The sequence below is a fragment of the Aquarana catesbeiana genome, linkage group LG12 (genome assembly GCF_042186555.1).
Source record: "Aquarana catesbeiana isolate 2022-GZ linkage group LG12, ASM4218655v1, whole genome shotgun sequence".
NCBI lineage: Eukaryota > Metazoa > Chordata > Amphibia > Anura > Ranidae > Aquarana > Aquarana catesbeiana.
In genome coordinates, this window is record NC_133335.1 from 43,689,123 (window position 1) to 43,977,480 (window position 288,358).

Below are 288,358 nucleotides of genomic sequence, written 5' to 3' on the forward strand. Positions count from 1 at the left end.
GTCACACACCAAAACTCACGGACCGAGCAAGAAGGGCATTAATCAGAGAGACAGCACAGAGACCTAAGGTAACCCTGGAGGAGCTGCAGAGTTCCACAGCAGAGACTGGAGTATCTGTACATAGGAAGACAATAAGCCGTACGCTCCATAGAGTTGAGCTTCATAGCAGAGTGGCCTGAAGAAAGCCATTACTTTCAGCAAAAAACAAAATGGCACGTTTTGAGTTTGTGAAAAGGCATGTGGGAGACTCACAAAATGTATGGAGGAAGGTACTCTGGTCTGATGAGACTAAAATTTAACTTTTTGGCCATCAAAGAAAACGCTATGTTTGGCGTAAACCCAACACATCACGTCACCCAAAGAACACTAAATACAGGGATACAAGTGCTAAATACAGGGATATTCTTGAGCAAAACCTGTACCACTCTGTGTGTGATTTGAGGCTAGGACGAAGGTTCACCTTCCAGCAGGTCAATGACCCCAAACACACTGCTAAAGCAACACTTGAGTGGTTTAAGGGGAAACATGTAAATGTGTTGGAATGGCCTAGTCAAAGCCCAGACCTCAATCCAATAGAAAATCTGTGGTCAGACTTAAAGATTGCTGTTCACAAGCGCAAACCATAAGTAAATATTTATATTTATACCATAAATAAGATGTGGCAAGCTGATAGAGACTTATCCAAAGCGACTTGGAGCTGTGATAGCTGCAAAAGGTGGCTCTACAAAGTATTGACTTTAGGGGGGGTGAATAGTTATGCACATTGACCTTTTCTGTTATTTTGTCCTATTTGTTGTTTGCTTCACAATAAAGAAAAAAAAAATCTTCAAAGTTGTGGGCATGTTCTGTTAATTGAATAATGCAAATCCTCAAACAATCCATGTTAATTCCAGGTTGTGAGGCAACAAAACACGAAAAATGCCAGGGGGGGTGTATACTTTTGCAAAGCACTGTAGGTACACGCTATGTGATTTTTTTTTTATTTCCGTGGAAATTTTGACCCTGGAGTCTGAAAATGTACTAGAGTCTTGACTTTATGCAGTATTAGTTTTGAAACGGAATATCAAAGAGTATGTAAAGGCAAAACTTTTTAATTTTATTTTTGTATAGAGTTGGGCAGGTTTAAAGCTGGTACACACCACCAAAAAAACTGACATCTCTGGTCAGGGCTGCTGTACTATCCATCCAATGTTAGTACAGCAATCTCCCCTGCTGTTCTTTTGTGTTTTCACAGAGGGACGTCCCCCCGCCAGCACACTCCGGTCAGCACTCTCAGCCATTGGCCAGTCGGCTGCTGGTTTTCCAGGGTGCTCGTCTGACAGCAACCAGCCGATGTTACCCAACATTGTACATTAGGCTTTAGACTCTCAATTATTTATGTCATCCTGCGTAGATTTGCCCTCTCTATTTGTCCTAGCATTCTAGCTTTGTCCATTCTATTTGTTCTGGTGATGACTGTCACTGAGACAGAAAGTAATGGGAAATTCCAAATTTTACAGTTGTCGCCGAAGCAACATATCAGGGTAAATTATCCAATAAGGACAAATGTTCTAGTGACAGGCAGCTGTCTAAAGCCTAGTACACACGGGCCGAATGTTGGGCGACTTAAGTCGGCTGTCACAGCCGGGTGCCCACACTTGCAATGCCGGCACCATGGAGAGGAGAGAAGTGAGGCTTCAGGCGGCTGCATCGCTGGACCGTGGGACAGGTCTGTTTATTAAAAGTCAGCAGCTACACTTTTTGTAGCTGCTGAATTTTAATAAACACAGAAAAGGCTGTAACTCCGCTTTAAGATGGGAACTGTGATTGTACTTTTGCCATTTGTGAATCAATAGAACAAATACCTAGACTCACGTGTGTTAGGAGCTCATTCAGAGTTTAATATACATATACTGCTCATGCCTGGTGACCCCCTTGATTGGGAGGATCTTTGCTTTATGTTGAACTGCTGAACCAAGATCTTCTAGTATCTACCAAAAAACTTCCAGGTTCAAGGTCCAGCACCTTGCACCTATCTTCAGTAAGATGGGATGTCCTATGTAGCAGATACCAGGAGACCACTTTTAAAATTTTGATACGCTGGTCCTGGACCCTATCTGTGTTAGCATTAATGTTCCCCTGACACAGGCCGTTGTGTTGGCACTGCAACACCCAGCCTGGCTGGCTGCTGCACATCTTCTGGGATTGCCCAAAGATCCAACCCTTTTGGCAACAGGTACTAGGGATTGTACACAAACTTACAGACTTCTCCCTTTTTGACGACCTGGATGCTGTGCTCCCGCCCACCATGTTGCAATGGTTTGCCAGGGTCAGGGCCGTCTTTAATATCGATTGGACCCTGGACAAACATTTTCTTGGACCTTCCCAAATCCACTTATCAACTATTTGTGGGCAGTGCGGGCTCAAGGGGCAGCTGTTTTAGGCCCCGCAACAATGACTGGGCCTGTGGCAAGTGCCCCTTTTGCCCTATGTTAAAGACAGCCCTGGCCAGGGTGAATGATACCCAACAGATGAAATGCCTGATGGTTGCCCTCAGGCATATGACAGAGGACCACAATACATGCTGGGGATATTGGGACATGTCTTACTCTTCAGATGAATATTTAACCTTTTCTTAGCTGCTTCCCATTGGAGCTTGACTCCTTGTGCCCCGCTGCACCCTTCCCTTCCCACCCCCCCCTTTTTTCTCTTTTTTTTCTCTCTCTCTCTTTTTTCCCTTTTGGGCACCCTTGGTGTCTACTTTTCTGTTCTAAAAATACTGGAAAATACTATCCAGTATGCGCAGACAACTGCTCTGGGGCTGGGGATTGGTGGCCTTTACTATAGGGGGGTCATTGCCTTACCCCTGCCTTATAGTGGTAATATACCAATAGCAGTGCCGTCCATAGGGGGTGCAGGGTTCCGCCCCCCCCCCCATCCATACGTCTGGCCCCCTGATCTCCATACAGGGCGCCGGACCATGGATTCTCATGGAGGGGGGGGTGTTATTTTTTTTGAAGCACGTGATTAGAGCCATAGTCTCTAATAGGCTTCAAAAAAAGGGTGGGCTTGGGGTGTAGAGCACTGCACTCCGAGCCCACCCAGTTGTGTGGCAATAGCGAATGAATATTCATTATTCTCACACTAATCCTTCTCCCGGCCAATCAGGAAGCGTCACATGATTCGGTTGAAAGGACAGGTGATTCTACTGGATGCCTAGAGCCTAGGAGGAGGGAGAGGAGACGCACGGCGGAAGCCGCTGTGATGGAGGAGAAGACACAGGAGCCACTGCCCGCAGCTTGCCGCCCGCCACTGCTAGATGGGGTAAGTGTCGGAGCGACCGGCAGACAGCGAGCAGGCAGGCGGGCGGAGGTGGGGGAGTGCTGTCCCCCAAAAAAGAAACTGACCAACCGCCACTGACCAATAGGTGGTACTATCCTCCCAGTATGAACATGTTAGTATTGCCCCCCAAACCAGAGGGCTGGGGATTAGTGGCATTTATTATAGGGGGGGTCATTGTCCTGCCCCTGCCTTATGGTGGTAATATACCAATAGGTTGTACTATCCTCCCAGTATGAACATGTTAGTATTGTCCTCCAAACCAGAGTCATTTTTCTATGGGTATTTTGGCCCTTGGACTTTAGTTAAATCATGTCTATGCGGTGTTTCCTGGCATATTTCATTGCTATTGCACTTTGCACTCCTGTTTCTATGCATTTTGCATGTAACTGCTATTGGATGTTTACAGATTGTGATGACTATTTTGTCCTGTCGCGTACCTCAAAATAAAAATAAAAAAAGAGAAGAAAGTGGGATGTCCTTTCACTTTGGGGATATTTCCTCTCATTTTATTTTGTAATTTCAGAACATGAATTGAAGGGAAATCTCCCTAGTGGGACACAAAAAGGAAAAATTACTTTTGGAAGATTTCCTATTACTTCCTATTGCATCCCAAAGACAGGACGATAAGGGAAATCTCCCCAACAGGATGCATACAGCTAAAAATCCCTCACGTGAATAGCCAAAAGAGGAACCCTGTCACTTTACTTGTCCCACTCTGTCCCAGAGAGAATCTCCAAAAGCTCAAAAAGTCTTTCTGTGGAATAATGAGCACCTTTGACTGCTCGTTGTTGCTATCTAGATGGTCAGAACCTCTCCCAAAAGAGATATTTGAAATAGAGAGCATCTCTTAAACAATGATCATCCATCTTATGGTAGCGTTGTTTAATGTGAAAGGTCAGAAAAAGCTCACATTGCGGTCTGTGAGTGCAGTGCGATTATACAATTGCATTTCAATAGCATCCCTGCAGATGTCAGCCCTGTCCAGACTTCCTTCTTGTCAAATATCTGTCAAACTGTGGTATCCTGACCACAATATTTGCTTCTTAGGTTTGCTGACTAACTTTTCTATGTAAGAGGTTGCTTTATTATTACTTAGTGGCTCTTATAGAGAAAAAGGGCGAGGTCAGATGTTTTTTTGCTGGAGCTGCCATTGAAGTACTGGACAGGAACAAGTTGCAGATCAGGAAAGTCAGAGAAAAGTCCAAAGACCTTGTCTACATACTTCTACATACTTGTTCTGGGTCTGGGTAAAATGGTTGTAAACCTCAGACATGATATATGAACAAAGCACATCCTTCTATAGTGTGTAATCTCAATTAACAGCACTAAGTATCATTTCTGTCTGCTGCTTTCTTCCTCTGCTATCAACATAAATCACTTCAGACAAGTTTTCCTGACACCAAGTGAAAAAAAGGTGACAGGGCAGGGAGCTCCATCAGATTGACAGCCTCAGCTCTGTTGCTGTGTGCTGTGTGAAGGGGGGGGGGGTCTCTTCCCTCCAATCAGCTCTCAGACTTCTCCTCACTGAGTGTAACTTCAGCTCTCTGTCCCCTTTTTTTTTTTGACAGATCATACAGGCTTTATCATTTCTGCACTTTGAAGGGATGTTGAGGAGAGAAGACTGCAGATAAACAGGTGCAGCTAATGTAGGAGGATTTGTTATATTGTTATTTTGCACACACCCATATATTTACCCCAAAATATAACCAACTATGTCTTGGGGTGATTTTCATGTAACAGTGAATGTATAAAATATAAAGAAAAAACTGCGCTATACCATAGATTGAATGTGAATATACATAAATAAATCATACATATCATAAAATAATGAAATAAATCTAAAAGATTCCTCTTATGAAAACACATCACCAAAGAAATCCAAAAAAAAGTGCAGTAATCGAATAATATCATAAAGGATCAGTGATAACCATTACAAATAAAATTGTGAATCAGTTTATGCATGTGATCTTGACTGGAGAAAAACAGAGACTTTCACTTCAAGTGAAAATGAGAAAAAGTCCCAAAGGAAAGCCCCTCAATGTTGCGCAAAGAGAACTTGATTGTGAAGATTGCATAGACACACCGCTCACAATTTTGCGCTTACCAAAAAGCAAGCAGTAAAAGCTTGTGTGCAGACCAAACCAGGGATGTCCAGCTGGCAGTATGACTTATCTGTGTGCAGCGTAGCTGCGGAAGTGCAACAGGAAATCCAAACACTCAAGCTCAAGGGCATGTAGACAAAAGAAACATGGCCATAGTGTAAATCTGATAGGACATTTATTTTAAAAAGGTAGAAAACTCACATCAAACAGGATAAAAAAGGCAATTCGCCGGCCGGCATAGCGAGCGCCCGTTCACAATAGGATTGCGATGACGTCAGAACGTCAACCTCCCGACGTACGTTTCATCCACAAATGGCGTCATCTGGGGAACGGGCGACGCTCTGAGTCATCGCAATATATAGAATACAAAAGCCACGCCTCGTTCTGAGATCTCAGCGGTGGAGAGGAGAAAACAACCACTTGAATCGTGGTCAGAATCTAAAAAAAGAAGATGCCTCATTCTTTTAAGGGATATGACCCGATCTATGGAATGGAAATATATAAAAATAAAAAGGGGTGATGTTGAATGCGGAAATGGTCAGACCCATCATTGTAAAACCGAAGGGTCGGACCCACAACAGCACGCCTCCTTGTGTGCACGGATAGAATGTAAAAAACGACACTCCGCCATCTAATGGAGATGGAAGGAATGGCCTCTAAGAAAAATTAAAATAAATAATATACACCCATAATAACTGTGCAGTCTCCGTGGATGTAAAACCAAGAAGTGTATGCATGGGTTTGAAAATATATATGGGTTAAAGGATATATGGGCCACATGTGTAAGATATGCGAGATTATCGCACCAAAAACACATGTGTCCTCATCACAAACTCTTAATTAAAGAGGTGATTATGTGAACCCATATAGCGAGGGTCACTGGGGACAAAATAAGAAATGATATATAGGAAATATATAAAAATATAATAAAAATTAATTAATATAATAAAATATATGAAAATTTAAAAAACGAAAAAATATAAAAAAATATATATAAGCAGATGGAATAAGTGAAATCTAAAATTGCAACTCCAAAAATGGAAAGAAAAAAGAATTAAAATTATATGACTTCCATTATCGCTGAGATGTCAAATCAAGTTCACAACAATGTCAGCATCAAGCATTATCAATAAATGCATTCAGGTCGACCTCCACATTCAACCCGAATGGTGTGTAACATTTGATTTTGTATATCCATGTCATTTCTAAACGTGAGATCCCTCGCACTAGAGATCCACCCCTCCAGGGGCGTGTGTACTTATCTATCCCCAAGAAAATGGTTTTGTCCGGATTTTTATTATGGAATTCCAAATAATGCCTGGACACAGGATGTTTGGGGAAACCGTTGAGAATATTTGTCACATGTTCATTCAGTCTGACCTTAAAGGGGCGTTTGGTCCTGCCCACATACTGTAGCCCACAAGGGCATTGGAGCAGGTAAACAACCCCCTCAGTAGAGCACGTGACAAAAGGCCTGATAGTGAACTCTTCATGGGTGCTGGAAGACCTAAAACTAAGGGTTCTCCTATGTGTACAGCCGTTTAGTGAACACACCCTGCATCTCCTACATTGGTAGAATCCCGTGAGGTCATTAAAAAAGCTTTTTCTGGTAGTTGGGGGGTCAATGAAGTTACTGGCAATGGTACCCCTGAGCGAGGGGACACCTCTATAGACCACTTGAGGTTTAGCAGGGAGAAAAGTGTTAAGGGTGGCATCATTGGTAAGAATGTGCCAATGCTTTTTGATCATTTGCCTCACTGTCCTATGTTGGATAGAGTATGTCGTAATGAACGGAATGGAGGGCACCCTATTGTCATTAGGCGTTCTCTCCCTTAATAAGTCATTTCTATCCATGGCCAATACTTCTATTAAGGTGTTAGTGAGAGATGTGTCTGAGTACCCCTTCTCCAAAAAAAGTTTCATCAGAACGTCCACCTGCACGAGGAACTCCCCATTGTCTGAGCAATTCCGCCTTCCCAAAGGAGGAGGATGTCATCTTTATATCTAGCCCACAGGACTACCTGAGGTCTCTGTTGGGCATAGACGACATCCTCCTCCCAAAGGGCCATAAAGAGGTTCGCCAAACTGGGAGCATATTTGGCCCCCATGGCGTCCCCTCTATCCTGCTTGTAAAATTGGCCCCCAAACCAGAAATAACTTCGAGATAGAGCAAAACGAAGCAATTCTAAAATGAAGGAGATTTGCTCATCAAGGAGGCCAGAGTCACGCCTCAAGAAATACTCAACCGCAAAAAGACCAAGACTGTGTGGTATGATAGTATAAAGAGACGTGACGTCAGCTGTCACCATCCACAGTCCTGGTCTTGGTGTAATTTCAGCCAACAAATTGATCACATGCTGTGAGTCTTTAATATGAGGGTACCTTCGTGACTATAGGTTGGAGAAAAAATGTATGCTTTTTACTTTAGGAGAGCTGTATTCACAATTTCAACACTAAATTGCATCACATGCAGGGTTGGGTTGACACAGCCACAAATGAGCATGAAGGCAAGTTTTTCACTGATCACTGCGGCATGCATTTAGCAGCGTCCCTGCTCCATCCACTGCTGCACCCCCATCCGCAGGGCATTGCACAGAGCAGGTAAGTATGTCATGTTTGTTATTTTAAAAAAATTTAAAAATCTGCTTTTACAATGACTTTAACCCCTTGCCGACCACCTGCTGCAGTTATATTGCGGCAAAGTGGCTCGGCTGCGTGTACCAGCATGGCGATTCGTGCACTAGCTTCTGTGGGCACGCGCGTGCCAATTGGCCAGTGGGGGAGCCAATCAGCGGGTCCGGAGGACTCAATGTCCGCCGGCCGCACCCGATGACGATCGTTCCCCGCAGAGACAGAATGGGGATCTGTCGAAGTAAACAAGGCAGATCTCCGTTCTGACAGGGGATTACACTGAGATCTTGCCTTTCTGCTACGCTGTGTTATCCCAGGCAGCCCATTCCCCATACAGTTAGTAAACAAACCCAATGAACACAGTTAACCCCTTGATCGCCCCTGATGTTAACCCCTTCCCTGTCAGTGTCATTAGTACAATGTCAGTGCATATTCTTCAGCACTGATCACTGTAATAATGTCACTGTTTCCCAAAAAAAGTGTCAAAAATGTCAGTTAGGTGTCTGATCTGTCCGCTGTAATGTAGCAGTCCCGCTAAAAGTCACTGATCGCCGCCATTACTAGTAAAAAATAAATAAATAATAAAAATGCCATAAAACTATCCCCTATTTTGTAGACGCTATAACTTATGCGCAAACGAATCAATATACGCTTATTGGGGTTTTTTTACCAAAAATATGTAGTAGAATACATATTGGCCTAAATTGATGAAGAAATTGATGGAAAATAAACAGCAAGTAGCTTTTTATATTGTGAACTATATATATATATATATATATATATATATATATATATACAGTGGGGACGGAAAGTATTCAGACCCCCCTAAATTTTCCACTCTTTGTTATATTGTAGCCATTTGCTAAAATCATTTAAGTTCATTTTTTTCCTCTTTAATGTACACACAGCACCCCATATTGACAGAAAAACACAGAATTGTTGACATTTTTGCAGATTTGTTAAAAAAGAAAAACTTAATTATCACATGGTCCTAAGTATTCAGACCCTTTGCTCAGTATTTAGTAGAAGCACCCTTTTGATCTAATACAGCCATGAGTCTTTTTGGGAAAGATGCAACAAGTTTTTCACACCTGGATTTGGGGATCCTCTGCCATTCCTCCTTGCAGATCCTCTCCAGTTCTGTCAGGTTGGATGGTAAACATTGGTGGACAGCCATTTTTAGATCTCTCCAGAGATGCTCAATTGGGTTTAAGTCAGGGCTCTGGCTGGGCCATTCAAGAACAGTCACGGAGTTGTTGTGAAGCCACTCCTTCGTTATTTTAGCTGTGTGCTTAGGGTCATTGTCTTGTTGGAAGGTAAACCTTCGGCCCAGTCTGAGGTCCTGAGCACTCTGGAGAAGGTTTTCGTCCAGGATATCCCTGTACTTGGCCGCATTTATCTTTCCCTCGATTGCAACCAGTTGTCCTGTTCCCGCAGCTGAAAAACACCCCCACAGCATGATGCTGCCACCACCATGCTTCACTGTTGGGACTGTATTGGACAGGAGATGAGCAATGCCTGGTTTTCTCCACACATACTGCTTAGAATTAAGGCCAAAAAGTTCTATCTTGGTCTCATCAAACCAGAGAATCTTATTTCTCACCATCTTGGAGTCCTTCAGGTGTTTTTTTTAGCAAACTCCATGTGGACTTTCATGTGTCTTGCACTGAGGAGAGGCTTCCGTCGGGCCACTCTGCCATAAAGCCCCGACTGGTGGAGGGCTGCAGTGACGGTTGACTTTCTACAACTTTCTCCCATCTCCCGACTGAATCTCTGGAGCTCAGCCCCAGTAATCTTTGGGTTCTTCTTTACCTCTCTTGCCAAGGCTCTTCTCCCCCGATAGCTCAGTTTGGCTGGATGGCCAGCTCTAGGAAGGGTTCTGGTCGTCCCAAACGTCTTCCATTTAAGGATTATGGAGGCGACTGTGCTCTTAGGAATCTTAAGTGCAGCAGAAATGTTTTGTAACCTTGGCCAGATCTGTGCCTTGCCACAATTCTGTCTCTGAGCTCTTCAGGCAGTTCCTTTGACCTCATAAATCTCATTTGTTCTGACATGCACTGTGAGCTGTAAGTGCCGGTTCACACAGGGGCGGCACGACTTGCAGGTCGCCTCAGCGAGGCGACCTGCAAACGACTTCCGAGGCGACTTGCAAAACGACTTCTGTACAGAAGTCTATGTAAGTCGCCCCCAAAGTAGTACAGGAACCTTTTTCTAAGTCGGAGCGACTTGCGTCGCTCCTATTAGAACGGTTCCGTAGCACAGAACGGGAGGCGACTTGTCAGGCGACTAGGTCGCCTGACAAGTCGCCCCTATGTGAACCGGCACTAAGGTGTTATATAGACAGGTGTGTGGCTTTGCTAATCAAGTCCAGTCAGTATAATCAAACACAGCTGGACTCAAATGAAGGTGTAGAACCATCTCAAGGATGATCAGAAGAAATGGACAGCAGAGTTAAATATATGGGTGTCACAGCAAAGGATCTGAATACTTAGGACCATGTGATATTTCAGTTTTTCTTTTTTAATAAATCTGCAAAAATGTCAACAATTCTGTGTTTTTCTGTCAATATGGGGTGCTGTGTGTACATTAATGAGGAAAAAAAAATGAACTTAACTGATTTTAGCAAATGGCTGCAATATAACAAAGAGTGAAAAATGTAAGGGGGTCTGAATACTTTCCGTCCCCACTGTATATATATATATATATATATATATATATATATATATATATATATATGCATTATACCTTTCTATCCAGCAGGTGGCACTGCAGTGTTATAATGTGTATTCTATGGTAATGTATTTAGAAGAAGTGCTTGTCTTTCCTCAATATATGTTCTTGTACATTCCTACTTCCTGTTATGATGTAAAACCATGCTAAAGATATCCTCCATGAAAGTAAAGGTGTTCTGCTGTATACAAGAAGCTTCCAGCGCATGATTTATTAACCTGCTAATAGGTTATGGGCCCAGGCACATCCAGGCATTGGAGAGGATACTACAAGCCCAGGACTGGAGAGAATTCTACAGTGAGTCAGTGAGTACTGTATACAAGCTACTGAAAGATGGCAAGTGGTTCAGATCTGAAGTTTGCAATTGTAAAGCTGAACGATGCCAATTACCAGCTGTGGAAGTTTAAACTAGAAATGCTTCTGAATAAGGATGACTTGTGGCGATTGCTGAATACAGACAGACCCACAAACGGAAAGACGGAGGACTGGGATAGAAAAGGTAGACAAGCAAAAGTGATTATAAGCTTGCTAGTGGAAGATGACCAGCTTACTCACATAAGAACAGAGAAAAGGGCCAAAGATATGTGGACTTCATTACAGAAACTACATGAGCGTTCAAATCCAAACAGCAAGTTATTTCTGCTAAGAAAGCTACATAATATGAGACTAGAAGAAGGCCAACATATGTGTGACCACCTGAAAGCTATGCTAGAGGTCACAGAGCAGCTGTGTGCCATCGAAGAGGACATCAAAGATAAACATATTGTTGCCCTGCTTCTCTGCAGCCTTCCAAAGACATATACTGCTCTTATTAACGCTTTATAAACCAGACCCAAGCAGGAGATGTCTATGTAAACAAGGCATTACCCTGTTCTGCCCAGTGACATGACAGGGATCTACTGCTCCCTGTCATCAGGAGCAGTGATCTGTCATGTCCTAGGTATCCCATCCCCCCTACAGTTAGAACACACTGAGGGAACACATTTAACCCCTTGATCACCCCCTAGTGTTTAACCCCTCTCCCTGCCAGTGACATTTACACAGTAATCAGTGGCTATTTTTAGCTCCGATCGCTGTCCTAAAATAGTGTCAAAATTGTCTGAACTGTCTGCTGCAATGTCGCAGTCCTGATAAAAATCACAGATCACCGCCAATACTAATAAGAAAGAAATAATAAAAATGCCATAAATCTATCCCCTATTCTGTAGACTCTATAACGTTTGCACAAACCAAATAAATATACACTTATTGAGATTTTTTTACCAAAAATATGTAGAAGAATAAATATCGGCCTAAACTGAGAAAGAAATTTGTTTTTTTTATATATTTTTGGGGGATATTTATTATAACAAAATGTAAAAAATATAGTTTTTTTTTCAAAATTGTCACTCTTTTTTTGTTTATAGCGCAAAAAAATAAAAACCGCAGAGGTGATCAAATACCACCAAAAGAAATCTCTATTTGTGGGAAAAAAAGGACATCAATTTTGTTTGGGTAAAACGTCGCATGACCGAGCAATTGTCAGTTAAAGTGACGCAGTGCCGAATCGCAAAAAAAATGCTCTGGTCATTAAGGGGGTAAATTCTTCCGGGGCTGAAGTGGTTAAGGGGTTAAAACCTTCCGGGGCTGAAGTGGTTAAAGAAGAACTTTACAATTAGAACCAGCAACTGTTGAGATGATAAACACTTTGTTCAGAAGTATGTAACGTAAAATATAGAATTAAGAGTACAGTGGTCATTTTGTTAGTATAGTATAATATAATATAGTACTGAGTGCAGTGGTCAGGAGTATGAAACGTACAACAAAGTCTATGTGGTACAGGGCTCAGGAGTGTATAACGCACAGGGTGCAGGGTTCAGGACTGCGCATCGCCCAGGGCTGCAGGGATCAAGAATACTTAAAGCCTTTGTGAAGTTTTTTTTTAATACCAATACATGTGATACTTACCTGCGTCCCTGAACCTCCTCTTCGGGGGTCCCCCACCAGCGCTCCTGGCTCGTCCTTTACTATTGTGGGTTTAGTATCACTTTAAGGTAAAACATTTTTAGGCTTTACAACAACTTTAATGCCCAGAGTGTGAGGCTCAGGAGTATTTAACTCTCAGTGTACATGGTGCAGGAGCATGAAACGCAGAAAATGCAGAGCTAAGAACTGCATATCGTACAGTATGCAATGCTCAGGAAAGGGTGGCACAGACTAATGAAGAATGCCCCACCCCCTTACAGTGATGGTCTGAATGTCTCTTTACATTGTTGGTCAATAGGAGGAAAGCTCCCCTTACAGTAGTGGACAGTAAAAAGATGAAAAGAATGTTCCCCTTACAGTGGTGGTCAGGGCGAAAAATGTTCAGCTTACAGAGGTTGTCATTGACGGTTAGTCAGAATGCCACCCTTACAGACAGCTAAAAAGATCATTGGTGTCATGCTGCTGACTCTTCCAAGTGGTGTTAGCCCCAAAACTATGAAGTCACTATTAGATGGGAGGTCAATCAGCCACAGCTTCAGGAATCCCTAGCAACCTCTGGAGGAACCCTAGGTTTCCATGACGGTTCCTTGGTTTAGAACAGCTGGTTTAGACATTTATTTATTTATTTATTACATTTTTTATTTATTCTCCAGTTACACCTGAGTGAAAAAAAATGTATATATATATATGTAATGTGTATATATATATATATATATATATATATATATATATATATATATATATATATTAAAAGGCCAGTATGGTGGCCTGAATTTATGGGAGGAGCCCAGTGGGTATTTAAGCTGGCCGCTCGCCCCTGCTCTGTCAGTTCCAGTGCCCGATTCGTTACTTCACCAGGCCGACTCTTCAGCTCACTGCGTGTTTGTGAGTTTGTTGTTCTGAATACACCACGTTGCGGCCGCTTATTCGTGGTTTGTCTTGTTCGCTGTCACAGGTAGGATTCATTACCCCCCTTCTCGTATCACGTTCAACCAGCTTATTTCTCGCTTTGTTCCCCATTCCTTGTTCAGTTCTGCCGAGAAGCTTACGAATCGTTCGTAGGCCTCCAGTACGCAGTAGTTACAGGCCCGTTTCTTCTCCGATTCACAATGGAGGCATGGCACACTTACCACAGTCTGATTTGTACCTAGTTGCATCAGCAGCACAACGGTTCGCATCGGACACATCCCGCACCGATTCAAACCGCTCACCCCCATACCCTACTATCGATTTGTTGCCTCACTCATCGGTCCACATCACTTCATGCCATACACGTCACTTCGATTCGAGCCTAAGTCGCCTTGGTGGCAGAACGCTTTGCATCACTCACATCCCACACACCGATCGTAGTGGTTCGTACCATACCCTACCTTTCGTTAGTCATATCATTGTTCTGACCGATTCGGATCGTGTCAGCAGCTACATGCTCCTAACACTCCTAACCGAACCTAGTCGCATCATCGGCACAACGGTTCGCATCACGAGTATTCCACATTCAATTCGAAACACATAAATCTACATTTCGTTACGTATGCCATTTTCACAGTTCGATCCTACACATACTATTTCTGATATCCTTTTCTTTTAGCCTATCAGTAGGTTACCTTTGTTGCAATCGTTGAAAGAATACGCATCTAGCAATTGCTGCAAAACACGTATCTCAGCATATACCCAGCATATACCCATTGCATTTGCTACAAACAGGCTTCTCAGCATAGACTCCTTGCAATCGCTGCAAGCACCCACATCTCAGCAGTTACCCATTTGATACGCCACAAACATGCATCTCAAACGCTGCAAGTACACATCTCAACATAACTTTTTTGCAAATCGCTGCAAACACACTCAGTGGCACACAGCCACTCTTCATTTTAGTGGCACCTAATTGGCCACTCGTCTCCAGTGGCATTCACATGAGCCACTCATTATTTTCCATCTGTCTTTCTCCCTCAGGTCAATCGAGTTCAGGGGTCATCCTGTACCAGGATGGACGTTGTTTCCAAGGTAAAAAAAAGCAAAAAACGCAATCTTGCATCTTTACCAGGGCCAGTCGCACACAAAGGGCACAAAAGGGGGAATTGAAAAAAATAAAAATCTCTTGTTGCACTTATGTCACCCCTATTACAGGTACTCCCGGTCGACCGAGTTCAATCCTAACTAGGACCTCCAGGACTTACTAGAGCGTCAGTCAGGTGCGTAGTTCACGGGTTGCTGAATCACATCACGCTGCAGCACCCTTGCACTATACGGTTACTTCACATACAACATTGGACATGCTCTTCAGGCATTAGTTTCTGTCACATATGTCTATACATGACACTCTATTTTTGAAGGACGCCCCTTCACCTCGCAGACAAGGTCGCTTAACAGTAGGCTTGCTGGGAGTGCAAGTGTTGGCAGGCCGAGCATACGTCACCCACTACAGACCGCAACATTCGTAGGCTGTACCATCTTCATCTTCTCACCCCAGTATGCCCTGGGGTTCTGGTCTTTAGGTTTGTGCTTGCCACAAACAGGCACCGGAGCTATCGGTTATCTGGCCAGTCACCTCCTGGCCCTTAGTTTTCTAAATTTTCGCTCTACATAGTTCTGCCACAACAGAACACTGTCAGCTCCTGTCTACGCCTATCATTCCTTTTCCTGTATTCCTCCTTTCTCTTCTTCTCTGAGTTTTCTCTTTACCACTCCGCTCTCTATTCTACGGCTATGTCTCTTCTTTACATGAGCACCCCCACCTTTTGTCTTCTAGCCGGAGCCATGTCACAGGCTGGCAGGGAGGACCCCACATCTGCCCCTCTGTCACCCTCCGCGGGCTCAAAGCGTGGCAGCGTACAGTCCCTCAGGGGATGGACCATCCCCAAACTCATTTCTGAGCTGAGACGCAGAGATATTCCCTTTCATGCCACAGCCAGGAAGGCAGAGCTTTTCAGGCTCCTCTTCCCGTCTCCAGCTACAGCCGGGCCCAGCACCCAGCAGGTATCCCTGCAATCCATCTCTGGGGCAATTTCCCAGCTGCATTCTTTGGTCTCCTTAACCGCAACAGTTTTGGACGTCCAGACTCACCCTTTTGGAAGTTTGCCCACCCACAGCCCTCCCTGATCTGGTCTTGATCCCGATGGCAGCTTCTCCTTCTGCAGGTACACCAAGCTCTACACCTATCATCCTGCCCACTCATCTTGTCCTGGCCAGTGTCAGGAAGGATATATTAGAGGGCAAAGAGATCAATTTGGCATCCCTGCTCAACTCAACTCACGACTTAGCTGACAGCAAATCTTACGCCTGGGGGGACCTCTCAGTAGTTGTCAACTCAAAAGACCCCAGGCTCAGTCTTAAGCTGTCACCCACCGAGTTCGTCCTGGCCTTCGGAATGATCAGGGATGTCCTTTGTTCAGCCACCCCCAGCAGGAGGGAGGAGATGGACTTATACCTCCATGCAGTGTTAGATCTTGCTTACAAATATGGTGGCTTTGCCTTCTACGACTACCATCGGTCGTTCTCAGCCAAAGCAGCAGCAAGACGTGCCCAGTTCCAGATCAGTACTGACTGGAGCGGCACAGACACGGAACTGTTGTTCTGGTCTTCATTCCCCACTCTGTGCGATTTGCCAATCTTCTGCCCACACAGCAAATTGGTGCTTTGAGGCAGCCACAACACGCCCCATCAATTTCCCTTCCACCTCCGGCTTCAACCAGGGCCTGTTAGGCCCACCACAACAGCAGCAAGTAGATAAGTTGGGACGACCAATCTTTTCAGTGCCGCCTACTGCACGTCTGTACTTCATGCCACAAGGCTCACCCAAAGACCACTTGTAATCTGAAGCAACTAAACAAATCCTGACTAAGCCGCGTGAATGTCCTGTGGTTGAGCTTTTACCTCTCCACACACCCCACCCCTTCACTGGCAGTATTCCTGCTACATGGCTTCACGGCAGGATTCCACACCAGCCTCATCACCTTACCCCTCTCCACTCACGAGTGCAAGAATCTACAGTCAGCAGCCATCGATGCTCAGGCCATAGACACCTTTTTACAGACGGAGTTAGATAAAAGGTTCATCATTGGTCCCTTCTCACAGTCACCTTTCCAGATATGGAGAGTCAGCCCTATTGGGCTTGTCAAGGGCAAGTTCACAAATAAACTCAGCTTAGTTTACGACTTGTCTGCGCCTCATTTCTCACATATCCCTAGTTTGAACTCCCTGATCCCTTCCGAGGAATTTTATCTCAAGTACGAGTCAGTCGACATGGCCATCCAGGCCATCATTAAGATAGGCACCGGCGCCTGGCTAGCCAAAGCGGATATCGCATATGCCTTCAAGCTCCTGCCTATCGAGCCATCCCTCTTGCGGTGGCACGGCATGAAGTGGAGGGATTCTTACTATTTTGCCACCAAGCTGACCTTTGGCTCTAAAAGCAGCCCATGGATGTTTGATGTTTTCACTCCATCCCTCACTTAGATCCTATCACACCAGGCCCAGTGCCACAGGGTTATCCATTATTTCATTGAACGGCCAGACATACCCCGGTAGATCTAGACAAGCTAAGAGTGGTCTTTAACAATCTCAATGTGCCTACAGCCGAACACAAAGTGGAAGGCCCGGCACATTCTATCACCTTCTTAGGCATCGTCCTGGACACGCAGGCTAGGCTGCCTGCTGACAAACTAGCCCGTGTTAGGGCGGTCATTCACGATTTTACCCAGTCATAGGGCTGTACTAAAAGACAGCTGCAGTCCTTGATAGGGATGCTCAATTTTGCGATAAGGATTATTCCGCAGGGGCGGTCGTTCATCTCACGGCTCTTGGTCTTTTTCGCCCAAGTACAGGACCCCGACTAGGCTTATTCCCTCAGTATAAGCCCAGTCGCCACAAGTAGTCACAGACGCTGCAGCTTCCACAGGCTTTGCTGCTATTTTTGGCCACCACTGGTTCGCTGGTCCCTGGCCCCCAAAAATCTGCTTGATTCCTGGTTTCGCTCGATCCTCGTCTTTGTTCGAACTGTACCCCTTCGTGGCAGCAGCCCAAGTCTGGGGCCACACGTGGACAGATCAGACAGTACTCTTCACCATAGACAACCAGGCTACGGCCGACATCATTAATAAGGGTGGATCCAAGTCACTCCCCGTCATGTCCTTCCTGCGCAGGCTGGTGCAATTATCACTACATCACCAATTTAACATTTACTGTGAGCATATCCCTGGCAAGTGCAATGCCGCAGCAGATGCGCTGTCTCGCTTCAATTTTGTCTCATTCTTCCACCAGGAATCTGGAGCCGACCTATCATCCACTCCTATCCCACCTTGGTCTCAACTAACAATAGATTGAAGCCACATCTTGCCAATGCAACCCGGCTCATCAACCACTCGCTGTCTAGCAACACACTTAAGGCTTACCGCATGGTCAGGCCGTACCTAGCCGGTATTCTGCATTTCCTGTCCTTACAGAATCTCAGAGAGCCACCTGTGTTCACAGCCCATACAGTGAAAGCCCTACTGCACGGAATTCAATAGCAGCCGCCCGTTACCAATGGAAAACGCTTAACCATCACAAGCACTATCTTTAGGGGCATGTCCGAAATCCTCACACGTTCCCCCTTTGGTCTTTTGCCCAGCCTGGTCTTCCAGGCAGCCATCTACCTGGCTTTCTACAGCTTCCTACGACCTAGAGAGTTCACCTCTGGCAGTACCAGTAGTCAGGTACTGTACAGACACCAGCTGACTCGCTTGCCAAACCATTATGTCCTTCATCTTAAGGGCTCCAAAACACAACAAACTGGACCCGGGGTAGACATCAACTTCTTCAGGACCAGCAACGCCTGGTGCCCAGTAATGATCCTTGACCGTCTACTCTCACCTACCCAGTCAGCCAGTCTCCAACCCGTTACTGCCTTTTCCGGTCAACCCCCTGACTGGCAGTCAGTTTATCAAACATGTGAGGGTCCTACTGGTCAACTTAGGCCTAGGCCCCGGGCGGTATTCTGGGCATTCCTTCCGGATCGGCGCAGCTTCAGCCGCATCTCAGCACAGAGTAACAAGACCATGTGATCAAGAAGTTAGGCAGATGGAAGTCCGCCTGCTTCACCAGATATATTCCAAGCCCTCAAGTGGAAATGGCCCTAGCCCAGGGGCGGACTGACCATTCGGGCACTGACTGAGGGGTCAGGGGGGCCCCATGAGCGGCTCAGTCTGCCCCTCGATGTGCCAACAGCTTATCATGCAGGATAGGGGAAGTTTATGCGCCGCGGAGGCAGTGAGCTATGTCATCCCTGCCTGCAGTTGATGAGGCTATGAGAGGACTCGGGTGCTGGCCAGGATTACAGAGCGATTACAAAGCAATGAGGATGATAGCAGTGACAGGGGGCAGGGGGCAGGGCCTCAGTATACATCCATGCCGCGGGGGAAAGCCAGTGAGAGAGCTGGAGGCTGCAGAGTGAAGACAGAGTGGAGTCATTTCGGAGATAGCCACCTGACCTGCCTTGTATGCAGCAGCAGGTCAGTGTGTAATCACTGCAGTTTAGTGTGATCACCAGCCAGGCTGACTGAGAGTTCCTTCTTGCCCAGTGCCCATCTACCAGGTGCTATTCCCTAGTACACTGATACCTGTACACTGAGTGCCACTCAGTGTACAGATATCAGTGCTGTATATAAGGAATAGCTCTCAGTATACAGATAACAGTGTTAGGGAAAAGCACTCAGTGTATAGATGTCATTTTAATATAGGGAAAAGCACTTAGTGATATTCCCTATGTGTTACACTGACATCTATACACTGAGTGCTTTTCCCTAACACTGATATCTGTATACTGAGAGCTTATTCCTTGTATACAACACTGATATCTGTACACTTCGACGGAGAACGATCTGTGGGAAGAATGTTCCTTACATTGGTGGTCAGCGGGAAGAACGTTCCTTACATTAGTGGTCAGCAGAAAGAATGTTTCCTACATTAGTGGTCAGCAGAACAAATGTTCCTTACATTGGTGGTCAGCAGAAAGAAAGTTCCTTACATTGGTGGTCAGTGGGAAGAATGTTTCTTACATTGGTGTCCAGTGAGAATAATGTTCCTTACATTGATGGTCAACAGAAATAAGTGTTCTTTACATTGGTGGTCAGCAGAATGTTCCTTACATTGGTGGTCAGCAGAAAGAATGTTCCTTACATTGGTGGTCTGGAGAAAGAATGTTCCTTACATTAGTGGTCAGCAGAAAGAATATTCCTTACATTGGTGGTCAGCAGAATGTTCCTTACATTGGTGGTCAGCACAAAGAATGTTCCTTACATTGGTGGTCAGCAGAAAGAATGTTCCTTAGATTGGTGATCAGTGGTGGGAAGATTGTTTCTTACATTGGTGGTCAGTGAGAATAATATTCCTTACATTGGTGGTGGTCAGTGGAAAGATTGTTTCTTACATTGGTGGTCAGTGAGAATAATGTTCCTTACATTGGTGGTCAGCGGAAAAAATGTTCCTTACATTGGTGGTGGTTAGTGAAAAGAATGTTCCTTACATTGGTGGTCAGTGGTGGGAAGAATGCTCCTTACATTGGTGGTCAGTGAGAATAATGTTCCTTACATTGGTGGTCAGCTGAAAGAATGTTCCTTACATTGGTGGCCAGAGAAAATAATGTTCTTTACATTGGTGGTCAGCTAAAAAAATGTTCCTTACATTGGTGGTCAGAGAGAATAATGTTTCTTACATTGGTGATCAGAGCAAATAATGTTTATTACATTGGTGGTCAGCAGAAAGAATGTTCCTTACTTTGGTGGTCAGTGAGAAGAATGTTCCTCACATTGGTGGTCAGAGAGCATAATGTTTCTTACATTGGTGGTCAACGGGAAGAATGCTCCTTACATTGGTGACCTGTAGAAAGAATGTCCCTTACAATGGTGATCAGTGGGAAGAACGCCCCTTACATTGGTGATCAGTGGGAAGAATGCTCCTTACATTGGTGATCAGTGAGAAGAATGTCCCTTACAATGGTGATCAGTGGGAAGAACGCCCCTTACATTGGTGGTCAGTGGGAAGAATGCCCCTTGGTCAGTGAAAATTATATAAAGTAAATAAAAAGTATTTTAAAAAAAATGAAAGCACTTCCATGGCCCCCCACACACGCTCTATATGAAAAGCTTTATGTAGGACGAGACCATGTATGTAAAAATAATGGTGCCACACAGTGGCCTCCCGTGCACTGTGGGCGCCGCCCCCCCATCCATGTGCCCGGCCCCTTTCAGGACGCCGGTCGCATGTATTCCTATGGCGGGGGTGGGAGGGGGTGGTATATTTTGAAGCACCTGATTAGAGCCAGAGGCTCTAATAGGCTTCAAAATAGGGTAGGCTCGGGGCGCAGAGAGTGTGCCCTGATCCCACCCAATTGTGTGACAATAGCGAATTAATTTTTGCTATTTTCACACTAACCTTCCCCCTGGCCAATCAGGAGGAAGGACGTCAGACCTGCTTCCTGATTGGCCAAAGCGCCAGGTCACCCTATTGGATGCCTGGCGCTTAGGAAGTGGTGCGAGGAGACTTGCGCTGGAGCGGAGGTCGACGCCACTCTGAGAGGTAAGTTCCCTTGGCTGCATCCCCCATAAACCCCCCCCCCGTGCACGCGTATCGTGGCCCTGGCACCCCCGTCGGGTGCCAGAGCCGCGATCCACGTGCGAGAGGGGTGTGCCAGAGCCGCGATCCATGCGTGCGGGGGGATGCAGCCAGAGCCACAAACCCCGCAAGTAGGGGGGTTGGTGGGCACATTGGCTGCATTTGGTGGGCACAGGTAGCTGCATTTGCTGGGCAAGTGGCTGCATTAGATGGGGAAGTGGCTGCATTTGATGGGCACAGGTGGCTGCATTTGATGGGCAAGTGGCTGCATTTGATGGGCACAGGTGGCTGCGTTTGAAGAGCACAAGTGGCTGCATTTGATGGGCACAGGTAGTCGCGTTTGATGGGCACAATGGATGCGTTTGATGGGCACAAAGGCTGCATTTGGGCAGAAGTGGCTGCATTTGATGGGCACATGTGGCTGCATTTGATGGGCAAGTAGCTGTGTTTGATGGGCACAATGGATGTGTTTGATGGGCACAATGGCTGCGTTTGATGGGCACAAGTGGCTGCGTTTGATGGGCACAATGGCTGCGTTTGATGGGCACAAGCGGCTGCGATTGGTGGGGGAGGGGTTTCAGTATTTTTCAGTTTGTTTGCGCCATCCCCAAAAAATTTTGAGCACCAGCCGACACTGGTGCCACACATGTTTGGTATCGTCGGGAACGTTGGAGTAAGAGCAATTTTAGAGCCATAATTTTGTAACATGCTGGAAAGAGCTTTTTATTTTTTATATATTTTTTTTATCAAACTGTTCAGCTAAGAAGACATTTGTTGCACCTGTTATATTGTGTTAATTTATGACATCTTTACTTTTGGAAATGTACCATTGTTGCACTTTTAATGTAAGTTTATTTTTCTTTATATTCTATAATAAACATTTATTTTGAACATAGTGCAGAGAAATTCTGTAACAAACGCATGTAGTGTGGGCAGTGCAATATGTAGGTGGGGATTTGTGTGGGTGTGTCTTGAGTGTGGGCGGGAACACATGGGCGGGGACAGGGGGCCCCAGTATCTCCTATTGCCCGGGGGCCCCATGAGTTGTCAGTTCGCCCATGCCCTAGCCTTCTCCAAGCTTGCTCAATGAGCATAGAACCAATAAAGATATACCATACCTCCCAACATTTTGAGATGGGAATGAGAGACACCTACTAGCAAATGTATGTAGGCATATGATACGCCCCCTACCACACCCCCTTAAAGGAAAATTAACCAAAAAAAAAGGTTAATTAAATCCAAAAGGGCTTTTTTTACCTCTATTATTCATTTATATTGGCTTTTAAAATTTATAAATGCAGCAATTTAGAATTGGATGAAAGGTTTAGCACTGGGAAACACTTTTTGAAAGATAAAAAGTGCATTTTATATACAACTATATAGATCAGACTAAAATGAGGGACAAATGAGGGGTAAAGAGGGACAGAGGGACATTGCTCCAAATCAGGGACAGTCCCTCAAAATAAGGGACAGTTGGGAGCTATGATATACTCCCTACCTGCTTATTTTTGGCCCCTTTTCTTGGCTTACCTACCAGACGACCAAAAGCCACACCTCAGGTCTCAGATCCACATCCGTCTTGGTCTCAGGGCCACGACCATAAATTAGAAGGCCAGTATGGTGGCCTGAATTTATGGGAGGAGCCCGGTGGGTATTTAAGCTGGCGGCCCGCCCTTGCTCTCTGTCCATTTCAGTGTGCGATACCCTCCCTCTCATTGCCCTTTTTACAGCATTTCTCAGCACATTCTCCTCCACAATTATCCATTACTTATCTTGGGCATGGTCCCTCTTCTTGGCTTACCTACAAGATGACCAAAAGCCACACCTCAGGTCTATTTATGTTGTAAGTCTTGTTGCTTGTTTATGTGATCCACATTCGTCTCGGTCTCAGGTCCACGACCATATATATATATATATATATATATATATATATATATATATATATATATATATATATATATTTTTTTTTTTTTGTTTCTCACAGAGGTGTCACTGGGGAATTAATAAGAACAAATGTGCAATGAAAACTGTCCTCTGTTCCAGCAGAAAAATGTTACAGTGATGTGTGTGTAACCTTATTTTGCAAGGTTTTAAAGGGGTTAACCAGAGGGGGGCAGCAGTGTGATGACTAAATACAAGGGTTTTAATAGGAGGAATGTCTGTAGTTGCAGGGTGTGAACAAGTCATGAGAGGAGATCTGAATGTACTTAGCACTAACAATCCAGAACTCATCTCTTTTGCTGGGACAAGAGCTGCTGGGGGTATTTGATAGAGCACTCCAACCCCAGTCATCAGGGATCTTGGCACAGCTGGGGACAATGATGACTGTCACATTCAAAGGACTTCTGTTTTTCTTTCTGTTCACTACTGCAAGTTGTGGTAAGTTAGATGTAAAGTTGTTAGCACTGTTCTATGAATGTATGAACTTTTCTGCAGTGTGTGTGTAGGCACATATCTTGTAAAATGCAAGTGTCAATCAGCGAGAGGGTCTGATGTCATGCTGCAGCAATGCTGAATTTATGTGTCTAACATTCTTATGTCCATGAAATTGGTGTATAAAGTTTTTCATGGGGAATTCTAAAAAAAGTCAAAGTCCTCCCTGGCATTGAGGCTGCGCTCGCACTGCAAGGGTTAGCTGCTCATTTATGTCTATGGGACCAGGTAAAACAGTTTTACTTATCTAATCCTCCACTCCTGCAGGATCCTCCATGCTGCTAGACCAGTCCCTGCAGCTTCTTTTCCCCTGCACTTCAGTAGCTGAATGTCCCTGACATTGTCAAGACCAATGTGGGGACCATAGCCCTGCACTGGATGTGAGGACGCTGAGGGACAGTCCACTGCTGGAGCGTAGGGGAGCGATGTTTGCAGGGGTAGTGAAGGATCAGGTAAGTAGAAGTGTTTTTTTAGAAGAAAAATTGGAAAATCCCCCAAGGGGTTTTTTAGCAGCAATTATGATGTATTCATACAAGAAATATAGTAAAAAATATAATAAAATCTATATTACTTTAAATTTCTGCTACTGGTTCAGTCTGTGAGCTACTTATAGCTGGCCATACGAATAATGATTTAGAGAGAGAAATCCATAGATTCCCTCATTTACACCAAACAGCAGACCACTGCCGACTATTGTATTCTAATGCCCTGTACACACGGTCGGACTTTGTTCGGACATTCCGACAACAAAATCCTAGGACTTTTCCGACGGATGTTGGCTCAAACTTGTCTTGCATACACACGGTCACACAAAGTTGTCGGAAAATCCGATCGTTCTAAACGCGGTGACGTAAAACACGTACGTCGGGACTATAAACGGGGCAGTGGCCAATAGCTTTCATCTCTTTATTTATTCTGAGCATGCGTGGCACTTTGTCCGTCGGATTTGTGTACACACGATCGGAATTTCCGACAACGGATTTTGTTGTCGGAAAATTTTATCTCCTGCTCTCCAACTTTGTGTGTCGGAAAATCCGATGGAAAATGTCCGATGGAGCCCACACACGGTCGGAATTTCCGACAACAGGCTCCGATCGGACATTTTCCATCGGAAAATCCGACTGTGTGTACGGGGCATAACAGCTGCTGATCCTGTACGAATACCCGAACAAGAACTGCCGCCGATTGGCTGCTGTCACTGTTTAGCTGATTTTTTTTTCTGCCCAGCTCTGTAATTTCTAAATCCAAGTTTGTCGACCCAAGTGGTCTCTGGCTTCAAGCCGTGCATGGCCAGATTTAGTAAGCATTTTGCTTTTTTTTTTTTACCTTGTTAGATAAGCCTGTTATGTACTATTCATATATTGTTTCTGCTTTGATGGGGTTTTTGATGGACTCTCTAACGTCTCAGCTGTGTACATTCTGAACAGTATGCATAGTTGTTTGGCAATGGGCCATGTCTGTCTATGACTTGGGTTTAGTTAAGGGAACGGTTTAGTGTTAGACGAGGATGTTTAGGAAAATAGAGTGCAATCATGCCTATTGACATGTTACATTTGTTTTCCCTTAAATGGTCATTTAAACATCTGAGATCACGGAGCAGAAGGGCAGAAAACAAAAAGAAAAAAAGCTGAAATGTAGCTCCAGCCAAAAATAGAGCAGGGAAGGGTTAGAACCTCTGTAATGTTCCTATGGCTGTCCCCACAGAGGAGATTTTACTATATTTTCTGCCCCAGGGACACAACAGGAAGCGATGTCTCCAAAGTGAAGGAAAATCCCATCTTTGGCAGTAGCAGTCAGAATTTTATGCCCCGTACACACGGTCGGACATTGATCGGACATTCCAACAACAAAATCCATGGATTTTTTTCCGACGGATGTTGGCTCAAACTTGTCTTGCATACACACGGTCACACAAAGTTGTCGGAAAATCCGATCATTCTGAACGCGGTGAGGTAAAACACGTACGTCGGGACTATAAACGGGGCAGTGGCCAATAGCTTTCATCTCTTTATTTATTCTGAGCATGCGTGGCATTTTGTCAGTCAGATTTGTGTACACACGATCGGAATTTCCGAAAACGGATTTTGTTGTCGGAAAATTTTATATCCTGCTCTCAAACTTTGTGTGGCGGAAAATCCGATGGAAAATGTGTGATGGAGCCCACACACGAACGGAATTTCCGACAACAAGGTCCTATCACATATTTTCCGTCGGAAAATCCGACCGTTTGTACGGGGCATAAGTGTTCTCATATTGGAGTTTTCCTCTGCTACAGTTTTGAACACATTTTAGATTCCCATTAACTTTCTGTCCTGCTAATTATAGAAAGTGAGAGTGAATCTCCCTAATGAGATCCCAAACAGCAATAAAAACCTGACAGAGGTCCTGACTCCTCCAGCATAGCTCCCAACTGTCCCTGATTTCGAGGGACTGTCCCTGATTTGGAGCAATGTCCCTCTGTCCCTCATTCCTCCTCGTTTGTCCCTCATTTTGGTCTGATCTATATAGATGTATATAAAATGCACTTTTTATGTATCAAAAAGTGTTTTCTAGCACTAAACCTTTCATCTGATTTCTAAATTTCTGCATTTGTAAATTCCAAAAGCCAATATAATATATAAGGAATAGTAGTGGTAAAAAAAGCACTTGTGGGTTTAACCAATCTTATTTTTTTTGTACAATTCTCCTTTACGAGGGCGTGGCAAGGGGTGTGTCCTATGCCTGCATACTTTTGCTGATAGGTGCCCCTCATTGCCATCTCAAAAAGTTGGGAGGTATGTTTATATAGTTGTATAAAAAATGCACTTTTTATCTATCAAAAAGTGTTCCCAGTGCTAAACCTTTCATCCAATTTCTAAATTTCTGCATTTGTAAATCTCAGAAGCCAGTATAAAGAAATAGTAGTGGTTAAAAAAAGGCACTTGTGGGTTTAACTAATCATTTTCTCCTTTCGGACCCCGTTCACATTTGAGTGTTTTTTTAGCTCGAAGCTGGACGCTGAGAAATGCTCAACAAGCGAAATCCCATTCATTTCTATGGCCCCCTTTATAATTTGAGCGTTTTGTCCCCTGTAGCTAAAGGCTGTCGTCCAAAAAAAGTACATGAGCTACTTTTCAGGCAGATTTCAGCGTTTTTGTCCCCATAAACTTGAATAGCAATACCTTGAAAAACGTGACATTTCAAGCGTTTTGTTGCGCTATTTTCTGCTCAAACAGCAGCTCTTTCCCCCTTTTTCAGCAGCACTCCACACCTTTTAGTTGAAAAACGGCTGAAAAAAAACACCCATAATATTTGCAAATTTGCTCAAAAAACCACCTGAAAAAAAAAAAAGCTACACACCTGAGCGTAGCAATTTCCTAGAGTTTTTCAGATGTTTTTTAAGCGTTTTTGCACCTTTTTACAAGCATTTTTAGAAGCGTATTACAAGCGTTTTACAGCCCCAGGCATGTTTGTTTATCCAAGAGAAAGCACTAGGGGGAGGAGAGGGAGAGGAAATTAGGGGTGGAAAGCTGCGGTTATGTCAAAAAACACTCAAGTCAGGTGTTTCTATTGAAGTCTATGGGGCCAAAAGGCTTGTAGTTGCTGCCAAAAAAACGCTGCCAAAAAGAAGCTCATATACTTTTTTGAGCGACAGGTGTTTTGCTTCAGGCGACAGAATGCTCAGATGTGAACAGGGGATATGAATGGAATTTGGCTTGTTAAGCGTTTTAGAGCTTACAAGCTTCAAGCAAAAAAAAAAAAATCGCTCAGGGCCTGAATAAAAAAGCCTGAAAACGCTCAGCTAAGCGTTAATTTAGCCTAAAGGGAGCGTGTCCTATGCCTACATCATTTTGCTAGTAGGTGTCCCTTGTTCCCATCTCAAAACGTTGGGAGGTATGCTCTTCAGTCCAACCCCAACTACATTTATATATTGGGTAGAGTTCCAAATTCATGTAAGCAAAGCTACAAGACAAAAAAACAAAAAAAAAGTAAAAAAAAACCCCAAGTACTACATGTAAATATGAATAAATGGAAACGCGTGAAATGGTGATTTCTAATCATCTAAGAATAAGGCCCCTTTTACCTGGCGCAGAATGCACTCGCATCAGCAGGGGATCTGTGAGTAGATCCCTACGAATGGGATAGATGTCAGTTTGTTAGTTTCTTTCTGGTGGACCCATTTCAGCTCTATGGGCGGCTGGGTGTAAATGAACTCCGCTGTCTGTTTACATCAAGCTGCCTTTGATCTGGACCAAAAAAATGAAAAAGGTTGGTGTCCTATTCTGTGTTTTTATTTTCAGACTGGAGAGGACCCAGAGGTAGGCGGGTGTAAACAAACAAAACTTCTGATTGGGTCAGCATGAAAAGTGGACCTGATCGGAATGGCCGTCTGAAAGGGGCCTAAGAGATGCCATAATGATATATGCAGGTGTGGTGTCTATGTAAAGGTACATAGGGTTTTTAGGCTTCTTGCATATAGGTCCAACTACGATTTGCCTCAGGAGACACTTGTGAAAAGTAGCAAGATGAATGGCCCATTCAAAGCATTGGGAGGCTGACAGTGCTTGTGGTCATTTGCATGTAATCGAATATGCAGTGATTACCTGCGGATGACACAAGGGGGTTTATTTACTAAAGCTAGAGATGGAAAAATTAATCAGAATTCTGCATAGAAACCAATCAGCTTCCAGGTTTTGTTGCCAAAGCTTAATTAAACAAGCTGAGGTTAGAAGCTGATTGGTTTATATGCAGAGTTGTGACTAATTTTGCCCTCTCAAGCTCTAGCTTGCTTTGAATGGGGCTTCCCAACTGCAGCTGTTTGCAGAAAACCCCTGCGGGAAATTGTGGTCGGCCCCATACACATGTAAAAAGGAAAACAATGTGCAGGAATCCACAGCAAAATGAAATGACTCCCGTCTACTGAACTTTATTAGTGCTCTTTGCACTTCTCCACCAAATTAACTTTCTTGGGGTAAAGGTGTTAAAAGAAACACTTCATTTTGCTTGTTGTGTTCTGCTTTAGGGTCCTCTCACCTATCCTTTTAATGGATTAAAAACCTACAGTTGCCTATACACACCCCTTGGAATTCATAAAAGTTTCAGCATCTACAATAAGAGGTTCTAACATAGGAACAGCCTCAGAGAAGATTGGCGGCAGTGTTTACAATACGGGTGGTGAGAGGGGTCATGCCGCGTACACACGAGCGGACTTTACGGCAGACTTTGCCCGGCGGACTTTTCGACGGACTTTACGACGGACTTTCTGAATGAACGGACTTGCCTACACACAATCCACCAAAGTCCGTCGAATTCGTACGTGATGACGTACGACCGGACTAAAACAAGGACGTTCATAGCCAGTAGCCAATAGCTGCCCTAACGTGGCTTTTTGTCCGTCGAACTAGCATACAGACGAGCGGACTTTTCGACCGGACTCGATTTCGACGGATTGATTTAAAACATGTTTCAAATCTAAGTCTGTCCAACTTTTGAGAAAACCGCTGGAGCCCACACACGATCGAATTGTCTGACGAAATCCAGTCCGCCAGGCAAAGTCTGCCGTAAAGTCCGCTCGTGTGTACGCGGCATCAGACTTCATCCACAGTAATGTCCCGTACACACGATAGGATTTTCCGATGGAAAATGTGTGATAGGACCTTGTTGTCGGAAATTCCGACCGTGTGTGGGCTCCATCACACATTTTCCATAGGAATTTCCGACACACAAAGTTTGAGAGCAGGCTATAACATTTTCCGACAACAAAATCCTTTGTCGGAAATTCCGATCGTGTGTACACAAATCTGACGCACAAAGTGCCACGCATGCTCAGAATAAATTAAGAGACGAAAGCTATTGGCTAATGCCCCATTTATAGTCCCGACGTACGTATTTTACGTCACCACGTTCAGGAAGATCGGATTTTCCGACAACTTTGTGTGACCGTGTGTATGCAAGACAAGTTTGAGCCAACATCCGTTGGAAAAAATCCATGGATTTTGTTGTCGGAATGTCCGATCAATGTCTAACCGTGTGTACGTGGCATTATGGTTATAAAATCTAACCCTCCCACCACCAATATTATTAACCCCAATCTTCTCTGAGGCTATTTCGCTAGGATTTTGTATGGTAGCTGCTGAAGGTTTTATACCAGTTCCTCCTGACCGGTGTCTGGTCTTAAAGCTATAGTACAGTCTGCCCCATTTTCTACTTCTTTACCTCCCACAACAGTCTGATGGGCCAGTGTACTACTAAGTTTAGAGAGTTTCAATGTTGCTTTCTATGCCCTAGAATTCATAAAGAGTGCTGTAGACATACCTCCCAATCTTTTGAGATGGGAATGAGGGACACCTATAAGCAGGCATAGGACACACTCCCTGGCACGCCCCTTAAAGGAGAATTGTACAAAAAACAACATTGGTTAAACCCACAAGTGCTTTTTTACCACTACTATTCCTTTATATTGGCTTTTGAAATTTACAAATGCAGCAATTTAGAAATTGGATGAAAGGTTTAGCACTGGAAAAATCTTTTTGATAGATAAAAAGTGCATTTTATATATATCTATATAGATCAGACCAAAATGAGGGACAAATGAGGAGGAATGAGGGGCAGAGGGACATTGCTCCAAATCAGGGACAGTCCCTCGAAATCAGGGACAGTTGGGAGCTATGTGTAGATACTTGCGCTAGTGCGACAAATCTTGAATCTTGCAATGGAATCATGTATGTGTTGGTGGGGTGCAAATAAATCTGTCACAACTTTGACAGAACTACTACAAGCATCTCTCATGACAAGCGGTGGAGTTTATAGGCAGAGAAGCGATTTGGAGAAGTTGGGAGAGTAATGGAAAGATATCAAATATCTTTTCCAGAAGAACTTAGCCTAGGTTCACACTTGTATGGGTCAAGAATACTCGCAAGATTGCACACGTTCCTGACTCTCAGGCAAAACGTGCTGCCCTTTAGTACAAGAGTGAGGGTGCCATTAATTCCAAATGGCACCACCCACATCGTAAAACGCAGCACATTTGCAGGAGCATTAAAGTGCATGGTGCAGCAGCACCATATTCTTTGGTTCAGTGCGATTTTAATAAAAAACAGATAGGGATTCCTTGCATTTTTGTAGGGGGTAGAGAAGCCCACTGAAATTCAGGTAGTTCTGATTTGTGATATTATTATCACACAGTGCTATTGTTGCGATATATTCACAAAGAAATACCTCTATATTGGTGATAAGGAAAGTGGAGGTAAATAATACCACGTTGGAGTAAAATTAATGATTGTGCTGCTTGTGTAATTATTTGGGCTGATTTACTAAAGAGTTAGCGAATCTTCAAAAAATAAAGTGTCTGAATATTCAATTTTGCTTATCAGCTCATGTGAAAAGCCAATTACTGTTCACTTTGAGTACCTTATCATGTGCAAAGCAAAAGAGTAAACAGAAATGAGCTTTTTACATGATTGGATGAATAAAGTGAATATTCACACCATTTCTTGTGTGAAGATTTCCAACTCCTTTTAATAAGTCAGCCTCAGTGTGTTTGGCACATTTCCTGTTGGATTGGAAAATGTACAGTTGTCTATACATAGGAATGATGGGACAGTGGCTTTGGCTCTGCCAGGTCACATTTGTAATAGATATGGACGTTTCTGAGACACGTTATCACATACGTATTTGGCACATTTCAGACTGATTTAAAGGACCCTTATGGGAAGAAGGTTGCAGAAGCTCCTGGCAGCACACCACTTATTTAATTCTGAGCAGATGTCTCGCCACTTGTTCTTGGTGACTCATCTGCCTCTGTATGGCCACCCATGGGGTGATTTTACATTATATTTCTTCTGGCATGTATTTTTAAATTAAGAATACTCTTGTAAAAAAATCTAAATTTCTGCATTTGCTCAATGCAGAAGTCAGTAGAAAAAGTTTTGACTTTACACTGATTGGGAGGAAACATCAAAGATATTTCAAAGATGTCGGAAATTCTCTGTGCCAGCTAGTTTTGATTGTTCCCTTTTCCATGAAGACTGTGACAAGTCCACGTGGAGTTAGTCATTCAAGGACACTCACGTGTTTCATAATGTACCTTTATTGGTGTGATGTCTGTTAGGTTAAAGTGACCCTAACACCCCAAGGTAACTTTTACAGAATAGAAGCCTGAAAATACTTACCTAGCTGGTAGCTGGTGTATTGAAAAGTCACAGTGTCTCCACTCTCCAACTGCTGCAAGTATTTGACCATCGAATGAGGGAAATTCTTGCTCCCACCAGCTGCTGTGGTTCCTTCCACCAGCCTGTATGTTACTACAGGACGTATGAGTCAGCAGAAGGGACCACAGCGAAGGCTGGTAGACAAAGGAAGTCAAGCCCTTGGCCACAAGGTATAACTAGATTAAGAGAATATTCAGGCTAAATCGTGCATTGCACTACGTTGGAGAGACTCACGGCCTCCCTCGGTCTGACTTTGGCTTTCGAAAGTTGAGGAGGTGAACAAGATGGAAAACCTGATTCTTTCTGGCCAAAATAGGCATGAGGCTTACTCCAAAACCTGGGTTCTCTGGAACATATTCACATTCACATTCTCAGAGGAAGGGAAAGCCCTATTTGCATCTTGAGTTCATTAAGACACTGTATACTAATGCCTTTGGTGCCCTTCACCCCCCTGCTGGCAACCCCACCATTCTTACCCCCCCCCCCAACTGTCCCTCTCTCACTTCTTCCTTTTGCTAGTTCTTATCTTAATGTGTAAAGTATTTTATCATGAGCATTCATGGGGGCAACAAAAACCTGACTCAGGAGACGATCCCTCATATTCCAATTTAGGCCCTGTTGAGTTTCTTGCTGATGGGTGCTCCCGAAGGTCACCCCGTCACTTCATGTTAACTATAACTGGTATTGTATCTTCTGTTGTTCTGGACCTCTCTGGGGTCACTTCATGCTTGTATTCTTCTAATGTGTTTTGCTGCTCTGTGTATGTTGGATACTTTAAACAAAAAATTTGAAATGTGAAAGAGAATATTCAGGCTTAGAAAGGTACAGGGTGTCTGTACTCAGGGCTTTCAATTCAGCCTACTTCAACCAGGGTGCCTTCAGATTTCTTTAGGGGTGCCTTGGCAAAATGCCTAAAAGTTGTCCAAAATAGTATATAAGCCAGCAGGTGGATGAAGCCTGCCTTTTAGTTACAGAAAGTCATAAGCTTTTATTATGCATCATTACAACCTTCAAGCTGCCAGCATTCTAACAACTAATGATGTCATTGGTTGATAAGGAGGTCAACGGGCACCTGCACAGCATCCTTGTTTGTTCCTCCCCTGCTCCCCCCATCAACACTTGGGTCATATTAGCCTAGTGAGGCAGAGAAACTGACAGAGAAGATAAACATTGGAACACTAGTCAATACCAGTGTGCAAAGGCATGTTTGCTTTAGAAAAGTCTCCAAACTGCGGCCTGTTGGCCGGATGTGGCCCTTTGTTTGCCTTTATGCCCTAAGGGTATTAATCCTTCCACCGATACAAGGCACTAGTCCTTCCACTGACACCAATGATGGGGCACCATTCCTCCATCTGACACCAATGATGTAATTTTTTTATTTCCACTGACTGCCAAGCCTATGACATTGTTTACTTCCACCAATGCCATTGCATTTTATACTCCTGCTGGCCATAGTTCTGCCCCTCCTAATATTTGAAGGGCAGTGAACTGGCCCTTTGTTTCAAAATTTGGAGACCCCTGCTGTAAAAGAATAAATCATCTCTAGTGTGGGGTGACCTACATGTGTGGATGTTGTTGCATTATGTAAAACCAATAGTTTAGTTTTTTACATTTTACAATGGGGTGCTTCGAGAATTTTAAAGGGTGCCTTGACTGGAAAAAGCATGAGAAACATTGTTTTCATTGTTTAAAATATCCAACAGGCTCACTTTTATTTATTTAGTTATAATGATAAATATTGAGTGAACTGCCTTTTTCACTACACTGTTACTGATTGACTTAATCTGATTTATAGCCCATTCTGAAAATTCTTCATGTTCAATGTCATCAGTAAGAATGGTTCACCTGGGTCTGTACGTGGCATTCATTTAGACCAATATAGCTGCATAACCTTCCTGGCTCTCTGGCTGCCATTAATAAGTTAGTTGAGTCAATCAGAAGATACGTTTGCTTTAATTTACCTGTTCTGTGATGCTTTCATGATATACGATAAAAGTATTGAGGTGAATCACATTACTAACTGCAGAAATCAGATCCATTAAATTTTTAAAGAGTTACCCCAACATTTTGTATTCCTGATATGTGCTTGTTGTACCATGTACATGTGTTAAAAGTATCCTCTTTGTATTGTTTCCTTTGGGTGAAATATCTGGTGATTATGTCAGTCCCCCCCCCCCCCGCACTCCTATTTTAAACTGACCACTCTGGGCAAAGCAGCACATCCTTCCCAGCATGGTCAGTTCTCCCTGCCTCTCCTCCAATGACCAGACTTGTGTTGACACACACCCCTGCACAGCTAATCACTTAGAAGATCATTATACTATTGCTTCTTCACCCCTACTTCTCCAAGCCCTTTATGCAGCTGGGAACAGAAATAATTTGATCACTTATAAAAAAAAGAAGCAAAGGTATTTATACTATGTGTGTGTGTGTGTGTGTGTGTGTGTATATGCAAAATGGTTTGCCTTTCATTTCTATTTTAAACTTAATAGGTTGTTTTACATTTACAAGGTGAGGGTTCACATACTTGAAAAAGTGAAATATCTAATTGCCACAAAAGCCATACTGTTAATAAAATGCCTTTACATCTCATTCTGCCGCAATAAATTTTCTAAATTTGCTACAAAGTGTCTAATTTTTCTTCCTTCACCATGGCAACAGTATTCAGTTCGTAGACAGGATTTCCCAGAATTTTCACTGGTGTAAATTAAGCTTGTTTCCTTAAAAGGAAACTATAATTGTTTGGGTCAATATTTATATATTTATATATAAATATTGGATATATAAAGTCTTCACACCCCTGTTAAAATGTCAGGTTTCTGTAATGTAAAAAACGAGACCAAGATAAATCATTGCAGAACTTTTTCTACCTTTAATGTGACTTATAAACTGTACAACTCAATTGAAAAACAAACTAAAATCTTTTAGGGGGGAAGTAAAAATAAAAAGATAAAATAAAGTGATTGCATAAGTGTGCACACCCTCTTATAACTGGGGATGTAGCTGTGTTCAGAATTGAGCAATCACATTCAAACACATGTTAAATAGGAGTCAGTACACACCTGCCATCAAGTGCCTCTGATTAACCCCAAATAAAGTTCAGCTGTTCTAGTAGGTCTTTCCTGGCATTTTCTTAGTCACATCCTACAGCAAAAGCCATGGTCCGCAGAGCGCTTCCAAAGCATCAGAGAGATCTCATTGTTAAAAGGAATCAGTCAGGAGAAAAGTACAAAAGCATTTCCAAGGCATTAGATATACCATGGTACACAGTGAAGACAGTCATCATCAAGTGGAGAAAATATGGCACAACAGTGACATTACCAAGAACTGGACGTCCCTCCAAAATTGATGAGAAGAAAACTGGCCAGGGAGGCTGCCAAGAGACCTACAGCAACATTAAAGGAGCTGCAGGAATATCTGGCAAGTACTGGCTGTGTGGTACATGTGACAACAATCTCCCGTATTCTTCATATGTCTGGGCTATGGGGTAGAGTGGCAAGATGGAAGCCTTTTCTTATGAAGAAAAACATCCAAGCCCAGCTAGATTTTGCAAAAACACATCTGAAGTCTCTCAAAAGCATGTGGGAAAATGTGTTAGGCCACTTTCACACTGAAGTGCTTTACAGTTGTTTTAACACTAAAAATAGCGCCTGCAAAGCGTCTCTCCTGTCACTCCAGTGTGAAAGCCGAGTGCTTTCACACTGGAGTGGTGCGCTTGTGGGATGTTAAAAAAAGTCCTGCAAACAGCATCCTTTGGGTGGTTTAGGAGCGGTGTCTACACCGCTCCTAAAATGCCCTGTCCATTGAAATCAATAGGCAGCGCTGCTGAAGCGCCTACAAAACGCTTCGGCAGCGGCGCTTTGCGGGCGCTATTAACCCTTTCCTCGGCCGCTAGTGGGGGTTAAAAGCACCCTGCTGAAAATCGCCTCTAAAACAAGGGTAAAGCGCCATTAAAACTAGCGGCGCTTTACCGCCGACGCTCTCCCCGCCCCAGTGTTAAAGTGCCCTTATGGTCTGATTAAACCAAGGTTGAACATTTTGGCCATAATTCCAAAAGATATGTTTGGCACAAAACAACACTGCACATCACTAAAAGAATATCATACCCACAGTGAAGGCACATGGTGGTGGCAGAATCATGCTTTGGGGCTGTTTTTCTTCAGCTGGAACAGGGACCTTAGTCAAGGTAGAGGGAATTATGAACAGTTACAAATACCAGTCAATATTGGCACAAAACCTTCAAGCTTCTGCTAGAAAGCTGAACATGAAGAGGAACTTTATCTTTCAGCATGACAACCACCCAAAGCGTACATCCAAATCAACAAAGGAATAACTTCACCAGAAGAAGTTTTGGAATGGCCCAGCCAGAGCCCAGACCTGAATCTGATTGAAAATCTGGGGGGGCGATGTGAAGAGGGCTGTGCATAGGAGATGCCCTTGCAATCTGACAGATTTGGAGTGTTTTTGCAAAGAAGAGCGGGCAAATATTGCCAAGTCAAGATGTGCCATGCTGTTAGACTCTTACCCAAAAAGACTACAGAGTGCTGTAATAAAATCAAAAGGTGCTTCAGCAAAGTGTAAGGGTGTGCACACTTATGCAACCATATTACTTTCGTTTTTTATTTCTACTTCCCTCCACCTAAAAGATTTCAGTTTGTTGCTCAATTGAGTTGTACAGTTTATAGGTCACATTTAAAGGTGGAAAAAGTTCTGAAATGATTTATCTTCGTCTCATTTTTTTTACATCACAGAAACCTGACATTTTAACAGGGGTGTGTAGACTTTTTACCCACTATGTGTGTATATATATATATATATATATATATATATATATATGTATATACATATATATGACACACACACACATACACACACTTGCTCAATTATTGTTTTACTAGTAAGCAGTTAACACATGACGAAGGATTGAAGGATTCCCAGAGCACTGTGGGTCCTCTAAAGAGAAAGCATAATAGCTTATGCTTGCCCTTTGACTCACTCAGTGTGAAAATGTAGACTAAACTATGCAATAAGGAAAAATGGTACTCTGACTCATTTACTGGAGTGTGTACATTTCAGCTTGAGCTCTGCAGACAGCAGACTATTCATACAGATCTGTTAAATAGGAAGTGAAGAGTGGAAGCTGTGCCCATAAAAGGCCGGCAGATGGCAAAGGACTAGTCACCAGCATTGCCTGTGGTCTTCCTGCATCTGATCTTTCCCCAATAAAGACTTACAATGCCTAGTTCTACACTGTCTCTGTGTTGAGGCGGCCATCTTGGTAAAGGCAGGATTTTGCTTCTCCATGTCAGAGCCGCCAGTAAGAAGAACAGCGAGCAGCACTGTGATGACATCACCAAATCTGACTCCAAATCCCATGACACTAGCAGTGCCTTATTCATGTTCAGTTCCTCTTCATGGAGAAACTAAAAAACATGTGAAGATTAGCCTAAAGCTCCACCTGCTGACTATAAAATACCCTTAATTAAAGAGGAACTGCAGTTTCCTCATAATTTGTGATAAAAACATCTTTGCCATTCTGAAGCTTCCCTCCAACCACTTTGCATATTATTTAAATATATACTGTGATTCTGTACTTGCCAAATATGCTGCAGAAATCTCCCTCTACTGAGTCTGGCTGCAGCCATTTTAACTGTGGGCAGCTGAAGCTGCTGCCAGTTCACTTCCTGAATTTACACAGACACACAGAGGCACACCTCCAGCCCTGCAGCTCTCATTGGCCCTCTTATGACTCATCCCCCCTCCCTTCCTGGCAAACTCTCACCAGAGTTAGAGAGAGAGCTGTGCATGATGTCATAAGCCTAGGCTTTTTACCAGACAAGAAAGAGGAAGTGGGCTGTATAAGGTATTTACTGGCAGAAAAAAAAAGTTTTAGTATCCAAAGTTTAAACAAGGGCAGAAGATTTAATAGACGGAAAGTTGAAAAAATGACTGAACTTCTGCTTTAATATTTGAAAAAAAGAAAAATATTTTTACAGTTGCCCCTGTTTTTACGGCCCAGGGGCTGTCTGTGTGAACTTACAGCAGTTGCAGTGAAATGATCTGTCTTAGTATCTACACAATAGAGAACAGGTAACAATCTGCAATGACGTTTACTAAAGTACCAAATATATAATTCAATAGTATAACTGATCTTCAGCGGTTTAATTTTTTTCCTAACAAAACTAAATTCTCAGTTTCTGCTTAGGTTCACACTGACTGCGGGAATGAAACTGTGCGAGTTCAGCTAAACTTGGGGGCGATTTCAGGGGCGATTTCAGAGATATCTATGCGGATTTCTGCACAGATGTCAATGGAAATCGCACCTCAAAAATCCCCAAAAGTAGTACAGAAACTACTTTTGGGAACCGGTGCGACGCAGCATTGCACTGATTCGGACGGTGCCATTGCCGGCAATTACAGCCGATTTGGCCTGCGATTTGACATGTCAAATCGCAGGCCAAATCGTTTCAATGTGAACCAGGGCTCAATCTTGTAATTATGTACTGTATAGGACTGACAGTTCTGTTCCTAACATTAAAGTATCTGTGTGTTTCAGCCTCTATCTGTGCTACCAGAGGAGTCAACTCCTGCCAGCAATGCCTCGCTGTCAGTCCATCGTGTGCCTGGTGCTCTCAAAAGGTAAGGACATTCGTCATCTCTCATCACTTATAAGAATATAGAGCTTCACGCATACACAGATTATTTTTGCTACATATTGTGGATGGCAAAAAAAGTGTGATTTGGTGGATTCAGAGTATACAGAACTGCTGCAAGTGATCTATTTCTGTGAACCCAGGGCTGCGCTACAATACTGTGGTGGGGCTATGCAGGGTAAGCAGAAGCTGGAGGAAAAAAAAGGACATTATGTATTATTTGGGTTTAGTTTTTTCTTTCATATTTGCCTTTACTGGCCAACTGTAGACAGTTGCGGATAAATCTAGGAGCAGGAATGAAGGGGTTAGGGGGGCCAGATTGCAATGAGTCACTTAACCCTCCAAATCTCACGTTGGCCATGCATTGGTCAGGTTTTTCGTTCAACCAACAGGTTGGACGAAAAAAAAACAGACCCAACTCCCCCATCCACACATTTGATGTCCTGCCGTCAGAATACACAGATCACTGCGGCAGCCTGAAGACTGCCGCGTTGATCGAGCGAAGATATACCAACAGGGCAGCTGACCAGAAGTCAATTGGTAGATCAACTTCTGTTCAACTACAGTGGCTACGGATGGGTCCCATGTATGGCCAGCTTACTGGGCGTTTAGATGGGTGCAGGAGACGCCAGCATTTAGGTGCAGTTGCACCATCCAGCCCTGCTGCCAGCAGTCTGTTCAACTCTATGAGAGGCTGAAAGCTGTTGCAGGGGGATAGGGCTGAGTGGTGCACCAAGTGGTACTAATCTTTAGAGCAGTATGTGCCCAGGGACGAATGCCTGGAACATAAGCAGTCTGGCACTTATATTGCTAAACACCTAATGTGCACGAGGTCTAATGATATTGTGCCACCTTCCTTTTCTGTGCATGCATTTCAGTGGTGCTCTGTCAAGGAAAACTTTCATCTTTTTACTTTAGTTTTTTAGATATTTAAGTGAGCGCGGTCAGATTAAAGAGTCCTGGTTGGGCAAAGTGACAATCTTCTCCAAAAGCCCCCCCATGTCCTGGTGACTCATCTCAGCATTTTGGATTTTCCACAACTTTCTGTTCTGGCAATAATCTTTTCTGGCAATAATCTGTGTCCCCCTAACCGGGGGACACAGAGACCAATAAAAATTTGACAGTGGTTCTGACCCATACCCCTGCCTGTCCTCCCCAAACACGCTCACTCTACCTGAAACTAAAATAAATAAATAAATAAATGGTTTGGATACAGGAAGAGTGCGGTGTACTAAGTCATCTGATGTTTTATAATTTGGGAACACCAGAAGAGGTACCTTCACTTCATAGTGTCTATCTCCTTTAGGAACATTAAGGAAACATCTAATGTTCATCTAACATTGAATATAGTTTATTTCCCATGTGTATATAGAAAGTACATATTATGCAGTGCTTTAGGGTACATAAAACAATCCATGACAGTCTCCTGACCAAGCTTGCACTCTAATCTCCCCATGGCACACACCATGAGCAATAGGGCAGGAAGTCAGTTAACAAACCACAATGTCTTTGGATTGTGGGAGATAACTGGAGCACCCAGGGGAAACCCATACAAACATACAGAGAAGGGACAAACTCCACACACAGATAGCATCCTTAGAGGGATCCCCCCCACCCCCCACCCCCGGGGCCTGGAGCTACAAGGCAAGACCCATAAACAGTAAATTAATCCAAAAGAGAGAATTGATACTTTGCATTTGCTCTGATGTGTGTGCAGACCTGAGTCCTGATGTGGAAATATTGAAATTTATATTTATATCAAGGAGCTTAAAGGGAACCGTTGTGAGGACTTTCTAATTAAATTACCATGCCCCGTTTTATGTATGTGTGTATATATATATATATATATATATATATATATATATATATATATATATATATATATATATATATATTGCTATAAGAACGTGTGTGCTTAATATATTTTTGGGTTTAATCTTGAGAGGTGGGCCTAGTTACTGTTTTCTGTATCTCAAAAGACCAAAGTCTGTTGTCTGTTGTCTGCATAGTGAATAAGTTTCACTATTGTCATTGGGGTGAGGAGCAGACATTGTGTCTCCACCTGATCATAAGTCGTTGAAATTCTAATTTAGGCTAAGATCAAAATGGGCTCTGACTCTTTTAAATCAAGAGATAGACTTAACGAAGGTAATCATGTTTCAGACAGAGAGGCAAAGAAGAGAGTCTAATGCTTAGGTGAGAAGCATGGTGACCAACTAGACTTGAATTTCAGCCAATCAGGATTCAATGCCAACGCTGAACCAAAAATTAGTCCAGTTGTGTGATTGGGGATGGGTAGTGAGGGAACATAAAAAGTCAAAGCTGCCACGGATGCGCTCTCTCTTAGGCTCACGGTCTAGATGAAACATGGTCACGTAAGGGCTGTCTATATAGTGTATCTGTATTATCTTATTTCTCTTTTCTTTTCTCTAACTTCTTTTATCCTAGGATTTGCCTTAATAGCATGTGTATGTCAATTGTAACCAAATCTCCTTTTTGCATTAATTATCTTTGTAGACTGGCAAAACTGTATTTGTAACATCACTATGCTATATTTGGTCATATCCGATTATTCTAACGTTTCTTTTCTGTATAAGTAAATTAGATCTTTGTATTTTAGCCCCATTATCATTCCTTATTGATTTCATGGGTTATAGCTGCAACTGCATTGGTTGATTCATATATGGATAAAAGGTTTTAATCACTTATGTTATGTATCATTAAGCATATAAGTGAGGTAGGTAAAAATCTCCATAACAGTCCGCAAGTGTAGAACTGTCAATACCAATTGCTATTGTTGACCCCCCTCGTTAAAATGCTATAAGGCTGGTTGGTATGTTGTATGTACAGTATGGCTTCAAAACTTGCTGAAAAAGTGATCTGTAACAAGCTTGCAGATGAAGTACTCTGGCCTTCCGCTGGCTTTATGCTTGTTCCAGATCAGTGACTCACATTACTGAAGCCAAAGACAGTCAGGCAACAAGCATTTTCAGTCAGCAATGTACAGTAAATGATAGATTTGAAATGAATGGGGAAGTTTTAAAACCTCTGTTAGGTTTTTATTGTAGTTCTGTATCAATCTCTTCAATGGGGGTGCATTCAATAATAAAATACCTGCCTCTGTTCTGACTGGGGCAGATATCAACCAGCACTGGAAGTAAGGGCAGATCTCCCAAACAGGGTCACAGATGGCAATCGGGGGCGTTACTAGAATAGCAAAAGACCTGGGGCACCTAGAGGAGGGAGAGAAGGCAGTATGCATGGTGCGATGAATGATGACTGGCTAACAGTGAAAGGGGCTTGAAGGGACATGGTTAAAGCGGTTGTAAAGGCTTATTTTTTTCCTACAATAATACACAAGTTATACTTACCTGCTGTGTGCAATGGTATTGCACAGAGCAGCCCCAAACCTCCTCTTTTGGTGTATTCTGCCAGCACTCTCCACTCCTATTCTTCTGTATGTGCCCCCATAGCAAGCTGTCTGCTATAGGGGCACGTATGTGGGTGTGCTCCCAAGTGCAAGTCCATAGAAACACACAGAGCAGGGGTCAGGAGTGCCTTGCAGGCAGAGTGCAGGGATCAGGAGCGCCTAGCAGGCAGAGTGCAGGGGTCAGGAGCGCCAAGCAGGCAGAGTGAAGGGGTCAGGAGCGCCTAGCAGGCAGAGTGAAGGGGTCAGGAGCGCCTAGCAGGCAGAGTGCAGGGGTCAGGAGCGCCTAGCAGGCAGAGTGCAGGGGTCAGGAGCGCCTAGCAGGCAGAGTGCAGGGGTCAGGAGCGCCTAGCAGGCAGAGTGCAGGGGTCAGGAGCGCCTACCACGCAGAGTGCATGGGTCAGGAGCACATACCACGCAGAGTACAGGGGTCAGGAGCGCATACCACGCAGAGTGCAGGGGTTGGGGTGCATAACATGCAGTGTGCAGGGGTCAGGAGTGCATAACACGCAGTGTGCAGGGGTCGGGAGTACATAACAAGCAGGGGTCAGGAGCCCATACCACGCAGAGTGTAGGGGTCAGGAGCCCATACCACGCAGAGTGTAGGGGTCAGGAGCGCATACCACGTAGAGTGCAGGGGTAAGGAGCACATACCACGCAGAGTGCAGGGGTCAGGAGCGCATACCACGCAGAGTGCAGGGGTTGGGGATGCATAACATGCAGTGTGCAGGGGTCAGGAACGCATAACACGCAGTGTGCAGGGGTCGGGAGTACATAACACGCAGGGGTCAGGAGCGCATACCACGCAAAGTACAGGGGTCAGGAGCGCATACCACGCAGAGTGCAGGGGTCAGGAGCGCATACCACGCAGAGTGCAGGGGTAAGGAGCACATGCTACGCAGAGTGCAGGGGTCAGGAGCGCATACCACACAGAGTGCAGGGGTCGGGGGTGCCTAGCACGCAGAGTGCAGGGGTCAGGAGTGCCTAGAACGCAAAGTGCAAGGGTCAGGGGTGCCTAGCACGCAGAGTGCAGGGGTCAGGGGTGCCTAGCACGCAGAGTGCAGGGGTCAGGAGTGCCTAGCACGCAGGAGTTGGGAGTGCCTAGCATGCAGGGGTTGGGGGTGCATAACATGCAGTGTGCAGGGGTCAGGAGCGCATAACACGCAGTGTGCAGGGGTCGGGAGTTCATAACACGTAGGAGTCAGAAGCGCATACTACGCAGAGTGCAGGGGTCAGGAGCGCATAACACGCAGTGTGCAGGGGTCGGGAGTACATAACACGCAGGAGTCAGAAGCGCATACCACGCAGAGTGCAGGGGTCAGGAGCGCATACCACCCAGAGTGCAGGGGTCAGGAGCGCCTAGCACGCAGAGTGCAGGGGTCAGGAGCGCCTAGCACGCAGAGTGCAGGGGTCAGGAGCGCCTAGCACGCAGAGTGCAGGGGTCAGGAGCGCCTAGCACGCAGAGTGCAGGGGTCAGGAGCGCCTAGCACGCAGAGTGCAGGGGTCAGGAGCGCCTAGCACGCAGAGTGCAGGGGTCAGGAGTGTACATAACACACAGGGTGCAGGGGTCAGGAGTGCATAGCACGCAGAGTGCAGGGTTCAGGAGTGTGTAATGCACAGAGTGCAGGGGTTAGGGTACATAACACACAGGGTGCAGGGGTCAGGAGTGTGTATTGCGCACAGACCAGCATGCATTATATAGAGTTCAGGTTAAATATCTCCCTCCCCCAAGCACACATCTCTCTCCCCTCCTCCTCTCCAAGTACATTCATCAGTACATGTCTCTCCCTCCCCCAGCACACAGCTCCCCCCAGTACACTCGCCAGACCTCAGATAACGTGGCAATTCACAGTGTTCAGAGTGAGGTAAAGTCCTCCCCTCAGCTGTGTGACACATCAGAGCCAAGAAGAAGCCTCCCTACCACGGTATGTGAGGTCTGACAGTTGGGTTGCTGTTTCTCAAGTCTGCTGGTGGCCTCAATGCCAATGACACTGAAGTGGCAGAACTTTGAAAAAAAACAAAACAAATAGTAGGCAGTCGCAACATTGGGACCTGGGGCACCCCACAAGAGATCCGAGGTATGTGCTCTGGGTGCCTGATGATAGCGGTGCCAAGGACTGCAATAAAAACATGCCAGAGGTTCTTACCCTTCCCCAGTCAAACAAAAATAAAAAAAATAAATTTTTACTGGATTTTGGCTATAATCCAAATTCTCCTGCATAGCTATGCAGCCATGAACCTTATTTGCAAGATATATGCTACAGGCTGTTCTTTAGCTGTTTAAAAAGATACAAACATGCTGGGACTTTGGCCCTCAGCAGCTCAAAGCCTGCCTAGCACATCCCGCAACATTTGATCATTTTTTTTTACTTATTCATTAGCATGTCTCCCACACTCCTTCGTGAACACAGAAGAGGTCAGTGGCTCCCGTCAGTCTCCTAAAAAGGCAATGTTTCCCTGGGCTTGTACTCCACGTGGTGTGGTGACTCCCAGACAGATGTAAAATCTTGACTACATGTCCCCACCCTCCATTGCTCCAGGCCAGCTCACATCTGGCAATCCTCTTCTCTTCGGAGTTCCTTCTACCAGAGCTGACTCCTAATTACAATAGGAAATTGAACTAAGAAAGGGTGTATGTTTTAACTAATCTTTTTTTTTTTTAACAGACAATCGCTGTGCTATTAAGAGAATCGATCAAGAATGCCTATTTTTTATTATCTGATTCTCAATTTTTTAATTCTTATACCAATGCAGTAGTCTCTTCTCTCAGAAATACCCATATCCCTTGTTATGAAAGAAAATCAGCATGGAGAGAAATACTTTGTCTGCCATTTGCTGGCCCTCTTCTGAAAATGCTAGTTGCCTGGATGCGTCTAGTTTTAGTTTGGGAGTCAGAGACCTGGAAAAAGTATGCAGCGAGTAAAGCCAGGACTCCTGAACTGCATACTGAATGGGTAAGGCCCCCTTTACACTCCACGTATCTGGAATCGCAGGCAGAATCAGAAAGATGGGCAAGACAAGCAGTGCTGGGACAAGATCAACTAGAGCCCAGGGCGAACATGCCCAAATTGTGCCCCCTCCAAGATGTAGGAGCATTATGTATCAGCAAAACCCCCCCCCCCCCAAAAAAAAATCAAGCACTAACCTGCATGCTTACCCCCTAAACATAAATCCCCCCTCCTCCCAGTACAAATCTTCCCCCCCTGCTGAAATCCCCTTCCCAGCAGCACGAAGCTTTGGTGTTGATTTACTAAAGGCAAAAAGACTGTGCACTTTGCAAAGTGCAGTTGCACACTGTAAGAGCAGTTGCTCCAGAGCTTAGTAAATGAGCAGAAGCTCTGCTGACTTTCATCAACCAATCATGTGCAAGCAAAAATGTACTTTTTTTATTTTCCTTGCATGTGATTGGGTATTCTTTGCAAAGTGAAGCTTTACCTCATTTACTAAGTTCTGGAGCAACTGCACTTGCAGAGTGCAAGGTGCACAGTCTATTGGCCCTTAGTAAATCAACCCCTTTGTCTTCCCAACCCCCCAGCTCAAATCGTCTCATTCCCCATATGCCCCCAGCACAAATCCACCCCCCCTGAAAAAAATTCCCCACTCCTAGTAGAAATCCTCCTCCATCCCTTCTCCAAATCCTCCCTCCCAGCACAAATTCTCCTCAATCCCCCATCTTAGCACAAATCCCCCCCAAATGTCCCCCTCATAGCACAAATCCCACCCCCCAACATATTACTTTTTCTAGCACAAACCCTCCCAAAATTCCCCCTCCTAGCACAAATCTTCTTTCCCCATCCCCCCCTCTCAACATAAATCCCCTCAAATCACCACCCCTAACACCCTCCCAACACAAATCCCCTTCCCCCAAACTCCTTGTGGTTCCCTCAACTCATGATACCCCGCGGCAACTCAAAGCCCCCGCCACTCCCCCCCACGCTGTCCGCACTTACCCCATCTAGGTGGCAGGGATCGGACATCTATGGAGCGGCGGCGGGGTTCAGGCTACCATGGAGCGGCAGCGGGGTCTGGGCATCCATGGTGCAGCAGCAGGGACCAGGCATCCAGGCATCGGCGGGGACCGGCGGCTCTTCTCCTCCTCACTTCCACTCTGCATCTCCTCCCCTCCTCCTAGGCGCCCAATAGGATTGCCTGTGCTTTCAGCCAATCGGGTGACAGTTATCAGTCCCGCCTCCCGATTGGCCGGGAGGAGGATCAGTGTTGCAACAGCGAATATTCATACTCTGTTGCAACACATCTGGGTGGGCTCCGGACGCATCCCGAGCCCACCCTATTTTGAAGCTTAATAGAGCCTATGGCTGTAATTCATGCGCCCAGTGACCCGAAAGGGGTCGGACCCATGAATAGGGGCGGCCGCAGCAGGCATGGATAGAGTCATGCAATGCATGACTCTATCCATTACTCAGATAGGGGGTGGCTGATTTTATCATCCAATCATGTCCAAGCTAAAATTATGTTTTTTATTTTACTTGCATGTCCCCCTCAGATCTACAGCGACTTTACTTCCAAGTGCACTTGTAAAGCAAAGTGGATTTGTCTTTAGTAAATAACCCCCTATATTTGCCTTTAGCAAATCAACCCCTTTGAGGACTGAAACACTTTTTAATATATACAAGCACTGAGCACTTTTAAAAGCATTTGGATTGACTTTATGTAATTGAAAATGAACTTGTATTCTATATTTAAGAGCCATTCATAAATAGGTTTTTTCTTAATCTGCATTCTTATACTATTTAATAATATTGCTGTTTTGCACATTATTTTACTTGTGCACAGGATATTAAATATTTTTTCATGATTGTGTATTTTTTCTCACGTATATGTAATTTGTTCAGTATAAGCACTTGTGATTTTGTGGACATTTAAGAAGACAGTGCACTTTTTTCTTTTGTAATAACTTTTTGGATCCAGTATTCAGAATTTTTAAGGTGCAGCAGTCCCATATTTTTAACAACTAATGCCCCGTACACACGGTCGGACTTTGTTCGGACATTCTGACAACAAAATCCTAGGATTTTTTCCGACGGATGTTGGCTCAAACTTGTCTTGCATACACACGGTCACACAAAGTTGTCGGAAAATCCGATCGTTCTGAACGCGGTGACCTAAAACACGTACGTCGGGACTATAAACGGGGCAGTAGCCAATAGCTTTCATCTCTTTATTTATTCTGAGCATGCGTGGCACTTTGTGCGTCGGATTTGTGTACACACGATCGGAAATTCCGACAACGGATTTTGTTGTCGGAAAATTTTATAGCAAGCTCTCAAACTTTGTGTGTCGGAAAATCTGATGGAAAATGTGTGATGGAGCCTACACACGGTCGGAATTTCCGACAACAAGGTCCTATCACACATTTTCTGTCGGAAAATCCGACCGTGTGTACAGGGCATTACAGGTTTTCTTTTAAGATTGCCCTGTATTTGGCTCCATCTTTCTTCCCGTCTACTCTGATAAGCTTCCCTGTCCCTGCTGGAGAAAAGCATCCTCACAACATGATGCTGCCACCACATGTTTCATGGTGGGGGTGGTGTGTTCAGGGTGATGAGCAGTGTTAGTTTTCCACCACACATAACGTTTTGCTTTTAGGCCAAAAAGTTCAATTTTGGTCTCATCTGACCAGAGCACCTTCTTCCACATGTTTGCTGTGTCCCCCACATGGCTTCTCGCAAACTACAAACGGGACTTCTTATGACTTACTTTCCACAATGGCTTTCTTCTTGTCACTCTTCCATGAAGGCCAGATTTGAGGAGAGCACGACTAATAGTTGTCCTGTGGACAGATTCTCCCACCTGAGCTGTGGATTTCTGCAGCTCCACTAGAGTTACCATGGGCCTCTTTGCTGCTTCTCTGATTAATGCTCTCCTTGCCCGGCTTGTCAGTTTAGGTGGATGGCCATGTCTTGGTAGGTTTGCAGTTGTGCCATACTCTTTCCATTTTTCGATGATGGATTGAACAATGCTCCATGAGATGGTCAAAGCTTGGGAAATTTTTTCATAACCTAACCTTGCTTTACAGTTCTCCACAACTTTATCCCTGACCTGTCTGGTGTGTTCCTTGGACTTCATGATGCCGTTTGTTCACTAAGGTTCTCTAACAAACCTCAGAGGGCTTCACAGAACAAAAAATATTATTAAACCGCGCTAAGTACTAAAATAAACTAGAAGGTTGATATGGTGGAAATATGAATGCCACACAGAAAAAAGCTAATTGAAAATTAAAAAAGGAAAATTAAAAAAAACTGATAAAAAAGAAAGTCCAAATATCTCCTGAGATGGGATCAATCTCCAGATCACCAGAGTCCTACAACATGTATAGATCACAGTCCAAGGATTATAAGAGTAGGTTGCCCTTACCAGAACATCAATTATAATAGACGGATGGCTTAAATCCAGCCAGGGCCTTTGGGGTGGAAACCAATCTGCTCCGTCCGGATTCAGGATGTAATTCCCTCAGTGGATACAGGAGAGAAAATGTAACAAAAGGAACTGACCATAGTGTAGTATGATCAGATGTTTCTATGGACACATGTCCATAGAAACATCTGATCATACTACACTATGGTCAGTTCCTTTTGTTATTTTTTCTCTCCTGTATCCACTGAGGGATCCATCCGTCTATTATAATTGATGTTCTGGTAAGGGCAACCTACTCTTATAATCCTTGGACTGTGATCTATACATGTTGTAGGACTCTGGTGATCTGGAGATTGATCCCATCTCAGGAGATATTTGGACTTTCTTTTTTATCAGTTTTTTTGAATTTTCCTTTTTTAATTTTCAATTAGCTTTTTTCTGTGTGGCATTCATATTTCCACCATATCAACCTTCTAGTTTATTTTATTACTTAGCGCGGTTTAATAATATTTTTTATTTCTATTTAGTGTTGTCGCACTGTTTACTGCTGCTTATGTTATATAGTTTCTTCTAGCGCGGAATTTTTTTACCATATGCTTCACAGAACAGCTGTATTTATACTGAGAACAAATTACACACAGGTGGACTCTATTTACTAATTAGGTGACTTCTGAAGGCAATTGGTTCCACTAGATTTTAGTTAGGGGTATCAGAGTTAGGCTCGGTTCACACTGGGGCAACACGACTTCAGCGCGACTTTGCACGGCGACTTCGACGCGACTTCGACGCGACTTCGACGCGACTTCGACGCGACTTTAGCAAATTACAAGGCGACTTGAAGTCGCCTGCATGACAGGCGACTTCGCCTGTGGCCAATCAGCTCTCTGGGAGGGAGGGGGGGAGGGAGGGGTTTTCCCTGCAAAGTCGCTTGACTTTACAGAGAGATCCGACTTGGAGGCGACTTCCATTGATTTCTATGGTACAGGTCGCCTACCAAGTCGGATCCAAGTAGTACAGGGAGTACGCTCTGAAGTCGGAGCGACTTCAGTAGTGTCATTTAAGACGCTCCCATTCACTCTCATGTGAATCTCTTTCTGGGGCGACTTGGGGCGACTTGAGGGGCGACAAGTCGGATCCCAAGTCGTCCCAGTGTGAACCGAGCCTAAAGGGGGCTGAATACAAATGCACGCCACACTTTTCAGGTATTTATTTGTAAAAAATTGGAAAACCATTTATCATTTTCCTTCCACTTCATAATTATGTACATCTCTGTGTTGGTCTATCATATAAAATGACAAAATGTGGAAAATTTCAAGGGGTGTGAATACTTTTTCAACACACTGTATATATTGGTTTAAAAATCTGCTGCGGTTGTGGCTCTTGGGGCGGCACAAAAACAGATGTATTTTACACTTAGGCACTGTATTTTACTGCCGTGAGCAAGAGGCATTAGGGTATATGCACAAGGCAACAAGAGGGTCATGCAACATAAATGTGGGTGTAATTCTCTACCTAGGGGTCACAGGTGCCGCATACAGCCTGCTGCCAGCAGCTCGTCAAAATCAATGATAGGCTGAAATACACAAGGGCTGTACGCCAGTATACGCACATTGGAGCAGTACTTGTGAACAGTGATGTATGCGCTGCCCCAACCATTATTCTTTACTGTAAATGCCCAGTGACTAGTCCTCTTTAAAAGAAAAAGTATTTACGGTGTGTGCTGATAATTCCACCAACACACTTGTCAGAAGAATCAAGTTTTACAGAGGATGCTGCTAGAATTGCTGTAGGCTGTCATGTTGACTAAGCAGTATGTTCCGAATTATGCTGTGGGGTAGGCATGGGAAGGCTGCTAGTTAAATATTACTGAAGCTGTACCAATACATCTAAATTTAAAGACGTAACATACGGCTAAGGAGCTATTAAGAACAGTTGCAGCAATGTGTTTGCATCATGCGGACCTTTTTTACATGCTTATCTTACAAACAGCAAAGACTTTACATTCCCTTGTCTATTTGGATCTGTGTGTGACGGTAATGCACAGTAAGCCAGGCATTACCACTATGCACGCAGAACTAAGTGTGTTGCGCCATGATGCCTGTACCTTAGTGTGTCGCAATGTACTGATGTCAATGACCTCTCCGTTGGGGTGAGATGTTCCAAGGAAAATGGCACAGGTCTGTTGAAACTTGAATTAGGGTGCAAGAATGTTTAAAATAGATGGGCTGCCTGCAGCAGTTAAAGATCTTAATGATAATAAAACCATAACATGACTTTTAATTAGGCTTAATGTACACGGGACGTTTTTACAACCTCTCCTGAACGATTTAACAGAGAGTAACCCACGTTTGAAAATGTCCGTTTTGCCGCGTTTACATGCCGCGTTTGCGTTTAGAAGCATTTGTATTAAAAAAAAAAAAAAAAGAAAAACGCCTGCAAACGGAACACGGTTAAATGCGAGTTGCCGCGTTTAGAAGTGTTTGGCGCTTGAAATGCCTCTAAACTCAGCGTCTGAACTCATTTTTTTGCTTTCCAAAAAAGGCCTTTAACCGCTTTCTGACCAGCCACCGTCATTATACTGTGACAGGTCGGCGCGATCCCGCGAGCCGTCGCAGCAATACGTCGACTCGCGGGATCTAAATAGCAGGCGCGCGCACGCCCGCGCCCGCTGCACAGCGGGGGTGCCGATGCTCGTGGCCGGCGGTCGCGATGACCGCCGGCCACAAGAGATCGCGGGCACGAGAGGCAGAACAGGGACGTGTGTGTGTAAACACACAAATCCCCGTTCTGTTCTGAGTGACAGATCTTGAGTTCCTAATAGCTAGGAACCACGATCTGTCATTCCCTCTAGGTCAGTCTCCTCCCCCTACAGTTAGAACACACACAGGGAACACAGTTAACCCCTTGATCGCCCCCCCAGTGTTTGCCCTTCCCTGCCAGTGACATTTTTGCAGTAATCAGTGTATTTTTATAGCACTGATCGCTGTATAAATGCCAGTGGTCCCAAAAATGTGTCAAAAGTGTCCGATGTGTCTGTCATAATGTCGCAGTCCCGATAAAAATCGCCCCCCCCAGTGTTAACCCCTTCCTTGATCACCCCCCAGTGTTAACCCCTTTCCTGCCAGTTACGTTTTTGCAGTAACAGTGCATTTTTATAGCACTGATCGCTGTATAAATGCCAGTGGTCCCAAAAATGTGTCAAAAGTGTCCGATGTGTCCTCCATAATGTCGCAGTCCCGATAAAAATCTCAGGACGCCGCCATTACTAGTAAAAAAAAATAATAATAAAAATGCTATAAATCTATTCCCTATTTTGTAGATGCTATAATTTTTGTGCAAACGAATCAATATACGCTTATTGCAATTTTTTTTTACCAAAAATGTGTAGAAGAATACATATCGGCCTAAACTGAGAAAAAAATAGCGTTTTTTTTTAAAAAATGGGGATATTTATTATAGCAAAAAGAACAAAATATTGTGTTTTTTTTCAAAATTTTCACTCTTTTTTTTGTTTATAGCGCAAAAAATAAAAACCGCAGAGGCGATCAAATACCACCAAAAGAAAGCTCTATTTGGGGGGAAAAAAGACGTCAATTTTGTTTGGGTGCAGCGTCGCACGACCATGCAATTGTCAGTTAAAGCGACGCAGTGCCAAATCGCAAAAAATGGCCAGGTCATTCAGCAGCCAAATTTTAAGTGGTTAAACTCAACTGCCTAGAAGGACTATAAACGCTCCTGTGTACACATACTGATAAAGATAACATAGAGGAGAGTTCAGGAGCAGTTGAAAAAAATGCCCAATTGCTCCTAAATGTCCGTTTACCAGCAGCAGTGTACATGAGGCTAGGGAACCATTATATAATGTCTGTTGTGTTGACAAGCATAAGTATGAAGCAAATGTACTGTCTGACAGTTTACAAACATGCTATTGGAAGTTCCCAGAGTATGAGCTCCATGGTCCTTGCAAATCAATGGACACTTCCATTGCACCATATGGTAGGACCACAGAGCTTGTAAGTGAAATACATAATCCAGAGTTTCTTAATAGTGGGGAATTATAAAAAACATCTTTTTCTTGGCATTACATCTTTCAATAATGCGGGCAGATTGCATTGTTACAAATGGAATAGCAGCTGTTATGTATGCAAAGCCATATTTTGTTTTTTGCTGTTTTTGTCGAGTTTCCAAGTTTCTGTTATTTTTGGATAGAACACGGTGTTCTATCCGAAGGGTGTTCTATCCTCTGTCAGGTTTCTATTGCTGCCTTTTGCCTCCACTGGGCAAATTAATCTTTATTATATAACACAGTACAAGAAATTATGGGAAAACAAACATTTTAGATTTGTCACAGCAACAAGAGATAAGTAAAAATTTTCCAATGGGGAAACCTGTGGACTACTTTCACACAGGTGATCCCATCAGGTCTGCCTATCAGTTTTTCAGGTGGACCTCATCGGATGGTCCATGCATTCCTATAGACCAGTGATGGCGAACCTTGGCACCCCAGATGTTTTAGAAATACATTTCCCATGATGCTCAACTACACTGCAGAGTGCATGAGCATCATGGGAAATGTAGTTCCAAAACATCTGGGGTGCCAAGGTTCGCCATCACTGCTATAGACCGATAGGTGTAAACAAACTTGTGTCTGCTAACACCCACCTACCTCAGGCCCTCTAAAAATAATGGAGGACTGCGTCCTCCTCCATTTGGGCGGACTGGATTGGAGGCAGCCGGGTGTAAACATACAGCAGAGTCCATTTACTCCTGGCCAGCCATAAAGCTGAGCGGAGTCTGTCTGTGTCCACTCTGCATAAACTGAGCGGACACGGACCTATCATCCCTGCTCCATTCAGTGAGCAGATCCCCTGCTGATTAGATTGCACACAGCCCATGTGAAAGGACCTTAAGGCTACACGTACACTGGCCTACCCTGACCGCGGCCGTGGGAAAACACAAAACGCTGCAAAAACACAAATCCGCCCAAACACAGTTAGAATTTCGTCCATTTTCTGTGAATCAGTTCTAACCATGGGTGGACCTGTCGGCACTGCGCTGCTCAACAAACTTTGATTGAAAAGTTAAAGGAGTGGGGAGGAAAATTGTTGGCTAAACAGTGACTGCAGCCAGTCAGGTGCAGCCACTGTTGGGGTATTCTGACAGCCAGGGTTGCCAGCTGTCTAAATGAAACAGCCAGCACTTTATATTCATCTATGCATGCTGATTAGTGTGGATGGAAGAATTATGGGATTTCTCTAGTTCAGCCCACTATGTGTATGGCCATCTTTAAGAGGGGAAATCCCCTCACTTTAGAAACATACACTATATTACCAAAAGTATTGGGACGCCTGCCTTTACACGCACATGAATTTTAATGGCATTCCAGTCTTAGCCCGTAGGGTTCAATATTGAGTTGGTCCACCCTTTTCGGCTATAACAGCTTCAACTCTCAGGGAAGGCTGTCCACAAGGTTTAGGAGTGTGTCTATGGGAATGTTTGACCATTCTTCCAGAAGCGCTTTTGTGAGGGCTAATAAATTAGAGCGGAACTCACAAATGCGCTTCTGGAAGAATGGTTGAACATTCCCATAGACACACTCCTAAACCTTGCGGAAATCAGTTTTAATCAGAAGAGTTGAAGCTGTTATAGCTGCAAAGAGTGGGACGTCTCAATACTGAACCCTACGGACTAAGATTGGGATGCCATCTTACTTATGGTAATATAGTGTATCTTCCTACTTCCTGCAATGTCTTTAGAACATCTCCCCAACGAGACAAAGATAGGACAAAAACAGCAGTAAAAACCTGACAGAGATCTTACACATTCCCTATTCCAACCAAAACTTAAAGAGGGAGTCCCGTGAAATTTTTTTTTAAAGTCAGCAGCTACAGCTGACATACTGCAGCTGCTGACTTTTAAAATAAGGACACTTACCTGTCACAGGGTCCAGCGATGTCGGCACCCAAGGCCGAACCGTCCCTCGTTCCTCGGATGGTGCCGCCGCCATCTTCGGTATGGAAGTGGGTGAGCTCCATTTTCCTTGACATTGAAATTAGAAGTGGCACCTTATTGTGTTAATATGTGTAAGAAAATTTTCCAGTGTGTTAGAGAACTTATACGGTGTGATTTGTGAACAAAAGGTGGAAAGCAAATGTCAAAGGACCCGTGGGAGTCTATGCCCGGAAGTGGGTGCAAATACGTGTCTTAGACAGGTATCTGCACCCCCATCCCCCCTGAAAGGTGCCAAATGTGACACCGGAGGGGGGGAGGGTTCCGAAAAGCGGAGGTTCAATTTTTGTGCGAACCTCCGCTTTAAGAAAAACACCACATCTTTGATCTATTTGCTGAACCTATTCAACTTGCCAAGCTATAGACATTCTGCTCTTTTTTTAAGCAAAAATATCTAATTGTTAATCTAGCATTGAGTAGACACAGACAGGAAGAGAATAGTAAAGCCCTGTACATACAATAAGAATATTGAACAAAAAATACCACTTTCGAAGCGATCGTATGATAATCTGATTGTGTAACAACTCACCTGCCGAATCAACACAAAGCTGTGTACTAACAATCTGATTGTTAGTACACAGCTTTCATCCAAAATGTTCCAAAGGGACAAGCATGAAAATTGTTCTCGTATGATACCAGATTGTACGATTTTTGTTTATTGAGTACAATTTTCGTTTGAAAATACAATGCAAATACATTACATCACTTACGAATTTTTATTCTGTCGTACGGGAATTTTCGTACTTTAGTAACCTATTCGTTTTCGATATGGAGACTAGCATGCAAAAAAAAAGAAAAAACGAATGCTAATTTGTCCGATAATCTCATTGTATGTACAGTACTAGTACTAAGATATCATTATCAGGGCTATGAAGAAAGTTATCGGAGTGCAGAGATCTGATATGATTCTTGAGGAAATAGGACAGCAGCACAGGTGTTATACTTTCCTCTATCACTCCTCGTCAATCAAATGTATCTTGAATAATAAAGTATTATGTCCATAGAAAATCTCCCTATATGAGATAAGATCCTTCAACTGTCAGAGGTACTCCTTATGGCACTCTAGGACAGAGAATAGTTTCATCCTTTCCAGCAGTTGTGCTTTTAATCTTGTTGTTTCTGCATGCTATTTACTTTACAGGCCTGTGGCTGCACGGAGATGTGAGAGATAAGAATCCTGAGCCAGAGGAAGGGTGTGGGGAGTTTCAATGCCTGTAGGGCAATTTATTTACTATTGTGCAGCTGGAACATTATGTTTAGCAGCATACTAATATATGTCTTATAAAAGCCTCATAGTCAATGTACTACTTATGAAAGCCATAGTTTACTGCATCCAATGAGTGAGCTCCATTTTCCTTGACATTGAAATTAGAAGTGGCACCTTATTGTGTTAATATGTGTAAGGAAATTTTCCAGTGTGTTAGAGAACTTGTACGGTGTGATTTGTGAACAATAGGTGGAAAGCAGATGTCAAAGGACTGGTCACCACTACGCTGTTTCCCTGAAAATAAGACCTAGCTTGATTGTCAGTGATGGCTGCAATATAAGCCCTACCCCCCAAATAAGCCCTACCCTGTTTCCCCGAAAATAAGCCCTAACCTGAAAATAAGACCTACAAGGACTTTAACTAGGACTTATTTAGGGGGTAGGGCTTATATTGCAGCCATCACTGACAATCACGCTAGGTCTTATTTTCGGGGAAACAGGGTATTACCTGCCCTACAAACTCCCTGTGGCCAATGCTTTTTTTGTTCCTGACTTAGGCCCCTTTCACATTTGTGCAACTTCACCGCAATTTCGCGGCCACGATTTTGCCGTGATTTTACCGCGATTTGGGAGCAGTACTACTTTGTACGACTTTGCCACAACTTTGGCATTAAACATTCTAAGCTTGTGCTTACAAAGTCGTACTGAAATCGTGTCTATATTATTCAGGTACGATTTGCATGCTACTTCAGGGTTTAACATTGAGGTCAATGGACATCAACTCGCATGGAAGTTGGACCAAAGTAGTGCAGGGACTACTTTGAAGTCGGCACGACTTAAAGTCGTGCCAATATGAATGGTGGTAGTTATTGAAAATCATGGAGAATGACTTGTCATACAATTTTGCAGTACAAAATCGTGGGACAAGTCGTATAAGTGTGAAAGGGGACTTACCAAGTTTTATTCTACACTGTATCTCTTTGTGGAGGCATTAAGGGTTGTACACGTGAGGAGAATATCGGATGAATGATCGTCCATTTTATTTTTTGCATGCTGGTCTCCATATCGAAAATGAAGAGGTTACTCAACTTACGAAAATTCTTGTATGACAGAATACAACTTCGGAAGTGATGTCATGTATTGTATCGTATTTTCGGGTGAAAACTGTACTGATTAAATGAAAATCGTACGATCTGGTATCATACGAGTAAAAATGTTGTGTTTGTCCCTTTTGGATAATTTCGGATGAACTGTCGTGATCAGCTCTCGAAAGCTGTGTACTAACGATCAGATTATTGTACCATCTTTTTGAAAGCGGTATTTTTGGTGCAATTTTCTGATTGTGTGTACGAGGCTATAGGGCCCCTGTGTTAAGTAGAACTTGAGGGAAAACTGTGCAGCTCAACTTGTGAAGAGTACCTAGATGAGTGGTTCCTTCATAGGTATGGCAGTTGTGCAGATGGGTTGGGAACACTGTAAAAAGAGTCTCAAGATTTGCAAAGTGTTTCAGAGTTTTTTCCCCCCTCTTCAGGGCGAAAACCTTAAAGCCCACCTCCGGTCAAAATTATTTCTTTTTCCCCATGCAGTGAGGCTGTGCCCGCCCTGCATAGGTTAACTGCTCGTCTTGTCTAGGGGTCAACACAGAGCCTATATTCACCCAATCCTTCGATCCTGCAAAAAATGGAGCTCCACCACGTCCAATGTCAGGAACATTCCACCGCACAAGATCCCTTGACCACTGGGGGGCAGGTTCCGCAGGGACCAGTCTTGCACTTGAAGGTATCGGAGGATTATGTGAGAATATATTGGCTCTCAAATCCCCTAGACAAAAATGAGTAGATAACCCATGCAGTGTGGGCACAGCCCAACTGCATGGAAGAAAAAAATCAGCTTTAAAGTAATGTTCTATATGTGTAGAACAGAGGCTGAGTGTTTTAGAGTAGAACTGAGCTGCAGACTTGAGTTGAATGCTGGTGGATCCTTAGGTTGTACAAATCAGTGGTTCCCATCCTCAGTCCTCAGGTACCCCAAACAGGCCATGTTTGCAGGTCTTTCTTTATCTTTCACAGGTGCTTTAAAGGAGTTGTAAAGGCAGAAGTTTTTTTATCTTAATGCATTCTATGCATTAAGATAAATAACCTTCTGTGTGTAGCAGCCTCTCCAGCACCCCCTAATTACTTACCTGAGACTCATCTCTCTCCAGCGATGCCCACGAGTGTCTTAGCCATCCGGGACTCTCCTCCTGATCGGCTGAGACACAGCAGCTGCACCATTGGCTCCCCTGGCTGTCAATCAAAGTTAGCCAATCAGAGAAGAGAGGGGGCAGGGGCGGGGCCGGGGCCCGTGTCTTAATAGACACACAGGGCTGTGACTCGGCTCAGGTGCCCCCATAGCAAGCTGCTTGCTGTGGGGGCACTTGACAGGAGGGAGGGGGCCAGGACCTTAGAAGAGGAGGATCGGGGCTGCTCTGTGCAAAACCAACTGCACAGAGGAGGTAAGTATAACATGTTTGTTATTAAAAAAAAAACAAAAAAAACAACAAAAAAACAGACTTTACAATCACTTTAAATTGCAATGTCAATGGCTTGGTATTTTGGACAGCTATTTTATCTAAGAGAAATTCCCAAAACATGGCCTTTTGGGGGTACTTGAGGCAATGGTTGAGAACCACTGGTACAAATCACTAAAGACTGAGGGGAATCTTTTTTAACCAGTTAGATATGACATACTGTAGGCTTGTATATTCATAGAAATAAGGCATTAAAACATTAACGCACATTTAAGATTTTTTAAAAATGATAAAGCCAAGCTCTTTTAACTGTAAATAGATGAAGTGTTGAGAAGTATTATACTTCCTGAATTTCTAATTGGTATAATTTGTGTCTGTCTTCTGCTACCCTTTAGGATTTTGGAAGAGGAGCTCCTCGCTGTGACGTAGTGTCAGCACTGCTAGAGAATAACTGCGATCGAAACAATATTGAGCATCCTGTTAGTAAGGTTAGGACCTTGGCTGACAGACCACTGAGTGGCAAGGGCTCAGAAGGGGACATCACCCAGATGACACCACAAAAGTTGGAACTGCACCTGAGACCAGGTAAGACTGAAAAAAGACTCCTGATGAACAGTTCTCGAGGAATCCTTTGAGGCAGGGGTGTCAAACTCAATTTCACCATGGGCTGCATCAGCATTATGGTTGCCCTCAAAGGGTTGTATCTGTAAGACTTTAAAAATGTATTCAGGGCTTTTTTTCTCAGAGAATAGATGCAGGAACTCAGCCACATCTCCACCAAATCACATCAACTGGTGGGTGTGGCCAAAATGTACAGGTTGCAGTTTCAGGGGTGCGCTAGACATAGGGTGCAGTTTCAGGGGTGCCCTATGCCCAGAGTGCAGGGTTGAGAGGTGCCTTACATACAGAGTGCAGTGTTTTTTTTGTTTTTTTATCAGAAAAAAAAATGTATTGTAAGTTAGCAAAGGTACTTATAAAGGTCATAGTGTACTAAAAGTATTATGTGCAATTGAGGTAGAGTAAAACCAGTTGCACAACAAGTGTACTATCATGCATAGTAACTTATGTTTAACCACTTATGTTTTACCCCAGAAGGATTTGCCCCCTTCCTGACCAGGCTATTTATTGCGATACGGCACTGCATCGCTTTAACTGACAATTGCGCGGTAGTGCAATTTATGTCCTTTTTTTCCCCCACAAATAGAGCTTTCTTTTGGTGGTATTTGATCACCTCTGTGATCAAATCCTTTTTTATTTTTTGCACTATAAACAAAAAAAGAGCGACAATTTGGAAAAAAACACAATATTTTGTACTTTTTGCTATAATAAATATCCCAAAAAAATAAAATGTAGCACCCTCTACCAATAGGTAGGTGCTAGTATAGGATTTTTACTAGGGAAACTGTCAGCACAGGTAAATTTAGGCAGGCCTGTGCTTTGAGCTAGGCCTGTCTGTTTTGATCTGGGGGCAGGGAGTGGTTAGTGCAGCAGTGGGTGTGACCACCTGTGCTCTAGTTCTGAGGCACCTCCCCTGCTTCCAGGGAGAATGTTCTGGAAGAGGGGAAGGGCCTGGAACTGAAGTGGCAGGCAGCTCATGTGGGAGCCCTGACCAATCCCCAACTGGTATTGGCATGGGGCAAGCCTCTTATATAAGCTGAGGTAATAGGCCACTGGGGGGAGTTGTCGGGCGGGTGAAGTAGAGAATGGAGTACTAGACAGAAGCAGGAGGGAACCCCCATCTGGGGGGGTGCGCCGATCGCAGGAGGTGGCCTGGGGAGAACTGTGAGGGAACTTCACTTCTACATGGTCATTAGTGAAGTCCTCATCATTACACGGCCATTGATGAGGAACTCCTGGAGCAGAGGGGCAGGTGAATCTGTCGGAACGTACGGTCCGGTTAAGTTTCCATCATGGGCTCGGGGCAGAGAAAGGTCTGTGAGTGTACCACAGTGGAGGGCTGGATGTGCCAGGAAGTCTATGAGGGAACTTCACTTCTACACGGTCATTAGTGAAGTCCTCATCATTAAACGGTCAATGAAGAGGAGTCCTGGATCAGAGGAGAGACTGTGGGGAGTTGTGTCAAATCGATGTGGCCTGAGGGCACAGGATTTGCAAGCAGGGCTAGCTGGGAACAGTAGTCCATCGCTTAGAATGTACTTTTAGACTACTAGGCCTCCGGGGAGAGGTACTGCAGGCCTTTGGCCTAGTAGCAGCGAGCAACCAGAGTCTGCATGAGGAACTATTCAGAGTGGGTCCTTTTTGCTTAAAGAAGACAATGTGTCATTACACTAATAACTACAGTATAAGTTGATGTCCTCATCCTTACATGGTCATGGGTGAGGAAGTTCTGGAAGCAATAGTTTGCAGGAGTTATGCAGAGGAGGAGCAATAGTCTGCATGGTGATGCAGGGAAAAGACTGTAGCTGCTAAACATGCACATCATTCCTTCAGGCTCAAACTATGTGCTAATCTGTAAAATCTCTAAATATGATGGCAAAGTGAACTATTCTATGGGCATCCCATATATCCCTTTCCCCAACCAAGTTGTTGGGGTTAACACTAGGGATCGATCAAGGGGTTAACTGTGTCCCCTAGGTGTGTTCTAACTGTAGGGGGGATGGGACTGACTGGGGGAGGAGACCAATCGGTGTTCCTACTTAAGAGGAACACACGATCTGTCTCCTCTCCCCTGAGAGAACGGGGATTTGTGTGTTTACACACTTACATCCCTGTTCTCATTCTGTCACAAGCGACCGCGGGTGCCTGGCGGACATCTCGCTCGCCAGAAATGCGCATCGGCTCCAGGGACATGCAGCGGGCGCACCTACTATGACGTCTTAAAGGAGCGACGTATAGCTACGGCGATTTGCACAGCCGTGCCAACCTCCTATAACTGCAGCGGCTGGTCAGCTAGCGGTTAAACAAACGAACAAACATTGACTCAGATATCTGAGAACAGACATCCCCTGAAATGTGTACCATCCGTAAATGTGCAAGGAGAGAATGGCGTCCCAAACAGGAAAATTACTGCAAAAGCAGCATCCCCATTAGGTAAAGTGGCAATCCGTATTCCAATACCTGACCGGAAATTCGAGAGCCACATACTCCCGCTTTCCCACCTAGACCTGGAGCAGTCTGGTGAGAACTAGTTGAGGAGGGGCCACCTCCGGGCTCTCTAGCCATTCCTGCCATATTCTGGTAAATTTAGAGTGCAGTGTTTAGGGGTGTGCTATGCACAGTATGCAGCAAGGTTCAGCTCTCTTTCACAAGCTGTCCACATTCCACCTCCACCCCTCCTCGGCTCTGACCTCTGCACCATTTTCCCATATTCCCAGCGCACACATTCCTGTAGAGATGGCTGTATTTGTAAGTGGGTGCTGAAGCGACCACCAGCTGGAACCATATGTAGTCAGAGAAAGCAATATCCCCAGCACAAAAGGATGATCAGTGATCACATCACCACAGCAGAAAGCAACACCTTGGAGCCACACAGGACCCCCTCTATGCCTGATGAAGGGGTCCTGCGTGGCTCCGAGGCATTGCTTTCTGCTGTGATTATCTGTAAGAACCGCTGAGAGGAAAGCTGTTCTTGTAAACACAGAAGGTTTCTGTGTTTACAAGTGACAGTGGTGAGCGCGGGGAACAGAGGGCGAGAGCCGCAGTTCCGCCAGGTTCGGGCCGAAAAAAGCCCTGGATGCGAGGGCCACATGAAATGACCTGGCGGGCCAGATTCAGTCCACAGGCTTTGTGTTTGACACAAATGCTTTTAGGTTTTACAGAATATGCACACTTCCTAAATTTTCAAAATAAAAGTAATACATAAAAGGGGACTCTAGTCAAACTGTCTTTTTTTTTTTTTTTTTAAGTTTTACCTGTCCAATACACAGGAAATGCCCTACAAGCCTGATTTTATCTGTAGACTTGTATGCATTTCAGATGATTACACCAGCTTGAGGCCTCTTTCACATGGACGTTCCAATCGGGTCCGCCTGTCTGTTTTGCAAGGGGACCCGATCGGAAACCTCTATTCTTCTCTATAGAGCGGTGGATGTAAACAAACATGTGTCGGTTTACACCTGCCTACATCCAATCCGATCAGCCAAAAAGATACGGATGGGGATCGCTCCCTTTCCGTCAAGTTTATCATGGCTACTAAGCCCTGATACCGTAGTCAGTTTATGCGCCTCCATCATCCCGTTGTCTCTACGCTCTCCTCCTCTCCCCCCCCCCTTCCTGTCAGCTAGTGTCAATGCCCGCCCCTCCCTGCCTGCTACTATAATAACTGTGTTTTGTTAATTGAATCCCCTTTGTTCCATTATGTTATGTGCCCTAGTAGCTTGCTATGGGGGCACTCAGCAGGAGGGTGGGGCTAGAAGTGGCAGTGAGGGACCCTGAGCAGAGGAGTATATGGGCTGCTCTGTGCAAAACCACTGTATTATGTATTTTCTTTATTTTAGTCGAAAAGTATAAATACAACTTTTTAAAAAATGTTTTATTTATTTTCGAAGCAACTCTTTGACACTAAAGGCCGGTTCACACGGGGGCGACTTGTCAGGCGACCTAGCCGCCTGACAAGTCGCCTCCCGTTCTGTACAATGGAACCGTTCTAATCGGAGCGACGCAAGTCGCTCCGACTTAGAAGAAAGGTTCCTGTACTACTTTGGGGGCGACTTGCATAGACTTCTATACAGAAGTCGTCTTGCAAGTCGCCGCGGCAGTCGTGTGCAGGTCGCCTCGGTGAGGCGACCTGCAAGTCGTGCCGCTTCTAATGTGAACCGGCGCTAACTTTGTTGTCTTCAATCAAGACTTTATTATTACTTTAAGCGATTGAAGAGAACGGAGTTAGTGCCAAAGAGTTGCTTCGAAAATAAATAAAACAATTTTAAAAAGTTGTATTTATACTTTTCAACTATAGTAAAAAAAAATACATAAAATAAGTTGCTATGCATTGCATTTGATGTAAAGAAGGGCTACATCATTGCAGACAGGTCTGTTTAGAAATAATTTTATTTTTTTCAGTAAATATGAAGTACATGGAACGAGTTGTATGATGTTCTGAAGTTCTTTTCTAAAAGGTCCATTTTCATTTATCTCCCAGATGATTCCAAGATCTTCACAATACAAGTTCGGCAGGTGGAAGACTATCCACTGGACATCTACTACCTTATGGATCTGTCTTACTCTATGAAGGATGATTTGGTAACCATCCAGACCTTAGGAACTCAATTGGCTGACAGGATGCACAAAGTAACCAGCAATCTCCGCATTGGCTTTGGGGCTTTTGTGGATAAGCCTATGTCACCTTACATGTATATGTCTCCACCAGAGGTCATCACAAACCCCTGCAAAGAGTAAGTAATAAGACTTTCTTTAGCCGTTGCTGACTGGAAGGCAACATATTCTGCCTTAGGTGGCAATAAAGGTACACTATATGGCCAAAAGGTTAAGGACTTGTGATTACCACACCTATATATATGAGTTTGTTGGACATTCCAATTTAACCCCCCCCCCACTCCCATTTGTGGCTTCAACAAGCTCCATTCTTCTGTGAAGGCTGTGTGTGTGTGAATTGATTTTCATTCGGCAAGAAAACCATTTGTAAGGTCAGGTACTGATGTTGGACAAGAAGACCTAGCTTGCAATCAGCATTCCAATGTACCCCTGTGGTGTTTAGAAGGGTTGAGGTCATCCAGGTTAATCCACACCAAACTCCTTATACCATGCCTTTTTGGAGCTGGATTTGTGTGTAGGGTCACAGCCATTCTAGAACAGAAAAAGATCTTCCTTAAACTGTTCTCACAAGGTTGCCCCTAGAGTGAAGGTGTGATGGTCAGGTGTCCACAACTTTGTGGCCATATAGTGTGTTTTCACTGGGAAAAAAATTTTAAAGATGTAAAGTGTATTTACAGGCAAAACATATATTATTTTAATTTTGGATAGGCTTGAGGCTTTAGAACCCATGCCAAGTTTTTTTTGCTGTCTACATCCTCGCTGGGTAGATTAATTCCCTTTTTCTTGATCAAACATCACGGGACACAGAGTATTCATTACATAGGTGATTGGACACTGGGTAACCCCAATTAAGGAGAATTCCTCCCCTATATAACCCCTTCCATACGGAGAGGACCTCAGTTTTTTCACCAGTGTCTAAGGTGGTTGGTCACGTAAAACATGTGCTGTGAAGAAAGCTCCAGTTTGGTCCCTGCGGGGGCTTGAAGGGCTATGCTGACTGGATCCATATCTCGGGCCGATATTTTGACTCCCAAGATGTTATGGTACCCGGGCCTCGTCATCCGAAGAAGCGAGGTTTTGCCTGTAATGCCACGTACACACGGTCGGACTTTCCAGCATACTTGGTCTGGCAGACCAGAGTCCGCCGAACAATCCGACCGTGTGTAGGCTCCGGTGGAAACAAGTTTTAAATCTTTCCGTCGGACTCAGATATGACGCAAGGGCAGGGTATTGCATTTCGCGCTCGCTGCAATAGGAAAAACAAATTTTCCTATTGCGGCGAGCACGGGGCATACCAGGCCCTTAGGTCTGGTATGGATTACAAAGGGAAACCCCTACGCCGAAAAAACGGTGTGGGATCCCCCCTAAAATCCATACCAGACCCCCAATCCAAGCACGCAGCCCGGCCGGTCAGGAAAGGGGGTGGGGATGAGCGAGCGCCCCCCCCCCTCCTGAACCGTACCAGGCCGCATGCCCTCAACATGGGGGGTGGGTGCTTTGGGGGAGGGGGAGCCCTGCGGGGCCCCCCACCCCAAAGCACCTTGTCCCCATTTTGATGAGGACAAGGGTCTCTTCCCGACAACCCTGGCCGTTGGTTGTCGGGGTCTGCGGGCGGGGGGCTTATCGGAATCCGGTAGCCCCCTATAATAAGAGGGCCCCCAGATCCCGGCCCCCCCACCCTATGTGAATGAGTATGGGGTACATGGTACCCCTACCCATTCACCTAGGAAAAAACTGTCAATAATAAAACACACTACACAGGTTTTTAAAATAATTTATTAAACAGCTGAGGGGGGGTCTTCCTCCGGCTTCGGGGGTCCCTCCGGTTCCTCTTCTCCCGGTGTTCCAGTTCTTCGGCCGGCTCCTCCGCTGTCTTCAGGCCGCTCTCTTACCAGCGGAGGTCCGGACTTCTGGGCTTCTTGTCTTCTTCCCTCTTCTCTTCTCCAGATGTTGACACGACGGTCTGGCAAGAGAGCGGCCTGAAGACAGCAGGGGAGCCGGCCGAAGAACTGGAACACCGGGAGAAGAGGAACCAGAGGGACCAGAGGAAGACCCCCCCCCCCCGAGCTGTTTAATAAATTATTTTAAAAACCTGTGTAGTGTGTTTTATTATTGACACTTTTTCCCTAGGTGAATGGGTAGGGGTACCATGTACCCCATACTCGTTCACATAGGGTGGGGGGCCGGGATCTGGGGGCCCTCTTATTATAGGGGGCTGCGTGCTCAGATCAGGGGTCTGGTATGGATTTTAAGGGGGACCCCACGCCGTTTTTTCGGCATAGGGTCTTCCATTTATAATCCATACTAGACCTAAGGGCCTGGTATGACCCGCGACGGGGCTCGCAAGGTGTCAATCTCGCCGATAAAAGCGGCAAGATTGACTTCCTTTTCTAGCCCTGTCGTACCCGAGTCACGTTCAAAATGAACGGACTTCTCCATGTGTGGGCAAGTCCGTTCATTCTGAAAGTCCGTCGGAAAGACGGGCGGACTTAGCCCGCCGGAAAGTTCGGTCGTGTGTGGGCAAGTCCATCCGTTTTAAAGTCCGTCGCACCTGGCGGACAAAGTCCCTCGGACTAAGTATGCCAGAAAGTCCGATCGTGTGTACGTGGCATCAGTCTCTCTTTGGAGGACTGGGCTCTGAGAAAACCAGGCTTGGTGTACTATTAGAACAGTGGCATGAAAGTTTCTGGCAGAGTCTTTTACAGAGAAAAATTAATAAAGGGGACAACCAAAATGATAATGTTGTTACCTGAACAGAGGAAGCTAACAATTCAAATGGGGACACTTGTTTTGGTAACAACTGTCTAAGAAGAGAATTTATCTCTCTTAACAGAAATTTCTTCTCACTTCCTGTTGTCTCTCAAGGACAAACCCTTCCCTGCTCTATTTAAAAGAAAAAAAAGGATGGTTTGGCTATACATGCACTTTAAAAGGAAAAAGTGAAACAGTTCAGACACCAACTGATCAGTTCAATGTCAACACAGACAACAAATAGACACGTTGGCTGGAGTTATCCTTTCAAATAAACCTCTTCGTTCTAAAAAGTGGCAAAACAAATGAAATGTGAGCAACCTTAAATATCTACATGGGCTCCCTAAGCACCCTGATACCTGGGGTATTCTAATATGCAAATATCATCCTAAGGAAAGCAACTTGTGGGTTAAGTGACCCTGTCCCATCTCCTGGACCTTATTTTTTTCACTAAGTTACTGTATCCCAAAATTGTTGGAATTCACTTTTTTCAATGCTTCTCTAGCCTTAGCACATTTGATCTGTTCACATTCTCCTGCCAAATCGCCTTTGGATAATCTTTTAGCCTCAAATCCTTTTGTGTCTACCAAGTATAGAGCTATTATAAATAATTTAAGACATGCTCTGGCTAGATGGCCATGAATCTCCTGAGCAATGCAGGCTAAGAACACAGTGATCACACCAAGTAAATGGCCAACGGTATGTGTACTTACCAACATTTCACTACAAATTTCAGAAAGCACTTTTGTTTTCTACAGTGAACTATAATACAGAATTGAAACACTAAACTTCTCTGCATGTCCCATTCACCAGACATAACCAAATACAGTTCTGTTTATACTATACATACAAAAGACATGTAGCACTCTAATCTGATATAAAACACTGTACCTGCAGCATGACCCTACCATGATCATATAATTTTGTTACACTACATATAAACTATATTGTCAAAAGTATTGGGACATCTGCCTTTACACACACATTACCTTTAATAGCATCCCAGTCTTAGTCCGTAGGGTTCAATATTGAGTTGGCCCACCCTTTGATCTGAACATGATCAGCATATAATTCTAATATTCACTATATTTCCAACATGCTCTGATTACTGGATATTAGGGTTGTCCCGATACCACTTTTTTAGGACCGAGTACAAGTACCGATACTTTTTTTCAAGTACTCGCCGATACCGATTACCGATACTTTTTTTAAAATGTCACGTGACAGTGTGTTTTTTTTTTAACAGTGCTTTCTTTTTTTGTGGGGTGGGGGGGTGGGGAGGGGGTGAACGGTGTATGTGTGTGTGTTTTGGTTTTTTTTTTATTATTATTTATTTATTTACAATTTTTATTTTTTAAAATAATATTTTTTTTTATACTTTATTGCAATATGTGTTTTTTTTTTTTTTTTTTTTTTTTTTATTAGCCCTGTTGGGGGGCTTTGGTGAGATATCAGGGGTCTTAACAGACCTCTGATATCTCCCCCTTGAGACAGAGAAAGAGACAGAGGATAGAGATTCCCCAGTCCCTTTCTCTGCAGCCTCAGCTGCACTGAGAATGAATGGAGAGAAGACAGCGGCTCCTCTCCATTCATAAACTGAGACATCGTAATCACAGAAGATTACAATGTTCAGTTATGTGAATGGACAGAGTCAGCTGACTCTGTCTATTCACAAAGCAAGGAGGAGGAGGACAGCGGAACGGAGGGGGACAGAAAAGGAGAGGGGATCGGAGGTGACAGTCACAGCGGAGAGGCACAGAGAAGGAGAGGGGATCGGAGGTGACAGTCACAGCGGAGAGGCACAGAGGAGGAGAGGGGATCGGAGGGGACAGTCACAGTGGAGAGGCACAGAGAAGAAGAGGGGATCGGAGGTGACAGTCACAACGGAGAGGCACAGAGGAGGAGAGGGGATCGGAGGGGACAGTCATAGCGGAGAGGCACAGAGGAGGAGAGGGGATCGGAGGGGACAGTCACAGCGGAGAGGCACAGAGAAGGAGAGGGGATCGGAGGTGACAGTCACAGCGGAGAGGCACAGAGGAGGAGAGGGGATCGGAGGTGACAGTCACAGCGGAGAGGCACAGAGGAGGAGAGGGGATCGGAGGGGACAGTCACAGCGGAGAGGCACAGAGGAGGAGAGGGGATCGGAGGGGACAGTCACAGCGGAGAGGCACAGAGAAGGAGAGGGGATCGGAGGTGACAGTCACAGCGGAGAGGCACAGAGGAGGAGAGGGGATCGGAGGGGACAGTCACAGCGGAGAGGCACAAAGAAGGAGAGGGGATCGGAGGTGACAGTCACAGCGGAGAGGCACAGAGGAGGAGAGGGGATCGGAGGGGACAGTCACAGCGGAGAGGCACAGAGGAGGAGAGGGGATCGGAGGGGACAGTCACAGCGGAGAGGCACAGAGGAGGAGAGGGGATCGGAGGGGACAGTCACAGCGGAGAGGCACAGAGAAGGAGAGGGGATCGGAGGTGACAGTCACAGCGGAGAGGCACAGAGGAGGAGAGGGGATCGGAGGTGACAGTCACAGCGGAGAGGCACAGAGGAGGAGAGGGGATCGGAGGGGACAGTCACAGCGGAGAGGCACAGAGGAGGAGAGGGGATCAGAGGGGACAGTCACAGCGGAGAGGCACAGAGGAGGAGAGGGGATCGGAGGGGACAGTCACAGCGGAGAGGCACAGAGGAGGAGAGGGGATCGGAGGTGACAGTCACAGCGGAGAGGCACAGAGGAGGAGAGGGGATCGGAGGTAAAAGTCACAGCGGAGAGGCACAGAGAAGGAGAGGGGATCGGAGGGGACAGTCACAGCGGAGAGGCACAGAGGAGGAGAGGGGATCGGAGGAGAGGGGATCGGAGGGGACAGTCACAGCGGAGAGGCACAGAAAAGGAGAGAGGAACGGAGGGGGATAGCGGAGAGGGACAGAGGAAAGGAGGGGACATGGAGGAGGATGGAGTGACAGTCAGCGGTGAGCGATCACCGCTGTGTCACTAAAGCAGCTGAAAGCCGGCGGGGGGGGGAGAATCTTGTAACTCCCCCACCGCCGATCACAGCTGTCCTCCAGGTATCGGGTGAAGCATCGGGAGCATTTGCCCGAGTACAAGTACTCGGGCAAATGCTCGGTATCGGTGCCGATACCGATACTAGTATCGGTATCGGGACAACCCTACTGGATATGATCATAATACAGGTCTTACACACACTATACCTCCAACATGACCTCACCACTGGACATGATTGTAATGTGATTCTAACACACACTATACTTCCAACATACTTCCAAAACGTGTGAAAAGAGAAAGAGACGAAGATTGGAAAGGAAACAAGAAAGAGAGGAAAATAAGAAACAAATCAAAAGAAGAAAAGACAGTCTGAACGCCCTCTGAGAGCTGATTGGAGCGAAGGGACACCCCTCCCTTCACACAGCACACAGGAACAGAGCTGAGGCTGTCAATCTGCTGGAGATCTCTTTCTTGTCACCATTTTTCTCTTGGTCTCTGGAAGACTTGTCAGAAGTGATTTATGCTGATAGCAGAGAAAAAAAGCAGCAGATAGTAATGTCACTTAGTACTTTTAATTGAGACAAGTTAACACTATATAGAGTAGGGGTGCCACCTGTACGGTTTTCTCCCGGACAGTCCGGTTTTTGTATGATGTGTTGGGGTTTACTTCTGCCACAGACCTGGACACATCATTCACACAAACTGCACCGAGAGTGACATGTCTCCCCTCTCCCTGACAGCAGCTTGGTTCAGCAGAGCAGAGCACAGTGTCAGTGTATCAAAGCTCCTCCCCTCCTCCTCCTTCTCCATTCTGTACACACAGGAGAGGGGAGCAGGGACACACTGATATCAGGTCTGTAGAAAGTTTTTATTATGCTCTGTAGATAGAGGAGGGAGGGGGAGAGCGGGGCTGGAAAGGAGGACAAGGTAGAAAATATGTGGTGTGATTGAGGGGTTAGGAGGATATGTGCTGGGGGGCTTTGGCAGGGGGAAGATATGCTAGAAGTGTGGATTGGGTTTGAAATCTGGCAACCTCTCCTTGCAATCTCTCTTCCTTCCCAAAGGACCCTTCCAGCACATATCCTACCCCCCCCCCCCCCCCACTTGCACTGGCCCTCTTCTCTCACAAAGCGCCCCCCCCCCAGCACATATCAGACCCCCCCAAGTGCCCCCAGCACATATGGGCACAGGCTACATATGATGGGCACAGAGGCTGTATGATTGGCACAGAGGCTGCATATGATGGGCACAGTGGCTGTATGATGGGCACAGAGGCTGCATATGATGGCCACAGTGGCTGTATGATTGGCACAGAGGCTGCATATGATGGGCACAGTGGCTGTATGATTGTCGCAGAGGCAGCATATGATGGACACAGTGGCTGTATGATGGGAACAGAGGCTGCATATGATGGGCACAAAGGCTGTATGATTGGCACAGAGGCGGCAAATGATGGGCACAGTGACTGTATGATTGGCACAGAGGCAGCATATGATGGACACAGTGGCTGTTTGATGGGCATGGAGGCTGCATATGATGGGCACTTAGGCTGTATGAGTGGCACAGAGGCTGCATATGATGGGCACAGTGGTTGTATGATTGGCACAGAGGCTGCATATGATGGGTACAGTGGCTGTATGATGGGCACAGAGGTTGCATATGATGGGCACAGTGGCTGTATGATTGACACAGAGGCTGCATATGATGGGCACGGTGGCTGTATGATAGGCACAGAGGCTGCATATAATGGCCGCGGAGACTGTATGATGGGCACAGAGGCTGTATATGATGGGCACAGTGGCTATATGATGGGCACAGGCTGCATATGATGGGCACAGAGGCTGTATGATGGGCACAGAGGCTGTATGATGGGCACAGGCTGAATATGATGGGCACAGAGGCTGCATATGATGGGCACAGAGGCTGCATATGACGGGCACAGTGGCTGCATTTTATGGTCACAGAGGCTACATTTTATGGTCACAGAGGCTGCATTTTATGGGCACACAGGCTGCATATGATGGGCACAGTGGCTGCATTTGATGGGCACAATGACTGCATTTTATGGGGCACAGTGAGGCTGCAATTGATGTTTTTTTCCCAGAATTTTTCAGTTTGTTTGCGCCCCCCCAAAAATTTTGAGCACCAGCCGCCACTGCCCCCCAGAACATATCTAACTCTCCCCACCCCTCCCCCAAGATATATCTGACCCCTGCATTCATTGCAGAACACTCACAATTCAGCCAAAGGCACTGTTTGCTGCAGCAAGCTATGCGCCACATTACTACTCTCTTTCAGGCCACCAAAAGTGTCCCAGGTCTTTTACAAACTTATAGCATATACCCCCCCCCCCCCAAAAAAAAATACCGCCGCTAAAGTGTTCGGGTTTGGCTTGAAGAAAAGGTGGCAACCCTACTATAGAGGGATATGCTTTGTTCATATTTAATGTCTATGACTTATTTAGAATTGTCCTATGCAGGAAGGATTAGCTCTTCAGGCTACACATCACAAAATGATTGGCAAGAAGGTTTAATCCCGCCTCATCTAAAAGGTTTTTGGACTTGTTGGCCTTACCATGGTGGTTATTTTTCCTAGACAGTATTTATGACTTATAGAATGCCTTAAATTGCTGATTGAAGTTGCTATTCAGTGCATTCAGTAGCAGCTAAAAATATAGAAAAAAAAATATTTTTATACTGTGGTCATCATTGCTGTCTTGGAGAGGTTTGATGACTTTGAGGGCATTATCTGTATGGGTATTCTTCCTGTGCTCATGTTAGTTTCCTATGGATGATCTGGTTTCCTCCCACAGTATAAAAATATAATGATAGACAATCTTTCTGTACTGTGTGTCATGCCTGTGTTCCTTCAGGCTTATCCATACTGTTCTTTCAAGATTCTTTCAAGATTCTGTCAGCTTCTAACTTTTTTGCTGATACAACCACTTCCTGTCTACACCCTTCTTGCTTGAAAACCTGTTTTAGCATCCAGTGCCATAATATAACACCTGACTTACTTGGTGTTTTTATAGGTTTTAGATGTTATGTGCCTTGTTTATGACCAGTCTGGACCTTGACTACCCCAGTGTACACTAATATGAAGTAAACCCTGTTAGTGTTTGTGTCATGCAGCCTCAGACCATGACACTCCCACCACCATGCTTGACTGTAGGCAAGACACACTTGTCTTTGTACTCCTCACCTGGTTGCCACCACACACGCTTGACACCATCTGAACCCGATAAGTTTATCTTGGTCTCATCAGATCACAGGACATGGTTCCAGTAATCAATGTCCTTAGTCTGCTTGTCTTCTGCAAACTGTTTGCAGGCTTTCTTGTGCATCATCAATAGAAGAGGCTTCCTTCTGGGACGACAGCCATACAGACCCATTTGATGCAGTGTGTGGTGTATGGTCTGAGCACTGACAGGCTGACCCCCCATCCCTTCAACTTCTGCAGCAATGCTGGCAGCACTCATATGTCTATTTCCCATAGACAACCTCTTGATATGACGATGAGCATGTGCACTTAACTTCTTTGGTCGACCATGGCAAGGCCTGTTCTGAGTGGAACCTGTCCTGTTAAACCGCTGTATGGTCTTAGCCACTGTGCTGCAGCTCAGTTTTAGGGTCTTGGCAATCTACCTATAGCCTAGGCCATATTTATGTAGAGCAACATTTTTTTTTTCAGATCCTTAGAGAGTTCTTTGCCATGAGGTGCCATGTTGAACTTCCAGTGACCAGTATGAAAGAGTGAAAATTTAACACACATGCTCCCTATTCACACCTGAGACCTTGTAACACTAACAAGTCACATGACAGCGGGGAGGGAAAATAGCTAATTGGGCCCAATTCTGACATTTTCACTTAGGGGTGTACTCACTTTTGTTGCCAGCGGTTTAGACATTAATGGCTGTGTGTTGAGTTATTTTGAGGGGGCAGCAAATTTACACTGTTATACAAGCTGTACACTCACTACTTTATATTGTAGCAAAGTGTCATTTCTTCAGTGTTGTCACATGAAAAGATAGAATAAAATATTTACAAAAATGTGAGGGGTGTACTCACTTTTGAGAGATAATGTATATCTCCCAAAATTAATGAATTATTATCAAATAAACTGGTTGCATTTTTTTCAAATTAGAGGTTCTATTGAGAAGATGGGTTCAGTTGAGAGTACACTTATTACCAAGTGTAGGAAACCAGCTCTATGTCTGTTTTCCTTACCTGTAACGTGTCCACCTAGCATGTAAGAGATGCCTCCATTGAGACTCCAAGGATTTTTCTTAGCAGGCAGATTTCAATGCAGCTGCTGTTCAGCTTTCAGGAAATACTGAGGTAGAACGGCCGAAAAACACTCCACAAAAAATAACTGGTGACGGTGTTCCATTTGGGACCGTAAAGCTGCGTACACACGATCGGACATTCCGACAACAAAATCCTGGGATTTTTTTCCGACGGATGTTGGCTCAAGCTTGTCTTGCATACACACGGGTGCACAAATGTTGTTGGAAATTCCGATTGTCAAGAACGCGGTGACGTACAACACGTACGACGAGCCGAGAAAAATGAAGTTCAATAGCCAGTGCGGCTCTTCTGCTTGATTCTGAGCATGCAAGGAATTTTGTGTGTCGGAATTGTGTACACACTCGGAATTTCCGACAACGGATTTTATTGTCGGAAAATTTGAGAACCAGCTCTCAAATTTTTGTTGTCGGAAAATCCGATGGAGCCTACACACGGTCGGAATTTCCCAAGACAGCAAGCTACCATCGAACATTTGTTGTCGGAAAATCCGATCGTGTGTACGCGGCATTCGTATGTTAAAAATAGAGTGAAGTTTACACTAATGAACATAAACTACCAATAAATGTTTTTTTACTACATTTTTCATATTTTATTCTATTCATCTGTGTCATCTTTCTCCACAGGATTCAAACCACCTGCAAGCCCACTTTTGGTTATCAGCACATTTTGGCCCTCACAGACCAGGTTGAGAGATTCAATCAGGAAGTTGCAAAGCAGGATGTTTCCCGAAACCGTGATGCCCCAGAAGGTGGATTTGATGCCATCATGCAGGCTGCAGTATGCGATGTGAGTGGAGAGACATGAGATTAGGATAATAAAACTGTAAATGTCTATCGTTAGTGAGCCTGCTTTCCCCTATTGATTTCACCAGGAGAGGATTGGCTGGAGGAACGAGTCATCCCACCTGCTGGTTTTCACTACAGATGCCAGAACACACATTGCCTTGGATGGTCGTCTTGCAGGGATTGTTCGCCCCAATGATGGACAGTGCCATCTTGGAGATAGCAATTCTTACACACTGTCTACTATTCTGGTAAGTAATGCTCAGTCTCAATCTCTATTCCACCTCTTTTAAAATAAAAAGAATCCAGACAGCAATGAAGTGAACAGCATTCCTTTTTTCTAGCAGGCTTTTTGGGAAAAGTATACTGGGAATCATATATTTGTCTGCCATTTCCAGCCTCCTTCTGAAAAAGCTAACTGTGTGATTGCCATGCTGATCTGATGACAAAAATAACAGTGCACTCGTGCAATCCCATCTAGAAAATAAAAAATTCAGCTGCTGCACACATCTGTGTTATCTGAATCTCATAAATCTGTAAATCTGTATATCACATACATATACTGTATAATAAAAATAACAAGTAAAGTCCACAATAAAAGTTTTATATAAAGGTCTGATGAGACCATGATAAAGTGCTTCTTCTTAAATTAAAAAGTATCACCAACAGTCATCCTCACCCAGCAAGATAAGGGTGCTTACTTATCGACTTTCCATGACCCCCCTTATTCAAGAGAAGTCATGTAATGCTTATGTAGTCACCTTGCACTGCCAATTCATTTACATAGTTACATAGTTAGTAAGGTTGAATAAAGACACCAGTCCATCCTGAGTAAGGGTGCATCTACAATCATCCCTATTTTTATTTAAGGTACCCATATAGCGCCGCCAGTTCACGCAGCACTCCGCACATACATCGTACACCCACATCTGTTCCTACCCTCAAGGAGCCCACAATCCAAGGTCCCCAACTCACATTCATACATACTAGGGCCAATTTTGAACAGAAGCCAATTAACCTACCAGCATGTCTTTGGAGTGTGGGAGGAAACCGGAGTACCTGGAGGAAACCCACACAGGCACAGGGAGAGCATGCAAACTTCAGGCAGGTAGTGTCGTGGTTGGGATTAGAACCAGCGACCCTTTTTACTGCTAGGCAAGAGTGCTAACCACTACACCACTGTGCTGCCCCATTTCACCAGGACGCTCTCTCATCGCTTGGGATTCCACCAGTTAAACAAATATACCAAGGCTCCAAAATAGGTATTCATGAAAAGTAAACAGAAAGATGCCTCTCCATAGTGTAATAAAAACTTAAAAATATGTATTTAGTAAAAATATAAACTCACATTGACATAAAAGCAAGCACCCTTATCTCACCTTGGATGATGGTGGCTGCTGGTGACACTTTTGATGTGGAATTTAAGAAGAAGCACTTTATCAGAGTCTCGTTGGACCTTTATATTGGACTTTTTTGTGGACTTTATTTGTTTGTTTTTTTTCCATTATATATATGTTTGGTATATGGATTATATGCCACCAGTTAGGTCAGTACGCCTGATTTTAATGGTTCCAGGTCAGGACAGGAAGTTATGGTAAATCCTTTTAATAGGAATATAGACCAAACATATTTTAGTAGAGTGGTGGAGAGTTAGAACAATGCTCTTTTGTTCCAGTCCTTCCTGTCCTGTTGACAGGGATCCCCCCCACCCACCCACCAATTTCTAATACAGGTCCCATAAGGTCAGGAAGTGGGGAGATATCTCCTTAATGTGGTCATGGACAGAAAATTAACACCTGACCGGAATGTTAACTCTTCCCCAGGGCCATCTTAATAGCATCATGGGCCCCTGGGCGAAGTATTGCTATGGGGCCCCTACAAGCCTGCCCAATTTACGCACCTACTCCTAAGAATTAAAGTACAATATTTTTTTACTTTCTGCTATGAAACATATCAAACTACAAAAATGTAAAACATGTCTTCAAAAATGTAGGCCAAAATGCATTCTGCTACAGGTCTTTGGTATAAAAAATCCCTGACAGAGCTGTACTCTCTCAGCCCCCCTCACACCTGTACGGTCTCATCCCCCCTCACATGTGTATATATATATGACACACACATGTACACAGACACACATACACACGTACACAGACACACACATGTACACAGAAACACATACACATGTACACAGACACACATGTACACACACATGTACACAGACACACACACATGTACACAGACACAAACACACACGTACACATACACCCCCCCCCCCATTACTTGTAGAACAGCCCTTACTTGTTAGGTGGTGCTCCTTGTCCCACTCCCAGCTTTTGTGCAGGACACACGAGGGGTGCAAATGCAGGAATTTACCAGGGGGACAGCAAAGAGCCCAGCTCAATGACTCTCACACACATTCCAAAAGCCAGCACAGCTATGGAGCTCTCCTGCACCCGCCCCTGCCTTCTCCCATCCCTGCCAGACAGCCGGGCCCTTCTAGACGCTCGGGCCCTTACTAATGTTTGGGCTGTACTCCCCTGATGGCGGCCCTGCCCACCAGACTGCCTGTGCCCGCTAAGCCTGACTCCCTTGCCCCACTAATACTTCTATTTGTCTGGCTCTGATGGGTGAACCTGGGGCCCCTGGGCAGTGCCCAGGGGTGCCCGCTCAGTAAGACGGCCCTGCTTTTCCCCACTCTATTGAAAACGAAACAATTCTGTCAATTCTGGACCTTTAAGCAGTGTTCCAGCCGCAAAATGTTTTTTTTTTAAAAGTCAGCAGCTACAAACACTGTAGCTGCTGACTTTTAATAGGGATACTTACCTGTCCAGGGAGTCCGCGATGTTGGCCCAAGGCCGATCCATCCATCGGATCAGGTGCAAGCACTACCATTCCAACTAAGGGAAACCGGCAGTGGAGCCTTGCGGCTTTACTGCCGGTTTCCGACTGCGCATGCGCGAGTCCCGCTGCACTTTGTGAATGGCCAGCTTGTCTTCTGGGACACACACAGGTACCAGAAGACAACGTGGGTGCTCGCCAAAGAAGAGGACGTGACGTCCTGGGCCGCAGCCCAGCCGAATCGGAAGTTTCCTTGTACTTCCAAAAAGGTACTAGTGGAAAAAAAAATATAATTGCAATATCTGAAAACGAGGGGTGGAGAGGTGGTCTTTCGTTTAAGCCCACCTCTCAAAAGTGGGTGGAACTCCGCTTTAAAGTGACACCAAACCATAACCCTTTTTTCAAAAATAATACATACACTTCCACTGTGTAATGGCCCTGTAATCTATTTTTCCTGACGCATCATGGCAGTACACACTGGGTTGTGACTCCGCCCCCATAACCTGACAGGATTGGTTAACTATAAATTTGAAAGAGAGACACCCCACTTCATTCTCTTTTTTATTCTCAGCTGACAAGATTGGATGGATATCGCACCTCTTACCGCATTCACCCCACCAGGTTAAGCCTCTCCTGGATGGAAGTCTCTCCTGTACAGTCTCTAAAGGAGCCTTTATGGAGAGAACCCCAATCTGGTGGTCTTGGGGGCACGTCTTTCTGGCATTTACAAGCTTTAAAGAAGCTTACATACTTGCAGTGGCCTCCTACCATTTTTTCCAGCACAGAGATGTTCTGGGCCCTGTAGTCCCTCGGGCGGCAGCGCCGGATTTAAAAAGATTCCTGTCAGTGAGCGCTGGCTAGTATATGAACACTACTGCTGCTTAGGAGTCTGACGTTTTACTGCCATTCAGTCTCAGGTATGACCTTCTTCCCTGTCCCTTCCTGTTTGTTGATCATATTCTCTTTTTCTGTATCTAATTCTTTAGTATTCCTTTCCATACTACCTTCTTTTTCAAGTGCTATTCCCTGTTCACTGCTCATGGAGGCCACTGCCCAAGCAGACCACCCTCAGCACGTAAGGTAAGAGGTGTCCTCCATTTATGGGTAAGTATTGCAGAGGAAAAAGAGAGCATGACCACTAACGCTGCAATTTTTTTGGCAGCCCTACCAGGTCACGATCAGCAAACTCCAGACATCGAGGTCGCTCAAGCCATGCCTCAAGCCATAGAAGATATAGGAGAAGCCGATCAAGGTCCTCGTCATGCCATCGCCACTCACGTCACAGCCGCTCACATCATAGCCGCTCACGCCATAGGAGGTCACCGTCATCCCGTCACAACAGGAGCTATCATACCTGCCCTGCAGCAAATGCTTGCTGGGTGTGCGGCTCTCCAGCTTTCCCAGACAAATTAGCCTGCCGTGCATGCTTCAATGAAGCAACCAAGGAGAAAGAGAGTCAGACACAAGGGAGGTAACAGATCTCATCAGGGTGTCTGTGCGAGAGTCTATCGTAGAGACATCACCCCTTGAAGCAGACAGGGCAGATCCAAGCACGTCATTCACAGCTCCCATTCCTTCCACAGAACCGGAGTCATCTTCAGAAAATGAAGATCCAGAAATGTCAACAGGTTTTGACTTTACCTTGGTCGAACCTTTCGTAAGATCAGTGAAAGAGGCTATAGGGTGGGAAGAAACTAAAGAAGTTCCCCGCAAAGTCCGAAAATATGTCCCCAATTTTAAGAAGGAACCAGAGTGCTTTCCTTTCATAGAGGAATTGGAAGACCTCATTAAGGATGAGTGGGAGAGATCAGATAAGAGATCTAACCTTAACAACAGACTAGCAAAACTGTATCCTTTAAAGGAGCCTAATGTAAATCCCCTGATCCACTCCCCTGTTGTTGATGCCTCTTTAATGCGACTCGCGAGACACGTAACCTTACCAGTCGAGGATGCAGTAACCTTCCATGGCGTGCTGACCGAAAAATGTATTTCGATCTGAAGAAAGCATACTCTACGGCAGGCGGGGCCTATAGGCCAGCGGTTGCTACAGCAGCGGTTGGTAAGGCGATTTCTGGATGGTCTGTCAATATAGAGAAGTCTCTACATGAGGGGGATGACCAGGAGAAGATAATTAGCTCCCTTCAGGAACTGAAGCTGGCAGGCAATTTTGTTGCAGAAGCTTCAGTGGATGTCATCCGATCTTCCGCCAGAGCAATGTTGGCATCGGTCATGGCAAGAAGAGCCTTGTGGCTTAAGCCGTGGGTGGCGGACGCAGCAACAAAAACTAATTGATGCAAATTTCCATATGACGGAGTTAACCTTTTCGGATCAAAATTGGATTTGGCAATTTCAAAAGTGACAGGAGGGATATCAGGACTGATCCCTTCTGACAGGAGACCTGAACCGCAGAAGGGTCCTTCCTATAAGCGTAACCTCCCAGAAAGGTACAGAGAGGCAAAGATATATAGGCCGGGAAGAGAGTTTAAGAGAAACTGGAGAAACACGCAGCCATCCTTTTTGAGACTCCAAAAATCTAAGACCACCCCGACAGGGGAACATCAGAAATCTGTGCCTGTCCTTCCTGTGAAAGTGGGACCCAGGCTCAAGGAGTTCATACAGGTTTGGACGGAGCACATAGAAGACACATGGACACTTTCCACAATAAAGTATGGTCACAAATGAAGATTCATAAACAGTTTACCCGGAAATCACTTTCAGACTCCAGACTACTATCATCACCAGACAAGAGAAGAGTACTGCTTAAGTATGTGGCAGGGTTAAAACAAAAGGGGGCAATCCAACACCCCAAAGAGGGAGGGGGTATTATTCCCCTCTATTCCTAGCAAAAAAGAAAACGGGATCTGTGCCCAATGTTGGATTTAAAAAGTCTCAACAAGAGAATCCAGATCAAAGCCTTCAAAATGGAAAGCCTCCAGTCAATACTGTTAGCAATAAACATATGAGATTGGATGCTATCCGTAGATTTATCGGACACCTACCAACACATGTCTATACACCCTGCCTTTCAAAGATACCTTTGTTTCTCAGTCAACCACCAGCATTTCCAGTTTCAGTGCCTTCCATTTGGCATCTCTTCTGCCTCCAGGACCTTTACCAAGATTCTACTTCCTGTAATCGCATTTCTAAGGATAAAAGGCCTGAGAATGCATCATTATCTGGACGACATTCTGCTTTTAGCAGACAGCCGAGAAGCATTGATTCATCATCGGAGTATATTACTCACGACACTCCAGAGCTTTGGTTGGTTAATCAAATGGGAAAAGAGCGACCTTCAGCCCACATAAAACATGATCTTTCTAGGGTCGAAACTAGATACCCAGTCAAACAAAGCACAGCTACCTAAGCAAAAGGTAGTTCCCTTAATCCAGAAGATAAAGAAGGTAATGACAGCGAAATTCCTTCAAGGCAGAGCTTGTCTGAGCATCCTGGGCTCCATGTCTGCCACTCTACCAATGATCCAATGGGCGCAATGGCACATGAGAATGCTGCAAACCTCATTTCTCAGTCAGTGGAATGGAGCATCAATGCTTCAGACAATTTCCTTTCACAGGAACGTGAAACAAACGATATGGGGTTGGATGCATGCCGACAACCTCAGGAAGCACAGGCCTATAGTCCCTCCAGAACCAGAAGTAATCACATCAGATGCCAGCCAGGAGGGGTGGGGGGCTCACTACCAAGATCAAGCAGCTCAGGGACAATGGTAGTTCCACGCGCAGGGGGTAGTGTTGAATATTCTCGAGCTCAGAGCAGTTTTTCAAGCCCTAACCTTTGGATCATCCTTGAAGGGGAAGAACATCTTAATTCGGATGGACAACAAGGTGGCGGCGTACATTCAGAGACAGGGAGGTACCAGAAGCAATACATTACTGGAGGAAGTTCGCCCTCTCTTGAGATGGACCCAACTGTACCAAACGGATCTGAAAGCTGTGTTCGTTTCTTCAGCACAGAACCTACTGGCCGACTGTTTGAGCAAGGAGTTTCTGTGAAACAACGAATGGTCTCTGAATCACCAAGCCTTCAGTCTCCTGACCAAAACTTGGGGAATTCCGGATATCGATCTGGCAGCAACATCTACAAATACCAAGTGCCAGAAGTTTCTCTCGAGAGCAGCATACCCATCACCCAAGGGAGTAGACTGCCTTCTCCATCCGTGGAACTTTTGACTAGGATACATATTTCCACCGACACCACTAATGGCGAGGTTCCTCTCTAGATTCAGGAGGTCATCAGCTTCAGTAATAGCAGTAATCCCCTTTTGGCCGAGGAGACCCTGGTTCATGACCTTTTGCAGCTCAGTCTGGAAGATCCAGTAACACTCCCGGTGATTCAGGATCTTCTTTACAAGGGGCAGTTCCTTCACCCGACTCCAGAGAAACTGCACCTAATGGCATGTTGAGAGGAATAGGTTCCTAGAACAAGGCTGTTCCCAGGAGGTAGTATCAACATTACCCCAGGCTAGAAAATGTACCACTAACCTCAACTACGGTAGGATATGGGAAAGGTTCTCATCTATGGCTCAGCAGAATAGCTGGAACCCACTATCGCCAGAGGCGCCACAGATTCTGGAATTTCTCCAAGCAGGCATAGCTAAAGGGCTAAGCTCAAGTACCCTAAAGGTGCATGTTTCAGCATTTTCTGCAAAAAACAGCTTCAGATGGGCCTCATATCCTCTCCTGATTCAGTTTATGAGGGCTTTTAAAGATCAGGCATCCAAGAAGACCAACGTTCCCAGCATGGGATTTGTCAGTAGTCCTGAACGCACTTTCAAATTCCCCTTTTCATCCAGCTGACTCTCACTGTGGGACTTAACACTAAAGCTAACCTTTCTCACCGCCATCACCTCAGCCAAAAGAGTTTCGGAGATGCAAGCATTACTGATTACAGAACCCTACATGGTCTTTTACCCAGACAGGGTGGTACTGAGCCCTTCAGACCACTTTATTCCAAAAGTGGCAACATCGTTTCATTACAATCAGGACATCAATCTTCCGATCCTTACCAACGACCAGGGGGAACCACATGCCTTAGATATAAAATCCGCTATTAGCAGTTACCTGATGGCTACAGCCTCCTTTAGAATAACGGACAATCTATTGGTAATTCCTCATGGGAACAGAAAAGGTCACATGGCATCGCCTTGCACTATCGCATCATGGCTAGTCAAGTCCATCAGGAAAACCTATGCCATTCAACAACAGGTACCCGAAGGCATTAAAGCTCACTCAACCAGGGCAGTGGCAACTTCATGGGCAGCATATTGCAGGGTTTCACCAGAGACAATCTGCAAGGCAGCGACCTGGTCATCCAGACATACATTCATGTCCCACTATAGGGTGGATTCGGCCCAATTATCAACGGTAGATTTTGGAAAATTAATTATTCTGGCCAATTCTACAGCTACATGTTAAAAAAATACTACTTTTTTTTGCACCCACCCGACTGGTGAGTTATTTCCCAGTGTGTGCTGCCATGAAGCGTCAGGAAAACAGAAAATTGTATACTCACCTTTCCGTAATTTTCCTTTCCTGATGCATCTTCATGGCAGCACACAGCATCCTGCATTTTTTTCGATGATAGATACAGAGAATGAAGCAGGGTGTCTCTCTTTCAAATTTATAGTTAACCAATCCTGTTAGGTTGTGGGGCAGTGTCACAACCCAGTTTGTGCTGCCATGAAGATGCGTCAGGAAAGTTAGGTTGTGGGGCAGTGTCACAACCCAGTGTGTGCTGCCATGAAGATGTGTCAGGAAAGTTAGGTTGTGGGGCAGTGTCACAACCCAGTGTGTGCTGCCATGAAGATGCGTCAGAAAAGGAAAATTACGGAGAGGTGAGTATACAACTTTCCGTTTTCAAGCAACCTGAAGCCCCCCCCACACCCCACACCCTTCACTTCTGTTTGTTTGGAATGAACAGTGCATAGCTCTATGCACATTACACATTCTATAGTCCATAGTCCATCTCAAGAGCGAGCAGGAGAAGGTGGCTACACTCCTATGTACAGTGGTATAATGGAGAATGAACGTAAACACCATCTAACAGGATGTCAGATCACAGCAGCAAAAAACACAATAGGAGGTGATTGAATAGTTTGTTGTTTCTTAAACCAAAGTTTAATGTCACTTTAAAGTGGTTGTAAACCCTTTTGAAAAATTAAAAAAAAAAAAAAACCTGCAAGACAAAGGCATAATGAGCTAGTATGCATAGCATACTAGCTCAATTTTAATTACTTACCTGAGATCGAAGTCCCCGCAGCGGTCCTCATTCACCGCTCCAGTGGCCGAAATCTCTCCGGGAGGTTACTTCCGGGTATCGCGGCTCTGGCACTGTGATTGGCCGGAGCCGCGATGACGTCACACGCGGGAGCAGCCAGTAACGGCACAGTACAACTGAAGCAACGGCACGTACGTTTGCTTAAGTGCGCATGTGCCGATGACGTCGGCACATGCAAATACAGGGATATCTCCTAAACCGTGCAGGTTTAGGAGATATCCAGTGTAGCTACAGGTAGGCCTAATTATAGGCTTGCCTGTAGTTTAAAGTGGTTGTAAAGGGTTTACAACCACTTTAAGCACTATGCAGTAATTGTTTTGCAGCTATCTATAATAAATAATTACAAAATAAAATAGAACAGACATCTCAACTAAAATTTTAGTATCCTGTTAACAGATCAAATATTATCCACTTCTGGACCGAGCCTGTTTTTGAGATTTGTTGTTTACAAGTTAAAATAATTCTTTTTTGCTAGAAACCCCAAACCTTATATATATTTTTTCAGACACCCTAGAGAATAAAATAGCAGTCATTGAAATACTTTGTCACATCGTATTTGCGCAGCGGTCTTACAAGCGCAATTTTGTGGGAAAAAATACACTTTTTGTATTACAAAATAAGAAAACAGTAAAGTTAGCCCAATTTTTTTTATATTGTGAAAGATAATGTTACGCTGAGTAAATTGATACCCAACATGTCATGCTTCAAAATTGCGCCCGCTCGTGGAATGGCGACAAACTTAAGTAGCACTTGGCACTTAAAAATTTTCATTGGCGACGTATAAAAATTTCTACAGGTTACCAGTTTTAAGTTACAGAAGAGGTCTAGTGCTAGAATTATTACTCTCGCTCTAACGATCGCGCCGATACCTCACATGTGTGGTTTGAATACCATTTTCATATGCGGGCACGGCTTACGTATGCGTCCGCTTCTGCACGCGAGCTCACGTATTGTATGTATTTTTAAATTGTCTTTTAAAAAGAAATTTTTTTGGGTCACTTTTATTCCTATTACAAGGAATGTAAACACCCCTTGTAATAGAAAAAAAGCATGACAGGACCTCTTTAATGTGAGATCGGGGTCAAAAAGACCTCAGATCTCACATTTAAACTTAAATGCAATAAAAAGTAAAAAAAAATAAATGTCTTTTTTTTTCCGCCTTTTTTTTTTCCCCTTTAAGACCATTGGGCGGAAGTGACGTTTGACGTCACTTCCATCATCCAATTTTATGGAGCCGAGTGGGGGCCATCTTTCCCTCACTTGGCTCCATGCTACTGAGGGGACAGCATCGGATCGTCTCCACTGTTACCGGCGGTTCCGGTAAGCAGCAGAGACAACCAGAACATGGCGGGAGGGCACCTCTCCCACCGCCGTTAAAAGTGATCTTGCGACAAATCCGCCACGGAGACTGCTTTTAACCTAAAGAGGACCGCCCGCCGTTGCAGAAAATATTGGGGCTAAGGCAGCTATCTGCTGCCATAACCCCTGTATTCTATGTCAAAGTACCAACGAACAACTACGGAGGTTTGCAGCAAGTGGTTATACACTAAATTTACCAAATGTATTGGGACACCTGCCTTTACACGCACCTGAACTTTAATGGCATCCCAGTCTTAGTCTGTATGGTTCAATATTGAGTTGGTCCACCCTTTGCAACTATAACAGCTTCAACTCTTCTGGGAAAGCTGTCCACAAGGTTTAGGAGTGTGTCTATGGGAATGTTCAGCAATTCTTCCAGAAGCACATTTGTGAGATCAGGCACTGATGTTGACGTGAAGGCCTGGCTCACAGTCTCCGCTCTAATTCATCCCAAAGATGTTCTATCCCAAGGATTTTCTATTGGGTTGAGGTCAGGACTCTGTAAAGGCCAGTCAAGTTCCTCCACCCCAAACTCGCTCATCCATATCTTTATCGACCTTGCTTTGTGCACTGGTGTGCAGTCATGTTGGAACAGGAAGGGGCCATCCCCAAACTGTTCCCACAAAGTTGGAAGCATGAAATTGTCCAAAATATCTTGGTATGCTGATGCCTTAAAGAGTTCCCTTCATTGGAACTAGGGTGCCAAGCTCAATCCCTGAAAAACAACCCCGCACAATAATCCCCCCTCCACCAAATGATTTGGAGGGCTGCACAAAGCAAGGTCCATAAAGACATGGATGAGCAAGTTTGGGGTGGAGGAACTTGAATGGCCTGCACAGAGTCCTGACCTCAAACCGATATAACATCTTTGGGATGGCCCATCAATGCAGTCTCACCTGTGCCCATCAATGCAGCCTCACCTGTGCCTAACAATGCTGCCTCACCGGTGCCCAACAAAGCAGCCTCACCTGTGCCCATCAATGCAGCCTCACCTGTGCCTAACAATGCTGCCTCACCTGTGCCCAACAATGCAGCCTCACTTGTGCCCAACAATGCAGCCTCACCTGTGCCCATCAATGCAGCTTCACCTGTGCCCATCAATGCAGCCTCACCTGTGCCTAACAATGCTGCCTCACCTGTGCCCAACAATGCAGCCTCACATGTGCCCATCAATGCAGCTTCACCTGTGCCCATAATGCAGCTTCACCTGTGCCCATCAATGCAGCTTCACCTGTGCCCATCAATGCAGCCTCACATGTGCCCATCAATGCAGCTTCACCTGTGCCCATAATGCAGCTTCACCTGTGCCCATCAATGCAGCCTCACCTGTGCCCATCAATGCAGCCTCACCTGTGCCCATCAATGCAGCCTCACCTGTGCCCATCAATGCAGGCTCATCTGTGCCCAACAATGCAGCCTCACCAGTGCCCATCAAGGCCACTTCACCTGTGCAGGGGAAGAGAGAGGAGAGGAAGAGGATTGCCGGCTGGATCGTCACAGAGCGGGGAACATCGTTGTAACAGCTTTCATTTGAATTGCCGCGTGTACCCCTCGCCGTCACATACAGCCCTGCCTCCTGGCCCGGCTACTTTGATATACGTCACACGTCCCTGCATTGGACCGGTGTTCTGTCTATCAAAGTACCTGGGCCAGGAGGCAGGGCTGTATGTGACGGCGAGGGGTACATGCGGCAATTCAAATGAAAGCTGTTACAGCGATGTGTCTCCCCCCCCCAGGCAGCCCCACACTCGCCAGCAATCATTTTCCACTCGCAAAATGCGAGTAGGCGAGTGGAAATTTTGAGGGTTGATATAGTGTATATCCTACTGATATCTCTTTTGTGCTACTTTCCAATTATATTTCTTTTATCCATTTTTCTTCAGGACTACCCATCCATTGGACTCATGACTGAAAAACTTTCCCAAAAAAACATCAATCTTGTTTTTGCCGTCACTAAAGAGGTCTCAGAACTCTACAAGGTAATGTGTATTTGAAATCTTTTTATGTCTAAAGTTGTTCAGTAGCCATATTGTAGCAAGTTAGGGTGCTTAGAAAGAGGTATGCTGCATCTCCATCAAATCTAGTCTCATAGGTACAAGGGAATACTCAGACACATATAGTTCTTTTTTCCCAGCTGCATCTTCTATCACAATCAATTCATACACAGCTGTTGTTGATCAGAAAGTGGTATAGACACCCTAAGCCTCGGTTCACACTGGGGCGACTTGTCAGGCGACCTAGTCGCCTGACAAGTCGCCTCCCGTTCTGTGCTATGGAACCGTTCTAATCGGAGCGACGCAAGTCGCTCCGACTTAGAAAAAGGTTCCTGTATTACTTTGGGGGCGACTTGGGGCGACTTGCATAGACTTCTATGCAGAAGTCGTCTCGCAAGTCGCCCCGGCAGTCGTTTGCAGGTCGCCTCGCTGAGGCGACCTGCAAGTCGTGCCGCCCATGTGTGAACCGAGCCAAAGGCCCCTTTCACACGAACGATCCGTTCAGGTCCGCCTGTCAGTTTTTGTAGGCGGACCTGAACAGACCCTCCATAGACCTCTATGGAGCGTCGGATGTGAGCGGTGACATGTCCGCTGACATCCGACCCGCTCCGATCCGAAAAAGTGTAACGGAGGATAAACCTACTTTTCCATCCGTTTTCGGATTAAATCGGGTGACGACGGACTCTACGGTCTGTCATCATCCGATCCCCCATAGGGGAGAGCGGCGCTCTGACAGGTCCGTCGCTGCACAGTGTGCAGAGACAGACCTGCCAACTGCCTGCTCAGCGGGGATCGGCGGAGCGGTCCCCACTGAGCAAGCGGATGTTCACGGGGCGGATCATCATGGATCCGTCCCGTGTGAAAGAGCCCTAAGAATGTAATCTTTAGCAGGGTTATTTCACCAGTGCTCTACTAATGCATCAGTGATCGGTATAGCTGGTGAATGGGGATGGGATTAGGGCAGAGGTAAATGCATAAATTTTATCTCGATTCCTCATTCTGCCACATCATTCTGTCTTCCTGGTTTGAGGCCAGTGGCTAATGTGGACTGGTCCGATGGACTACTCGACGGACTTTCGGCGGACTTTCCCAACGAACAGACTTGCCTTCACACGATCACACCAAAGTCCGACAGATTCGTACGTGATGACGTACGACCGGACTAAAATAAGGAAGTTGATAGCCAGTAGCCAGTAGCTGCCCTAGCGTCGGTTTTCGTCCGTCGGACTAGCATACAGACGAGCGGACTTTTCGATAGGAACTGGGTCCGGCGGAGTTCCGACATAAAGATTTCAAACATGTTCCAAATCTAAAGTCTGTCAGATTTTCAACCGAAAAATTCTGCTGCAGGTCCGATGAAGCCCACACACGGACGAATTGTCCACCGGACTCAGTCTGTCGGACCAGTCCGGTCGAAAAGTCCGCTCGTGTGTATGCAGCATAAGTCTCCCTGTGTGTCACAATACATCAAGTGGTCCCATATTTTGTGGAGATTCAAATTCAGGTTGGCAGGACCCAGAATAATTTGGGCTTTGATTTTCAATTGGTGAATCCAACAGATGAGACGAGTTTAATATACGCTCTATTTGACTTGTGTCCACACGTACTGTACATAGATTTAATGGCATTATCCTCCAAATAATGCATGAATAACTACTTATACAAACTAATGAGGGGAATGATGCTTGATACCTTTATAACCATTTTAATCTAGGTTGTAATGTCTTTTTTTATGAAGGCCTGTTGAAATGTCATTAAAATAGTATACTCAATACAATCATATAGTATCCAGTACTTCTATCAGTAAACTGTTTAAAGTGAAGTTCTGCTGAAAAAAAAAAACATTAAATGTCAGCAGCTACAAATACTGCAGGTGCTGACATAAGGACACCTACCTGTGCAGGGCGCCCGCAATGTCCTCACCTGAAGCCGACCCGTCCATCGGCTCTGGGTCGAGGCGCCGGCATCTTAAGTAAGGGAATCAGGAAGTGAAGCCTTGCAGCTTCACAACCTGGTTCCCTACTGTGCATGCGCGAGTCGTGCTGCACATTCTGACTGTCCCTGTTGTCTTCTGGGACCTGGGTGTCTCCCAGAAGACAGCAGGGGGCGGAGGAGGGGCCGGACATGGCATAGATCGCAGCGGATTCTGTGGTGATCTTTCGCCAGAAGTGGATTAGACAGGTATCTGCTCCTCCCTGAAAGGTGCCAAATGTGACACTGGGGGCGGGGGGGTTTAACCGGATAAGCGGATAAATTAAATTTTTGGGTGCAACTCCGCTTTAAACCAGAAACCATTTCAATAACTCAACTTAAGGAAATATATTAAAGGAGAAGTCCAGCCTGAGCTCGTTTGGCTGGGCTTCTCCTATAGGTCACAGGAGTGCAATTCGTTTTGCACTCCTGTGACGTCACCAATATCAGTCCAGGCACCGCGTCATCCCGACGCTGAGAGTCTGGATCCGCCAGGTGCCTGGACTGATAGCCATCTCAGCCTCTCAGCAAGCTGCTGAGAGGCTGAGGTGGTCGCTCTCCGCCCCTCCACAGCTCAGCGCTCCAGTGAGCGAGGAGGGAGCAGAGCGGAGAGATGCTGATTGACAGGCAGCAACTCTCTGCTTGGGGGGCTGAGAAAACCGAGCCATTGGCGATGTTCAGTTGCTCGGTTCTCAGTGACAGTGCTCGGTGACAGGGGACAGATGCAGCATCTACCTAGGTAAGTATAAAAAAGGAAAAGAAGTGCAGTATGTAAAATTTAATAGAGTGCACAAGGGGTTAAAAGCACTTACAAGATTGTTGAGTGTTAAAAGACATGATAAAATCAGGAGTCCTCATCTGTGGCATGTGTCCATCCTCAGCACGGTGGTAGAGAGCAGTGTAGAGCCGTCCAGCAGCTGTAAAGCGTTCTCATGCGTGTTGGAAAGAGGAGGCAGCAGGGAAGCCTGTATTCACTGCGGGACACACAAGGCTGATGGTGTCAGTGTAGAGAAGGGGGTGGTAACGCGTTTCGGAGCATGTGCGGCTCCTTCATCAGTGGTCTAAGAGAGCCAAGTAAACCAGTAGAACTGGACAACACAGTCAGAGGGACTGGTAACAAGAGCAGCAAGGCTGCCAGCATGGGAGCCAGGTGGCTTGGTATTTTCATTTGACTGTTCATATTTATGTGGATGAACCCCTGCATGGGCAACTGATATCTATGTGGACTTTCGTTTTTATATAATAAAAGTGGGCTGCCATGCCCTAAAATACAGTTTGGACGGGTCCAACTCATTGGAAAAGCACCTACCACATCAGTATAATCTGCTCAATACCACAACGCATTTATACAAGCTTAGGCTTGTCAAGCATTTTTTCTGCCAAAATGCTGCTGCTCCTAAATGTGCTGGCAGTGTTTTTTTTTTTCTGCCTCTAAATGCCTGTAAACACCTATGTGTGCAAGGATGCATGGGTTAACATTGAGGGGCATTTAGAGGCAGAGGAAAAAACACTGCCAGCACATTTAGGTAGTAAACCACATCCAAAAAAATAAAAAAATCAGACCCCGAGCAGTTTAAATCATAATGTGCTAGTAAGTCAGCAGCAAAAAAAATTTGCGGGTGGAACACCACTTTAAATCACACCAAAAGAAAGCTCTATTTGTGTGAAGAAAATGAAAAAACAATTCACACGGGTACAGTGTAGCACGACCGCGCAATTGTCATTCAAAGTGTGACACCGCTGAAAGCTGAAAAATGGCCTGGGCAGGAAGGGGATGAAAGTGTCCTGTATTGAGGTGGTTAAAGGAAGTCCGTATTGAAAATAATGGGGAGGCTGCCATTGCTGAACTAATCTTCTAATGTCAGTTGCTTGGCTGTCCTGCTGATCCCAACACTTCAATGCTTTCTGAATTGCTGCGCCTGAAATAAAGTTGCCCACAGCCTGCCCACATCAACAGTTAATAGATTTGAGTGTAGGCGTTAATTAGATAAGGATAAAACATTTCAAACTTGCTTTGCAAAAAATTATTTTATCTGACATTTGTTTCTGCACGCTGTCATTTTTAATCTAAATGTATTCCTCACAGGAATATAGTGAGTTAATTCCCGGGACAACAGTGGGTACATTATCCAAAGATTCCGGAAACGTGATTCAGCTGATCGTAGATTCCTATGAGGTATGACTTCCCAAAGCCTTTCCTTTTTCCACAAACTACATGAACCTGCACTGCCTATTTATTTCAGCTTGTCTTTTCTGTCTGCTGTTTACTCTGCACTTCCTTCTATGGGTTACAGTCACCAGGATCATTCCAAAAGGCAGGGAATTTGGTCACATGACCTCTAATAAAGTGGAAGGTCAGCATTCTTAAAGGCCAAGTCCACCTCTCCGACCATGTTTCATACTACCCCCATATTTAGGGTGAAACAGTCACAGTCCGCAGCAGCCCATCCCCGAACCGCTTCCCATGTACTGAATCTAAGGATACTTCTTCTTATTCCTGCAGTCTCCTGTTTTTTTTAATTAGCATGGCTGTGCATGGCTCTGCCCACACCATCCATTTACAGAGATCTGTAAATAGAGAGCCTACAAGTTCCTTTTTCCACTGTGCCAAAGGGACTTGAAGATTTCAAATGAGCTCAAGGTGTCACCACACTCATCTCCAAGTGGAACTAACCTTTAATGGCTGTATCTCTCCTTCAACAAGGATCATGTGGCCAAATATGTAGTAGATTCCAGAGATGTGGTTTCTGAAACTAATGCCGCGTACACACGAGCAGACTTTGTGGCAGACTTTGCCCGGCGGACTTTTCAACAGACTTTGTGAATGAACGGACTTGCCTACACACAATCAACCAAAGTCCGTCGAATTCGTACGTTCAGACGTACGACCGGACTAAAACAAGGAAGTTCATAGCCAGTAGCCAATAGCTGCCCTAGCGTGGCTTTTTGTCCGTCGAACTAGCATACAGACGAGCGGACTTTTCGACCAGACTCGAGTCCGTCGGATAGATTTGAAACATGTTTCAAATCTAAGTCCGTCCAACTTTTGAGAAAACAGTCCGCTGGAGCCCACACACGATCGAATTGTCTGACGAAATCCCGTCCGCCGTGCAAAGTCTGCTGTAAAGCCCGCTCGTGTGTACGCGGCATTAGTATTTCAGGACCACCAATTTATGACTTTAAGGCAGTAGAGTGGAAAGAGTGGTGTGGAGAGAGGTCTTACTTTGGTCATCTTTCGGCTTAATGTTTTCTCACCTGCCAACGTTTTTTTTTCTCTACTTTCTAATTTACTTTGTGTTTTTTTTTCTTCATTTTGTGAGCACAGAAGATTCGATCTAGGGTGGAACTCGAAGTCCGTGATCTTCCCGAGGAGCTGTCGCTCTCATTCAATGCCACTTGCACCAACAATGAGGTCACACCAGGCCTAAAATCCTGCTCAGGGCTCAAGATTGGGGATACTGTGAGTTATATTTCCTCCCTACATTTTTCTTAAAGAAAGATTCTTGACAAAATGTTTGTAGCATTCCAGTTTTATCTACTGATTTCTTAAGCGTTGTTCAGAAAAAAAAAAAAAGAAACAAGAAACTGAGCAGAACATTATTGTAGGCAGATAGGAGCTTTGCTCCCATTTCCCCATCTCTTTCCATTGATGAGAATTAGAAGGGGCACAAAGAAGCTGCCCTATTTTCAGTGTCTGTACCGTCATGGCTCCATCAGACGTCAACTTCTTACACGTACATGCCCCCCCCCAGACAGGGGACAGATGCATTCAAGTTTGGCCACCTTTCCCTAATCGAAGGTAACCACTGGGTTTGCAGATACATGGGAACAGTGACGGTTTCACTCAGCCTGTCATTACTTAAACAGGCTGAGCAGCCACTGGTGTTCGCATAGCTGGAGAAAGCTGCTGACTCTTAATGCTGAAGTCCAATGTATGCATAAATTCACCCGTGTGAAGGAGGCCTCAGAGAGGGATACAGGCACAGGAGCTGTATGATTTATTGTCATGTCTACTAAGTATCTCACTGTACTTTGTTTTACAATCTACTCTTTATACTTCATTGCTCCACATTTTAATCATTCTTAAGTCAGGAAGTGTGCCACATTTTAGTTGAATTAGGAAGATTCTGTGCCTCCCAGTTTCTGCAACAACCGTTGCCCCCATTACTTGTCTTGGTGTCACAGGGAAAGGTAGTGATGAAACCATCCCCCCCCCCCCCCCCCCCGTGGGGTAACAACTAAATACCCCCTTTTGTCCAAAAGTACAAAAAATCTGCCTGAAATTCAGCTTATTTACAACCATCCCTGCCTCAATTCCACTATCAATATACTGTAGATTCCAAAATCAAATAAAATGGTGGTCATGCCTTTTGGATTATGCAAAGCACCATGTCTGCTCACATTATAGTGACACACCTCCCAACCACTTATAAATACAAAACCAGGATGCAGTTAACCCTCTGCTACATATTGTATTCCAAAATGCTTTACTGGCCAATCTATCTGCACCCACATTGCAACTAAACCTAACCCATTTCCTTCGCTGATCAAAGCTCAGAATGCTAGCACAAAATCCTTCAAGAGTGGAGGGCTATATGCTGGTATTAATCCCTTCACACCCACATTACTTTCTTTTTTAAGTGCTAAGGACACATTAACCAGTGCTGAGGACACATTAACCAGTCTTTTAATTTAGGCGTGCTACATATGCCCAAAAATCTTCACAAAAATACTCAGGGTGCACATAGCATGTCCTGTAAGCCTACCCTCGCTTCTGCTCCCTCTGCCACTTTTACCAACCATAAAAGCCAGGACTTGCTAAGTAAATATAGCAGCCTGCGAAAGCTGAGTTCTTTGTCAGAGCTGTATCTAATAGTGATCCTGCTGGATACAGTGACCAGAAACCAGTCAGCATGGTTCCTGATTATGTGATCACTATGATATCATGGCATGTGATCACGTGGCTTTGTTTACAAACAATCTGGTAATGACTGCCTGTGTGTCAGATTTGGCGACCCGTCAGAATGTGTAACGGAAGTGACATTATGTGTCCGCCATCTTGCTACACCCCGCACTCGCCCACAGTAAGGATAGAGTGGGAAGGGGGCAAGCGGACATCTTGTTACACCCACCGTAGTTTTGCATTTTACACTTATTTTTAACTGTAAACTGAGGTTATATAATGAAATACAGTACTAAGAATTCCGTTTGACTGTTTAGATGTTGAATTTTAAAAGCATAGCGGCGAGCCTGCTGATCTCATAGGCTTGCTAATCTGACAGAAGTTCGCTACTTTTAAAATTTGACATCTAAACCGTCAGACGAAGTTGTAAGTACTGTATTTCACTATATAACCTCAGTTTACCCTTAAAAATAAGTGTAAAACATTTCTTCATACCAAAAAAGAAAAATGTCGATTTTGTATTTGTTAAAATTTTCTGAATAAAAATATTGGAAAAAAAAAAAGTGTAAAATGCAAAACTCTGGTGGGTGTAACAAGATGTTGGCTTTCCCCCTTCTCAGTGTATCCTTACTGTGGGCGAGTGCAGGGTGTTGCAAGATGGCGGTGACGAAACATCACTTCCGTTACACATTCGGACGAGTCGCCAAATCTGAGGAAACAGTCAATGCACCTTGCACAGAGAGAAGTGTATTTTGACAGAAGCAATTGGCAGACTATGGCTATTAATGTTAAATGCAACATGTAAAATAAAAGCACAATTAAAAAAAAAAGAGGTTTATAAAAGATTAATATAAGCCGTGAAAAAGAAAAATGCCTTTTTTCCTCCCCTTATAATACAAAATATGAGCGGAGTATTTAGAATACAATGTACCAAACATAGCCATATGTCATTAAAATCAGAGTAGGTAAATTAATCATAGTTATAGTCAAATTAACCAAAGTATATGGATGCTGCTAAACTACAAATACCTGGAGACCTAATGACCTTTCTTCTGGTGAAAATCAGGGACAGACATGCCGCTACTGCTCAGTAGTTGATTTAGGCATAGCAGTGTATTATACATGTTCCCACATCCTGCCAGTTGCTTCACTTGCCGCAAGTTTTTACATGCATGTCTACCTTTACAGTTATCATTTTGGTTTTACTTTTTTATTGGTATAAAATCTGAGCTGGCTGAAACACAAGTCTGATTTTTAGCCTACGTTTAATAGTTCTTCCTATTTTTATTTTTTTTATTTTTATTGGTCTTCTTTTTTTTTTTTTTTTTTTTCCCTGCACAGAGCTCTGTGGTATTTTGTGCTGTTCCTACCTTGCTTACGTTTAGTCACATACCACCCTTATTAAATCATCTAGAACTCTTCTCCATAATTCTGCTTGCTTAGGACACAAGTAAATAAAAAAAATATGTACCAAACACGTGTTTTCCACACACACAAATTCAGTCCATATGTGTCATGGTATTTTTCCTTTAAGCCGTTTTTTTTTTTTTTTTAAATTCTCTCCCATTAATGTGAGATTGAACTGAAAATCTAGTTTGTCTAAGAAAAAAAGAAAAACATTTCCACTTTCAAGACCATCAATATACAAAAAATGTTAGCAACTGATGATCCCTACTTTCTTGTCATTTGTAGGTAATGACATGGGCCAAGCTAAGACTCCACTCCTTCACTTCACCTCATATAATCACATGATCAGCCCCAGTGCACATAGAAGACACATTGCAACCCCCCCCCCATTTCTGTATATATACGGCGTCCTTTGCAACTATCTCCCCAAACACAAAACTCTTATGTTGCCCATAAATGTTATTCAGGCCTTAAAAGTAACAATAAGTTTGTTTGATATTTTTCCTTTTAATTTAAACTAGAATTCTGAGCAACCTAACTAATCTTAAAAATGCTCTCTACCCGTCCTAACACCTATGCTTGCCAACCTGTGTAAGAAAGACGCGTATACCTACCAATTTGCATGCCACTCTGGTTCGTTCATGTGGTGTCCCCTGTGTCAGCCAGCGCCTGGCTACAGGGGAGAGGAGAGAGTGCTCAACAACGGCTGGTAATGACTGAGTGTCACCAATAGGCTTACTATGGCCCATCCATTATCGGCTCTCCCTCCTCTCCCCTGCAGCGGTGCTGAACCGGAGCGGCATAAAAATAGGTCAGTATATTCATCTTTATTACACAGGTTATTAGGCATAGGTGTTAGCTGGGGGGTGGGGGGAGGGAGTATTTTTAAGATCAGTTAGGCTACTTTCACACTGAGGCGTGCGTCGTTTTTAGCGGCGCTAGCGGGGCGGTTTTAACCTTTGCGGGTGGGTTTGCAGCACTGCCCCATTGTTTTCAATGGGAAGGGGCGCTTTAGGAGCGGTAAATACACCGCTCCTACAGCGCTCCAAAGATGCGGCTTGCAGGACTTTTTTAAACGCCCTGCAAGCGCACCGCTCCAGTGTGAAAGCCCTCGGGGCTTTCACACTGGAGTGCATTGAGCGGCTCTTTCGGGGCGCTTTGTAGGCGCTATTTTTAGCACTTTAGCGCCTGCAAAGCGCCTCAGTGTGAGAGGAGCCTTAGGGTTATGCCAGGATTCTAAAGCTCCGTACACACGGGCCAAATACCGGCCTACATCAGCTTGTTAAAAAAAAAATGCCCGACATTCAGCCCGTGTGTATGGCACCTTGTCCGACAGAAGCCGGCCTTTTGGCCAGCTTCTGTTGGATGAGCATGCTGGAAAGCCAGTAGCCAACCAACTTCCAATCAGTGCTCTAAGCCAATAGTCGAGAGCGCTGATCAGAGTGTTCTGGGGGGGGGGGGGTCCCCTTGTCAAAACACAACAGCTCACTGTATTAACTTCAGATAGTTAATACAGCAGCTCCGACCGGAGCTGTCAGTCTTTTTTCGAGTTGAACAAATAATTTGTAATAAAAACAGCTTTGGCATTCTGAAGCTTCCCTCCAACAACTTTGAATATTATTTGATATACTGTGATTCTGTACTTGCCAAATATGCTGCAGAAATCTCCCTCCACTGAGTCTGGCTGCATTCATTTTAAAGTGGATGTAAACCCTGTCCTATACCCAGTGAAGTGAACAGCCTCAGATGATATAAGGGGATGAAACAAATCTCCCTACATAAGTTTTACATGTATATCTGCTGTCTTCAGCTTTCTGCATTCTTTAGAAAGTGCACATTGTGTTAGAAATCTTTCTTCCAGTTTCATGAGTGGGTGTGGAGTCTGGGCTTACACTGCGTCACAGCAGATTGGAGGAAAGGCACACACCTCCCTCCACATAGGCAGAGGAACGAAGAAACTTGCAGAGCTGTACTATGAATAGACAAGCTCTCTTCTTATCTATCTCTAAGTTCCCTCCCCTACACAGATTTCCAGCTGCTTTTATCTCCTGTGTCAGAGAACTTGTCAGAAGTTATCATGCTGATACCAGAGGAAAGGAGCAGCAGAAAGACACTGGACTTAGAGGTTTGGAAGGAGATAAGTAAACACTGCAGATATATGTGCCAAGGTCAGATTTCATGAATGGGGTTTACAACCACTTTAACTGTGGGCAGCTGAAGCTGCTGCCTGTTCACTTCCAGGATTTACACATACACCAAGGCACACCTCCAGCTCTGCAGCCCCGTAGCTCTCATTGGCCCTCTTATGACTCATCCCCCCTTCCTTCCTGGCAAACTCTCATGAGATATATATAAAACAAATGTAGATGTGGCGCTGTTCTAGTGGAGTGAATGTTTGATAATAGAACCACCGTATTATACCTTGTGTAGTCTTCCAGACTAGGTGTGGAAACTGGATAGTTTAAATTGTGTATATTATAAATTAGTAGCAAATGCCTCGAACCTTGTGTGTGTGCACATATATCACGGTGTGGTACTACAAACTTATGGTGTCCATTAGCAGTTGGACTAATTCAAACGAAAAAATGGGTGAATGAATAAAGAAATAAAAGAAAAAGGAAACAGCATGTGTTACAGCCTCTGTCACCCAGTTTGCAGTGGATTTTGGATGTCTAGATTGTGTTACAACCTCTGGCGGCTGCTTGACAGTGTAGTTTCAATGACCAGAGAATATGCTTCAGTGTGTATTGTTTGTCTTCTTATATGGCAAAGTGACTTGTGCTCAGAAAGAGTCAGTCCTTATTGAAAGACAATATTATTTAAAGATCTTCTTATTCAGGTGCTGGCTTGGTGATAGTGCTTCTTAATCGTGCTCCTAATGTGCATACACTCACCGTATAGCCTCACCCCTGCAGGGGTATTACGCGGTCACAGTGTCTGCCACTGTGTAGCAACCCTTGGCAGCTCTGGTCCGTGTTTTAAATGTTGTCTAGCGACTTTTAGTGTGTTCAACATGTGAAAGAGAAGGGATGCCCATAGCGTAAAGCCGTTTTTAAAAAGTTTATTTTATACATAAGCAAAGATGGTACTCACATTTTAAAGATTAGTGTAAGCATGAAAGGATAAAAACCGTCAAAATAGCCTGTGTTCGTCTGAATGGGGGTGACGCAAGATGTTAGTAAAACCCCGCGCTACGCGTTTCGTCATTGGATGTCCAATGGGTCGCAAAATGTCAAGCATTTTTCTGCAGCAGAGAATGACATTTTGTGACCTGACTTTGGGGCCCCATATCTTGGGGCCACTTGGTGCTAGGAACCCCAAATTTACATATGTTGTAGTGCTAGTTGCCCCAAAGTCGGGTCGCAAAATGTCATTCTCTGCTGCAGTTTACCATCATATTTCTGTGTTTTCTGGTCCTAAAAATAGGGTTCCTTTAAAAACACTTATAAACACAAATGTGGCTAAACGCGGGTACCGGCATTTAGCCACGTTTGGCGTCTGAAACATGGAAAATTTTGCGTCTGAACCCATTTTTTTTCTTCTGGAAAAACGAGGTTAAACGCAACTGCCTAAAAACGGCAAAAAACTAGACTGTGTACATAGACACATAGGATAACATTGAATGAGTTCAGGGGCAGTTGAAAAAAGTGTCCAACTGCCTCTGAACACGTGTTTAACAGCGTCTTGTGTGCATGAGGCCTTAGGCTCGGTTCACACTACCGCGACTTGGGATCCGACTTGTAAGCCCTCAAGTCGCCCCAAGTCGCCCCAGAAAGAGATTCACATTACAGTGCATGGGAGCGTCTTAATAGACACTACTGAAGTCGCTCCGACTTCAGAGCGTACTCCCTGTACTACTTGGATCCGACTTTGATCCGACTTCAGCCTATTGACTATCATTGAAGTCGGATCGCCGTCTCGCATGATCCGACTTCGGCATGCGACTTGTGCTCAAATGATCTTGAGGGGAACTCCGCGCCAAATTTTAAATAAAAATCCGGCATGGGTTCCCCCTCCAGGGGCATACCAGGCCCTTGGGTCTGGTATGGACCTTGAGGAGAACCCCCTACGCCGAAAAAAACGGCGTGGGGGGGTCCCCCCCAATCCATACCAGACCCTTATCCGAGCACGCAGCCCGGCCGGACAGGAATGGGGGTGGGGACGAGCGAGCGCCCCCCCCCCTCCTGAACCGTACCAGGCCGCATGCCCTCAACATGGGGGGTTTGGTGCCTTGGGGGAGGGGGGCGCGCTGCGGCCCCCCCCACCCCAAAGCACCTTGTCCCCATGTTGATGAGGACAAGGGCCTCTTCCCGACAACCCTGGCCGTTGGTTGTCGGGGTCTGCGGGCGGGGGGCTTATCGGAATCTGGGAGCCCCCTTTAATAAGGGGGCCCCCAGATCCCGGCCCCCCACCCTATGTGAATAGGTATGGGGTACATGGTACCCCTACCCATTCACCTTGGGGAAAAAAGCGTCAATAAAAAACACAGTACACAGGTATTTAAAATAATTTATTAGGCAGCTCCGGGATCTTCTTCCGACTCCGGGGGTCTCTCCGGCGTCTTCTCCCGGTGTCCGCATCTTCTGCCGGCTCCACCGCTATCTTCTGGCGCTCTTTTGCCAGCGGTGGTCCGGACCTCTGGATCATCTTCTTCCCTCTTCTCTTCCAGAGATGTTGACACGACGCTCTCCCCAGCCAGAATGGTTTCTGTGCGCTCTGCAAGGGACTTATATAGGCCGTGACCCCGCCCCCTTATGCCGTCACAGTCCCTGGGCATGCTGGGTCTGTGACGTTTTAGGAGGCGTGGTCACCGGGTGATGACCACGCCCCCTTATGACGGCACAGCCCCAGCATGCCCTGGGACAGTGACCTCATAAGGGGGCGGGGTCACCGCCTATATAAGTCCGTTGCGGAGCGTTCATAGACCATTCCAGCTGGAGAGAGCGTCGTGTCAACATCTTTGGAAGAAAAGAAGAAGGCAGAAGTCCGGACCACCGCTAGCAATTGAGCTGCAGAAGATAGCGGAGGAGCCGGCAGAAGATGCGGACACCGGGAGGAGACGGCGGAGAGACCCCCGAAGTCGGAAGAGGACCCCCGAAGTCAGGAGAAGATCCCGGAGCTGCCTAATAAATTATTTTAAAAAACCTGTGTACTGTTTGTTTTATTGACGCTTTTTTCCCCTAGGTGAATGGGTAGGGGTACCATGTACCCCATACTCATTCACATAGGGTGGGGGGCCGGGATCTGGGGGCCCCCTTATTAAAGGGGGCTCCCAGATTCCGATAAGCCCCCCGCCCGCAGACCCCGACAACCAACGGCCAGGGTTGTCGGGAAGAGGCCCTTGTCCTCATCAACATGGGGACAAGGTGCTTTGGGGTGGGGGGGGCCGCAGCGCGCCCCCCTCCCCCAAGGCACCAACCCCCCCATGTTGAGGGCATGCGGCCTGGTACGGCTCAGGAGGGGGGGGGGCGCTCGCTCGTCCCCACCCCCATTCCTGTCCGGCCGGGCTGCGTGCTCGGATAAGGGTCTGGTATGGATTGCGGGGACCCCCCACGCCATCCTTTCGGCGTAGGGGGGTTCCCCTCAAGGGGGGGGAACCCATGCCGGATTTTTATTTAAAATTTGGCGCGGAGTTCCCCCTTAGGCGGGGATCCAAGTCGGATCCCCGTTCATTGAAAGTCGGATCCACAAGTCGTGTTGAAGTCGGGTTAAAGTCGCGTTGCAAAGTCGCGTTGAAGTCGTGTTGCCCCTGTGTGAATCGAGCCTTAGAGAGAGAGCTGTGCATGATGTCATAAGCCTAGGCTAATGACCAGACAAGAAACAGGAAGTGGGCTGTATAAGGTATTTACTGGCAGAAAAAAAATGTTTTACTATCCAAAGTTAAAACAACAAGGGCTGAGGATTTAATAGATGGAAAGTTGAAAAAATGACTGAGACCCAGTTCACACAGGGGCGACTTGTCAGGCAACATAGCTGCCTGACAAGTCGCGTTCCGTTCTGTACAACGGAACTGTTCTAATGGGAGCGACTCAAGTCGCTCCCACTTAGAAAAAGGTTCCTGTACTACTTTTGGGGCGACTTCAGGCAACTTGCATTGACTTCTATACAGAAGTAATTTTGCAAGTCGCCGCTGAAGTCGTGTGCAGGTTGCCTCTGTGAGTCGCGCTGCAAGTCGTGCTGCCCCTGTGTGAACCGGCTCTGAAGGTCCACTTTAAGGATCATGTCTGCCAGAAATTGAAGCTACAAAGTATGCATTACGATTTGTAAACAATCGTTTTTAGCAAACACAGGATTTTTTGTCCTTGTGTAAAATCCATTTAAATTCCACAAAATTGCTCTTCGTTTTGTTGAGTTAAATGATCAGGTCAGGTTCAAAAGAGAAGTATGTTTTTTTTTTTTGTTTCATATTTACCTAGGTGGATGGAGCATCAGACCGTCTCTGCACTGAGAACTGAGCCACCAAACATCGCCGATGGCTCGGTTCTCATTCCTCCCCAAGCAGAGAGATGCCGCCTGTCAGTCAGCATCTCTCCTGCTCTGATCCTCTACGCTCATTGGAGCGATGAGCTGTGGAGGGGCGGGGAGCGGCCATCTCAGCGGCTTGCTGAGACTGCCATCGATCAAGGCAGCTGGCGGATCAAAACTTTGGAAGTTGGAATGACGCACTGCCTCGACTGATGGCAGTGACGTCAGCAGAGAGCGGACTTGAGACCGCTCTACGCTGAAAATGGGCCACAGGAGTGAAAAACGAATTGCACTCCTGTGACCCAGAGGAGAAGCCCAGCCTAAAAAGGTCAGGCTGGACTTCTCCTTTAAGCAAAATACCTTTTGAAACAACTGAATCTGTTATCTATGGTTTGTTTATTTCTACCTACGTGGTCAGCATATCAATCTGATTGTACATTATTTATACAACTTTATTTTATTAATGACTATATAGTGTGAGTTCCAAACCTTAAAAAAATAAGATTCAATTGATATCCCCTTATACTACATAGCTGCCGCCAAATCCAATGGAGAGTGTAATCTTTGCATCTGGGTTTGGTGCAGAATTTTACTAGGGATGCCTGCAATTTGAGCTCAAGCTCTGTGGAGAAATTTGGGAAAGAATTAATTGGAGAGAATTATATTTAAAGTGATACTAAAGCCTTGGGTTTTTTTTGTTAAAAAATAACAAACATGTTATACTTACCTGCTCTGTGTATTGGTTTTGCACAGAGCAGCCCAAATCCTCCTCCTCTAAGGTCCCTCATCGGCTCCTCTGGCCCTTCCCTCCTGCCGAGTGCCCCCACAGCAAGCAGCTTGCTATGAGGGACACTGAAGCCGAGCTGCAGCTCAGTGTGTCTATTCAGACACGGAGAGACATGGCCCCACCCCATCTCTCTCCTCATTGGCTCACTGACATTGATTGACAGCAGGGGGAGCCAATATCGCCGCACTGCCATCTCAGCCAACGAGGAGGGGAGTCCTGGGAGGCCAAGACACTCCTGCAACTTTGCTGGATCGAGATGGGCTCAGGTAAGTATTGGGGGGGCTGAGGGGGGCTGCAGCACACAGAATACTTTTTATTTTAATGCATAAAAAAAAAAAAACCTTCTGACTTTACAACCACTTTAAATTAAAAAAAAACAAACTTTTTTTTTTCTAGTTTTTTTAGTTTTGGATAGTGTGGAGAGGGATTAGAACACCTGTCAGGTTTTTATTGTGGACTGTGCCCCCATTGGAGAGAATCACCCTCTCTATATGTTCTGTTTACCATTATCAACGAAAGTGACAGTGAATGAAAATGTCAGGTTTTGGGTTGTCACCAGGAACAGAGGGGAAGTCTTCCAATAAGGACACTAATTCTGGTGACAACCAGGGATTCCCCCAATTTTCTCTAAATTCATGTTGTGTCTACAGGACAGAAAATGGAGGAAAATCTCCTCTACAAATAGATTTGTGTTAACTTTTTATATATCAATCAAGAAGGAAGAGTTTCCCTTTAAGCACACATGCCCTTTTCCCAAATTCTGCTAAATTTGCACACAATCGCTTGCGGTTACATGTGTATTTTAACTCTCTTTATATATTTTTGTAGCTGTTTCCACATGAGTGCAGCTTACACGCATGTACACATGTTTCTTGTTATCTACATCCTGCTAATGACAGGCCAGGAACATCTTTGTTTCAAAACAAGCACATGGTGTCAGATCTGATTTATCTAAGGCACTGACAAGAATCAAATGTTCTGTTTGTGGCTAAATGATTCAGACTGTTCTATTTCCAGGGCTGATCACTTATAATGATAAATTTACCCTGAGCAGAGTGAAGGGATGGGTAAACCATAGCAACAGAGGGAAAACATATGTATTCAAAATCCTGATTGCTAGAGCAGGTCAGATGATAAAAGCTAATATCTGACTGGTGGATAGAGCAACAACACTAATTTGTAGAGGTTGTTTGCAAACATCTAAAGTCTATTTGCACCATTGTGTAAAGTCTTGGATTTCCTTTCATGCATTCTCAACAGCTCTTTTTAGAATTCTGGCATGACTTCCCCCACCCCCCCCCCCCTCCCAACCACTTTACTGACCCCTGCCTCAGTAAGAAAACACTAACCACGTAGTTCAAAATGGACTTGGACTAAAAATGTGACTTTTGTACTCACTGGGGTTGATTTACTAAAACTGCAGAGTACAAAATCTGGTGCAGCTGTGCATAATAGTCCATTGAGGGACACAGGAATTCTTAGGCCATCAGGTTACACTGCCGCCTACAGAAGGGAAAAAAACTTCTCTTCTAGCATAAAGCTGAGACATGATGCTTGTGGGCGGAGTTAAACTGGGCCAACATTTAATTTGTCAGTGTCAATTCCTCCTGTAGGCGGCAGTATAACCTGACAGTGCTTAGACTGTCCTGCGTCACTCGATGGACAAAAAATAAATAAGGATTTGCTATGTTACCGGGAACATCCAGAATTGTTAATTGTGCATAAGCAGTACCCTGAAAGATTAACTTTTATTTTTAATTCTTCCTGGAAAATAGCAGTGCGCTTCCTGTGACTAGACACACGTGTGCCTTGAACCTCATAGCTGTATACCTACATCATCTAGATCATCTAAGACACTGTTCTTTTGACTGCTAGTCTTAACAGATTTGGAGAGAGATTTGGTGTTGGCATTACTTTGCTGCTTACTGTTCTTCTTGTTAGAGAGGAAGGTGCACCTGATTACTTGCAGTGCAAAGATCCCCCTGCTTCTGCAGGACTGCACTTTCTTCAACTCTCATGCTGCTGTTTTGAATATTGCACCACTGGTCATCAGATCACCGGTCATCAGAGGGCAACTAACTCTGATATGAGGCTGGTTATGTCTTTTCTCCTCTGCTTGCCTTTTTGGGCACAGCTTCCACAGTTCAGGTCCTATTTAATGGCCAATGTTTTCCCGGAATGTTACATCCACCATGTATTTTATATGATCATTTCTTGCTAAGAGCTATGGTGCACTAAAGGCAAACTATAAACGTTTCACAAACTTGGGCACAATCTTTGGGCAACTGACAGTGAGCATATGAGGAAAAATGCAGAGGTTGCATTCTGCTTAAACCCAAGTCAAAATGATCAGTAGGGAAAAGGAAATTATATGTAAACCTAGACTTTTCTTGAGCATGTTGAACATAGTCCCACCTCTTGAGCTTCTGAGTTGGTCATTAAAGCCAATTTCCAGGCTTGTTTGCCCACACCATTTGCCCCCTTCCTCCCTTTGGAACACTTTTGTAATTATTAAAAAAAAGAAAATTTCAATACCTACCATCTTTACACCAATGTTCAGGTTTAATGATGTTACGAGTCCCCTTCACCCGCTTTTTTTCCCTAGTGGTGGGTGGATCCTAAATTTTGCAGAGAGTGGCGCCATATGTTATTACTGTACTGTGAGTCCAGGGCATGGGGCTAAGCCTTGACACCCTGGGCTTACATGAAGTGGGCTAAACAATGCTAGATATCATGACTAGGGTAGCTAAGAGCTAACCATCCACTTACCACACTTACCACATCCCTTTATCCTTGAAACCTTTATATCCCCTTTTACTTGTAATCAAAAACCACTCGACAACTGAGGTGGGGTAAAATGGCCGAAACTACCTTTTGTTAACAACAACTTTAATTAAATAACCAACATAATATTTAACTACTCAAAACCAGATATAATTATTTTGAGATCCTTGACGGTACCGATATACCCATACCATTATTGTGTCAAAGGCACCAGCTAACCGAGTTGCCACCCCAGCCCCGACCTATTGACTCAGGGCCTAAAACCCAGCTGATCTCATCCACCCAGGGTTCTTACCGCTACCTGGTCACTCCACAGTGAACCGTTTCCACTCGAGGATACCATACCTGAGATGGTTCCCCACCGTTTTACCCAGTGCACCGAATTATACCGCCATCAAGGAGCCCAAAAAACGCCATCATAGAACACAAACACCATAACATATGAAACATACAAATAGGGGCGGGCGGGAGGGACGTTCTTCCACTCCTCGATTCACAGACTGTTGAGGCTCCACCCCTACTCTGCAGTTACTGTCGTTAAGCTCCCCCCAGCTCCCTTCCTCTACAACCAATGGGGTAGCATCTTAGCTTCCATCCACTTTTGTTAATCCACTCATTCTTGTATACCCTTATCATCCTGTCATGTCTCTCCTTCGCTGACTGCTTTCCTGTTCAGCTAGAGCAAGATCCTGGAGCTAAAGCAGTGAGTCTGTGGGGGACAGAGACAGAGAGACAGGCTGCACTGGGGGCTAGAATATGTAAGGTGGACTTGGATCTTAAGGCCAGCCATGACAATAACGGATAAACATAGAAGCTCCAAGCGATGTGAAGCTCCACTTTTATAGGAAAATTGTAGATTTGCAAAAAAAAATAGCTGACAATATATCTGTATTTACTGGTTAGTTTCAGCTGCCCGGATTTGTTACACTTTGAACTGGCTTATAAATCACTTACTGCAGCTAAATACTCCAGTTTATACTGACAAAGCCAGGATACTATAAACAGACTGCAACACTACAGTGTTCAAAACCACAAACCGATCTCCTAAAACAGAAAGATGTCTTCTAGGGATAAACGAAATATTGGCAACCTCTATGCACATGATTTGCCAAAGGCAAGGATTCTTGGCAAGTATGGGGATGTAACTTGTATAAAACTGAAAAGCCAAACCCAGAGAGTTAGGTAGGATTGTCATTGTGATGTTTATTTTTTATGCTGTAGTTTATGCTTATACAATATGTTTGTCATGTTGTGAGAAGCATTTGTGTGTATGGTGGATACAGAGATGAGTGATGGGGAAAAATCTGCTTCACCCATGTCCCATGTCCCAGACAGTGCATTCAGAGATATTCCCAGGACCTCCAGTTGAAAAAGAGGCCTCTTGGTAGATGTAACTAATTATTTATGCCTAACAGTGACTTTTTGATGCATAGAAGGTTTTGATTATGTCACTGTCTGGTGAACTAGGAAAGCAACATGTAAACTCAAAAACGGGCAAATCAGTTAGCAGACCTTAGTGATTTTTGTATTTCTAGGGAGAGTAGATGTAGGAATTTTGGCCTAAATGGGTATAGTCATAGTCTAAAGCCATAAATTAATACATTTTTTCTACTGTATTCTGCCAGCAGGGAAGGTGCAGGGAGCCTTACCAGTCAGCAGAATACAATCAATACAGCTAGCGGCTATGGCTGCTGGCAGTAATCACATGCAGAAAAATCTGACAGGCTGGTTGTCCATCGATGGATTGAAAATTCGTATGGTCACTGTTGAATCAGCCGAATATCGATCCATGGATGACTGGCTTAAAGCATACATTGACTGTAGTGGTTATAAAGATACAATTTATCCTGGGTCCCTTTAGTCAGAAGGCCAAACCTTGACAACTAATTTATTTTAATTAATATCTCAGCGTGTGGTTTATTGATTTTTACATGTATGTTATCCAATACATTTACTTGCTGCAGCTCATTTAGGGTGTATTCCATTTGCGTGGTTTCACTTAAATTGATAAATTTATTTTTATAAATACCTGTGCACTCAGAATACATTCTATACATAAAAAAGCAACATTTCTCTTTTTTTTTTTTTTTTTTTTTAAACATTTGGTTTTACTGGAGATAGAGAAAAAGAAAATGTACAATACGCAAATAGCAGATACAACTGCTCATTGAATACAACGCATTAGTACAGCAATCATGTAGATTATAAGTTATCTTAAGGAACTTATAAGTGAGTGGGAAACTCATGGAAGGTTAGAACCATACATTTAATGAGAATTATCTATGGATTATTTACAGGATTGTGGTTTCACCAGCGTCACTGGTCAAAGAACCCAGAGAAGAGGAATGGGTTGAGTGAGCCAAGATTGACCTTAAAATTGCTTAATTCTCCATGACACTTTGCAGATGTCAATGTTCAACAAAGAGGAAAAAAGGAGTAGTAAATAGGGTGAAAAGAAGGATAGAAAAGAAATTACATATATACAGTATATAAGGGTGTCCATATGTAGTACTAGTTAGAAATGTATGCATTTGGCCTCATCATGGTCTTCTCTTTTTTTTTTTTTTTTTTTATGTCCCAACTCCCATTGTGTTGACTGTTGTTTGAGACTGTAGTGGTCTTTATAGCCATTAAAAAAGTGCAATTTTACCTTTCATGAAACTCAAGAGCTGAAGAAGATAGTTAAAGCGTATTCCACGAAATGCAATGTGACACTAATTATATGTTTGCACTAGGTTCTTGTGGCTTTTGATAGTATTGCAAAAAATGTCAGCATGCTCACTTACCAGTCTCTTTTACTCTTGCAGGTGAGTTTTTCCATTGAAGCAAAAGTTCGAGGTTGCCCTGCCGAGAAGGTGAAGACATTTTCCATCAAACCTGTGGGATTTAAAGATTCCCTGACTGTGACTGTACACTTCCAGTGTGAATGTGACTGTCAGCAGTATGATGAACCAAACAGCTACACATGTAATAAAGGAAATGGGACCCTCAGCTGTGGAACCTGTGACTGTCACCCTGGCTGGTTAGGACCACATTGTGAGTGCTCCGAGGAGGATTATGACCAATCAAAACAAGACCGCTGCAGCCAAAAGGACAAAGGTGTCCTCTGTTCCGGGAGAGGAGAGTGTGTGTGCGGCCAGTGCATTTGTCATACCGGTGACTTTGGCAAAGTGTGGGGGAAATACTGTGAATGCGATGACAACTCCTGTATGCGGTACAAGGGCGAAATATGCTCAGGTAAGGCAAAACTTTTAACGGATACAGAACAAACTATACAATTGTGTATTGTACTGCTGATGGAGCATGTGATGAAGACACCAATATGTTTATATGCTTGGCGAACTGAAAGGTTCAGTTTAATGGTGCCCATACACTAGACAAAATATTGTTTGAAAATATGTCATTTGGACAGTTCATTCGTTTTTCGTCCAGTTAATGGGCACAAATCGAAAATCGGTTGTGAGCCATATAATCGAAGGAAAAGTTTGGAAAACGAACAGACCATAAATTAAAGTGTTTCCCGCCCGTTCAAAATTTGAACTGTTGGTACTGCGCATATGTGACCCAGAGGCAAAAAACAAACGAGAAACTCAATTTATGTCCATTGAACAATTTATCGTTCGAAATAGGGTCATTACATGATGGCAATATCGTTTGCTCTCACGACGTGTGTTCGTTTTTTGAAAACACGTTCAAATGATTTTTTGACTGGTGTATGGCTAGCATAAGGCTTGGTTCACACCTATGCATGGGGAGCCACCATTCATTCTGAATGGCACCCCCACGCATGTAAAAATGCAGTGCGTTTGCGGGTGCAGGAACCACAGGGAAATCGCATGGTCAAAATGACCAGGCCATTTTCCTGCGGGCTGCGCTTTGAAAAAGGTGCATGCACCTTTTTCTGTGGAAAACGCAGGCAAAGCAGCCCATTCAAATTAATAGGCTGCCGTGCCTGCACAAATGCCTACCAGAAGAAAGCAGAGAAGTGGGTTACCTAGGGTAAAGGAAACATTAAAAAAAAGAAAATATGGAAGCTGCCTTTGCTGACTGATACTTTTGAAAATGCTAGCTGTTTACTCTGCTAATCTGTCTACTTTAGACATTCTGAGATATTGACCTGGAACACGCATGTAGATTAAAAGTTCTGACTTCATTTGCTGCATGCTTGCTCCAGTTCTGTGCCTTAGACAGCAGTGAAGACATTAAATCATCATCATGCCCAAGCTGATAGTATTTCTAGAAGTGGGTGGTTGTCATTGAGTGATGCAAACCTAACAAAGCTTGGCTTCAAAGTACACTATATTGTCAAAAGTATTGGGACGCCTGCCTTTACACGCACATGAACTTTAATGGCATCCCAGTCTTAGTCCATAGGGTCCAAAATTGAGTTGGCCCACCATTTGCACCTATAACAGCTTCAACTCTTCTGTGAAGGCTGCCCACAAGGTTTAGGAGTGTGTCTATGGGAATGTTTGACCATTCTTCCAGAAGCGCATTTGTGAGGTCCGGTACTGATGTTGGACGAGAAGGCCTGACTCGCAGTCATTGCTCTAATTCATCCCAAAGGTGTTCTATTGGGTTGAGGTCAGGACTCTGTGCAGGCCAGTCAAGTTCCTTCACCACAAACTCGCTCATCCATGTCTTTATGGACCTTGCTTTGTGCACTGGTCCAGATCATTTGGTGGAGGGGGGATTATGGTGTGGGGTTGTTTTGCAGGGGTTGGGCATAGCCCCTTAGTTTCAGTGAAGAAACTCTTAAGGCCTCAGCATACCAAGACATTTTGGACAATTTCATAATCCCAACTTTGTGGGAACAGTTTGGGGATGGCCCCTTCCTGTTCCAACATGACTGCGCACTAGTGCACAAAGCACGTTTGGGGTGGAGGAACTTGCACAGACTCCTGACCTCAATCCAATAGAACACCTTTTGGATGAATTAGAGCGGCGACTGCAAGCCAGGCCTTCTCAGTCAGTACCTGACCTCACAAAAGTGCCTCTGGAAGAATGGTCAAACATTCCCATAGACACACTCCTAAAGCTTGTGGACAGCCTTCCCAGAACAGTTGAAGCTGTTATAGCTGCAAAGGGTGGGCCAACTCAATATTGAACCCTACGGACTAAGACTGGGATGCCATTAAAATTCATGTGCGTGTAAAAGCACACGTCCCAATACTTTTAATAATATAGTGTATATCCAAAGCAAAAATACCTTTTTTTACTTTTGGATAGCATAGCGGATGGTTGAAACCACTACTTGGAGGCACAACAGGAAATGGGAGGACACCTCCTATGAGAAAGATGTCACTCGAACAGGTGGCCCCATTGGTTGGTCTCCCCTCTACTCCTGTTACATACAGATACTTAGTAGGTGAGGTTGAAAAAAGACACAAGTCCATCAAGTCCAACCCATGTGTGTGATTATAAATTGCTGCTAAAAATTAGAAATCTACAACTCATGATACATTAGTGTGATGGTCAGTGAGAAGAATGGTCCTTACACTTGGAATTATTGGGAAGAATTACCCTCTTACAGATAGCTGAAAAGAATAATGGTGTCGGTGGGAACTTATCGGAGAGGCAGAAATGGCTCAATTCTGAAGGAACCCCTAGCAACCTCTGGAGGAACCCTAGGGTTCCACAGAACCCTGGTTGAGAATCGCTGTGCTAGATGTTGAAATTCCCATAGCAAAGTAGCAGGGTCTTTCGACACCAAACTAGAATCTTTGTACAGTAAATTACGGAATGTGTATTCTTCCATAAGACTCGGATTTTCATGCTCATAGAACCAGGTTCTGCACATGATTAGAAGAACTATAGGGTGGATTCATCTCTAATGTAGGTTACACACAGGCATGCTGCAGAGGAATTCAATCAGACGGTAGTAAATGTGGGAGTGTCTGTGACATCACCAAATGTTCTGTCTGAAAAACAATCGCATAACATCCTCTATAAACCGCACAGCATTGTCTGTAACTAATATGATTAATATGGGTTACAGCCAAACATTTATTGGAATCCTCGTATTTACCAACCCAAAAAATTGTTTGCAAACTTCCCTGGGATTTAACAAGATCCAACATCATTCAAAAGTGAATAGGAAATCTGTGAGTTTACTGAGAAAGCAAAGTCCTAAAGTAGAACCCCAGCCAAATATTTGTTCTATTTTTAGAGAAATGAAGGCTTAGAACTGCTGTTGGGTTTTTATTCCTGGCTATGCTCCAGTTGGAGAGATTTGCTCTGGCTTCCTGTTCGGGTGATAGGTAGTCAATGGTACAGCAGAAAGTAACAGGAAATTACAATTTTTTTGAAGCTGAACTCTGGCTTTCATTCCCACCTATACATACCTTCTTTCCAATGACCCACTGGCCAATCACTTGATTGACCAGAGAGCCCTCTTCTCCTTCGGTAGTGGTGATGGTAACTTTTCTCTCCTGGACCGAGGGGTACTAATGTAATGACTTGTGACCACCATTCAATCCACTTTAAAGATAAACTGTCATCACATATGGGGTTCTCAGAGCTTAAAGTGGAACTAATCCCCCCATATCGTTTTCAGCCAAGGAAGCGACCATCTTGGTCTCTATATGATCTTCAACCGCCATCATGCTGCAACGTTTTTATGTCACATGGTATTTGCGCTGCGGTTTTTCAAGCAGGATTTTTGGGGAAAAAATATATTTTAATGCAAAAAAGCACAATATATAAACGAATTATATTATAAATATATATATAAATATATATTATATTAATTATAATAATGGTAAAATATAAAAGATGATGTTACGCTGAGTAAATAGATACCTAACATGTCACGCTTTAAAATGACAACAAATGTTCGTGGAATGGTGACAAACTTCAATACTTAAAATTCTCCATAGGCTTTAAAAATGTTTACAGGTTACCAGTTTAGAGTTACAGAGAAGGTTCAGAGCTACAATTATTGCTCTTGCTATAACGTTTATGGCGATACCTCACATGTGTGGTGTGAACTCTGTTTACATATGCGTGCGGAACATATGGGTTTGCTTCTGCGAGCGAGCACAAAGAGATGGGGCGCTTTAAATTTTTTTCATTATTTTTTTTTTTTTTTTACACTGTCCCTTTAGGGCCGGTTCCCACTGATGCGATGTCCAAGATCAGATGTGGTTCGCGCCGCACTGCAGTGCAAATCACTTGCGATCTCTGTGTGATGCGATTTCAGCCATACAGATAGTATGGCTGAATTTGCATCGCATTCGGACCAAACTCGCACAGGACCCTTTTTTTGGTTCACAGCAGAATCGGATCACGCGATTCTCGATCGAATATGAACATCCATGTGTTCCGCTTCCTGCCCGAATTTGCAGATCGCACTGTGACACGTAAACTGATTTAGGGGTGTCATTAATTTTAATTAACACTCCCAGCAGGTTGCATAGGGCAGTGTGAACTGCCGCCAGGAGACATGCGATGCGGGAACCCACAGTGGATTCGCAGGGTTCCCGCATCGCTGCAGTGTGAAACGAGCCTCATATTTATTCCTATGACAAGAAATGTAAACATCCCTTGTGATATAAATAAGGGATGACAAGTCCTCTTTATGGAGACATCTGGGGTATATAAGACCCCAGATCTCTCCTCTACTCTTTAAAAGCATCAGATCAAAAAACAAAACAATGATCTGATGCTTTAAAAAACAAATTGTTTACACCCGCCCTAAACTGGAAGTGATGTCATGACATCGCTCCCGGTCTCTTAGATTATAGAGAGGAGGAGAGACGATCTAGTCTCTCCTCACCTCTATGGCCAGCTGCGGAAACAGCGGTGAGCGGCGTCCCTTCTAAAAGTAATCCGGCGGCTAATCAGCTGCTCGGATTGCATTTATCAGAAAGAGAGAATCGTTGGCTGAAAAGAAAAAACCCTGGGGTTATGGTTGACAGCTTCAGCCATACCCGTGGTAAACCACTTCAAATCCGTCACGCATACACTATATTGTCAAACGTATTGGGACCCTGCCTTTACACGCACATGAACTTTAATGGCATCCCTGTCTTAGTCCGTAGGGTTCAATATTGAGTTGGCCCACTCTTCTGGGAAGGCTGTCCAAAAGGTTTAGGAGTGTGTCTATGGGAATGTTTGACCATTCTTCCAGAAGCTTATTTGTGAGGTCAAGCACTGATGATGGACGAGAAGGCGTGGCTCACAGTCAGTCACAGACAGGTGTTCTATCGGGTTGACGTCAGGACTCTGTGCAGGCCAGTCAAGTTCCTCCACCCCAAACTCGCTCATCCATGTCTTAATGGACCTTGCTTTCTGCACTGGTCCAAATCATTTGGTGGAGGGGGGATTATGGTGTGGGGTTGTTTTTCAGGGGTTGACCTTGGCCCCTTAGTTCCAGTGAAGGGAACTCTTAAGGCATCAGCATGCCAAGACATTTTGGACATTTTCATGCTGACAACTTGGTGGGAACAGTTTGGGGATGGCCCCTTTCCTGTTCCAACATGACTGCTCACCAGTGCACAAAGCAAGGTCCATAAAGACATGGATGAGCGAGTTTGGAGGGGAGGAACTTGACTGGCCTGCACAGAGTCCTGACCTCAACCCAATAGAACACTTTTGGGATGAATTAGAGAGGAGACTGCGAGCCAGGTCTTCTTGTCCACATCAGTGCCTGACCTCACAGATGCGATTCTGGAAGAATGGTCAAACATTCCCATAGACACACTCCTAAACCTTGTGGACAGCCTTCCCAGAAGAGTTAAAGCTGCTATAGCTGCAAAGGGTGGACCAACTCAATATTGAACCCTACGAACTAAGACTGGGATGCCACTAAAGTTCATGTGCGTGTAAAGGCAGGCACCCCCACTTTTGACAATATAGTGTGTGGACTGAATGCTGCTCACAAGTCATTAAATGACAGTAACATTCCTGGCGACCCAGGAGGGTAACTAGGGTTGCCTCTTTTTCTTCAAGCCAAACCAGAACACTTTAGCAGTGCACAGCAATATATATTTTTTTTTTTTTAGTATACACTATAGGATTGTAACAGATCTGGGACTCCTTTGGGCACTCCAAAGAGAATAGTAATGCGGTGCGCAGAGTGCCCCCTCACCTTTCTGTCACGCCCTGTTCTGAGCCACAGTCTTGTCTAAATAATGTCGGGTTTTGGAGAATGTGGGTTTTGAATCACGTGTTTGCATTTCAGTCCAGCCGAAACCCGGACACATCATTCAAAACCCGAACTGTCCAGGTTAATTCCCGAACAGGTGGCAACCCTAAGGGTAGCCCCGGTTGCATGTAGCTCTGTCTTTTTCTCTTTACTACCCTACTGTAGAATAGTAAGCACTGATGTCCCAATTCCTCTTGGATGCTTCCTTTTTGAATCATATAGCGTATGACTGCCTACTGATAACAGGCACCTCAAAGTGTCAAAACCCAAAAGCTGACAAGACCCATAAGATGTATATGGCGATGCTTTGTCCGATGTGCTTGTTACATACACAGTCACATGCATGCAAATGAAATAGTGAAAGGAGTGGCCCACAGATTGTGTTTAGATAAAAGTATAGTACATAGGAAGTTGTAATACATGAGGTGCAGTACACAAATGTTGTGAAATGTGGACGTCTCACTTTGGTGAGCTGTTTATTAGACATTGGTAAATATATAATACCTCCTGTCTAAGACCAGTGAAGTGGTGTGTCACACTTCATTATGAGATGGTTACTGATTCACCAGCAAAGTTGCAGCCATTACAGCTCACCTTCTCCTAATCATTGGTGTGACCATTATTTACCGCCTCCAGGGCTGGTATTTTGTGTCTACTAAATCGCTGCTCACCTTCCGGTTTTAGAACACGCAATCTGTTATCGTCAACAAAGCATTAGATGACAGATTAGCTGCCTAGCCATGGCTAATCCCCAACTCGTGGTTTCAATATCTGGTAAGGTAACAACATCAGGAGGTGACAATTATGGCTATTTATATCTGCAAATTACATTAAAGTAGTATTAAATTCTCAGCATTTTTTAGCTTAACACATTAAGCTCAATAAAATAAACATTCCTCAGTAAACTATTTGTTAAAATTCCTAACCTAGCACTTCACAGTTCACAGTTTTCAATGCGGGTGTTGCTTCTGCACTCTCAGTGCTGCTTTCCTTTTTAGGCTTCATGTACTCGGGACGTTTCTCAACCTCTCCTGAACCCTGGAACATCACAGCTAGAAATCCACATTAAAAAACATGTGTTTAGCAGAATTTACAAGCAGCGTTTAGCCGCGTTTGCGTTTAGGCGCGTTTACTAAAGATAACCTCAGGAGACCCTCCCAAATGATTAGAAAGCACTAAAAACAATTTATGTTTTAAAAATATAAAACATTAAAAACAACATTTATTAACTATTTCAGCCATTCTGTGAGAAAAGTGTGAGTAGCAGCTGAGAAAGCAGTGTGCTTGTAGATAGCTGTTTCTTTTTGGTTGGTTTGTTAATATGGATCCCATGATGAGCATGTGTGAGGAAATGCTCCTGATGTTGCTTTTGCTGAGGCTCCAAAGATGTAGAAAATGGCATGAGAGGACCAGAGTTCGTCGCTACTGGACACTTCCATTGATGGCTCAACGCATGTCCACAGGATACTTTTCTAATATGTATGTTCAGCTGCCTAATTACCCAGAGACATTTTTTAATTTTACACGCATGTCAATTGCCACCTTTGAAATTCTCGTGGAAAAGGTTCGACCCCGTCTAGTTTGCAAAATCTCAATGGTTGACGGGTGAGTGAAATTCATTTTCAACTTCAGCGTCAAGTAATGCAAGTTGTGTATTGTACAGCATAATTGGCTGATGAGGGGAATATCACATGGTATATCAAGCTTGCATACAGTGATAATTGAGTTTTTGGTGTGTTTTTAGCATTTTCAAAGGCTCAAAAGTAATCAATAAAACGCTACTAGACGAAAACGTGCCTAAATGCGGGTAGCCGCGTTTGGCATTTGAAATGCCTCTAAACTCAGCTTCTGAACGCATTTTTTGGGGTTCCAAAAAAAGCCTCTAAACACAACTGCCTAGAATCGACTATAAATGAACCTGTGTGCATGTACTGATAAGATTACATAGAGGAGAGTTCAGAGGCAGTTGAAATAAATGCCCAACTGCTCCTAAACCTCTGTTTACCAGCAGCAGTGTACATGAGGTCTTAGTTTATAGTCTTTACAGGGAAGAATTAACAGTGGACAGTGCAGTCTCCAGTCAGTCTTTTAACGATGGGGGTCTGAAGGTGGTGGTGGGGGATGGGGGGGGGTGGGGGGAAGGAGGACCAGGCCATAGATGGATCAAAATTCATCCGGTTCAGACCAGCCGAATTTCGATCCATCTATTGGCGGGCTGGTTGTACAGAAGTCAATTTCTCCATCGGCGGCTATAGCCGGTGGTGCTAATGAGTGTATTCTGAAAGTCTCCATGCTGTCAGAATACAATAGCTCTGCAGGAGGGATTCCCCCATCCACCTCGATTGTATGGATGGGGAAAGTAGATTCACTTTATTTTTTTCAGCCAGCTGGTTGCACGGAAGAGGATTATTCATGCCTTAGCCTTAGGCCCCTTTCACACTGGGGCGGGGTCGGCGGTAAAGCGTCGCTATTGTTAGCGGCGCTTTACTGTCGGTATTCGGCCGCTAGCGGGGCGGTTTTACCCGCTGCTAGCGGCCGAGAAAGGGTTAAAAACCACCGCAAAGCGCCTCTGCAGAGGCGCCTTGCCGGTGGTATAGCCGCACTGTCCCATTGATTTCAATGTGAAGGAGCGGAATATGCTGCTAGCAGGACTTTTTTTCCCATCCTGCTAGCGCACCGCTCCAGTGTGAAAGCCGTCGGGGCTTTCACACTGGAGTGACAGCAGCAGCTGTTTCGGGTCGGTTTTCAGGCGCCATTATTAGCGCAATAGCGCCTGCAAACCGCCCCAGTGTGAAAGGGGCCTTAGGTTTTGGGGCTGTCTGTTTCTATTAAAGCGGTAGTAATCTCTGTTAAAAAATGTTTTAAAAAAGGTTCCACCTGCAAGGCAATATCATAATGTGCTAGTATGCACTGCATACGAAAGAGTCATGAAAGAGTTGCCTTAAAACGAAGCCCTCCAGCGGCGCGCTGTCACCTTTGCAGAGGCTTCCATCTTTACATTTCTTCCTTCCAGGTTAGAGGACTTCGGGCATCTGACTGGCCGAGTCGCTATGACATCACCCCTGTGCATGTGTGCAGGATTCATAGCCATGGCACACAGCTCTGAAGGAACGACACAGGTATGCCCTTCCTTCGGAGTGCATGCGCCGGTGATATCACCGGCTGCTGCTCGCAAGAATATCTCCTAAACAGTGCACTTTTAGGAGAAAACTCATTTTACCTACTGGTAAGCTTACCGTAGGTAAAAATAAAATTCCAGGGTTTACTACCACTTTAATGCACACAGTGTAGGAAGACCTAACTCTAGTCTCTGCATGCAAGAGCAGTTCCATAGGATGCTGCAAGAAAAAGATCTTAAAGTGTTACTAAACCCACAACTGTAAAATCAGTCTGTATAGGCAGTAAAGCATGCTTGTTATACTCACTGTGGAACCTAAGGGGTTAATCCTCTGCATTGCGTAAAAAGGCTGTTTGATCCTGTCTTCTCTGATCCTCCCCTTCTTCCAGTGTCTTCAACTTATCTCTGGATATTATAGAAGCCAGGGGACAGACTGCACATGCTCAGTTTGGTGTGTATTGCTAGAGAGTTTTTTTTTCTTGGGAGAGCGCATGTGATCAGCACAGGGCCAATCAGCATTGTCCAGACAAAGGGTCAGGGGTCCTGCAGTCTTATATGACAGTGAGAGCAGAATGAAAACTCCTCCTAGAAGCTTTAACCAGACACTGATAGAAGTCACAAGACTACTATATACTGCTGATGAGAAAAGGTATTTAGCAATTTATATTTACCAAAACTATCGCATGTCCATGTTCTGTGTACTGTGGGAGGTCCGATATAGTGAATGTAGGGTCCTGGGTTAGTAACACTTTAAGGTCCATACACACGATCAGAAAATCATATGAAAAATACCGCTTTCGAATCGTTCGTACGATAATCTGATCGTTAGTACACACTTTACACACAGAGCCGATCACGACAGTTCATCTGATATTATCCGATGGGACAAACACGAAAATGTTTCTCGTACGATGCCAGATGGTACGATTTTCATGTAATCAGTACAGGCATACCCCACTTTTAAGTACACAATGGGGTTTAGTTACTAAAGCTGGGAAGTGCAAAATCAGGCTCACTTCTGCGTAGAAACCAATGAGCTTCTAACCCCAGCTTGTTCAATTAAGCTTTGGTAATAAAACCTGGAAGCTGATTGGTTTCTATCCAGAAGTGAGCCTGATTTTGCAGTTCCCAGCTTTAGTAAATAAACCCCATTGCGTACTTAAAAGTGGGGTATGCCTGTACAGTTTTCACATAAAAATGCAATACAGATGCAGTGCATTACATCGCTTCCAAATTTTTATTCTGTCGTACCAGAATTTTTGTAACTTTAGTAACCTCTTCATTTTCAATTCGAGAGTAGCATGCAAAATAAAAAAACAAAAAACAAAAGATCATTCGTCCGATAATCTCATTGCGTGTACCCAGCATTGCCTTGAAACAAGAAACCTGGGGAAGAGGTCATGGTACCAGTTCAAACTGGAAAACAGGCATGGCTAAAATGATGAAGAAGCTGCGTACTCACTCAAGTTATTAAATCAGCCGCTGAAAGTACTTAACAAACTGAGAGCTTAATATTACTTTAAAGTGGAGTTCCACCCCCCAAAAAAAAAATTAGTAATGTTCTTAAAAAAAATTAAAAAAAAACCATTTGGAGAAATTTTTTTTTTTACTTACCTCTAAATGCCTGTTGCTAGGGGGTCCCTCGTAGTCTGCCTCCTTCAGTGCCTGGGCTCCTGACGTCACTTGCCACGGCACAGAAAGGGAGATCACATCTCCACCCTCCCTCTTGTCAATCATCTGGGACATGTGACCGGTCCCAGATGATTGCGGGGCCAGTGACGGCGCGAGGTGCGGCTTGCGCATGCGCAGTGGATGCCCGGCTGTGAAGCCACAGCCGGGCGCCCACAGTTGAAATGCCGGCGCCGACGAGCGGGGGGGGGGGGGGACGAGCAGAGCTTCGATCCCCCGCATCTCTGGACCCTGGGACAGGTAAGTGTCCAATTAAAAGTCAGCAGCTGCAGTATTTGTAGCTGCTGACTTTTAATTTTTTTTTTTTAAATGGGAACCCCGCTTTAAGCTACCGATTAACCACTTGACGACCGCCTCACGCCGATGTACGTCGGCAAAGTGGCACGGACAGGCAAAATCACGTACAGGGTACGTGATTTGCCTTCCGCGGGTGGGGGGTCCGATCGGACCCCCCCCCCGGTGCCCGAGGCGGTCGTCTTTTGTCCAGCAGCGATCGGTGATGAGGGGGAGACCATCCGTTCGTGGCCCCCCCCTCGCGATCGCCGCCGGCCAATGAGAATCTTCCTTTGCTGCTGTATGCTAAACAGCAGCAAAGGAAATGATGTCATCTCTCCTCGGCTCGGTAATTTCCGTTCCGGCCCGAGGAGAGAAGACATCAATGTGAGTGTACAACACACACACACACAGTAGAACATGCCAGGCACACAAAACACCCCGATCCCCCCCCAATCACCCCCCCCCCCCTGTCACAAACTGACACCAGCAGTTTTTTTTTTTTTTTTTTTTTTTTTCTGATTACTGCATAGTGTCAGTTTGTGACAGTTACAGTGTTGGGACAGTTACTGTTACCCCCCTGTAGGTCTAGGATACCCCCCTAACCCCCCCTAATAAAGTTTTAACCCCTTGATCACCCCCTGTCACCAGTGTCACTAAGCGATCATTTTTCTGATCGCTGTATTAGTGTCGCTGGTGACGCTAGTTAGTGAGGTAAATATTTAGGTTCGCCGTCAGCGTTTTATAGCGTCAGGGACCCCCCTATACTATCTGATAAATGTTTTAACCCCTTGATTGCCCCCTAGTTAACCCTTTCACCACTGATCACCGTATAACCGTTACGGTTGACGCTGGTTAGTTTGTTTATTTTTTATAGTGTCAGGGCACCCGCCGTTTATTACCGAATAAAGGTTTAGCCCCCCGATCGCCCGGCGGTGATATGCGTCGCCCCAGGCAGCGTCAGATTAGCGCCAGTACCGCTAACACCCACGCACGCAGCATACGCCTCCCTTAGTGGTATAGTATCTGAACGCATCAATATCTGATCCGATCAGATCTATACTAGCGTCCCCAGCAGTTTAGGGTTCCCAAAAACGCAGTGTTAGCGGGATTAGCCCAGATACCTGCTAGCACCTGCGTTTTGTGCCTCCGCCCAGCCCACCCAAGTGCAGTATCGATCGATCACTGTCACTTACAAAACACTAAACGCATAACTGCAGCGTTCGCAGAGTCAGGCCTGATCCCTGCGATCGCTAACAGTTTTTTTGGTAGCATTTTGGTGAACTGGCAAGCACCAGCCCCAGGCGTCAGGTTAGCGCCAGTACCGCTAACACCCACGCACGCAGCATACGCCTCCCTTAGTGGTATAGTATCTGAACGGATCAATATCTGATCCGATCAGATCTATACTAGCGTCCCCAGCAGTTTAGGGTTCCCAAAAACGCAGTGTTAGCGGAATCAGCCCAGATACCTGCTAGCACCTGCGTTTTGCGCCTCCGCCCGGCCCAGCCCACCCAAGTGCAGTATCGATCGATCACTGACACTTACAAAACACTAAACGCATAACTGCAGCGTTCGCAGAGTCAGGCCTGATCCCTGCGATTGCTAACAGTTTTTTTGGTAGTATTTTGGTGAACTGGCAAGCACCAGCCCCAGGCAGCGTCAGATTAGCGCCAGTACCGCTAACACCCACGCACGCACCGTACACCTCCCTTAGTGGTATAGTATCTGATCGCATCAATATCTGATCCGATCAGATCTATACTAGCGTCACCAGCAGTTTAGGGTTCCCAAAAACGCAGTGTTAGCGGGATCAGCCCAGATACCTGCTAGCACCTGCGTTTTGCCCCTCCGCCCGGCCCGGCCCAGCCCACCCAAGTGCAGTATTGATCGATCACTGTCACTTACAAAACACTAAACGCATAACTGCAGCGTTCGCAGAGTCAGGCCTGATCCCTGCGATCGCTAACAGTTTTTTGGTAGCGTTTTGGTGAACTGGCAAGCGCCAGCGGCCTAGTACACCCCGGTCGTAGTCAAACCAGCACTGCAGTAACACGTGGTGACGTGGCGAGTCCCATAAGTGCAGTTGAAGCTGGTGAGGTGGCAAGCACAAGTAGTGTCGCGCTGCCACCAAAAAGACAAACACAGGCCCGTCGTGCCCATAGTGCCCTTCCTGCTGCATTCGCCAATCCTAATTGGGAACCCACCGCTTCTGCAGCGCCCGTACTTCCCCCATTCACATCCCCAACCAAATGCAGTCGGCTCCATGAGAGGCATTTTTATGTCCTCCCGAGTACCCCTACCCAACGAACCCCCCAAAAAAGATGTTGTGTCTGCAGCAAGCGCGGATATAGGCGTGACGCCCACTATTATTGTCCCTCCTGTCCTGACAATCCTGGTCTTTGCATTGGTGAATGTTTTGAACGCTACCATTCACTAGTTGAGTATTAGCGTAGGGTACAGCATTGCACAGACTAGGCACACTTTCACAGGGTCTCCCAAAATGCCATCGCATTTTGAGAGACCCGAACCTGGAACCGGTTACCGTTATAAAAGTTAGTTACAAAAAAAGTGTAAAAAAAAAAAAAAATATGAAATAAAAAAAAATAGTTGTTGTTTTATTGTTCTCTCTTTCTCTATTCTCTCTCTATTGTTCTGCTCTTTTTTACTGTATTCTATTCTGCAATGTTTTATTGTTATTGTTATTGTTATTATGTTTTATCATGTTTGTTTTTCAGGTATGTAATTATTTATACTTTACTGTTTACTGTGCTTTATTGTTAACCATTGTTAACCATTTTTTTGTCTTCAGGTACGCCATTCACGACTTTGAGTGGTTATACCAGAATGATGCCTGCAGGTTTAGGTATCATCTTGGTATCATTCTTTTCAGCCAGCGGTCGGCTTTCATGTAAAAGCAATCCTAGCGGCTAATTAGCCTCTAGACTGCTTTTACAAGCCGTGGGAGGGAATGCCCCCCCCCCCCCCCCCACCGTCTTCCGTGTTTTTCTCTGGCTCTCCTGTCTCAACAGGGAACCTGAGAATGCAGCCGGTGATTCAGCCAGCTGACCATAGAGCTGATCAGAGACCAGAGTGGCTCCAAACATCTCTATGGCCTAAGAAACCGGAAGCTACGAGTATTTCATGACTTAGATTTCGCCGGATGTAAATAGCGCCATTGGGAAATTGGGGAAGCATTTTATCACACCGATCTTGGTGTGGTCAGATGCTTTGAGGGCAGAGGAGAGATCTAGGGTCTAATAGACCACAATTTTTTCAAAAAAGAGTACCTGTCACTACCTATTGCTATCATAGGGGATATTTACATTCCCCGAGATAACAATAAAAATGATTAAAAAAAAAAATATGAAAGGAACAGTTTAAAAGTAAGATTAAAAAAGCAAAAAAATAATAAAGAAAAAAAAAAAAAAAACACCCCTGTCGCCCCCTGCTCTCGCGCTAAGGCGAACGCAAGCGGCGGTCTGTCGTTAAACGTAAACAGCAATTGCACCATGCATGTGAGGTATCACCGCGAAGGCCAGATCGAGTGCAGTAATTTTTCCAGTAGACCTCCTCTGTAAATCTAAAGTGGTAACCTGTAAAGGCTTTTGAAGGCTTTTAAACATGTATTTATTTTGTTGCCACTGCACGTTTGTGCGCAATTTTAAAGCATGTCATGTTTGGTATCCATGTACTCGGCCTAAGATCATCTTTTTTATTTCATCAAACATTTGGGCAATATAGCGTGTTTTAGTGCATTAAAATTAAAAAAAGTGTGTTTTTTCCCCAAAAAATGCGTTTGAAAAATCGCTGCGCAATTACTGTGTGAAAAAAAAAAATGAAACACCCACCATTTTAATCTGTAGGGCATTTGCTTTAAAAAAATATATAATGTTTGGGGGTTCAAAGTAATTTTTTTGCAAAAAAAAAAAACTTTTTCATGTAAACAATAAGTGGCAGAAAGGGCTTTGTCTTCAAGTGGTCAGAAGAGTGGGTGATGTGTGACATAAGCTTCTAAATGTTGTGCATAAAATGCCAGGACAGTTCAAAACCCCCCCAAATGACCCCATTTTGGAAAGTAGACACCCCAAGCTATTTGCTGAGAGGCATGTCGAGTCCATGGAATATTTTATATTGCGACACAAGTTGCGGGAAAGAGACAAATTTTTTTTTTTTTTTTTTTTTTTGCACAAAGTTGTCACTGAGGCTCGGTTCACACATGGGCGGCACGACTTGCAGGTCGCCTCAGCGAGGCGACCTGCAAACGACTGCCGGGGCGACTTGCGAGACGACTTCTGCATAGAAGTCTATGCAAGTCGCCCCAAGTCGCCCCCAAAGTAATACAGGAACCTTTTTCTAAGTCGGAGCGACTTGCGTCGCTCCGATTAGAACGGTTCCATAGCACAGAACGGGAGGCGACTTGTCAGGCGACTAGGTCGCCTGACAAGTCGCCCCAGTGTGAACCGAGGCTAAATGATATATTGCTCAAACATGCCATGGAAATATGTGAAATTACACCCCAAAATACATTCTGCTGCTTCTCCTGAGTACGGGGATACCACATGCGTGAGACTTTTTGGGAGCCTAGCCGCGTACGGGACCCCGAAAACCAAGCACCGCCTTCAGGCTTTCTAAGGGCGTGAATTTTTGATTTCACTCTTCACTGCCTATCACAGTTTCGGAGGCCATGGAATGCCCAGGTGGCACAAAACCCCCCCAAATGACCCCATTTTGGAAAGTAGACACCCCAAGCTATTTGCTGAGAGGTATAGTGAGTATTTTGCAGACCTCACTTTTTGTCACAAAGTTTTGAAAATTGAAAAAAGAAAAAAAAAAATGTTTTTTCTTGTCTTTCTTCATTTTCAAAAACAAATGAGAGCTGCAAAATACTCACCATGCCTTTCAGCAAATAGCTTGGGGTGTCTACTTTCCAAAATGGGGTCATTTGGGGGGGTTTTGTGCCACCTGGGCATTCCATGGCCTCCGAAACTGTGATAGGCAGTAAAGAGTGAAATCAAAAATTTTCACCCTTAGAAATCCTGAAGGCAGTGATTGGTTTTCGGGGTCCAGTACGCGGCTAGGCTCCCAAAAAGTCCCACACATGTGGTATCCCCATACTCAGGAGAAGCAGCTAAATGTATTTTGGGGTGCAATTCCACATATGCCCATGGCCTGTGTGAGCAATATATCATTTAGTGACAACTTTATGAAAAAAAAAAAAAAAAAAAAAAAAAGTGTCACTTTCCCGCAACTTGTGTCAAAATATAAAATATTCCATGGACTCAATATGCCTCTCAGCAAATAGCTTGGGGTGTCTACTTTCCAAAATGGGGTCATTTTGGGGGGTTTTGTGCCATCTTGGCATTCCATGGCCTCCGAAAACTGTGATAGGCAGTGAAGAGTGAAAGCAAAAATTTACACCCTTAGAAATCCTGAAGGCGGTGATTGGTTTTCGGGGTCCCATACGCGGCTAGGCTCCCAAAAAGTCCCACACATGTGGTATCCCCATACTCAGGAGAAGCAGCTAAATGTATTTTGGGGTGCAATTCCACATATGCCCATGGCCTGTGTGAGCAATATATCATTTAGTGACCACTTTTTGTAAATATTTTTTTTTTTTTTTTTGTCATTTTTCAATCACTTGGGACAAAAAAAAAAAATATTCAATGGGTTCAACATGCCTCTCAGCAATTTCCTTGGGGTGTCTACTTTCCAAAATGGGGTCATTTGGGGGGGTTTTGTACTGCCCTGCCATTTTAGCACCTCAAGAAATGACATAGGCAGTCATAAACTAAAAGCTGTGTAAATTCCAGAAAATGTACCCTAGTTTGTAGACGCTATAACTTTTGCGCAAACCAATAAATATACGCTTATTGACATTTTTTTTACCAAAGACATGTGGCCGAATACATTTTGGCCTAAATGTATGACTAAAATTTAGTTTATTGGATTTTTTTTATAACAAAAAGTAGAAAATATCATTTTTTTTCAAAATTTTCGGTCTTTTTCCGTTTATAGCGCAAAAAATAAAAACCGCAGAGGTGATCAAATACCATCAAAAGAAAGCTCTATTTGTGGGAAGAAAAGGACGCAAATTTCGTTTGGGTACAGCATTGCATGACCGCGCAATTAGCAGTTAAAGCGACGCAGTGCCAAATTGGAAAAAGACCTCTGGTCCTTAGGCAGCATAATGGTCCGGGGCTCAAGTGGTTAAAAGGATAGTAATTGTTGTGCAGGTTCATAGGGATACTGTTTATTTTACTAATCACCAATGGGTTACGTTTTGGGAAAGCCCCTTATAGATTAGTGGGTTGTAAACTCCTCCCTGAACCCTCTCTACAGGTACTACAGAGCCCTTCTCCTTTATCCCGTTAGCGCCGACTGTACGCACATATGCGGCCCCGGCTTTAAGGGGTTATACCGGGATGATGTCTGCAGCTGCAGGCATCATCCCAGTCCGTTTTTTTTAGACCCCTTTCACACTGGGGCGGTTTGCAGGCGCTATTGCGCTAAAAATAGCGCCTGCAAACCGGTCCGAAACAGCCACTGCTGTGTCTCCAGCGTGAAAGCCCCGAGGGCTTTCACACTGGAGCGGTGTGCTAGCAGGACGGGAAAAAAAGTCCTGCTAGCAGCAGCTTCGGAGCGGTAAAAGAGCGGTGTATACAATGGGGCAGCGCGGCTATACTGCCGGCAAAGCGTCTCTGCAGAGACGCTTTGCAGTGGGTTTTAACCCTTTCTCAGTTGCCCTAAAATCGCCCTGCTAGCAGCCGTCTACCGCCGCAAAAACGACGGTAAAGCGGCGCTAATAATAGCGCCGCTTTACCGCCGACGCACCTCCTGCCCCAGTGTGAAAGGGGTCTTAGAGCGGGCGGTCAGCTCTTTAGGGATAACAACCGATGCAGCTAAAAGCTGTTATCTCGACAGAGCAGGAGGGGACGCCCCCCCCTCCTGCTGCCTTCCGCCGCTCTTCCCGGGCCTCCCATCCCACCGGGAGACCCGAGCCACGATCCCACACTTCCGCTGGCTAGAGTGAGACTGGAACTAAGCCGGACACAGGATCGATCGAGTGTCCTATGCGTTAACACGGAAGCGACGTCACAACATCACTTCCGGTTTACTCGGCTGCCAATGGCGGCGATTTAAAAAAAAAAATGACAGTATTCAGAATCGCAGTTTTTGGCGATCTGAATACTTTAAAGTGCAAAGGAGGGATTTGGGGTCTTTTAGACCCCCGATCTCTCCATAAAGAGTACCTGTCACCACTTATTACTGTCACAAGGGATGTCTACAATAAAAGTGATCACATTTTTTTTTTTTAAGAGACAATGTAAAAAAAATAAATAAACGAAAACTTTTTTTTTAAAGCGCCCCCCGTCCCCACAGCAAAGAAAACGCACACATAAGTCGCGCCCTCATATGTAAACAGTGTTCAAATCACACATGTGAGGTATCGCCGTGATCGCCAGAGCGAGAGCAAAAATTCTAGCACTAGACCTCCTCTGTAACTCTAACCTGGTAATCGTTAATTTATTTAAAGCATCGCTTATGGAGATTTTTAGGTACCGTAGTTTGTCGAGATTGCATGAGTGTGCGCAATTTCAAAGCGTGACATGTTAAGTATCTAAATTGGGCTAACTTTACTGTTTAGTTTTTTTATTAATTCATGAAAGTGTCTTTTTTCCCCAAAAATTGCGTTTGAAAGACCGCTGCGCAAATACAGTGTGACATAAAATATTGCAACGATCGCCATTTTATTCTCCAGAGTCTCTGCTAAAAAAAAAAATATATATATATATATATATATATATATATATATATATATATATATATATATATATATAATGTTTGGGGGTTCTAAGTAATTTTCTAGCAAAAAATATGGATTTGAACTTTTAAGCAACGAATGTCAGAAACATGCTTAGGCATGAAAGGGTTATATATGGACACCCCCCCCCACACACACACACACACACACACACACACACACACATGATCACATGTTCAATCAGGGAAGATCAATATCTGTGCGCTGACAGGCTCAGAAGATTGGTGCAGCCCATAGATAGCTAAATAATCAACTCACTTGATCTAGAACAACATAATCTATCCATGTGTCACCTACTTATGAAGGTACTTTTAGAATTTAGTTATATAAAAAAAAGGGTCAAAAGATATAAAGTATTAAATGTTTTTTGCAGAGTAATGATCTTTTCCATGCCATACTCTAGTTCAGCAATGGGTGTCGGCACTTTTCCCTTTCCATACATGTGAGGAATCCACAGCTTGTTCTCACTTGCACATTCACAATGCACAATGTCGCACAATACTGGAGGATTTGCACTTTGACCTTTCCTAAGTGGCCCTGTAGGTCCAGGTCAGATCGCATTACACTCTCTTTATAATGGCAAACAAGAATTGTTTCTTTTACATAAATGTGCATTGCTTTGCATTCATTTTCCCACAGGCATTATTTTTCTAAAGGCATTGTTTCTGTAGCTGCTGTGCCCTTAAAAAAAAAAAGAAAAAAAAAAAGACTTTTACTGAGAGAAATATAATCATATTAATACAATTCTATTTTTTACTGTATGTTCTATTGGGAATATTAAAGTGATATTATAGTCAATTTTTTTTAAATTAAAATAAAAACATGAAACACGGATCTGCTCTGATACTCGTCTGATTTATGGGTAATCTCATACCTGCTGGAGTTCTCCACCGGCGGTCTCCGCTCCTCCTTTCTTCCGACTGCCCCCATAGCAAGCTGTTCAGATGCTCTCCCGAGCCGGGTTGTGTGTGCTCATTAGCCTCGTACACACAATCGGACTTTCTGACGGGAAATGTTCGATGACAGGCTGTTGACGGAAAATCCGACCATGTACATGCTCCATTGGACAATTGATGTCGGATTTTCCGCAGACAAATGTTGGATCGCAGGTTTCAAAATTTTCCACGAACAAATGTGTGTACACAAGTCCCTCGGACAAAAGTCCAAAGTACAAACACGCATGCTCGGAAGCAAGGACGAGCCAGAAGCGGTCGGTCTTGTAAATTAGCGTTCGTAATGGAGAATTAACATTTGTGATGTGGCGAATTATGAAATCTCGAAATGCAGCGCACAATTCTCTTCTTCTTTAACCACCTCAATACAGGGCACTTTCACCACCTTCCTGCCCAGGCCATTTTTCAGCTTTCAGCGCTGTCACACTTTGAATGACAATTGCGCGGTCATGCAACACTGTACCCAAATGAAATTGTTATCATTTTTTTCCCCACAAATAGAGCTTTCTTTTGGTGGTATTTGATCACCTCTGCGTTTTTTATTTTTTGCGCTATAAATAAAAGAAGAGTGACAAGTTTGAAAAAAAACACAATATTTTTTACTTTTTGCTATAATAAATATCCAATTTTTTTTTTTTTAACAATTTTTTTCCTCAGTTTAGGCCGATACGTATTCTTCTACATATTTTTGGTAAAAAAAAAAATCGCAATAAGCGTATATTGATTGGTTTGCGCAAAAGTTATAGGGGATAGATTTATGGCATTTTTATTATTTATTTTTTTTCTTTACTAGTAATGGCAACGATCTGGGATTTTTAACGTGACTGCGATATTGCGCCGGGCATATCAGCCACTTTTTGGGACTATTCACATTTATACAGCGATCCGTGCTATAAAAATGCACTGATTATTGTATAAATGTGACTGGCAGGGAAGGGGTTAACACTAGGGGGGTGATCGAGGGGTTAATTATGTTTCCTAGGGAGTGATTCTAACTGTAGGGGGAGGGGTCTCACTAGGGGAGGAGACCGATTTGGTGTTCCTCTGTACTGAGAACACACCATCGGTCTCCTCTCCTCTGACAGGAAGTGGATCTGTGTGTTTAAACACACAGATCCACGGTCCTGCTCTGTTACCGGGCAATCGCGGGTGCCCGGGGGACAACGCAGCTGCCAGGCACGCGCATCGGGTCCCCAGTGATACGGCGGTGCCATTGCCGGCGTTCGCGCCCCCTGGTGGCCCGGGAAGGCGAGTGCGTCATATGACGCCCTCCCAGAACGAGAGCCGCGCCGCCTGGCCGTCATATGACAGCCGGTGGGCGGTTAATGGGATAATAATGAAGCTGCTTTGCTGATGATACTGATGGAGTTATTGCAAACGAATTTTCAAAGGCTTTTTTTTCTATTGATATCAAGAATAATATTTTTATATTTTTTTATTTGGGCAAGTTACCAAAACACCATTATCCCGTAGTTTTTAAGATCAAAGATACAACTATGTTGGTGTCCCTTGTCAGTTTTACATTATGTTTTTTAAAATGTAACTGCCTACTCCCAAACTGTTTTTTGAAGTAAAACACATAGCCAAGTATTATTCTTAACAATTTTTTTATTGTGCAATAAAAAAAGAAAACAAATAAAATTAGACATGCTATCTGCCAATAGAACTTAACCAAAAAGTACATTCTATGCATCCAAAAATATAGGAAATATACCAAATTAAATCATTATTCAACCAAAAAAATTATGTCAAAGCAATAACTCCAAGGCCAATAATAAATAACACGTTATCTCCTCCGATTCTGCAACATGGCTGGTTGACGAACGGCCGTTCAGAAATGAACTGAAAAGCGCAAAATGAAAAGCGCAAAATGAAAAGTGCAAAATGAAAAGCGCAAATCAACACTCACCAAACTTCTACTAACACGAAATTAGCAGAGCTGAAGAGCTGAAAAACAACGTAGTACGTCACTACGTTCCTACGTTCGTATTTGTTGGCCAACAATTCCTTGCCGTTTGTATGCAAGACAAGTTTGGGCCAACGCCCTTCGGACAAAAGTCCACAGTTTTGTTGGCATACAATCCGATCGTGTGTATGAAGCTTTAGACACACACACAGCGTGGCTCAACCAGGCCCCCTGCTCCCTCCTCGCAGGATTTGACAGAAGCAGCAATCTAAGGAGAGAGAAGAGCAAGGTATCAGGGACAGCGCTCGATCGTGAGAGGTGTCAGATATTTCCTTTTTTTAATGTATGGGGGGTGAACAAGTAGTGGGGTGTCTTTTACCTTAATGCAGGGAATGCATTAATGTAAAACCTACCTTGACTACCTTACATTTTACCTTCCAGAAATGCAACAGAAAGTGATTTCTTGGAACTAGGGGTCCGCATTGCTGCTATCAAAAGCCTTTGTGTGAAAAACGAATGGTTCTGCTCTAAAAACCTCTAATAGCTATAAATAGTATGGAGACAAGTAATGTCATAAGCAAAACGTAAAATTTTAGAAAGACAGTACAACCACAGCTAAAACATACACAGTGTGCGATACTCCATGTTAAATGTTTGCACATGGTGGAGCAAACAAAGATAACAAAATGGTGTAAAGTTCAATCCCCATTATCCCTAATTTAACATATTGCTGTCTTTTTTTCTATTAGCTTTCTTGTATGGACTAAAATTAGATGACAAAAGATGTCAGAAGGAATTACACAACTGGAGAATTAGCTTATTTTAGCCAGGGATGGCCATATACTGGGCAAAATTATTACAAATATAAATGTTTACAATGACATGATTCAGCATTCCTCGTATGAAGAGGAAAAAAAACAGCTGAATAGACTTCAATTCACCAAAATCTCAAGAGATTCAATTAATTGGAAAGTTCTGGACAACTCTTTTTCAACCAGACTGATAAAGCATGGATTACCAAAGATAACCTATTCCTGTGTCATACAACTCAGACTGTAATGGATTTATCACTGAACACGCAAGGAATAGAAGATGTGAATGCAGGTCTGTGGGAGTGCCTGATGTCTCAGTTCTGGACATTGCAATGCCTCAGTCTGTGGCTAGTGGAACCACCCTTTTATGCTGAGTCAACTGTCTGGAAATATATATATACCAATTCTGGTATTAAAAGTTGCATCAGATCATATTCACAATTCTGGTATTAAAAGTTGCATCAGATCATATTCACAACTCTTAAATAAATGATAAGTCTATTCCTTGTTTGTGCATATGCATACCTGTCCTATGCCAAAGGCATCAGAGGAGCACTGCTGGACTTTTCTTGTTGACACTTTTAATTTTTAAAATAATGTACCTCAATTCTCCAGTGCCCTTAGTATGGCGATAATTGGGCACAATTATTAATATTATGCGCTATCAACTCAACTCAAGTCCTAGTGGCTTGAAGAATGAGAGCTCAAAAAAGAAAATCGGCTTTCTGCTAGTCTGCCGAGATCCTCCAGTGTCATCCCCACAGCTGTAGTCAATGTGTCCAACCACTTAGTACTAGCCTCTTCACCTGCTTCTTTTGATCTTCCCAAACATTATTTCCTTCTCCAGTGATCCCTCTCTTCTCGTAACTCAATCATTTGGGCTTTTGGTGACATAGCCGGTTTGATCTCTTTCAAAATAGATCTATTAGTTCTATAGGCTGTCCACGGCACTCATACAGTCCTTCTCCACCACCAAAGTTCAAATGAGTCGATCTTTCTATCCTGTTTCTATAGTGTCCAGCTTTCACAACTGTATTTGCTAGTTGAGAAAATTAATGCATAGACAAGTCTAATCTTTGTTTTGGGTGTAATTTATTTGCATTTGAATACTTTGTCGAGAGTCTTCATTGTGTAGCTACCAAGTGCTAATCTGTGGAATTTGGTCATATCATCATATGGATTTTGATCATAACAATTATTGAAATACTGTCCATCATTATTTCCTTCATATCCACCATATCATAGACATGTTCCCATTGTCCACAATAATGGCGTTGGTGTCCTACAACAGGTATTAAAAACAAAATTTCAATTTTTAGTTACAACTTCTCAAACAAGTAGCATTACTCCAGATCTACATCTCATGAAGTCACCAAGAATGTCCTGGGGGCTGGCTCCAAAGTTTGTCTCCACTTACTATTGAAAGTTATTGATGAATGGGGAGCCACACACAAACATCTCATTCTCCGGAATACATTTTATTGAACTGTCAATTGTACATCTGGTAACATGATGTCCCCACCTGGATGTCACCCCTCCTTAACGTGTTTCATTGATAATGACTTTGCAATTGTACACATTAATGGTGTTGGTGTCCAAAAACGAGAATTAAAAACAAAATGCCAGTGTTGTTTCAGTACTGTACATGTCTCTTGTCTCCTTCTGCCACCGCTCACCAATAATTTTCTGCACCAACAAGCGTGGAAAGAAGGCACTAGCCCACGAGCAGCCATCCCTGCTGGTAATCCTAACCATGGTTTACAGAGAGATTAATACCGATATCTCAAGAGGTTACATGTATGAATAGGCATAAACTGATTTTTTAGAAATAACAATTTAATAATGTTAGAGAGTTGCTATTGTGGGGAGTTTATTTTTACTAAATTACAGGGAACAGTGAGCCATTCCATGGGAAGAAGATATAATTGTGGTTAAATACCAGGATATGAGGCAGTTTGTGTGGGATAAGTAGCCATTAAAATGTTATTTTTTGTAATTTATAAACATTACAAATGTGTTATCTTGGCTATAATGCTACACAGTTTGAATGCATCACAGTTCATGTTACACTGTGAAGAAGAGTTTATTTTTTTCTTGTTCCTTTAAAACTTGTCATGATTAGAAATGTTATAAGTGACATATTTCATAATTACGAGTCGGCTCAGGTAGTAGCCTTGCTATCAGAGTACAGGATGTGCAATACATATAAAGGAGCAGGAACCAATGGCTGACTCTTCATTCTTGGGGGGGGTCTCTCAGGATTTCTGTGTCTCTCACGACTGCCACCAGCATCCTTACAGCTCTGTAGTCACAGGCAGCAGCATATACTGACTAAAGCTTTTTTTTAAGATTGCCAAAGCTAATAAGTAGAACCTGAGGTTTCCTTCAGAGGTTTTTAGAAGTTCTTTGAGCAGTTGCATAGTTTCCCAGCTATATTTACCACCAATGTTAGGAGCAGAATTTTCCACTGACAACCAATGTAAAGGTTCACTTCTACACCGACCATCAATGTACGGGGACACTTTTCCACTGATCCTTAATTTAAGTATTCCCCACTGTTCAGCAACATATGGGGCTCTTCTTCTGCTAACCACCAGTGTGACAGGGCATTTCTCCATTGGCCACCAATGTAAGGGGCTTTTCTTCTACTGACTAGTGACTACCAAGAAAGATGGCATTTCTCTACTGGTCACAAATGCAAGGAGGCAATTCTCTACTGACATTGGTGTTTCTTTTGTGTTTATTAATTTTATTTATTACAACATAGTGGCTAAGTGCTTAGTACTTTTGCCTGGCAGCACTAGGGTCAATGGTTCAAATCCCAACCATGGTACTACCTGCCTGGAGTTTGCATGTTCTCCCTGTGCCTGCGTGGGTTTCGTCCAACACTCCAAAGACATGCTGATAGGTTTATTGGCTTTTGTCTAAATAGATCTTAGTATGTGTACATATGAAGGTAACTTAGGGACCTTAGACTGTAAGCTTCTTGAGGGCAGGGACTGATGTGAATGTACGATACATATGTAAAGAGTTGCATACATTTTTGGCGCTATATAAGTACCTGTAATAAATTACATTTCAGGATTATTACAAAAAATAATTTTATCTTAAAGATTAGAAGAGTGTTAAAAAAAGTATCTGCTGTGGAAGTCAAATATCCTATGTATGCTACATGGTTCATTGTTTTCTTTAAACATTTCTGCAATGTACTGATCAGCTAATGTATCTTGAGCTGCATAAATACAATTTTCAGAAAGAGTTCCTCCGGGAAAATCTAAAGATTATTTCAAGGGTTGTCCAGGACAAAAAGACTGATAAAGTCTAGTCTGGGACTTTTGCTGTGCTAGTTTAGAAAGCGGTGGATGTGCATGTGCATACTGCACCATAGAATTGACCATACCTGGTCTTGGATCCAGAGTTTTCAGATTAGTTACTAGCTTTTCTGTGCTTATGGAAATATCCTGATGGGTATCCACTATGCACAGTGTAGTTTAGTGCAATAGTTGGATACACTGACATTATATAGGTTATGATGCAAATGTTGAGCTGCTTCAGGATGCCTCAAAAATGTCTTTTGAACCAGTTTTGATGGCATTGGCCTGGATGGGATTGCTTTGCTTCTGAAGTTGTTTGGTTGCAGTGCAAAATTTGGCTCCTACCTCGAGTGGAGGGCAGCCTTTTTTCAACTAGGATGTCCAGGCCCCCTGGGGTGCCTTCAGGTTTCTTCAGGGGTGCCTTGGCAAAATGCCTAACAATTGGCCAAAAATTGTATACAAGCCAGCGGGTGGATGAATCCTGCTTTTTAGGTACGCAAAGCCACAGGTTTTCATTGTGCACCATTACAACCTTCTAGCCGCCTGCATCCTATCAATCAGTTTGATTGGTTGATAAGAAGGACGTCAGGCACTTGCATAGCATCCTTGTTTGCCTCTCTCCTGCCCCTCTCCATTAGCACTGGGGGCACATTAGCTGAGTGAGGGCAAAAAATCAGTGTGAAAAGGTGTATTTGCTTTAGACGAATAAATCACTAATGTTGGGTATCCTATGAGTGTGGCTGTTGCTGGGTTATGTTTTGTTTAGTTTTCCATAATTTAGAATGGAGTGCTTTGAAATTGAGCAATTTTAAAGGGAGCCTTGACTGAAAGAAGGTTGAGGTTGTCCTAGGGTAACATCACACCCCCCCCCCCCCCCAACAATTGATACATTATGTTGTTTGGTCTACCAAAAAAGCACTAAAACTGTCAAATGCATTGGGACCTACAACAATTTTCCATGGTCCTAATTCTACGTCAATTCTTTATATATACTTGTGGAAATGTGCAATATGCTGTATGTACATGGTGAAAAGGGCTTGGCAGGAAATAGCGCCTTTTCAGGGATGGGATTGTTACATTTTATATTTTATATGTTTTTAACTCATGGACCTTTATTTCTTGGGTTTATGCTTAGCACCTTAAAGTCCCTTTTCTCTCCCTTTTCTCATGTTGTTTTGTTATGGCTGCAAATATCCACACATACTTACTGGAACTTGTATATTACACTTCAGTACATTATACTTAAGTACAAGTAATTTGTACCTGAAAAAAAAAACACTAACTATTATATTGACTAAAGTAAAGTACAAGAGTTAAATTCAGATTGTAGCAGCAATAGCAGCACATCAGAATTAACATTCTCTTGCCTGAGGTTGTCCTTTTAAGGTCCAAGTTGACCTACCTATTTTTTGAGCCTTTATTTCCCAGTTAAGTTTATTATCCCGAGTTGCACCTTTTAAGGACTTTTAACTCCTTCCCATCCTGTTATATATTACTGGTAGTGATAGTAAATATGCCGAGGAATAGACAAAAAAAATCTTCTAAAAACATCCTAACCCTACTGTACCTACCAAGAATGCTGCTCCCTGAAACTGTAATTCTTAATAAACATGGAGAATCTAAAGACTATTTTTCATGTTAGTATCAGGCAAAGATTTGGATGCGTGATCATATATATTAAATTAAGTCAGATGCCGTTTTAAAATAAGTTATGTAAATCTAATGTGGGAACACAAGGCATCTGTTTTATTTATAGAGATAAAAAAAAGATTGTTACTTAACTCTCTCTCTTCTATCTATTATTCCACAGGGCACGGGCAGTGTAATTGCGGTGATTGTATCTGTGAATCCGACTGGTCTGGAGATAATTGTAACTGCACCACACGCACAGACACCTGTATGTCCAGCAGTGGGCTCTTGTGCAGTGGTAGGGGGGAGTGCATCTGTGGCAAGTGTGACTGCACCCAGCCAGGCTCCTACGGGGACACCTGTGAAAAATGCCCCACCTGTCCTGACGCCTGCACCTTTAAGAAGTGAGTGCCAAAGACATTCATTTCCATAGATCACTGTAAATTGAAAAATAATATGGGGGGACAACAATGAGGAGAATTTACTAAGACTGGAACAGCCAGAATGTAGCAGATATACATGGCGACCAAACAGCTTCTAGGTTTAATATACAAAGCTTAAGCTTTTACTTTATTTATTTTAGCTTGACACTTTTTTCCCCCAAATTTTTTTTGTATCACTTTTATTTCTATTACAAGGAATGTAAACATCCCTTGTAATAGGAATATGGCATGACAGGTGCTCTTTACAGTGAAATATGGGGTCAATAAGACCCCACATCTCACCTCTAGGCTGGGAAGCCTGAAATAAAAAAAAAGAAAAAAAGATCACCGCTTCCCAGCCGAAGCGGCGCCGTTTTTTGAATACAGAGGCCGGGCGTGACGTCATAACATCACGCCCGGCCTCTGAACCATCATAGAGACTCCGGCGACCTTCTGGTAAATCTCTATTCTGAACATTCGGTGCCGGCGGATCATGTGTCACCGATCGTAGCAGTGAGTCGGTAGAAGCACCGGAGGGCGGCAAGAGGGGGGGGAGTCCCCTCCCGTAAGAACGGTCAAGCGGCGGACAGATCAAGCGGTGCACAGATTCGCCGTCTCTAAAAGACGATATCTGAATGATGCCTGTAGCTACAGGCATCATTCAGATATCCCCGCTCAAAGCTGAGGACGTCATTTGGTGTACGGCGGGCGGGAAGCAGTTAAAGTGTTACTAAACCCAGAACCTGCATGCACTATATCTGGTCTCCCACAGTACACAGAACATGGAAATGCAATTATTTTAGTAAATATAAAAGGATAAATACCTTTTCTCATCAGCAGTATATAGCAGCCTTGTGACTTCTATCAGTTCCTAGTAAAGCTTGTAGGAGGAGTTTTCATTCTCCCCTGATCCTCCGTCTGGACATGTCTGGACAGTGCTGATTGGCCCCAGTGCTGATCACATGCACCCCCTCAAGAAAAGAAAAAACTCTCTAGTAATGCACACCAAACTGAGCATGTGCAGCCCGTCCCCTGGCTCTGTAAATATCAGGTTATTTTTTGGAGACAGTGGAAGAGGAGGAGGATCAGAGAAGACAGGATCAAACAGCCTTTATACACAATGCAAAGAATTAACCCTTAGGTTCCACAGAGTATAACAAGCATGCTTTACTGCATATACAGACTGATTTTACTGTTTAGTAACACTTTAACTGAACAAGCTGACGTTAGAAGCTGATTGGTTACTATGCACAGCTGCTCCAGATTTTGCTTCAGTTTACTAAATCCTACATTGTACCGTATGTATTATGTGCATTATCTATATGTGATAGAATTACTTCTATCACTCACATCCATGTACCTAAACCTTATCACACCTGTACAGAAACAGATATTTTCCATATACAGTATGTGATTTTGCTGCAAATCATATTGCTATATTGCATGGTATTATTATAAGAAGACATTTACCTATGTATCTTGGGGATGTAGTTATAAAAGATTTTCTATTCATCCTGCAAAATTGCATGTACATTAATTTTGCACGAATGGGGGCAATATGAAATGTTACTAGGCTATTTTTTTTCCAGGTCGAATGCTACGCATTCATACAGAATAGAGTGAATTTAGAAAATGCCGGATTATGGCCACTAGATGGATCATAGGAAATAAAGTGGCCATAATACAGTATTCTGATTCAAGCTAAATTGTACGAAGAATAATATTTGACCTGGGGAAGAAAATAGCCTAAAAACAGTCAATGTTGCCCCCCTTCACACAGAATGAATGTATATGTAGTTTCAAAGGACAAATAGCTTTGTGTTTTATAAATACACACCTCAGTGTTCCTGCCTACAGCCTATCACTTGACATTAAATACACTTATCATTTTTTTTCCTATCCTATTTCAAGGGGGTGTGTGGAGTGCAAGAAGTTTGAGCGTGGCCCTTGGAAGAATGAATCCATGTGCAAGAGAATTTGTCGAGATGAGATTGTACGTGTAGAGGAACTTGGTGAGTATCCAGTGTGATACTAGACAAAAACTATAGATTTGTTTTGATTTTCAGCTTTGGCAGCCTGCTGCCCTAGGCAAGACTAAAATCGGGCGCCCCTCTCCCCATCCAAATTTGTCCCACCCCAGCCACGGCATACCATTCTTGTCTCAGGGTCTAATGAGGAAGCTGCAGCCATTCACACTGAACAGCTGCGGCTTTCTCATCAGACCCTGAGACATGATTCATCCAAGTGTCACATATGTGGTCAGTGGGCCAGAGGATGGGGTCAGCGGGACATAGGGTGGGGTCAGCAGGGCAGAGGATGAGGCGGCACTGGTGCGCACTGATATGTGGCACTGATAGACGACACTGATAGGCGGCACTGATAGGCAGCACTGATGAGGAGGCACTGATTGGCAGCACTGATGGACACTGATTGACAGTACTGATGGGCACTGTTGGAGCTGCACTGATCATCAGGACACTGATGGCCAGTGCCTGATTATCAGTGTAGATGTCCCTTTCACACTGGGCGGTCCCCTCTGAGGAAAGGAATGCCGATAACTGGCAAGTGTGTTTATATCGTGATCAGCTGTGTCCAAAGGGGTGCGCGCAGCAGCAGGCACGCAGGGGCGTGGTTCTGGGAGGACATCAAAAGATGCCTTCCCAGAGCTGGACAACCACGCTGTAGCTATTATTCGGCTATAGCACAGTCACCTGGCGCTGCCCCCTGAAAAACGCCCAATGACGCCTTGTTTGCCACGTGGTAAATACGCCCCTGATCTGTTCACCTTTTGGTTCAATAAGTTTTTATTGCAGAAGTAGTGTTAAACATACAACAATGTCAAAGGCACCTAGATTGCCCATGCAGGGGCTAGAACTAGCGCATAAGAGACAAAAAAAATAATAATACAACATAAACAAAGGAGGGCAGCCTCCTATTTAAACGGTCACAGAAATCCTGAGTGCAACATGCGTAAGTTGGGGTAACCCCCATAAGTGCAGGAATAACCAGGACAAAAAATGCATTAATTCTGCATTAAGATCATCTTGGGCATCTGTTAGCAATCGAAAAGGGCTAAGAGTCCTGGTAAGAGAAGGAAAACTGAGAGAGAAATAAGAAAGAGAGGGGGAAAATAAGAAAAAGTGGGTTAGGGGAAGAAGGAGTAGGAGACCCGGGATCACCCAGGAAACCATTCAGAGCCGATCCATACTAGCCAGAGGGAGTTCAGGGAAGGCATATGCCAATCATGGCTCCCAAACTTTAAGGAACTTGGAATGCGTGTCTTTGAGTATACTAGACATTCCTTCATTGACCATCATGGACGTCAAGTGGTTTTTCACTTCCTGAAAGGGGACTGTGTTTTTTTTTTCCATGCTTAAGCAATCGTCCTTTTGGCCCCTATAAACAGATAGGTTGCCAATTTCTGTTGACAAGCAAACACACCCGGGATAAGGCAATGTAATAGAGCAAGTTTGGCCTCTTTACAGACATTCAAATGGAACAGAGAAAACAACAAACTAAAAATTCGGGACCAGAAACCCACTAAGCACGGGCAGGCCCACCAGGTGTAAATTACATCCTCACGATGGCCACATCCCCGGAAACAGTGATCGCTAGAGGTCGGGTTGGCATGGGCAATACATGCTGGAACCCAATACCACTGCAACAGCACTTTGTATGCCACCTTTAAGATGGCAGTATTAAAGGAACATTTAGCTACAGAAGACCAGGCCTTACTCCAGTCTACCGGATCGATCCCATGTTCCCACTGGGACACATAGGAGAGTGAGGTGAGAGATGATCGACTATTCAAAGCTGCGTAGAGGGTGGAGATATGCCCCTGGAAACCCGGGCATGTAGACAGATATGTTCGAAAGCGGATGTCTGGAACGGGTAGGAGGAGGTACATCTGAGCGTAGTTATCCAGTGCTGGATCTGAAGAAAACAAAAGAATTCTGCCTGGGGAACATCATAGGATTCCCAGAATGCAGACCACGTCAGTGGAGTAGGTGTAGTCAACAGATGGCGTACCTGGGTTATGCCCGTGAGGTCCACCATGCGAAAGCCTGAGACTGGTCAAGACCAGGGGGGAACAATAGGTTATTAGTTATAGGCAGCAGGGGCAGGAAGGGGAACATAAGGGAGCTCAAGTATCTTACAGAGTCCCACAACTTTAAGCTATGTAGCATGAGAGGGCTCAATGACGTTGGCTGAAGTTTCTGGGGAAGCCAAAGAAGCGCTTGGATAGAAAGAGGGGCACAATTAGGGAGCTTCCGAAGCACCCATAGAGGAACATTGTAGGAAGCATGGATTAGTGATAATTGGGAGATCTGAGCTGCCAGATAGTACTTAGAAACATGGGGAACCCCCAAACCACCTTGCAATCTATGTATAAAAAGGGTAGCCTTAGAAATTCTAGGGTGTTTATTAGCCCAGATAAAGCGCATGATCCTGCTCTGGATTAGGCGGAGAAAATGTGGAATGACCCGTACTGGTAGGGTAAGACCATCATCTTTAGAGTGGATTCGACCCAACCAGGACAGGTGTGGAAATTGTCATGTCTGCAGAAGAATGGTCAAGGATCTAAGAAGGGGGTAGTAATTAACAGAGAATAGAGAGGAGTAAGTGGGGGGCAGCCGGACTCCCAGATATTCAATATATGTGGTTGTCCAACGAAAAGGGAAATGGGACTGCAGGTGTGCGACCAGGTCAGGATCTAGGGAGACATTTAGAGCTACAGATTTCTCTAACGGAGGCCCGAAATGGACGAGAAATGTGTCAAGAGGCGTAACAAGTTGGTGAGGGTAGTAAGGAGATTAGTCAAGGACAGAAGTGCGTCGTCAGCAAAGAGGCTTAACTTGAACTCATGGCCTACATAGGGGATTCCAGTCACATTCCGGTCTGCACAAAGTACAAGTGCTAAGGGTTCCAAAGCCAAAAGGAACAGAGCTGGGAAAAGGGGGCACCCCTGCTTCGTGCCCCAATGGATAGAGAAGGGTGTTGAAAAGTACCCGGCTTATTTTACCGTAGCTGTAGGGGCTGAGTATAAAGCCTTAATCCAGGTCAACAAGGCTTCCCCAAAACCTCAACGAGAGAGAGAGCACAAATTGCAGGTATTCCCATGACAAGGCGTCGAAGGCTTTATAAATATCTAAAGAAAGAAGGAAGCGCGGGATTTTCCGATACTGCATAAGATGAATAAGATGAACCACTTTGCGGACATTATCGCCAGCCTGCCTCCCTATATATGGATTAATGCGGGCACTCAGGATTCTACCTAGGATCTTCAGGTCGTCATTCAGAAGTGATATTGGTCGGAAAGGCCTGGGGTTCACTAGCATCCTCTGGCTTCCTAGGGATAATTGCGATATGGGCCCTTAAACCATCAGGAGAGGGCAAGGAGTCCTGCTTTAGAGCGTTGAAGTAGTTAGCAAGGTGAGGTGCTAAAACACAGGGAGCGTCTTATAGTAAAGGCCAGAGAATCCGTCCGGCCCAGAGCCTTAGAGGGCTTCAGGGACTTGATTGCTTGGAGAACTTCAGCTTCTGAGATGCTTGCAGCAAGAGCTTCTTGTGCGCCACCAGGAAGCAAAGGAAGGTTAAGATCCCGGAAGAACTGTTCCTCTTGCTGTGAGGAAAATGGACCTGGTTTAGTATAAAGTGAGGACAAGAACTCGAGAATCTAGATAGGGTTTGCTCAGGATTAGAGGTAAGACCCCCAGTTCTGGTCCGGAGCCGAACAGGCTTAAAATGTTTTCCCACCAAATTCAGTTCCTTGGCCAGCATTGGACCTGGTTTCTCTGCACAGGTGTAGTACTTGTGCTTAGACCGCTGTAGGGCCTTTTCGGCTCGAAAGGTGGAGAAAAGATCAAGTTCTGTCGTCAGGGTGTCGCAAACTTTTCTATGTGTAGCAGTGGGACGTACCTTCCAAAGTACATCTTCGGCCGTCAGAAGAGACTGTAGTTCTGTGATGCGACACTCTCTGACTCGTTTACACGCTGAAGCAAGTTGAATGATATGACCTGAACTGTAGCCTTATGGGCTTCCCACAGGGACACAGCTGATGCGACTGAGCCAACGTTGTCAGCAAAATACGTTTGTATGAAAGATTGGATTTGTAAATTCGTAGCCTGGGTGGACAGTAGGGACTCATTAATTCACCATAAAAAAGGGTGCTTAGTAGGGTCTGAGAGAGAAACAAAAAAACCAAGGGGTCATGATCAGACCATGGTGAGGAAAGAATAGAAACCTTACAAACCAGTAAAAGGTGATGTACCTGCATAAAAACGTGGTCAATCCTGCAAAAGCTATCATGGGGGTTGGAGTAATAGGTAAAGTCAAAGTCCGTAGGATGGTGCTCCCGCCAGACATTTATTAAACCAAAAGTTTGCAGGACTGCACACATCTGAGCCTTGTGGGGGGAGTCGTGAGAGGGGGTAGAACCCTGTGCATATCATCTGTCTAAGGTCGAGTTGAGGGTGATGTTGGAGTCACCCATAAAAAAGAGTAGGCCCTTATGGTGCTGAGAGACTACCTTACAGAGATGGGAGAAGAACCTGTGCTGAAACCAGTTGGAAAGGTTGTGTTTGAATGCGATCAAGACACCTCTATGTTTTTCAGTGGCCAAGGCAGTATAAAACTGAGAATAATGTGGGGAGAGGAACCTAGGAGTGGAGGACTGGGCGAACCTTGTCTCCTGTTGGCATATTGTATGCACCCGTTGAGATTTAAGATGATGGAACACTTTGGATCGCTTTAGGGGCGAATTAAAGCCATGGATGTTTTGTGAGTGGATGGTGTGGAGGAGTGAAAGTGCTCATCAACAGAGGAAGGCTTGATGGATTCCCTAGGTGGTGATTGGCTAGCTTCCCGACAGGCCCCGGGACCCAAGGAGAGAACAGAAAAGGGGTGGGAGAAAGAAAAGGGAAGAAAAGGAAGAGAAAACTGGAGAGAGAAAAACATATAGTAGCCACAAGAAGGGACCACCAAACAGGTGAAATACGGTACATCCCAACAGTAGGGGACATCCAGGGGGGTAGCTCCCACACCGGGCACATGGCTGGAAACATAGCACATACTATAACTCCCATGGAGATGAGGGAAAAGGGTATGGAGAAGTTGCAGGAAGCCAGAATCCAGCCCAACCTGCGATGAGGGAGAAAAGGAAAGGGAGGGGGGGGAAAGAAGGGGGGGGCAGGAAGGAGGGGAAGGGAGGAGGGGGAATATGCACCATAGGTAGAAAAAAGGACCAGCAAAGCAAAAAAAAAAAAAGGCACACACACCATACACATGAAGGGGAGCAACCTAGGCCAGCAAATTATGAACTATAAGTGCAAACAACACATTCTCCATGAGGAAAGTCAGGGGGGAGACACAGCTCAAACGCTGTGTCGTGTCCTCAACCCCCCCCCCCCCCGAGGTCCACTGCAGGACCCTAGAGGCCATGAAGGCAGATATGATAAAGCATAAATGTATAAAAATTAACATAAAGAGAAGGGCAGGCCTTCACACCACCGCCAGCACAAAAGGGTCCGACGGAGGCAGGGAGGCCGACCTAAGGGTCAATCTAGAATGGTGCAAACATATGGAAAACAGTAGCTTAGCAAATCAATCATAAATACCCAATGAACAATATAACATTAACCTCTATGTCATTAACCCATAGTGGGCCTCCAGGGGAAGCCATGTAAAACAGGTCAACAATAGTGCCATGAAACTAAGGGGAGAAAACCTCCAGCTAAGGTAGGGACCTGTAGGCACAATTAGGGACACCCTAAGAAGTTCCACAGTGATCTATGGGTAAATAAAAAATGAAAAAAAAAGGGGTTAAAGAGTTCAACAGAAACTGGCTTGGGGCGCCAATTCCAGGACAATAGGCACAACTGGTTACAGACTAGAGATCTGTTCACTTCTGAGCACAACCGCCTCCGAAAACCAGGCCCTAATATTTTAACAACCCCCATCCCAGGAAGAAGGAAGGTGGGGAAAATGTGAAGACCCTTCACCTGTCCCTAACACTTAAACACCCATCCTAAACACCCAGCCCTAAACACATGCCCTTAACTGTTAACCTTCCCCCAACACTTAACACTACCCCTAAATTTAGTTCTATTGCTAAATAAACCTTATTACTCTCTATTGTATACACACCTCATCTGTTGCTGATTGAATACAGTCCTGCAATAAGAACATGCACTGCTGATATCCTGTCTCCAAACTAACCAGTGACATTTTTTCTTCATTTTTGCTTTTCTCTTCATATTATTTATGTAATAATTTGTATCTCATACACTGAATTTCCTTCTCAGTTGACAATGGGGAGGATGCGGTGAACTGCACTTATAAGGATGAGAATGACTGTGTGGTCAGGTTCCAGTACCACGAGGACTCCAGTGGGAAGTCTGTGTTGTATGTCATCGGTGAAGAAGGTAATCCTGCAGACTGTTGACTGCTGTTTAATATTATACTGTCATATTATAAACCAGCCTTGTCTAGGATGTACGGTTTTGTTTTTTTCTCTAAGGTATGTTAGGAGTTTCAAGCAAACAAAAGTGCAGCTACAGACACAGCAGAACATACAGTTTCCACCTCGTCCAATCCGAAAATGCCTTGTATTCATTGAAAAAAATATAAGGCTTTCTTTAAATGGTGGTAATGCCGAGCAGGTGACCCCGGTGGTTACTATGCAGAAGGGCAGCTGCTCAGCACTGGACCTGGACAACTACTGCAATGTAGTAGTGACGATTACCACAATGAAATATGTGTACTGCCACATGGAGAGCCCGAGATCACCAGCCAGCTGTTTGTAAAAGTAACAGTCAGAGAGAAGGGTATCGTTACGGGTCCCAGCTCCCTGATGTGCCGACAGGTGCGTGTCACGTGACTCAAGTGCGGCTCCGAGACTCGCACGCACCCACCCCCCACTACACAGCACAACCACAGTGCACAAAGCAGCTGTCACTGGCGGCCCGCCCCCCACTTAGTACGCCACTAGCGGAACATCAGCGGCCGGTGTTAGAACACCGGTCCTGCATGTCAGAACCCGTGGCCGAATTTGCATGTCCCAGACATGCAGCCCAGCTGCCCGGCGGCCCACCAGGCAAATGCCGGTCTGCCCTATGGCCAGTCCGGGCCTGATGTATGATATATATTGTATGTATTCATGGTAACTGGGATTTTTGCTGTTGTACACAGGAACGCTAACCTCATCTGGGATGTTTAGAATAACAGTGCTATTCATGGCATGCCTCCAACATAAAATATTAAGTACAGCCAAAGTATACAGTCTACTTTGTAAAGATCCACCTGGTGGATGTTTCTAATTCCAACAGAGAAAGCGTTACACTTCAAGTTTTTGCATGACGTTGATCAGTAATTACGAACATACAGTATACTGTACCATACACACTAACTATTAGTAACATGTCCCAGAAACTGGGAGGTACGTGATAAAAATACAAACTTTACAAGAATTCTTCCAGCCCCCTCTAACAAGCTGTTATATATTTCCTCATCAGTGCCTCATTCTTAACTCTTGTGTACCAAGCACTGTCAGTCTCTGGAAGCTATGTGGAATCTGAGCCTCTAAACCTGAACCAGTTTTAGAATTCTTCTTATCAATTGTAAATTTTATTCCAGTTATTTTGGTATGTGCTTTCCAATGCGTTATTTATTTTTTTTTATCTGAGGCTTGATTGAAATTGCATCTAAATTCCTGTATGGTGTTGGCATATGTACCTTCAGACAGTTCTCGTACAAACCATTGAACATAGTTGTTTGGGCATTGTGTGAGTGAAGTAAAAAGTTATTAGTTTTTAGTAGATTCCGCAGTTTAGCAACCTGACAGTTTGTTATATCTCTTAAGACCTTTATTGATGAACAGTAGAAACTTGAGTTCCTGGGGCTGCACATCTGCTGTGGTCAATTGGGAGGCTCCCATTATATCTCTAGAATTTATTATTTCATATTGTGAAGAATGCAAGAGGAGGTGATGAAATGCAGGAACACCTAAAATTCCCAGCTCGACAGCTACCGTAAAAACTATATAACTAAAGTAAACTTATTAAACATATCCATTAAAGAGAAAGGTAGCCCAGTAGACAGCAGGCAAAGTCTTTTTTTGTTTTAGATAAATGGGGGAAGGTTCTCTATCACGTTTTATTCCTGTTAATGTCCCCAGAGACAAGGACATAACTACAGCCATAGCAGCTTATGGCACTGTTATAGGGCCAGAAGAAAAAGAACCCAAAACTGTCTAGCTATACAGTGATTTAGCAACAGCAAAATAAAAGGGCCCTCTAAATGTTTCTTCTTGTGTGACCCCATTGCACATAGCTAAAGTAGATTTTAAGTTAAAAAAAAAATTTTTTTTTTAGTTTTGGATATAATTGAAGAGAGCTGGAACCTCTCTTAAAATGCATGTTGCTATCTGTGTTCACACTAGGGAGATTTCACATCACATCCTGACCCAGTCCCAGTGACTTCACAGAATATATGGGGGAAATCATCCCCGATAGGGAGATAGCTTTAAAAAAAGGAGTTCTATCCTTTTCCAGTTTTTCCAAAGCCAACAAGTTGTGGCATTTAAGTTCACTTAGGAGACGTTACTACATGTGAGGAACGGTAAGCTTTATCTGGTATTCATCTTCTGAAGGTGGCTACCATGCTTATGAAATCCTGATAGCCGCTTGTGCCCTTATTTATTGTATGTCCCTGGATTTCAGTCTGCAATAGACAACCAAGTTGTTCTTGTTCTGAGTATCATCCCCAAAATCAGAGTTTTAGAGGCTGCACGAATCATTCAACTGCTGGTGGAAGCAGGCAGGAGGTTTGTGGGCAATTATAATAAAAGGCACACCAAGCAATATTTTCATAGTTTGCCTGTACTTTGTCTACTTGACATTGCTTCTCCTTTATTCCACACAGAATGCCCTCAGGGTCCTGATATCCTTGTGGTTTTAATGTCTGTGATGGGAGCCATCTTGCTAGTGGGCTTGGTAGCACTGCTTATTTGGAAGCTGCTCATCACCATCCATGACCGGCGTGAGTTTGCCAAGTTCGAAGAGGAGCGGTCGAAAGCTAAGTGGGACACGGTAAGTAAAGCAATGTTTCGCAACTTCCACCGATATATTCCTGTAGCAAGGAAAATAGTTTTCCTCTCTTCTCACTAAGCTGGTAATTTAAAACAGACATCCAACTTAGGAGGAAACAGAGTGCAGTGAATAATCAGCTATGGTAGACATTGTACTTGGCCCTTCCAGCCATGAAGGCTTTATGTACCGGTTTTTGATCTTACGAGTGGTTTAGCAATTTATTTTGTGCACAGCCACACATTAAAATGAGTCTGTACTTTGTCCATGCAAGGCAAAACAACAGGTTATCTTATATGCTGCTCTTCAGCTGCTTTTACTGTACTTACCTTCTCTTCATTTCCATGCTGATACATTTACTTCATCAAAGTGAAGATACAGTGCCTAGAAAAAGTATTCATAACCCTTAAAATTTTCCACGTTTTGTCATGTTACAACCAAAAATGTAAATGTTTTTTATTAGGATTTTATGTGATAGACCAACACAAAGTGGCACATAATTGTGAAGTGGAAGAAAAATAATAAATGTTTTTTATTTTTTTTTTTTACAAGTAAATATGTGAAAAGTGTGGTGTGCAGCCGTATATGTGTATTCAGCCCCCCTTAGTCAATACTTTGTAGAACCACCCTTCGCTGCAATTACAGCTGTAAGTCTTTTTCGGTATTTCCTCACCAGCTTTCCACATCTAGAGAGTGAAAGTTTTGCCCAATCTTCTTTGCAAAAAAGCTCAAGCTCTGTCAGAATGGATGGAGAGCATCTGTGAACAGCAATTTTCAAGTCTTGCCACAGATTCTCAATTGGACTTAGGTCTGGACTTTGCCTGGGCAATGCTAACACATGAATATGCTTTGATCTAAATCATTCCATTGTAGCTCTGTCTGTATGTTTAGAGTTGTTGTCCTGCTGGAAAGTAAACCTCCGCCCAGTCTCAAGTCTTTTGCAGACTTTAACAGGTTTTCTTCTAAGATTGCCCTGTATTTGGCTCCATTCATCTTCCCATCACATCTGACCAGCTTCCCTGTCCCTGCTGAAGAAAAACATCCCCACAACATGATGCTGCCACCACCATGTTTCACGGTGGGGATGGTGTGTTCAAGGTGATGTGCGGTGTTAGTTTTTTTCACCACACATAGCAATTTGCTTTTAGGCCAAAAAGTTCAATTTTGGTCTCATCTGACCAGAGCACCTTCTTCCACGTTTGCTGTGGAAACATGGCTTCTTGCCAACTGCAAATGGGACTTCTTATGGCTTTCTTTCAACAATGGCTTTCTTCTTGCCACTCTTCCATAAAGGCCAGATTTGTGGAGTGCACTACTTATAGTTGTCCTGTGGACAGATTCTCTCACCTGAGCTGTGGATCTCTGCAGCTCCTCCAGAGTTACTATGGGCCTCTTGGCTGCTTCTCTGATTAATGCTCTCCTTTCCGGGCCTGTCAATTTAGGTGGACAGCTATGTCATTGAAGGTTTGCAGGTAAGCCGTACTCTTTCGATTTTCAGATGATGGGTTGAACAGTGCTCCGTGAGCTGTTCAAGCTTATGATATTTTTTTACTTCTCCACAACTTTATCCCTGACCTGTCTGCTGTGTTCCTTGGCCTTCATGATGCTGTTTGTTCACCAAGGTTCTCTAACAAACCTCTGAGGGCTTCACAGAACAGCTGTATTTATACTGAGATTAACTTACACACAGGTGAACTCCATTTACTAATTAGGTGACTTCTGAAGGCAATTGGTTCCACTAGATTTTAGTTAGAGGTATCAGAGTAAAGGGGGCTGAATACACATGCACGCCACACTTTTTGGAGATTTGGAAAACCATTTAATCATTTTCCTTTCACTTCTTAATTATGTGCCACTTTGTGTTGGTCTATCCCATAAATTCCCAATAAAATACATTTATGTTTTTGGTTGTAAAATGACAAAATGTGGAAAATTTCAAGGGGTGTGAATACTTTTTCAAAGCACTGTGTATACAGTAAAGTATACATGGAATCATATGTTCGCATGTCCAATCCTGAAAAGCTTGGTACACACACTCAGTTTTTTGTTCGACGCAGTGGGCTGAACGAAAAAAAAACCTGACAGATTGCAGTACCAACACAAGCAATGTTGGTGAAGTGATCTCCCATGCTGTACCTTTGTGTTCTGACAGAGGGGCTCCTACGCCAGAACACACTGATCAGCGCTCACAGCCTTTGTCTGCAAGTACTGATCTTTTCTGGACTTACGTACAAGTTGAACTTACAAATGAGTTCCATTCTGGGAGCTCATTCATAGGTAGGGGACATGCTGTACCTGGCACTTTGACAAGCTACGCTTTACCCAGGACTTCTACTTTGCAATCTGGTAGGCAAATGTGGACTGTGGGAGAGTGAAAGGAACATGAATACAGGCTGTAGGGACAGAGAAGTGAACCTGTTGCCTTGCCATGTATAGGTAAAGGACATGTTCACTTTATGGGGAGCTATAAACAATAGCTAGGAAACAATACAGAGAGGCAGAAATCCTGGCTGTTGTATTTCTTGCCCCAGAGGAACTTGAACTATGAAGACATTGCTATAAAGCCCAGTCATGTATAAGTACTTGAGATAATTTTACATCCTTTGGCCAAATTTTAGTTGTACTGTTTCATTTGTTAAAAGGGGGAGGCTTGCAATAAGTGCCTGGGGGGCACACATATTTTTATTATATGTTAAATGTCAGATCTCATATTCATTACAGTCATGGGGTTGTAAAATAATATGCCAGTGTTAATATCCACTAATAGCTTACACACTGGACATGTTTGGCATCCCACCCTAAAGCAACACTAAGTTGGATTCTCTGTGTCAGTAGCTACATGTATGAATGTTTGTGAAATCCTATCCTAGGGCTCCCATATGCTTCCATTCCTGACTGCTAATCCCATTATTTCCATTGCTGTGCCTTCTTCAAATGCCACTCTACTCCAAAACAGAATGTATATGTGCTTCAGATAAAATCCCTGTACCTGTACAGGAACTCCAATATCTGACCATTTTTCACATTGTTTTCCTGTCTCTTGCTTTCTGTATGCTGCTATTGCAGGTAAAAGTAGGTAATCTCAGTGGTTAGCCTTCTCCTAAACTATCTATACCTTTTTCATAAAAAACCTAGTATGGGTTCCCACACCCCTGCTTAGCTATTATACCAAAAATGAGATGTAGCACTATCCCTCTTTACACTGTCCAGATTTCTGCTGTGCCGGGAAGTTTTTACATTTGATTTTCGCCCAGCAGCCTGTCCTTCAGTGTGTAGGTGCAACTACATGCTCCATAGAGAAGAATGGGATAGAGGAGTAGGGCTCTTCCATTCATGTCTTTGTAACGTAAAGCCGTGCCTGCCAAGCAGCTTAGGGGGGACCATGCTGCATCAGAGGTCTGATATTCTATATAATACCAATAGGGAATGACCCAAACTGGCTTTTTTTATACAAAGGTGAAGCTGGGTAGGTCAGCGGTATTTTGCAAAATAATGCACATATACAGTATAAATGAATGCTTCTAACATTAGCATACTAGAACAGCTGAGACTTCTCTGTGAATTGCCCACAAAAATTGCAAGTATGTTTTTGATGTTTTAAGGCTTGTTAAAGCGGAGTTCCGCCAAATTTTTATTTTTTTTTTAAAGTCAGCAGTTATAAATACTGCAGCCGCTAACTTTTAAAATATGGACACTTACCTGTCCAGGGTGCCCGCGATGTCAGCACCCGAAGCCGATCTGTCCCTCAGGATCTGGGGTGGAGGCACCGCCATCTTCAGTAAGGGAATCAGGAAGTGAAGCCTTGCAGCTTCACAGCCTAGTTCCCTACTGCGTATGTGCGAGTCGCACTGCGCGATCCCACTGGTCCCTGCTGTCTTCTGGGACCTGTGTGTCTCCCAGAAGACAGCGCGCGGGGGGGCGGAATAGGCGCCGGATATGGCATAGATATCCGTGGATACTGCGGCTATCTATGCCCGGAAGTGGGAGCAAATACCTGGATTATACAGGTATCTGCTCCCCCCCCCGAAATGTGACACCGGAGGGGGGGAGAATTCTGAAAAGCGGATATTACATTTTTGGGTGGAACTCCGTTTTAAGGGTCAATTTACAATGAATGGACTGCCTCAATACAACTTGCATTGGCGGACAAGAAAACATGTTTTAACACACGTTAGCGCATACATAATGTCTTAGTAAAAATCTCATTAGCCCAGCCTGCCTATGCCCCCAGGCCTAAGCTAACCTAGATACCCTGAAGAAAGATTACCTTGGAGGTAACCTCTGCTTATGCAATCACATGCATACTTTAAATTGACTGTTTACGTCTGAGTCCTACTCCCCCACTGCTCTAACACATGTAATATCTAGGAAAACCAGAGGAAACAAAACAATTTGTAAACCATTTATTGTTTGTCCTTGTACAAGATTTGGAGGCATGCATGCCTAGGAGGAATTATTCAAATTTTACTTATTTCCAGTGATGGAATTAAAGACACAACTATATGTGTAAGTGTTCCACAGAAAGATGTAGAGAAGTATATACACTATATTACCAAAAGTATTGGGACACCTGCCTTTACACGCACATGAACTTTAATAGTATCCCAGTCTTTGCCCGTAAGGTTCAATACTGAGTTGGCCCACCCTTTGCAGCCTTTAACAGCTTCAACTCAATAGAACACCTTTGGGATGAATTAGAGCGAAGACTGCGAGCCAGACCTTCTCGTCCAACATTAGTAGTGCCTAACCTCACAAATGCGCTTCTGGAAGAATGGTCAAACCTTCCCATAGACACACTCCTAAACCTTGTGGACAGGATGGAAAAGAGTTGCGCAACTCTTTTCCATCCTATCCATTATTTGTGCGTATCCCACAACTGAGTTGCAGCTTTTGTCCTAATTTTTTATTTACCAGTCTAGCGCGGTTTTTTAAATTTTCTAAACCTTGTAGACAGCCTTCCCAGAAGAGTCAAAGCTGTTATAGCTGCAAAGGTCGGGCCAACTCAATATTGAACCCTACGGGCTAAGACTGGGATGCCATTAAAGTTCATGTGTGTGCGTGTAAAGGCAGGCATCCCAATACTTTTCGTAAAATAGTGTACATGTATAACGTGTTTGTTATTTTTAAGGGAAGAAAAAAAACGAGACTTTACCATCACTTTAAGTATGTAAAGTTAAAGGCTAATAGCCTATTTGATAGTTGTGCTTTTGACTTCAGGAAGAATCGTCCCACAAAAGCCATAAAGGAAAAAGGAAAATATTACCAAGTTGATAATTCTTTTGCTCTGTTAGCACAAAATCACATTTGATAAAAGGATGGATTCATGTTCTTGCCTGGTAGAGAAACCAGGAATTATGTTGCCTTTTTCATGTGATGCAAAACCTAGGTCCAAAGTAGTAAGTCGCATCTGCAGGATGCATCTCACTGCTCACCTGAACAAGGCTTAAGGTAAAATGACAGATAATAAATACAGTATACAAAGCTAATGCTTTTTTCTGCTATCTAGAGTAAAATCAAACTTGAAAGAAAGCTAGGAAAAGGTTTTATTAAAGTGTAATTTTTTTTTTGCTAACAGTGTATATAGTCTGACTGGAGGTAACAAGCATGAAGGTCTCCACAGTAACACATAATGAGCCCGTGGCTTTACAGTGAGATAGTATATGTACAATCACTTCTAATACGATTTGTATTTCAGGCTCACAACCCTCTCTACAAAGGAGCCACTTCAACCTTCACCAACATAACATATCGTGGAAATGAATGAATATGGTGATTGGACAAGACAATCTTGGAGAACTGAAATTCGTGACGTCATTTCTGCTGTTTTTGCATCCTCATTATTTTAATAGCACAACGCTCTCTGCAAGATGTGAAGCCCCTGTGGCCATCTGAGACTGTTTTTGATCTGAAAATGATTTACAAAAAAATGTATTCAGGGCCTTCGAATGATCTCTTATATCTACTGAAGCCTGAACTAAATACTGCCACCCTTTAAATCCCAGACTAAGAGGACGCATGGTGGATACTCAACACAGAGAATACATCAGCCATTCGGATGCATCAGAACGGCCAGAAAAACAGAACTTCTGCTGTCATAAAAAGATTCTCAGGAATTCCACTATACTCAGTTCTGATAACTCACTCCACCCTGTTACACTCAGTAGACCCCTGTACAGGACTGAGCTTGTGCAGCTACACCCTTGTCACATACTACATTTTTTAAAATGCAAGATCTGTAGCTTACTAAAGCACGAGAAAACATTTTTGAACTTTTCCACACAGCTTTTTAAAGATTTAAGTGTTCAACACTTCTTGCCAGCAATATTTTCTATGTATGATTTTTTTTTTTTACGTATCTTATGTACTGTGTGCCAGAGTATTTGCCATGCAGTCTGTTTTTAATCTGATCAAAGTAAAACAAAACTTGAATTTTTTTTTTTTTTTATATCCTAGTAGGAAATGTTTTAAGACTAGTATTTTATTCACCAAAAAGTGTTACTTACTGATGCGAGAAGTAATTGTAATTAGTAGACTTGCAACAAAATAGTTGAGTGCTGTCCATGATACTTTTTTATTTGCATTAGCATTTAAATTTTCAGGAGTACTGCTTTGACTAAAAAGAAGGGAACTTTCCGAAAACCTGCTATCACAATCAGGCTTGGAGACCAGTAGCTATAGCAGTAGAGAGGCGCCCACTGACTAGCTGGATAAGTGAACAAGCAGGTCACCCTGGTGGATGATGAGGTGCGGGGTCTAAGTACGAACTGGAGTTCACCAGAGCTCCTGATAGCGGAGATGGGTTTTGCTGCGTGGTAATACCAGGTCATGGTCCTCAGGTTCGCCCCACCAAGAGGTGAGCAAGCCAGAGTCCAAATATAGCTGGTAGGGATCAAGTAGATGTGTAGTTAGTAAACAAGCCAAAGGTTAGTAACAAGTGGTTGTAGTTTGGGATCAAACAGAGTCGTAGTCAAGGAACAAGGTCGGTAACGAGTTGTACCAAAGACACGGATGGTAGCAGGAGTGACAAAAGCGAGATATTGGCTGGAGAGAACACAATAATCTGGCAAACAGGAAATGCAGAAATGTGGCTTAAATCAGGAAGTTCATGGGAGGAGCTAAAAGTTCAAGGTTCAGGGGAAGCAAGACATAAGGCAAGGTTGCCTAAGCCAGCGGTCGCCAACCAGTGGTCCATGGACGAGTGATGGTGCAGGAGAAAATTTTGGTGGTCCCAGGGGTTTTGCCGTAAATCAACATTGTGGTGGATATATACCGCCCAATGTTGTTTCCAGTGTTATTCTTAATGTGCATTCATCCCTGATTCCTCCTCTGTGGTTATGGCTCCTGTGAACTCAGAGGGAGGCGCCGGGAGTAGTGCAGAGTGCGGGAGGTGAAGAAGGAGGGGACTTCCAATGGCAGTGCTGAGACTGTGGGAGGCTGCATGGAGCTCGAGCACATGGCTGGATAAGGAGATGAGATCCAATGAGGAGTCTATGTAGAGCAGCAGTGTGATGCAAAATTCCGGGGGGGGGGGGGGGTGAGCAACTGGAGCATTGTGTGTATAAGGCATGTAAAATTCATGTTATCATGTTAGTTGTCTGCGGGATTCAAAATTGAGAATTTTGTGATCTGTGAATTCTGAAAGGTTGGCAACCACTAGTCTAAGTAACCAGGCAAGAAGCTGTACAGCATCTCAGATGGCTCAGTGAGAGGAATTACTACTAGACACTGCAAAGGTCCCTGGTCTGGGTCCAGGCCCTGACAATTGTCCTGAAAATTTTAATGTTGTGCAAATAAAACAGCATCACAGACAGTACTTAGTTGTTTTAGTTATTGTTACAAAGACACCTATAGGGAAGATAAAAAAAAAACTTTTACTGCTTAATGAGGATCACTTTTGTTTGCATGTATATATGGTCTATTAAGGCTCAGTAAACAATCCTGTATGTTCTAGCAAGAGAGATATGGCCTGATAAGAATGTCAGGGAAACCTCTCCAGTAGGTACAAAAAAAAAAAAAAAAGTACAAAGAAAACAATAAAAAAAAAAGGGATATAACCCTTCCTGCTCCATTCTAAACAAAATTAAAAGTTTTGACTGGAGTTGGGCTTTAAAGTACAATTCAACAAATAATGATTTTTTTTTGGAAACAGTACCTGGGGAAGAAGTTACCTCTAATCAAGAGTATGCTAGTTCTGGATGGCTGCTGCTTACTGTTCCTGGATAATACAAACAGTGTTCTTCTTTAGGCTAGTGTACAATACGAGGATGGTGTCTTTATTTTCCCCTTCCTCTTCCTTCATCCATTCACATTTTCATTGAATACAAGAATGGAGAAGAGGGAGATGATGACGTTTACCCCTTCCCTCCTCCCCCTGTATCGATAAAAAAAGCCTGCTCCATAAATACATGCTTTGATGAGTTTGGTGTGGAAGAACTCAAGTCACATGCACAGAGTTCTGCCCTCGACTCTAATGAACACCTTTGGACCTGTGAGATGAATTTGAATGCCTATAGTGAGCCAGGTCTTCTCATCCAACATCAGTAACTGACCTCACAAATAGGCACAAATTCCCAAAGACATACTCCAAACTCTTGTGGAAAGTCTTCCCAGAAGAGTAGAGGCTGTTACAGCTGCAAATGGGTTTGGGGGGGGGGGGGGGGGGTTCCATAATGCCCATGGTTTTGGAACAGGATGTCCAACAACCTCCTATAGGTGTGATGGACCACAAATGGTTTGGCTGTATAGTGTATGCAGGTAGACAATGGGGAGCAAAAAGTATTTTCTTTTCTCACTTACATCATTTAACGTCACGTGTTGCTTTAAACTACTTTATGACTGGGCAGTTTAGCCCTTCATGACCAAAATAATTCTAAAAAGTTTAACTGCTTTTTTTTTTGGTCTAGTCAACTAAGCTGAATATTAATATATCCAGTTTAGACTTGTAAAATACGCAGTTATATGTGAGAATAACAGACAAAAATTAGAGTAAGCATGCTTCATATGATCTGCTTCCATACATAAAAATAAGTGGCCTCGTTTATTTATACAAATTAAGCAAGCTGTAAGCAAAAATAAAAGTGCCTTAAATACAGTATATGTCATGTTGGAGATATCAGTGTATTTTCTAGGACAGACGGTAGCCTGCATGTGATCCTTTCAGCTAGCGAACTGGTGTGAATTAGTCCTTATGGTGTAAACAGGGCACCTAGAAAACAATGGTTTACTATGTGCCATTGAGCTAAGCCTGCGTTGATATATGCAGATCAGTGCTGCTTAAAGCAGAACCTCACCCAAAAAAAAAAAAAGTTGTGCCCTTCCTGCCCCCCACCACCACCATATTATATTTTTTTTGTGGGTTGGAGCGGGTACATAGTTTTGGCAGGTACCCACTCTCACTTCCTCTCACATTGCCTAGGAGTTCAGAGCAAAAGTTTGCATACCCCCATTTCCCTGAAGCCCAGAAGACTGCAGGACCATTCACAAAGTGCGGCGCGGCTCGCACATGCGCAGTGTGAAGCCGCAAGGAGTCACAGCTGGCTTTGCTTAGCAAACATGTCAGCGCCGGCGACCTGAAGACTGGTGAAGAACCGGCTCCGGGTGAAGACGGCGCTGGATCCTTGAACAGGTAAGTGTCCTTTTATTAAAAGTGAGCAGCTAGATTATTTGTAGCTGCAGACTTTTAAATTTTTTTTTTTTTTCATACAGGTATGAATGAGCCCTTAAAAAGTACGATCAGTGGGTAATAAAAGCCTTGGATGAGTGTATGTGAAAGCACTGTACTTTACTGTAAGGAGATACCTCTAGACAATATTCATGAATGGCACTGTACATTTATTTCTTTAGTGTAAGAAATTTTTTTTGTATGTTTGTTAATGTAAATTTTCTGTCTTTGATTATACTGCCCCTCTGTGGACAGTTAGTAAAACTGCAGATGTGTTTCAATCTTTTACTCACAATCAGATATGCCGATAGTACATGGAAAATGTACAAGCTTGTCCTAAAATGTATGTACTATTTTAAACCAGAAGCTGTGTAATATACATCTTTATATACGAAGAGTAATGTGGTCACAAAACTTCCAAAGAGCTTCATGGCAGAGTTAATAAAGGCCAAAACATTTTTTAATATACATGATTAGGAGAATCACATCATACAAGATTCAGTGGTCAGATCTAAAAAGAAAGGATCTGAAGTACTCCAAGCAACCAGTAAGATTTCAGCTGTAATTTTTGCCACAAAAGACGTTAAACGGAAACTGATTGGTTGCCCTGGTGTAAAGCAGACACTATAAAGCAACCTTAGGGATCTAATTTTTCAGAAATGAATAATCATTCCTTCTAAAGATTATTCATAAAGAGTTTTGTAGATCCTTTTTAGAAATTGGTCTCACGGTGGTGTGACAAATGGCAGAATGGTGACAAATTTATGTGCACTGGGGTTTATTTACTAAAACTGGAGAGTGTAGAATCTGATGCAGTTGTACATGGCAGCCAATCAGCTTCTAACTTCAGCTTGTTCACTTAAGCTTTGACAAAAAAATCTGGAAGCTTATTGGTTTCTATGTAGAGCTGTGCCAGATGAAAATCCAACATGCTGGTTGTAGCCAAGTCGATTGAGTACATTTGGCCTGCCAATAGATAGTTAGAATCTTGGCTGGTCCCTGCTGAACCATCTATGGCCGACTTAACCAATAGTAGGTTTTATTGTCAAAGCCTTATTGAACAAGCTGAAGTTAGAAGCTGATTGGGTACTATGCACAGCAGCACCAGATTCTGTGTGCACCCGTTTTAGTAAATCTCCCCCATCGTATATCAAAGGACACGTTTTGTCACGGAATTGTCTCAAAGATGCGACACTATGTGAAATAGTTAATGGTTTACCTCAACATGTAGGAGGTCCTATTTACCTCCTTTTTCCCTATCACCAGTATGGCGGTATTTCTTCATAAATCTGTTGCAACAATAACGCCACACAGAAGAAGTGTCTTCAAATAAGAACTACTTAAATTTGTCGCATGTGTCAGTACTAAGAATAAAAAGGTTGCATGGTTTTTATAGATTTGGCACAACTCTTCTGACCATACACACCACCAGAAATAGGTCTCCATTGCCTTATGGAATTGCTCCCATTGCCTGTGCTAAAAACTGACATCCACAATTCAGTACATGTTGGGAGATCTGCCTATTCTAGCCTAGAAAGCAGTACAGTGTGGCTCACCCGGATTCAGTACACATAAATCGAAAGTCAGATGTCATTTCCAGCATTTCAGAACCCTTATGCCCCGTACACACGATAGGATTTTCTGATGGAAAATGTGTGATAGGACCTTGTTGTCGGAAATTCCGACCGTGTGGGCTCCATCACACATTTTCCATAGGAATTTCCGACACACAAAGTTTGAGAGCTTGCTATAAAATTTTGCGACAACAAAATCCGTTGTCGGAAATTCCGATCGTGTGTACACAAATCCGATGCACAAAGTGCCACGCATGCTCAGAATAAATTAAGAGATGAAAGCTATTGGCTACTGCCCCGTTTATAGTCCCGACGTACGTGTTTTACATCACCGCGTTCAGAACGATCGGAGTTTCTGACAACTTTGTGTGACCGTGTGTATGCAAGACAAGTTTGAGCCAACATCCGTCGGAAAAAATCCATGGATTTTGTTATCGGAATGTCCGTTCAATGTCCGACCGTGTGTACAGGGCATACGAGTTGCAGCAGATGATACAAGTTTGCCTCCATTCAGGCGCATGATGCAATGATCAGGGCTTCCAGCCATCAAACATTTTCATTATCATACAGAGATTTTCTCTAAATCCTGACCCCTTTATATCCAACTGATAGTCTCTGCAAGTAGCCTTTGTTTGATCCCCAGTTTGGAGGCTATGAAGTACCCATTCATCATTACTGAGACCGGCACCTATTCTGGAACTAGTATTGAGAAAGAGCTTTATAAAGGACAGTTTCCATCAGAGGGAGCTGCAAGTCTTTGAAAGTTGTGTGACCAGTTTGCCCTTGTAGAATCTGAATTTATCAGACTATGAGGCTATTTATATGACAATTTCAACCCATCTGCCGTTGTACTTTCTTAGGTTTTGTGCTAAGCTGACTTGTCAGCAAATCAGAGGGAAGGAAGACATTGCATTCTGTATGTGGGAAAGCTTTTCTGTTACACAATGGCAAAATTCCAAGTAAAAACCACACGTTTTCATAAGTATGTGTGACTGTTTTATTTTTAAGGGGATGCAATTATTCTGACATGTTCCTCTGAACAAAAAAAGAGATGAGAGACCAGCAGCACAGGAAATGGACCAATTCAGTCTTTGTATATCAGAACTGGATTACTCACCTCGGGACTATGCTGCAAGTAGCAAGCTTGACTCCAAGCCAGAATACAGAGCTGAGATCAAGCAGTGTGATTTAATAAAGGCAAACAGACTGTGCACTTTGCAAGAGAATTTGCTGCAGAGCTTAGAAAACATACGGGGTTGATTAACTAAACTGGAGAGTGCAAAATGTGGTGAAGAGGTGCATGGTAGCCAATCAGCTTCTAACCTCAGCTTTTTCAATTAAACTATGACAAACAAAAAAAACTGGAAGCTGATTGGTTTCTATGAAGAGCTGCACCAGATTTGCACTCTCTAGTTTTAGTAAATCAACCCAAAAGTGACGCTCTGCTGACTTCCAACATCCAATCATGTGGAAAAAATGCATGTGATTGGGTAATTTTTGCAAGGTGAAGCTTCAGCTTATTTACTAAAGGGGTTGTAAAGGTTAAATAACAAACATGTTATACTTACCTGCTATGTGCAAGGGTTTTGCACAGATCCTCTTCTGGGGTCCCCCGGCAGTGCTCCTGGCTCCTCCTCTTCCCGAGTGCCCCTATGGAGAGCTGCATTCTATGGGGGCACTCGTGCAGGCGCGCTTCCGAGTCCTGCTACTGCATTGACACAGACAGCAGGACTCGGCCCCGGCTCCCATGTCACTGGATTTTATTGACAGCAGCGGGAGCCAATTACTCCCGCTTCTATCAATCTATCCAATGAGGACCCGAGGCAGCGGATAAAGCTGCTGTGCTCGTCCCTGTCACTGGAACAATCGGGTTCAGGTAAGTAAAAGGGGGGCTCTGGGGGGCTTCTGCACTACAGAAGGTTTTTCACCTTAATGCATTAAGGTGGAAAACCTTGAGGGTTTACAACCCCTCTGGGGCAAATGCCCTTGTAACTGAACTTGCAAAATGCACAGTCCAGTTGCATTTAATAAACCAATATAAAGAGAAAAAACTGCGCTATTGGTGGACAATATGCTGAGCTGCGACTAAAAGCGTTATACAACACTAAACAGAAATAGAAAACAAAAAAGTTGCGCTAGAAATAGTTAAATTACAAAAAAATATGATGTGTACTCACAAAAAAAATGTATCAATAGACCACACTAAGTAGATCTAAAAATGAACCAATCAATTCAGTGCAAAAAAACAAATTAAATGAATAGCCACACTCAGTAATGATACTCGGTGGCCAGTGTGATACATCAAATATACTGCAATGTAAAAGTGGATATTGCTAGTGTGATAAACTGGTGAAGTTTATAAGTACAAAAATCAAATGATATACTATATATTATAAAATATAACAAACCCGTGTCTAAAAAAAAAAACAATTTGTGCTAATAAATAAATCATAACATAATGGTGATTAGTCCATTGAAAAAATTGATAATTCTTGAATGGTGATGTGCTGCAGGGTTTCCCAGAGAAAGTGACAAGTGAAAGCATGCCTCCACCACAAAGAAACACTGCCACTTACCAGAACTCGTGGTCCCTTGTTATAGGGGACCACACAGGGCGGATGGCTGTACCCCAGCCCGGGATCTCTCTGGCATATAATGGACACCTCAACCTCAATAGGAAAGGTCTGTTGATGGATCGATTAAGGTGAGTTGTAAGTTCCCCATAAAACAACAAAAGGCTTCATAGCATAAAATCCTTTTAAATTTATTCCATGTAAGAAAAGATAATTGAACACTTACAGAATGGTAGACAATATGAGCATAAAAACGAGCCGGCTGGCTTCTAAAACAGCCTGTAGCTTCCGGGACAGGATGTTTAGCGGTGACGTCAGTACGTCGCTGCTCCTCCCTACGTTGTTCCGTCACTAGCGGACATGGTGATGGGATACGGGCGGCGTCCTGACGCACCGCTTAAATAGCACACATACAACCAAGCCTCGGTTTGAGTCCCGAGAATTGAACCACTAGGCGCCATCTTGTCTGAGGGAAAACCTAGAGACAAATATATCTAAAAGCCCATAAGTAAGGGCAAAGCGGGAGCAGCCAAAAATAAACTGGCTAATAAAAAGAGATATGCGGAAAGCATCGTGACTTACTAATTAGCATAAAAAAGCAACTATGGATGGATAAAGTGCTTCCAAAAAAAATTAAAAAAAAAAATAGACGGAACCAGATTGACAGGCTATCTAGGTGGCCTACAGAAAAAATAATCAGGTCCTAACACTCACAAAAGAGACATGTGGACCCAATAAAAAATATACATTGAAGTGATGAGCCTAACATAAACAGCAGGCAAGAAAATAGACTAGAACAGCGAGATCTCTCGCTAACAAAAATAATAACTACATAAACGTAAAAATACATAAATAAATAGGGTCACCATTCTCCCTTGACAAAAAGGCACCCCGCAGTTCTCATAACTCGCCAATATAATAAGAAAAGGGGCAAAAAATTAAATATCCATGTAGCGCAAACAGTGCTAAGCTGGGAAGTGCCATAAGCAGGAAATGGAGAACTAATTAGCAATTAAAAAATATTAATTTGTTTACTAAAAAGTATAGAATAAATAAACTTCAAGAAATGAAAATCCCCTTAACATATAATCAAAGAATTACTGTAAAAAATTGTGTGATAAAAATATGAAAAATATGTGGACATACACTGAGTCACTAGGAATTGTCAATGAAAGAATTAACTTTGGATTTGGATTTTGTGGGAATTTCAGAGACCTGGTTCAACAGCTCTCATGATTGGCTGGCAAACATTCAAGGGTATACCCTATACCGCAAGGATAGAGAGGGTAAAAAAGGGGGAGGGGTATGCCTATATATCAAGAATAATGTACAAGTGAATGTGAGAGATGACATCACTGAGGGAGCTAGTGAGGAGGTGGAATCCTTATGGGTAGAGCTCCAAAGGGATGAAGCTAAGGGGAAAATAATACTGGGAGTATGCTATAGGCCCCCTAACCTGAGGGAGGAAGTGGAGACGGATCTCCTATCACAAATTGGATTAGCAGCAAGGATGGGAAGTGTTATCATAATGGGGGATTTTAATTATCCAGACATAGACTGGGCGGAGGGAACCGCGCATTCATTTAAGGCTCGCCAGTTCCTTAATGTCTTGCAGGACAATTTTATGGGTCAGATGGTAGACGCACCAACTAGAAATAAAAAATTACTGGATCTACTGATTACCAACAATACAGATCTGATCACAGATGTGGAAATACGGGGCAATTTAGGTAACAGCGATCACAGGTCAATTAGTTTCAGTATAAATCATACAAATAGGAAACATGAAGGGAACACAAAGACACTGAATTTCAAAAGAGCCAACTTCCCTAAACTACAAACCTTGCTAAAAGGCATAAATTGGGATAAAATATTAGGAACAAAGAATACGGAGGAGAGATGGGTTTGCTTTAAGAGCATATTAAATAAGGGCATTAGCCAATGTATCCCATTGGGTAATAAATTTAAAAGAGCGAACAAAAATCCTGGATGGCTTAACTCCAATGTAAAAATGCATATAAAAGCAAAGGAGAAGGCCTTCAAAAAATACAAGGTGGAGGGATCATCCTCAGCATTCAGACTTTATAAAGAATGCAATAAGAAATGTAAGGGTGCAATCAGGACGGCTAAGATAGAACATGAAAGACACATAGCGGAGGAGAGCAAAAAAAATCCCAAGAAATTCTTTAAGTATGTAAACAGCAAAAAAGGGAGGACAGACCATATTGGCCCCATAAAGAATGAGGAAGGACATCTGGTTACAAAGGATGGGGAGATGGCAAAGGTATTGAATTTATTCTTCTCCTCAGTATTCACGAGTGAATCGGGGGGCTTCAGTAACCAAAACTGCAGTGTTTATCCTCATGACACAACACAGGAAGCACCTACATGGTTAACAGAGGACAGAATTAAAATTAGACTTGAGAAACTTAACATTAATAAATCACCGGGACCAGATGGCTTGCATCCGAGGGTACTTAGGGAACTCAGTCAGGTGATTGCCAGACCGTTGTTCCTAATTTTTACAGACAGTCTATTGACTGGAATGGTACCAGCTGATTGGAGAAAAGCCAATGTAGCACCAATATTTAAAAAGGGCCCAAAAAACATCCCTGGGAATTACAGACCAGTTAGCCTAACATCAATAGTATGTAAACTCTTGGAGGGGATGATAAGGGACTATATACAAGATTTTAGTAATAAGAATGATATCATTAGCAGTAATCAGCATGGATTCATGAAGAATCGTTCTTGCCAAACCAATCTATTAACCTTCTATGAGGAGGTGAGTTGCCATCTAGATAAAGGAAGGCCCGTAGACGTGGTGTATCTGGATTTTGCAAAAGCATTTGACACAGTTCCCCATAAACGTTTACTGTACAAAATAAGGTCCGTTGGCATGGACCATAGGGTGAGTACATGGATTGAAAACTGGCTACAAGGGCGTGTTCAGAGGGTGGTGATAAATGGGGAGTATTCAGAATGGTCAGGGGTGGGTAGTGGGGTTCCCCATGGTTCTGTGCTGGGACCAATCCTATTTAATTTGTTTATAAACGACCTGGAGGATGGGATAAACAGTTCAATCTCTGTATTTGCAGACGATACTAAGCTAAGCAGGGCAATAACTTCTCCGCAGGATGTGGAAACCTTGCAAAAAGACCTGAACAAATTAATGGGGTGGGCGACTACATAGCAAATGAGGTTCAATGTAGAAAAATGTAAAATAATGCATTTGGGTGGCAAAAATATGAATGCAATCTATACACTGGGGGGAGAACCTCTGGGGGAATCTAGGATGGAAAAGGACCTGGGGGTCCTAGTAGATGATAGGCTCAGCAATGGCATGCAACGCCAAGCTGCTGCTAATAAAGCAAACAGAATATTGGCATGCATTAAAAGGGGGATCAGCTCCAGAGATAAAACGATAATTCTCCCGCTCTACAAGACTCTGGTCCGGCCGCACCTGGAGTATGCTGTCCAGTTCTGGGCACCAGTCCTGAGGAGGGATGTACTGGAAATGGAGCGAGTACAAAGAAGGGCAACAAAGCTAATAAAGGGTCTGGAGGATCTTAGTTATGAGGAAAGGTTGCGAGCACTGAACTTATTCTCTCTGGAGAAGAGACGCTTGAGAGGGGATATGATTTCAATTTACAAATACTGTACTGGTGACCCCACAATAGGGATAAAACTTTTTCGCAGAAGAGAGTTTAATAAGACTCGTGGCCACTCATTACAATTAGAAGAAAAGAGGTTTAACCTTAAACTACGTAGAGGATTCTTTACTGTAAGAGCTGCAAGGATGTGGAATTCCCTTCCACAGGCGGTGGTCTCAGCGGGGAGCATTGAAAGCTTCAAGAAACTATTAGATAATCATCTGAATGACCGCAACATACAGGGATATGTAATGAAATACTGACACATAATCACACACATAGGTTGGACTTGATGGACTTGTGTCTTTTTTCAACCTCACCTACTATGTAACTATGTAACATCGACATCGATGTTAAGGCCAAAAGGGGTATAGCTTTTAATTTTGTGAACCCAAGACATCTCTAACCTAGAGATGCTTCTAACTAGACAGCTACCCCTCCAGTGGGGTTTGAATTTGTTGATACCTAGAAAGATGGCGTTAGATGGATCTCTGTTGTGTGCTGTAAGATAATGCTTAGATACAGAGTGTTTGGTGAAACCCCTACATATGTTATTTATATGTTCATTTAGGTGCACCTGCATAGGTCGCTTGGTCCGGCCCACATGTTGCAGGCCACACGGACACTGAAGCATATATACCACCCCAGCCGAGGAACAGGTAATGAAAGGCTCAATTACAAAGGTTTTGGAAGTACAGGTGGAGGTAAAGCTAACGGTCCTTCTTGTCCTGAAATAATTAAGTGAACAGACCTGGCACCTCCTACATTGATAACATCCAGTTAATTCGGAAAAGAAACCAGGTCCAGAGACAGGGGGGGTTCAAAATATTGGGAGCCAATCTATCCTTAAGAGACGGTGCACCTCTGAAAACCACCTGAGGTTTCTCTGGCAAGATAGATGTCAAAACCCTATCGTTCTTAAGGATATGCCAGTGTTTACTAATTATGTGCTTAACCCTAGAATGTTGACAAGAAAAGTTGGTGATGAAGGGGCAGCTATAAGCCTCCCCAACCGGACCGCCAGCTCTTGCAATCAGCAGATCCTTATAATCCATCTGATTAACCTGATCTAAGGTGTTAGCAAGGGAGTCAGGGGCATAACCCTTAGCCAAGAACCTTTGAGTTAAAAGCTGTGCCTGAGCCTGGAATGTATTATCCTCAGTGCAATTCCGTTTCAGCCTAAGAAACTGGCTCTTGGCACAGATCTAAGCCACGAAGAATGGTGGCAGCTATCATTGGGGATTATTGAATTTCTGTCTGTTGGTTTAAAATATGTGGAGGTAACAAAACTATCCCCACTGACAGAGATCGTAAGGTCCAAAAAATGGATCTTCCCCACACTGGTCTCATAACTCAGATGAATGCCCCTGTCATTATTATTGAGAGAGCACATAAATTCAGAGAGGTCGGAATCGCTGCCATCCCATAGGAGGATGTCGTCTATATGACGAACTCACAAGGTCACTTGGGGCCTTGGCTGGGCATAGACAACATCCTCCTCCCACTTGGCCATGAATAGATTGGCCAAGCTGGGGGCATACTTGGCCCCCATAGCAACCCCTTTTTTTGGCAATAAAAATGTCCATCAAACCAAAAGAAATTATGAGTGGCTGCATACTCTAATAATACCATAATAAAATCGATTTGTTCCTGAGGAAGGTCGGAAGACTTATTCAGAAAGAAGGACACAGCATCCAACCCTAACTGATGAGGGATTACCGTATATAAGGAAGTAACATCTGCCGTTACAAACTTGGTCCCCACACATGGTTTAAAATTAGAAAGGAGGTTAATGACATCTCGAGTGTCTTTAATATAAGAACGCATTGACCGCACCAAAGGCTGCAACGTGATGGAATCAATCCCACTGACTATGGGACGTCCCGGGGGGCAAGTAAGACTGTATTTTTGGTATATAGTAAATTATCGGGGTCCTAGGTGCTTTAGGCACCAGGAATGCCCTTTCTTTTTTGTTTAGAATGTTGGAATCAGAACCCCTAGTGACTATAGCTGCCAATTCGTTTTTATAGCTATCATTAGGATTAGAAGGTAACTGAATATAGGTGGCATCGTCCCCCAATATACGGTACATTTCTTGCATATAGTCATCTTTATTTAAGATGACTATGCCTCCCCCTTTATCCGCAGGGCGGATGACTAAGTTTTTATTAGCACATAAAGAGTCTATTCCAAAATCGATATCCTTTTTATTTTTTATTTTTAACATATTTGACCTGCATGGCGTCCAAATCCCTAAGGGCCAAATCCCTGAAGACTTTCAATGACAGGGGTAAGTGGCCTGGAGGGTTAAATAGAGATGCATTGGACAAACCTGAATAAGAAAAAACAAAAGTGGATGTCCTGGAAGGGTTAGGGGGGTTTGAAGCCATATACCTTAGAACATTAAGCTTGCGGACATATTTATGAATGTCCATGTGTGTTTGAAATTTACTAATATTGCGGGGTGGTGCAAATTCTAAACCTTTATCGAGAACTCTGATTTCAGAATCGGTCAGGGTCTGGGAGCTGAGGTTAAAGATGCCGGTACCATCTACGTCCTTGGTCTTTTTGGACTTAATGCGCCTCCCCCCTGTAGTTCCTCTCTTAGTTCAACCACCCTTTTTGTTCCTTGGCTGGGTTTGGGAAAACCCCAATTTTGCTGCACATAACCGTCAACATTGTTGGCCTCTCGATAGTCAGCATGGTTGAACCCATAATGACCATCAGAAGCACCTCCAATGTCCCCCAATCTGGAGGCTGATTCATAGGTACCATCATCGGGACCTCCCATACAACTGAGGGGTAAGAAACTGTTGTAAGTGGGGATATTGAAATCCGTATCATAATCACCATCGTAATGTACCACCCGATTTTCGCCGTATGCATATTGAGCATACCCTGAATCTCGAGGGTAAGGTTGAACAGGAGTACGGTTATCAGAGTAACCATATCTGGGGTTAGATGTAGAGTTACGCCCACGAGAGGGGGGCAGACCACGCATCCAACCTCTTCCACGACCACGTGGAGGGCCCTAATAAGTGTGGTTTTGTTGGTCACGCCCGTAAGTGTGGAAGGTGGAAAACCACCATATTGGCGACCCACACCCTTGGCTGCATTATCATAGTTGGAATTAGGGTGAAAAGGTCGTTTACCGCCACCCCTCGGAGAGGTTGTCTGAGCCACTACAGCGGGGGAAAGAATACGTCCCATACCAGATGCAGTGGGATTATTAGATGATCCTTGAGTGGGAATCATAGACTGATTTGCCACCTGTGGGGTGGTGTCCATAGACAGACTAGCCTCACTGGCCTATTTGGCAAGTAATTTCTTCTGCCATTCAAAGACCGTATGTGTTTCATAGTCTGTCACATCCCTGTTATATTTCTTTTTCTTCTTGATTTTTTGTTCTCTATCTTCTTTCTCCAAGAGTTTAAGCAAATTCTTCGATCTATCAAGATATTCCTCTCCTGATTTAAGGGGGGTTATTTTGTCTTTAATGAGCTTAATCTCTTCATCTAACCTAGCCAATTTACTGGCTTTTCTTTCAATCAGGAATTTAAGAAGGCTAATCCCTGCCTCATTAAAATGTGTGTACCAACCTTCTAAGTCAACCTCCCCCTTCTCTATTTAACCCTCCAGGCCACTTACCCCCGTCATTGAAAGTCTTCAGGGATTTGATCCTTAGGGATTTGGAAGCCATGCAGGTCAAATATGTTAAAAATAAAAAGGATATCGAGTCTGGAATAGACTCTTTATGTGCTAATAAAAACGTAGTCATCCACCCTGCGGATAAAGGGGGAGGCATAGTCATCTTTAAGATGACTATATGCAAGAAATGCACAATATATTGGGGGACGATACCACCTATATTTGGTTACCTTCTAATCTTAATGATAGATATAAAAAGGAATGGCAGCTATAGTCGCTACGGTTTTGATTCCAACATTGTAAATAAAAAAGAAAGGGCATTCCTGGTGCCTAAAGCACCTAGGGCCCCGATAATTTATTATCTACCAAAGATACATACGAGTCATACTTGCCCCCCGGGACGTCCCATAGTCAGTGGGACTGATTCCATCACGTCCCAGGTGGGCAAGCATATTGATTTCTTTTTGCAGCCTTTGGTGTGGTCAATGCGTTCCTATATTAAAGACACTCGAGATGTCATTAACCTCCTTTTTAATTTTAAACCATGTGTGGGGACCAACGGCAGATGTTACTTCCTTATATACGATAATCCCTCATCAGTTAGGGTTGGATGCTGTGTCCTTCTTTCTGAATCAGTCTTCCAACCTTCCTCAGGAACAAATCAATTTTATTATGGTATTATTAGAGTATGAAACCACTCATAATTTCTTTTGGTTTGATGGACATTTTTATCGCCAAAAAAAAGGGGTTGCTATGGGGGCCAAGTATGCCTCCAGCTTGGCCAATCTATTCATGGCCAAGTGGAAGGAGGATGTCGTCTATGCCCAGCCAAGGCCCCAATTGACCTTGTGGGATCGTTATTTGGACATAATCCTCCTATGGGATGGCAGCGATTCCGACCTCTCTGAATTTATGTGCTCTCTCAATAATAATGACAGGGGCATTCATTTGAGTTATGAGACCAGTGTGGAGCAGATCCATTTTTTGGACCTTACGATCTCTGTCAGTGGGGATAGTTTTGTTACACATTTTAAACCAACAGATAGAAATTCATTTATCCCCAATGATAGCTGCCACCATTCTTCGTGGCTTAGATCTGTGTCCAAGAGCCAGTTTCTTAGGCTGAAACGGAATTGCACTGAGGATAGTACATTCACTGTTCACTTAATCATTGCAGGACAAGAAGGACCGTTCGCTTTACCTCCACCTGTACTTTCAAAACATTTGTAATTCAGCCTTTCATTACCTGTTCCTCGGCTGGGGTGGTATATATGCTTTAGTGTCCGTGTGGCCTGCAATATGTGGGCCGGACCAAGTGACCTTTGCACCATTCAGAGTACTCCCCATTTATCACCACCCTCTGAACTCGCCCTTGTAGCCAGTTTTCAATCCATGTACTCACCCTATGGTCCATGCCAACAGACCTTATTTTGTACAGTAAACGTTTATGGGGAACTGTGTCAAATGCTTTTGCAAAATCTAGATACACCACGTCTACGGGCATTCCTTTATCTAGATGGCAACTCACCTCCTCATAGAAGGTTCTCAGGTTACATGCACGAAGCCGCCTTCAGGAACTGGTGAGCCATCCCCTCTGTATCCCACAGCCAGTGGGGAGTATGTGAGTCTCCAGAGGCTGTAAGCTTTGGGCTTTTTCCTCCCCTTCATCCCCTTTCACTCACAGCCTGGGGTTAGATCAGTTGGATGGATCTCCGGTTCAGGCTATCTGCTACTGATTGGACTTTTCTGTCTGTTTTATATTTTTATATTTCTCATTCAAGTGTACAATGCTTTGTTATCATGGTATTCATTTTGACAACTGTCTTACTATTCACAAATTTTTTATATTCTGGATCTATTAAAACTTTTTCACTAAGTTTCACCTTGGACTGCTGCTATTGTCATTGTGACACCCAGAGCGCTGGACAATTTTTGTTTGTTTTTTGCTTTTTTACTGTTTACATACTTAAAGAATTTCTTGGGATTTTTTTTGCTCTCCTCCGCTATGTGTCTTTCATGTTCTATCTTAGCTTTCCTAATTGCACCCTTACATTTCTTGTTGCATTCTTTATAATGTCTGAATGCTGATGATGATCCCTCAACCTTGTATTTTTTGAAGGCCTTCTCCTTTGCTTTTATATGCATTTTTACATTGGAGTTAAGCCATCCAGGGCTTTTGTTCGCTCTTTTAAAGGGGTTGTAAAGTTGTTTTTTTTTTTTTTTTTAAATAACAAACATGTTATACTTACCTTCACTGTGCAGCTCGTTCTGCACAGAGTGGCCCCGAACCTGGTCTTCTGGGGTCCCTCGGCGGCTGTTTCAGCTCCTCCCCGCAAGCATTTACCACCTTCATGCGAGCTCCCTCGCACGGTGGTGAGTGCTTGCGGGCGCGCTCCCGTGATACAGCCGGCGGCTATAGCCGCTCGCTGTATCACTCGGCCCCGCCCCCCGGCGCGCCGCGTCATCGGATGTGATTGACAGCAGCGCGAGCCAATGGCTGCGCTGCTTTCAATCCATCCACTGCAGCCAATCAGCGACCAGGCTGAGCTGCAATGAAGCTGACGAGGACGAGGAGCGAAGATTCGAGGCGTCAGGTAAGTAAAACGGGGGGCTGGGGGCGGCGGTACTGTCAAAAGTTTTTTCACCTTAATGCATAGAATGCATTAAGGTGAAAAAATTTTTACCTTTACAACCCCTTTAAATTTATTACCCAATGGGATACATTGGCTAATGCCCTTATTTAATATGCTCTTAAAGCAAACCCATCTCTCCTCCGTATTCTTTGTTCCTAATATTTTATCCCAATTTATGCCTTTTAGCAAGGTTTGTAGTTTAGGGAAGTTGGCTCTTTTGAAATTTAGTGTCTTTGTATTCCCTTTATGTTTCCTATTTGTGTGATTTATACTGAAACTAATTGACCTGTGATCGCTGTTACCTAAATTGCCCCGTATTTCCCCATCCATGATCAGGTCTGTATTGTTGGTAATCAGTAGATCCAGTAATGTTTTATTTCTAGTTGGTGCGTCTACCATCTGACCCATAAAATTGTCCTGCAAGACATTAAGGAACTGGCTAGCCTTAAATGAATGCGCGGTTCCCTCCGCCCAGTCTATGTCTGGATAATTGAAATCCCCCATTATGATAACACTTCCCATCCTTGCTGCTAATCCAAATTGTGATAGGAGATCTGTCTTAACTTCCTCCCTCAGGTTAGGGGGCTTATAGCATACTCCCAGTATTATTTTCCCCTTAGCTTCATCCCTTTGAAGCTCTACCCATAAGGATTCCACCTCCTCCCTAGCTCCCTCAGTGATGTCATCTCTAACATTCACTTGTACATTATTCTTGATATATAGGCATACCCCTCCCCCTTTTTTACCCTGTCTATCCTTGCGTTAAAGGGTATACCCTTGAATGTTTGCCAGCCAGTCATGAGAGCTGTTGAACCAGGTCTCTGAAATTCCCACAAAATCCAAATCCTCCTCGTACAACAGTATCTCTAGTTCACCCATCTTGTCCGCCATGCTCCTGGCATTGGTGAACATGCCACATGGTATCTGCCTTGGTTTTCTTTGATGAGAGTTTTTTCACTATTACTCTGCTTTGACTTAATTTCACTTTCATATTTTTAGCGCTGCATCTTTTTTTTACATTTGTACTGGAGTTTTTGTATTAGACTTTTGGTGCTGGCTGCTTTATTTTCTTTGTCAACAACTAATTCTATATTTAGTTTTGAGCGCAGCGTTAACCTTTTGTTTTTTTTAACACAGAGTATCATTACTGAGTGTGGCTATTCATTTAATTTGTTTTTTGCACTGAATTGATTAGTTCATTTTTAGATCTACTTAGTGTGGTCTATTGATACATTTTTTTGTGAGTACACATCATATTTTTTTTTGTAATTTAACCATTTCTAGCGCAACTTTTTGTTTTTTATTTAACCACTTGAGCCCCGGACCATTATGCTGCCTAAGGACCAGAGGTCTTTTTCCAATTTGGCACTGCGTCGCTTTAACTGCTAATTGCGCGGTCATGCAATGCTGTACCCAAACGAAATTTGCGTCCTTTTCTTCCCACAAATAGAGCTTTCTTTTGATGGTATTTGATCACCTCTGCAGTTTTTATTTTTTGCGCTATAAACGGAAAAAGACAGAAAATTTTGAAAAAAAATGATATTTTCTACTTTTTGTTATAAAAAAAATCCAATAAACTAAATTTTAGTCATACATTTAGGCCAAAATGTATTCGGCCACATGTCTTTGGTAAAAAAAATGTCAATAAGCATATATTTATTGGTTTGCGCAAAAGTTATAGCGTCTACAAACTAGGGTACATTTTCTGTAATTTACACAGCTTTTAGTTTATGACTGCCTATGTCATTTCTTGAGGTGCTAAAATGGCAGGGCAGTACAAAACCCCCCCAAATGACCCCATTTTGGAAAGTAGACACCCCAAGGAAATTGCTGAGAGGCATGTTGAACCCATTGAATATTTATTTTTTTTGTCCCAAGTGATTGAATAATGACAAAAAAAAAAAAAAAATATTTACAAAAAGTTGTCACTAAATGATATATTGCTCACACAGGCCATGGGCCTATGTGGAATTGCACCCCAAAATACATTTAGCTGCTTCTCCTGAGTATGGGGATACCACATGTGTGGGACTTTTTGGGAGCTTAGCCGCGTACGGGGCCCCGAAAACCAAGCACCGCCTTCAGGATTTCTAAGGGTGTACATTTTTTATTTCACTCTTCACTGCCTATCACAGTTTCGGAGGCCATGGAATGCCCAGGTGGCACAAAACCCCCCCAAATGACCCCATTTTGGAAAGTAGACACCCCAAGCTATTTGCTGAGAGGCATATTGAGTCCATGGAATATTTTATATTTTGACACAAGTTGCGGGAAAGTGACACTTTTTTTTTTTTTTTTTTTTTTTTGCACAAAGTTGTCACTAAATGATATATTGCTCACACAGGCCATGGGCATATGTGGAATTGCACCCCAAAATACATTTAGCTGCTTCTCCTGAGTATGGGGATACCACATGTGTGGGACTTTTTGGGAGCCTAGCCGTGTACGGGGCCCCGAAAACCAAGCACCGCCTTCAGGATTTCTAAGGGTGAAAATTTTTGATTTCACTCTTCACTGCCTATCACAGTTTCGGAGGCCATGGAATGCCCAGGTGGCACAAAACCCCCCCAAATGACCCCATTTTGGAAAGTAGACACCCCAAGCTATTTGCTGAGAGGCATGGTGAGTATTTTGCAGCTCTCATTTGTTTTTGAAAATGAAGAAAGACAAGAAAAAACTTTTTTTTTTTTCTTTTTTCAATTTTCAAAACTTTGTGACAAAAAGTGAGGTCTGCAAAATACTCACTATACCTCTCAGCAAATAGCTTGGGGTGTCTACTTTCCAAAATGGGGTCATTTGGGGGGGTTTTGTGCCACCTGGGCTTTCCATGGCCTCCGAAACTGTGATAGGCAGTGAAGAGTGAAATCAAAAATTCACGCCCTTAGAAAGCCTGAAGGCGGTGCTTGGTTTTCAGGGTCCCGTACGCGGCTAGGCTCCCAAAAAGTCTCACACATGTGGTACTCAGGAGAAGCAGCAGAATGTATTTTGGGGTGTAATTTCACATATTCCCATGGCATGTTTGAGCAATATATCATTTAGTGACAACTTTGTGCAAAAAAAAAAAAAAAAAAAATTTGTCTCTTTCCCGCAACTTGTGTCGCAATATAAAATATTCCATGGACTCGACATGCCTCTCAGCAAATAGCTTGGGGTGTCTACTTTCCAAAATGGGGTCATTTGGGGGGGTTTTGAACTGTCCTGGCATTTTATGCACAACATTTAGAAGCTTATGTCACACATCACTCACTCTTCTAACCACTTGAAGACAAAGCCCTTTCTGACACTTTTTGTTTACATGAAAAAGATATTTTTTTTCCAAAAAAATTACTTTGAACCCCCAAACATTATATATTTTTTTAAAGCAAATGCCCTACAGATTTAAATGGTGGGTGTTTCATTTTTTTTTTCACACAGTATTTGCGCAGCGATTTTTCAAACGCATTTTTTGGGGAAAAAACACACAAATTTTAATGCACTAAAACACACTATATTGCCCAAATGTTTGATGAAATAAAAAATATGATCTTAGGCCGAGTACATGGATACCAAACATGACATGCTTTAAAATTGCGCACAAACGTGCAGTGGCAACAAAATAAATACATTTTTAAAAGCCTTTAAAAGCCTTTACAGGTTACCACTTTAGATTTACAGAGGAGGTCTACTGCAAAAATTACTGCCCTCGATCTGACCTTCGCGGCGATACCTCACATGCATGGTGCAATTGCTGTTTACGTTTGACGACAGACCGCCGCTTGCGTTCGCCTTAGCGCGAGAGCAGGGGGCGACAGGGGTGCTTTTTTTTTTTTTTTCCTTTATTATGTTTTTGCTTTTTTATCTTATTTTTAAACTGTTCCTTTCATTTTTTTTTTTTTTAAATCATTTTTATTGTTATCTCGGGGAATGTAAATATCCCCTATGATAGCAATAGGTAGTGACAGGTACTCTTTTTTGAAAAAATTGGGGTCTATTAGACCCTAGATCTCTCCTCTGCCCTCAAAGCATCTGATGACACCAAGATCGGTGTGATAAAATGCTTCCCCAATTTCCCAATGGCGCTATTTACATCTGGCGAAATCTAAGTCATAAAATGCTCGTAGCTTCCGGTTTCTTAGGCCATAGAGATGTTTGGAGCCACTCTGGTCTCTGATCAGCTCTATGGTCAGCTGGCTGAATCACCGGCTGCATTCTCAGGTTCCCTGTTGAGACAGGAGAGCCAGAGAAAAACACGGAAGACGGTGGGGGGGGGCATTCCCTCCCACGGCTTGTAAAAGCAGTCTAGAGGCTAATTAGCCGCTAGGATTGCTTTTACATGAAAGCCGACCGCTGGCTGAAAAGAATGATACCAAGATGATACCTAAACCTGCAGGCATCATTCTGGTATAACCATTCAAAGTCGTGAATGGCGTACCTGAAGACAAAAAAATGGTTAACAATAAAGCACAGTAAACGGTAAAGTATAAATAATTACATACCTGAAAAACAAACATGATAAAACATAATAACAATAAAACATTGCAGAATAGAATACAGTAAAAAAGAGCAGAACAAGAGAGAGAGAATAGAGAGAGAGAGAACAATAAAACGACAACTATTTTTTTTTATTTTATATATTTTTTTTTTTTTTTTTACACTTTTTTTGTAACTAACTTTTATAACGGTAACCGGTTCCAGGTTCGGGTCTCTCAAAATGCGATGGCATCTTGGGAGACCCTGTGAAAGTGTGCCTAGTCTGTGCAATGCTGTACCCTACGCTAATACTCAACTAGTGAATGGTAGCGTTCAAAACATTCACCAATGCAAAGACCAGGATTGTCAGGACAGGAGGGACAATAATAGCGGGTGTCACGCCTATATCCGCGCTTGCTGCAGACACAACATCTTTTTTGGGGGGCGTTGGGTAGGGGTACTCGGGAGGACATAAAGAAAATGCCTCTCATGCAGCCGACTGCATTTGGTAGGGGATGTGAATGGGGGAAGTACGGGCGCTGCAGAAGTGGTGGGTTCCCAATTAGGATTGGCGAATGCAGCAGGAAGGGCACTATGGGCACGACGGGCCTGTGTTTGTCTTCTTGGTGGCAGCGCGACACTACTTGTGCTTGCCACCTCACCAGCTTGAACTGCACTTATGGGACTCGCCACGTCACCAAGTGTTACTGCAGTGCTGGTTTGACTACGACCGGGGTGTACTAGGCCGCTGGTGCTTGCCAGTTCACCAAAACGCTACCAAAAAAACTGTTAGCGATCGCAGGGATCAGGCCTGACTCTGCGAATGCTGCAGTTTAGTTTAGTGTTTTGTAAGTGACAGTGATCGATCGATACTGCACTTGGGTGGGCTGGGCCAGACGGAGGGGCAAAATGCAGGTGCTAGCAGGTATCTGGGCTGATCCCGCTAACACTGCGTTTTTGGGAACCCTAAACTGCTGGGGACGCTAGTATAGATCTGATCGGATCAGATATTGATCCGTTCAGATACTATACCACTAAGGGAGGCGTATGCTGCATGCGTGGGTGTTAGCGGTACTGGCGCTAATCTGATGCTGCTTGGGGCTGGTGCTTGCCAGTTCACCAAAATACTACCAAAAAAACTGTTAGCGATCGCAGGGATCAGGCCTGACTCTGCGAACGCTGCAGTTATGCGTTTAGTGTTTTGTAAGTGACAGTGATCGATCGATACTGCACTTGGGTGGCCTGAGCTGGGCCGGGCGGAGGGGCAAAACGCAGGTGCTAGCAGGTATCTGGGCTGATCCCGCTAACACTGTGTTTTTGGGAACCCTAAACTGCTGGGGACGCTAGTATAGATCTGATTAGATTAGATATTGATCCGATCAGATACTATACCACTAAGGGAGGCGTATGCTGCGTGCGTGGGTGTTAGCGGTACTGGCGCTAATCTGACGCTGCCTGGGGCGACGCATATCACCGACGGGCGATCAGGGGGCTAAACCTTTATTCGGTAATAAACGGCGGGTGCCCTCACACTAAAAAAAATAAACAAACTAACCAGCGTCACCCGTAACAGTTATACGGTGATCAGTGGTGAAAGGGTTAACTAGGGGGCCATCAAGGGGTTAAAACATTTATTAGATAGTATATGGGGGTCCCTGTCACTATAAAACGCTGACGGCGAACCTAAATATTTACCTCACTAACTAGCATCACCAGCGACACTAATACAGCGATCAGAAAAATGATCACTTAGCGACACTGGTGACAGGGGGTGATCAAGGGGTTAAAACTTTATTAGGGGGGTTAGGGGGGTATCCTAGACCTAAAGGGGGGTAATATTCACTGTCCCAACACTGTAACTGTCACAAACTGACACCAATGCAGTAATCAGAAAAAAAAAAAAAAAAAAACTGCTGGTGTCAGTTTGTGACAGGGAGGGGGGGGGGGTGATTGGGGGGGGATCGGGGGGCGATCGGGGTGTTTTGTGTGCCTGGCATGTTCTACTGTGTGTGTAGTGTTAGTGCACTCACAGTGATGTCTTCTCTCCTCGGCGCTGCAACGGAATACCGAGCCGAGGAGAGATGACATCATTTCCTTTGCTGCTGTTTAGCATACAGCAGCAAAGGAAGTTATCTGATTGGCCGGCGGCGATCGCGAGGGGGGGGCCACGAACGGATGGCCTCCCCCTCACCTCCGATCGCCGGGGGACCAAAGACGACCGCCTCGGGCACCGGGGGGGGGTCCGATCGGACCCCCCACCCGCGGAAGGCAAATCACGTATATATACGTGATTTTGCCTGTCCGTGCCACCTTGCCGACGCAAATCGGCGTGAGGCGGTCGTCAAGTGGTTAATAAACCAATCCCTGTGTGTTTCCCAGAGCACTTCGCTGTTCTGAAAAAAAAAAACAGTAATAATGCAGCAAAAGTGGGGGTGTGGCCTAGTGCGGGATGTGATCAGACGTGTTCCTGAGCAGCTCCGGTCTCTCCTTCTACCACCCTGAACCATCCTGGTCGTCCATGAGTGAAACTCAACTCTAACCATTTTTACCCTGGCAAGGACGATTTCCACACCCTAGGGAGTCATTTTGTTGGATGGGAAATGCCATGATGGCCACCACAACACCCTCCATGGGCCTAGTGCATTGCCAGCCTCCACTCCTGATCTCTTTGGGGATGGCCAGGACGCTTCCCTGCCACCTTCCCCCGAGATTCCGTATCCTGCGCAGATGGCCTCGAGCACGGATGGCATGGATGACGGCAAGGGGCCTACACTGTTGGAGGTCTTCGCCATCATTAAGGTAAACCACACAGACCTTATGGGGAAGGTGGATGGCCTAAACCTAGACTTAATGATCATGCGGCAGGATATGCAAAAGATCCATGGCCAAGTTACTGAGACTGAGCAACGTATTAGTGACATGGAGGACACCATTAACCCCATCCTGCCAAAACTTAATACCTATGGGGGGAAGATTGCAACGATGGAGGATAAGGTGGACAACCTAGAGAACCGCCTCTGCAGGAATAACCTGCGTCTGGCTGGTCTCCCGGAGTGGGTGGAGGGATCTGACCCTGTAGCCTTCCTGGAAAGCTGGCTTGAACAAGAATTTGGCCGCAATCAACTTTCCCCTTGCTTCGCGATTGAGAGGTCCCACCGAGTCCCTGGGCCTCCACGAACGATGGTGATTCGTCTACTTAATTACAGGGATCGCGACTCCATTTTGGGGGCAGCCAGGAAGAAGGGAACCCTCCAGATCAACAACGCTGTGGTGTCCCTGTTCCCTGACTTTTATGCAACAGTTCGCAATCAAAGAACCAGTTATCAGTGTGTCAAGCAGAAACTCCGGGAGCATGATATCCAATACTCCATGCTGTTCCCTGCTACCCTCCGGATTACTCATCAAGGGAGGGTTCACTTCTTCCAGTTCCCCCAGGATCTCCTATCTTGGTGGGAATCACTACCTCGCCCCGCTAAGCCACATGCCTGATGGATGTCCACCCACTAAGCTGGAAAAGCTGATTTGTTTTTTCTGCCCTTTTCACTTGTCCTTTTGTTACTCTTTACCATGAGCTTTGTTAAGCCAAAGTTTGATCGACCATACGCCTCTCCTGTGGGAGAGCAACTGGCCCTCACCAACTGAGCCGGCCCGAGCTGCCGAGGGGCGAACCACTCTACCCCCAATTCTTTTGTTGAACACTTGACTATTTTGTTTTTCTGATAATTTTACTTTCTGTTATGGGCCATTTGCCCCATGCATGGTACAAGTTCAGGGTATAGGCCTACTCCCCCTTTTTGGAGCTGGGCAGGGGTTATGCTACCCTCACTGGGTAATGTTTATGTTACTGTACATAGTTTTGCTGTTGTGTGTGTGTTGTATGTATGGATGTATGCTTGTGTGCCACTGCGACCCTCTAGATCCTCTCTAGCTGTGACCGGAGTTAGGGAGACTTATGTGTGTCCTCCCCCTCACCCCTTCCCTCCTGCCCTATGAGTTTTAAAGTCTACCGTATGTCCACAGTAAATATTTGTTTGTGGCAAGTCCGCGGTGTCAGGAAAGGTCCCCTCCGCTGGTAATATCGATCATTTGGTGTGCAGTACTGAGGTCCTCCAGCAGGTGTCTCCTGGCAGTTTAATTCTGTGTTTCCGCCTGCATTAGATAGGTTGAAACCTCTACAATCTGAATATAAATTGTTCCAGTTGTGGTGTGATACCTATGGATATGTGGATCTATGGTGCTGGAAGTATCCCAGGGACAGGGTGTTCTCCTGCCAGTCCAGATCTTATGCTGCCCTCTCCAGATTAGACTATGCACTGGTCACGGGCGATCTTTTGCCCTGTGTCCAGTCCATAGCGTATCTGTCCCAGACGGTGTCTGACCATTCCATAGTACAGGTGGGTTTGACTTTGGGCCATAGACCCTCATTTCGGGCTTGGAGACTCAGCCCTCTCTGGATCTCCACGCTGGAAATATTCAAGTCCATTCCAACTGACATGGCCAATTACTGGTCCTTTTATTCTGACTCTGCAACTGAAGTCCCTGTCTGGGATGCCTTTAAGGCAGTGGTTCATATATATCACGTATTAAGCAATATAGATCCATTGGGCAGGCCACGCAGGAGGCTCTCCAAAAAATACTGGATGAGGTGCGCTTCCATCATACGGGTAACCCGTCTTCTGAGACTCGTGGTATGCTGACAGACACTCATCGGGCGCTGCAGCTTCATCTGGTGGATTTGACTAGGAAGCAACAATTGTATTCACGAGCATGGGTTCCAATAGCACCTCTACGCTGATGACACCCAGATCTATCTCTCCACTCCTCAACTCACCCCCTCGATCTCCTCACGAATCTCAAACTTACTGAATGACATATCGGTATGGATGTCACACCACTTTCTCAAACTAAATCTTTCTAAAACTGAGCTTGTTATATTTCCTCCTTCCCGCCCCCCCATGACTTTACCATTAAGATCAACAGCACAACCATTGGTCCCTCCACACATGCCAGGGTGCTGGGTGTAATCCTTGACTTTGACCTCTCCTTCAGCCCCCCAATCCAATCACTGGCTAAATCCTGCCACCTTAACCTCCACAACACCTCCAGAATTCGACCCTTCCTGACTAATGACACCACAAAGAAACGTATTCACTCCTTGATTATTTCCCACCTTGACTACTGCAACTCTCTCCTTAATGGCCTACCCTTACGCAGGCTAACCCCCCCTTCAGTCTATTATGAATGCTGCTGCTAGACTAATACACCTCACTAATTGATCTTGATTTCTCAGAGCATTCAGAGTGCACCAGGTGATTATAATGAATCAGACCTTCTCATTCAGAATCAGTCTGCAAAGGACATGGTCAAATAAATGTCTTCAGAACAGAAAAAGGTAGGAGCCTGCAGTAAAATTAGTTAAAATCCTTGTAATTAGCATAGGTCGTCCAGAGAGGATTGTTTTTTTTTTCAGCAAAAGTGGAACTACATTTAAAGTCTGATGATGGCATTGCATTACAAACCTTTAAAAAATTAGACTGTGACTTGATGATTAGCTTCCAGGTTTTTATGTCAAAGCTTTATTTGAACAAGCTGAACTTAGAAGCTAATTGACTAGCATGAATAGCTGCTTCAGATTTTGCACTCTCCAGTTTTAGTAAATCAACCCCATAGTCTTGCTAACCATATTATTTAAAATCTTATATACTTTACTTTTTTCTTCTTGTTATGCTGTAGATGCTAGTTAATTATGTTTTTGACTTAACAATTATGGTACTTTTAACAAATTATTTTGCAGGTGTGTAACTGTCGTAATAAGTAGGGATGGGCGAATGGTTCGGCCCAAGTGTAAGTTCAGGCCGAACTTTCGCTGTTCAGACGTTCAACAAACAGCCGAACAAACGGGTTGTTTGACCGTTTGTTCGCCCCCCCCCCGAACCAACCACAATGTATTGCGGCGCTGATCAGTGCATTGCAAGCCCTGATTGGTTGAAGCAGTGAAAGCTTCAGCCAGTCAGGGCACAGAGCACTGTCAGAGTCATGATTGGACACTGTGATCATGACTTTATCCAATCATGGCTCATTCCCGCCCCGCAGTATAAAAGTATTCTTTCAATGGCAGCTATTTTCAGTGTGATTTTGGCATGGAGAGGGATAGAACAGGCGTCTGTTCAGTGCTATTAGTGTGCTATACTGTGCTATTTTTCTTCAATTGTCAGTGTAGAATATTAGTTTAGTGTCAGTTTAGGGATAGTGTGAGTGTAGTGAGCGTCATTCAGCTCTGCATGGTGTGCAGCTAGAGTAGGGACAGCTGTGTCATTCATACATACATTAGTGTACAGTAGGGACAGCTCATATAGTTTCAGTGTAGTGTAGTGAGACCGTGTCAGTAATCTTTACATTAGTGTAAAGCGATAGTAGAGACAGAGAGTAGGGACAGTTCAGATAGCGTCAGTGTAGTGACGGTTAAACACCATCTATTTGATTGCGTTACTGCCAGTTTAACGCCATTTACTTCTGTGTGCGTTACTGCCAATTTAACGCCATATAGTTTTGTGCGTTACTGCCAGTTTAACGCCATATAGTTTTGTATGCGTTGCTGCCAGTTTAACGCCATATAGTTCTGTGTGCGTTACTGCCAGTTTAACGCCATTTACGTCTGTGTGCGTTACTGCCAGTTTAACACCATATCGTTTTGTGTGCATTACTGCCAGTTTAACACCATATAGTTTTGCGTGTGTTACTGCAAGTTTAACGTCATACAGTTCTGTGTGCGTTGCTGCCAGTTTAACACCATATAGTTTTGTGCGCGTTAATGCCAGTTTAACGCCATGTAGTTCTGTGTGCATTACTGCCAGTTTAATACCATTTACTTCTGTGTGCATTACTGCCAGTTTAACGCCATATCGTTTTGTGTGCATTACTGCCAGTTTAACGCCATATGGTTTTGCGTGTGTTACTGCAAGTTTAACGCCATATAGTTCTTTGTGCGTTACTGCCAGTTTAACCCCATATAGTTCTGTGTGCGTTACTGCCAGTTTAACGCCATATAGTTCTCTGTGCGTTACTGCCAGTTCAACACCATATAGTTCTGCGTGCATTACTGCCAGTTTAACGCCATTTACTTCTGTGTGCGTTACTGCCAGTTTAGCGCCAATCGTTTTGTGTGCATTACTGCCAGTTTAACGCCATATAGTTTTGTGTGTTACTGCCAGTTTAACGCCATTTACTTCTGTGTGCGTTACTGCAAGTTTAACACCATATAGTTTTGCTTGTGTTACTGCCAGTTTAACGCCATATAGTTCTGTGCATCACTGTATTATATACATTATATTGCAGTATATTATAGTGTATCCATGGAGTGTGTCTGTGTAGTGTGAGTACTCAAATTAAAGTGCACCAAACACCACTTTACATTACTTGTAACATTACATTACAGATTAAAGTGCATCTACGTACAGATTTGCAATTCCTCTTTACATTTGCTTATAAGCACCGCCCCTTCCCTCCCAATAATGTCCAGGAGGACAAGGAGAGGCAGATGTTCCTTTGGCACTGTAAGGGGGCCAGCAACAAATGTGTCCACAGGCAAAGGTGGACGTGGTGGTCATCAGTCCTCAGGCAGGGCATAATTTCCTCTGTTTAGTGAGGTTGCCCATGCTATCCAACTTGACAGGTGAATATCATTGCAATTTTTTACAGCAAGGCCAATTGTTGCTTTCATCAAGATTACCTCTATAGGGTTACGGTGGGAAGGCGCCACCAACACCCAAAGACCAATTTTTACGCACCCTTTACTTCTATTCAAAGTCAAAGTGACACCAGAATGTATCCAAAAAATATCTAATCTTGTTCCCAGTGCACTACATTGTGGCCTCATCATACACACTGGCTCCCCAGCTGTTGCTGAGCAAAATAAAGGCAGCTTGCATGGAAAATGTCATTTTTTTTGGCTTTATAAATGCAATTATTGTTGCAGCAGATTCTAGGCATGTTACAGATCTGTCACTTTACAGGTAGACTAAGAGGACCCCCCAGGCACTATACTGGAAGGAATTCTTCATTGTTATGCTTTCACTTTAAAAATAAAAAAATCACTGCTCATTTAAAAATGACGTTTTTCACAAACTTTTTTATTGATACATGTCCCCCAGGGCAGGGCCCGGACCCCTATAACCATTCTATGCCCAATAACTTGCATACGTATAAGCCTTCAAAATGGGCACTTTTGATTTTTGACGTTCGGGTCCCATTAGTTTTAATGGGGTTCGTTATTTGGGTCCAAACTTTTGCGGTGTTCGAAAGTTCTGGTGCGAACCGAACAGGTGTCCGTTCGGCCCATCCCTAGTAATGAGCACAGAGTTTTGTCTAATGTTCTTTGAAATGAAAAAATAGTGGAATATTTAGAAGGCTGTGCATAATTAGTAATTAGTATTGCTCTGTTCTGAGCTGAATGTTATGCTTGGTACACTAAGTATATTAATTGATGTATAAACAAGCCTAGAACACAAGGTTTAAAAATGTTTAGCATCTAGCAGATTCTCTCTTATAATAAAATAACAATATCTAATTCTGTCATATAAATTATTTATCTGTGGTATAATGATGCAGGAAAAGTAGTATACTGTCTCAATTTCTTAAAAGAAAGGCAAAGTACTTACATCTAGGTATGAAGATCATTGCAGACGATATGGTAATATACCTAACTGATCCGCAAAACACAATATGCAGGATTCTGCAAGAACTGCGGCGTCTACTCTGGTTTAAAAGTTAATAGGGAAATAGGCAATAGGGAAATAGGTTGATAGGGAAAAATCAATTGTCTTCTTGAAAGAGAATTTGACTGATTTTAAAGCGGAGCTCCAGGCTCTTTCAGAATAAATTAAAAGTAAGCAGAGCTACAACTACTGCAGCTGCTGACTTTTAATATTAGAACACTTACCTGTCCAGGCATCCAGTGGTGTCCTCACCCGAGCTGATTATTTAGTTGGTTATCGGGTGCTGGGGCCACCATCTTGACTAAGCCTTGCGGCTTCACAGCCGGTTCCCTACTGCGCAGAAGACTGCGGGGAAAGGGGAGGCTGAACTTGCGGCTCAGTTAGACATCCAGGTGCCAAATGTGGTGGAGGGGGGGAGGCAGACAAGCGGAGCTTTTCCTTTTGGGTGGAGCTCCGCTTTAAGGTTCAATGATTCTCCAATGAAATTTACTAATAAGTTTAGATATCTAGCGGTAGGAAAACAGCTACCCCTATCAAAATATCTTCAAAACAACCTACTTCCCATTTTTACAGCCTTTATATGTAAAATAGCTGTGTGGACAAGACCCCTTCTTAGGTTCAGACTGCTGTGATACGATTTCGATCTAAATTTCGGTGCCTATATTTAGTGCAACTTGGATTTGCTACTTTATTCTATAAGGCCAAAATCATGCTGAAAATGCACCAGATACAGGAACCTTTTCCAAAATTACAAAAAAAAAAAAAATTATAAAGTATGTGGCGCTACTCTATCAATCAGTACCAATCAGACAAAAAAATCCTAACCGTAATCATCTAAGACAAAGAATGAAATAGACAAAGTTGACTCCAAAACATTGATTCATACCAAGAAAAAATTATAGTGAACTTAGGACTAATACCACCACACAGGGGTCCATCAAAGAAGACATCAGTTCCAAAATATGAAAAAAAGTGGGTGAATAGCAACCATTAAAGTGCCCAGTAAAAGTAAATAAATACTGTATAAGCCACCCCGCCTAAAAAGGGGAAGTGACAATATTCAATGAAACTGTAAATTAGAAGTAATGACTTCCCAAACTAGCTGAAAAACAAAAAAATCCCTGGTGCTAGGCAAATTCCAAACAGCTCTTAAAAGTGTGTCACGTAAAATAGCAGCTAAAAATCCAATAATCCCTAGTGCTAATAACAAATGAATCTTGAAAGTGAATCACATAAAAAATGTACAGTAGACTAACATAATGTGCAAAAAATATGATGCGTGTAGAGATTCCGTATCGATATGAATTCACAGTAACAGAATCAAAATATAATCAGTGATAATAGTGCAATCATGACATTATAAAAGCTCTAATGCGCTAACAGTGAATAACTAATAAATATATTAATAGATATAAGGGCAGACAATCCCACAGCAGAGATGCCGTCCCAAAAAGTGACAATAGTGCAATTCAGTCCATAAATAAAAATGTGCAACTGTGATGAGTGATGTCCTCAAGGAACGATCTTTGAATAAAGTGCAAAATGTGCAGTGACTGGTGCTCTTCTTCTATACACGTTCTGGTGCACACACCAAGTGGTTCCCCCAGCCTCTCACCTCCAGCAGCGGCCCCCAGTGGGCCAAGTAGAGCGGGTAGATATTCTAGGAGAGGATGGGTTTCCTGGAGCGATGTCAGTGGATCTGTCTCTCTGAATCTCCTCCCGCCGCTCCCAGTAATCCCAGCAGTTTGTTTAGGAACAAAGGAGAGGTCTCATGGTGTAGTAATTACGAACAAGTTTTATTAACAAACGTAGTAACTTACATATAAAATCATAGCGATCAATGGATGTCGTGAGCTTCCGGGTTCGGCCGTCCCTGAGTCTTCCTACCCTGACGCGTTGTGTCACACCGCGTGACTTTATCAAAGGGATGATCATCCCTTTGATAAAGTCACGTGGTGTGACGCAACGCTTCAGGGTAGGAGGAGTCAGGTGCCGACGCTTCTCGGGGACGGCCGAACCCGGAAGCTCACTACATCCATTGATCGCTGTGATTTTATATGTAAGTTACTACGTTTGTTAATAAAACTTGTTCGTAATTACTACACCATGAGACCTCTCCTTTGTTCCTAAACAAACTGCTGGGATTACTGGGAGCGGCGGGAGGAGATTCAGAGAGACAGATCCACTGACATCGCTCCAGGAAACCCATCCTCTCCTAGAATATCTACCCGCTCTACTTGGCCCACTGGGGGCTGCTGCTGGAGGTGAGAGGCTGGGGGAACCACTTGGTGTGTGCATCAGAACGTGTATAGAAGAAGAGCACCAGTCACTGCACATTTTGCACTTTATTCAAAGATCGTTCCTTGCGGACATCTCATCACAGTTGCACATTTTTATTTATGGACTGAATTGCACTATTGTCACTTTTTGGGACGGCATCTCTGCTGTGGGATTGTCTGCCCTTATATCTATTAATATATTTATTAGTTATTCACTGTTAGCGCATTAGAGCGTTTATAATGTCATGATTGCACTATTATCACTGATTATATTTTGATTCTGTTACTGTGGATTCATATCGATACGGAATCTCTACACGTATCATATTTTTTGCACATTATGTTAGTCTACTGTACATTTTTTATGTGATTCACTTTCAAGATTAATTTGTTATTAGCACTAGGGATTATTGGATTTTTAGCTGCTATTTTACGTGACACACTTTTAAGAGCTGTTTGGCATTTGCCTAGCACCAGGGATTTTTTTGTTTTTCAGCTAGTTTGGGAAGTCATTACTTCTAATTTACAGTTTCATTGAATATTGTCACTTCCCTTTTTTAGGCGGGGTGGCTTATACAGTATTTATTTACTTTTACTGGGCACTTTAATGGTTGCTATTCACACACTTTTTTTCATATTTTGGAACTGATGTCTTCTTTGATGGACCCCTGTGTGGTGGTATTAGTCCTAAGTTCACTATAATTTTTTCTTGGTATGAATCAATGTTTTGGAGTCAACTTTGTCTATTTCATTCTTTGTCTTAGATGATTACGGTTAGGATTTTTTTGTCTGATTGGTACTGATTGATAGAGTAGCGCCACATACTTTACTACTAGTTTCAGATTGTTCGTTTACATTGTGGTTTTTGCGCATTAGTCCCTATACATTTTTTTCCAAAATTACGCCATGCTGAGTTGAATTGATGTGAACGGGCACCAATGATAATGGGATTTCCATTGCCATGCTATTCTGTGTGACTAAAGTCCCATCTGAACAGAGTCTCAGTCTTCTTGGAAGGATCAATTTATTTAAAAGGTGTTTCTCCTGAAACTTGTATATGTTCCTTTCAACTCTCCTGTCTATATTCCCAAACATACAGTGCCTGGAAAAAGTATTTACACCCCTTGAAATTTTCCACATTTTGTCAGGTTACAACCAAAAACATAAATGTAAACGCAAATAAACAAACAACAGAACACAATGTCGCTGTGGGCAAGCACATCAGTTTATAGTTCAGAGTGGGGGAGTGCATTCCTATGGTGACACTGCTGCCCCTGCTTAGAGAGCTTCTAAAGCTACCCATACTTTGGTAGATTTTTGAATAAAAGTTCATTAACTACAGTGCCTTGAAAAAGTATTAACACCCCTTCAAAATGTCCACATTTTGTCATGTTACAACCAAAAACACAAGTGTATTTTATTGGGATTTTATGTGATAGACAAACACAAAGTGGCACATAATTGTAAAGTGGAAGGAAAATGATAAATGGTTTTCAACATTTTTTACAAATAAATATGTGAAAAGTGTGGTGTGCATTTGTATTCAGCCCCCCTGAGTCAATACTTTGCAGAATCACCTGTAGCGCTCCCCTGGGTCTACTGGGAGCAAAGAGGTACCTCCAGATACAGGGAGGGGGCTTACTGAGGAGTTAGAACAGAATTTGGGTGCCAGTCACTTTAAGTATTTTTCAATGCTTTAATGAGAAATTGAAGTAGTAGGAGAGAGGGTTAGGGGAGGTTTCAGATACCCTTTTTAGCAGATCACTTACAGACTCCTCGAATCCAAAGGTTAAACAGCTTTCTTTTAGAAGATCTTGGATACCTGGATAGGTCTCTCACACAGACCTAGCAGCAGGTAGAATGTCTGGACAAGTCTCTCTCACAGACTTAGCAGCCAGGAGCTAGTTACCTTATTTAGATTGTAGAACAGCTTGACAGTATCAGAACCTTTAAGCCGACCCGGAGATACTGTAAGGGTAGATTAAATATAGGTGCGTCCTCCAAACGAGTCACCAGGCCCTCCTGGGAGACCAACCTTCATCCTGGCCCTCTCCAGCAAGGGTCCTCCCCTGGATCTCCTCAGCTTGGCTCGGCTTCTTCCACACAGGCGAGACAGCCTAAGGACCACCTCATATCATAGTAGGCCCCAGACAGGCTTCCCAGGCCTACCTGCAGAACTTACAGCAACACACCCTTGGGCCAGGAAGGCCCCGAGGTAACGAACTGACTCCGAGCACATGGCCTCTGTCTAATAAATACCCATTCCCAGAATGCACAGTGGCCAGGAACCTCCTACTGACCTCTGCCGGGTTAGCCCCCCCCCCATATCAAAATTTTTGAAAAAATCTTATGCAGTTTGTTAGATCTTTGTTAGATCAGGTTAGATCAACCGTTGTTTGAGTTAGATCTCACACAGAAGAAGCGATATTAACAGTTATTTGCTGGGGGGGCTAACCCGTCATCAGCCCCCCCTTATCAAAAAATTGACCAAACAGTTAGCTATTTTGGAAGCAATTTGTTAGATCCGGTATGATCAAGTGTTTTTAACGTTAGATCTCACATACTTAGAGACTTATTAAGTGATTAATGAGGGGGGGCTGGCCCCCCCTTATCAAATTTTCGGCCCAAAAATCATTCAGGCTAATAGATATTCGTTAGATCCGGTAAGATCAAGTGGTTTTAACGTTAGATCTCACATCATTTCAGAGATATTCCACATCAAAATAGAGATATTAGGTGGTACATATGGACGGGTTAGCCCCCCCTTATCAAATTTTCGGGCCAAAAATCATTCAGGCTAATAGATATTCGTTAGATCTGGTAAGATCAAGTGGTTTTAACGTTAGATCTCACATCATTTCAGAGATATTCCACATCAAAATAGAGATATTAGGTGGTACATATGGACGGGTTAGCCCCCCTTTATCAAATTTTCGGGCCAAAAATCATTCAGGCTAATAGATATTCGTTAGATCCGGTAAGATCAAGTGGTTTTAACGTTAGATCTCACATCATTTCAGAGATATTCCACATCAAAATAGAGATATTAGGTGGTACATATGGACGGGTTAGCCCCCCCTTATCAAATTTTCGGGCCAAAAATCATTCAGGCTAATAGATATTCGTTAGATCCGGTAAGATCAATTGGTTTTAACGCTAGATCTCACATCATTTCAGAGATATTCCACATCAAAATAGAGATATTAGGTGGTACATATGGACGGGTTAGCCCCCCCTTATCAAATTTTCGGCCCAAAAATCATTCAGGCTAATAGATATTCGTTAGATCCGGTAAGATCAAGTGGTTTTAACGTTAGATCTCACATCATTTCAGAGATATTCCACATCAAAATAGAGATATTAGGTGGTACATATGGACGGGTTAGCCCCCCCTTATCAAATTTTCGGCCCAAAAATCATTCAGGCTAATAGATATTCGTTAGATCCAGTAAGATCAAGTGGTTTTAACGTTAGATCTCACATCATTTCAGAGATATTCCACATCAAAATAGAGATATTAGGTGGTACATATGGACGGGTTAGCCCCCCCTATCAAATTTTCGGCCCAAAAATCATTCAGGCTAATAGATATTCGTTAGATCTGGTAAGATCAGGTGGTTTTAACGTTAGATCTCACATCATTTCAGAGATATTCCACATCAAAATAGAGATATTAGGTGGTACATATGGATGGGTTAGCCCCCCTTATCAAATTTTAGGGCCAAAAATCATTCAGGCTAATAGATATTCGTTAGATCCGGTAAGATCAAGTGGTTTTAACGTTAGATCTCACATCATTTCAGAGATATTCCACATCAAAATAGAGATATTAGGTGGTACATATGGACGGGTTAGCCCCCCCTTATCAAATTTTCGGCCTAAAAATCATTCAGTCTAATAGATATTCGTTAGATCCGGTAAGATCAAGTGGTTTTAACGTTAGATCTCACATCATTTCAGAGATATTCCACATTAAAATAGAGATATTAGGTGGTACATATGGACGGGTTAGCCCCCCTTATCAAATTTTCGGGCCAAAAATCATTCAGGCTAATAGATATTCGTTAGATCCGGTAAGATCAAGTGGTTTTAACGTTAGATCTCACATCATTTCAGAGATTTCATATTCTTTGCCAATAACAACATCCAAGTTAGTAGATAATTGTTAGATGAAGTTATTATTGCATTAAACCTAGCATGCACATGGCAGAAATCAGTAATAATCGCAATGTAAGTAGGGATAAAAGCTTGTTGCAGTTTGATCAGTGAGATGTTTTATTTAATCTATGATAAATACATAACAGTTCGTTATTTTATATGAGAAGTTAGGCCCCTGTGGCAGTAGCTTAAACTTAATACATTTTGGCATCGCTGCTCTAAATTGTGGGCACAACTGGAACAGGCCCAGACTGACATTCTGCTGCCAGGGGCTCTGTGGTGCTATGACCAACCACCGCCTGTGCTGAAGTCACACCCCATAATGGGTACGACACTCCGCATATGCTCCCAGGTCAGCACACAGAACCGGCTTTCTTCCCTGATTCCCCATTGCTCCCTATCATAGAAAAACCGTGGTTCCTCCCTGGTCTGGAACCCCAAATGTTTCGGACCCTAAGCCAAACAGGTAGGGTCCAGGCATCCCACTTCCTAACGGGAGGACAATGGCCTTCCACAGTAGTGCTAATGAGCCCTTCAAACTTTCCTTGTGGACAGCGCTACAATTACAACACTTTCTCAATACTTTGCCTAATCCACAGGGATTTAATCGTCCCCTGACGCCCTTTGAAGCATACTGTTCCAAAGAGGGTTACCTTCCACAGGCTCTATCCAAAACATACGCCCTCTTGAACTGTCCGGCTGAACAACCACACTTACCGTTCTTGAACAAATGGGAAAGTAAGCTGGGGCGTACATTTACATCTGCTCAGATACAACATGTCCTCAGATTTTCGTTGAAATCATCGGTTTGTACGAAAATTAAAGAGACCAACTATAAACTGTTAACAAGGTGGTACCTCACCCTGCAACTACTGACCAATGTTGGAGATGCCAGGGGGATGGAGGAACACTACTTCACATATTTTGGTTGTGCCCTAAATTGATCCACTTCTGGGAGACAGATAAACCACGCAAAAATTTACGGAATACAAGGTTCCTGGTGATCCAGCTTTTTCCTGCTACATGTCTCCTCCATCTGAGCCAAACTCTATAAAAACTCCATTCCAAATGAGATGGAAGATCTAGTACTCACTGCACAACACCAATAGGAAAAATACTCTAAAACTTGGGGACTATGGAACCAGCTTGTCGTTTCCGCAGAGGGTACTGCCCTTCTTGGGACTTAATGTCACAGATAAGTTCCGGAGCCCGTTCACCATAGTTATCCTGAACCAATGCCATTTCACCCCCCCCCAGCCTTACCCCCCCCCCCCCCCCTTCTCTCCTCTTACCTTTTCCATCCTTTTTTCCTTACCTTCTTTGATTATTGAAAATGAGAAAATAGTTTTGGGCGACAGCGGGTCTTGCTCCACAGCCCATTTTCCATCTTTAATAAAAACTGATAGGCCAGGAGGTAAGCAGCCTTTTGAGCAGTGTGCCGAAAAATGTTTTCAAAGAAATTGAGCGTACTGATTTTATAACAAAAAAAGTCAACTTCACAATCTCAATCACGAAAAGGATTTTTTATAAAGTAAATGCTGTAAACTACTTTAGTAGTGAGAAATTAACATCCTGCACTCTCACGCCTCAGATCAACCCCAATTCATACACCTTCACACCTCAGATCACTGTATCACCTGCAAATCTGCCCCACCACTGTACCCCCCTGCTCAACTGCCCCACCACTGTAACCCCCTGCACATCTGCCCCACCACTGTAACCCCCTGCACATCTGCCCCACCACCGTACCCCCATGCTCTTCTGTCTCACTGCTGAACCATCTTCTCATCTGTCCTAACACTGAACTTATCTGCTCATCTGTCCCACCTCTCTAACCCCCTTTCTCATCTGCCCCACCACTGTAACCCCCTTTCTCATCTGCCCCACCTCTGTAACCCCCTTTCTCTTCTGCCCCATCACTGTACCTCCTGCACATCTGTCCCACCTCTGTTCCCCCTGCTCATCTTCCCCACCTCTGTAACCCCCTTTCTCATCTGCCCCACCACTGTAACCCCCTTTCTCTTCTGCCCCATCACTGTACCTCCCGCACATCTGTCCCACCTCTGTTCCCCCTGCTCATCTTCCCCACCTCTGTAACCCCCTTTCTCATCTGCCCCACCACTGTAACCCCCTTTCTCATCTGCCCCACCTCTGTAACCCCCTTTCTCATCTGCCCCACCACTGTAACCCCCTTTCTCTTCTGTCCCATCACTGTACCTCCTGCACATCTGTCTCACCTCTGTTCCCCCTGCTCTTCTGCCCCACCGCTGTAACCCCCTGCTCATCTGTACCACTAATGTACCTCCTTTCTCCTCTGCCCCGCCACTGTACCCCCCTGTACATCTGCCCCACCTCTGTTCCCCCTGCTCTTCTGCCAAACCACTGTAACCCCCTGCTCATCTGTCCACCAATGCACCTCCTTTCACATCTGCCCCACCGCTGTACCCCCCTGCTCTTCTGTCCCACCGCTAAACCCCCTTCTCATCTGCCCCAACACTGAACCCCTCCTGCTCATTTTCCCACCACTGTAACCCCCTTCTCATCTGGCCCAACACTAAACCCCCTCCCGCTCATCTGCCCCATCACTGTACCCCCCTGCTTTTCTGTCCTACTGCTGAACCCCCTTCGCATCCCTCCCACCACTGCACCTTCTGCACATCTGCACCACCACTGTACCCCCTTGCTCTTCTGCCCCACCACTGTAACCTCCCTGCTCATCTACCCCATCAATGTACCATTTTTCTCATCTGCCCCACCACTGTACCTCTCTGCACATTTGCTCCACCGCCATATTCCCACGCTCTTCTGTCTACTACTGAATCACCTTCTCATCTGCCCTACCACTGTAACCCGCTTTTTCATCTGCCTTACTAATGTACCTCCTGCACATCTGTTTCACCTCTGTACCCCCTGCTCTTCTGCCCCACCTATGTTCCCCCTGTTCTCCTGCCCCACCACTGTAACCTCCTGCTCATCTGTCCCACCAATACACCTCCTTTCACATTTGCCCCACTGTTCTACCCCCCCTGCTTTTCTGTCCCACCACTGAACCTCCTTCTCATCTACACCAAAACTGAACCCCCCCTGCACATCTGCCCCACGGCTGTACCCTCCTGTTCTTCTGTCCCACATCTAAACCCCTCCTGCTCATTTTTCCCACCACTGTACCCTCTTTTCATCTATGATATGTGTGATATGGAGAGTGGTAAAAGGAAGCAGAGATGAGACACATCTACCCTCTCCTGGCACACTCATCCTGCTGATTCACCTCTCGCATCCAACCCACATGCTTGTATGTGATGTATGTGATGTATGGGATGTATGTGATGTCACATACGAGCATCTGGAATGGATGTGCAATGATGAGCTCAGGTCAGGGGCATTTTCTGAAAGCAGTGGGCCTGTGTGCAGGATCATAAGTTGGGCCCCCGCAGCTGAGGAAAAGTTTTTGCGCCACAGTAAAAGTTGGGTGTGATTTTCATTGCGCTGAATATAAGGGGGGGCTAACCCGTCCATATGTACCACCTAATATCTCTATTTTGATGTGGAATATCTCTGAAATGATGTGAGATCTAACGTTAAAACCACTTGATCTTACCGGATCTAATGAATATCTATTAGCCTGAATGATTTTTGGGCCGAAAATTTGATAAGGGGGGGCTAACCCGTCCATATGTACCACCTAATATCTCTATTTTGATGTGGAATATCTCTGAAATGATGTGAGATCTAACGTTAAAACCACTTGATCTTACCGGATCTAACGAATATCTATTAGCCTGAATGATTTTTGGGCCGAAAATTTGATAAGGGGGGGCTAACCCGTCCATATGTACCACCTAATATCTCTATTTTGATGTGGAATATCTCTGAAATGATGTGAGATCTAACGTTAAAAACACTTGATCTTACCGGATCTAACGATTATCTATTAGCCTGAATGATTTTTGGCCCGAAAATTTGATAAGGGGGGGCTAACCCGTCCATATGTACCACCTAATATCTCTATTTTGATGTGGAATATCTCTGAAATGATGTGAGATCTAACGTTAAAACCACTTGATCTTACCGGATCTAACGAATATCTATTAAACTGAATGATTTTTGGCCCGAAAATTTGATAAGGGGGGCTAACCCGTCCATATGTACCACCTAATATCTCTATTTTGATGTGGAATATCTCTGAAATGATGTGAGATCTAACGTTAAAACCACTTGATCTTACCGGATCTAACGAATATCTATTAAACTGAATGATTTTTGGCCCGAAAATTTGATAAGGGGGGCTAACCCGTCCATATGTACCACCTAATATCTCTATTTTGATGTGGAATATCTCTGAAATGATGTGAGATCTAACGTTAAAACCACTTGATCTTACCGGATCTAACGAATATCTATTAGCCTGAATGATTTTTGGCCCGAAAATTTGATAAGGGGGGGCTAACCCGTCCATATGTACCACCTAATATCTCTATTTTGATGTGGAATATCTCTGAAATGATGTGAGATCTAACGTTAAAACCACTTGATCTTACCGGATCTAACGAATATCTATTAGCCTGAATGATTTTTGGGCCGAAAATTTGATAAGGGGGGGCTAACCCGTCCATATGTACCACCTAATATCTCTATTTTGATGTGGAATATCTCTGAAATGATGTGAGATCTAACGTTAAAACCACTTGATCTTACCAGATCTAACGAATATCTATTAGCCTGAATGATTTTTGGCCCGAAAATTTGATAAGGGGGGGCTAACCCGTCCATATGTACCACCTAATATCTCTATTTTGATGTGGAATATCTCTGAAATGATGTGAGATCTAACGTTAAAACCACTTGATCTTACCGGATCTAACGAATATCTATTAGCCTGAATGATTTTTGGGCCGAAAATTTGATAAGGGGGGGCTAACCCGTCCATATGTACCACCTAATATCTCTATTTTGATGTGGAATATCTCTGAAATGATGTGAGATCTAACGTTAAAACCACTTGATCTTACCAGATCTAACGAATATCTATTAGCCTGAATGATTTTTGGCCCGAAAATTTGATAAGGGGGGCTAACCCGTCCATATGTACCACCTAATATCTCTATTTTGATGTGGAATATCTCTGAAATGATGTGAGATCTAACATTAAAACCACTTGATCTTACCGGATCTAACGAATATCTATTAGCCTGAATGATTTTTGGGCCGAAAATTTGATAAGGGGGGGCCAGCCCCCCCTCATTAATCACTTAATAAGTCTCTAATTATGTGAGATCTAACGTTAAAAACACTTGATCATACCGGATCTAACAAATTGCTTCCAAAAAAGCTAACTGTTTGGTCAATTTTTTGATAAGGGGGGGCTGATGACGGGTTAGCCCCCCCAGCAAATAACTGTTAATATCGCTTCTTCTGTGTGAGATCTAACGCAAACAACGGTTGATCTAACCGGATCTAACAAAGATCTAACAAACTGCATAAGATTTTTTCAAAAATTTTGATATGGGGGGCTAACCCGGCAGAGGTTCCTACTGGGCTGTTTCCGAAAAAGAATATTCTTTACAGCTGAACCTAGTTTTAATTCTCATACTGTCCTGTGGTACCAGTGACACCTGCTGGCAGCAGTGAGAAATGCACGGAAAGAACGATCAGTGGGAAGAATGTTCCTTACATTGGTGGTCAGCAGAAAGAAAGTTCCTTACATTGGTGATCAGCAGAAAGAATGTTCCTTACATTGGTGGTCAGCAGAAACAATGTTCCTTATATTGGTGGTCAGCAGAAAGAATGTTCCTTACATTGGTGGTCAGCAGAAAGAATGTTTCCTACATTAGTGGTCAGCAGAACAAATGTTCCTTACATTGGTGGTCAGCGGGAAGAATGTTCCTTACATTGGTGGTCAGCGGGAAGAATGTTCCTTACATTGGTGGTCAGCGGGAAGAATGTTCCTTACATTGGTGGTCAGCAGAAAGAATGTTCTTTACATTGGTGACCAGCAGAAAGAATGTTCCTTACATTGGTGGTCAGCAAAAAGAATGTTCCTTACATTAGTGGTCAGCAGAAAGAATGTTCCTTACATTGGTGGTCAGTGAGAATAATGTTCTTTACATTGGTGGTCAGCAGAAAGAAAGTTCCTAACATTGGTGATCAGCAGAAAGAATGTTCCTTACATTGGTGGTCAGCAGAAAGAATGTTCCCTACATTAGTGGTCAGCAGAACGAATGTTCCTTACATTGGTGGTCAGAGGGAAGAATGTTCTTTACATTGGTGGTCAGCAGAAAGAATGTTCCTTACATTGGTGATCAGCAGAAAGAATGTTCCTTACATTGGTGATCAGTGTGAATAATGTTCTTTGCATTGGTGGTGGTCAGTGAGAAAAATGTTTCTTACATTTGTGATCAGTGGTGGGAAGAATGCTCCTTACATTGGTGTCAGTGAGAATAATGTTCCTTACATTGGTGGTCAGCGAAAAGAATGTTCCTTACATTGGTGGTCAGAGAGAATAATGTTTATTACATTGGTGGTGGTGAGAATAATGTTCCTTACATTGGTGGTCAGCGGAAAGAATGTTCCTTACATTGGTGGTGGTCAGTGAGAAAAATGTTTCTTACATTGGTGGTCAGAGAGAATAATGTTTATTACATTGGTGGTCAGTGAGAATAATGTTCCTTACACTGGTGGTCAGCAGAAAGAATGTTCCTTACATTGGTGGTCAGTGAGAAGAATGTTCCTCACATTGGTGGCCAGAGAGAATAATGTTTCTTACATTGGTGGTCAGAGAGAATAATGTTTATTACATTGGTGGTCAACGGGAAGAATGCTCCTTACATTGGTGGCCTGTAGAAAGAATGTCCCCTACAATGTTGATCAGTGGGAGGAATGCCCCTTACATTGGTGGTTAGTGGGAAAAATGCCCCTTACATTGGTGGTCAGTGAAAATTATATAAAGTAAATAAAAATTATTTAAAAAAAAAATTTAAAGCACACCCATGGCCCCCGCACACGCTCTATATGAAAAGCTTTATGTAAGACGAGCACATGTATGTAAACAATAATGGCCCCACACATGTATGGTATCGTCCGGAATGTTGGAGTAAGAGCAATTCTAGGGCCATAATTTTGCAACAAGCTGGACAGAGCTTTTGATTTTTTGTATATTTTTTATCAAGCTGTTCAGCTAAGAAGACATTTGTTGCACCTGTTATGGTGTGCCACCCACTGGACAGTTAATCCGTCTAGGTAAGGGCCCTTTCACACTGGGGCGGGGGCGGCGTCGGCGGTAAAGCTATTGTACGCGGCGCTTTACCGTCGGTATTCGGCTGCTAGCGGGGCGGTTTTACCCCCGCTAGCGGCCGAGAAAGGGTTAAAAACCACCGCAAAGCGCCTCTGCAGAGGCGCTTTGCCGGCGTTATAGCCGCACCGTCCCATTGATTTCAGTGGACAGGAGCGGGGAAGGAGCGGTATACACTCCGCTCCGAAGATGCTGCTAGCAGGACTTTTTTTCCCGTCCTGCTAGCGCACCGCTCCAGTGTGAAAGCCCTCGGGGCTTTTCACACTGGAATCAAAGCAGCGGCCTTTTCGGGTCGGTTTGCAGGGGCTATTATTAGCGCAATAGCGCCTGCAAACCGCCCCAGTGTGAAAGGGCCCTAAGACTCTCATAGTATACAATGGGGTGCCAGCACATACCAGCAGCACCCTCCCAAACCCTCCTGCCAAGACCAAATGCTTGGCTGTTCTAACAGGCAAAGCTACACAAAGAGGGTACCTGTGCTAGACTATTGGTATAGTAACTTTTTATCTATCTGTCTATCTATCTTTTATATGTTGGTATCTGTCCTATAAATCTGAAATCTGCTGCCCTGGGGGCATATATGGCAGCACGTCCACCCCCACTCATTTTGCCCGAGTCTTGAAATAAATCTATTAATGCAGCAAGCTCCGGGCTCCATGGAGATGCTTTATTCTGTAAATAACTTGTGCGTGGGAGAGGCGTTTGTCAGTGTGGGTATCAGTCAGGTTTTGTGCCAGTGTTCTAGTGTGTTCCTGTCATCCTGAGAGTACTGGTGTCTTCACCTGTCACTATTTATGTCTATAAAGAACTCTTGGCATATCAGCAACTACCACTGTGTATATGAGATCAGCTTAGGCTCAGTGCAAGCTGCGCTCTGTACATAAGAGGCTGGGATGGTGACTGAGATGTGACTCAGAGAAAATATTTAAATACTTGTGTTTTGATACATGGAAATTTTGTAATAGGTATTTGTGTGGATATTTGCGTTCTGGAGAAGGCGTGATATAACAAGCAGTTACAGAGATAATTGTGGACTATACACAATGATAAAATCAGAATCTATACTGTTCTTGCTAGTGGCAGCTTTGTTGTGCATTTGCAAATGCTATGTCAAGCGAAAACCCACCAAAATCTATTAAAAGATAAAGAAACAATGAACAAAAAATTAGAATACTGGTTTAAATAGCTTCTGTTTAAAAAGAAAAAGGGGGCTGAAAAATAAAACAACTACTAAAAGCTGGTCTAAAGAATATTTTCACTGGCTATGTTAAGCCTTCGGGTCAAAAAAACATACACTGCTGTCTATAGGGGCACTGAGGGCCACAAATTAGGGGCCACATGCAGCTTCCCCCAGGCAGTAGGTTGGACATCAGGGCTCTAGACCTGCTTTTTCTCAACCAGGGTTCCATGAAATCCCAGAGTGCCTCCAGAGCAATGAGCATGCTCTGATTCTCAGATGAGTAACCACTGACACCATTGATCTTTTAGCTATCTGTAAAGGGGGGATTCTTCCCAATGACTACAAGTGTAAGGAGCATTCTTCCAACTCTCCATAACACTAATGTACCATGAGCTGTAGATATAGTAATGTTTAGCATGGGTTCTATTAAGCTGGCCGTAGACAGTTTGAATCTTGGGCAATTCAGCAGGGACCGGACAAGATTTGAACCGTGTATGGGCATGCTGATGGTACAGGCTGATTGTACCCATGTTGATGGATCTATCAACTTGGGTACAACCAGCATGTCAGGTTTTTCATGAGTTTATTACTAGCATCTATAGCCGCTAGCAGTAATCCCTGTGTGTTCTCCCGGCCAGGATGACTCTCTTTGTCCCCCTTCCAGGAGAACACAATAGCTACACGGGAGGGTTTCAAGGTTACAGGAAAGAAAAATCACACCGCCTATGGCCGGCTTGTATATTTTTTTAAAACTGGCGCCATTGGCAGCCGTGTAAACAGGAAGTGACGTCATGACGTCGCTTCCGTGTTTACTATTAGGAGGCTGGAACAAAGCCGCTTACGGCTTCGTTCCAGACTGTCACTAGCCGCCTGAGGCTAGGCGGATTTGTGATCGGACCTCCCGGTGGATCGGGAGGCCTGGAAAGAGCGGCGGGAGGGGGGATGTCCCCTCCCGCTCCTCCGGTATAACAGCATTTTAGCCCCATCGGTTGTTATACCTGGAAAGCCGATCGCCGGCTTTAAAAAACAGTACTGGGATGATGCCTGCAGCTGCGGGCATCATCCCGGTATAACCCCCGAAAGCCGAGTACACACATCTGCGTACGCTCGGCGGGAAGGGGATATAGTTCGCCCCTTATTGTTTCATTTCACACCTCTTACCTCTTTGCCTTGAAATGGAAAATCTGTTTTGCTCAGGGGAATTCCTGCTATTCTGGGCAGTGACTTTGCAGCTACTGCTAGGCCCCAGGGATCTGCCTATAGACCCAGGCATCATTGATGTATGCATCCAATCAGCTTGCTTCTAGAAATTAGAGTGGTCTTGTGACATTCTCTGTAATTCTTGAACACTCCCACTCCGTCCATTTCTCTGTTAGTTTCACCCACAAGTATCCAGGTGTGGCTGTACCAGGCACTGTGAGAAGAGAAAAAAAATGTAATGATAGAGGTTAGGCTTTACCACAAAGCAACTGTTACTATAATGCTTTTTTGGGCTTTTAGTACATAAAGCTCTTTAATTCTCTCATTGTCATATATGCAGTGGAGCCATCATAATAGGTTGACAATAGGAAGCAATGCTGTCTTGGCCCTTTCACTGCCACAGCCAATTTTGCATTTTTGGATAATTATTAGAATTCACATCTTGGGCCTGAAGACTGCATATTCTGACTCTGATTGCTGCGAAGCGATTTATCCCTTGTGAGACCTCTATGCCTGGCCCGTATAAGATATAATCACCGAGGACAATCCTCATCAGATAGTTTGAACTCACCAAATACTGATTCCATCCGCAAAGGTGTTTTATTCTGAACATCAGGTTACAGCAGATGACAGGAAACAAACAGATGAATAGGTTGTAGTATTTATGCGGTCAAAAGATGATATTGTCTGTAGCTTACAATGCAGAATACATGTGCCCTGCTACATGTGGCTTGTAACTACATCCATGACACAGGAAGTACAAACTCAGGAAGAAGGGTGGAGCATTACATACAAAAGGAAGTGTGTCATAACATAAGGGAAAAAGAACATGGGAAACAAGTGCATTACCACAAAAGGTCACTAGATGGCAGCATGTGAAATAAATATAAAACTTTAATAGAAAATGGTTAAAGCGGAGTTCCACCCTAAAGTGGAACTTCCGCTCATCCGATTCCTCCTCCCCTCCGGTGCCTCAATTGGCATCTTTCAGGGGGAGGGGGGTGCAGATACCTGTATAATACAGGTATCTGCACCCACTTCCGGGAATAGCTAGCCGCAACTGCCCGCCACCCCCCCCGTTGTGTTCTGGGAAACGCATAGTTCCCACAACACAACAGGACCAGTGTAGACACGCAGCGCGACACGCGCATGCGCAGTAGGGAACCTGGCAGTGAAGTCACAACGCTTCACTTCCTGATTCCCTCACACAAGATGGCGGCGGCAGCTGCCGAGAGTCAAGCGGGTGATCGGTGTCGGCTGCCGACATCGCTGGACCCTGGGACAGGTAAGTGTCCATTTATTAAAAGTCAGCAGCTGCAGTATTTGTAGCTGCTGGCTTTTAATATTTTTTGTTTAACCACTTCAGCCCCGGAAGAATTTACCCCCTTCCTGACCAGAGCATTTTTTACAATTTGGCACTGCGTCGCTTTAACTGCTAATTGCGCGGTCATGCAATGCTGTACCCAAACGAAATTTGCGTCCTTTTCTTCCCACAAATAGAGCTTTCTTTTGATGGTATTTGATCACCTCTGCCGTTTTTATTTTTTGCGCTATAAACGGAAAAAGACAGAAAAATTTGAAAAAAAATTATATTTTCTACTTTTTGTTATAGAAAAAATCAAATAAACTCAATTTTAGTCATACATTTAGGCCAAAATGTATTCGGCCACATGTCTTTGGTAAAAAAAATGTCAATAAGTGTATATTTATTGGTTTGCGCAAAAGTTATACCGCCTACAAACTAGGGTACATTTTCTGGAATTTACACAGCCTTTAATTTATGACTGCCTATGTCATTTCTTGAGGTGCTAAAATGGCAGGACAGTACAAACCCCCCCAAATGACCCCATTTTGGAAAGTAGACACCCCAAGGAAATTGCTGAGAGGCATGTTGAGCCCATTGAATATTAATTTTTTTTTGTCCCAAGTGATTGAATAATGACAAAAAAAAAAAAAAAAAAAATTACAAACAGTTGTCACTAAATGATATATTGCTTACACAGGCCATGGGCATATGTGCACCCCAAAATACATTCAGCTGCTTCTCCTGAGTACGGCGATACCACATGTGTGGGACTTTTTGTGAGCCTAGCCGCGTACGGGACCCCGAAAACCAATCACCGCCTTCAGGATTTCTAAGGGCGTAAATTTTTGATTTCACTCCTCACTACCTATCACAGTTTCGAAGGCTATAAAATGCCCAGATGGCACAAAACCCCCCAAATGACCCCATTTTGGAAAGTAGACACCCCAAGCTATTTGCTGAGGGGCATGTTGAGTCCATGGAATATTTTATATTTTGACACAAGTTGCGGGAAAGTGACATTTTTTTTTTTTTTTGCACAAAGTTGTCACTAAATGATATATTGCTCACACAGGCCATGGAGATATGTGGAATTGCACCCCAAAATACATTTAGCTGCTTCTCCTGAGTATGGGGATACCACATGTGTGGGACTTTTTGGGAGCCTAGCCGCGTACGGGGCCCCGAAAACCAATCACCGCCTTCATTTTGCAGCTCTCATTTGAAAATAAAGACAAGAAAAAAAAATGTTTTTTTTCTTTTTTCAAAACTTTGTGACAAAAAGTGAAGTCTGCAAAATACTCACTATACCGCTCAGAAAATAGCTTGGGGTGTCTACTTTCCAAAATGGGGTCATTTGGGGGGGTTTTGTGCCACCTGGGCATTCCATGGCCTCCGAAACTGTGATAGGCAGTGAAGCGTGAAATCAAAAATTTACGCCCTTAGAAATCCTGAAGGCGGTGCTTGGTTTTCGGGGTCCCGTACGCGACTAGGCTCCCAAAAAGTCTCACACATGTGGTATCCCCATACTCAGGAGAAGCAACAGAATGTATTTTGGGGAGTAATTTCACATATGCCCATGGCTGAGCAATATATCATTTAGTGACAACTTTGTGCAAAAAAAAAAAAAAAATGTGTCTTTTTCCCGCAACTTGTGTCACAATATAAAATATTCCATGGACTCGACATGCCTCTCAGCAAATAGCTTGGGGTGTCTACTTTCCAAAATGGGGTCATTTGAACTGTCCTGGCATTTTATGCACAACATTTAGAAGCTTATGTCACACATCACCCACTCTTCTAACCACTTGAAGACAAAGCCCTTTCTGACACTTTTTGTTTACATGAAAAATTTTTTTTTTTTTGCAAGAAAATTACTTTGAACCCCCCAAACATTATTTATTTTTTTAAAGCAAATGCCCTACAGAATAAAATGGTGGGTGTTTCATTTTTTTTTTTTTTTTTCATGCAGTACTTGCGCAGCGATTTTTCAAACGCATTTTTTTGGGGAAAAAACACACTTTTTAAAATGTTAATGCCACTTTAGATTTACAGAGGAGGTCTACTACTGCTAAAATTATTGCCCTCGATCTGACCTTCGCGGTGATACCTCACATGCATGGTGCAATTGCTGTTTACATTTGACGCCAGACCAACGCTTGCGTTCGCCTTTGCGCGAGAGCAGGGGGGGACATGAGTGGGTTTTTTTTTTGCTTTTTTATCTTATTTTTAAACTGTTCCTTTCATTTTTTTTTTTTTTTTTTAATCATTTTTATTGTTATCTCAGGGAATGTAAATATCCCCTATGATAGCAATAGGTAGTGACAGGTACTCTTTTTTGAAAAAATTGGGGTCTATTAGACCCTAGATCTCTCCTCTGCCCTCAAAGCATCTGACCACACCAAGATCGGTGTGATAAAATGCCTTCACAATTTCCTAATGGCGCTGTTTACATCCGGCGAAATCTAAGTCATGAAATGCTCGTAGCTTCCGGTTTCTTAGGACATAGAGATGTTTGGAGCCACTCTGGTCTCTGATCAGCTCTATGGTCAGCTGGCTGAATCACCAGCTGCATTCTCAGGTTCCCTGTTGGGACAGGAGAGCCAGAGAAAAACATGAAAGACGGTGGGGGGGGGCATTCCCTCCCACTGCTTGTAAAAGCAGTCTAGAGGCTAATTAGCTGCTAGGATTGCTTTTACATGAAAGCCGACCGCTGGCTGAAAAGAATGATACCAAGATGATACCTAAACCTGCTGGCATCATTCTGGTATAACCACTCAAAGTCCAGCAACATACCAGTACGTTGCTGGTCCTTGTTGCAGCCTGTGGGCTCAACGAAAAAAAGAGATTGATCGGTGGGTATGCCCACCATTAGAATACCTCCCTTCATCCACCCACTTCTAATGATGGGCATACATGCACCATTTATACATGCCGAAGCAGGGTGGCATCCTCCCGCAAAAGGTAGGAGCAAATCGCTCCTCCGCCCCTGCTGCCCCCATGCTTCGGCATATATCACCTGTAACTTTTGTAACTGTAACCGGTTCCAGGTTCGGGTCTCTCAAAATGCGATGGCATCTTGGGAGACCCTGTGAAAGTGTGCCTAGTCTGTGCAATGCTGTACCCTACGCTAACACTCAACTAGTATATGGTAGCGTTCAAAACATTCACCAATGCAAAGACCAGGATTGTCAGGACAGGAGGGACAATAATAGCCGGTGTCACGCCTATATCCGCGCTTGCTGCAGACACGACATCTTTTTTGGGGGGGTTCGTTGGGTAGGGGTACTTGGGAGGACATAAAGAAAATGCCTCTCGTGCAGCCGACTGCATTTGGTTGGGGATGTGAATGGGGGAAGTACGGGTGCTGCAGAAGTGGTGGGTTCCCAATTAGGATTGGCGAATGCAGCAGGAAGGGCATTATGGGCACGACGGGCCTGTGTTTGTCTACTTCTTGGTGGCAGCGGGACACTACTTGTGCTTGCCACCTCACCAGCTTGAACTGCACTTATGGGACTCGCCACGTCACCAAGTGTTACTGCAGTGCTGGTTTGACTACGACCGGGGTGTACTAGGCCGCTGGTGCTTGCCAGTTCACCAAAACGCTACCAAAAAAACTGTTTGCGATTGCAGGGATCAGGCCTGACTGCGAACGCTGCAGTTATGCGTTAGTGTTTTGTAAGTGACAGTGATCGATCGATACTGCACTTGGGTGGGCTGGGCCGGGTGGAGGGGCAAAACGCAGGTGTTAGCAGGTATCTGGGCTGATCCCGCTGACACTGCGTTTTTGGGAACCCTAAACTGCTGGGGACACTAGTATAGATCTGATCGGATCAGATATTGATCCGTTCAGATACTATACCACTAAGGGAGGTGTACGGTGCGTGCGTGGGTGTTAGCGCTACTGGCGCTAACCTGACACTGCCTGGGGCTGGTGCTTACCAGTTCACCAAAACACTACCAAAAAAACTGTTAGCGATCGCAGGGATCAGGCCTGACTCTGCGAACGCTGCAGTTATGCGTTTAGTGTTTTGTAAGTGACAGTGATCGATCGATACTGCACTTGGGTGGGCTGGGCTGGGCTGGGCAGAGGGGCAAAACGTACACGGGGAGCAATGAGAAGCGATGTACGGGGGTCAGTTTCATGAGGGGAAACGAGTGCAACAGCAGACCCTCCATCATCCTATAATGAACAGCTGCATTTCATGTTGCAGTAGCTTCAGGCTACATATCAAAAATGAGTGATGGTCCTGGAATGACTCACTATCTGCAAAGCCTAAGGAGGGCTTTTAACAGGCTGCAATCACAGGAGTCCCATGGAATGGCAATTCTTTTATAAAGAGCACCTGTCAGCAACATAATGGTTGTGCTAAAATTTGGGTTATCAAAAGTAATTGTACTGTTGGTTTCCTTGTTTGTCTAGCCCAGTAGTTGACTAGCTTTATAGTAGGTAGCAAATGGATACACATACTTCCTAAGGTGACTATACTCCCCTTTCTGTCCATAGTAACATAAACAGAACTTTGTAAGGCCTTGTAAGACCTCCGGCAAAGAAAACAGATTACTTATATGTTTTATAAGATTAAATGAACTCTGTAAGCTCTGCCCAAAAAAATGTGGGTAGAGTACAAAAGACTAGTCACCAATATTCCATGTGGTCTCATTGCACCTGTTTTTTCCCCCTTTACCAACTTACCATGTTTAGTTCTGCAAGGTATCTCTGTGCGGAAATGTTGGTAGGGGCAGGGGTTTGCTTCCTTGTGTCAGGGCCTCCAACACTGAGCAGCACAGTAGTGACATCACCAAATGTCATTCCAAATCTCCTGTGAATAGGAATCAGAGGCAACAGTGCCAAACTTGCACTGCAGATATGAAGCTGTAGACACAGAAGAGCCTAGGCACCCTCACATAGTTTGGTTTTAGCCCCAAAAGAGACATTTATTAAAACTGAGCTTCCAATAGACAAAAGTCGCTTTTATAACTGGGACTCCAGTGGTATGGTTGATGCCATCAGTTTGCCATGAATTTAAGACACTTCTGAGATATTCTAGAATTCATTGACAAGCGTAGTTGGCCTGCTTTAAGTGGATTTTGAGACTTGTATAGAAACGCAAAACCCATCTGAAGCATTGATACATGTTCTAAAGATGACAAAATCTCAATTTGGGGCTCCCAGTGCCCCACATGGACCTCAGGACTATTGCATTTTATTCTTGGGCATGTACAGGCGCATCTGATGAGTCCCTTTCCTTCCTGGCAGGTCAGTAGTAGAGACTCCATTTGCACACAAGTGATGACATTCTCGCAGATTCAGTGTAATGACATCATTGTTTAACCACTTCCCTACCCGCCTACAGTCAAATGACGTCCACAGATGGGATCTCCCATCCTGGGTGGACGTCATATGACGGCCTCGGGTTCCTGGCCGCCTAGGGGGCAATGTCCGCCGGGCACCCGCGATTGCCCGTTAACCCGGCCGGACCGTGGATGTGTGTGTGTAAACACACACATCCAGGTCCTGTCAGCTTAGAGGAGAGCGATCTGTGTTCCCAGAACAGGAACACTGATCGCTCTCCTCCCCTTGTACGTCCCCGCCCCCTACAGTTAGAAGCATTCCCTAGGAAACACATTTAACCCCTCCCCGCCCCCTAGTGGTTAACCCCTTCACTGCCTGTCACATTTACACAGTAATCAATGCAATTTTATAGCATTGATCGCTGTATAAATGTGAATGGTCCCAAAAATGTGTCAAAAGTGTCCGATGTGTCCGCCATAATGTCACAGTCACGAAAAAAAATCGCGATTGCCGCTATTATTAGTAAAATAAATAAATAAATAAATTTTTTTTAAAAATGCCATAAATCTATCTTGTATTTTATAGACGCTATAACTTTTGCGCAAACAATATACGCTTATTGCGATTTTTTTTTTTTACCAAAAATATGTAGAAGAATACGTATCGGCCGAAACTGAGGAAAAAATGTGTTTTTTTTTTTTTAAATTGGGATATTTATTATAGCAAAAAGTAAAAAATATTGTGTTTTTTTCAAAATTGTCGCTCTTCTTTTGTTTATAGCGCAAAAAATAAAAAACGCAGAGCTGATCAAATATCACCAAAAGAAAGCTCTATTTGTGGGAAAAAAAGGACGTCAATTTTGTTTGGGTACAACGTCGCACGACCGCGCAATTGTCGTTTAAATTGCGACAGCGCTTAAAACTAAAAATTGGTCTGGGAAGGAAGGGGGTGAAAAGGCCCAGTATTGAACCGGTTAACAATCATTACACCAGCCCTGAGTGTATACGCATCTCACCCTCCTCAACACCTATCAGATACGACTGAACTGCCCCCGGAAGCAGCTGTGTCTGATAAAAGGGTGTAACCCCCTGCTCCCCATCCCCCTATTCCTTGCCCTCCCATAAGACAATGCCGCCCCCCTGCTCCTCACCCCCAGATGCTGTTGCCCCCCCAGTGGCATCAGATGGGGAGGTGTAATGCAGTGCCTGATGAGGGCAATGACTAGGGGGCATCCCCGGCTCTGCACCTCACTGTTCCTCACCTTCTCATCAGACACTACTGCCCCCCTCTCCTCACCCCCCTCAGATGGCACAGCCCCCGAGGGTTCAGTAGCGTCTGACTGGGGATGAGAAGTGAGGGTGCAGCTGTTGCCCCCCACTCCTCGCTCCCTTATCAGATCCTGCTGTTCCCCTTCTCATCACCCCCCAGCAAACACTGCTGTTCCCCCCCACTCCTCACCCCCCATCAGACACTTCTGTTCCTCCCACTCCTCACCCCCATCAGACACTGCTGTTCCCCCCACTCCTCACCCCCCATCAGACACTGCTATTCCCCCCACTCCTCACCCCCAATCAGACACTGCTGTTCCCCCCACTCCTCACCCCCCATCAGATACTGCTGTTCCCCCCACCCCACTCCTCACCCCCCATCAGATACTGCTGTTCCCCCCACCCCACTTCTCACCCCCCATCAGACACTGCTATTCCCCCCATCAGACACTGCTATTCTCCCCACTCCTCACCCCCAATCATACACTGCTGTTCCCCCCACTCCTCACCCCCCATCAGACACTGCTGTTCCTCCCACTCCTCACCCCCCCAGCAGACACTGCTGTTCCCCCCACCCCACTCCTCACCCCCCATCAGACACTTCTGCCCCCCCCCACTCCTCACCCCCCAGTAGACACTGATGTTCCCCCCACTCCTCACCCCCCAGCAGACACTGCTGTTCCCCCCACTCCTCACCCCCATCAGACACTGCTGTTCCCCCCCACTCCTCAGACATCAGACTCCACTCCTCACCCTATTCCTCCTCATCCTCTCTCATCTCCTGCCCCGCCACCCCCCCACTGCCACTTTCTCACCCTGATCACCAACTCCCTTATCATGGCCTCTTCCCTCTTTGTTTCCTCTCCTCTGCTTTCTTCATTTTTCCCCAGTTCTGCTGCATTCCTCTCCCTGTCTGGTTTCACCACTTGTAGTATGTGACATTTCTTCGGATCTCCACCACTAGCTTCTCTCTGGGTTTATTGAACTGCCACCTCAGCCTTTGTTCCGCTGTCCGCGGCATTCTCCTGCTCTCCTGTCTCCCCTGTCTCCTCCTGGCCTCTTCCCTCCTCCTGGCCTCTTCCCTCATCCTGGCCTCTTCCCTCATCCTGGCCTCCTCCCTCATTCTGGCCTCCTTCTCCCTCATCCTGGCCTCTTCCCTCATCCTGGCCTCCTCCCTCATCCTGGCTATCTCCTCCATTAGCCTGGCCTCCTCCTCCCTCATCCTGGCCTCCTCCTCCATCATCCTGGCCTCCTCCTCCATTATCCTGGCCACCTTCTCCCTTATCCTGGCCTCTTCCCTCTTCCTGGCCTCTTTTCTCATCCTGGCCTCCTCTATTATCCTTGTGTACTCCCTTCTCCTGGCTTGTTCTTTTATCCTGGCCTCCGCTCTTATCCTGGCCTCTGCTCTTATCCTGGCCTTCTCCCTTGACCTTGCCTCCCCCACTATGTCCTCTGCCTTTAAACTGGCCTCCTCCCTCATTCTGTCCTCCTCTTTTATCCTGGCGTCCTCCCTTTTCCTGGCCTGCAGCCATGACTTTACCTCTATGTCATCCTCTCTCTTCCTGGCCTCCTCTCTTATCCTGGCCCCCTTCTTTTCCCTGCCCAGCTCTCTTGACCTTGCCTCCCTCCCTATGGCCTTTTCCTTTATCCTGACCTCCTCTTTTTTTCTGTTCTCCTCCTTTATCCTGGCCTCTTCCTTCATCCTGGCCTCTTCCCTCATCCTGGCCTTCTGTCTAATCCAGGTCTTCTCTCTCATCCTGGCCTCCTCTATTATCCTTTCGCACTCCCTCACAAAGGCCTCTTCCTTTATTCTGGCCTCCTCCTCCTTTTTTATGTTCTCCTCCTTTATCCTGGCCTCCTCCCTCATTCTGTCCTCCTCTTTTCTGTCTTCCTCTCTTATCCTCTCCTCCTTTCTTATCCTCTCCTCCTCCTTTATCCTGGCCTCCTCCCTCATTCTGTCCTCTCTTATCCTCTCCTCCTTCTTTATCCTGGCCTCCTCCCTCATTCTGTCCTCTCTTATCCTCTCCTCCTTCTTTATCCTGGCCTCCTCCCTCATTCTGTCCTTTCTCATCCTCTCCTCCTTCTTTATCCTGGCCTCCTCCCTCATTCTGTCCTCTCTTATCCTCTCCTCCTTCTTTATCCTGGCCTCCTCCCTCATTCTGTCCTCTCTTATCCTCTCCTCCTTCTTTATCCTGGCCTCCTCCCTCATTCTGTCCTGTCTTATCCTCTCCTCCTTCTTTATCCTGGCCTCCTCCCTCATTCTGTCCTCTCTTATCCTCTCCTCCTCCTTCTTTATTCTGGCCTCCTCCCTCATTCTGTCCTCCTCTTGCCTTTCCTCTTCCTCCCTATGTTCCACTAATTTTGCCCTTTCGTCCTGGGAACCAAATCTGCGCCTCTATAAAGAAAAAAAAAAGAAGGTAAGTTAAAGTACAGATATTAAAGTGAAACTCCACCAATTTCTTTATTTTTTTTGGATAGAGTGGGAAAAGAGTTCAATCTTTTCCAAGGTTTTTTTTTTATCTTTTATGTCTTCTCACTTCCCGTCATCTCAGGAAGAGAGGAAGTGAGCGGGGGGGCTTCCCAATAGGTATTCATTAAACATTTACTCCCCCCCAATATAAAAAATGGATCTATTTACATATCTTTAGATACACCACAAATCATAAATCATCTCCCATCAGGGCTCTGCCAGCATCTGCTGTACTGTATGTAAAAACCTCTTCTGGGTTATTAGCGCTGCCTGTGTCTCCATATGGGAGATTTCCCCTCACGTCCTGCCCCGGTGACACAACAGAAACTAAGTCTCACCAACAAGGATAACTAGCACAGCCTCATCACAGAGTCCAGGGGTAAAGGGTTTACTACAATCCTAAAGCTGGCCTTATACCTGTAGAATTTTGTTCGAAATATGTTCGCTTTCGGAACGGTTGCTAAATTTTAATGCGGATAAATCGGCAAAAGTGTTTCTAATGCGCACTACCAGACATATTGAAATTAACCACTTCAACTTTTATAGGTTTATAGGTTACCACTTTAGATTTACAGAGGAGGTCTGGTGCTAGAACTACTGCCCATGATCCGACACTCGAGGTGATACCTCAAGTATGGGGCGATCGCTGTTTTAAATATTTATTTCTATACTGTCGCTATTAAAATTATTTTTTAGCACTTTTATTGCTGTCACATGGAATGTTAACATCCATTTTGACAGCAATTGGCACATGACAGGTACTCTTTATCGAGAGACCTGGGGTCTATAGGATCCCAGATACCTCCTGCCCTTAAAAGCATTCGATCACAACAAGATCGGTGTTATCAGATGCTTTCTCATTTTAAAAATGGTGCTGTTTACATCCGGGTAACCAGGAAGTGGTGAACATCGCCTCCCAATACTTGTAAAAGCAATCCAGAGGCTAGTTAGCTGCATGGATCGCTTTTACAATAGAGCCGACCGTTGGCTCTAAAAAACAATACCAGGATGCCTGAAGCTGTAGGAACCATAATCGCTTGAAGTCTATTGATCTACCAGTACATCGCCGGTCGGCAAGTGGTTAAAATTCGACACATTGACATGGAAATCAAACGAAGTGTCATAGAAAATTAGTCATATAAGTACCATTAAATGCTCTGATGTATGGGTTTGCTACCTCTTAGAAGGTAATTCTACAGGTATAAGGCCACCTTTAGAGCTCGTTTACACTTGCAGTCAGGGGGTGGGAAAAATAGGTGACTGAGTTGCAGTTTTACCACCCCCTTACACAGCAAAGGTGGTTAAGGTTGCAGAAATAATACTCCCCATCACATTTGGTGAATGAGGTCTCCATAAAACCACCACATGTGACTGCAGAGCAGTGGTGGGGGATTTTAAGTTTAAAGCAGGCACTAAGAAGGTGGGTAACGCCTCCCGGTTGCATGTCAACCACACTCTGAAAAGCAACCCTCCATAGATCGCTTTTAGAGGGACGGCAAGGGTTGCTGCATGCACATGTCAACCACCCTCTGAAAAGCAACCCTCCATGGATCGCTTCTCAGAAGGACGGCAAGGGTTGTTGCATGTATAAAGGAGCCATAATACAATTTTATACATCACCAGTCACATATGAAAAGAGTGGAAAAAAATACTTACCACAAGCCTCAGAGCGCCCTGAAGCAGCTCGTTTATAGCGTAGGTGTAGGGCAACATCTTGTCAATCTGTATCTGAAAACTTTATAAAAACTTCTGAAAGTAATCCGCACCTGCAAAGAGAAAAAACAAATGGTCATTTTTAAGTTTTTACTTAAATATTGCACAAAATGAATTACAACTAATGTCAATGGCATTGGACAGTAAGGGGTCTATTTATAAGACATTCGTTGGATGAATGTCACATTGCTGCAGGCTGGAGGAATTCCCCCTGTATTTTCTGTAATGTGTCAGCTCCATCTAGTGGCTAAAATGCAGTATATTTTTCCTGAAATACATCAATGAGAAAATATACTGTATACTAGATGGCATCATACCAATTAATCTAATTATATGGGGAAAATGTGTCCAGTTTACACCAATGTGTGGAATTTCTCCAACCAATGTTCTATAAATAGATCCTCCCTAACAACTGATCTCAGTCTCTAAGGCTGAAATAACTGTCATTTTGAAAAAAAAATAAAAAAAGGGTTTGTTATCCCATTGGTTAGCTGTGTGAATGGAGAATATTAAGCTGATCACATCCGTTACAATCTATAAAATCTCCTTTAGATAAACTAACAGCTATGTAGTGCCAGGGTCTGCCTGATTTATATAGATATATACCGATATATTTTTTTCATAAATATATATAACAAGACCTACCTAATGTACAGCTTCTACCACAATCTGTATAAGAATAATATCTCGGGTTAGTATATCGCAATCCTAATTACACTTCCTGTGTGTGTTCAGCAAAGCTAAGTCCAAGACTGACTGGCTCTGTTGTCAACAACTCTATTTATAGCTACTGGCTCTGCCCACTCTATGACATCATAGTGCTAACTGCCAAAGCATTCTCCACTGACTTTTTTTTTTTATTGAAAACTTTATTGACAAAACAACAAGTTAACAATATTTTGATAGATTGTTTATAAGATGGACTGCAGTGATCAGATCTATTAGCATTTGCTAATCAGTAAACATTGATCTGGACCCACCTTAATAAATATATATATTTATTTCTAACATGGGAAATGTGGGAGTAAGCGGATAACGGCCAGTGTGTGACCCACTACAACTAATATTAATGTCATTAGATGATAAGGGGTCTATTTATAAGACATTTGTTGGATGAATGTCACATTTCTACAGGCTGGATGAATTTTACCTGTATTTTCTATAATAGATTTAATTCCTAGGATTGTCAGCTCCATCTAGTGGCTAAAATGCAGTATATTTTTTCTGAAATACATCAATGAGAAAATATACTGTATACTAGATGGCAATGCCGATCATAACAATTCATCTGATACAGAAAAGATGGGGAAAAAACCTGTCCAGCTTACACCAATGTGTGGCATTTCTCCAACCAATGTTCTATAAATAGATCTCCCTAATAACTGATCTCAGTCTCTAAGGGTCGGTTCACACTGGGGCGACTTGGGATCCGACTTGTACGCCCTCAAGTCGCCCCAAGTCGCCCCAAGTCGCTTTGCATTTAGGTTAACATGGTAGGCAATGGGAGCGTCTTAATTGACACTACTGAAGTCGCTCCGACTTCAGAAAAGACTCCTGTACTACTTCTATCCGACTTGTAGGCGACTTGTACCCATTCAACTCAATGTAAGTCGCCTGCAAGTCGGATCTCTCTGTAAAGTCAAGCGACTTTGCAGAGAAAACCCCTCCCTCCCCCCCTCCCTCCCAGAGAGGTGATTGGCCACAGGCGAAGTCGCCTGTCATGGAGGCGACTTCAAGTCGCCTCGTAATTTGCCGAAGTCGCGCTGAAGTCGCGCTAAAGTCGCGCTGAAGCCGCGTTGAAGTCGCGGTACAAAGTCGCGCTAAAGTCGTGTTGCCCATGTGTGAACCGACCCTAAGGCTGAAATTAACTGTCACTTTGTTTAAAAAAATAAAGAAAAAAAGTGTTTGTTATCCCATTGGTTAGCTGTGTGAATGGAGAGCTGATCACATCCGTTTGAATATGTAAAGGAGATTTTAGAAATTGTAACAGTATGTAGTGCCAGGGTCTGCCTGATTTATACAGATATAAATATACATTTATGGAAAACTTTAACAAGACCTACCTAATGTACAGCTTCTACCACAATCTGAATAAGAATAATATCTCGGGTTAGTATATCGCAATCCTAATTACACTTCCTGTGTGTGTTCAGCAAAGCTAAGTCCAAGACTGACTGGCTCTGTTGTCAACAACTCTATTTATAGCTACTGGCTCTGCCCACTCTATGACATCATAGTGCTAACTGCCAAAGCATTCTCCACTGACTTTTTTTTTTTATTGAAAACTTTATTGACAAAACAACAAGTTAACAATATATTGATTGTTTATAGGATGGACTGCAGTGATCAGATCTATTAGCATTTAATAATCAGTAAACATTGATCAGTGAAATGAAAATATTAGAGTTTATTTTACCAATTAACTGTTATGTATCATCAAGATTTTTAATCACTGCTTGTAACTCTGACATTCCAATGTACTCACAGCAGCCAATCAGCAATCATCTGTCTTTATATGGACATCTGACATTCCCGATACACTTAAGCAGCCAGTCAGCAATTAAATTATTTTATATTTTTGCATTAAAACACTCACAGCAGCCAAACAATTTTCAGTTTGAATTGTGACAATTACAGACACTACTATGTACAGACATGGAGCTCTGTGTGTCTTTTAGAAAACGTATTAAAGTGGAGCTCCTGGCCAAATACAAAATTACATCTATGATGTCTGTCTGTCAATAATATTCACATAGCAGTGTTGGTTTTTCTGAGTCTGCCCGGGAACAGTTGTATGATTGATTGATCCTGCCAGGAGATGTTATTTTTTTTCTGCTTGTAACTGGCCCAGCTGTCCAGCAGAAATGGCAGTTACATTTTACAAGGTGCCCCACCACCACCTGCTACAAGGTCAGAGCCGCTGTTTATCAACCAGCAGGGGGCGCTGACTGCAGTAAATTGGAAAAGCACAGCTGTCTGGAGGGTGACAACCATGCTGTACATTGGGTGCTGGGGTCACACTATTAACCACTTCCCGACCGCCGCACGACTATATACGTCCTAAGTTTGAACGGGGATATCGTTGTTATGGCAGCAGCTAGCTGCCATAACCCCGGTATCCCTGTTTTCGTGCGGCGGCCGGCTTTCAGATAAAAGTGGTCCCTGCGGCGGATTCGCCGCGAGATCACTTTTATCGGTGGCGGGAGAGGGCCCCCCCCTCTCCTGCCGCGATCCGGTGCCCTCCGCCGCTTACCGGAGCCGTCGGTAGCGGCGGAGGCGATCGCGTCCTCTGCCGTTGTGTGTCAGGAGACAAGTGAGGCCAAGATGGCGCTCACTCGTCTCCAAGATACTGCTGGGCAGAAGCGACGTCAAAACGTCACTTCCGTCCACGCCTCTTAAAGGCATATTTTTTCAAATGTCATTTTTCTAAATGACTTTTTTTTTTTTTTTTTTTTTTTTTTATTGCATTTTAGTGTAAATATGAGATCTGAGGTCTTTTTGACCCCAGATCTCATATTTAAGAGGTCCTGCCATGCTTTTTTCTATTACAAGGGATGTTTACATTCCTTGTAATAGGAATAAAAGTGACACAATTTTTTTTTTTTTTTAAACAGTGTAAAAATAAATAAAATATTTTAAAATAAATAATAAAAATAAAAAAAAAATTTTAAAACCCCCCTGTCCCGACGAGCTCGCGCGCAGAAGCGAACGCATACGCGAGTAGCACCCGCATATGAAAACGGTGGTCAAACCACACATGTGAGGTATCACAGCGACCGGTAGAGTGAGAGCAATAATTCTAGCCCTAGACCTCCTCTGTAGCACAAAATATGCAACCTGTAGAATTTTTTAAACGTCGCCTATGGAGATTTTTGAGGGTAAAAGTTTGACGCCATTCCACGAGCGGGCGCAATTTTCAAGCATGACATGTTGGGTGTCAATTTACTTGGCGTAACATTATATTTCACAATATTAAAAAAAATTGGGATAACTTTACTGTTGTTTTATTTTTTTATTCAAAAAAGTGAATTTTTTCCAAAAAAAGTGCGCTTATAAGACCGCTGCGCAAATACGGTGCAAAAAAAAGTATTGCAATGACCGCCATTGTATTCTCTAGGGTGTTAGAAGAAAAACCATATATAATGTTTGGGGGTTCTAAGTAATTTTCTAGCAGAAAAACCTGTTTTAAACATGTAAACACCTAAAATCCAAAACGAGGCTGGTCTTTAAGTGGTGATGGCCTCAGGGAGATCAGAAACTGGCAGGATCAACAGGAGTTTATTAATTTGAATCCCTTCAGTATATGGAAACCTTACACAATGACATTTACACGGAAAAAGGGGAATTATTTACTAACAATAAATAGAATTACAGAGATGTCATTGCTGGAGTATTAAAGGCATGACTCACGCAGCTCCACCTTCACCTAAAATATTACTTATAAGTAAACTGGCCCTTTAAAAGTTTCTGTTTGGGGGTAATATTTTGCCCATGCTGTGTCCCGCCCATGCTATGTCCCATGTGTCGCGCCCATACTGTGTCCCGCCCAGGGCACAAGTTCACCATCCAGCTCAGCTACCCGCAGAATGTCCAACTCTATGAGAGGCTGATGGCGGCTAGACGGCGCCCCTAGTGGTATGAATGTTAGGGCAGTATGTGCTCAGGGACAAATGCTTAGAACACAAGCAGTCTGAATTTTGGGATTTTGTCCCTGGACACATACTGCACTAAATGAACGTTCTGCTCTGCGCACCATCCAGCCCAGTGTGCATGGGGCCTGTACATGGCACTGAAAGTATGGTGCTGATATAGCAATTACACTATGTGTAGATTTTATATATATATATATATATATATATATATATATATATATATATATATATACCGCATATTAGCAAAAGTATTGGGACACCTGCCTTTACACGCACATGAACTTAAATGACATCCCAGTCTTAGTCCGTAGGGTTTAATATTGAGTTGGCCCACCCTTTGCAGCTATAACAGCTTCAACTCTTTTGGGAAGGCTGTCCACAAGGTTTAGGAGTGTGTCTATGGGAATGTTTGACAATTCTTCCAGAAGTGCATTGGTGAGGTCAGGCACTGATGTTGGATGAGAAGGTCTGGAAAGCAATCTTCGATAAAATTCATCCCAAGGATTTTCTATTGGGTTGAGGTCAGGACTCTGTGCAGGCCAGTCAAGTTCCTCCACCCCAAACTCGCTCATCCATGTCTTTATGGACCTTGCTTTGTGCACTGGTCCAAATCATTTGGTGGAGGGGGGATTATGGTGCGGGGTTGTTTTTCAGGGGTTAGGCTTGGCTCCTTAGTTCCAATGAAGGGAACACTTAAGGCGTCAGCCTACCAAGACATTTTGAACAATATCTTTCTCCCAACTTTGTAGGAAAATCTGTTTGGGGATGACCCCTTCCTGTACCAACATGACTGCGCACCAGTGTAATGTCTCCAGTCCCCAACCACACCCGTAGCATGTCCACAGATTCTGACCATCTCCTGTGATATTTCCACAGTCTTCTAAAGTATTACATAAAATGAACATTATGTGCAACCCACACATGGGAGTAAGTCACACATGTGCAAGTCATAAGCAAGTCTCAAGTCTTAACCTTCAAGTCACAGGTAAGTCCCAAGTTACTGTGGCGAAAAGCAAGCAAGTCAAGTCGAGTCCCTGCTAGAAGTCAAGCAAGTCAAGTCATTTATTTTGGTCAAGTCACAAATTAAGTAAAAATACCGATCTACCCCATTTCCACCTTTAAATGAGTTAAAAATCAGTTTTCAGGAAAGATTTTGTTTTATTTTCAACATTAACAAAACTGCTTAGTGTTTTTTTCTTGGCATATTAAAGAAACACTTTGAATGCCCAAACAGCAGACAAGGAGCAGAACACTCAGCAATTAAATGGCCAACAAGCCTGAAAAAATGTAGTCCTTGCTGAGGGGGAAAATAACTAAGCTCAAAGTTTGAACTTGACACAATGCCAACATCTGGACACTTGAATGGTGATGAGAATAGCCACTTAAAATGCATTGCATTTGCAAAAAATTAAATCGGAAAGTACTAGGGTTGTCGCGATACCGATACTAGTATCGGTATCGGCACCGATACCGAGCATTTGCCCAAGTACTTGTACTCGGGCAAATGCTCCCGATGCTTCCCCCGATACCTGGAAGTCAGCTGTGATCGGCGCGTGGGGGAGTTACAAGATTCTCCCCCAGCGGCTTTCATCAGCTTTAGTGACATACAGCGGTGATCGGTCACCGCTGTATGTCACTGCATCCTCCTCCATGTCCCCTCCGTTACTCTGTGCCTCTCCGCTGTCCCCTGCATTCCTCTCTCCTTATCTGTCCCCTTCCGTTCCTCTCTCCTTATCTGTGTCTCTCCGCTGTCCCCTCCGTTCCTCTCTCCTTATCTATGCCTCTCCGTTCTCCCCCTCCGTTCCTCTCTCCTTTTCTGTCCCCCTCAGCTGTCCCCTCAGTTCCTCTCTCCTTATCTGTCCCCTGCGTTCTCCCCCTCCGTTCCTCCGTCCCCCTCCTCCTTCCTTTGTGTATGGATAGAGTCAGCTGACTCTGTCCATTCACATAACTGAAACATTGTAATCTTCTGTGATTACGATGTCTCAGTTTATGAATGGAGAGGAGCCGCTGTCTTCTCTCCATTCATTCTCAGTGCAGCTGAGGCTGCAGAGAAAGGGACTGGGGAGTCTCTATCCTCTGTCTCTTTCTCTGTCTCAAGGGGGAGATATCAGAGGTCTGTTAAGACCCCTGATATCTCACCAAAGCCCCCCAAAAGGGCTGATTAAAAAAAAACAAAAAAAAACAATAAAGAATAAAAAAAATATTATTGTAAAAAATAAAAATTGTAAAAAAAAATAACACACACATACAACGTTCCCCCCCCCCCCCCCAAAAAAAAAAGCAAGCACTGTTAAAAAAAAAAAAAACTGTCACGTGACATTAAAAAAAAAGTATCGGTAATCGGTATCGGCGAGTACTTGAAAAAAGTATCGGTACTTGTACTCGGTCCTAAAAAAGTGGTATCGGGACAACCCTAGAAAGTACTTTCTCGCTCAGTTGTGAGCGATGGGGTCGCATTATCAGCCCACCATGGCTGAACACACGTTCAACAGGTGCGCTTGATGCAGGGACTGACATAACTCTTACCTCTACCCTGAACAGCTCCAATGGCATTTGGCAGTGGTGGGTGGAGTGTGTGGGTAATATTTTCGGGGGGGGGGGGGGGGGGTGCCAAGTCATTGCAAGTCAAATAGCCCAAGTCAAAGTCAAGTCGAGTCATTTATTTAATTTTGTCAAGCAAGTCGCAAGTCCTCAAACAGGTGACTCAAGTCAAGTCATGTGACTCGAGTCCCCCACCTCTGGTGCAACCCTTTGGTGATGTCAGGGCCACAGTTGAGGCCCCCTATAACTCATAAGCAGGGCTGCCAACCTCCCGCAGAATTTTTTACTGACAAAACATGGAAAATTTACTAGCGGAGCACATTTTTTTACTGGCAAGCTGAGAAATTACAGAACTCCTATTGAAAACTAACACAGGGAATATTTGAACAGTATAAACATGATATGGAAACACGGACAATACCTATAACAATGTAATTTGCTTGATTTACGCTGAAAAAGTCAACACAGCATGAAGTAATCAGCCCCTGATATTTACTGGCAGTTGTACAAAAAAAATCACAGATTTTTACAAACTGTCAGTAAATTTACTGGCGATTGGCAACCCTGCTTATAAGTTGACCACCACTGTTCTAGTGGATTCCCTAGAGGTATATGGCCAACACAAGGCAGTGCCAATAGTGCCAACAGAACTCAGCACTGGGTAGAAATGGCCCATCAGGGTCCTTGATGGCAGGACCAAGCTCCGATTTAGACAGAATTGTACTTTAACATGATATATAGACAGTTTTCTCATAGAGAAAGGGGATGATTGTCCTGCCATTATCAAAGCACATAAATCTGGAAGGTAGACAAAGGCAGATTTGTAAAGTGTAAAGCCTATGTCATAGTGGTGATTCTGTCGCTGAAAAAACGCCATAACCTCGGGGGGCTCATTTTCACCTTCACCTATGGCATTCCTGCCTCCCTATCAGTGCCAGTGAAGTGTCTTGCTTGCTAACATGAAATTCTGCATTCAGCCTGTTAGAGTGTAACTTTGGCTAAGGGAAAGCAGTAGCTACATTTTGGTAATGCTGATGCCAGCTCTGGCATAATCACCAGTATGGCATGGATCTAAATCTGCTCTAAATGGACTTCCACTTTGTCTAAAGGCTTGAGTCACCTGCCATTAGGGTGCCCACAAATCCTGGATTACCCGGGACAATCCCGCAATTAGAAGCTCTGTCCCGGGTCCCGGGCACCTTCATTCCGGGACAATACAGTGTGCCGGAATGAAGTTGACAGAGCGAGCAAACCCGCTCCAACTCCAGCTCCACCTGAGACTCTGGCCATTGGTTGCTAAAGCCGCCTGGCGGCTAGCAACCAGTGACCTCACAGCCACAACTCACTCTGCCCATCATGCAAAGTGAAGGAGAAGTTAACATTCTCCTCCTCCGCGCCGAACGCTCTCCACCATGCCGGACGAGGCTGTCAGTGGGGGCAGCCTCAAAGACACCAATCCACCGGCACTGCAGTCTGGGTTAGGATTTCCGTGGACACTGGACAGTGATCAAGAAAAAGGTAAAAGGCGCCCCCCCAGCACATTCCCGACCCCCACCTTTCTACTAGCACAAATGGAAGGGGAGGGGGTCAGTACTGTGGGGGGGTCTGTACGTAGTGGGGGGGTCCATACTGAGGAAGGGGGGTCTGTACTTAGTGGCGGGGCTGTACTGAGGGAGGGGGTCTATTCTGTCGCTGAGGGGTCTAAACTGATGGGGGAGGGGTCTGTATTTAGTAGGGGGGTCTATACTGAGGGGGTCCATACTGAGGGAGGGGATCTATACTTAGTGGAGGGGGGGTCCGTACTGAGGGAGGGGGATCTATACTTAGTGGGACCCCCACACTCTGTATACATTACACACCTGACCCCCACACTCTGTACATTACACACCTGACCCCCACACTCTGTACATTACACACCTGACCCCCACACTCTGTACATTACACACCTGACCCCCACACTCTATACATTACACACCTGACCCCCACACTCTATACATTACACACCTGACTCCCACACTCTGTACATTACACACCCGACCCCCACACTCTATACATTACACACCTGACCCCCACACTCTATACATTACACACCTGACTCCCACACTCTGTACATTACACACCCGACCCCCACACTCTATACATTACACACCTGACCCCCACACTCTATACATTACACATCTGACCCCCACACTCTGTACATTACACACCTGACCTCCACACTCTGTACATTACACATCTGACCCCCACACTCTGTACATTACACACCTGACCCCCACACTCTATACATTACACACCTGACCCCCACACTCTGTACATTACACACCTGACCCCCACACTCTGTACATTACACACCTGACCCCCACACTCTGTACATTACACACCTGACCCCCACACTCTATACATTACACACCTGACCCCCACACTCTATACATTACACACCTGACCCCCACACTCTGTACATTACACACCTGACCCCCACACTCTGTACATTACACGCCTGACCCCCACACTCTGTACATTACACACCTGACCCCCACACTCTATACATTACACACCTGACCCCCACACTCTATACATTACACACCTGACCCCCACACTCTGTACATTACACACCTGACCCCCACACTCTGTACATTACACGCCTGACCCCCACACTCTGTACATTACACATCTGACCCCCACATGTACATTACACTACTGACCCCCACACTCTGTACATTACACATCTGACCCCCACATGTACATTACACTACTGACCCCCACATGTACATTACACACCTTACCCCCATACTCTGTACATTACACATCTGACCCTACACTATGCATGTTACCCAACCCAGGCCCCTGGCCCTGCACTAGTTATATTACATATCTCTGACTCCTGCTCTCTATTCATAGGCTCAAGTTTTAGGTCCCTCCCACAGCACAGTACATACAGTTGCAATAAAAAGTATGTGAACCCTTTTGGAATGATATGGATTTCTGCACAAATTGGTCATAAAATGTGATCTGATCTTCATCTAAGTCACAACAATAGACAGTCACAGTCTGCTTAAACTAATAACACACAAAGAATTAAATGTTACCATGTTTTTATTGAACACACCATGTAAACATTCACAGTGCAGGTGGAAAAAGTATGTGAACCCTTGGATTTAATAACTGGTGGAACCCCCTTTGGCAGCAATAACTTCAACCAAACGTTTCCTGTAGTTGCAGATCAGACGTGCACAATGGTCAGGAGTAATTCTTGACCATTCCTCTTTACAGAACTGTTTCAGTTCAGCAATATTCTTGGGATGTCTGGTGTGAATTGCTTTCTTGAGGTCATGCCACAGCATCAATTGGGTTGAGGTCAGGACTCTAAATGGGCCACTCCAGAAGGCGTATTTTCTTCTGTTTAAGCCATTCTGTTGTTGATTTACTTCTATGCTTTGGGTCGTTGTCCTGTTCAGCTGGTGGACAGATGGCCTTAAGTTCTCCTGCAAAATGTCTTGATAAACTTGGGAATTAATTTTTACTTCGATGATAGCAATCCATCCATGCCCTGACACAGCAAAGTAGCCCCAAACCATGATGCCCCCACCACCATACTTCACAGTTGGGATGAGGTTTTGATGTTGGTGTGCTGTGCCTCTTTTTCTCCACACATAGTATTGTGTGTTTCTTCCAAACAACTCAACTTTGGTTTAATTTGTCCACAGAATATTTTGCAAGTACTGCTGTGGAACATCCAGGTGCTCTTGTGAAAACTGTAAACGTGCAGCAATGTTTTTTTTGGACAGCAGTGGCTTCCTCTGTGGTATCCTCCCATGAAATCCATTCTTGTTTAGTGTTTTACGTATCCTAGATTCGTTAACAAGGATGTTAGCATATGCCAGAGACTTTTGTAAGTCTTTAGCTGACACTCTAGGATTCTTCTTCACCTCATTGAGCAGTCTGCGCTGTGCTCTTGCAGTCATCTTTACAGGACGCCCACTCCTAGGGAGAGTAGCAGCAGTGCTGAACTTTCTCCATTCATAGATAATTTGTCCTACCGTGGACTGATGAACAGCAAGGCTTTTGGAGATACTTTTATAACCCTTTCCAGCTTTATGCAAGTCAACAATTCTTAATCGTAGGTCTTCTGATAGCTCTTTTGTGGGAGGCATCATTCACATCAGGCAATGCTTCTTGTGAAAAGCAAACCCAGACCTGGTGTGTGTTTTTTATAGGGCAGGGCAGCTGTAACTAACACCTCCAATCTCATCTCATTGTTTGGGCTCCAGTTGGCTGACACCTCACTCCAATTAGCTCTTGGAGATCTCATTAGACTAGGGGTTCACATACCTTTTCCACCTGCACTGTGAATGTTTACATGGTGTGTTCAATAAAAACATGGTAACATTTAATTCTTTGTGTGTTATTAGTTTAAGCAGACTGCATTTGTCTATTGTTGTGGCACCAACGCACATCACATGCATGGTCATACGTGGCGGCAGAGGCGAGCCAGGGGGGTGGGCCGGAGGGGCGGTCGCCTTGGGAGTTTTATCAGGAAGGGGGACAGTAAAAGAGTGAGGCCTTTGACCTCTGCTGCTTAGGTAGTTCACAAGGGAGAGCACACGTCCGCCTTTTCTTCATGGGGGGCTACAGGACCTCAGCACTGCACTGGAGTGGTACCATAGTGGGGATGTCTGTCCACCCTGACAGAGACAGGAAGTGAGGGGTCTCTCCTCTGAGGGGACACTGATAACTCTTCTCCACTCTCTCCAAAACTAAACCTTTCAGCTGAAAACACCTTACCAGGGGCGGCCCGTCCATTAGGGCACACGGGCGCCGCCCCCTCTCTCCAGTCACCCCTCTCTGTGAATAATAGATAGATTCATGCATTGCATGAATCTATCCATGGCCGCCGCCGCCACCACCTATTCAAGCGTCCGGCCTTTTTTCGGACGGTGGGCGCCTGAGTTACAGCGGTGGGGATGTATTTTTGAAGCACCTGGTTATAGCCATAGGCTGTAATAGGCTTCAAAAAAAGGTGAACGCGAAGCGCAAAGCATTGCGCTTGGAGTCCACCCAGGTGTGTTAGCAAGGCGAATGGAAATTCGCTTTCCTAACACTGAAACGCCTCTCCGCCAATCAGGAAGCGCGGGTCTGTTACGCGTCACCTGATTGGCTGAAAGGACAGGTGCTGCTAATGGATGCCTATCAGGAGGAGACGAATGGAGGACACAGCTCGCCGCTGTCTGACCTGCTGTAAGGTCCCACAGCTTGCTGCCATCACCCGCTGCCTGACCTGCCACCGAAGATTACAGTGGCAACTTTTGATGGGGCACAGTGGCAGCATTTGATGGGGCACAGTGACGGCATTTGATGGGGCACAGTGGCAGCATTTGATGGGATACAGGGGCTGCATTTGATTGATGGGCACAGTGACGGCATTTGATGGGCACAGTGGCATCATTTGATGGGATACAGTGGCTGCATTTTATGGGCATAGTGGCAGCAATTGATGGGGCACAGTGACGGCATTTGATGGGCACAGTGACGGCATTTGATGGGCACAGTGGCAGCATTTGATGGGATACAGTGGCTGCATTTTATGGGCATAGTGGCAGCATTTGATGGGGCACAGTGACGGCATTTGATGGGCACAGTGACGTCATTTGATGGGGCACAGTGGCAGCATTTGATGGGATACAGGGGCTGCATTTCATGGGCACAGTGACGGCATTTGATGGGCACAGTGGCAGCATTTGATGGGATACAGGGGCTGCATTTGATGGGCACAGTGACGGCATTTGATGGGCACAGTGGCAGCATTTGATGGGATACAGTGGCTGCATTTGATGGGCATAGTGGCGGCATTTGATGAGCACAGTGACGGCATTTGATGGGCACAGTGGCGGCATTTGATGGGCACAGTGGCAGCATTTGATGGGCAGAGTGGCAGCATTTGATGGGCACTGTGGCGGCATTTGATGGGCACAGTGGCAGCATTTGATGGGCATAGTGGCGGCATTTGATGGGGCACAGTGGCAGCATTTGATGAGCACAGTGACGGCATTTGATGGGCACAGTGGCAGCATTTGATGGGCACTGTGGCGGCATTTGATGGGCACAGTGGCAGCATTTGATGGGCATAGTGGCGGCATTTGATGAGCACAGTGACGGCATTTGATGGGCACTGTGGCGGCATTTGATGGGGCACAGTGGCGGCATTTGATGGGCACTGTGGCGGCATTTGATGGGGCACAGTGGCGGCATTTGATGGGCACAATGGCGGTTTTGATGAGCACAGAAGCGGCATTTGATGGGCTTTTTTTCAGTATTTTTCAGTATGTTTGCTCCCCCCCAAAAAATTTCGAGCACCAGCCGCCACTGCACCTTAGGCTGGACATACATGGTCGAATTTCGAAAGAATTTTCTTTTGAAAATCAAAAAATGTGTGCGTTTTGTGATGATGCCGCCATTGATTTAGAAAATCGGCCAACCAGGCCTTCAATTTCACCTCATGTTGCTACAGAAAAGAATTTTCGTGGCCGGGAATCTTCTTTTCTTTCCGGGAATTTTCTTTTCTTGCACAGCGCATTTCTTTTTCCATTACATTTCTCGCACGAGTCTCCCATCATTGATTAGAAAATCGTTCGTTTTTAAAAAAAAATTCCAACATGTCCGATCACTCAAATTTGATTGCCGCGCGAAAATCGTCTGTTGCTGCAGCCCCACTAATGGTGCGAAATACGAAGCAAAATTCTTAAAGATTTTCAAAAGAAAATTATTTCGGAATGTGACCCGTGTATGGCCTGCCTTACACTGATAACTGTCCTTCCAGCACTCTCCTCACACTGTACTGACCTGCGTGGAATCTCCTTCCCTTCATATAGGACCTGGAACTACGCACAATGACACCTCAGCCCACCTCAGGAGGGAGCTGTCAATCATCTGTATCTCCCCGCCCACTCACCTCAGGAGGGAGCTGTCAATCATCTGTATCTCCCCGCCCACTCACCTCAGGAGGGAGCTGTCAATCATCTGTATCTCCCCGCCCACTCACCTCAGGAGAGAGCTGTCAATCATCTGTATCTCCCCGCCCACTCACCTCAGGAGAGAGCTGCCAATCATCTGTATCTCCCCGCCCACTCACCTCAGGAGAGAGCTGTCAATCATCTGTGTCTCCCCGCCCATTACCCCTCCCCTTCGTTCAGAGCGCTCACTCTTCTGCGCCTACTCGCCTAAGAAGAGAACTGTCAATCATCTGTGTCTCCCCCGCCCACTCACCGCAGGAGGCAGCTGTCAATCATATTTGTCGCTCCGCCCACTACCCCTCCCCTTTGCTGAGAGCGCTCAATCATCCGAGTCTCTCCGCTCACTCCCCTCCCCTCAGCGTGGCGCCTTCAATCATCTTTTCCTCCCCGCCCACTATCCCTCCCCCTCCGTTGAGAGCGGTCAATCATGTGCGTCTCTCCGCCTCTCAGCTACGCGCTGTCAATCATCTTTGTCTCCCCGCCCTGTCCTCCCTCCCCTAAGCTGAGCGTTTCAATCAGCTTTTCCCCCGGTAGTCCCCGCCCCCTCAGCACCGCCCCCCGGCCTCCTCCTCTTCCTGTACAGTGGAAGTCTCATGTCCTCATGTACGGTGGGAGCTGCTGGGAGAAGTGGATGAGTGCAGGTCAGATGTATTCTGTGTTATATTCTCCCCCCTCCATCTCTATTGATTGATAGATCTCCACCCTGTACAATACAGGAGAGACCCTCATTCATTGGTAGGCAGCCTGTCTGCTCAGTGGGGACATCACATTATATGGGACTTCTCTCTGATCACAGGGATCCTGGTCAGAGGGAGGTGTGGGTGATGTCAAGGTGTACCCATACCATACATGGCTCCAGGTATAGTCTTCTGCAGTTGGCTGAGCAGAATATTCATGTTATTGTCACCTAATGTGACTGTTCTAGTGGTGGGTGACATCACTGGATTACCAAAAGTATTGGGACACCTGCCTTTACACACATGAACTTTAATGGCATCTCAGTCTTAGTCCGTAGGGTTGAATACTGAGTTGGCCCACCCTTTGCAGCTATAACAGCTTTAACTCTTCTGGGAAGGCTGTCCTCAAGGTTTAGGAGTGTGTCTATGGGAATATTTGACCGTTCTTCCAGAAGCGCATTTGTAAGGACAGGCACTGATGTTGGATGAGAAGGCCTGGCTTGCAGTCACCGCTCTAATTCATCCCAAAGGTGTTCTATCAAGTTTAGGTCAGGACTCTGTGCAGGCCAGTTAAGTTCCTCCACCCCAAACTCGCTCATCCATATCTTTATGGACCTTGCTTTGTGCACTGGTGTGCAGTCATGTTGGAACAGGAAGGGGCCATCCCCAAACTGTTCCCACAAAGTTTGGAAGCATAAATTTGTCCAAAATGTCTTGGTATGCTGATATCTTAAGAGTTCTCTTCACTGGAACTAAGGGGCCAACCCAACCCCTGAAAAACAACCCCCACACCATAATCCCCCCTCCACCAAATGATTTGGACCAGTGCACAAAGCAAGGTTTATAAAAGACATGGATGAGTGAGTCTGGGTGGAGGAACTTGACTGGCCTGCACAGAGTCCTGACCTCAACCCGATAGAACATCTTTGGGATGAATTAGAGCGGAGACTGCGGGCCAGGCCTTCTCATCCACATCAGTGCCTGACCTCACAAATGCACTTCTGGAAGAATGGTCAAACATTCCCATAGACACACTCCTAAACCTTGTGGACAGCTTTCCCAGAAGAGTTGAAGCTGTTATAGCTCCAAAAGGTGGGCCAAGTCAATACTGAACCCTAATGACTAAGACTGGGATGCCATTAAACTTTATGTGCGTGGAAAGGCAGACGTCCCAATACTTATGTTAATATAGTGTATTTGATATAGAGGACCTCAACTTTGGCCACTTATGTCTCTTTATTCAGTGAATGAAATGCTACAGAAAGCAGTCAAAGGCTATGGGCATGTGACAAGAGACTGGAAACCTGATAGAGAACTTTTTGAAGGCTGGGACCTTATTTTAGGAGACAGTTATAGACTGGAGACTAAGGATGAGCTCCGGCGTGTTCGCACAGCCCACGTGCAGAGCCCGCCAGGAAGTCAGCACTGCGCTAATCACAGGCGGTGAGGCATTTCCCGATCTCTGCAGCCGTGCATCGGTAAATGTCTCACTGCCTGTGATCAGCACAGCACAGTGCCGACTTCCTGGCGGGCTCTACACGTGGGCTGTGCGAACACGCCGGAGCTCATCCTTACTGGAGACGCATACCAGGAGACGTTCATAGACTGGAGAGACATAACAGGAGACTGCTCAGGAGATACTCGTAGACTACGATCACCCAACATGAGACTGCTCAGGAGAAGGTCATAGACTGGAGACACCTAACATGAGACTGCTCAGGAGAAGGTCATAGACTGGAGACACATCACATGAGACTGCTCAGGAGAAGGTCATAGACTGGAGACACATCACATGAGACTGCTCAGGAGACAGATCATAGACTGAAGATGGGTTTTTGTGTTTGTTGTCAAAGTAACCATCATTGGGAATTGTATTGGTCTTGATTATGCACTGATCTTGTGTCCCAATAGCTCCTTTATTTACATGCTCACCTTGGTCAAGCATGGAGGTTCCAGGCTCTTCCCTGTCCTGCTGAGACGTACTTTCACAGTTAATCGGTTTATTCCCCATTGGCCATGTACTTTCTCTGCTGCTGATTGGATCTTCTCTAGAGGGTTCACTATTTCCGAGACATCAATGGCATCTAGTCCTGGTACGGAGGAGAAGAGGCCTCAGTTTGGGAATCGCCTCCTGAAGGATCCAAGTCAGGTCTTCCAGCACAATGCATGGTGAGAAGTGGGATATAGGGGGTATAATATGAAGTCTATAAGATAAATGAAGGAGGTTTCTTAAAGCTGAACTGTTAAATTTGGAAAACTGACGGCTTATTTTATATGTATATTCAGGGACAATGTACAGTGGTCTGAGGAGCAGGAAGCTGCAGCTAGAAAGAAAGTTCTTGAAAACAGTTGTCAACCTGTATCACTAGAGCAGCAAGGTAAGTGGCAGTGACATGGTGGCTTCTGAGATAGCAGAACTAGAGTAGGAAACATCTAAAGCTGGCGATAGATGAAAAAAAAATGTCCCCCTGAAGTAAATCCCACATCAATCATGACGCCAGCCGCACCACCAGACCCGAAAAAAAAAAAAAAACCTCTGGCCCGACCCCTTGTGGACATCACCACCCAACATGCTCCTGGCCGGTGACGTCACAAGGGGGTGGGCCACCCTGTGACATCACTGAGTGACTCCTCCCTTGGCTGTTTAAGAACTGTCAGATAGTGGAGCAGTCAGTCAGCTGGAACCTTTGTCGGGGCCGGAGGTGTTTTTTATTTTATTTTTTTTTTCTGGTGCGGCGGGCGGCGTGATTGATATGGGATCTAATTTGGGGGGACATTTTTTAAAACCTTCTTAATAAAGGAATTGTCAAACTGTGTCTTTTTATTTCTTTTGACACTTTTTTTACCGAATGAGTAGGGGTACAATGTACCCCTTCTCATTCACATGGTGGGGGCAGGATTTGGGGGCCCCCTAAAAATTTTCATGAAGGAATTGTCAAACACTGTGTGTTTTTTTTTTTTTTTTTTTTTTTTTTTTTTTTTTTTTTGTTTTTTTGGGTTTTTTTTGGGTGAATGAGTTGGGGTACAGTGTTGGTGTCCAGACTTTTACATGTTGCATATTTCTGAATGGAGAAAATACACACAGGATACCAGTGTAGTGTTATGAACAGGGCCCATAGAAAACAATTGTTTTCTTTGTGCCCTTGCAGAGACAGGTGCAGAAAAACACAAGTCTCTGCACATGGTGTGAACGAGGCCTAAAGGTCTAGCCTGACAGCACCCTCTTGTCTCTCCTGGGCCTTGCCATTGATCAGTGGGCTCAGGCGGTAAATAAAATGAAGGTCAATGTATAGTTTGCCATTGTGTCATTTTTCTCTCTTCCCACAGAAGAGTATGAAAATAAAGCTAGCAACTTCTGGGATGGCTTTTACACCATCCATGAAAACCGATTCTTCAAAGACAGACAGTGGCTGTTCACAGAGTTCCCTGAGTTGTCCCCCAGTGGTAGGAGTCCCCTAGATTCTGCTGAATGTCAAAGAAAGGACCCTGAGCAAGAAAGATTGGATGTAGACAGTGACTACCCAGGATCCTCTGCTTCTTATCGTATCTTGGAGGTAAAGTGTAGAAACTTATGGACTGCCTCTTGCAGATGACTTGGGGTTTTTTTGTGTTAGGAAAAGTGGACAGTACTCTGGCAATATCCAATGAAAATTTTTATTTCCCACACACACAATTTATATTGGTTGATTTTATGTCATTGAAATAAAGGTAAAGTTTTGGACTTTTGCCAGAATTTTGACCACTTTTGCTCCAGTTACCTTCTCATTCATAAGGATAACAAGCCTTCTGGTTTTTGGTGAGCTGTTTCTTGTTCTAAGGACGTTCCTTTACAATGTAGCAACTGAACTACAGACAAAGCTCTAAATCCATAGATGAAATGCATCAAAATAAAGCTTTTTTTTTTACTGTTCAAAGAATTTGAACTGCTGCCCATTCGTTCTTGAGATTTACAAAGCTTTGACACATAGCCCAGCATGGCAAATAACACCACTTTCTATTCTGCAGTAAGGAATACAGTGGTGTCCACTATCCAGCCTGCTGATTGAACAGTGAAGGAGCAGCAGCAGACTGATGAAATCATCCCCCTGCTCCCTCGCTTCTCTCTCTCTCTCCGCCTGTCCGCTCATTTCTTATCAGGACATTTGCATGCAGTACATGCATATAATGATATATTAGAGAGGAACTGCAGTCTTCTCACATAATTTGCAATAAAAACATCTTTCCCATTCTGAAGCTTCCCTCCAACCACTTTGCATATTATTTTATATATACTGTGATTCTGTACTTTCCAAAAATGCTGCAGAAATCTCCCTCCACTGAGTCTGACTGCATCAATTTTAACTGTGGGCAGCTAAAGCTGCTGCCTGATCACTTCCTGGATTTACACAGAGGCATGCCTCCAGCTTTGCAGCTCTCATTGGCCCTCTTATGACTCCCCCCTTCCCCCTCTCCCTTCTTGACAAACTCTCACAAGAGTTAGAGAGAGAGCTGGGCATGATGTCATAAGCCTAGGCTTTTTACCAGACAAGAAACAGGAAGTGGGCTGTAGAAGGTATTTACTAGCAGAAAAAAAATGTTTTACTATCCAAAGTTAAAACAACAAGGGCAGAAGATTTATTAGATGGGAAGTTGAAAAAACAACTGAAGTTCCGCTTTAATGAATAAAGAACTGCATGAATTCATGTCTTTTACATCTGCCTTTTTTCAGCTTTAATATTTTTGGGCGCTTTGGCATTAACCACTTGTCATGTCCTTCTTAGTTCCAAAGACTGCAGTCCAATGGGGCAATACAGTGTCTTAGTAGTTGGCATTCCTGCCTTGCAGGCCTAGAGTCCTTGGTTCAAATTGCAACTATCTGCATGGAGTTTGCATGTTCTCCCGCTTGCGTTGGTTTTCTCCGGGTACTCTGGCTTCCTCCCGCACTCCAAAGACCTGTTGCTAAGTTAATTGTTTCTTGTCTAAATTGCCCTTGGTATGTATGCATGTGAGAGGGGGACTTTAGATCAGTGTTTCTCAGCTCTAGTCCTCAAGGCGCCCCAACGGGTCATGTTATGTTTTTTCAGGATTTCCCTCAGATGAAACAGCTGTGCTAATTTTATTACTAAGGCAGTGAAACTGATCAAATCACCTGTGCAAAATAATGGAAAGCCTGAAAACACGACCTGTTGGGGCACCTTGAGGACTGGAGTTGAGAAACACTGCTTTAGATTGTAAGCTCCTTGAGGGCATTTATTGATATGAATGTACAATATGCAAAGCACTGCATAAAATATTGGTACTACATAAATACCTGTAATAGGTTCATAAATATCCTATATGTGACTTGCAGCACTCTCCAGCTTTAATGTCCACCAACCAGGCAAGTTCTTCGGGGATACCATCATTAGGGAGAGATACCTGGAGGCTGCCATTACTGAGCTCTCTTCTGACATGCTGACACTTTTGCTTCAATATTTCAAAAAGTTGCAAACCCAAAAGAGGCATATAGATAGGGACTGCTGATGCAACTTCTAGCTCAGTGACACAGAAAGTACGAAAGACATTGGTCTAAATAACAGCCAGTCAGTTAGCATTTTCAAAAGGATGTCAACAATGTCGCCCCCTTTCTTGCACTCAAGATGGGTTTACTTTAATGCTTGTCGTTTGTATACAAGTGATCTTTTAAAAATGTAGTAAGCATTATCCATTTTACAAACCACCTACACGGCTAAGTTGCAATGTCCTTCACTGTCAGACATATATAATATGAATTGTTCATGCAACACAGATCACCTGATTACTCAGTCTCAGTTCTTGTTGATTGCACTGGCTCAGGTTCTGACGTGATCATCTGATCAGTTTGGTGTAACGAAATGTTATTTGCGGATCAAGGTGTCCTTTTCCCTCAGCCTTCCTATCTCTCTATGATATGTAACCCGCTCTTTTTTTCTTTTTCAATCATAGGTGGGATGTGGTGTCGGGAACACTGTCTTCCCAATATTGCAGACAAATAAGTAAGTAAATTGTATGTAGCATTCATTAAATATTTTGTGGCCAGACATCATTAAAGCCTAGATGCCCAAGCCGATTTTAGAAGATTTAATATTTGTGACGAATTCTGCCTACCTAAATAATTGTACAATTTATTTTAAACACTTCCCTCGGGTTGACGTCATATGTCGTTGTTGACTTGAAGTGGAGATATCTGGACGATGCCTGCAGCTACAGCCATCAACCAGATATCTGTTTTTTTCAGCAGGCGATTCCCTGCAATGTAAAAGCCATTATAGCGGCTGTTTAGCCACTTGATTGCTTTTACAGGCAGCGAGAGGGGACATCCCATCCCCCCCCCTTCCGCTGCCCTCCGGTGCTCCTGTGGGCTCGCCCGTGCGATTGGGGAGTCGGAGAATGAATCTGCCGGCGGTGATGGTTTGCCATAGAGCTGGTCTGGCTCTTTGACCCTCGGAGGCCAGAAGCGACGTCATGACAGGCTCCGGCAGATATACATACTGCTGTTTTTTTTTTTTAGCTGGAAAGCCTGATATATATATATATATATATATATATATATATATATATATATATATATATATATATATATATATATATATATATATATATATATATAGACCCCATATCTCTCCATAAAGAGAACCTGTCATCTCCTATTCCAAGTGATGTTTACATTCCTTGTAATAGGAATAAAAGTGATCAAAAATAAATAAATTAAAGGGTAAGCATGAAAAAAAAATTGAAAGTGCCCCCATCCCCTCGTGCTCGCACGCAAAAGCAAACGCATACGTAGGTCACGCCCGCATATGTAAACGGCGTTCAAACCACACATGTGAGGTATTGCCACAAACATTAGAGTGAGACTAATAATTCTGGCCCAAGACCTCCTCTGTAACTGGTAACCTGTAAACATTTTTAAAGCGTAGCCTATAGAGATTTTTAAGTACCAAAGTTTGAGCCATTCCACGAGTGTGCGCAATTTTAAAGTGTGACATGTGGTATCTATTTACTCGGCATCTTCTTTCACATTATACAAAAAAATTGTGGTACATTTTTTTTTTTAACAATAACCGTGCTTTATAAAAAAGAAAAAACACATTTAAAAAATTGCTGCGCAATTTTTGTGTGACATAAAAAATTGCAACAACCGCCATTTTATTCCCTAGGATCTCTGCTAAAATATATAGTAATTTTCTAGTAAACAAATGATGATTTTTACATGTAGGAGAGAAATACCAGAATTGGCTTGGGTGGCATGTGGTTAATAACATATAAGGATTTTAATTGGTACATTCTTTTCATAGAAACTTTTTTTTTTTTAGTAGGCAAAACTAAAAAAAAAAAAAAAAAAAAAAAATCCATTTATGACTTTTTATACTATAATTGCATTAAATAATTACAATATGAAACAGAGGCTCACTGCCATTTAGAAGCTGCAGTGCATCCTGATTTTTTTTTTTTTTTTTTTAGTGAATGAAGCCTTTAGCTTACATGTGATCACTATGTCATTGCTGAAATAGTGGTCATGTGATCAGGAACCATTTGTGGGGACCAGAACTGCCAGGGACAGCTGAGTTTCACAGCTAGTGGTCAGGGAGCAGATGGACACCTTTTATTTCTGATGCTTTTTTCTCTTTCTTCAGTGACCCTGGCCTGTTTGTATACTGCTGTGATTTCTCTAGCAATGCTGTGGAACTTGTGAAGGTAGGTGGATGGCAGTAAACACATTGGGGAGGTTAACTAGAATTGGAGCAGCTGTGCATAGTAACCAATCGGCCTCTAACTTCAGCTTGTTGAAATAAAGTGATTGTAAAAGATCACAACAACCCATTCAGTTTAAAACTGAAATGAAAGACAAAATTTTTGTGTATAGATGTTTTTTCCCTTTCTTATAAGTGATCACATACCCTCTGTTCTCAGCTGCATAAGAGCTGGGAGAAGGAGAAGCAGCGGTACACTGAGCTTCCCAGTAAATGGCTGTGCAGCGGGGGTTGTCAGAACAAGTCTGATCATTGGAGGAGAGGAGAGCAGGCTGAGTTCCCAGTATAGCTAGAGAACTGACCACAGTGTGCTTTCCTACTTGGCATGGTCAGTTTTTAATAGGAAAGCAAGGGGACTAGCAGGAACACCAGGGATTTCAAACAAAGGAAGCAATACAAATAGAACAGGATACTTTCTCATACAAGTACATGGTACAGCAGGCACATATCAGGAATATGATGTGTTGGGGTAACAAACGCTTTAAGCTTTGACAATAAAACCTGGAAGCTGATTGGTTGCTATGCAGAGCTGCACTACATTCTGTGTGCTGCAGTTTTTGTAAATCTCCCCCATTGTTTTACCTGGACAGAAATAAACTTTTTAAAATGGTCAGTGGGAAAAATGCCATGGAATTAGAATTTTTATTTGCAAAAAAACTTCACCAAACGACTTTATACCTTGGAGCATTAGCTATACTATCCAGCAGCTTAAAGCTCAAATCCAGCCAAAACTGTTTTTCCATTTTGGTGTGGGGAAGGGCAAGAGCCTCTATCCGGTTTATTTTGAAATGTGTCCTTATTGGGGAATGGTACTGTATGTTAATTTAACTGCTTGCCGACCACCGCACACAGTTTGTAGAATGGCACAGGCAGGCAAATGGGTGTACAGGTACCTCCCTTTAAATTTGCTGCCTTTCGGGCGCACGCCGCGGGAGCGTGGCCCCGGGTCCCGGGAACTCGATGCTCCCTGGCGGCCCGCGATTGCGGTGTGGAGAGGTAGAACAGGGAGATGCCTATGTAAACAAGGCATTTCCCCGTTCTGCCTTGTGTCATGACAGAGATCCACTGCTCCCTGTGATCGGGAGCAGTGATCGCTGTCATGTCCTAGGTACCCCATCCCTCCCACAGTTAGAATCACTCCCTAGGACACACTTAACCCCTTCATCGCCCCCCTAGTGGTTAACCCCTTCCCTGCCAGTGTCATTTACACAGTAATCAGTGCATTTTTATAGCACTGATCGCTGTATAAATGACAATGGTCCCAAAATAGTGTCAAAAGTGTCCGATGTGTCCACCATAATGTCGCAGTCATGATAAAAATCACAGATCGCCGCCATCATTAATAATAAAAATGCCATAAAACTATCCCCTATTTTGTAGACTCCATAGCTTTGCCGCAAACCAATCAATATACGCTTATTGTGATTTATTTTTTTTATTTATTTTTTTGTTTACCAAAAATATGTAAAAGAATAAATATAAAACAGAAACAATCAGCGCACACAAATAAAACAGATGGCTAAAATGACAATTGCAAGCTAAACACCAAAAGGCAAACCACAACACCTAGAAAAATTGATATAATAAGTAAAAAAGGTGCAGCGCAATAAAATAAGTCCATACACTTTTACATTGAAAAGTGTTAAGTCCACCACGTGATAATAGAGGGTTTTCAAATGATGTGACAAGTCCTCCACCATCAATATTATGCACTCTTACCAGATCAGATGGACCATTTGAATGAACAAATGGTCATACACACTTGTTACCCACATATGGGGTGAGAAAGATGGATCAGTCCAGCAGCACCTTGCCTGCGGTTGCAATACCACTGATTTATGCTATATTTGGCCGCATGTTTTCTATGTACAAGTTCTAGTGCATTGTGCTGGCTATCTTTTTTATTCAATAAATGACTTTTAAGTGTGCACTTAGATTGTGTTCACTTATTTCATTTCCATATACAACATTCATCCACCTGGGAAGTACTCCGTTTGTGCTGCTGGACTGATCCATCTTTCTCACCCCATATGTGGGTAACAAGTGTGTATGACTATTTGTTCTTTAAATTGGTCCATCTGATCTGGTAAGAGTGCAATTAATTAATTTAAATGGCCTCTGTTCACATCTGAACATTCTGTTGCCTGAAGCACAATGCCTGAAGCTCAAAAAAATACACAAGCTTCTTTTTAGGCAGATTATAGGCGTTTTACTGCTTTTTACATTGGTGAATTTTTTACCTCAAAACGCATGTACAAAAACACTGCAAAAACGCCCTAAAAAAGGCCTGAAAGCTATATGCTCAGGTGCGAATGCAGCCTTATGAGTATTGGAGGCCATAGGGACCACATAATCAGTAAGTATTCTCGGGTTTCCAGAGAATACTTGGGATCATGTTATATGGTCAGTTTAGATGTAAATGTGTGACGTGAACAATTAATGGTGAGGGAATTTTACAAGGTGTATCTAAAAAGTTTGGTGAATGGTATCAGAAAACAAACAGAAGATACAAGCAAATTACCTTTATTGGCTTTCAAAATAATCGCCATCCTTCACAACACACTTTTGGCAACGTTCATAAAGTTTCTGGAAACTGTCGACAAAGGTCTCTTTAGGAATCGATCGAACCACTGTCACAAATTCTTGGATTGCATGTCTGCAAAATGTGCATCTTTCATGACGCTCTTCAGGCTACTTTTGCAGGCGACTTTTTTTGGGTCGCAGGGAAGACGGTGAATACCATTCCATCGATTTCCGCTTGGATTCCGTATCGGACTGGTAGCACCAGGTCTCATCCCCTGTGACGATGGTTCACAGAAAGAATGGATCCTGGTCACACATGGTGATGAAATCTCCAGAGATCTGTTTTGCTCTCTGTTTGTCTGCCAGCTTGTGCAGCACAAACTGGGAACAGATCTTCCGCTTACCCAAATCTTTGCAGATGACGGTGCGCACCGTGTCCTTGCTACTGCCATCAATAGTAGAATCAGTTGCCGATCTCGTGCCAGCATTAATCGCACTCGCTCCATCATGTCTGGGGTTCTGCTTGTCGACAACTGTCCCAAACGTGGCTCATCCTCAATCATTTCCTTCCCGTCGCGAAAGCGCTTGAACCAGTCAAACACATTTTCTGCTCACGGCTTCTGTCCCGTACACTTGCCTCAACATTTCACGCGTCTCCGTTTTCTCCAATTTGTTGCAGAACTTGATGTTCACTCGTTGCTCCATTGCACTGTGACCCTACCTCTCACACTGACTACGTTAGACTGCCCGCAGCGGGTTTACCCTAATGAACAAGTGTACTTCACGATAGGTGGCGCTCCTCGACGTGTCCCTGGATAGCCATGTGCATGCGTACGCACCTGGCCCATGTTGCTGTTGAGATATCGGACCATTCACCAAACTTTTTAGACGCACCTTGTATTTGTTATGCTGCATGTGTGAGGAAAAAAGGACATGATGTCAGCAGATATTAACAGCCAGTAAGGTACACAGCAATGCTCATGCAGATTTCTTTGCCTTTCATTTTGATGCGGATACATCCATCTATTGGAATTTAAAGTGTGATTTGCAGGATTAGATTGTGTAGCTGCATATGTACAGTATCTAATGTATGGTTTCTTGGTAAATTTGATGCTGTTTTTTTTTTTTTTCTTATTGTGATTCATCATTGCATACTGTCAGACTGACCCACTCACCGCAGAAATGTGTCATGACAGATTTTCACACCTTCTGTCATGTTCTTGGACATGAGCCTTGACACCTTTCATGATACCATGGCGATTGAATTAAAACGTATAAATTACCCATGTGCCTATAGATACCTGGGAAGGTTCCCGACACTAATTAGAACTAAGGAAGCCACTTGTTGAAGGCATTTCACCACTCATCCATTACTGAATAAGTCCAGTTAAATGCAAATAACTACTACTAGCTTATTTTGGGAAGGTTATTAGCTATCTCAGCCTTTCCAACACAGGGATGAACCCTTGAAATAAATTCCCGGTCTCCGGGAACCCCTACTAAAAAGTTACTATATCTACAACTGATGATACATTTAGTGTGATGGTGAGTAGGAAGAATTATCCCCATACAGATAGCTAAAAAGATCAGTGATGTTGTCGGTGGGAACTTATCTGAGAGCCAGAAACTGCTCCTTGCTCAAGGAACTGGCAGCAACCCTCTGGAGGAACCCTGGAGTTCCATGGAACCCTGGTTGAGAAACCATGAGCTATCTAATAAAGAGAAGGGGCTATGACTGGTCGCTTCTTTTGTTTTTCACAAAGGAATGCTTTGAGAGAACTGTAAAATCCTGAAGGCTTTGCACCTCGACACCAAACATAAGGCAGATTGACTTCTTCTGAAACATTTTGTGGAAATAAGTTCACATGTAATGGGCTCAGGGGCTCACCTGCCGCGAGGCAAACAAGGCATTTGCCCTGGGTGGCAGTTTTCAGGGGGCGGCGCCACTCCCAGGCTCCCTCTTCCTGCCACTTCTCCCCGCTGCACTTACACCAGCAAACCTGATGCCCTGCAGCTGTCAGCTTCCCTCCTCTGCCCTCCCGCCAACTTTGGGAGCTACAGGGCATCCATAGAGGGATCGGTTTGTCCACATAGATCTCCCTCTGCACCTCCGACCTTCCTTTAGCACCCCCCCCCCAACTCCCTGATTGCCAGGCGTAAAACCAAAAACAAAGTAAGAGCTCTTTCACACGGGTTCAGTAAAGCAGATCTGCTCAGTGGGGGATCTGTCTGCTATGCGGACTCAGACACAGCTTGCTCTTTTCTATGGGGTGGTTGGATGGAAACATAGTTTCCATCCTTAGTCTTGCCTAGGGCAGCACAAAACCAAAATACACCACTGAATGGGCTGTATAAGTAGGAATTAGGTTCTGCCGTTAGATATCATTCTATGTGTTTTCTAGTATCTGAGTTTCTTAATATACCGTAACTCTTGGCTGAGGACTTCCATGTTTCTTTCTGTTCTGTGTGCTCCAGAGTGTTCTGAGGTATTCTTCCATGCTGAGCCTATGTGCTGTGTCTGGTGGATGATCAACATGGTGTTGAGTGCAAGGTAAAGCAAATGGTCTAGGCCAGATGGGCATGTGTCAGGGTAACTGTGCTTGAAATTCATCTAAAAGGATAGGAAAGTTTTAGTATAAAGAGAGCATCTAGATAACATTGTGATTAGTGCATGTCAGCACAGTGGCTTAGTGATTTAGCACTTTTGCTGAGCAGCACTAGGTTTGTCGGTTCGAATCCCAACTACGTCACTGGCTGCATCAAGTTTGCACTCCAAAGACATGCTGGTAGGTTAATGGCTCCTATCTAAATTGGCCCTCGTATGTGTATGTATGAATGTGAGTTGGGGACCTTGGATTGTAAGCTCCTTGAGAGCAGGGACTGATGTGAATGTACATTATCATCCCGGTACCGATTTTTAGAGCGGGCGATCGGCTTTCCAGGGATAACAACCGATGTGGCTAAAAGCCGCTCGATTGTTATCCCGGAGGAGTGGGAGGGGACATCCCCCCCCCCACCGCTCTGACCGGGCCTCCCGTCCCACCAGAAGACACAATCTGCGATCCGGCACTTCCGGCGTCTAGCCACAGAGTAGAACGAAGCCGTAAACGGCTTTGTTCCACTCTCCTGAATGTAAACATGGAAGTGATGTCACAACGTCACTTCCGGTTTACTCAGCTGAATATACAGTATTCAGAATCGCCGTTTTTGTCGATCTGAATACTTTGAAGTGCAAAGGAGGGATTGGAGGTCTTTTAGACCCTCCAATCCCTCCATAAAGATTACCTGTCACCACCTATTACTGTCACAAGGGATGTTTACATTTCTATTGACAGCAATAAAAGTGATCAATTTTTTTTTTTTTAAAAACACAATTTAATAATATCAAATAAATAAGAAAAATTTTTTTTTTTTTAAAGCGCCCCCGTCCCCGCGACCTCGCACTGCAAAGAAAACGCATACGGAAGTCGCGCCCGCATATGTAAACGGTGTTCAAATCACACATGCGAGGTATCACTGCGATTGTCAGAGTGAAAGCAATAACTCTAGCACTAGACCTCCTCTGTAACTCTAACCTGGTAACTGTAAAAAAAAATTAAAGAGTCGCCTATGGAAATTTTTAGGTACTGTAGTTTGTCGTCATTCCACGAGTGCGTGCAATTATAAACCGTGACATGTTTGGTATCTATTTACTTGGCGTAACATCCTCTTTCACATTATACAAAAAAATTGGGCCAACTTTACTGTTTTGTTTTAAAATTCATGAAGGCGTCCCTTTTCCCAAAAAATTGCATTTAAAACACCGCTGCACAAATACAATAAATGTGACATAAAATATTGCAACAATCGCCATTTTATTCTCTAGATTCTCTGCATATATATATATATATATATATTATAATATAATATAATATAATGTTTGGGAGTTCTAAGTAATTTTCTAGCAAAAAATACGGATTTTAACTTGTAAACACCAAATGTCAGCAATAGGCTTAGGCATGAAAGGGTTATAGGTGCAACGCACTGCATAAACTGTCATAGCTTAAAAAATACCAGTGATAAATAACCATAATTTAAAGTAGTTCTAAAGGTACTTTTTTTTACCTTAATGCAGGCTTTTCATTATACTTACCTGTCCTTATACTTGAGCCTGATCTCGATCTAGTGATTTGCACAAAAGCAGAGGCTCTCTTGGTTCTTTCCCTCCTTATTGGCTCAAGAGACAGCAGTGGGAGACATTGGCTGCTGTCAATTGCAGCCAGTGAGAAGGGAGTTGGGGGTGAGGCCGAGCCACACTCTGTGTCAATGGACATTCAAAGGAGCAAGCATGCACAAGTGCCCCTATAGCAAGCAGCTTCCTATGGGGGCACTAGGTGGGGTGGGGCCAGGAGCGCCAGCAGGGGACCCCAGAAGAGGAGGATAGGGGATGCTCTGTGCAGAACCATTGCACAGAGCACGTAAGTATGACATGTTTGTTACAGCATTTCACAAAAGTGATTAAACCCCTCACATTTTTTTGTAAATATTTTATTTTATCTTTTCATGTGACAACAACTGAACACTTGTATAATAGTGTAAATTTGCTGTCCCCTCAAAATAACTCAACACACAGCCATTAATGTCTAAACCGCTGGCAACAAAAGTGAGTACACCCCTAAGTGAAAATATCCAATTTGGGACCAATTAGCCATTTTTCCTCCCCAGGGTCATTTGACTCGTTAGTGTTACAAGTTCTCAGGTGTGAATGGGGAGCAGGTGCGTTCAATTTGGTGTTCTCGCTCTCACTCTCTCATACTGGTCAAGTTCAACATAGCACCTAATGGCAAAGAACTATATATTGTCTTCATAAAGATGGCCTAGGCTATAAGCAGATTGCCAAGACCCTGAAACTGAGCTGCAGCACAGTGGCCAAGACCATACAGCAGTTTAACAGGACAGGTTCCACTCAGAACAGGCCTAGCCATGGTTGACCAAAGGGGTTGAGTGCATGTGTTCAGCATCATATCCAGAGTTTGTCTTTGGGAAATAGACATATGAGTGCTGCCAGCATTGCTGCAGAGGTTGAAGGGGTGGAGGGTCAGCCTGTCAGTGCTCAGACCATACTCCACACACTGCATCAAATTGGTCTGCATGGCTGTCATCACGGAAGGAAGCCTCTTCTATAGATGATACACAAGAAAGCCCACAAACAGTTTGCTGAAGAGAAGCACACTAAGGACATTACTGGAACCATGTCCTGTGGTCTGATGAGACCAAAATAAACTTATTTGGTTCAGATGGTGTGGTAGCAACCAGGTAAGGAGTACAAAAAAACAAGTGTGTCTTGCCTACAGTCAAGCATGGTGGTGGGACTGTCATGGTCTGGGGCTGGATGGTGCTGCCGGCACTGGGGAGCTACAGTTCATTGAGGGAGCCATGAATGCCAACATGTACTGTGACATACTGAAGCAGAGCATGATCCCCTCCCTTCGGAGACAGGTCCGCAGGGTAGTATTCCAACATAATGACCCCAAACACACCTCCAAGACAACCACTGCCTTGCTAAAGAAGCTGAGGGTAAAGGTGATAGACTGGCCAAGCATGTCTCAAGATCTAAACCCTATTGAACATCTGTGGGGCATCCTCAAATGGAAGGTGGAGGAGCACAAGGTCTCTAACATTCACCAGCTCTGTGATGTCATCATAGAGGAGTGGGGGAGGAATCCAGTGGCAACCTGTGAAGCTCTGGTGAACTACATGGCCAAGAGGGTTAAGTCAGTGCTGAAAAATAATGGCCACACAAAATACTGACACTCTGGGCCCAATTTGGACATTTTCACTTAGGGGTGTACTCACTTTTGTTGCCAGCGGTTTAGACATTAATGGCTGTGTGTTGAGTTATTTTGAGGGGACAGCAAATTTACACTGTTATACAAGCTGTACACTCACTACTTTACATTGTAGCAAAGTGTCATTTCTTCAGTGTTGTCACATGAAAAGATATAATAAAATATTTAGAAAAATGTGAGGGGTGTACTGACTTTTGTGAGATACTGTGTATAAAAAAATAAATAAATGGAGCATTTACAATCATCTTTAAAGCATCTTGGAAAGCATAGATAAATTTTACTTTTATCAGGTGTAAGGAATTTTAGGAAGAGAAAAGTCTGTGGGAAGACCACATGATTTTGGAGTCCCTGCTAATAGTATATTTACAGCTCCATGTACATACGTGTGATGGTCAGTGGGCGGAATGCTCCTTAGTGGTTTGTGGGAACAATCCCACATGCAGATGTCTGTAAAGATCATTGGTGTCCATAGAAACTTATCTGTGAGTCATCCGTGAGCTCATTCCTCAAGGATCCTCTGGCAACCTTTGGTAGAACCTCAGGGTTATACAGAACCCTGGTGAAGAAAGACTGATCTAGATTATTATTATACAGGATTTATATGGCGCCAACAGTTTACGTAGCACTTTACAATGTAAAAAAGTAGACAGTACAGTTACAATACAATAAAATACAAGAGGGTTAAGGGCCCTGCTCATAAGAGCTTACAATCTAAGATGGTGGGGCAAGTGGTACAAAAGGTTATAACTGTGGGGGATGAGCTGATGGAAGTGATAAAACATTTGTTGGAGGCTTGATAGGCTTCCCTGAAGAGATGAGTTTTCAGGGATCGCCTAAAGGCAGCCAGAGTTGGAGATAGCCGGCTAGATTGAGGTAGAGAGTTCCAGAAGATGGAAGAGGCTCTGGAGAAGTTCTAGATATCCTGCTCGTCAGTCCTGCCTACTTAAGCCGTCCAGTCCAGATGATCTCTGCCTTCGCCTTGGTCACATCTCTAGAGATGCTCTCCTGTGTTCCTGTTAAAGACTTGCTTGGCTGACATTCTTTCTGGTTTCAGATCCTGCCTGCTGTTCTACTGCGCTCATCTCTGGCTCCCTGACGTTTTGGGTTGTCTGACTATCCGTTCCGGTTCCTGAACTCTGTTTTGACTACGTTTAGTCTGTTTAACTTTTTTTATTTTAAACAAGTGTGATTTAACTGTACTTCTGTCTCAGTCTGATTCATGGTTTCTGACACTAGAGACGAGCATGGGAGGAGGAGACAAGGGAGCTTGAGAGCAGGAGGTCTTGAGAGGAGTGTAGAGGACGGTTTGGGTGATATTTAAAGACAGTATTGATGTAGCTCGGGGCGGAGTTGTGAATGGCTTTGTATGTTGTAGTTAGTCTTTTGAATCTATTGAATTTGCTGGGCGATCGGAAGCCAGTGTAGGGATTGGCAGGGAGGGATGGCAGACACTGAGCAGCAGGTAAGGTAGATGAGTAGGACAGCAGCATTCATGGTAAACTGAAGAGGGGATAGCCTATGGAGAGGTAGGCCTATGAGGAGAGAGTTGCAATAGTCAAGGCGAGAGATAACAAGGGAGTGAATGAGTAGTTTGGTGGATTCATTAGTAAAAAGGGGCACATTTTAGAGCTGTTACGAAGGTGAAATCTACAAGCTTTTGACAACAATTGGATTTGGGGCTGAAAGGACAGGTCAGAGTCTAGGATTATACCTAGTACCCTGGGGTGAGGGGAGGGATTGATGATTGCATTATTGATTTTGATGGAAAAGTCATGGATGGGGGCACGGGTGGGGGAGGGGGGGAATATTATCAGCTCGGTTTTAGAGAGATTTAGTTTAAAGCGTAACTCCACTTTTGTGGAGAAAAAACATTCCCCTCTGGGTGATCTATGTACATTGCAAGGATTATAACAAACTTTGTTGCAATAACCTTTTGATATTCTGAAGAAATCCATGTCTCTGTGCCTCTGTTCTGAGTAGGTCTAATGGGAGTGGTTTCATAATTAACTGTCAGGTGTGGAGCTACAGGGGACTAATGAGGAAATCTGCTGGGCCTGCATCCCTTTAGACGTGTTCCTATTGAAAGTATCTCTCAAGAAATGACGTTTTTGTTGCAAGGGATGCCTGAAATCTTAGGCCCCTTTCGTACTTGTACAACTTGTCCCATGATTTGGGACTGCAAAGTAGCATGACAAGTCATTCCCCATGATTTCCAATGACAACCATTCATATTAGTATGACTTCAAAATAGTCCCTGCACTACTTTGGCCCGACTTTGATGCCAGTTACACAGGCATTCCCTGAAATTGCGGCAAAATCGTGCGACTTTGAGGCTTTGAGACTTCTGGGAAAACCTGGTGAGCCAATCACACAAGCAGGAACTGATGTTTCTGGGGAGTGGTCAGTACACACTCTGTGTACAGAACAACTCCAGGTAGCCCTATTGCAATGTAATTCTCAGAAAATTACATTGGCTGCAGATTGAAAAGGAAAGGTAATTTTTAATAACATTCAATTACAAAATGATTAGTGTCGCAATTGTATGCTCTATATTATTTTTTCTTTATTTGCCTTTTTTTTTAATTTTCCCTCACAAAAGTGTTTACCCTTTAAGGAAGTATGATTTGAAATACCTGATAAAAGTGAATTGGGGCTCCCGTGCCCTTCCCTCCCCCTTTTTCTTGGCCTGTGGCCTTCTGGTGCTTTTCACCCTTTTTCCTTTCTTATCTCCAATTCCCAATTTTTAGGTGTGTGATCCCTTGCCCTGCAGCGTCACCTTCTTACCTAATTTCCTTCATATTTCTGATCGATTCTCTTCCTTTTTTGGATTTGTATAGGCTGTATATTGCACCACTGTAGAGGTATCGGCGGGCCCTGGAGACGTCCCGTTGTTGTGGGGAACCTATCCAGGACCCTGTGGCCTTTATGGCTTATTGACTATGCCTATGCCTATTTACTGCTGTTGTGTCAGTTCTTGGTTTTCTTACATTTCCTTATTTTAGCCTTCCTTTGCTATCATGCAAGCCAACCCTTGGTATAAATGTCAAAGCTAGCCCCTGCATGGGCAGAATTATTGCATGTTAACTCCTTGTTAAAAACAGAATAAACCTTATTGAAACAACATTTAAAAAAAAAAGAAAAGTGAATTGAGGGTTCATAAGTCTTCCTGTGCAAATAAATCTTTTGTTTTGCTTGACATGCACATCCCCGAATAATTCAAGAGACAAAAGTGATCTTTTTTGTGTCCAGAGTTTTTTAACATGTTGGTAAACCTCTATAATTGTTATAGGATCAAGAATTGATTTTTTTTTTTTAATTGGTCACACAGCCCTCAGTGCTTTGACAGTACTGTCTGGTGACAACCTCAGATGCAAAACCTTTTCCAATCATAAAAGTATTAATAAACAAAACATGATTGATTATCTACTTGCTGACTGCATAACTCAGTTATACGACAGCAGAGCGGCTCTACTGCTCCAGATCATGTACTACCCTGTTTCCCCGAAAATAAGACCTAGCGTGCTTGTCGGTGATGGCTGCAATATAAGCCCTACCCCCCAAACAAGCCCTAGTTAAAGTCCTTGTAGGTCTTATTTTCAGGGTAGGGCTCATTTTTGGGGAAACAGGTAGGGCTTATTTGGGGGGGGGGTAGGGCTTATATTGCAGCCATCACTGACAATCACGCTAGGTCTTATTTTCAGGGAAACAGGGTAGGTACATTTCCGGGTAGGGCGCGTGCACCGTGATTAGACACAGCACAAGCCGATCAGCGGGTGCCGTCCGATGGATGTCCGCCTGCATCCACTGATCGACGAGGAGAGACACAGAACGGAGCTCTGCCTATGTAAACCAGTCAGAGCTCTGTTCTCTCAGCAGGGATGTGATGGATCTTCTTTCCCTGCAAAGCAGGGAAAGAAAATCCATTGCATCCCTTAGTAAAAGCACCACACACAGTACACAAAAACACTGGTTAGGCACGCATTTAACCCTTTGATAGCCCTAGATGTTTAACCCCTTCCCAGCAAGTGTCATTAGTACAGTGACAGTGCATATTCTTAGCACTGATCAGTATATACTTGTCGCTGATTCCCACAAAGTGTCAAATTGTCTGCCGCAATATCGCAGACCCGCTATAAGTTGCTGATCGCCACCATTACTAGTATAAAAAAAAAAAAAAATTCCAGTATGAATCCCATAGTTTGTAGACACTATAACTTTTGTGCAAACCAATCAATGTACATTAATTAGTATTTTTTACCAAAATATGTAGTAGAATACATATTTGCCTAAATTTTATGAAGAAATTTGATTTTTTTTTTTTTTTTTTAGATTTTTATCGGATATGTTTTAGAGCAGAAATTTAAAAAAAACATTTTTTTTTTTTTTCTTTTTTCAAAATTGTCTGTCTTTTTTTTGTTTTTAGCACAAAAAATAAAAAAAACCCAGAGGTGATCAAATACCACCAAAAGAAAGCTCTATGGGAAGAAATGACATAAATGTAATTTATGTACAGCGTTGACTGCACAATTGTCAGTAATGCAGTTCCATAAAGCAAAAAATGGCCTGGACATGAAAGTGGGGGGGGGGGGGGGGGGTAAATATTCCGGAGGTCAAGTGGTTCTACATATATTTATGCATGAAAGAAATGTGGAATATAGTGCATGAAAGTAATAGTTGGGTGGTAATCAAAGTTGGGTGGTATTCAGCTCCCGCCCTCTCTCCAGAACTGTGCTGCCTCCTGGTCTCCCCTGTGGAAATAGGACAGCTTGTTCTTTTGAAAAATAACAAACTTACTGGCCGGATTACCAGGTGGAAAGAGTCTAAAAAAGAAAGCTGATGGAGCCCCCACATCTAAGAATTGACGCCTGATTGGACCTATCCACATTCAATACTTCATTACAAGCACCCGGGCCACCTTGAACCGTGCCTTCTGTGGTAGCTGCCATCAAGGACTTTACAAACCTGATTGACCTAGTGGGTATATGCCCATCTGGGTCCATTTGTTCTGGTAAGCCTCCCTTTTGAGCGGTGGTGGATCTACTATCAACCCACTCTCTACCTCTATATATGTCACATTTTCTACATCACTTTTTATGGACTAAATACATGTGTCACTTATATATGGACTGGGTTCACGCAATTTATATTATTATTTCATTATAATTATTTTTCATATGGTATTTCCACGTGGCATCCCAGATTTGCAATTATTTAAGGTTGTAATATTTTTAATAATTTTACACATTATTCTAAATAATTTTCCAGCGCTGCACTTTTCCACATTAAGTATAGTGCATGAAAGTAATAGTTTCTGTTCCAACTTTTACAGACTAATCCTCATTATGATCCATCACGATGCTTCGCCTTTGTCCACGACCTATCGGATGAGAATTTGCAGTACCCCATTCCTGAGGAGAGCTTAGATGTCATTGTTCTCATCTTTGTCCTTTCAGCCATCCTTCCAAGCAAGTGAGTGACCTGTAAAATGGCAAACTATTTCTGCACCAGGGACTTAGATGGAAAACTGCAGCTGTGGACTTTCTGCTGAGTTTGCAGCCAATGATTTTAATATGTACCTTTCTATAAAATGGATTGTCCTGACCACATTGTGTAACAAGAACAGCTTCAATTGAAGTATTTAAAGTGAACTCCTCACCAGATCATTTTTTTTTTTTTTTAGGGTTTTTTTAAAATAAAAATCGAATTGCTATATACACAGCTGAAAGTCAGCCAGTCTAGCAAGTCTTGTGATTTACACACATTTTCCACACTGCACAGCCAGACAGGTGACACGTAGTTCCTGATCATGTGGTTCATTATGCTGGTTTAGTAACTGGAGATCATAGAAAAGCTGTAATTGTTGACTTTTTTTCTAGAAGATCTAGTTGCCTGGCTGTTATGCAGACCCTCCGACTTCACTACTTTGAGTCACTGACCAGGAGTAAGTATGCTTATCAGAAAAGTAAAGCAAGGGTGGGCAATTTATTTTCTGAAGGAGCCACATAAGAAACTGAGACTGTTGTGGAGGGCCGAACTTAGTGTTACTAAACCCAGGACCCTGCATTCACTATACTTGGTCTTCCACAGTACACTGCAATGCAATTATTTTATTAAATATAAACTGCTAAATTACCTATTCTCATCAGCAGTATATAGCAGTCTTGTGACTTCTATAAGTGTCCAGCCAAGCACTTGGTTAAAGCTTGAAGGGGGAGTTTTTTGACTGTCCTATGAGACTGCAAGACCCCTGACCCTCTGTCTGGACAGTGCTGATTGGCCCTGTGCTGATCACATGCTTTCTCCCAAGAACGAAAAACCTCTCTAGACTCTAGCAATACACACCAAACAGAGCATGTGCAGCCTGACTTCATAGACTCTGTTTTATCAGGAAATTATTAGGGGACAGTGGAAGGAGGAGAGCTCAAATAGCCATTTTACACAATGTGCAGGATTAATCCATTAGGTTCCACAGTGAATATAACAGGCATGCTTTACTGCATATACAGACTGATTTTTACTGCTGGTGGTTCAGTAACACTTTAATTCTCCTCAGTGTTAATTTTGGACCTGGGAAGGTCCATAAACACATAGAAAACAAACACCTGACTCTAGAATAATAGGTACAACAGCTTATGAAATAGGTGTCTTTCAGATGGGCGGTCGGAGAGTGCTAAAAACAGGCAGCTGAGCCACGGTTTTGCCTCCCACCCGAACTATAAAGTAACAGTCTGGGCTGTTCACATGCCGTGGCATTTTTAACTCTACGCCACAGTGTTTGACAAGTGGCTCTGCTTATCAAACTCGCCCATTGAGTTCAATAGGGTCTCACTGCAACTGTGTGCAATGCATACAATTTCAGCACAGCAGTGTGGCATTATAGGGTTAAATCAGGTGGTGACGGGGGGATATAACACTTCTTCACTGCCTGTCAAATGCCCTCTGAAAACTGGAAGGAGAGAGCCTGAGAATGGTACAGAGGGGATTTCTGCAGATCCAGACCTGGAGTGAAGAAGTGCACAGCTCTCGGGGTTTGCAGCACGCAGGCGCAAGCACATGAAGAATTTGGCTGGATAGTAGAGTGGCGGGTGATTGTCAGGGCATCTCCTAGACCAGTGATGGCGAACCTTGGCACCCCAGATGTTTTGGAACTACATTTCCTATGATGCTCATACACTCTGCAGTGTTGTTGAGCATCATGGGACATGTAGTTCCAAAACATCTGGGGTGCCAAGGTTTGCCATCACTGTCCTAGACTATGCTCTCCCACCAGGACTGAGCCTCCCTTCCCCTGTAAATCATATGTGTCCACCACTATTCTCACCAGCTACATCATGCTGAGCAACAGAATTGCATACGCAGAACAGATTAGGAGAAGCTGATATATCATGGGTGCAGATACATTTTTCCTTGTACAGTTATGCTTATCACTAACATGTTGCAGAGGGGGAATGAGCAAAAAGATGGAGCCAGCAACACTGTAATCCGTATGCATATTTATTGACTACATAAGAGTGAAAATAAAACTAAAAATCTGACTCGTTTCGGCGAGAGCCTTCGTCATAGCATATTTAGGACTGGAATGGTAAAGCATTTATAGTCCTACAAACTCCACCCAAGAGCAAATTAGCATATTTTAGTATTAAGGTCAACAACAATCAAAAGAACTTTTTATATAAATTAATGCTACAAAAAAAGAAATGTAGGAAGTGTCATATGTGAAGAAAGAAAATGGGATAGGCTGCACTCCCACACAAAAGTATCAATTCAATCACTTTATTGAAGAGTCATAAAAGCACTACATGGAACAGCCATGTAGTGCTTTTATGATTCTTCAATAAAGTGATTGAATTGATACGTTTGTGTGGGAATGCAGCCTATCCCATTTTCTTGCTTCACATGTGACTGCTGCGTGATTTCACTTTTGAAACACAGCTGATGCCGACTCACCTGTGAGCAGCGGGACCTCTCTTCACTTAGTAGGAAATGTCATATTGAAGTACATTGTTCAAAAAGCCTTTGTTTAAGAATCATACTTGCCTACGTGGATGCAGCATCTGTCCCCCTCTGGCTCTAAGACTGAGAACCGAGCGATCAAACACCGCTGATCGCTCAGCTCTCAGAGCTCCGAAAGCAGAGAGCTGGTGACTGTACTTCCTCTTTAAAGGAATGACCCTGTAAACATTTATTGGCCAGTAAGACTGCCCCTTATAGTGATGAGACTCTTAACAACTTGCCGACCGGGCCATAGCCGAAAAAAGACGACTACAGCGCGGTCGGCTTATTCTGGGTGGGCGTCCGTGGGATGTCCTCCCAGAATGTTGCTCTCGCGCGCCCCCTGGGGCTCGCTCCCACAAACATCCGTGACCGCCGGGTTTGGAAGACCCGGCGCATCAAGGTAAATGGCCGCTTGTAGCGTCAAATGACGGAGCGATCACTTGTAAATGAACCGGCGTCATGTCATGATGCCGGTTCCTCCCTCCCCTCTCTGTACCGATCTGTACAGTGCGAGGGGAGAGGGGGAGAGATCATTTTTAGCTGGGTTGGATCTGTAGTGCCCACAGCGCTGCTCTGTGCCCATGCTCTGCAATAATGTGCAATACTCTGCAGTACTCTGCAATAATGTGCAATACTCTGCAGTACTCTGCAATAATGTGCAATACTCTGCAGTACTCTGCAATAATGTGCAATACTCTGCCAATACTCGCCAATACTCTGCAATAAATTTTAACAGAAAAAAAGATTTTTTTTTTTTACCGAATTTTCAGTCTTTTTTTGATTTATAGCGCAAAAAATAAACAAAAACAGTGGTGATTAAATACCACCAAAAGAAAGCTCTATTTGTATGAAAAAAAGGACAAAAATTTCATATGGGTACAGTGTTGCATGACTGAGTAATTGTCATTCAAAATGTTAGAGCACCGAAAGCTGTAAATTGGTCTGGTTAGGAAGGGGGTTTAAGTGCCCAGTTGTCAAGTGGTTAGATAGCCTGGAGTGGAGCTGGTTCGCCTATAATACTATCCAAAACCAGGCATGCATTGAAAATAGGATTAAGGTGCCAAAGTGTACATTGAACAGTTAGGTTTATGAAGCTAAGCACAATAAAAATCCGTTTTCAATGCAAGTCTGGTTTTGGAAAGTTTTATAGGAAAGTGGTGCCAATGATTATCCGCCAGTGAATATGTGAATGGCTAATAACACTATATTTTATACTACTATTAAAGGAGTGGTGAAGGATTTGTGGAGGATATTGGGTTGTGTGTTGAAGGCATCTGAATGTATATGAAGACACCACTAGGTGTCTATATTGTACTTCTTCAGTTACTTTAATAGACTTCAGCAGGAAACTTGTCTAATTTAAATATTCCTGCTAAATCATGCATAGTACTCTTTCACAATATGTAGCCTTAAAGAGACACTGACACTTTGCCATTGCAGAGCAGACTAACAATGTCTCTTCCTCTGACCCACTCTGTGTTATCAGCGCACCCTCACCACTCCTTTTTCCTCTGTAGCCATAGACAGTACTCGGCACTTCCAGGTATGGAGGAGCATGTGATCTTCTGCTCTGTGACAGTGCTTGGGTCTAGCAGCCAACTGCTAGTCCCAAATGTCATGTGATCTTGGGAGTGATGTCACCACTTGGAAGGAGCACAGATAAGGTTAGCGTATTGGAGTCAGAGGAGCTCTTTATAAAGACGCTATCATTTTGCCCCATAAAGGTATGGTGACAAGGGGGAAGATTTACTAAAACTGGAAAATGCAAAATCTGGTGCTGCCCTGCACAGAAACCAATAAGCTTCCAGGTTTTTATTGTCAAAGCTTAAATGAACAAGCTGAAGTTAGAAGCAGATTGGCTCCCATGCACAGCTGCACCAGATTCTGAGTGCTCCCAGTTTTAGTAATTCTCCCCCACTGTCTCTTTAGAGCACAACTTGGGGACATTTTGCCAGCATTTGCAATAATGTGTTTGCCGTGTTCCATCGATGACGGCTCTGTGCTGTCTGTTCCCGCTCCATCACCTGTGCTGCCTTCTTCTCTGATGCTTCTTCCTTTACTGGTATCTTTTTCACTTGGCAATTGGGTAGCTTGCGATACTGCAACTTCCACGCATGCACAATTGGTTTTTGTCAGCACTTTCCTCCATTCATTGGCATCTTACAGGTGTGGGGAGTGTATGCTGTGCTGCAGTCAAAACAAGTCCAGCCTGAGCTCGTTTGGCTGGGCTTCTCCTATGGGTCACAGGAGTGCAATTCATTTTGCACTCCTGTGACCCATTTTCAGCAAAGTGCGGACTGAAGTCCGCTCTCTGCTGACATCACAGGAATCAAAGTCTGGATCCACCAGGTGCCTGGACTGACACCCATCTCACCCTCTCAGCGAGCCGCTCCCCCCCCCCCCCTCCACAGCTCGGCGATCCAGTGAGCATGTAGGAGCAGAGAGGAGAGATGCTGATTGGCAGTCAGCAGCTCTATGCTCGGGGGTATGTGAGAACCGAGCCATCGGCGATGTTTGATCGCTCGGTTCTCAGTGTAGAGGCGCCGGGGGACAGATGCAGAATCGGACCGATGCTGCATCCACCTAGGTATGATGGGGCAAAAAAAAAACCCATACGTCTCTTTTTAACTACTTGCCGACCAGCCCCTGTACATATACGTCGGTACTTTAAAGATGGATATCTCGGTAACGGCAGCAGCTGCTGCCACAACCGAGGTATCTATCTCTTCAGGAGCCGGTCGTGTTTGGTTGTGCGCCACCCCTCTCCCGCGCCCTCTGCTGCTGACTGGAGCCGTCAGCAGCAGCAGAGGGGATCGGGACCTGTCCGTGGCCGGGTATAGAGACGAGTGAGGGAAAGATGTCCCCCACCCGTCTCCATACCATTGCAGGGCGGAAGCGACCCCACTTCCGCCCATACGTCTTAAAGGGTCATTTTTTCAAAGTAATTTTTTCAAATGACAATTTTTTTATTGCATTTAAGTCCAAATATGAGATCTGAGGACTTTTTGACCCCAGATCTCATATTTAAGAGGACCTGTCATGCTTTTTTCTATTACAAGGGAAAAAAAGTATTGCAATGACCGCCATTTTATTCTCTAGGGTGTTAGAAAAAAAAACAATATATAATGTTTGGGGGTTCTAAGTAACTTTCTAGCAAAAAAAAATGTTTTAAAATTGTAAACACCAAAATCTCAAAACGAGGCTAGTCCTTAAGTGGTTAAAGCAAAATAGAACATGTTTTTCAAATGTGAAGCTGTATCAACTGAAACTGCCACAGCCAATTCATTCCACACCCTTTTTTGCTACATTTAATTTCCATCTTTTTTCTCTCTTTGCAGGATGCAAGAGGCCATTTCACGTTTAAGTAGGCTTCTGAAACCTGGTGGCTGCATCCTGTTGCGGGACTATGGCCGTTTTGACATGGCCCAGCTACGTTTTAAGAAAGGTATTACTGGTCTCCCACAGGTGCCAAGATTGTGAAATCTCTGTAGGGGTCTTCTTGGAGCGCTATATCCAATGATCTAGGAGTAAAACCTTTAACTCTAGATTCAGGAGGATATAAAATAAAGCAAATGCTGATGCTAATTTCCTTAAGAAAAAAAAAAGTATATTTAACTACTTGCCTACCGGGCCAATACTGACACTTCTCTCCTACATGTAAAAATCATCATTTACTTTTCATACATCATGGGGCACAGAGTCAGGCTAATATTCATTACCTACTGGGTTATACTCCATCACCAGGTGAATGGACACTGGTAGACCAAAGATCTTCAGACAGGAAGTAATCCCCCATATAACCCCTCCCACACAGGAAGCACTTCAGTTTTTACCAGTGTCTGCAAGGTGGATGGCACGGTTTGTTTGAGCTCTCTGAGCTCCAGGTCTCTAGTCTCACAAACTGTTCTGGCTGTTTCTTACCTGTATGATGGCCCACGACGGTGCGCCATTTCACCTTGGTTCACCATGGCACACGTGCATTCGCAAGAGTGCCCCTGTTTTCAGCAGTTGTTTGGCGGCCATAGCACATGTGCATTTGCAAAAGTGCCGCTGGACTTAGCAGTTGTTTGTTTGGCGGCCATGCCGCACACGCGCAGTAGCCTTTATCTGGGCGCACGAGAATTTGCGTCATATGCGAATACAGCCACGCCCGTTGTGCAGGGACCACGCACATGCGCTCGCACGCACAGAACGTTCCAGCGCACACCCAGCTTATTTAGGCTGTATAGGCCAAGCATGCGGTGCTTCCAGAAAGCAGCTGTGGGACACAACAGGCTCTGAACAGACACTTGCTGTTGGAACAGGCGGTGTATGCTGATTGGGAACATCCTGACAAGATTTTTGTTCCTCCTAAGAAGAGGTGTTCCCTTTTATATCCCATGGATGAAAAGTTCATTAGAAAATGGAGCATGCCAGCAGTAGATGCAGCAGTCTCTTCCTTAAGCAAGAACTTCACTTGTCTGGTAGATAATGCACAGGGCTTGAAAGACCCTGTTGACAAGAAATTGGAGTCATTATTAAAGGCTTCCTTTTCTTTGGCCAGTTCAGCTATTCAGCCAGCTGTTGCAGCAATTAGTATCTGCCAGTCCATAAAGGATCAGGTCAAACTGCCTGATAGGCCTAACCAGGAGGATGATCTGCCTGAAAGTAAGACAGATATTTCTCGAGCGCTGTGGTTTGCTATTGACGCCTTAAAGGATTCAATACAGCAGGTTTCTCGTTTAGCTCTCTTGCCTGTACATATGTGCAGACTCTTATGGCTTAAGAACTGGTAAGCCGAGCTTCCTTGCAAAAAGTTATTGGCAAGTTTCCCTTTTCATGGGGAACCTTTTTTTTTTGGTGATCATTTGCACAAATATATCCAAAAGATCTCCGGAGTGAAGCATTCTCTACTTCCTGTGAAGAAAAGCACCAGGCGTCCCTCGTTTAAAACCTCAGGGACTGCTTCCTTCAATGTCTCAGCATCAAGGTGGTCCCGCCTCCAACAGGGCGCTAGGGCCAGGGGCAAGCCACAGGGCCAGGGCCAGAAAAAGCCCTGGGTCCAAGATTCTTCAAACCCAGCACCAAGCCCTCCTTTTGAGGGGGACGCCCCCACTCCATCGAGTGGGGGGAAGGCTGCTGCACTTTGCAGACATTTGGAGAACAATAGTTCAGGACGAGTGGGTCACCTCAATTTATATCTCGTGGTTACAAGCTAGAGTTGCGTGGGGTTCCCCCTCAGAGGTTTTTTAGATCCAGAATTCCCTCGGATCCTCCAAAAAAGAAACTTATTGCTTCAGGCACTACATCATCTAGTGCATCAAGGAGTGATTGTAGAGGTTCCGGTATCCAAAAGGGACACAGGGTTTTACTCAAACCTGTTTACGGTTCAGAAACCAAACTGGGACACAAGGCCCATTTTGGACCTAAGATCCCTGAACAAGTATCTACTGATACAGTCCTTTCGGATGGAATCTGTCCGCTCATTAGTAGCCACACTCCTGAGGGGAGACTTTCTAGCCTCCATCGATATAAAAGACGCGCATTTACACATACCTATCTTTTAGCCTCATCAGAGGTTCCTACGTTTTGCAGTAGAGGAACGTCCTTTTCAGTTTGTGGCTCTATGCTTTGGGCTGGCTACAGCTCCCCGGGTTTTCACAAAGGCCCTAGCACCAGTACTGGGTCTTTTAAGGACCCAAGGGATCCTGGTGCTCGGGTATCTGGACGACCTTCCACTCAGATCACTCAATACAGGCTCTAGAACAGAGCATATTGGGCACAGTGAGGTATTTGAAAAGCTTAGGCTGGATCATAAATATCAAAAAGTCAGCCTTGAAACCAGCTCAAAGTCTAAAGTATTTAGGTCTGATCCTAGATACGGTTCAATCAAGAATATTCTTGCCACCTGTAAGGATTTGTGCCCTAAAGGTTCAGGTGCATCAGATAAGGGGCACCAGACAACCCTCCATTCGGCTCTGTATGAGGATGGTATCCTCCTTCGAGGCAATGCCCTATGCCCAGTTCCATTCCAGGCCTTTACAACAAGACACCTTGTTGGCCTGGATCAGAAGAGGAAAAGCCCTGGATTATCCAATGTGCTTCTCTCCTCGGGCACACTTAAGCCTAAACTGCTGGTTGCAGGATCAGAACCTGCGAAAGGGAAAATCCTTTCTCCCGGTAACTTGGAGAGTACTGACTACAGATGCCAGTCTCTCAGGCTGGGGAGTGACCCTAGAAGGGCTCACAGCTCAGGGGAAATGGTCAGGGACACAACAGATCCTGCCCATCAACGTCCTGGAATTACGGATTGTCCATGGAGACAGTACTCTCTGGTTTATGCTTTCCCTCCGATCCCTCTCCTTCCACATTTGTTGCGCAGGATTCGGAAAGAGGGGGTTCCAGGCATTCTGGTGGCACCAGCCTGGTCCAGAAGGCCCTGGTACCTGGAGATTCTGACAATAGACGGGCCATGGACGCTTCCATGTCGCCCCGATCTACTGTCTCAAGGTCCTATATTCCACCCCATTTTACAGTCTCTAAATTTGACGGCATGGCTATTGAAGCCAGGGTGTTAAAGGACCGTGGTATCTCGGGATCAGTAGTATCTACCCTAGTGAATGCTAGAAAAGCTGTCACTAGACAAATTTATCATAAGGTCTGGAGGACTTGTATTGCTTGGTGTGAAGCCAGAAAATGGCATCCTCAGAAATACGCGATTGGGAGAATTCTTTCTATTCTACAGTCAGTTGTGGAAATCAAATTGGCTTTGAGTACAATCAGAGGTCAAGTTTCAGCCCTATCAGTATTATTCCAAAGGCCTTTAGCCTCCCATTCACTGATCCAAACCTTTTATGCAGGGGGTAACTCGCTTGCTTCCCCCATTAGGTCACCTATGTGTCCTTGGGACTTGAACTTGGTGTTGTCTGTGTTATAGAAATAACCATTTGAACCTATCAAGTAAATTCCATTAGACTTGCTGTCACGCAAGTTAGCCTTCCTGATGGCCATCACCTTGGCTAGAAGGGTGTCGGAGTTGGCGGGCGGCCCTTTCGTGCAGGGAACCATACTCGATCCTTCACCACAACAGGGTCGTGTTACGACCTGTTCCATCCTTTTTGCCAAAAGTGGTGTCGACCTTTCATTTAAATCAGGACATTATTTTGCCTTCTTTTTTTCTCTCAGCCTTGCTCGGTGGAAGAGAGACGACTGCACTCATTGGACGTTGTCCAGGCAGTCAAGGTTTATTTGTCTAGATCTGAGGAGATCCGGGGATCAGACTCCTTTTTTGTTTTACCAAAAGGACTCAAGAAGGGGCAGGCAGCTTCCAAGGCTTCTATTGCCAATTGGGTCCGTCAATTGATCATTCAGGCCTATGATCTGAAACATAAAGCTCCTCCTTTTAGGGTGAGAGCTCATTCTACCAGGGGTGTAGGAACCTCCTGGGCTTTTCGCCATCAGGTATCTGTGGCTCAGATTTGTAAAGCTGCTACCTGGTCTTCAGTGCATATGTTCACAAAATTTTATCAAGTGGATGTTCAAGCAGCCGAGGATTTGGCTTTCGGCCGCAGTGTACTGCGGGCTGCTGTATAAGCTCTGATGGGTATTGTTTGGCAGGGTGTCTCCCTCCTCTCAAGGCTATTTCTCTGGCACGTCCCAGTAAGTAATGAATATTAGCTTGACTCTGTGTCCCATGATGTATGAAAAAGAAAATAGGATTTTTTCGTCATAGTTACCTGTAAAATCCTTTTCTTTGAGTACATCATGGGACACAGAGATCCCTCCCCTCCTTCTTTTTTTTTTTTTTTTTTTTGAGGATTCAGTGCTTGCTACAAAACTGAAGTGCTTCCTGTGTGGGAGGGGTTATATAGGGGATCACTTCCTGTCTGAAGACCTTTGCCATAAAAACCATTTTACAGGCAAGTATGATGAAAAAATTCAGGGTTTTTTTTTTTTTTTTTGCTAGAAAATTATTCAGAACCCCCAAACATTATATATGATTTTTTAGCAGAGACCCTAGGTCGTTTGGGAAAAAAACTGTTTCATCCAATTTAAAAAAAAAACATTAAAGTTAGCCCAATTTTTTTACATAATGTGAAAGATGATACGCCGAGTAAATATATACCTAACATGTCACGCTTTAAAATTGCGCACACTTGTGGCATGGCGCCAAACTTTGGTACTTCAAAATCCCCATAGGTGACGTAAACATTTTTACAGGTTACCTGTTTAGAGTTACACAGGAGGTGTTGCACTAGCATTATTGCTCTCACTCTAACGTTCGCGGCGATACCTCACATGTGTGGTTTGAACTCCGTTTACGTATGCGGGCGCGACCTACGTATGTGGGCGCGACCTACGTATGCGTTCGCTTCTGCAAACAAGCACCCGGGGACAGGGGCGCTTTTTTTTTTTCTTTCTTTATTGTTAATTTTACTTATTTTTCAAATTTGATGCTTTCTTTTTTTTTCTTTTTAAACATCCCTTGCAATAGGAATATTCTCTACTCTTTACAGCGAGATCTGGAGTCTATAAGTCCCCAGATCTCACCTCCTGGGCTGGGAAGCCTGAAATCCCCAAAAAATTGTAAATTATTTTTTCAAATGCAGTGGTTGGGCGTGACGCATAACATCGCGCCCAGCCTCCGAACGATCATAGAGACTTCGGGGGCCATCTGGCCCACCGGAAATCTCTATTGTCAACATCTGGTGCTGGTCAGTTCCTTCTCCAGCTCACCGATCGCACGGGTGAGTTGGTAGAAGCACCGGAGGGCGGGGGAGAGGTCGCTATGAATGTTCTTACGGTTAAGGGAAATGCCGGCTCTAAAAGAAGATATCTGAATGATGCCTGTAACTGCAGGCATCATTCAGATACCCCCACTCAAAGTCTGCAACATCTTATGACGCTGGGTGGGAAATGGTTAAAGAGACGCCATCACCTCATCTATTTAGGGTAAAGTGACAGCGAGCTTAAAGACCAACCCCTGACTACTTTACACCCCCCCCCCCATGATTCCTTTTCACCAAAATATTTGGTGTTGGATGGAGCAGTGACATCACCCCCTCCATCAGATCGGACCTAGTGGTGAATCGCTACATGGGAGGAGGTCACCCATACCAGGAAGCACTGGGTAATTCTCAGCACTGAGGTCAGTATAAAGGGGTCAGGGTTAACCTTTATACACACTGTCACTTTTGCCTTGATTGGGCAGGGCAACAGTATTTCTTTAAATGCAAGTTGTAGTTCCTCCTTAGACCAGCCCAGAACAGGCATGCATGCATTGAAAGCAGAAGTCACAGTAGGCATTGTCAATGAAGTTATAGAAGAAGTGGGAGAGCCCAGGGGTGTATTGGCTTCTAAAGCAAAAAAGGGTTGGTAGCCACTCTATTTCTGTCCTGCCAAGTCTTCCTTCCTGGAGTGCCAAGATCTCCACTTCCTGGCTTTGCACCCAGAGAAGATGAATATATGATCTGCACTGGTCTAATTGTGGATCTCTGCTGTAATTTTGCACTTGTTCCATGACTCAGAGGGTGGGGTCCATGAGTCATGCAACAAGAAAAGTTGATTTATTACAAAAAGAGAAGTGATGATTTTTGGTCATGGATTAATGCAATGAGATGCAATGCAGTGGAGCTAGTATTGAATGTGGGTCTTTTTGCCCTCTGCATATGCAGTAGTTTATTCCTAGGAGTAAAATTGCATTTCTCAGTGTGTAGTTACATTCTTATGATACTGTTTATCATGCGTTTCCTCCAGGACGATGTCTGTCTGAAAACTTCTATGTAAGAGGAGATGGCACAAGGGTCTACTTCTTTACTCAAGGTAAGACTGTGTTTCCCGACTTATAAAGGTGCCTATATAAGAGTGAATGGTTTGCCAAGAGGGTTGTTGTAATCATTCTCTTACATTAATCTCCTGCAACATAATGGCTGACTGAAATCCACTCAACAACCTGGAAAGAAAAAAAAAAAGGAACTGTTCTGGTATCTAGGCTACCAATCTTCAATGTTTTAGAGTTAAGAAGTCTTCAGCATCCCACATCTCTGGAAGTGCTAGATGCCTTGTACCACTCTGCTCACTCTGGTTTAATTGAACTACAGTGGGGATGGAAAGTATTCAGACCCCCTTAAATTTTTCACTCTTTGTTATATTGCAGCCATTTGCTAAAATCTTTTAAGTTCATTTTTTGTCCTCATTAATGTACGCACAGCACCCCATATTGACAGAAAAACACAGAATTGTTGACATTTTTGCAGATTTATTAAAAAAGAAAAACTGTAAATATCACATGGTCCTAAGTATTCAGACCCTTTGCTCAGTATTTAGTAGAAGCACCCTTTTGATCTAATACAGCCATGAGTCTTTTTGGGAAAGATGCAACAAGTTTTTCACACCTGGATTTGGGGATCCTCTGCCATTCCTAGTTGCAGATTCTCTCCAGTTCTGTCAGGTTGGATGGTAAACGTTTGTGGACAGCCATTTTTAGGTCTCTCCAGAGATGCTCAATTGGGTTTAAGTCAGGGCTCTGGCTGGGCCATTCAAGAACAGTCACGGAGTTGTTGTGAAGCCATTCCTTCATTATTTTAGCTGTGTGCTTAGGGTCATTGTCTTGTTGGAAGGTAAACCTTCGGCCCAGTCTGAGGTCCTGAGCACTCTGGAGAAGGTTTTCGTCCAGGATATCCCTGTACTTGGCCACATTTATCTTTCCCTCAATTGCAACCAGTCGTCCTGTCCCTGCAGCTGAAAAACACCCCCACAGCATGACGCTGCCACCACCATGCTTCACTGTTGGGACTGTATTGGACAGGTGATGAGCAGTACCTGGTTTTCTCCACACATACCGCTTAGAATTAAGGCCAAAAAGTTCGATCTTGGTCTCATCAGACCAGAGAATCTTATTTCTCACCATCTTGGAGTCCTTCAGGTGTTTTTTTTAGCAAACTCCATGCAGGTTTTCATGTGTCTTGCACTGAGGAGAGGCTTCCGTCGGGCCACTCTGCCATAAAGCCCCAACTGGTGGAGGGCTGCAGTGACGGTTGACTTTCTACAACTTTCTCCCATCTCCCGACTGCATCTCTGGAGCTCAGCCACAGTGATCTTTGGGTTTTTCTTTACCTATCTCACCAAGGCTCTTCTCCCCCGATAGCTCAGTTTGGCCGGACGGCCAGCTCTAGGAAGGGTTCTGGTCATCCCAAACATCTTCCATTTAAGGATTATGGAGGCCACTGTGCTCTTAGGAACCTTAAGTGCAGCAGAATGTTTTTCGTAACCTTGGACAGATCTGTGCCTTGCCACAATTCTGTCTCTGAGCTCTTCAGGCAGTTCCTTTGACCTCATGATTCTCATTTGTTCTGACATGCACTGTGAGCTGTAAGGTCCCATTATAGACAGGTGTGTGGCTTTCCTAATCAAGTCCAATCAGTATAATCAAACACAGCTGGACTCAAATGAATGTGTAGAACCATCTCAAGGATGATCAGAAGAAATGGACAGCACCTGAGTTAAATATATGGGTGTCACAGCAAAGGGTCTGAATACTTAGGACCATGTGATATTTCAGTTTTTCTTTTTTAATAAATCTGCAAAAATGTCAACAATTCTGTGTTTTTCTGTCAATATGGGGTGCTGTGTGTACATTAATGAGGAAAAGAAATGAACTTAAATGATTTTAACAAATGGCTGCAATATAACAAAGAGTGAAAAATTTAAGGGGGTCTGAATACTTTCCGTACCCACTGTATGTCATTACAGGACTTTGTGGTGACCTGTGCTTTCCATACATTGGGCAGCATAGTGGCTAAGTGATTAGCACTTCGGCCCATCAGCACTAGGGTCGTCAGTTCAAATCACCACCATGGCATTACATGCCTGGAGTTTGCATGTTCTCCCTGTGCCTGCGTGGGCCTCCTCCGGGTACTCTGTCTTTTTCCTACACTCCAAAGACATGCTGGTAGGTTAATTGGCTCCTGGGTAAATTGGCCCTAGTATGCTGTATGAATCTGACCTAGGGACCTTAGATTGTAAGATCCTTGAGGGCAAGGACTGATAGAAATGTGCAATAAATGTGTAAAGCTCTGCGTAAATTGATGGCGCTATATAAGTACCTAACAACAGGTAAGGACCTAAAATAAAAGAATACCCTTAAGTAAGATATCTGATTCATCAATTCTCTTTTCCTATTTAGTATTGATGGCTATTATTTTTTAAAAGCTGGCTCCTGCAGCTGTTAGAATACCTGAATAGTGGCTGCACCTGATTGTATGCAGCCATTGTTTAGTGTTTTGTTTAGACAGTTCTCCACCCAGCCTCCCTTCATTCAAAGGTTGTCGAGTGGGAGAGTGCCCACAAGGCCACGCACAGCTTGAATTTCAGCTGGCCCATCAGGAACTGGCTGAAATCTGTGCCATGTATAAACTGGCGTTATAGGGCCAACGGATGAAATTACAGTGTGCAGAGGGGACTAAATATCCTGTAAGTTATAAACAAATATATACCGCGCTGTCTCAAAAAAAAAAAAAAAAAAAAAAAACTAAAGCAGCCAGCACAGCAGTGGATAAAGTTGCAAAAATGACAAATAGGGTGAAATGTGCAGCGCTTATGTGATCATATAAACCATGACAAATAATATTAGTACAGAAAACTTGAATAATAAATGATGTGCTCAAAAATACTCCAAGCAGTCCTCTATTATGACATGTGATGTCTATAAACAGAGTAACTGGACGTGTGATGTCCAAAAAAGAAAAAAGTCAGTGACAAGCTTCAGTCATGTGTGATGATAATCCTCAACCACATGTGGATATAATATAGTGACAGTCTTTAACTTCAAATAAGTATGATGTAATAACAGTTAATAGTGGGTCCACCACCAAAGACACCAGAAGCTGCTTACCAGAGGGATTGAACTCAAATAGGTGTACACCTAGTGAGTCAATCAAGCTTTGTGGTATAATATACCAAGGGGATCAGATGCTCTATCCAGATATGACCTCCAGATGGACCTCCGAACAAGTGTAAGGTATGGATGGACTCAGTAGATATAGGCAGTCAGCCCCATAATTAAAAGAAAGAGGAAGGCATATAGTGTAACTCCGTATGGAAATTTTAATACATAAAAAGCAAAGAAAATACACTCACGTGTTAAGCAGTAAAATCAAGCGCTTGTATAAAAGAAGACAGTGGTCTCAGCATATCCTTCCGACGCGTTTCGACTTAGAAGTCATCATCTGGGGTGCTGGACCACTGTACTGGCTGAGTATTTATAGGTACTGGTTACCCCCATAACAAGTGGCAGCTCCATCTAATTGAAAGTGCAAATTATGGAGATTACTTCCTGGTTCCTCCAAAATGGCGCCCGGGCTTGCACTCCAAGCCTCGTTTTCATGTGTAGAGGAGGATTACTTCTTGGTTCTGCCAAAATGGCGCCCGGACAAGAGTTCCAAGCCTCATTTTAACATGTGAAAGAGGATGTGACATCATGTGGAACAGTGACTGGTTTAAACAGCTAAAAACATGGCACCGCTATTTTCGGGGACATATAGGGGCAGATGTGGCTTAAAACGGCACAATGTCCGCTGTATATAACCTACAACATGGCGCAGTTTGTCATAAGGACATGTATATTAATACAATAAGTTACAAGGTATCACCCTCAAAAACAATATAATACATCCACACATTGCTCTAGCCTGAACATGGGCAGTGGCGTAGCAGCCAGCACTCCCACCCAGCAGCAAAAGGGCCGCCGGTTCAAATCCCGAGATTCCATGTGGGGGGTAGAAAAAAATAAATAAAATAATGTAATATATATAAAAAATATATATGATACTAAGGTGTGACAAATGATGGCACCCCTCAGAAAGGAAACGTTATTGGTTGGATCAAGCTGATATTTGTGATAGGGACCAAACCAGTATATATTCAAATATACAATCTAAAATACATGTTATAAGAATTTAATAAAAATACCTTCATAAAAACATTTAAAAATACTTATAAAAAAAAAAAAAAAAACCTCTCATAAAAGACATTCTAATAGGTACCAACTGGACCATAAAGTACCGGAAATAGAGAAAAGGCATCATGCTTGGTTGATAAAAGCATTGATGTCCCATTCTATGTTCAACCCAAAAGGGGAGTAGGTCTGCAATTGGTGGATCCAATAAGTCTCCAAACGAGAGACTCCCCTTGTCTTAGCTCCTCCCCTCCAAGGAGGTGTATATTTATCTATGACAAGAAATTGAGAACCAGTAGGATCTCGTCTGTGATGCTCTCTATAATGTCGAGGCACATTATGTTTGATGTCACCACTTTTTATTTTAGCGATATGCTCGCTGACTCTAACAGAAAAAGCTCGAATTGTACGGCCCACATACTGCTTCCCACAGGGGCAGGTAATCAGATAAACGACATGTGTGGTAGCACAAGTGCAGAATGTTTTAATGGGATATGTGCAATTTGTAGTGTTCGATTTAAACTCGAGGCTTTTACGTCTACCACAGGAATTGTATTGACATACAGTGCATTTTTTGCAGGGAAAATAACCCACTAAGTTGTGAAAAAAAGAAGGTCGTATGGGGGGATTTATGATATTAGGTGCAATTTTTCCCTGCAAAGAAGGCACACCTCTAAAGATGACCTTAGGTTGTTCTGGGAGTATTTCCTTTAAAACACGGTCATTCCTAAGTATATCCCAATGTCTGTAAATGATGTTTTTGATTTCTCTGTGTTGGACTGAAAAAGTGGTGAGCATAGAGCATTTAAAGGAGCTTTCTTGTTCACGAGGAGATTTTGGTGTCAGCAAAGATTTTCTATCAATTGCAGCCACTCTATTTATTTCTGAGGTTAACGATGTTGGGTTGTACCCCTTTTCTATAAATCTGTCCCTCAGTGTTGATGCTTGAGTGAAATAGTTGTTTACATCTGTGCAATTCCTGCGTAATCTCAGGAACTGACTACGAGGCACAGACTGTAACCAGGATTGGTGGTGACAGCTGTCAACTGGTATAAAGCTATTGCGGTCAGTATTTTTGAAATAAGTTTTAAACTTAAATTGGCGTGAGACCATCTCGATTTCGAGATCCAAAAAGTGAATTTTAAATGAGCTAAATTCATATGTCAACGAAATCCCCCGATCGTTGTCATTTAAAAACACAAAGAAATCCCTGAGGGATTCGGGGGTGCCATCCCATAGGAGGAGGATGTCGTCTATATATCTGGCCCACAGTACCAATGAGGGCCTGTGTTCAGAATAGACGACATCCTCCTCCCATTTTGCCATAAAAAGGTTGGCAAGGCTAGGGGCAAATTTGGCCCCCATAGCCACACCCTTCTGTTGCAAGAAAAACTTTTGGTCAAACCAGAAGTAGTTGTGTTTGGTAGCAAATTGTAATAGCTCAATAATATATTCACTTTGTTTATTGGTAATGGAATGGTCTCGGTTCAGAAAATGTGTGACCGCTTCTATACCTCTGGTATGGGGGATACAGGTGTACAATGATGCCACGTCTGCAGTGGCCATCAGCAGGTCCCCCCCAATCTCCACACTTTCAAGTAGCCTAATGGCATCAGTCGTATCCTTAAGATACGATGGAGTGCCTTTGACCAATGGTTGAAGGTAGAAATCAATATATTTACCGATACGTGATGTTACAGAGTCGATTCCACTTATGATTGGTCGACCCGGAGGGTGAACAGGATCCTTGTGGATCTTGGGCAGATGGTACATGATTGGGATTCTAGGTGCAGTAGGTACTAGGTAAGCCCTTTCTTTTTTATTTAGAATCTGCTCATTAAAACCTTTTAAAACTAGTTGGTCCAGCTCTTTTTTATATTGGGCAATATAAAAAAGAGCTGGACCAACTAGTTTTAAAAGGTTTTAATGAGCAGATTCTAAATAAAAAAGAAAGGGCTTACCTAGTACCTACTGCACCTAGAATCCCAATCATGTACCATCTGCCCAAGATCCACAAGGATCCTGTTCACCCTCCGGGTCGACCAATCATAAGTGGAATCGACTCTGTAACATCACGTATCGGTAAATATATTGATTTCTACCTTCAACCATTGGTCAAAGGCACTCCATCGTATCTTAAGGATACGACTGATGCCATTAGGCTACTTGAAAGTGTGGAGATTGGGGGGGACCTGCTGATGGCCACTGCAGACGTGGCATCATTGTACACCTGTATCCCCCATACCAGAGGTATAGAAGCGGTCACACATTTTCTGAACCGAGACCATTCCATTACCAATAAACAAAGTGAATATATTATTGAGCTATTACAATTTGCTACCAAACACAACTACTTCTGGTTTGACCAAAAGTTTTTCTTGCAACAGAAGGGTGTGGCTATGGGGGCCAAATTTGCCCCTAGCCTTGCCAACCTTTTTATGGCAAAATGGGAGGAGGATGTCGTCTATTCTGAACACAGGCCCTCATTGGTACTGTGGGCCAGATATATAGACGACATCCTCCTCCTATGGGATGGCACCCCCGAATCCCTCAGGGATTTCTTTGTGTTTTTAAATGACAACGATCGGGGGATTTCGTTGACATATGAATTTAGCTCATTTAAAATTCACTTTTTGGATCTCGAAATCGAGATGGTCTCACACCAATTTAAGTTTAAAACTTATTTCAAAAATACTGACCGCAATAGCTTTATACCAGTTGACAGCTGTCACCACCAATCCTGGTTACAGTCTGTGCCTCGTAGTCAGTTCCTGAGATTACGCAGGAATTGCACAGATGTAAACAACTATTTCACTCAAGCATCAACACTGAGGGACAGATTTATAGAAAAGGGGTACAACCCAACATCGTTAACCTCAGAAATAAATAGAGTGGCTGCAATTGATAGAAAATCTTTGCTGACACCAAAATCTCCTCGTGAACAAGAAAGCTCCTTTAAATGCTCTATGCTCACCACTTTTTCAGTCCAACACAGAGAAATCAAAAACATCATTTACAGACATTGGGATATACTTAGGAATGACCGTGTTTTAAAGGAAATACTCCCAGAACAACCTAAGGTCATCTTTAGAGGTGTGCCTTCTTTGCAGGGAAAAATTGCACCTAATATCATAAATCCCCCCATACGACCTTCTTTTTTTCACAACTTAGTGGGTTATTTTCCCTGCAAAAAATGCACTGTATGTCAATACAATTCCTGTGGTAGACGTAAAAGCCTCGAGTTTAAATCGAACACTACAAATTGCACATATCCCATTAAAACATTCTGCACTTTTGCTACCACACATGTCGTTTATCTGATTACCTGCCCCTGTGGGAAGCAGTATGTGGGCCGTACAATTCGAGCTTTTTCTGTTAGAGTCAGCGAGCATATCGCTAAAATAAAAAGTGGTGACATCAAACATAATGTGCCTCGACATTATAGAGAGCATCACAGACGAGATCCTACTGGTTCTCAATTTCTTGTCATAGATAAATATACACCTCCTTGGAGGGGAGGAGCTAAGACAAGGGGAGTCTCTCGTTTGGAGACTTATTGGATCCACCAATTGCAGACCTACTCCCCTTTTGGGTTGAACATAGAATGGGACATCAATGCTTTTATCAACCAAGCATGATGCCTTTTCTCTATTTCCGGTACTTTAGGGTCCAGTTGGTACCTATTAGAATGTCTTTTATGAGAGGTTTTTTTTTTTTTTTTTTATAAGTATTTTTAAATGTTTTTATGAAGGTATTTTTATTAAATTCTTATAACATGTATTTTAGATTGTATATTTGAATATATACTGGTTTGGTCCCTATCACAAATATCAGCTTGATCCAACCAATAACGTTTCCTTTCTGAGGGGTGCCATCATTTGTCACACCTTAGTATCATATATATTTTTTATATATATTACATTATTTTATTTATTTTTTTCTACCCCCCACATGGAATCTCGGGATTTGAACCGGCGGCCCTTTTGCTGCTGGGTGGGAGTGCTGGCTGCTACGCCACTGCCCATGTTCAGGCTAGAGCAATGTGTGGATGTATTATATTGTTTTTGAGGGTGATACCTTGTAACTTATTGTATTAATATACATGTCCTTATGACAAACTGCGCCTTGTTGTAGGTTATATACAGCGGACATTGTGCCGTTTTAAGCCACATCTGCCCCTATATGTCCCCGAAAATAGCGGTGCCATGTTTTTAGCTGTTTAAACCAGTCACTGTTCCACATGATGTCACATCCTCTTTCACATGTTAAAATGAGGCTTGGAACTCTTGTCCGGGCGCCATTTTGGCAGAACCAAGAAGTAATCCTCCTCTACACATGAAAACGAGGCTTGGAGTGCAAGCCCGGGCGCCATTTTGGAGGAACCAGGAAGTAATCTCCATAATTTGCACTTTCAATTAGATGGAGCTGCCACTTGTTATGGGGGTAACCAGTACCTATAAATACTCAGCCAGTACAGTGGTCCAGCACCCCAGATGATGACTTCTAAGTCGAAACGCGTCGGAAGGATATGCTGAGACCACTGTCTTCTTTTATACAAGCGCTTGATTTTACTGCTTAACACGTAAGTGTATTTTCTTTGCTTTTTATGTATTAAAATTTCCATACGGAGTTACACTATATGCCTTCCTCTTTCTTTTAATTATGGGGCTGACTGCCTATATCTACTGAGTCCATCCATACCTTACACTTGTTCGGAGGTCCATCTGGAGGTCATATCTGGATAGAACATCTGATCCCCTTGGTATATTATACCACAAAGCTTGAGTGACTCACTAGGTGTACACCTATTTGAGTTCAATCCCTCTGGTAAGCAGCTTCTGGTGTCTTTGGTGGTGGACCCACTATTAACTGTTATTACATCATACTTATTTGAAGTTAAAGACTGTCACTATATTATATCCACATGTGGTTGAGGATTATCATCACACATGACTGAAGCTTGTCACTGACTTTTTTCTTTTTTGGACATCACACGTCCAGTTACTCTGTTTATAGACATCACATGTCATAATAGAGGACTGCTTGGAGTATTTTTGAGCACATCATTTATTATTCAAGTTTTCTGTACTAATATTATTTGTCATGGTTTATATGATCACATAAGCGCTGCACATTTCACCCTATTTGTCATTTTTGGGACTAAATATCCAACTGTTTGATACAGAAACATTTCCAGCCATCATAGCTTTGCATCATAAAGATTGACGGCGTAGGTGGCAGGACCAGTAAGCATAAGTTCTTTTCTCTACAGGTCGAGTTTTATTTATTTATTTATTTATTTATTTTTTTAATAGAGGGGGATTAGAGCACCTGTTGGGTTTTTATTGCTACCTCGGCCCCGTTTATGAGATTCGCCCTATTTGTCCTGTTTACCATTAATATTAAAAGTGAAAGTAAAAGAAAATCCCAAATTTTGGGTTGACACCAGAACAATAATAGAGGGAAAATCTTCCAGTGGGGACACTCGTTCTGGTGACACCCTCAGATTCCCTCACTTTGTAGAGATTTCTTCTCACTTTGTGTTTTGGGTATAAGACATGAAGTGAATTAGAATCTCCACAATGAGGCACAGATGGCAAAAAAATAAAATAAAAAGGCAGGCGATTGGAATAATGGACATAAACCCTCTGTTTCTATTTTATATATTGTTTTTCAATAAAAAAAAGATGTACCGTATATACTCGAGTATAAGTCGTTCCGAGTATAAGTCGAGGCCCTAATTTACCACAAAAAAATGGGAAAAACTTATTGACCCGAGTATAAGACGAGGGTGAGAAATGCACAGCTACTGTATGTGGAAAAGAGGGTCAACAATACCCATTTGCAGCATCACTGTGCCCATTTGCATGCCTCACTGTGCCCATTTGCAGCCATAGGTCCCCTGAACTTCAAACTCAGTAGTTAAGGCTTCCTAGATGCCCCCTAACTGCAGCCAAAATTTGGGGTCTCTGAACCCAAAGGGTCCCGAAATGACATTGCTGCAGATGGACACAGTTGACCGAATTTGGGGCCCCGTATCTCGGGGCCACTTAGTGCTAAGAACCCCAAATTTGGTGTGCAAACCCAGTGAAACTAGCACCATAAAATTTCCAAAGCTGGGGTTTCTAGCAGGGCCGAGATACAGGGCTCCAAAAATCAGTTCAGAAAATGTCAAGCACTTTTCTTTCTCGAACATCACGGGACACAGAGCCACAGTAATTACTGATGGGTTATATAGGTATCACTGGTGATTGGACACTGGCACACCCTATCAGGAAGTTCAACCCCCTATATAATCCCTCCCCCTTGCAGGGATACCTCAGTTTTTACGCCAGTGTCTTAGGTGATGGACGTGTAAAGATGTCCTGTGCTGAGCTCCAAAGGGAATATCCTAAGATCCTATACTGGGGCAAGCCAGGCGAACCGGATCCATTCAAAGTGTCTTTTCATGGCCGAATTGAATGGTACCCGGGCCTCGTGTCCGAAGAAACGAGGTTTTACCCGTAATGCTTCTCTTTTTAGAGAGCTGGACCCCGCAGATCAGAAAATGGCTTTAAACTTCCTAATTTCTGGCGAGGTGCTTTACGGTCCCAGAACTGTTGGATCCCCCTACTGATGGGGGCCCCAGTCTCTGACGGTTTTTTCAAACGGAGCCCACCGTGAGAGGTGAAGATTGGGTCTGTGTAAACGGCACCCTGCGGCTGGATAAGGTAAGAGGAGATTCCACAGAATTTTTGAGTTCTAGTGGCTTTTCTCCTTTAAGGTAAATGCATGCTATGCCTATTGTGACCACCGGGGGCTGCCAAGAGCACAAACCTACACATGCTGACTGTCTCAGGTGTTGTAATCGCTGTGTATGTCCCAGCGTATCAAGCAGGCTGCAAGCAGGTAAGGTGGATGGGGGGATTTCTCATGTTTGAATGTTCCCCCCCCCAGGCTAGAGAGGGGCCACAGGGGTCTAGAAAGTGGTTATACCACCCGGGCTCTGTGGCCTAATGGCCACCATCTCTGAAGATAGCCGTTCAGGCAAATCTTGTTACCAGTCTCCCTCCTCCCCCCCCCCCATCCCCAGCCTTTTCTCCAGAGCATGACAGGAGAGTCGGCAGTGCGGGAAGCGCTCGTTTTTTTCAAAACTCGAGGGGGGGGGCGGTAGAGGAGGGGGCGGGATGTCAGCACAGAGTGTTTAGACTCCCACTCAGGCCAGCTGCAGGCTATTAAAGGCACTCTGTACAGGTGCACTCAGCCTTCTGAGAGACACAGAGCTGACGGTCGCATGTAACGTGGGACACAGGCATTCTCCTAGGCAGCATTTACTGAAGTAACACCAGACTGAGCATTGGGTAGCAAGGCTTTTAGCCAGACTACATCGCTCAGCGGACAGTGTTCATTTGTATACCTCACACCTTGTTGCTTTGCACTATGGGTAGAAGAGGTTCAAGCACCCCAGGAACCAGAGACACTAGGGGATCTCGTTCAGGTTCTGAGGGCCCCCTGTCGGCAGCATCCTTCCCCCCTAAAGATGGGCCAGGGACGGCTAGCCAGGGAGAGCCATCGGGGTCAGGGGCTACACCTGCTTCTGGCACTTCAGCCCCTGTATATATTACACAAGAGGTTTTTTTCCTCAACCATTAATGGTCTAGAGGAAAGATTATTGGCCGTGATTACGTCTTCACTCAGTGGAAGAAAACGCACTAGGCTTTCCTCTGTTCCCCAAGACCCTCAGACAGAGGAGCTCTGGGATAAAGGAGATGAATCCCTTTCAGAGGATCGGGATGGGATGGATGATTCCTCTTCGGAGGATTCAGGTGGAGAGGGACCCTCTGCGACTTCCCAAGAGGAGAAAGTCTTAGTGCAGATCCTCACTGGATTGGTCCGCTCCACATTTAAGTTGCCCATACCTGAAACTACTAAAGAATCCTCTTCTGCTTTGGGGTCACTGAAACCTTTCCAAGCAGCACATGCTTTTCCTGTTCATACTTTACTTGAAAAGCTTATTTATTCTGAGTGGGATCACCCAGACAAACGTTTTTTTCCGCCGAGAAAGTTTTCAACACTTCATCCGATGGAAGAAAAGTTTATTAAAATGTGGGGAATACCAGCTATTGATGCCGCCATTTCCTCCATAAATAATAGCCTGACTTGTCCTGTAGACAATGCTCAGATGCTCAGGGATCCTGTAGATAAAAGGATGGCATCCCTATTGAAGGATGTTTTCTCCTTAGCAGGATCAGTGGCCCAACCTGCAATAGCAGCGATTGGAGTCTGTCAATACTTAAGAGACCATGTTAAGCAGGTCATCAAAGTATTACCTGAACAGCAGGCCCAGGGGTTTGCTAACCTTCCAGCGGCCTTATGCTTTGTGGTTGACGCCATTAGAGATTCTATCGTGCAAACCTCCCGTCTTTCACTGGGGTTGGTGCATATACGTAAAATCCTATGGTTGAAAAATTGGTCAGCCGAAGCACCATGTAAGAAGCTACTGGCTGGGTTTCCATTTCGTGGTGCAAGGTTGTTTGGAGAGGACTTGGATAACTATATCAAGAGAATCTCTTGTGGGAAAAGCACTCTCTTACCTGTCAAGAAGAAGAGTAAGCGTCCCTCTTTCAAACGGACTCTTTCCCCAGCGCCGGGGGCTTCAGCCTCCAGGCAGTCTCGACGGCCGCCTCCATCGGGGTCCAGAGACAAGAGTCAACCCCAGGGACAAAAGAAGTCCTGGGGAAAGAAGCCTACTAGGCAAAACACTAAGACCTCTGCATGAGGGGGCGCCCCCGCTCACTCGAGTGGGGGGAAGACTGCGACAATTCTCAGAGCTCTGGCAGGAGGACTTCCAGGACAGATGGGTAGTCTCCACGGTAACCTTAGGGTACAAGCTGGAGTTTCAGGAATTCCCTTCTCCTCGGTTCCTCAGATCAAATGTTCCCAGAGACCCAGAGAAGAAGCAGTCGCTCCTTCTAGCGTTAGAGCGACTTTTGTCGCAGGAGGTCATTATGATAGTTCCCGCAAAGGACCAGGGATTGGGCTTCTATTCCAACCTTTTTACGGTCCAAAAGCCAAATGGGGATGTCAGGCCCATTTTGGACTTAAGGGATCTGAACCGATTCCTAAGGATTCAATCCTTCCGCATGGAATCAATTCGAACAGTAGTTCCCACCCTGCAGGGAGGAGAATTTCTGGCATCAATAGACATCAGAGATGCATATCTGCATGTGCCCATTTTTCCTGCTCATCAGAAGTTTCTGCGCTTCGAGGTAGGAGGGCGCCATTTCCAGTTTATGGCTCTGCCCTTTGGGATAGCCACTGCACCTCGAGTGTTCACAAAGATCTTGGCTCCTCCTCTGGCCAGATTAAGGGCTCAGGGTATAGCTGTCATAGCATACCTAGACGACCTGCTCTTGATAGACCGGTCGGTAGCCTCTTTGAATGGAAACTTGAGGACCACGGTCAGGTATCTAGAACACCTGGGTTGGATCCTCAACTTAGAAAAGTCTTTCCTAAAACCAGTAAGAAGACTGGAATATTTAGGTCTGATTATACATACAAGCCAGGAGAAAATATTTCTACCCCAGGCAAAGATCACTGCTTTGAGAGAGCTGATTCTGACAGTAAGGACCAAGAAGGGTCCCTCAGTCCGCCTTTGTATGAGGCTACTAGGGAAGATGGTGTCTTCATTCGAAGCAGTTCCCTATGCTCAGTTTCACTCAAGAATGCTGCAACACAGTATTCTGTCGACCTGGAACAAGAAGGTTCAGGCATTAGACTTTCCGATGCACCTGTCGCATGCGGTGCGTCAGAGCCTCAATTGGTGGCTCATACCCGAAAACCTGCAGAAGGGGAAATCCTTTCTACCGGTTACCTGGACGGTGGCAACAACAGATGCCAGTCTGTCAGGTTGGGGAGCAGTTCTGGAACAGGCTGCGGTCCAAGGAGTATGGTCCAAGACAGAGAGGACCTTACCCATCAACATTCTGGAGATCCGGGCGATACATCTAGCTCTAAAAGCCTGGACTATCAGGCTACAGGGTTGTCCGGTCAGGATCCAGTCCGACAATGCCACAGCAGTGGCTTATGTCAATCATCAGGGAGGCACCCGGAGCCGAGCTGCTCAAAAAGAGGTGAACCAGATCTTAGTCTGGGCAGAGATGCATGTGCCATGCATATCGGCAGTTTTCATCCCGGGAATAGAGAATTGGCAGGCGGACTATCTAAGTCGCCAGCAGTTACTTCCAGGGGAATGGTCTCTGCATCCCGACGTCTTTTGGGCCATATGCCAAAGATGGGGGGTTCCAGATGTAGATCTCTTTGCATCCCGATTCAACAAAAAGATAGACAGATTTGTGGCAAGGACAAAAGATCCTCTTGCATGCGGGACGGATGCGTTGGTGATTCCGTGGCATCGGTTCTCACTGATTTACGCATTCCCGCCTATTCTGCTACTACCACGACTCCTTCGCAGGATCAGGCAGGAAAGGAAGTCGGTACTTCTGGTGGCCCCCGCTTGGCCCAGAAGGACTTGGTATGCAGAAATAGTAAGGATGACGGTAGGTTCCCCGTGGACACTACCGGAACGCCCAGACCTGTTATCTCAAGGTCCAGTGTTCCATCCTGCCTTACAAACGCTAAATTTGACGGTTTGGCTATTGAGACCCACGTTCTGAAGAGTCGTGGGCTCTCAGGTCCTGTCATATCTACCTTGATTAATGCAAGGAAGCCAGCTTCCAGGATGATTTATCATAGAGTCTGGAAAGCTTATATAACCTGGTGTGAATCCAGAGGTTGGCATCCCAGGAAATATGTCATAGGTAGAATCCTTGATTTTCTACAGATGGGATTAGAGATGAAGCTGGCCTTGAGTACCATCAAGGGCCAGGTCTCTGCTTTATCAGTATTATTTCAGCGGCCACTTGCTTCGCATTCTTTGGTCCGAAACTTTATGCAGGGGGTGATGCGTCTTAATCCTCCGGTTAAAGCGCCCCTAAACCCCTGGGACTTGAATTTGGTCCTGGCTGTGTTACAGAAACGGCCTTTTGAACCAATAAGTCAGATTCCTTTGGTCTTGTTGACAAGGAAATTAATTTTTCTGGTGGCCATCTCTTCTGCTAGAAGAGTATCAGAATTAGCAGCTCTTTCCTGTAAGGAGCCTTATTTGATTATACACAAGGATAGAGTGGTACTACGCCCTCATCCTAGTTTTTTACCGAAGGTGGTTTCTGATTTTCATTTAAACCAAGACATTGTTCTACCTTCCTTTTTTCCAGATCCCTGTTCTCCGGAAGAGAGATCTCTACATTCGTTGGATGTAGTAAGAGCAGTTAAGGCCTATCTAGGGGCAACTACTCAGATCCGCAAGACGGATGTTTTGTTTGTGCTGCCAGAGGGTCCCAATAGAGGACAGGCAGCGTCAAAAGCTACCATTTCTAAATGGATTCGACAGTTGATCATTCAAGCTTACGGTTTGAAACAGAAGATTCCTCCGTTTCAGATCAGGGCACATTCCACAAGGGCTATTGGTGCTTCTTGGGCAGTGCATCACCGGGCCTCTATGGCTCAAATCTGTAAGGCCGCAACCTGGTCTTCAGTTCATACATTCACCAGATTCTATCAGGTGGATGTGAGAAGGCATGAGGATATCGCCTTTGGGCGTAGTGTGCTGCAGGCAGCGGTACAGGGTCCTCAGGTCTGATTGCACCCTACTTGGTCGTGGTTCCCCCCCCTCAGGTAGCATTGCTCTGGGACATCCCATCAGTAATTACTGTGGCTCTGTGTCCCGTGATGTTCGAGAAAGAAAATAGGATTTTTTAAAACAGCTTACCTGTAAAATCCTTTTCTTTCGAAGGACATCACGGGACACAGAGGTCCCACCCCTCTTCTAATACACTATATTGCTTGGCTACAAAACTGAGGTATCCCTGCAAGGGGGAGGGATTATATAGGGGGTTGAACTTCCTGATAGGGTGTGCCAGTGTCCAATCACCAGTGATACCTATATAACCCATCAGTAATTACTGTGGCTCTGTGTCCCGTGATGTCCTTCGAAAGAAAAGGATTTTACAGGTAAGCTGTTTTAAAAAATCCTATTTTTCTGCAGCAGAGAATGACATTTTCTGAACCGGTTTTGGGGCCCCATATCTCAGGGCCACTTGGTGCTAGGAACCCCAGCTTTGGATATGGAATGGTACCAGTTCCACTGGGTTTGTACACCAAATTTGAGGTTCCTAGCACCAAGTTGCCCTGAGATATGGGGCCCCAAATTTGGTTCAGAAAATGTCAAGCACTTTTCTGCAGCAGAGAATGACATTTTCCGAACCGATTTTGGGGCCCCGTATCTTGGGGCCACTTAGTGCTATGAACTTCAGCTTTGGATATGTTGTGGTACCAGTTCCACTGGGTTTGCACACTAAATTTGAGGTTCCTAGCACCAAGTAGACCTGAGATACAGGGCCCCAAAGTCGGTTTAAAAATGAAATTTTTTGCTGCAGAAAAGTGCTTGACTCGAGTATAAGTCGAGGGGGGCACTTTCAGCACAAAAAAATGTGCTGAAAAACTCGACTTCTACTTAAGTATATACGGTACATACAAATTATAATTGTTAAGCCAATACAGTGGAAAAGTACTATCCAACAAACCATGTATACAAAGGGAACTGCCACAGCACTGGAGTATCAAAGCCTGTAAATTCCGTACATACCGAAGCAACAAATAGGTACATTCATGTATATGCACAATCAGAAAAATCTAAAAGGAATACAAAACTTACATTAAACAAGTAACAAAAAAGAAAAAAAAAAACAAAGCAATCAGGCATAAGAATACTGTATATTAAAGTGGTTGGTTAGCCAATATGATAAAAACCTCTTATCCTCTCTGTAACATAACGATATGTGTCCCTGTGCCTGTGTTATATATAAAAAAGCTGCCGATCTGTACCTATATCAGACCTATACTTTTCAGTACTTATATCATAGCCTTCCCTGGCACTCACGTGACTCCTCGGCTCTCTCCTCTGTCCGGCTGACAGCTCCGGGGAGGAGGAGAGAGGGCTGAGGAGTCACGTGTGCACCGGGAGACGCTCTGATATAGGTAAAAATCTGCATATTTTTTATATAACACAGGCACAGAGACACAGCGTTATGTTACAGAGGGAATGGTAGTTTTTTTAATGGTAGTTATAATAGCAGCAGGAGGGGGGCGGGCACTGACACGAGCAGACGGGGGGGGGGGTGACAGAGCAGAGCTGCGGATAAAGGGGGCACGTAAACTGACCCCACGGTGTCAAGGCTCAGCAGCCATGATAAACTGTTTACAGGGGGGAGGGTATAGTCAGGCAGGATCAGCCAGGTTTTTTAGGTGATACGGGGGAGCCAAATTACACAGCACAAGCACTGTGCTGTATAACCTGCTTTAAGGGAATAGGATCTGCTTTTTATTTTTACTTTTTTAGGGTAACAAACACTTTAATAGACTGGACTGAGTGTGTCCACACAGGCGTCCAGCACCACGCAAAGTTACTAAATGAAAAAGAAAGAGAAGGGCACAATGCTGGCCATTGTCCCAAAAGTCATAATAACACAGACTTCTACCCCCAAACAGGGGTAGTAGCAAGAACAGAGGGGAGGGTTTGACTTCAAACAGAAGGTAACTAAGGTATAGGGCCAGAGACTAAATGTAGAAGAGAGTCACTGGTGTCTTGTGTGTCCAGCCAGGGTCCCCAGATTCTAGTAAACTTCCCTGGACACCCTCTTTTGCCTCATAATTCTTCTTTAATAAAAAGAGATTATACGAAAAAAAAAGAGGGGTTAAAACCCTCTCTTTAGTCTATCCAAGATGAAAAAAGTTTTGCCTTTTTAGTTTTACTTTAATTTTTAATCTGACAAAGTCGATTTAAAACGTATACATTGGGCCTAATGTTATTATGGCATTGTTTTTATGACCAAAGAAACATACTCTCTTTTCAGATGAACTTGGAGATATGTTCACCAAAGCCGGTTTGGAGAAAGTTCAGAATATAGTGGATCGACGGCTCCAAGTAAATCGAGGCAAACAGCTGACTATGTATCGCGTTTGGATCCAGTGTAAATATCGCAAGCCATGCAACTGAAAAATACAAAATAATTCGTCTTCACCATTATATAATCCATAGCGTATGATGAAAGTCATCCTGGATTGTTGACAAGGAGAATGATTTTTTTTTTTTTTTTAAAGATGAGCAAAAAATAATGGGGAAACCAGCTACTTTTCCTTTGTTAACCTGTAGTGTCTGGAACCGTAGTCACCACTGAGAATGGATAAACATTGAGTCTGCTATTAATAAAAGGTGAAAAATACCAGTTTCATCGATCACATGATTATGTCGGTATGGCAAAAGGGCAGTTTTTATAAATCGCTCTGGAATCTGGATCTGCCCGCACTGTAACATTATATGTATTGTGACCCTTGACCAGCCTCTCGGCAATTTTAAACACATTCTTGTTCCAGGGACTTTGAACTTTATTCTCTGTACAGAAGGTAAACATGTGACAATGGTTCACATAATTTAAAGACTTTTTAAAACTTTTACAAAATAAAATTTCAAAACAACTTTATTTATTTTATTTTTTATTTGGGATGGCTGGTTGCATAAATGAATTGGTTCCTAGATTTTTCTTTGTGTAAATGCAGTTTTTGCTTACCTTTTAACATACATATTCAAGATATCCTATCTAAGCTCTGCAGATCAGGTAACATAAAGCTACATGCTCATGGATAGACCAATGAGATCCCAACTGCTCCAACTACTTTTCCATTATAGAGGCATCTGTTATGCTCCTCAGGAGGTAGGTGCTGAAGTGAACAGCTCAGTGTTAATAGGGTTGTCTGACCTATGTTTTAAAGCAGTGGTCATCAACCCTGTCCTCAGGGCCCACTAACAGGCCAGGTCTGCAAGATAAGTGAAATACATCACAGGTGATATCATTTGCTGCTTGGTGATTACAGTATTCTAGTCTGCATCTCCCCAAGGTAATACATAAAACCTGGCCTGTTAGTTGGGCCCTGAGGACAGGGTTGATGACCACTGTTTTAAAGGAGGTCAAGAAATTTCAGTCGCACTAAGTATAACTGATCCCAGCACTCAACAGACAAAAAAACTTTTTGCACAATAGCTGCTATTATATAAAAAGAAAATTGTGAAAATATGCAAGGAAAATATGAATACAATCCCAGCATTAACAGCGCTTAAAAATACCCAAAAGTATTCAGTGCAGTAAATGCATTCAATGAACGATAAATTATACACAAACATTAGTCAGTAAGTAAAAAAATAAAGTCCATAGAATAGTCCATGAAGTATGTGGGGTGATCCGTATCCCAACAGAATCTTACGAGAAATCACTAAGTTCCTGAATACCGTCACCGATATACCACATGCACAAATATACCCTTTGGTAATTCACTCACCACAAGAATGAGTCAATCAGCCTGATATCTCCACACAATGCTTGATAGACACGTATCTGTGGATCATGAAGGTTCCTCAAAAAGTGGCTCAGAAGTGCATCACGCAAAATAAAGGAACACTCCATATAGCGTAATACTGTAATTTTATTAAATAATATCCCCCACAAACAATAAATGCTTATAGGAAGAACTATAAAAACAGCGTGTATCCATTAGCCTGTACAACACAGCGTATGCCCTCTCACCGCTTCTTGGGATGGCTGGCAGCGTGGGGTGGGGCTCTCCCTGTTCACACTGGTCAGCATATTTAACTGGGCAGGATTGAATTGTAATTATGATCCATTCAATCCTGCCCAGCAGCAGCTTAGCTAGCATTCAGAGCAGGCTGTGTATGTGTGTATATGAAGGGGTTTCCTTCTTGAATAATGCTGTAATCTGTGAGGCAGACCTTGGGAGGTTTGGACTCCTCCTGTAGGAGTGACTATGTGGGACTGAATGCTAATTAGGATGTATTTAATTCCACCCACCATCAGAGCTGTGAAGAAAGTTACATAATTTGCAGAGTCTGAAAGACTACAAAGGAGAGTGTAGTAGACTCTGGTCAATGCAGGAAGTGGCTGTGGAAGGGACACAGTTCTTGCACAATAGGGTATTGTGAGTTCTTGCACAGCAGGGTGTCACATGACACAAAGCAACAACTAAAGCCGGAATATCAGGAGGTTTGCAGGCAACAGAGCAATATGGTACAGAGGTATGATTTATGATGGGATTCATCATTACATTCAGTTCTAGTGAAAAGAAAGTTGGAGTTCAGCTTTAAGCATAGTTCACCTTGCATTAGTTTATGATACAAAGCAATTTGGCAGCTTAAATGTCACCCAGTTTTAGAGTACACGTTTACAGTTAGGTTTACACTGGTACCTTGAAATTTGAATTCTGATCCTGGTAATCCTGCCCCCTGAGCGCTGTCTTTCTCCTTGCTCATCATATATACAATGTGTCACCAAGAATAGAGTTATAGGATACCTTGTGGTAATGCCTGAGGCTACTTGCACAATGAGATGTTGGAAAGGAGAAATGATGACTTCATCACGATCTTTATGTTCATATTTTTGTATGGTAATATTTTATTCCTAAATGATCACATGTTACAGGAATGCGCTTACAAATAGGTCTTGACATGCGTATGACATTACCAAGTTAAAGCTACCCAATCCTCCTTCCCTTGGGGACTGGATTTGGGAAGCGAATAGACATGTAATGTTTAAGAAAAATATTTATGCTCAATGCAGCGCCTCTGAAAAGTTAGCAAAAATATGGAAAAAATGGATAGCTGCATCATGTTCCGACTCTATCTTTTAATAAAGGCTACAGTGCCTTGAAAAAGTATTCATACCCCTGGAAATTTTCCACATTTTGTCATGTTGTCAAAAATGTAAATTTACTTTGTAGAACCACAGCTGCAAGTCTTTTTAGGTATGTCTCCACCCAGCTTTGCACATCTAGAGAGTGACATTTTTGCCCATTCTTCTTTGCAAAACAACTCAAGCTCTGCCAGATTCGATGGAGAGCGTCTGTGAACAGCAATTTTCAAGTCTTACCAAGGATTCTCAATTGGATTTTGGTCTGGGCTTTTATTGGACCATTCTAACACGTGAATATGCTTTGATCTAAACCATCATACAGCTCTGGCTGTATGTTTAGGGTCAATGTCCTGCTGGAAGGTGAACTTCTGCCCCAGTCTTTTGCAGACATAACAGGTTTTCTTTTAACATTGCCCTGTATTTGGCTCCATCCATCTTTCCATCAACTCTGTCCAGCTTTCCTGTCCCTGCTGAAAAAAAGCCTCCCCACAATATGCTGCCACCACCATGTTTCACGGTGGGGATGGAGTGTTCAGGGTGATGTGCATTGTTAGTTTTCCGCCACAAACGGCGTTTTGCTTTTAGGCGCAAAAGTTAAATTTTGGTCTCCTTTAACCAGAGCACCTTCTTCCACATGTTTGCTGTGTCCCCCACATGGCTTCTCGCAACCTGCAAATGGGACTTCTTATGGCTTTCTTTCAACAATTGCTTTCTTCTTGCCACTCTTTCATAAGGGCCAGATTTGTGGAGTGCACAACTAATAGTTGTCCTGTGGACAGATTCTCCCACCTGAGCTGTGGATCTCTGAAGCACTTCCAGAGATACCATGGGCCTCTTGGCTGCTTCTCTGATTAATTCTCTCCTTGCCCGGCCTGTCAGTTTAGGTGGATGGCCATGTCTTGGTAGGTTTACAGTTGTGTCATACTCTTTAGGATGATGGAATGAACAGTGCTCTGTGAGATGTTCAAAGCTTGGGATATTTTTTATAACCTAACCCTGCTTTAAACTTCTCCACAACGTTATCCCTGACCTGTCCAGTGTGTTCCTTGGCCTTCATGATGCTGTTTGTTCGCTAAGGTTCTCTAACAAACCTCTGAGGGCTTCACAGAACAGATGTATTTATACTGTGATTAAATTCCACACAGGCTGACACTATTTACTAATTAGGTGACTTCTGAATGTAATTGGTTCCACTAGATTTTACTTAGGGACATCAGATTAAAGGAGGCGGAATACAAATGCACACCACACTTTTCAGATATTTATTTGTAAAAAAAATTGAAAACTATTTATCATTTCCCTTCCACTTCACAATTATGTGCAATTTTTTGTTGGTCTATCACATAAATGCCTAATAAAATACATGTATGTTTTTGGTTGTAACACGATAAAATGTGGAAAGTGTCAAGGGGTATGAATACTTTTTCAAGGCACCATGGGTATGCCTTTGGTAGACTGGGTTGGCTTGTCACAGAGAGTTGTTTTTTTTTTGTTTGTTTGTTTTTTTTTTTACTTTATTTTAATATACAGTTTATAATGTTAATACTACAGTATACTGGTTGCTCTAGAATATTTTTTAATATTTATGAATATTTTTTTGATATCCTTAAATAATAGATGATAATGAATCAAATGTATTAATAATGTTATTTTCCTGCAGGCAAAATAGATCTCTGCTTACATTTTTTTGTTTGTTATAGTCTTCTCTCTCTCTCTCTCTCTCTCTCTCTCTCTCTCTGTGTCTCTCTGTGTCTCTCTGTCTCTCTGTCTCTCTCTCTCTCTCTCTCTCTCTCTCTCTCTCTCTCTCTCTCTCTCCTTTAAAAATAAAATCTGATTGTAAAAAAAATGTCAAGCTCATCTCCTGAAATTTTTTTAATTTATATATATGTGTGTGTGTGTAAAGAAGCCCCTTTCCAAATCTGCCTATCCGTGTTCCTTGTTGGCCTCGTCCAATTGTAAAGACCAGTGATTTACTATTGTGTAAAAAAAATAGAGGTTACTGCACATTATTACTGCTCACTGATTGGTTGCTATAGGTTATTGTGCACCATTACCACTTATTGGTTGCTAAAGGTTACATGAAAGACAAAACCCAGAGAAAATTCCTAGCTCAACTCACCAACCAGTCCGCTTACTAATTAACCTGTCCAACAGTATGCGTTAAAAACAGGGGTTTAGTTAGCACACATTTGCAAACGCATGCGTAAGCTGCAAGGCCTCGTACCCCTGTGTATCACTTGCAGTACTGTACAGTGCTGAGGGGTTTGTTTCACACAGGTCACAGAAAAAATCAGCACAAGGGGCAGTACTTACCCAAAGTAATCATATATTGCTTACCTATGCACACATCTTTGCTTACCTCTGCACCCTCATCCACAGCTCACTCCAGTATCCCCCGTCCACAAGGCACCTCTGTAACCCCCCTCCACCCATCCACAGTTCACCTCTGTATCCCCCGTGCACAGTTCACCTCTGTGTACCTCCCTATCCACAGCTCACCTCCTGTATCCCTTGTCCACAGTTCACCTCTGTAACCCCCCCCCCCCATCTACAGCTTACCCTCTCTGTACCCCCCATCCACAGCTCACCTCTGTAGCCACATCCACAGTTCACCTCTCTACCCCCCTAGCCACAGCTCACCTCCGTATCCCGCATCCACAGTTCACCTCTGTACCCCCCCTTCCACAGCTCACCTCTGTACCCCCCCTTCCACAGCTCACCTCTATACCACCCCCTGTCCACAGCTCACCTCTATACCACCCCCTGTCCACAGCTCACCTCTATACCACCCCCTGTCCACAGCTCACCTCTGTATCCTTCCATCCACAGCTCACCTCTGTACCCCCCTGCCACAGCTTACCTCTAGACCACCCCCTGTCCACAGCTCACCTCGGTAAACCCCCATCCACAGCTCACCTCTATACCACCCCCCATCCACAGCTCACCTCTTTACCCCCCTCAGTCCACTGCTCACCTCTGTACTTCCCCATCCACAGCTCACCTCTATACCACCCCCTGTCCACAGCTCACCTCTATACCACCCCCTGTCCACAGCTCACCTCTATACCTCCCCCCGTTCACAGCTCACCTCTGTACCCCTCCCCCCTTATCCGCAGCTCATCTCTGTATTCCCCCATCCACAGCTCATCTCTATATCCCTCCATTCACAGCTCACCTCTGTATTCCCCATCCACAGCTCACCTCCTTAGCCCTCCCCCAATCCACCGTTCACCTCTGTATCCCCTATCCACAGCTTACCTCTGTAACCCCCCACCCCCCACCCATCTACAGCTCTTATCCCTCATCCACAACTCACCTCTGTAACCCTCCCCCCATTCACAGTTCACATCTGTATTCCCAAATCCACAGCTCACCTCTGTATCCCCCCATCCAGAGCTCACCTCTGTATCCCCCCATCCACAGCTCACCTCTGTAGCCCCCCCCCCAGCTCACCTTTGTATACCCCCATCCACAGCTCACCTCTGTAGCCCACCCCCCCCATCCACAGCTCACCTTTGCATTCCCCAATCCACAGCTCATCTCCGTAGCCCCCCCCCCAGCTCACCACTCTATCCCTTGTCCACAGCTCACCTCTGTATCCCCCATCCACCGTTCACCTCTGTATCCTTCATCCACATCTCACCTCTGTAGCCCCCCCATCCACAGTTCATCTCTGTATCCCCCCACCCATCCACAGATCACCTCTATCCCTCATCCACAACTCACCTCTGTAACCCTCCCCCCCATCCACAGTTCATCTCTGTATTCCCCCATCCACAGCTCACCTCTGTATCCCCCCATCCACAGTTCACCTCTGTACCCCCTCCCCTTCCCCCCATTCACAGCTCACCTCTCTATCTCTCGTCTACAACTCACCTCTGTACCCCCCCCCCCCCCCCAATCCACAGTTCACCTCTGTATTCCCCATCCACTACTCACCTCTGCCCCCCCCAATCCACAGCTCACCTTTGTATTGTCCCATCCACAGCTCATCTCTTTTCACCCCTCTCCATCCACAGTTCACAGCTGTACCCCCCCCCCCCCCCATCCACAGCTCACCTCTGTATACCCCGATAGGACAACCATGTGGATAAAAGTATTACATCTTTATTAATATTAGAATAAAAAGAGCAAATAAAAAAAACATAGACTGAAGATATGTCAAAGATGACAGGGCTTTTTTTTCTCTGACAATAGGTGCAGGAACTCCCCTTTTCCGAGTTATCTCTTTTCCCCGCCCCTACCTACCTCCGAGCAACGTCCCTTGGTTCCATCCCCTACACACCTCCCAGTACCGCCCATTTTAAACAATACGGAACCAAGTATCATTTTGTGGTGCTAAGTAATTTGTATGGAATTTGGTAATGATATCAAGAAAAGCAGTCAAATAGATCCCATTCAACCAACAACAATAGATCCCCCTAACAACAATGTACCACCCACAACAAAATCCCCCCCCCCCCCCCCGCAGCAACAATAGACTCCCGGCAGCATCAACAGATCTCCACACAGCCAGCATTAATAGACACTCTGGCAGCCATCAACAATAGACCCCTCCCCCAACAATAGATCTCCTTCAGCAACAACTGACCCCCCAGCAACATAAGACCCACCCCTAGCAACAATAGGTCACCCACCAGCAACAATAGACCTCCTTCACAACAATAGACCCCCCTGCAAAAATAGATCTCCTCCAGCTAGAATAGATCCCCCAGCAGTGAGCATCAATACCCTGCAGTACACCCCAGCACCCCTTGCTATTACATACAGTCAGTCCAGGAGGTGCCGGAACTGTGTTCCCCCGCGTTCCCGCTGAAAAAAAGCCCTGTAAACATCAATATGCTCACATATGGATAACATATGGATGGTGATAAAATCATCAACATTTTATAATATCTGTCCAGATGTCCTTAATATAGCTTTGTAAATGCCCAGGTTTCCAAAGTTTTTTGAGTTTCTCTTTCCCTCAGAGGAAAAAACCAGACAATACATACAAGTTCAACTGTGAAGAGTAAAACAAGCCTCTAAACAAAAGTCTGAGAAAAATCCCCAAAATTGCGACCACTGTGGAAATATCAATCTTTGAACCACTTCCAACAACTCCAGTCCTCTAGCCACCGCCACATGAAATTGTGTCGAGGCTGGGCTCAGCCCTTCCTTCTCTGAGCTGGCTGCTCAGCTGTCGGTTAATTGCCAGCTCCAATCTTTCCACAGTGACTCACCTGTTGATGATTTCCTGCTCGTCAGTCCTGCTTACTTAACCTCCCTGGCGGTTTTCCCGAGTGTGGCTTGGGGTTAAAAATCAGGACCATTAACGGTAACCCCGAGCCACACTCGGGATTACATCGCAGGATCCTGGTGTGGCATTACTTACCTTGTCCCCGGGATCCTGCGATGTCCCCCGCAGTGTCCGTGGGCTGTGTCCTCTGCCCGAAGCCTCTCCGTGCCAGGCTCCGTTCCCTGCGAGCGTCACGACGCACGGGGGCGGAGCCTGGCGGCAAATTCAAAAAAATGTCAAAGTCATAACACATACAGTACTGTAATCTTACAGATTACAGTACTGTATGAAATGATTTCACTTCCCTTCTGTCCCCAGTGCTTTGGCCCATGCCCTGCATGCAGTTTTATGTGATATATACTGTTCTTTCTGCCTGGAAACTGGAGATTGTCCATAGCAACCAAAAAGTGTCCCTTTACGTCAAAAATGGCTTTAGACCAGCTAGAAAACAGCGATAATAAATTAGAACACTTGCAGAATTGAGCGATAGTGAATCGTGGGGTAATTTATTTTTTTACTATTTATTTATTTATTTTTTTAATTATTTATTTTTATTTATTATATCATAATTTATGTTTTTGTGTTTCAAACTTTATCATACCCGGGATATCTACTAGACTCTTGTTTGGACAGATTTAAGTGTGTTATTGTTAAGAATTACAGACCTACAATATAAAACGCCAAATTTCCATGCAAAATAATGGTACCGCTTTCAGCACCTAAAATCCGAAATAATCATACCGCCAGGGAGGTTAAGCCGTCCAGCCCAGATGATGTAGCTGCTCTGGTACAACCTGTGTTGCAGGCCGTCCCTGCTGCTGCTTCAGTCTCTGTGCAGGCACCAGCCTCGAGTATTACCTGTATAAGAGGTATATTTGGTTCCACTTCCCCAGCGATTTGGGGGCGATCCAGTCCAATGCATAGGGTTTCTCAACCAGGTTGAGATATACTTTGAGATGCCTTTCCCATGGACAGAAGCAAAGTAGGTTTGGTAGGTTTTGTGATATCTTTGCTTTCTGAGAGAGCCTTGGCCTGGGCAAACCCTCTATGGGAGATGCAAAAATCCATTGTCCTGAGTTACCCAGAGTTTGTGGCTTCTTTCAAATGGGTATTTGACATTCCCGCACACTCTGCT

The 288,358-nt window shown here is 44.1% G+C and overlaps 3 protein-coding genes across 5 annotated transcripts; 2 read left to right on the forward strand and 1 right to left on the reverse strand.

Moving 5' to 3' along the window:
• Positions 1 to 23,522: 23,522 nt before the first annotated feature.
• ITGB3 (integrin subunit beta 3) lies at positions 23,523 to 159,399 on the forward strand. The gene is made up of 15 exons (XM_073607661.1): positions 23,523 to 23,717; positions 38,517 to 38,599; positions 58,535 to 58,724; positions 63,238 to 63,490; positions 74,049 to 74,211; positions 74,297 to 74,458; positions 86,582 to 86,677; positions 90,750 to 90,839; positions 91,989 to 92,123; positions 107,817 to 108,246; positions 135,858 to 136,080; positions 138,010 to 138,110; positions 144,402 to 144,521; positions 147,019 to 147,185; positions 152,878 to 159,399. The coding sequence occupies exons 1-15, from the start codon at positions 23,540 to 23,542 to the stop codon at positions 152,944 to 152,946; spliced, it is 2,460 nt and encodes an 819-aa protein (XP_073463762.1). The 5' UTR covers positions 23,523 to 23,539; the 3' UTR covers positions 152,947 to 159,399.
• Positions 159,400 to 208,978: 49,579 nt separating this feature from the next.
• On the reverse strand, positions 208,979 to 210,772 carry LOC141114244 (uncharacterized). Its single transcript, XM_073607820.1, has one exon. It carries the CDS (start codon positions 210,371 to 210,373, stop codon positions 208,979 to 208,981), a length of 1,395 nt encoding a protein of 464 aa, XP_073463921.1. The 5' UTR covers positions 210,374 to 210,772.
• Positions 210,773 to 226,995: 16,223 nt separating this feature from the next.
• On the forward strand, positions 226,996 to 279,723 carry LOC141114149 (tRNA N(3)-cytidine methyltransferase METTL2-like). Of its 3 annotated transcripts, none has more exons than XR_012236878.1 (10): positions 226,996 to 227,083; positions 229,031 to 229,288; positions 229,406 to 229,497; positions 230,447 to 230,673; positions 233,063 to 233,112; positions 234,754 to 234,814; positions 248,551 to 248,690; positions 249,098 to 249,162; positions 254,555 to 254,661; positions 260,952 to 261,017. XR_012236878.1 is itself a non-coding variant. In XM_073607663.1 (10 exons), exons 2-10 carry the CDS (start codon positions 229,044 to 229,046, stop codon positions 279,242 to 279,244), a joined length of 1,089 nt encoding a protein of 362 aa, XP_073463764.1. In that variant the 5' UTR covers positions 226,996 to 227,083; positions 229,031 to 229,043; the 3' UTR covers positions 279,245 to 279,723. The 3 variants fall into 3 exon arrangements, 2 of the variants coding, with proteins under 2 accessions (XP_073463764.1, XP_073463763.1); XM_073607663.1 differs by lacking the exon at positions 254,555 to 254,661 and adding an exon at positions 279,102 to 279,723; XM_073607662.1 differs by lacking the exon at positions 249,098 to 249,162 and adding an exon at positions 279,102 to 279,723.
• The last annotated feature ends 8,635 nt before the right edge of the window (positions 279,724 to 288,358 follow it).

Coding starts and splice junctions, on each gene's coding strand:
- LOC141114244 (XM_073607820.1), bottom strand. CDS start 210,373: ATGAGGGAGGAGGCCAGAATAAAGAAGGAGGAGGAGAGGATAAGAGAG.
- LOC141114149 (XM_073607662.1), top strand. CDS start 229,044: ATGCTCACCTTGGTCAAGCATGGAGGTTCCAGGCTCTTCCCTGTCCTG. Junction 230,674..233,062: donor CTTCTTATCGTATCTTGGAG/GTAAAGTGTAGA, acceptor TTTCAATCATAG/GTGGGATGTGGTGTCGGGAA. Junction 233,113..234,753: donor CCAATATTGCAGACAAATAA/GTAAGTAAATTG, acceptor CTCTTTCTTCAG/TGACCCTGGCCTGTTTGTAT.
- ITGB3 (XM_073607661.1), top strand. CDS start 23,540: ATGTACTTAGCACTAACAATCCAGAACTCATCTCTTTTGCTGGGACAA. Junction 86,678..90,749: donor AGGTCTCAGAACTCTACAAG/GTAATGTGTATT, acceptor TATTCCTCACAG/GAATATAGTGAGTTAATTCC. Junction 147,186..152,877: donor CGAAAGCTAAGTGGGACACG/GTAAGTAAAGCA, acceptor TTTGTATTTCAG/GCTCACAACCCTCTCTACAA.